Raw genomic sequence first — 288,358 nt, 5'->3', positions numbered from 1 at the left:
TCTCTGGTCAGAGAGAAGTAGAGGGAAAGAAGGACCTAAGAGGTTTTTTGTGTCAGTTCTCTAGCTCAGCTGCTACTCACTGCTTGGAACATGCTAATGCAGACAGATAATCCAGAAGTGGCTGTGGGCGAAAGTGAAATCCAACCACAAGGGCTTGAGCAAGCTCATGCTGTGAGGGATTTGCCAAGCAGAGGAGTCAAAGCCCAGGGAGGCAGGGTCCCCCAGATGCTGCTTTTTAAGGAGCAGAAGAGCAGCAGACTGCCCTGAGGCAAACACATTGCTCTACAGCGTCTGTATTTTCTTCTAGCCAAACCCTGAAATTTGTTCTGTAGAAATTGCATCAAGGGGACGGTGCACGACAAGCCACTCACAGTGCATACCTACAGTACCCTGACAGCACAGGCAGAGCCCCAGAGTACCACTACAGCTGACACATGATGAGCAAAGATCTGCACAAAGTACCAGTAGCTGGACTTTTAAGTCTTTATTAGGTTCACAAAATAAATGTTTGCAGTTTTTCAAAAGAGTTCAGCACTGCGTAGATGGCATTCAGAGTCTCCTTCTTAGTTATGGCAACCATTAAGCAGGATATGCAGCTCCCATACTGGGAAGCCCAGATTAGCGTAACCACATGCAAATTTTCACACAGCACAGAAAAGAACCAATTTCAGAGTATAAAGTTAGGTTTTTAATAGCTTCTTTTCATCCTCATATTAAAACTCAAGTTGACCTCATGAGCAGTAGTGCTAACAAAGCCCAGGTTTTCACTGTTTTGCGTCTCTTGACTGGATTTCCAGGAATTTTAGAAGATGAAACCTCCAGCTGAAGCCTTTGTTGCCCTGGAGGGCATGGATAAGGGTATGCTTCTTTGCATAGGTCTCAGATGGCAGGTTTGCTCACAGGCAACACTGAAGAGATCTTTCTGAACATGTATTTTCGTGAAGCTTGAGGGATGGAATTATAGCTGAAACCTCTCTTTCAAAGTTAGATGCGTTTAGAGAAAATGGCTCTGAAATTCTGGGGTATGAAGGGACTGACAGAGTGATCATAGATTTCTTTTATTTAAGAAAGCAGGCCAAAGATTGATGCAAGTTTATTTACAAGTTAATCTTGGACAAGTAGGAATAGCAATTGTCATGTACCATTTATTATAATACATAACTTCACTTAGTTTCCCTGTTGAAATACCTCTCTTACACAAAGAGACAAATATTTTCTCCTCTACTCCAGCCACCAGCCTATATACACTTTTCTCAGTGACTATATTGGAAGGCTCCTCATGCAACTTCTGTAGTTAAGAGAGATCACAAAGACTGGAATTCTCCATCCAGGAGCACTAAGTTGCATAAAAAAAAATCAAATATTCTCTTTTCTCTATGTGTTTTCCAACAGAATCTGGGGTTACATACACAGTTTGTCAGACTCTGTGACCAGCTCTGACTTTATGCTCCCAGCATCCTGGAACACTTGCAACTGTGCCTTTTGTTGTAATGGTGTGACCCATCATTACTGTGACAATTCTTTCACTGACTGTCCAGCTTGTTTATGCAAATTCTGCTTAGATAATTAAAAACACAGTCCAAAGTTTATGTTAATAGCCTTTCTGAACAGACATGCTTATAAGCTTCCCCTCTTGACAAATAACAAATAGGAGTCCAAAGTAGTATCAAGCTTCTGGCTCCCCCACTGTAGTTTTGAAAAGTCATTTTTAATAACACCAAACATGCTCAAAGGACCTTCAATTGCAATATATAGTACAATAAATACTAGCTTATGTCTACTTATACAAATAAAGAACATAAAGTGAAAACTCCTGAAGTGTTCCATGTTTACTAATTGAAGCAAAAACAACTTCCTGTTCTCTTCTGTCTTCCCTCACCTCCCTCCCGTTGTCAGCTTGCATCTTGTCAGAAACCACAGGTTTCTGTCTCTGGAGCCAGCACTGTCTCTGCCCTGCCCATTCATACAGGACCCAGAATCACGAGGTATTTATCAGGGCCTCCAGCTGCTGTCACAATATAAGTAATTTTATCAACCTAATGTTTTATTTATCTGCACTTAATGTACGTATTTAAAGGGGAGAGAATGTGGGAATATTAATGGAAAGTTGGGGGCAGGGAGCTGAAACGAGTTATTAAAAGTTTCACCACTTGAGCTTTTAAGCTTCTCCATCTGAAGCTGCTCAGTTTGATGTGAATGCATGCATATCTTTCATGCAAATTGTCCCAGAGGCAGCTATTTTGGGCAGAGCATATATTCATTGTGGTGTCACAAAAGGTCGATTAGGTCTGTTGAAATTCCTGGTTGATGCTGATTGACTGTGAGTGACATTTAAGTCTTTCACACTTCCTTATCTAGCCCATTCTCTGCAGGCTGAACATGGACGCGCACCTTATGCAATCTCACAACAGACACCACGAGCTGCAGATTTAGGAGTTTTTTAATTATCTGTGTGTAGGGAGGGAAAGCAACTGTGATGATTTTCTTTTCATACTGAGGGGAGTTCTCTTCATCCGGCTGCAAGAAGTGCCACAAAACCCAGTGAGATGAGTGAATAGGGCTCTTCTTCCGGAGCAGAGAAATTGAACAGATTTTCCTCAAATGTTCTCACAAGTACACCTGTTGGCTAACAATGCAGTGGAATAGCATCTTCACCTCAAAATCCAACTTGTCACGGAAAGGGCTAACCAAGCGAAAAGAGAAGGGTGAAATGGAAACTCTTTTGAATTCTGAAATCTGCTTTTTGACTTCACGTGGACCCTGCAATCTCTACCGATCTTTGCCTGTTACTCCAGAGCCGTGTACCTTCACTTAGCTAATCTACTTTGCAAAACCAATATTCTCACTTCATCTTGCTGAGAAGATGTAATTTAATTTTTACCGATGAAATGTACTTTTGCAAAGAAAAGTGATGGTCTTCTTGAAAATTACACATATTGGAAAATGGGTTCTGAAGAAATATGAAGCCCTGCCGCCCAACACAATAACACATACACACATATATAGAAGTGAAGAGAAAGGAACACTAAGTCTATTCTTCACTTTCTCTGTAAATTTCTCCAGATTAAACTCTCAGGCTTGGCAGGCTTGCTCGGTCTAGCAACTGAATGATTTGGGTTGATATTTGCTCTTGTGGAGATGCTTGAAGATGCAGATAAAAAGGCTTCCAGCCACTGACATACTGAAAGTGAATGGAAGAAGCTCAAATCCTTTCTCCTGAACTTCCCACACACTTTTTGTGTGAAGAATGTGGTCATCTGCGGCTGTGTAATTTCCAATATCTTGAACAATGCCTGGAATGATAAGCACCTATTGATTCTAATGATTGGCAACTTTTGGCAGGCATTTAAGAGATTTTTAAACAACCCTTAATCCCTCGCAGCTGTGACTGAATACAGACCAAAAGAATTGGCATTCCCTCTGCATCCTTTGACTTTAAATATAATCACTTGGTGGCAGTGATCATGTACATTGTCTTTAACAGTGGAGGAAATTAGCTTTAATTTCACAAAGTGATTGCATCTTGGCTTTCAGAGATGCCTATTGCAAGCCTATTCAACACATCCCCCAGCCCCTGGGCATAGAGGAGCACCATAAACAGCAGAACACCACTCCATGAGCTACATCTGTAACTATCCCCTTGAATAGCTAAGAGGTGGCTTTGGCCTAATGCCTCGGGAGACACAGCACTTCTGACTGTGCTTATTCCCACTTTGTCTGGCATTATGTGTGTGTGAAGCCAGATTTTGCTGTGGGACTTGGTTGTAGAGCATGTCCTGGAAATAGGAATACCATGTTTCACCTGAAGTCTGTCATATGCCACCAGTGCTTTTTCCTTATTGTCACTATAGCCCCTTCCCTTTTTCTCCTGTTTGTAAAACTTCCCTGCTTTGGGCTTTTTGAGTGCCTGCTTTGCTGTAAGCATGCATATATTTGCTTTCTTGAGTCAGAGAGGAAGACCATAGGTAAATACAAGTGTAATTTTGAGTCACAGGAACCTTTAGCAGTTACAGTAAGAGGACATTACATATAATCATTACACAGTCAGTCTATTTTCATATTTTATAACACCTCAGGGCAATAACTGTTTTGATGGGTCTATGTTAAAGTCATTACCTTACTATTTTCTGTATCACATCCATTCGATTTCCCACTAAAGATTAAACAACCCACTTGAAGGAAAATATCATTTTATTAGTCACATTCAAGAAAAAGAGGTACGGAGCTTTTGAGGAATTAATTATTTGTATTCATATGAAAGAATTGCAACAGAAAGAAGCATCTGTTCTTTCAGGCACTGAAAATACAGCTATGATTTAGAGAATACCCTCTCTACTGTAAAAGAAACATGCTCTTTCTATCCCACATGAATTCTTCCCCTCACATGCACACTGCACTCTTAGCCAGAGACAAGACCACAAACATGAGTTAGACAAGGAGCTTTTCCCTATTGAATTTTACAATTGAACCTGCAAAAAAACTAAGTGCAAACACTTGTTAACTCGTTAAAAAGAACAAGTTAGCAAGTAAAGCACATTAAATCACTTTATGTATTCACCATACCAAAATAGCTAATACAGGATGTAGTTGATAGCGAAACAACTTTGACTCTGCAAGGAGTTGTCCCAGTAGCATTGTAACCTCATCCCATGCCAGAGAGAGCTATATCCTCACAGCACCCCTGGAGCAGTCTGGTACATAGGGGTGCATAGGGGTGTGGCCTCATGGGGGGCTTTTGCACGGGCATTAGCGGGTTTTGGGGAGAGATAAGGGTACACCTAAACACTCAAGCACTTGCAGGTCCCAAAGGAAAAGGGAAACTTTCATGTCCCTTGTGTGATTTGGTATCCTACATGTGAATGTGTAGTTTGAAAATTTGGACTACTTGTAAAAGGATGTTGCAAAATATGGTTTGTGCAGTAATATTTTTAAGTGTCTGGATCTTATTTATTCATTGTATTGCTTATATTGATCCTGAATATATAGTTGACTGATTGGCAACTAATTACATTCATTAAATAAAACAATAGACTGCTTCAGTACTGATCTAGTTTAAACAACACAAGCTGTACAGTTTTTCCCTTTAATATCCATTATAAAATTGTCCGTTTCTGCAGACACATGAAAGCTACAACCATGTACTGTACCTCACAGAGCAGACCAATTACACATGTACAGTGCTGAGATATAAACACACAAAAGTGTAATCCTCCTGTTTCCTTACCCATTCTCAAGTCTGGAACAACTTATTTTTTTCCCTCTTTTGAGGGGACTTTGTGACACCTGCAGTGCCCTCTGTGAGATAAGGAGGCGAGTGGACAAGGCTGCCTGATGTCCCACCAGGATCAGGTGGATTGGAGGTATGGTGGCAGGTCTTGAAGCAATGACAGGAACCCTGGCATGCATGCCCATGTTGTCTGGTCCCAACCTCATTTTCTGCTGTACCACAGGCACCTCAGCAGCTGCCAGCACCTCCAAATGACTTATGTCCCAAAAGGCTGTGTCTGACTCCTAAAGGGTTTGAGTTTCATCCAATGCTTTTGGTCACAGCAGGAAGGTTTTTCAAGGCCTCTTGATTTCAGCGTGAGTGACACCTCATGACCCTGTATGACATCCCCAGAAGGCAGCCTCTTCATGTCACTTCAGCTGTGAGCAACATTTGTACTGGGAATTTGAGTTGTCCCTTGGCTTGCTGAGTCCCCGAGGTACTTAGGGATTTCAGCGTCTCCAAGTGCTTGCACAAGCTATGTCCATTGCCATCTCTGGATGCTCTGCTGGATGGTGATGTGATGTCAAGTCACATTATGCCTAGAGGGATACAAAAAGACAGGTTTTAATATACAGTGTCACTTCTTCCTTTATCTTAGCCACTCTCAGCTCTGGCAATTAATGCTCCAGTTCAGAGGTTCAAACTTCCCTTTAGGGCCACTGGGAAAACCACACGTTGTGAACTCTGTGAGAGGGACCTTTTCCTTTCTCACCTCTGGAGGCCTTCTTTGTGCCTTCAAGAGCTTAAAGGAAAGACAGGAGCTCCTAGCACTTTCAATGGTCCTGTCGTATCATTGGAGGCTCTTACTCCCCAGAAATGTCTCATCCCAACCAGCATCCTGGCAGATGAAGGGATAGGGCATGGCATGATCCCTGTGGCAGAAATCCCCCCATCAGAGTTCTCCTGCCAAGACTCTTGTGGGGAAATTGCCAGTGACAAAGTCTACCTCCCTTGAGCAGCAGACAGGCAGCGGTAAAATTTCTTGTTCCTTGAAATGAAAGCAGCACACGTTCTACTCGCTGCTATGCTGCCAAATCTAAGGGCATCAGTGAGCTCAAGAAAAGAGGAAAACAGTGTCATAAAACCTGCTCTCACATCTTCAGCTAATCAATTCCTGAGGTAGATACTATGTTCAGGATCTCACAGCAGGCACCCACACCCCTTCAGCTAATTTTCTCTGAATTAATATTCCCTTCTCTCTACAGTCCTGAAGGAGTATGACCTTCTTAACTGCAGTGATTTCCCTGTTGTTCTTATTTTTTTCAAATTCTTTGGCTGTTCCTGGTCCGTTACAAAGGGAAACATCTTCCTCTGGGGCTCAGGTTGGCACCATTTCCCAGAAACGGTCAGTTGTCACATTTCAAATAGCATTTGGTACTTGTGCACAGCAGCTTCTTCACCCACCTGAGGCACTGTGTGGGAAGTGAACAGACTAGCCCTCCTTTACGATCACCCTTATCAAGAACTTCATTACAGGGTTCACAGTTTAGGTAGGTGCTTTCACATGAGATCTCAAGCCCTATTTCAAGCCCTTTTTGTTATTTTATAGACCAGTGAACACCATTTTGTTTTATCTTCTTGCCTTATGGTAGGCATTCTTTTGTCCTTAAAAGTACTTAGGCACAAGCTGTGAAAGGATCTAATAACGACAACTACAGTCCGATGGAAAACTGAAGCCATTTGTCTGGCAAAGAAAAAACCACCACTGCCAAAACTGATGCAAAACCAATTAAAAACACACTCTTCTTGTTCTAGCTTGCTCCTCACAGTTCTAGCTGTGAAGGGACTTGCTAGTATGGCTGAGCAATTATGATTTCTGAATTTAAGACTAGTAGTAGGGGCAATTGGAATTTCTCCTCAGCCTTGTCTGTTGTCACTAATGGGCTTTCCATGCAGAGTATACATTGTCTTGAGAAGTTCTTTTCATCTAGCCTGTGCTAAGAAATTTGTTCTTTTATACTAAACCCTCATCATCCATTTCAATCCAAAAGCTTTGCTACCCTCCTGTCTTATGTTTAGAAGCATCACTGAAGTTGACACACCTGTTTGTGTGCAGGCCTACTCCTTGGTCTTGGTATTTCCAGGGTCCAAGGCAGAACTGTGCTCTTCTGCTCAAAAATTAATAGCCAAGAGAGGCAGAGAATCAGCATGTGCAAATTCTGATCCGTGGTCTTGCTTGGATGCAGAAAAGGGGCAATAAGATATAGAGAGATCCTTGAAAATATTTTAGTGTCACTGGCTTTGCTGGGACCAGAGTGGACATGACACATGGCACAGGAACATTTTAACCAAGGTTGAATCAAATTTCTTAAAATGCTCTCTTACCAGTAAGTTCTTGTTCTTCATAGTTAGTCCTAAAAGTGAATTATTCTGAAGGCAAAAGGGGCTTATCTGCAAAGTAAGAAAATGTCTCCATCTGACAACTAGTTATGCAAACTCAATTGCACAGGAAGCACTTCGATATTGCAGTGAAGGGACATAATTCCTACTAGGTGCTGATCATTTATGGCTTTGAAATTCATTTTGGCATGTTTGTCCTTGGGACGATTCGTTCACTTGATTTTAGCAAAGTGCCCTTAGTACATATCTGGATTGGGGTCAAAATTCTTACCATATTTGGGTGTGAGTTGGTTTATCTTTAAAACTAAATTAAAATGGTGAGTTATGTAACCTTCAGTGTGTCCTAGACGAAAACGACTCAGTGTTACCCCAGTAGATAAATCTCCTTGTAAAGTTCATGCATAAACTGCATTTAAGGAAAATAGCTTCTAATTATGCAAAGATATTAACAACCATCCCATCTGATTGTAATGAGGATAATTTGCATTATTCTCAAACAAAAAGCATCTATAGAAGAGAGTTATGGCTGATATGCATTTTGTTACAGTCCAGCTAATGATCAGTAAAACATTATTCTGCTTTCCTTACAGAAGTTCTACTGCTCAAAAAAGTTGGAATGGCTGAAGATGAATGGTATGTCTGACAAAATATTCCCCATTGCTACATAACCCTTCATCATTCACCATCACAATTTCTTAATTTATTTTTCTAAGTTCCTTCTGCTCTTCATTTGGTTCATTTGGAAGTACACCATTGGACTTATGCTGCAGGTTTTTCTCACACATGCTGTAAAGGACTCTGAATGGACTATGATCACAGGATTATTTTGGTTATGTCAGAGGATGGTAAAATCTTGTACCAGTATTATGTGGTGAAGCACATTCTATCAATCTATTAGGATCTGAGTGATCAGAGTGATCAATCCACTGGAATTATGACATGCATAGATGATATAATCTAGGGAGAGTTCATGTATGGAAGTTTGAATTTAACAACATGGTTTATGAGCCTATATTGGATGTATGTACACACTGCATAATAAATAATTTCTAAGTGCTATGAGCTGAAGTTTCAAAGCAGCCTAAGAGAGTCATGTATCTAACTCCCTTATGTCTTTGAAACCCTAGACAAAATATACTAGAAACAGGAAAGGGACTTGAATAGTAATTACAAGCATATTTTGAAATGTACAGAGGGAAAAAATTGGATTCAGGGCATTGTAAATTGAGGAAGGAGAGAATGATGAACTATGTTTTTTGGAGCTAAAGGACCAATATACTTTTGTGGCCTTGAAAGTTTTATGAATTATCTGGCAATCATACAATGTGCTTGTAGCAGTGTTTTCTTTGCAGAAATCTCTGACTCTGTTCAGGGTTTGATAGTTTATTTCCCTTATGAAAAGTAAAATTGGATAGAGGGCAGAGGGAAAGAAATGCAGCTGGTGGGTTTGTGTGTTTCTTCTTCTTGTTTTGTATGAACTGAATATGATTTAATAGGCTGTACCCATACTAGGAGCTGTGATAAGGGATAATGAAATCCTTCATCAGCACATGGAGAACCAGCAAAAGAAGGTGTTTTCTCTGCTAATGTTAATAGGCGTAATTAATAAAAATCAGCACAGAATCAGTGGTTTTCACTAGCTAAGAATCTCATCCAGGGTGCTTAAATCTCTTCCAGCAACATAAACCAAACTAGTGCAAGGTTTGTGTCTGTTATCATCAGGTAGCACCTGGCTGAAAATTGCAAGCTTTATTGCAAATATGTATAATGTTACTTAGTTGGAATTAACGGGAGTGTATCTGTACAGGTATGAAGAGAAATACCTGACTTTGGTTTTCATATTTCCTTTATATCTAGCCATAGATAAGTCAGCTTAAAACCATGGCTTATTTTACTGCCTACACGTTTTGTATTTTTCAGTAGATATTTGCTATGGTAGTCCTAAACACAGGTATGTGGAACTTAGTTGTGCACTGCCAGTAGTAATCCCATTCAATAGGTAAGTAATTTCTGTGTCTGAGGGAGAATTCCTGGGCTACACACTAGCTGCAGGGCCCTCAACACTGAAAAATATGGCCCTTCTATTAACATAATTTCAAAAACCTGGGGAGACTACTTGAGCTTTCATTGGTCACAACAAAGAATTGAACACCAGAGTCAACAATACGGATTTGTGTATTGTGCTCAGCTGCAGTTTCCAGGGGAATATAAGTCCTGATTGAAGTGTTGCCTGTATTTGGGGAATTGATCGATGGTAGATTCTGCATGGACCTGTACTCTCCAGTAAAAGGTTGGTTCCTCTTGCAGTTTTTCTCACATTTATGGTTCTCAAAGTCTTTTCTTCCTAGACAGATATTTTCATTATAAATTAGGAGCTTAATTACCTTCTATGTCTCTTTTCTTACTATTAAATAAGATTGAAATCAGGTAGCAGGTTCAACAGTCATTGTGGGGGAGAGATACAAAGTCACACAGACAGATTGACTATGTGCATTCTGTGTATGTAAGGAAAAAAAATAAAATAAAAATGTTCCTAATTCAGGCAGCTGAAACTGCAATCATTCTGTGACTCTTCAGCATTATTTCCACACATCTTCCCTCAGCATAATAATTTGCTGTCCCCTGTCCTCTAATTCTTTGTCTCACAGTTGCAACTCTTTCTCCCTGTTCCTACTCCTGCTTTTCTCTTGTGAATGTCTTTCTTATCCTTCCCTCTCTGAAGGTTCATATCTCAGCAGAGTTGCTTCTGCTCTGGGGTTACAATCTAGAAAACAAGGCAACAGGAATTTTACTCTGAAATGTGAAGCTTGCTTAAACACATCCAACGCATTCATCAGGAATGCTTTTCCCTCCCCCCTTCCCTATATACATTTGGTTCTCTTAATTGTTCATCTCTATTCAAAGCAATTTCCTCGGCGCACACATTTTCATTAAATGTAATGAAGGAAGGACAATTTAGCATCCCACCTGTGACAACTCACTGATTCAGATCATGATGACCTATTGTGAATACTTGGGCTTCAGTCAAGATTTTGATTAGTGAGAAGAAGTAACCTCTGGATAATTAAGACTGTAGCCAGAATTTATTTATTATGAGCCAGTTTAATTTAAAAGTAAAAGTCCATTAATTAGGTAATGTATGAAGGCACCTCCATAGCACTCACTGGCAGAATATCTTTGAATTTATAGTTTGTCTTGCTTCATATTCTGAAAAGCTTGTCACATGTCTAGTCTCCACAAGGGTGATAATTTATTTGTGGGTACACTACGAGAAAAGCAGAGAAGCAGCCTGTAAAATAGGGAATTTGAAATTTTTGGCATCAATCATATTTGGAACAATTTGAAATAATTCTTCCTCTACTGTCACCCAATAGCTCATGAATGGTTTGGCCTAGAAACTTCAAATATGATTTATTCAAAAGGTCTTCATCCCTCCTACTCTGCATAAAAAGAGGAGAGGGCTGGTGAACTCGGAAGCTATCCCCTGGAAATGTGGAAACAGCAGAGCCGCCTGATGGGATCTGAAATAGCTTATTGAGTTTGTCACTGATACTATAGGCTTCTGTATTCACAATATATGAGAATAGACAGCAACAGTCTGTATTGCTGTTGGAGAGGGAGCTTTGGTTTCCTTGCAGCCAGCTGTTCTTTTAGTTCACAAGCCAGCATCAAGTCTTAATACATAGGGACTATTAATGCCACTATCACCATTCCACACAAATTGCACCCTTGGATGGAGCTTCTAATTCTGTGGCCCCTTTGGTAGCACCATAAACCACCATGCCCCGAGACACACAATCACTTTCTCATAGATTCTTGCTGGTCTCCCAGTCTTTTCACCATGGGAGCATTCAAGAGACATTTAGGAATGAAGGAAAGGAGGTTTTCATTATGATGTATCTTTTACCATTACCGTCTTGTTGTTGATGCCAGCTAAAAAATCCAGGGTTAAAAGACTCTATGAACAAAGCAAACAGCATACCAGTGATGATAAGCGATTGCAGCTTTAGCAAGGGGTACACAATGAAATCTGAAAAGTAGCTGTCAGATAATTACAGAGCTTTATGCTGCAGGCTGCATATGTGAATGTCATGTGATGTTTACTGAAAACAAATTGATTACAAAAGGAAATTTATTCACTTACTTTTGTGATTGCACACTGAAAATTTGAAGAGCAAAGGCTACACAAAAAAGCTTTTTAAAAATACCTGGGATGGTGTTAAAGCAAAATTTACTCCTTCCTCACTCAAAAAAACCCCAAACCAGAAGAAGAATGTGAATACATAAAGCTAGGTGTCCTCAGAAGTAAACACAAGCTTGTTTCATGTATCCCAGCTCATTAACATTTCAAATTGTCCCTATATCAATATAAATATTAATGGATCATTGTGTACTAGGGGGTGACTCATCTCAATGGCTGAAACTGCTGGTCAGAAATTGTATCGCAAAAAGTCTGGGGTTTTTTAATCAGAAAAATGGGACCTCCAGTTATAAGATACCCACATCTGCTTCTGGGAGAGTGACAGGTATGAAATACCTCTAAACCTGACTTCTCTATCATTTTGCTTTTGTAGTCTACTATGCTGTTTCGTGATGTAGTTGATTTCTTTTCATCATCATCTAATTCATAAAAGAAGTTTGCTCCCGCACTTCCACAACCACAGACAATAGATAAATGGATGCTAAAAAGTGTGGTCCAAATAGCAAACTTGCTATGTAGAAGCTGGAGAGATCAGTCGTAAAAGAACTCTCAGGCAACTTGCCAAAAACAGTGATAGTGAATCATATTGTTTGGTTTTGTGCCAAAGTACTTTGACCTTCAATTTTTTTGCCCCCTAAAGGGAAACACGAGGACTTTTCCCCTTTGAATTTTTACAAGAAACTCTTGACTTGTCCAGAATATAAACAAGCCTCATTAACTTCAGTTAAATGACGAAGAGATGAAAGGCAGAAAGAAGTTTTCCAAAGCCTTTCATTTGATGCGAATTTTGAACAGAAGTCAAAGCATCATCAATCTTCACAGAATCACAGAATCTGTTGAATTTGAAGGGACCACAAGGATCATCAAGTCCAGCTCCTGGCCCTACACAAGACCATCCCCAAGAGTCACACCATATGTCTGAGGGAACTGTTCAAACGCTTCTTGAATTCAGTCAGCCTTGGTACTGTGACCACTTCCCCTGGGACCCTGTTCCAGTGCCCAACCACCCTCTGGGTGAAGAACCTTTTTCTAATATCCAACCTAAACCTCCCCTGACACAACTGCAGGTCATTCCCTCTGGTCCTGTCACTGGCCACCACAGAGAAGAGATCAGTGTCTGCCCCTCCTCTTCCCCTCATGAGGAAACTGTAGACTTCAATGAGGTCTCTCCTCAGTCTCCTCCAGGATGAACAGACCAAGTGTCCTCAGCCACTCCTCATACGGCTTCCCCTCAAGGCCCTTCATCATCTTTGTCGCCTTTGGACACTCTCTAAGAGCTTAATATCTTTCTTATATTGTGGTGACCAAAATTGCCACAATATTCAAGGTGAGGCCACACCAGTGCAGAGCAGAGTGGGACAATCCCCTCCCTCAACCAGCTGGTGATGCTTTGCCTGATGCCCCCCCGGACACGGTTGGCCCTCCCGGCTGCCAGGGCTCTGCTGACTCATGTTCAACTTGCCATGGACCAGGACCCCCAGGTCCCTTTCCATGGCACTGCTTTCCAGCATCTCATTCCCCAGTCTGTGTGAATGTCCAGGGTTGCCCCATCCCAGGTGCAGAATCCAGCACTTCCCCTTGTTGAACTTCATATGGTTGGTGATTGCCCAGCCTCCTAATTTGTCAAGGTCTCTCTGCAGGTCCTCCCAGCCTTCGAGGGACTCAGCAGCTCCTCCCAGTTTTGTGTCATCTGCAAACTTGCTTAGTATCCCTTCCAGTCCTACATCCAAATCATTTATGAAGATGTTGAAGAGCACAGAGCCCAAGATGGAGCCCTGTGGAACCCCACTAGTGACAGGTCACCAGTCTGATGTTACCCCATTCACTATTACCCTTTGCGCCCAACTTTTTGGTCTTACTCAGTTTTATGCTTCCATCTAGCAACCTGTAGCTGTTGAAAACTGCTTGTAATTACACCAAATTGGAAGTATTTTTTCCTACTCTTCAGTGAGAAAAAAGGAGGTAGTTGTGCTTTTCTGTTCCACTTAATGGTTCTGTGAATCTGCTGGTGTGCAGGTATGTTTTGAAAGTTTTGAATTATATACCAATTTCTAAGTGAAAAGATAACCAATACTCTGTGTAGAAATCATCAGTAAGTACTATTCGGAGTAGTTAATAATTTATTTTACATTGATGTTATATATTTTTATCCCATTTAGTTTCAACGGGTACAAAACAGCATACAGAGTACTGAATTAGTGAGAACTAATGTAGTAGTGAATTAGTGCAAGTGCTCTTTACAAGGCAAGTGGTTATTTCTGTTACACATTAAGTTTAAAAAAGTGTTAATACTAGGTAAAATCACGCTACATATGTTTCAGGAAAAACTTGAAATCTCAGGAGCATGTTTTCATTTCTGGAGACTGACATGTCAGATTCTTGTGCCCTAGGCAGTAACTTGCAATTTTCTTGTAACAGATTTCTTCTGGGTTTGCACTGAAACAGTTGCTTACTATGTCTTCTAAATCTACCTTCCATTTCTTGAAATCTTGAAAGCAAGAATTAAATGATTTCTTTTTACTCCACAGAGATGTCAGGGAGGGGGCTTAACATACATTTATTTCTACAAAGTAGTGATGATGAATATTACATGTAAGTATGTATTGGTGCAGTAGCTCTCAATCTGTAGTCTGTGATGTCTGGCCTATTTTTAGGTGTATAAGCAAATCTTACATTCCCTGTAACAGAGGCACTAACTATATTCATTTAGGGATCACAAATCCATAGCTTGGAAACCATAGTGTCCAAGGAAACAGACGTGTAGAAGTTACCATCTGTGGGTCTAAATAGCTTCATATAAACTGCTCAATGACGCAACCAAAAAGCAAGATGAAAGCTTAGGCATCCTCCTTTTTTATCTGCTACCCACTGGTTTGCCTCATTCTCTTCTTCAAGGAGGCCAGTGCAACCAAACAACTTATCTTCTCTTTTCCAAAGGACCATGCTCTCATCATTCTAGTCCCCCTCATAAATGTCATCTTCTGCTATGGGATATATTTGAATAAAGAGTTCAGATTTTCTCTTTTCCCTTGATTTTGTACTATCCACCTCTAGGCAGAAATAATAACTCCACTATGTCTGTAAACAGCCAGCATATGATTAAAGTCATCACAATAAATAAACATGAAATAGCAATGCTCATCACAGCTGGTGAAAAGAGGATTTCTTCATGCTGCTAGTGACCAGCTCGGTCCTTGCCAGTGGCTTGTTTTCATTTTGTTCCTTCTGTTGACTTCAAGTCTTAGGACTGACCTTGGAGTTTGAGGGGCAGCTGATGTCAGTACCAAAATTAGCTTTTTGCTTACTTTGTAATTCCCACAGGCAAAAGATACATAAAATATTCCTCCCAAAAGGCATGAGCACAAGTGTATCCTCCACACCTTGCCGGGTAGTCCTGTCCAACTGACTCTTTTGCTTCCACCTTCCCATGGAGCAGGCAGACAGGCAGATGCTCCCATTTCTCTTCACTGACAGAGACTTTAAGGCCTGTGGTGCCTTCAGAGCAAGAGTCAGAGACCCTGAAACAGGTTTTCATGGGAAAACAGTGATGCCTATGCACTTGGTTCCCCTTGAGGGCCACAGTTGGTCTCTGTAATGAGTGTTTGAAGACACTATATGTGTACCTATGATTTCTGAGGCTTCATGTGTTCTTCATGTTTCTGATCTCAAGTAACTGAGTTGGTTTTGTTGATTCATTAAGACAGATAGCGACATACTGCTCCTTCCTTACATAAACACACATACACAAGAAAAAACAAAGGGAATAGAACTAGATTAACAAATGCACAAAAGTGGTAAACATAAATATTGCAGATGTAGATATGGGAAAAATATATGGCAGGCAGATCTCTAGAGAAACAGATGGATAGCCCACAGCAATAAGCAGTAGCTGTCTATGAAAGGTAGGCAAATGCAGTGGTAAATGGCTTGTGACTCTTCAAAATTTAATTTGCTATGAAAGCCCATCATGAATGATGCAAGGGCAATATCGAGTAGAAAACTATCGAGCACTACTTCTTTTCTTCTTAACCTGTGGGATGGAAAGTTATCTGACGGGTTACAGTAAGCAAACATGAATGCAGATACGCAAAGATATCTCAGCACTTGACAGCTCTCAAAGTTTATTGTCAAACCATATTAGCAGAAGTCTGCCACGTATGAGCAGGCAGAACAGCAGGCAAGATGCTAAAATGTCTGCAGTGAAATCATTGCCTTCAATAGTATTCTTACAACCATCTTCTCTCCCTTGACCTAAATTCACTATTTCATAAGATATTAAGGTGTCAGCAGTCAAAATCAACTTCTAGGGAAGGTTACAACTACCTTATTTACTCTTCAGTTTCTTTCCTACTTAATATGCTTGTACCTGTCAGTTGTGATATGCCTGAGAAAAGGGTAAGGGCCTTTTTATTTCTCTGTAGAACTTAAAGAACACTTTAAGCACTATTTACAGACTAATAAGCGGACTATAGTTGAAGTTGTAGCACAACATGTGGACTAGAGATAAAGTAACCACAGAAGTCTGACTTTCATATGTCCGTGAAGTGCCTGTGTGGAAGAGTGACATAAAGAATTGTGCAGTTACATATATGTGCTGGTCCTCAGAGACCTCCTTGTCCTCAGTTTGGAACCCTTGTTCTGCATTCACCTTATTATATATTAGTTTGGATAGATGGACACCTATTATGTGCAAATTTCCCACCACATGAGTTGAGAAGTGTTTTGTGCACAAGGCAACTGAATCTTTCCTTGAGCTGATGTCTTCTGATTCAGATACCAGCTCCTCCGTTGTGGTTCTTCTGCCTCATGCACACTTTGTAGTGTGTCAGAGCTTTGCTAGATTGTCCTTTTTGAATGTTTTTAACTTAAATATACATTTCCATGTGCAGAGTGTTCAGCCCTTGCTGGTAAAATGCAAAAAACTGTGAGTTCAAGTCACACTTCCCACCAATGGGGAATCCCAAAGCTCTTCAGACATTTTCCCTCTCTGTCTTTATTCCATTGCATGCCATCAGGCCAGCTTACAGAGATCCCCCTCCTCTCAGCATTCAGTCTTGCCTGATGTCCTCAGGGAAGTAAGGAATTAAATGAAATGTATTTTTAAAAGAAAAGCAAGGGAGCCCTCCTGCTGGAGCGGAATAAAGTTGCGACAGCTCTGTCAGCTGCATGTCTTCACTTTGCAGGGAGCTGTCAGTAAGCTCTTTAAAGTTGGGGCAGTTATACAGGCAAAACAATTGTGTGTGTCACTTGTAATCTACATGCACAAATTGCACTTTGTTGAAAGCAAGAAAATTCATTTTTATTTATATAAATAGATCTTGTAGATTTCATTAAGATTAGGTCAGACTGTGGAGTTATCACATAGGCTTATTTGCACTTTTGTTAATCTTCATTTGCAAATGCTGATTAGTGTCACAAAACTCTCTTGCTGTTTATTGTAAAATCCTGCTTCTCTTCTTTTTTTGCTGTCAGGAAGCCTTAGGAGGAGGGAGACGGGACTTCAAAGCCAGTAGCCAGAACTAGAGAGAAGATGAAAGTGGATTTGCTGGAATCAGGAAAGGAAGAGAGGGCAGAACAGAGAAGCTCACGACTCCTTAACATCCTGGGTGGAGCAGGCTCAAGCAGGACCTGATAAGGAAGCAGTGGTGCAGGAGCAGTGCAGATCAGTGGGTCAAACCACTAGGGACATAGAAACTACTGAAAACTGGGTAAGTGGTGCTTCCTCCTTGCTTTCCAGTTCATACAGTTCTTTCATCCCTCTGAACAGTAATATACAAATCCTTCCTGGTGGCCCATCAGATGACGTGTTGTATGCCTGTTACCTGCAGTTTGCTCTCCTCCCATTCTCTCCAGAAGGAAAGGGTGCATACTAAGTATGCTATTTTGTTATTTTGGAATATTTCTGTTGGATTGCTAAATTTTGTGCTTTACATGGACTGACATCTACAGTGCTGTAATCAGCTAGCTTTCAGATTAAAAAAAAAAGTTATTTAATAGATGTCATTCTGTAACAGGTACTTGTTCATAGTGCTAACTCCTAGGGTAAAACTGGGGCTCCAGGATGAAAACATGGAGAGATGGAAGGCTGTGTGAAAAGAAGGAAGCAATAGAATGGGAATGCAAACAAAGAGTGAGGTGTTTTGAGGGAGGAGTATGTGTAGGGCCCTAGGGAAACAATGAGTGATGGTGGGGGAGATTAGTATGTGTGGGCGCATAGCAAATGCTCTCATACCAGGAGAACACAACCCTTGCCCAGACAAGCTTGCCTATATTTTTTCATTGTGTTTTGTTTCAGTCTCTGCTTCCTGCCATATTGTATCAGAATCCCATATGAATCACAAAAGGAGAAACCTGTGTCTTTTTTTTTCCCCTAAACCTTTCCATTCTCATAGATGCACCTTCATATCTTCATTTAAATGCTGCCTGCTCTTCAAACTTCTTCCCAGCAGTATCTGGTAACTAGGTCATTTTTTAGCACCTAATTGTGTTACCAAATACTGAGCAAAAACATCAGGGTACTTAAAGTATATGAGAGGTGTGGATTTGCATAGTCAGCATTCAGCTTCCCCCAAACTTCATTCTAGAGTAATGGCCCTGGATTGCTCTTCAGTGACGAAACCCATTACTGCATGAAGGAAAAATAAAACTGCTTTCCAAAGATCCCAAGGGTGGAGACTGTGGGAAGCATGTGCAACATTTTTTCAAAGAATGTATTCACAGCAATTTTTTTTCTTTTATAAGTAATATGATAGAACAAATTGTAAGTAAAAATACGATATTAAATTTGGTGAATGTACTGAGGGGTAAATCCTTAGAGAAACCTTATCTATCTTGAGTATTCAAACACATCAACTTGCTGGGCATGATGGCAATTACTGCACTACATATATTCAATTTGCTCTTGTATATACAATATTATCTTCCATAAGGAACAGTAAACTGCAGAACATATTTCAGTAAACACTATTCTGAGTAAACAGAAATGGCTTGAGTGTGCATTTCTGTTCATAATAATGTACCAATGAAATATTGCTCTAACAGAGCTACTGAGTGTAGGGGAGGTCACATCCTCTGAGAAGTTCCTCAGTATTAGCACATTCATCTTTAGAGGCTGGGAGAGACAGTCTTTGGTAGTTCTGGTGACTCCTAACCTGGGGTGAGAATGTATTCTGGTAAATTAAAGTTAAAAACAAAGGTAGTTCCATTATTCTTGTAGAGAGTGTGCTACTAATTCAGAGACATCCCAATCCATCCATATGTACCCATACTGATGCTTGTATACATATGCATATGTGTGTATATATATTTATGTGTATTAATAAAATCTTATGTACCCTTATATTTCAGATGAATGTCCAGCCATATTGAAGGTTGTGTAAGCCTCCCCTTTTTATGTGCCTTATTACAGGAGCACACTGTTAGCCATCAGCCAAATACATCCAGTAAGCTGGATATGATCTGCTGCATTGTAGAGGCTGCAGTAAAGAACCAGTATTCAGGCCTAGAGCAGAACAGGAATATTTTGTATAAATTCTTGTCAGAACATGCTGATTCATCGAAATGAAGCTTTGCAGAAAAAGGCTGGCTCCTCTGGCATTTTCCTTTGGCATTACATGTCAGCTTCTTTTCAATTAAAATGTTTTATTTAAGAGGTCAAGATGGCCTTTCTGTTTTGGAACAGAAAGTAAATTCTAGTTTAAAAATGAGAAAAATTAACACATATATTTAAAAATGCAGTATTTTGAAATGTTCAGGAGAGATCCATTCGCTCATACAACTGAACATGTGGAAAACTGAAATATCAGCATCCGTTTCACTTGAGGTGGGATTCTTTTTAACCACTCTTACCAGCTTTCATGGTGTTATTAAAATTCTTTTCTTACTGAACTGCACATCTCTCTAGTTACAGTACTCTTCTGCCTGTGTTTCCTTCCTCTCAGCAGAAGTTCTGCACTATATGCAGTGACATTTCCAAGCATAAGCATTATGCCCCCCTTAATTCAAGAGCATAGGTATTATGCCCCTTCTTAAAAGGCACCCATGTATTGAAGAAAGAAAACATCCACAGAATGTGCAAATACACTTTTGGATGCATGTCTTTTTCTCTTGGCTTCCTCCCCTTTGTGTACCTCATGAATATTATGTCAAAGCTTTCAATATCAAATTCTCTACTGATACAAATTAGTTAAAGCTCATTGTAATCAAGATATCTGCAGTTCTTTATACCAGTAAAGAATTTGCTGTGGTTTATAATTTTCTTTTTAAAGATTCCTCTTCTTACTGCTGCTTTACAGGCTTCCTGAAGTGGAAACATTCCCCTTGCTCTTTTTGATGCTTCTTCACTGTGGAGGCCAGAAAGCTGAGGATTCAGTGGTGGAAGGGCCATTAGTTTTTCTTTTTAATTGCAGTGCAGGGAACCAAGAACACCTGCAGTCATGGGGTGCAATGGGGTGAGAGACTCAATTCCAGCTCAGGCAGAGTGGGGGTGGGTTATGAAATTTCTAGCAGAGAGGACAGTATCCTTCATCTGAAGAGACAATAACTTCTTGACACACTTTAACTCAATCACTTATGATTATGTGACTCTACCCTTGAGTAATAAGGATAAAAGGCTCTATTTAAATTGACTTGAAGTCCATGTAAAAAGGTTGCACCAGTTCAGTTAAATTAATTTTAAACCTGATTATTTAAATCAATGCTACTTTTGTGTGCAGACAAGATCTAAGTGTTATGCTTTGTGGATGTAGTAAGTCCTGCAGAAGGAACTGAAATGGCCAATTTTTTTCACAATCACACTCCTTTAGGGCTGAGAAAGGAGTTTTAAAAGAATGAAATTTGGCTTTCTTGGACACTTTTATATTCAAGATACTCCAAAGAGCTTTGTAGTAATAAGCTGAATGCTGGTGCTACAGAGACAGCACAGACAAATACAGAGGCTGTTAATTCAACAGCAATGGCTCCAAAAGAGCTATGAAGGTTAAAGTCTCTTTTACTAAAACAGAGACTGCTGGCAATCTGCCTTAGAAGTCTCTTTTCTGGGAAACCCCTGTGGATGGCCTTCATCCTGATGAGCCTGAATTTCCATCTGACAGTAAATGCTATTGCAATATTCATGTCAGTCTTTAGGAAACTGTGCAGCAAACTTACACGAAATGGGATGGGTTCTGGGACATGAGGTGAGGATGCTGTGAAGGTGGCCAAGAATAACTCCCTCCTGGGAAGAAGCACATAGGGAGACAGAAGCCAAGAGACCAACTAACGTTGCTGGCAGCAAGTGAATACATGTTTTTTACCAAATTCAATCTGCAGTGAAGGATTTTCAAACCTTTTTTCTAGGGCTGCTTTGGTGCCTGGCAGCTAGACAGAGACTGAAGGCTGCTGCTGGGTATATAAACAGTCAGAACCAGCCTGCAGTTGTCACAGACACACAGAAACACCATTGCATCACCTGGAGGCATCCCAATTAAATGGAATTATCATCCTCACCAAGCCATAGTTATCACTATTAAATGTCATTAGGCTTAAATTAGGTTTGGTCCAAGAGATGTCCTGAATAAACGAATTTCCTGATTAAGTCCAAGTAGCATGTACTTTAATAAACTGTTACCATACTCATGTATTTTTCCTAATTTTACTGTTTCCTTGACTCCAGCTTTCTGGCTGTTATAGCATTAAGCCCTTGGTTAAACCCTTAAGTGCAAAAACAATGCATATATAAAAGCCCTTTTATTTTTGAAATGTCATTTTCACATTTCACATGAAAAAGAGCTTGTTTCAAAAAATCAGGGCCTTGGTCATCTAGGGAAAATGATATATGCAAAGCTAAATCTAACACAGTTGATTTGGGAATCAACCGAAATCTTCTGGAGACTATGAACTCTTGAAGGGGTAAGTGCAGATTGTGTACAAACAATTGCACAAGTATGAAGAATTTGTAATTTTCCTGTCAGACTTCCTGCTCATTCCATCAGGACTGTACTGGGGTGAGCCTGACTTTTCTCTATATGGATGTTCACGGTGTCACCGTATAAGTTCTCTGCTCCACTGATGATTCCCTTTTCCTTCCTCCGCATCTGGTAGCAAATTACCAAATGAGAAACTTGAAATGGCATTCAACCATTAAAACTGAATGGATTTAAAGTGTTTCAGTAGATGATTTGAAAACATTGAGGACAAATATTAGATATCAGATATTTCTAAAAAATTGTTTGTGTCAAGAAGCTGGAAAAGAAAAGTAGAGTAGAAAAGAGAGGGGGAAACCCCATTTCTCTGACAGAGCAAGAGGAGACAGGTCAGGAATATGACCCAGAGCAGCACAGGAGCTTCATGGAAAGCAGCCAGATTCAGAGAGGGCTTGTTACAGGCCAAGGTAACTCATCATAATCTTTTCTCTCACTTTTTTTGTACAAGATACAGTGTCTACTACTGGAGCATCTCATTGACAAAGCCATGAATTCAGTGTCCTGGTCCTGATCAGCTCCAGCTCATTGTAACACCCTTCTGCCTTGAATGCTTGAAACTTCCCAGAGACAGGACACAGCCTGGAAGTGCACAAACATCTGGGGAGGAAGGAAACACTACTTAAGTCCTGGCATTCAAACATAACTGGCAGTCCCCTCACCCTGAATATTCCACCTGATACCAGCTAAGAAAGTGCACAAGTAGACATAAGATAAAAAAGTGTTAACAGTTATGGCAGTTAAGCATCAGAACAGATTTCCCAGAGGGGTTGTGCAATCTCCACTCTGGCCTGCAATCTCTGACAACCTGCTGCTCTGAGCAGTCATAGGAAGGAACTACTCAACTGTATCATCTTGGAGCCTGCTTTTATACTGCATGAGGCCCAGTCCAGTTCCTCTGAGGAATGGGAGGTGAGTACAGAAAACACCTATCTCTCCTCTGTAAGCAGTCCTAGGAAATTCCTAAGGATATGCCAGACAAAGTCTGAATATATCAGTAGTCTTTCATCTATGCAGCTCAACAAAGGCACTGAACAGCTCTGTTGCTGCTCAAGTCTGAGTGACATTTGAAGAAATAAAGAAAACGAGAATGTCATAATGCATTGCAAAACTGAATAATAACAATTGCCTTCATCATAGTTCTCTTCTATCCGAGATTTTATTCACATAGCATTCCCCCTTTTACAAATTGAGAAAGTAAGGCATGGAACAGTTTAGCAGTTGGCCACAACATTACCTAGACCAAAGAACTGAGTCTCAGTTGCCTCAGCCCTAACCTGGAAAATGGTGAAAGTGAAAAAAATTAGAGCTGATCTAAGTAAAGAAACTTATTTTCTTGACTCAAGCTGCCATAGCGTTGTTTAGGCTGGCTTAAAGAGAAAGTACATGCACTGCCTTTGTCATGGATGCTGAAAATATGCTCTGCATCACACCTATGCATGAAGGACACTTGCCTGGACCACGTGTCCGGTCCTCACCAGAGCTGTCAGTCACAAACAGACTGGAAATTACAGCTCCTTCTTTGGACTCATGCTGCCCCCATTAATGTGTTCAAAATAGGATTCTTATTAATTTTAGACTTTGCATCTAAACCCACAAGCTCAGTGCTGCCCTGAATGCCCTTGTACAACATAAAAGCCTTTCTCATCCTTGTGATTTTCCACAGCTGCCTCAGGTGTCTGTACTGCTGCAAACAGCAATTAGAGGACAAGGAACTTGTTTGTCAAGCATAGATCCAAAACACAGCATGTTTATCCCTCCCCTTGTTTGCTTTCTAGCCAGCAGAAAAGACCCCATGGTCAAGGTATGTACTTTGCCTTGGGACTCCTTTCTCACTTATGAATGTAAATATTGTTCATACAGAAAATAATCGCGTCCTCAAGCCACTCATTTGAGTGGACAAATACAGATTGAAGGCTGCATTCCTGTGTCCTAATATGTTCACCCAGGTCCTATGACTAGTGCTTTGACTGCCTTTAGTGTCTTCCTGAGATCCTCCAAATCACTTCTCAGATGCAATAAGCCTTTCTCCACTGAGTGGATCTAGGCATTTCACTCAACAATGTCTTTCATCCAGGAGTGATGAAAAAAAGCTGCAAGACCAACTCCCTTGGTTTGGAAGACTCAGGCCCATTTTGCTCTTGAAGTAGTACTAAATTGCAGCGTTGAGCTTGATTACAATGAGTTCTCTGTCCATCTTACAAAATACTGTGTATCATGACACAAACAATGGGGCATCCAGCTCTGCTTTTCTTTAGATTAACACTGAACAAATTGTCTTTGGCAGGACAGCTTTTGAAGAAGGAAAAAGTTCAAGGTACCCACATTGTCTTTAAAAAAGACAGAGTAAAGTATATTGGGATTTTTTCTTAATTGATACTACTGCAGTAATACAGTAGCATTGTCTTTATATATAGTATATATTGTCTTTATGCCCTGGAATATATAACTGCATCTTGTTTGTTGCACTGCACAAAGCTCATGGCATATTTTTGATGGGCAATATAAGCCCATATTCTATTCCTGAAAAACAACAGCTGAAAGCCACCTTATACTCACAGCTTCTAATATCATCTGCAATTGATACAGAAAGTACCAGAGCTTTTGACTGTATTTTTCACAGCTCAGTTTTACTCTCTCCTTGTTTATGTCTGCCATGAAAACAAAATGTAGACAAGTCTTCTTTACCAGTATTCCTACACATCAAGAAGATAGAACCACTCTCTTCACTGTGGTACCTGGAAGGAGGAGACACAATGGACACAAAACTAAACAAGAGAGATTCATCAGATATAAGGAAAAACTCCTCAAATCGAAAACAGATAGACTGTCCAGAGGGACTGCATCCAATCCCCCAAAGACCTGAATGGGTACAGCCATGAGAAATCTGTTTTGATCTTACTAAGTCAAACAGCTTTCAGCTGAGCTATAACATTCTTTGATGTGGTAACATAATCCCATAATGGCAAAAGGCATCCACAGGAGGTGCCAAAAAAGAGTACAATCCCAGCTGCTCTCCCTTGACTGTGTAGGGTTTAGCAGCTTCGGATAATAAGCAAGCCCAACCTTTCTGCATTCTATTAAACTTCAAGCTATATGCAGATTGCCTGGCATTGAAGTTCATCCCTTGCTATCAGAAGAAGAAATGCTGCTGGTTTTTGGTTTGTTTGTCCCCTGTGCCACCAATCTGCTTCTCCAGACTCTGTTCTAGAACTGCTCTTCTCGTGGAAGGGCTACTGTCTGAGCAGTGGGGTAGGCTGTGATGAATGCTTAGCTACACAAGATATCCTCCTTTTTGCTCTCATCACTCAAGTACCAACAGTGGAAAATTAAATTAGTTATCCCACTCTGGACAAAGTTGCTCCAAAAAATAAGCCAGAGGAACAGGGATATTCAATATAGCCAGTTGACAGTAGCCATCTTTTTGTCATCATCAGATCACCTGTGTATTTAGCACATAAAGGAAACATAAGAGTTACAAGTATTTCCCACCTAGAATACTAAATGAAAGGTCTGGAATATGTTTTTTGGAAAGGGTACCAAGGGGTAACCTTAGTATAGGATATCTTGGCATCATCACTCTGACATAATGAAAATTATGTTTCAGAGATAGAATATGAATTGCATGACTGTTCCAAGAGTGAGAAGTATATAGTGTTTATATGGAAACAACAACAAGTTGTCTACTTCTGTCCAAAACAGTAATGGAACACAACTCCTCCAGGATATTTTTCATACACTCAGTAAACATTGACTTGACAGTAGATAATAAAGAGTCTGCCTGAAGTATCTCCAATCACAGGACTTCCCTGGCTTAGTTGAATCACTCCCAGCTCTAGGAATACAATTTGCATAAAACTACTCAAAAGTATTAAGCAGTTTATCCTTGTGAGTTTAGTTCCCACTGCCTCAACTTCACCCAGAAATGTCAAGATTTAGTCTGTTTCTTGAACATAAAAGCGTTTTATGCATTACAACATTAAATTAAGTTCTGTAGGGGAATGTAAGAGTGTGTACGCGAAGCATGCCTTTAGCTGAACAAGAACAAGGTAGTGAATAACATATGTGATAATATGTACAAATGTATCAACAGGTGTGTGATTTCATGTGGATACATGAGGCAGTTGTATATGTCCATTTAACTCCAATTTGCTTTTTACCCTCCTTAAATAGCATTTTTGTCACTGCTTAAAGAATTAAAGTAGCAGCTGGCGTTGTTGGGAGGATATTTTTTAATGCTGTGTGTCTACTTCAATCTCATATACTGTGTTTATGTTGTCATCTGTGCTGTGTTCACTGTCCATGGTTGAATTGCTCTCTGCTTTTGGAGAGCCAGAGTCTGCCACTGCTTATCCACCATTCCTTTCAGCAATTTCTCTTTCCTTCCAAACTACAGGTGTTTTGTAGCCTTATGAAGGACGTGAAAATATTGTGTGTGCCATGACTGAGCCATTTGAACAATGACCTTGGCAAACACTTTGCCTCTTGCCTCCCCAAATGTCCCTGCTGGCAAAAACAAAAAGATGCTTACCAAAAAGATGATAGCACCAAAGCAGATATGAGTCAAGATTCTCAGTGCTTAACAAGAGAAGTGGACACATATCACTTAATTTTTGTGTAGAGCCATCAATGTGTTTTCTCTTATGGGGATTGCAGAAGGAAGTGTCTAGAAATTTAAAAGAAAAACAGCAAAAAAATGCAACAAAACCCCAAGTTTTATTTTGTTTTCAGGAAAATTCTAGTCAGATGCAGGTTTTCTCATGCAATGACATGCCTGCTTTCCCTAGTTTGCTGATGGGGATCTCCAGGAAGCTGAGGACAAAACTGACTTGACTATAGGCATTTATGAAAGCATTTCAAATAGAAGGGTCTGTATAGTCTAAAGGGTGGGGGCAGAGCCTTTGCCTAGCCTGGCTGCGTTGTACGATATGAGACACATCCATGGATTTAGCACAGCTCTCTTGCACACAGGAAAAGCCCCAACTAGAGTTTCTGGCTCTACTGGCACTGAGCACAAAGCCCTCCTTCTTGTCCTCCTCCACCTCCTCCTCTTTCTCCCTATGCTGCTGTCCCTCCTGCCCTTATCTGGGAGGCTGTGCCCTCTCTTCTTACAGGGAATAATTCAGCGTCCCACTGTTATGATTCAAACCTCTGAACCCAAGCAGCTTCTAGGCTCAGCACGACCACATCAGTAAAAGCCATCCTGATAAATGTTTAACATTATAGAGCTTTTTCCTCCATGAAAATAAACCAAGGCTTAAATGTTCAATTCCTTTATGCTCTGTGCACATTTATATTTTCTCTAAACGAGGCCACATACCCTAACTCTGTTCCCCCTCCTCCCCTGGAAGTTCCTACCCTCTCATTATTTTAAGGCATCAAACCTGATTCAGTAAATCTCTTCTTTCAAAACTGTCATGTTTTAGCCTCAGAACACAAATACAGTATCTGTTCCTAGTGTGCTTCCTTTTTAATGCTTTAAAAGTTGTTACAAATGTCTTGTTTCCTCCCAGCCACAGCTGTATTAGATTACCTGTTCTGGTTTTGGGGGTTTTTTTCTAAAAAAAAAAAAAAAGTGAAACACCTGATGCAAACTCAGCCCTTTGGAACAACAACTGATTTATAACTTTGTACTCCCCAGACCAAAAGTTAACCCCTCTCATCAGTTATTGAAGGTTGCATTGGATGCCAGGAAAGAGCAGCATTTGTCAAGTCAAGATTTCTAGGAGCAAAATTGAGACACGCAATTTTCAGAGTGCAGCTGAAATAGGCAGCCTGTGGGGGAGATAGCAGGTTTGTTAAAATTGCAAAGGGATGAAGAGGGAAGACAAAGGAAAACTGACTGCAAAGGACTAAATGTTTCTTTTCCCACCATTGCTTAGGGATGTGATGGGAGAAGAGAGCTGCCCTGTGGTGCATCTTTCTGGGTGGTAAAAGCAGAGCACCAGCAGAAATAGTTATCAGGGAGAGGAATGTGAAAACAAACCAAAACATTCTTATCAGTTGACCCATGATTTTAAATTGTACTGAAATAACTTAGTATAATATTTTCAAATTCAAACACTGCTGAAGGAACACAAAATGATTGTGATTTGCGTGCTAATGAAGAGCACTTTTAAAGAAAAAAATTACCTTTCTGAACTCTAGGAAAATCAACAGATGGATGACCTTAAATTTCAGTTTTGTCTTCTTAAAAACAACCTAATGGGATCCAAGGAATTTTAGGCAGATGTGCTTTAGTAGATAGCAGCTTAATTATTGAGGCTTAAAATCTAAATATGCTTAGATGAGGACAGTAGGAACAAAGCAATGTGACTGTCACTGTAGATCCATCCTCTTTAACTTACTGTAAGAACTAACAGTATAATGGATAATGGTGGATTGATAAACAGATATAAACCATTCCCCTGCAAAGGATTAAACTGCTCATGGAAGGGTTATTCAAGAAGTTTAATAATCACACCATAAAGAGAAAACTCCTGTCATAGATTTAAAAACTAATTATTAGGATATAAAGTTGGAACACATTGACAGTATATTGTGTTATTGCTGACATTTCTGTAGTGCCAGTTCCTGACAAGATATTTTCTAGACCCAAGTCTGGAAAGCTTCCACCTCCAAGAGGTGGGATTAAAGAACAGTCATACTTTCAGAGCAAGGATAAGAAACACAGCATTACAAGTGCAATTCCAAAGTGAATCCTTCTGCAGCATAGAAGAAATATGCTCTTCTAACATCAGGGAGAGCTCCTCATAAAGAAGTTTTTTCAGAAAAACGTGGTCAGCAGCACCTGCACTCTTAATACAGAGGTGAGGACACCAGCCTGTTCATTATATATGTTCTTGGCTGACAAGATGAGCCAGTCCTACCTGAGCTGTGGTGGGCAAGAGCTGGCTTTTCCCTTCTTTGTGCAGACTTGTTCTGGGAGATGGAGAAGCAGAGCCCGGTTTGTCTCCAATGGAACAGAGATCGACCATGGGAAGGCTGGGCACCACCAGCAGGATGAATGGGAGCTGATTCCTGCATTAACTTGCGTTACTTCCTTACTACCAATGAATGCTTATGTTTGAGGAAATGTGGGCTGCTTTTCCATATTTTTTTCTGCTGTATCACATTCTCAGACATCTCACAGCATTGTAAGCAGGTGTGAGGAAAATCAGTATGTCCTGAAGCAAGCATTTCCCTGCCAGAATTCCAACGTCTAACCCTGAGTATAGGCTGATCCAATAGCATCACATCCAGTGTTTCTCACCGCTGGAGTGCTCTGGAGGTTGCTGCTGCTGCACTCAGTGGGGCCTGGAGCAAATTACAACTTGATAAAAAATGGAGGAGCTTTACCATGCTATAAGGAGGCACAGAAAGAACAGGAGGTGGTCATTATAGAGGAATGAACAAAACTGAAGAGTGGAAATCTGCATCTATCTGTCGCCATAACACTGCAGAGGTATTTGTTAACTGATTTTTGTGGCCCACTGGCTTTTGTTTTGATTCCTGGCTTAGACACAGAACTGACATGCCCTCTGCCTCCTGCTAGTGCAATTTAAAATAAGTCCTGTGTGCTTGATGCTAGCCCTAATGTGCATGCTGGGGTCTCTCTTTTCCTTAGTTTGCAGTTTGCACTTTTATTTAAGTCCTCTGCTTGTTTATGATTTATGAAGCTTTCACTCTGTCGATCGCATTTAACAAGCACTGTGAAGAAAAGAGAAAGCTTTTAGCTCCAAGGCGAAAAGAGAAAAGAAATGGTTTCTCCTATTCCTTTAATGCAATTTAAAGGAGATTGGAAGTTAAAGAAGCCAGAAAGTGAAAGATGGGATGGCAGAGGGAGAACAAAGAAAACCCTAGACACCTTTAATTTTCCCTAGAGGAGAATGTTAGGAAACTCAGAGATGGCTTTTCCCCTCCAGCCCCCAAACAGAAGTATTTTTCAGACACACAGATTGGATTTTCAGCTTTCCCAAATCATCTTGGCAAGGTAAAGTTACCTTGTACTATCCTCATCATCTTTTATTATCTCTACGAAACCAAGTCAAGTGTTATTTAATTAAAAGGGACACGTAAGGATAGGTCAGGCAGCTTAAGCAACAAAATCAGATACCCAAGACAGCTCCTCAATTTGGTTGAGATGCTACAAAGCTTGGGGACCTGGAAAGAGGCTGTGCTATAAATCACCTGTAGTTGAAAAAGCCACTCTTCCTGGGAAGTGAAGGAAATGAATGGGACATCTGGGATAACCTGGTGTGAGGCTGCAGCTCTGGAGGTGAGCAAAGGCTGTTGAAAGAGCTTGAACAGAGACTGCAGTTTTGTTTCACTGACCAAAAAGGCATTTTCTGAACCCTGTTGGAATGAAAACCATGTGCATCCTCACTAGTTTAATGGCATGTTTCATCCTCCAGATGTATTAAGCCATTTTCTAGATATAGTAAAATACAGTCAGAGAGCTAGGTCCTTGTGCTGGACAACATTAGATCTCAAAGAAGATATGAGATGCCAGCCAACCCTTGCTCCTTCCTTTTTCTGGAGACCTGTCTAGAAAATGGAGAACTAATACAAACATAGCTTTGAAGTTTTACTGTAACCTACAAAGACAGACGATTTAACCTCTTTCTATTGACACAGAATTCAGGTTAAGTAGTCTATTCATACATGGGACCTGAGGCTTGCTGAAATCAACCAAAAAACAGGATTAACAGTCTTTAGTTCAAGACCAAAACAATGAAACTTTTGTGGTGATGAAGAGGGGAACCCTTCCAGTCATCCTGCATAAAATTCTCTCTTTGTTCTGTTATAGATTTGTTATTGTTTAAATGCCTCAAATTCTAAGAAAAAATATCTGTATTAAAAAGCCAAAAAACACAGCGTATTTATTAATGAAGACATAGATTCCTCCTCACCTCTTCAGTCTTCTGAGAAGCCTTCCCTAAATACCAGTAGAACTAATGTGATACAGTCCCAGTAATTGTGAAGGTAATAAAGAAAGGAGGAGAAAAATTACCATTTCATATCTCTTTGCATGTCAGAAAAGAGACAGAAAGGCCTCATACATGATTGTTTTCCACACCTAGGTCAGCTTTGATCTCTGCAAACATAAATTTTAAGCCAAAAGGATATTATTTTCTAAAAGTTTTAAGCATCTGCAAACAGAGACTTAAGATTAAAGTACCTTCTCAACTGTAAGTCACTATAATTAGTTCATGAAAGTGACCAAAATATTTAAATTAGGTTTAATTATAAAGATTGAGGAGATGACTTCAGGAAAGTCAATTGCAATCTTCCAAATTAAGACAGAAATAAAAACCAAGTCAGAATAAAAAAAAAATTAAGTACTTTAATTATACTTTGTATTTTTCCTCAAACTAGTTGCAAAGGTATATGGGTAGCAATCATCACACGCACACTGAATTTGAGATGTGACACAGTAGGACTCTGGTACCAGCAACCCATACTATTCAGTCTGGGGACATCAGAGAGCCCAGAAAAGTCAAGAGCACAGCTCCCCTTGATATCCGTGGGCTTTGAGATATGCAGGAGGCAGTGATTAATGAAAGCTTCTCCATTTTATTCATAATTCTTCCACCTGGCCACTTCCTAATTTTACAGTTTTGATAGTACCTAGGCTCTTGCTCCTATATACAGTCAGGATTGATGGATTTCTTCATCTTGAGCCTCCCACTCACTCCAAACCTCTGGTTGTTGTAGTGCATTAAAGGTCAGGCTTCAAGCAATTTTCTTACCTGGATACTTCTTATTCCATCTCAGGTGTTTTGTAATTAGATCACACAGCACTGTGATGTATGTGAAAGGTGCTTTATAAATCAGTTTGTAATAACAACATAATAATACTGCATCAATTTGTTAAAGAAGAGGGAGGGTATTCTGACTATCCAGAACATAATTTCCCCAAGGTGAATCTCAGGCAGGACACCAGCCCTAATGAGCACCATTGCTGCAGGGAAATTGCCATCCCTGTCTGTAAGGCGAGAGTGCTGCAGAGGGCTGAAGCACAGAGACAGGCATTCTCTCACCCCAGTTTTGTGTCTGCAGTTGCCACTTACCTTATGTGTGAATAATAAAGTCACTTGGAAGTCACGAGCCAGACTTTCAAGAGTTTCAAGACATCTAAGGGTAATCAATAGTCACTGGGATTTTCACACCTCTCTCCAACTGCAGTGAATGAGCCATGGTGCTTAAGTGCACTTCAGACCACCTAATGCCTCTGAAGACCTGGATTTTCATTTCCCTTTGCTCTTGCTACTCTGTGAGGCAGAGCTAACGCTGCCTGTCTGGCAAAGGGCTGACAGTTTTCACCCTGTCATGAGCACGTTTAGATCTGTGTCAGAAAGGTGCTGTTTCAAAAGCAGGTGTTACTGTATTTTTGGGAAGTGTTAATGGCTACAACATGCCAACCTTTGATATACAGGCGACTAAAAATGCAGCTACAGCCAAATGGGGAATTAAGCCATTCTTCCTTAGGAAAGCATACCTGGCATGATGCACTTGAAGCAGAGATAGCCAGGCATGCCCTGGAGTAAGTAACCCTGCCACCAGGAGCAACCCAGTGCCACCAGACTCACTTTGGTGCTGTGTCACAGGTGGATGTGACACACGCCAATACATGCCGATCAGACTGGGGAGAAGCTTCCCAGCCCCTTCAGGCAACAGAGGGCTGGGAGGCTTTAGGAACAGCCTCACAGCTTTAAACAGTGACAAACCTGAGTGCTCCTCAGCTGAGGCAGCCAACACATGCAGAGTGCTTATGTGGTCAACTCAATGTATGGGAGAACAAGAGAAGTGATTAAAAAGGATTACATCAGGTCTTGGAAGCCTTGGGAATGAAAGAAAGATGCCCAGTACACATATAAGCATATCTACTCTCACAATAACATTCCCGTGTTCAGTTCTGTGCTGCTCCATGCTTTCATCTTTCTAAAAGCAGCAGTTCCAGTGACAGGGCACTTCATACCCTCAGGCTGGATGCCAGCTGCTATGTGCTGAGTTACCCATGTATGGTCAAGCCAGTTTAACTGCCTAAAACTTCAGTCTTAGCTGTGAGATCATCTGCTGATGATATGTCTGCAAGCTATAAAACCTGCCAGTTATAATATTCACCTTTCTACCATGGTCTTAAAAGGAAGATGAATTAAGATTTTAATGCCCTTAAAATGGCATATTTAAATACTTCTCATTATACATGAGGTATTCTTTTAGAGCTGGGAGAGCGAGGATTTCTTCAGGACTGCAGCTGAGGTCCTGGTGCTGGGGTCCTGGTCCTCACTCTCCCTCCACACGAGGAAGTGGGCTGTCTGCCGTGAGTGTTGTGCAGGAGAGACTGCTTCAATCTCTCCCTGCTGAGGAGAGCTGAAGGAGAAAGTCCCACTTTCCCTCTATTGCTAGCTTGCATTCCTGTTGCAGCAGAGGAAGGAGACACACAAGTGGTTTGTTAGTGCAACTATTGCACAGTGCTTGAGCAAACTAAAAACCAGGCCAGGTGCTGCTGTATGACAGCACAGAGTTTAAAACTTGGAGTAGAAACACATAGGTGGTTGTTTTGTAGGAACTGTATAAACTCCAGCGTGGGCCCATGCTATTAAACACTGCTGAAGCGTGATTGGTACATGCTAGTCTGGGTTCAGTGCTGCTCTATCTCAGTTATCTGGCTCCTAAGCATCTATGCAGACAAACAAAGCAGGTATTTCATAGGCTGTCCTTAAATTATTCCCTTTCCTAGCAACCCTGGGACACAAATCACTTTGCTGGAAGAGGAGGAAACACATTCGCTCCGTCTCGGATCTAACCTGGTCCATCTCTAGAACTTAGAGGTCTTTATAAAAGTGGTCTGTTTCACCATCCTCACCAAGCAAATTAGGGAACTGATGATGGTATATCCACAAGCCATAAAACCTGTCAGTTATAATATTTATCTTTCTACCATGTATTTAAAAGGAATAAACTTAAGATTAATTAAGATTTTAATGCCTTTAAAGTAATATCTTTAAGTACAGGAAACTGATCTGCAAGTCAAGGAGTGCCTCAGACTTCATCAAATGATTAGCAGAAGTAGTGTCAGGATATAAGGATCAACCCTATTGCCTGAGGTGGCATCTGAACAGAGTAAGAAAGTGATTCAAGGCCCGTGGCTCTCATATCCCAGCTGTTTGCCTTGGAGATCCGACCAGCACATACCATAGGTCTTTGTAGCCCATGTGTCTGGGGTTTCTTCTCACAGAAACCAGGATGGTGTGCAGAAGTCCAACACCCATCTGGGACTCCACCACTGTGGAGTCAGCCCATGGCTGAGGTATCTATTAGGAGATTTACTGAGCTCCTGGGTAAGTACAGCATTTCTGACACAGTTTCCATTGTACTGATGCATCACATGTGACACCCCCAATCTAATGTGAGCTTTTGAGATGGATCACCTGAATTACCTTCTGGATCCCATTGCATCCACCGAGCTTCAGTAGCTTCTGACAGCTACCAGGCTGACCAGGAATGGAGGTAAAGGCTCTACAGCTTGCTAGCTCATGCCTGAGTCACATGGTCCCTCTATGGAAACACCACAGGTTAAATAAAATAATGGTATTGATTTTTTTCGTGTTTACTGCTGTCGACATTGCTTCTCTCTGTATTTCTTTTTTCTTTTCCTGTCTATTCAATAAAGTTTCTGAAATCTTCCTGAAGTGCCAGCAAATAACAGTTGTATGTGCACTTCTTGATGGTGTGAAATCTTTGCCAGTGCTTAGACAAACATTGTGGCTTTTCAAGCAGAAATATTTGCCCCTTGGGCTGTGATCTTTGCCACTTTTAAGCCCTATCTCATCTCCAGAACTCTGATATATTAATTCACTAAGAGTTTTTATTACTACTGAGCTCTGTAAAAAGTTTGTGACTGAAGGCCCTGTGTAAAAGCCAGAATTTCTACTTTGTACATGACAAGCACTGTTCAAGCATGAGACCAGAGATGGCTTGGAGGCTGGACAGTGTCAGCTCCATCTTTCACATGGGCAGCTGCCCACTGATTAGGTGTTTTGACACAGATATGTCACCAATGAAGTCACAAGGGGAAGGTAATAACCAAATCTCTGGTGAAAGAGAAATTCCTCTGCCAATTTCAGAGCTGTATTTGGCTACTGGGATAAGTAAAGAGAGGTTAAGAAAGGTTACCATTCATATTTATCCTATATTATCTATTTTGACCCCGGAAGTCACACTTAAGGGCAGAAGACTGGCTAAGCCATTTTGGTACAAGATGCTAAGTACAACATATGTGGAAATTATGTACTTCTTGTTGCTTTCAGCCCATACAGCATTGTTTTCACCTACATATGCTTCTAAAATAATTTAGTTAGAAAAACTAGTAGTCTTGGTTATGCAGGGTGTGAATTCATAGAAAACTGCAAGCTCTCCTCTGCCTTAGGGTTACTAGTTCCTCAATAAAGCTCCTCCCCTGCTGGTTTGCATTAAATGGCTTTGTAGGAAACAACACCCTTCCATGGGGAAATAATCAGCGGAGAAGAATAGATCAGAGGGAAGAAAACTGCATACTGAGCAGTTGTGTCTAAGTCACCCAAGAGTTAGGTGTCTGCTCACAACAAATGATGCCTTGAGGCATGCCTGATATGCCTCAAGGAGGAAGAGCAAGGCAGCCTGCACTTCATGAGCTTCCTGAGCAGTGGGCAGTTCTTGGAAAACATCACCATTGTTGTGTTTTGCCCACAGTAATCAGACACACCCTTTTAAATAGCAGCCCCATTTTAGTAGCTGCCACTTAACAAGAGAGTTCCCCACAGTTGCACCATACTGGCAGCTCAGTTTACCCCACTACCAAGGACTGCAAGGGGAGAGGACAACTCTTTTGAGGCAGGATGAGAGACTAAGCCCCCTGTCTCTTTATCTCATCTTTGTAGTGGGTGGGCGGTCTGCTCTGGACATCAAAAAGCTGGCTCCTCCTGACTGCCACCATCTGTTCCTCACATCCTTTCAGAGATGCCAGGGAGTAAGCAGCACAAAGAAAAGATAGGTTCCTTATTTCCAGGGTCCTACTTGATAATTAAGCTTTCTAAGTGGAAGTTTAGAGCCTCTTCTCATAATATTTGCAGCATATTGGGATGCTTTATTGCACCATGAGATCAGAAGAAAGCTTCTAGGAAGGAAAGAGTACAGAGCTCCCATGGTAGGAACCCAGCAACTAAGTGTGTATGAGAGAATAAAGGAAAAACAGTTTTTGCCCTTCATTCTCTGGTAATTCTCTCAGCTGTCCCTCTCTCATATCACCTTTTTAACAGCTTTCTGCATGCTGAAAGATTTACGCATCTTCCCATCTCTGACTACACCAGCTCTGCCTTGCTTTCAAGGTTTGCTACATATTTCTCATTTCTCATTATTCTCCTCAAAGCAGCTTCCCTGCATGCTCCAGCTCACTCCCTCCCCCAGCCCCTGGTGCAAATGGCCTTCTGGACCTTGTTAGCGCTTCTTTCAGCGCTTCTTTCACACAGCAAACCTATCCCATGATGAAATGCACAAGGCTCTAAACTTACAGCTGGTCTAAGAGCCACTAAAGAGCTCTCATATTTCCTTGTTGTCCTGCTGCCTACCCGATTACTCTCTGTTTTGTTTTGCCATCCGTTAGCATTCCTTTCCTGTGCCTTTACTGATTTTATAGCAGGTCTTAAGTTTGTCAGCACCCTTAGCATAGCATCCCTGTTTTTCAAGGTGTTTCCAACTCTTTCAGTTTGGCGCTAGCCCCAAGACCATTAGGTGTATCCCTTATTGTTGCATTCCAGTGCATCCCAGATATTACTGAACAGAGCCTGACCAATCACTTAGTAGACGCACTCAACAGCTTTAAAACAATTACATAATTTATAAAATAACAATTTATATAACATGTCCAGAGAAAGTAAGCTTAGGAGGGGCCTCTAAAAGTCATCTTGCCCATTTAGGATCCACTCTCAGGATTTAAGCCATTTTTGATGGATGATATCTAATTGGCTTTCAAAATGCCCAATGCTGAGCACCGTGTACCTCAAAAGGCAGTCAGTATCTTTCCACCACTCCCTAGCACTACATTCCTTGCTGGTTTTGCGTGAGAAAATGCTTCCTAACATATCTCCCATGTCACATTTACTTAGATTGTCATGTTCTGTTTCAAACAAAATTTCTAGGTAAAAGAAACCCAGAAATGTTAATGTTCATTAATGTAAAGTATGCCTGTAGCAATGTGTGTAGTCACATATGTGTTCCCTTTAGTTTGACTGGATATAAAACAGAGCCATATCAATGAGGTGTTGCACCCAAGGTTTGAAGATTTCCTAGGAGAAGATGGTATAGTCAGGCCAGAAATGGCTTTCATTTGACTTCTTGCGGTAAATATGCAGCAAGAGTACACATGAACTAATTGCTGGATGTATCTACACCTAAAGATGGCTGAATGTATCTAGACCTAAACATAGCTGTACCTGTTGGAACAAGATTGTTTAGTATATGTGCTTTTTGTGCCAATACCTAGAATTGGTTAGGGAGACCTTAAGAGCCAGGCAGCTATATTTGCACTTTGCCTAGTATCATTCTAGCTACTAACTGTCAAACTCAGGGACTACCCATAGAAATGTCTACCACAGATAGTTGAGTGACACCTGACTGAGGTCTTGTCTGTTCTGGTTTCAGCTGGGATAGAGTTAATTTTCTTCTTAGTTGCTAGTATAGATCTACACTTTGACTTTTGAACAGAAAGGACAACGAACAACCAACCTCCCTTTTGCTAATCTTGAAGCAAGAAGGATTAATAAACTGTGAATTTTCAGGGAACTGTTACTCAGTTGAAGTCATGTCACCTTTCGTTTCCTGCCTGCAAAATCCCTGAGGCATGCAAAGCTATGAAGTCACACTCATGCACACTCCAGCAAATGTTTGGGCAGGTTCTCTAAGTATTTAAAGGGGAGTCATCCTTTTGTATGATTTTGAGACTTCTTATCACTTTGGAATTTTTTTTCACAGGCAGCAGTTTTATTGAAAATGAAGTCAAGCTTTTATAGTTTTAGTTAGCAAAGAAGACTCTGCCTTCAGTGGCATCAACATATTTATGAACACCAGAGCAGAGCTGGACTTCATTGTGGATTTTTGCAGTATTTTTTCTGGCACCCTAATGACTGCAACATCTTCATATATGTTTTGACCAGAGAAAGAATTCAGATTAATTAAAAAGCTGTTTCTCCAGGGTTCCTCCATCTACTCATACTTCTGTTTTGTGAAGTCACCCAGTTCTCTCTGATAGTACATTACAGTGCTCCAGCTTTCTGAAGACAGTCCCTGGCTGCAACAGCTGTGGAGGGCAGAGGGAAGGATATTGCAAGTCGTGGGAGGTGGTGGTCACTCTCTGCTGACTACAGAAGGACTGAGATCTATACAAGATGCCTTGAAGATGGTTAAATGTGAGATGAATCCCTAGGCATGCCAAATGGTCCCTTTGTCTCTTTGTTTCCCTGAATTGCCAAAGTGCATTCCATGGATCTGGAAACACACAGCACCAACCTCCGAGGATGGGGTGTCTGTGCCATGAAGGCTCATTTCCCCCACCACGAAGACTTTATTGCTTGTGGCTTCTCTAGAGCTGGGGAGGGAGGATTATATCAGTTGTGATTCAGACCAGCAAAAGAGACCAGCTGTGCTACAGAAGCTGTGTGAGAGCCAATCTGATCCACCGAGACCAGCAGAGAAAAGTTTTGACAGGTGTAAGAGAGCAGTCATTTTAATTAGGCAAAGACCTCTGGGAGATTTTCACACCGTATCTCCCTCAAGCATTTCCAATGCCAGTGCTTACATAAGGTTGGTATCTGGCACCCCATGTGTTTCCAAGGAAGGTGCAGTACTGATGTACTAGGTGTTCATGGTTCCCACTGGCTTTGTTCCAGCAAATTGCTGATGTGGGGTGTCTGGTCTAAGAACACACCTTACCAAGCAATGTACCTTTTGCTCTTAACCCTTTGCTGCTTTGGATTGTTCTTCGGCCTCATTTGCTCCCTTTTATTACCCAGAAAATGAAAATACCCAGAAGGTGTTGTGGTCAAATTGCAGAAATTCAGTGAAACTTTTCTCTGTCTTTTCACAGAGCACTTTTCTGTACTTTGTTAACCTTACCTGAGGTCTTCTCATGTGGATAGGAATGGAGTTCATAACACTAATTAAACTCTCAGGACATTAATGGAATCTGAATATGGGCTGTCAGCAATATCAAACTGGTGTCTATAATCCCAGTCAAATGCATACATTTGTCTCATTATTTTTATTTTTTTTTACTGAATCTACTTCCTTTGAGTTTCTTCTGAGAGTTCGGCTTTTAGGGTATCTTTTCACACCTGAGAAGGCTGAAGATATTGATCTTTTAACCTCACACCTTACAAGTCACTTAAGGCTCACAGCAATTATACAGCATCTCTCGAAGTATGCTGTGTCACCATTGCTTTGTTCTCCCAAGCCCAACTCATTTCCTAGAGGAAAAGACACATTTCCCTCTGGCTGAAGGGAAAATAGCGAGGCAGGTTTTACTTTTTGAAGTGGTGGGGGGTGTGAGTGGAAGAGCAGACTATAAGAGGACAAAACGATCATGAATGACTCAAAATTTTTTGTGGCTGAGTCATTCATGTCACTTATATTTCGTAAACATTAGTCCAAACAGAATGTATAGCTAGAAATTCAAACAGATGTATTGCTAGAAATGGAAAGTTACTCAGTGGTAGCAAAACACACTTCAGGCTACTCATTTGTAAACTAATGATCTTTTATGAACATAAAAGCTACATTAGGCATCTATTGAAGTATTAAGGAAGGAAGGTAACCAAGTCAGAGATGACATTATGTCTTTATTTCCTGTAAATCAGATACTACATGTGCCTGAGAATGTTGCAGAAGGAACCATGATATTGCCCTATTATAATTTATAATGGAAACGAAATTAGATATAAAGACATTGCTTGACTTAACAGTCAAAGCAACAACACCATGAACTTGAGAGCCTGAAATACTAGAAACAGTTCATCTGAGCCTCTCCTAGTCTCCTATGAAGCTTCAAACAAAGGTGTGGCCCAGGAGGGAAGAGGGCCACAAAGACCAGTTGGTGCTTGTTGTTGTGGCTGTGTTTCCTGCACTCTGCAGCTCTGTCAAGCCACACATGCCAGGTGATGATTTGCACAGCTGGCCTCTGTCTCACAGTGTTTTGACGTCTTTCTCATCCCAGGACTTGCATGTACAGCCTTAATTTGCAGCATCCTGAGGTGGGAAAGAAGCAGTGGCAGGGCAGCAGCTTTAAAGGACCTGGGCTGAAGACCATATGATGGTGTGGACTGCCCTCATATGATGGTGTGGACTGTCCTCAGCCCCATGATGCAGTACAACACTGCTCAGACCACTGTGTGTTAAAAGCTATGAGAGCCCTTGCTCATAAGAGGTCAAGGAACTGAGACAACCCTCCAGTCTGAGACTGTCACTCCTGCAGAGGCTTTCCCACAGCACCTGCACCATAGCACAGGACCCATTTCTGTCTCACTCTCCTTCTTCACCTTCAGGCAAAGGCGCTTTTACAGTGTCTCAGAGAGCCTATTACTGTGAAAAGCTGAATGAGAACAGAAGATGCAAAAGGGAAAAAAAAAAAGAATTGGCTATTGGGAAACCCATGTCCCAACAGCAGGATGCCTTAATTTACAAGACTGATTGCCGTAGGTTTTCCTGAGGAAAAATGCAAAAACTGGCTGCTTAAGAAAAGGAACTAGGAGGAACAGTGTCCTAACCATTAGCAAAAGTGACACAAGCCAATTCAGCATATTCTTTCCACAATTTCTTTCGTTTACTTGCTGGAGTTTGAAATTTCACTTATAGATACACATTAAAAAAAAAAACCTCTAAAAAATATACACAACTTTAATTTCAGTGTGTAAATTCAATCTCAGTAACTTAGCTTGGTCTCAAAGCTGACAAGTATGGTTCTCTGTAAAACCAATCACATCTAAGTCTTGCATAGCCATGATTATCAAAATTGAATGACTGCTGTTGTTTTTCTGACTTCTTCAGGGCTTCCAATATGCAGATAATGTTCTGGTACCCTGTTTAAGGGCTGCACTACGTTTGGATCTGAAGCAAAGTCAGATGAAAAAGGATCCCTTGGTCAAAGCCACTTGAAATTCCCAGGGAAAGGACTCCCTGTATTTCCCTCACTAGGGAAGCAGAGGCTTTGCTCATGGCCAAAGGCTTCTGAATTGTCTTCTGATGGCTGGAGCAAAAAGAGCCCCTGAACTTGCAACACTAAATGAAGAAAGGTTAAGGGGAGCCATAAATTTGAGGGAAGCCTTGCTTGATTTGAAAGACTCACTTTGGTTTGGATATTAAGAGGTTTCCTTTTGACTCCCGGGAGGTACTTCTCTGCAGCAATGGAAAGGCCCTCCAGGGTTTTCTGGGAGCTTTTGTTCTTTTCAAATGACTCTTGTCCCTTCACTTGTTTGTCATTTAGACAGCAGCCTCCAGGGAAATGACATAGACAGCAACAGAGGATTTGTAGAGAGCAGCAAGGGAAAGTTCTCACAGGAAAATGCACATTCATTGTGCTCTCTGATTTTCTAAAGGTTCGACGTGGGGAAATGAGCTATTTGAAAATGTTATTCTGGCACAGATCTTTATGGAGAAGATTTTTCAGGGAGAAGAACAGACTAGTGATCTGAGAGGGCTTTGGTAAAATGCTGCCAGGACAGGACAATGGTGGGGAAGAAGGTGATTTTCCTGCAAATGAAGGGGGAGCAAGCTGCGGAAGAATGAAAAAAAATGAGTGTAACTGTGCCACAAGAATGATCAGATGTTACATGAGCATCATGTGGGGAAAATTATCAGGGCAGAGTAATCCATTAAGTTAAAGCTCCCTAACTACTGTGGGACAGGACTAATGAAATTTTATTATGATTTTCCTTATTAAAATCAGTAGTGCTTCCCAAATCATTTAAACATCAGAGTTTTGAGGTGCCTGCTCTGGAGAGCTCTGCCTGGTCTGACTACTCTCCTTTTGAAATTCCTAGAGATCGCAGATGCTTGAATCTGCAATGTTTCCTGGGTGGGTGGCCAGAAAAAAAGGAAGTTTTGACAGGAAACCTGATTTTTCTCAGACTGTTAGAAAATCCATACAATCTCCTGGCACACTCTTACTTCATTAACTGGTAAAAGGAAAAAAATAACTAGTCTTCTGTTGAAAAACTTCTGGCCAGATTTTGGTGAAGAACATGAGGAAGAAGAGGTAGATAAGGCCTGTGAAAGGCCACTGGGCATGGGACTTGGCTGTTACCCAGCAAATGATAAGATGAAATAAATAGAGAGGAGTTTCTGCTGTAAGGAATTGGGTCTGGTGCTCAGTATATTGTCTCCTGGCTGCAGACAACTGCCCATGAAAGATTACTTCACTGGAGGCAGCCAAAATGTTTCTTTTCTCTCTGGGTTTGCCTCTCCAGAAAGGTTGTGCTAAGGTCGGGTTTTCTGCACCCTTGGGGAAGCTGGAACTTCAGAACAGCCAGAGGAGTATTTAGGACAGTGGTTTGCAGCCTGCGGGCTTTGTTCCCCTGGGGCACACTACTGTTTCCAAGGGACTGGTGAAAGCTGGCTCAGAATAGAAAGGTCAGTACACTTGAAGCAATTTTTCAGAAGTCTGCAGCTCTGCTAGCAAACTGCAGGGAGCCAAAAGTTAGCACTCCAGAAATAGTCATGGAATTAAAGCATGGGCTTGATTCAAGCACTGAAGTTTGTACATGAGTCTGCAACCCCAGAAGGTCTCATGTCTGAACCAGAGCTAGTCACTCCTCTCCACTGCACACTGGTGCCCAATCCCCTAGCAAGAAGACCTCCACATTTCTGACCATGTCTCTGGTCACCTGTCTAGACAGAGGCTGAGCATGTCAGTGCTCATTATTTGTTTATTTGTTTCCTGACAGCTCTCTGCCAGTGCTCAGCAGCCTATGAGACTCCAGTGTTTAATATTACTTCACGCATTTCACCTTGACCGGACTTTTGAAGAGCTCATCTCTGTTTCCTCAGTCAGGTTTTCACCAGACTTCCACTCACTGGCATGGTGCACACCAAAGACCTAACTGCCATCCTTGTGCCTTGAGCATGAGTCAAGAACTGCTATAACTCCAGGTACAACATCCAGAAAATCATCTTTGGATCCATCTGCAGTCAGACTAGGGATGACTAGATCACGAGGTATCAATAACTGGATGAGATCCTCTAAGGACTTCAGCAAAACCATTGTTTTACCACTGATATCAGTAAAAGCAAAATTCAACTCTGCAGGATCATAGAATTATAGAATTATGGAATGGTTTGGGTTGGAAGGGGCCATAAAGATCACCTAGTTCCAATCCCTCTGCAATGGGCAGGGACACCTTCCACTAGACCAAGTTGCTCAGAGCCTCATCCAACCTGACCTTGAATGCTTCCAGGGGTGGGGCATCCACAACTTCTCTTGGAAACCTGTTCCAATGCCTCGCCACCCTCACAGTAAACAATTTCTTCCTAGTATCTAATCTAAACCTACTGTCTCTCAGTTTGAAGCCATTTCTCCTTGTAATTCCATGCCTTTGTAAATAGTCTCTCTCCATCTTTCTTGTAGGCTCCCTTCAGGTATTGGAAGTCTGCAATTAGGTCACCCTGAAGCCTTCTCTTTTCCAGGCTGAAAAAACCCCATTTCTCTCAGCCTTTCTTCATAAAAGAGGTGCTCCATCACTCTAATCATCTTCATGGCCCTCCTTTGGACTTCCTCCAACAGGTCAATGTCCTTCCTGTGCTGGGGATCCCAGAGCTGGATACAGTGCTCCAGGTGGGGGCTCACCAGAGCAGAATAAAGTGGCAGAATCCTCCTTCTCACCCTGTTGCCTGCCATGTTTTTGATGCAGCCCAGGATACAATTGGCTTTCTGGGCTGTGAGCACACATTGCTGGCTCATGTCCAGCCTCTCATCCACCAGCACCCCCAAGTCCTTCTCAGCAGGGATGCTCTCCATCTGTTCATCCCCCAGCCTGTGTTGATACTGGGGGTTGCTCCAACCCAGGTGCAGCATCTTGCACAGGGTCTTGTTAAATGCCAGGAGATTCCCATGGGCCCTCTTCTCAAGGTTGTCCAGGTTCCTCTGGATGGCATCCCATCCTTCTGAATCTGCTCTTGAAGAGCATAACATGTGACTACTCAGTCTGTACAACGCTTAGATCAGTCTTATTGAGACCTCCGATCAGCACTGTTATATAAATATTAAATAATAGCACTAAAAAGAAGGGAAAGAATTATTCAAATTGGACAGTAGCAATAAAACAAGGACTAATACATTAAAACTGAAAAAATTAAATTTACATTATTTAATTCTGTAACTGTGTGATTTAACTCAGCAAATTGCTTAAGGGTCCATTTTGCATGAAAAGTGCTGTAAAAGCTGAGCTTTATTGTCTCACATTTATCTTGAGTGTTAAAAAGAGTTTTCAGAGACAGCAAGTACAACCAAAGAAAGGAAACTTTGCCTAGTGGAGGAGGTGGAATTTAGACAATGATAAGTCCATGCATCCTCTATGCAGTGCAAATGCACTAATGGCTATTTAAGATGATGACCTGGGTATGACTTATGCCTTAGGAAGTCTCAACACATTCACTGATGTATGTGGGCATCACAGCATTCTGTCGCTATTTCTTTTATTTTGTGCATTCCCACTTGGGCACATCAGAAAAAGAAGGTTCAGTCAGGCTCAGAATTGCTCAAAGCCAGTCCAACTCTTCTTTCATTCCTCTGAGGTGTTTCTGTATAGTGTGAAGCATGTGTTGGCTCTCTGAGAAGTTTCTTTCTTACACCTTCTACAGTTACCTTAAAGAACAATTTGTGTCCTTTAGTGTGGGGAGTGACTGAGAGCATATTTGGGAATTAAAAGCATCAGCACTGGTAAAACTGGAAGCTGTAGCTCCGAGTGGGTGGCAGTAGCTGTGGTGCTCATCCTTTCCATCCAGAAATCACAGGTAGATACACATCCCTTCACAAACCTTACACTATTTTGCTCACTCTGTGGGTAATATATGCACAGATACTTTTACCTCACTTCCTTTGGTAAAATTCAGAGCTTCAGATTTCCAAGCACTACTGGCCTTATGTAAGATTAAAAAATTCTGGCTTCAAAGAGGTTAGCTATAGGGTTTTTGGTTATTACCCTGTGTATTTCCCAGAAGGAGCACTGAGAGAGAGAAAATAAAGAAGGCAAGGGGAGGGGGTAAGAAAGACATACCACCTTTTTTGTCTGTCTTTGCCCAGTGCATAGCCAGGAGAAACCCTGATGTCTCAATTTACTGCAGCTTTGAAGTGTAATTATGTTAATAGTAAATAATAATGGGTTCGGCTTGTCTCTGCCTTTCCCCTATATAGTTTCTGGCACTGTGCTAAATTTGCTTAAGATGAGAGTAAAAAATTGTTCTGTCCAGGTGCAAATGATGTTCTGATACACAGAGTGCAGGACTGTTGCCACAAAATTATTCTTTATCCCAGGTAGAAATTGGGCACTCAGAATTGTGCCTAGGGATGTCCACCCATTTCTGAAAGTTATTGACTAGCCTCTCTCTTTTTTAATAGTCCTGACCTTGCTGTTTTCTGATCTAGAATGATTTTGGAATCCTGCAGGATCCTATATGCACTTTCAGTATATTATTCTGTCACTAGAGGACTGTGTGTGTGATCCAGCTCACAAACACCTCTGGTCTATAAGTGAGACAAAGCTGAAGTTCAAATGGTGTCGGATCTTCTAGTGTTTTGTATTCCTACAGATGTTTTTAATAGGTATCTCCTTCTTAATACAGTCTGATATTTCTATATTATTCATGCTTTCATGAAATATAAGAAACTCATTGATTTATTAATATTCCGCAGCTAAAAATATCGTCTCTTTCTGGTTTAGCAGCAATACTTCTTTCTCTACGTTAAGAGATGAAGGACAAAAACACAGGCTTGCAGCGTACATTTTAACTTCCATATACGAGAGTCAATATTTGCTTTCAGTATTTTGTTCCTCTGATGAGAAAATGGTAAATACATAAGTGTCTTTGAACAGACTACTGCTTTAAAGTAGGCTGGAATCAATAGACTCAATACAGAGTTGCAATTAAAAAAAAACAGTTTTGCTAATGGTTAGTAGGATGACACTGCATTTCATATTTGTTTGCATTTCATTTTTATTTTTATTTCTTTAAAGTCAGTAAGCTTTAAACCAAGACCAGTATCAGGATCTGGCTTTTTTAGCTGTTGTGTAGGTTCATGTTCTTCTCAAATGTCCCTCAATTTTTGATAAAAGATCATTATAATCCCTTAAGTTAAGTCTTCCCCCCTTCTTGATAAGGACAACAAAACCAACAATAATTCAGGCATTGAGCCCTCAATCAGAACGTATAGAAGACATTCCTCAAATCATTTTGTAGGCCTTCCTTGTCCTATTCCTCTGTTGATCCTCTAGCTGAAAGATGATTCCAGTTTGCAAAAAGTCAACTCCTTGATATACACAAATGCCTTCATCTCTGCGTGGGAGCTGGGATGGACACAATGCTTGCCCCCCTCTGCCTCTGGCACAGAGGAGCTCTTCCCTGCCACAGTCTTGGCTGCTGCACCTTCTGTTTACCTTTCTCCTCACTTTTCTTACATTTTTCACACTTCCCATTTTTCCTGTCTTTCCTGATCTGTCATGCAGTGTCTTCACCTTCAGAAATCAGACTAAGACAGTCAGGACATTGAGAAAGCATGGAGATGTTGGTCTCATACAACCTCCAAATGAGGGCAATCAACCCCAGCCAGACCCCCCCCCAGCATCACGTCTAACATTGCAGGCAAAGTAAGTAGAGTTTGTTGAGAAATACATTCAGTGAAGGTAGCTCGAGGTGCAACTGCAGGGGAGCTGCAGGTTGGGCTCTGAGTGGTGAGAGCCCCAGGCAAGAGGCCGTGAACTGCTGGCCCTTTGCACAATAAATGGCCTGGGGACATGTGGCCCATCCAGGTGACCTGACACTCAGAGACACAGAGGGAGCCAAGGACCCCACTTAGACTGTGAGGGTATAAAAGCTCAGGGTTTCCTTTGTTCTGGGTCCTCCCCCTGAGGCACCAGCTCTAGATGTTATTTTGTTATTGCACCATGATTAAATCAAGGATGGGGAGCTCTGAGACTGTACTGTGGGAACCTGAGGTTGAGCAGGTAAGGAAATCTGGTCTGACTGTGTGTAGCTGTAAAGGGGCCTTGATCCCGGCTCAAGGGACTGCCAGAGTGGTGCCTGGATGGTCGGATAGGGAAGTTTCCTTGACAGGTTTAAGACTAGAGAGATGTGCTGCTAAGCTGTGCCTCGCCATAACAGTCCCCTTCAGCCTGGAGTGCAATAATCAACTTGCTAATCACAGGATATCATCTTTCATTTTAGCAAATGGCCCACTGCACCTCAGGAAATTTCCTCTGAATGAATCACAAAAAAAAATTTCATTTCTAAATTACAAATTAAACAAATGACAATTAATTGAGCAAATAGCTAGCTCTATTACTGCCTGCCTTCTTGCTGCCTGTGGACCTCTTCCAGCTCAGTCTTTCCTTTATTCCTTGCCTTGGGATCCAGCTTGTTCACCACAACCAGCTGCAGCTTCTGTCATTTCATTTTCATGCTGGTCCAAACATTTTCTATTTTCTTCACTCAGTAGAAGCTTTCTTCTCCTTACTCTCTTCCCTAGCTGAAAGGGAGCATGATGATAAGGAAGGGTGAGGGGTCTGCAGAAGTTTTTCTCCAGACTATTGCTCGCAAAGTTCCCACAAGATGTTTTATAGTCATGTGGCATCCAAGAGGCTACCTAATGCCTCCTGCTAGGTACTATGTGATCAGTTCCCTTAACTTGGGCCCTGCTGTCTATTTTGTCTCTGACACCAAAGTGAAGTGAGTGGTGAGATCCTCCTTTGTGGACAACCTCCCAAAACCTGGATGTTCCTATCTTGCCAGTAATAGTGGGGAGCTTCTCAGAGTGGCCTGATGAAGGCGATGATTAACAGAGAACAATAAGCAGAAACAGAGGTAGTGGGATTTACTGAAAGTTTGAATGAAAGACACCACTTTAATCACGTTTGTTCAGCTGGAACCACAGGCTTCCTTCAGCCCTTGCTCGCTGTTTCAGTATCTTCTGGAGTTTGTGTCATTTTGAAGTTTCTGAGTTTCCAAGAGGTATGTCCCCTCTGAGCTTTTCCTTCTCTCAAAATTGATTCCAAGACCTTTCTACTAAACTTCATCTGAAGTTTCTAGGACAAGCTAGCTTGAGAATAAGATGCAGTTAAAAAACCCACACAGCAATGGAAAAAACCCCGGGATGCCACATTGGTGAAGTTTACATCTATTTGGAGACCCAGCTAGAGGCTGTATCAGATATTAAACCTCCACTCGCATGCACCACCTTTGCTCCCTGGCGAAAATAGTGGTGTTTTGACAATAGCAAATGGTGAACAACAACAAGAAAAAACGCTAGTTTATTTTATTGTTGTCAGAGCAGTTATGGACAGAATTCATTCTGAGGAAGGAGAGAAATCTCATTCAGAGGTTTGTGTTAATTCCAAGTGAGCACATAAATCCAGTTTGGGGTTTGTATTTCACACGGTACTTTTCTCCTGAGATCAGATATTGGTAAATCTTGAACTGGAGCTTTGTATCCAGCTCAGATAGATTTTTGCAGAAATGTAATTGAAGCCAGAACACAGACACCCATGTGGGAAAGGAGAAGAGGTAGAGTTATAAATATAAAAATAGAAAAGGAAGTAATTGTTGAGGAAAACGGGGTATTATGGGATTCTGGAATCACACGAATGCACTAAATGATGGAACATGCCCCCTGCTCTCAGAATTAGCCGCTTCATTAGCAGCAGCTCTGCTCAGTCAGGGAAGTTAATTAAAGTCTGCAGCCGGGCGTGTACAGAGCGAGCAGCCACTGCATGGAGAGGCTGCTGCTGCTCCACACAGGCTGGCAAAAGAGACTGTGTCCTCTTTCACTTCCTTGTCTGGAGCAGACATGTTCCTATACCTCCGTTAAGGAGATGGCAATCAGCTACTACACCAATTTTCTCATCATTGATGGCGTGTGCCGTGCCATGAATTCTGCCACAAAGGGAGTATCACTGATGCACTGGCACATGCAATGCAAGTGTGAAGCCTTGAGTGCAGAGGTAAGCCCATAAAGGCACATGATATGTGTTTCAATTGTTCAGATGGACAACCTTGGCCAGCTGCAATGTTGATGCAATTCCTCCAATTTCAGTGCCATCACAATAAGGAAAAATTTAGTCCCAGTTATCTGCGTTTTAGGCAAATAGGGTCAAATAAGGCTCTATTACTCCCAATGAGAATTGATTATATTCATACCACCAGCTCTGCAAAAGAAAAGAATCCAGAAGGAATAAGTTCTCCAGAGCCAGAGGAAGCAGCAAGGCAGAACTTGGTTTCCTGGGCATAGCAAGTGGCTTGTAAAATAGTGCTCAGAATTAGCAACGCAGGGATTTAACTATATTTGGAGGATATGGACTGGTTTTTTCTGGTAGCTCAGCAATGGGCCAGTGCTTTTCATGAACATACATGAACACATATAGACAGATGGCAAAGTTTGATTAAAAATCTTGGCTCTAGTTTCCTGGTGGATCAATACTGTAGCTCCCCCAGCCTTTCCACTCTGCCTCTCCAAGAGTCAGCAGGAGACCAGCAGCAGGTGGGAGAACTTAGCCTTTCAAGTGAGTGCCATGACCTTTATCCACCATGTTGCCTAGGCTACTCTGAGGCTTAGAACCAAAGGACTCTCCAGCTAAAAGGAGTGGAAAAAACAGAAAAAATATCCAAAATTATAAAACAACCTCAGAACAACTAAACTGACTTATTGCAGGATTTGTAAAAATAAATAAATAATGTGTTCAGGGCTTTCAATCTTTGCCATACTTCACCTGAGTGACAAGGTAGAACTCAACTATGAAGGAATTAAAAAAAAACCTAACAACAAATCCCAAGCCAGCAACCTCTAATTTCTCAAGGGATTGCTCCAAAGTTGTCAGTGCTGCACTACACTTGCCAGTGTGGCCCAAGTCTGATCTGCCGGCGGTCCCATCGTGCTTAGAGGTTTGCTCAGCCACAGCAGGGAGCCTCTCCCTTTCTTCCTTGAAGCCTTCCTGAGCGTGGGGTCTGTGCAGGCAGAGGAGTGCCACCTGCACCCTTGGGGAGCCCAAAGGTAGCTGTGAAGTCCCGGCAGTGGTCTGGGTCCAGCTGTTACTACTCTACAGGGTGCAGGCGCAATAATTATTAGAAAAAAAGGAAAGAGAGTGAATGTCTATGTTGGGTAAACAAAAACAGATTCAGTGTGGAGGGGAGACCTCCCAAAAAGGCAGAGAAGATATCTGGGGGCAGTTTCTGTTTCAGCCATCCAGTGCACGACTTGGGAGTCCTGAATCGCCGAGCCAGGGATGGCTTCACAGTGACTTTCAGTTTTTCTCACTTCCTTTCATTTCCACTAACAGACACTTTCATTCTTCAGACCAGCAATGAGATGAAGGACTAGGCAAAACAACACAGCAGCAGTCCTGGACAAATCCAGCAATTGCTTTTTATTGAATGCAAGTTTGTTTCCCCAACCCTTTTGTCTGTGTTTAAGATCCTTTTGGTGTTTGCTTTCCAGAAATATTGTAGCAAAGCATCATTGCCAGAACGAATGCTCATGAAAAATGAATGTTGAGACTGAATCTGCAAATATTCACTGAGAGTAAATTTCTCATTGTTCAAGCAATTGTAAAATTCATAATTTGCCCTGTATTTTGTTATATAAATTATACAATCAGGGCACAGTAACAATATGAAGTGAATTATGTATCTAACCAACACTGCATGCATTCCAAATATCCTCAGCAAATTACTGTTGAATAATCTACAGGCCAAGAATTATTTGCTAGCAAAATGCATGAATCATTCCAAATAACAAAGACATTAGAGGAAATCCTTGTCTATTCCCAGAAAAATCTGTAAATAGAGTAAAAATGAAAAATAAATTATCCATTGTGCTTAACTCACTCAATCCAACTCTGTAATTGACCATTCATCTGATTAAAAAGCTGTCAAGGACAGGCCCTTGAGGATGGAGTACCTGGTGCAGATATCAGACTGTGACAAAATCAGAGCTTCATTTGGACAATCACATGGAGAGCAACACGCCAAAACTTAATTTTGGTGTGAAGAGCTTCCTGTAGGGAGAAAATCAGAGATCTTAGCAAAGTTCTGCAAGGCTTCTTCAAGTTCTGCCTCCTTCATGGTGAAAGGAAGACACAATCGCATAGAAACCTTTGCAAATACTGCCCTTTGAGATCCCACTTCATCCTGGGTAAACCAGGTTTCATTCTTTGCTGAGCCACAGAGATATTGTTTGAATCTCCCTTTGAGTTGGTGACTCAACACTGGGGTAAGGAGACAGAAGGTCTGAGTGCTGCTTCCCTCTCTACTTCGAAACGTGACAATAATTTCACTGCTTGGTACTGGTTTTCTAGTTTCTCTTGCCCCATTGTTTGCTGAAGAAATTGGAATTCAGATGGGCTAAGGGCTGTTTCCTGCTGTGGTGAAAAAGGCCACACACCAGGGCTGATTCTCACCTGAGCATCCTTAGACCAAAATGCCAACACAAGGTGCTTGTTTAGGTTCCTCCAGTTAATGGATAGAGGCACCCCCAGAAGAAGATTGATCCCACCTTTCTATAACATGTATCACAGAATGGGCTGGTTTGCTGTATGCTGTAGAGAGAACCCTTTCAATAGGCACAGCATAGGTGCTTCAATTTTGGATGGCTAAAATCAGCTGAGTTTAATTCCTTTCCCCAGATTCATACAGCACCTTGCACAATGCAGCCCAGATCTGCCTTGAAACCTAGACATTAGTGCGGATTATAATATATAACCAATGAGAGAAAACTTAATTAAAAATTGCTCATGGGGACTGCCTTCTATTCTAGGTGTTCAAGGCTTCTAATTTAAAGAGCAGAATGATTGAATCTTCCCATCACATCACTAAGGTAGATAATCACCCTTAAAATTTCTTCTAGCATGAAAATTCAGGCAGAGAGAGACAGAAAGTACAACAATAGAAACACAGGTGCTAATGCTGCCTTCACATCCCAACAGGCACATTTAGCAAAGATACAATAAGACTGGATAATAAAATAAGTCAGAGAAATGGCCTGTAAGAGGAAGACGACCTCTTGAAGCAAGATTGAATATGTATTCAGAAGTGTTGTTCCACGGGAAAGGAAAGCAAGCTTGGTTTTATGCTATTATGCTCGCAGGCCAGTGACTCTGGATGTAACTCAGAAAACCCACAATGAGGTGTGGTCACTTGATCCCTATTCCTCTAACTGTATGAGAATCACAGAAATCTTTTCCTGCACAAACGCTGTGGCTTCTCCCTGAAATGAGGTCACTGCAGGTGCTGCCACATCATCCTAAGGGAAGTGTGGAGGTGCTCTGCTTTTCGGGTCCACCTGGCAGAATCTGCCACAAAACAGGGATGCCTCTAAGGCACCTGAGTCAGCACTGGACATTGCTGTCAGTGTCCATGGCCACTTTCCAAACACTCATTGGAAGCTGTGGCTGGCTGCCAGATTTGGAACCATTATGCAAGAGAGCTCACTATTAGTCAGCCACTTTGGGCTGAGCTGATCTTTTCTTCCCTTAAAGGACAGTCCCACATTTCATGTCCACAGTGCAAAATTATATCTGACATGTAATTTAAAACCCAAGCCTTACTTCAGTAAATGGGATCAAACAGCAGGGCATTTCATTTGACAGAATGGATATTTCTAGTTTTAATATTACATTAACTTTTCCTCTCCGTGCCTCTCATGGATTTTTCATTCTCAGACAGCTGTGCCTGACTTCTAACCAGAGTTATCACTCTGACTAGGGGTTCCCCAGGATTTCAACAATTCCCTCAGGGTCAGAGAGGGTTCCTGGAGTGTTGACATCAATTCCCTGGTATTGTCCATACCTTCTTTCACTTGTGCCTGATGAGAAACTTTGATCTTTGAGAGTTTGGAATGACCCCATCAGCCAGAGGTGATATAGGATTAAATTGCTGATAACTACAGCAGCTTAGCAGGCTGCTGCCCTCCAACTAATACATCCTTGAAAGAGGCCTGCAACATCACCTCAGATCTGGGACTACAGTAACACACTCCCAGTTTGTCAATCATCTTGATCTTGTATCTTCCTAGTTCAGCTTACAGGCAAATGTCAGTGTCTGCCTACACAGGAGGCAGTAGTCAACACACAGTACTCTGGACAAAACCTCACTCCCTTGTTTTCCCCTGTGACTCATGAGAATTTTGTTGTCACAAGGAGAGTGTCTAGTAGAAACTTCTTATGGAGTTAAGTGTTAGCGTCAGAGTGCTAGCAAATGTGGGGTTTTATACTCACCAGAAGGTGATTAGCTATAACATGAATAATACAATACCTATCTTAGACACCCTGGATGACAACTCAGAATAATCACTCCAGCATGATGAAGTAAAGTGCTCCAGCTAAATGCCTAAGTGCTAAATAACAACAGTTTTTAATTAAAGTAACCAAATATATCTTTAATGTTGATTAAAAGAACTGTAGATTTGAGAATGCTGTAATACATTTTAGATATCAGATAAAGATTTACCTTTGGTCAGAGACAAAGAATGAAAAAGTACCATGACAAGTGAATTTCCGGAACCTAATCACAGCTGAAATCAAGAGGGTTTTATGGAAACTATATCAGTAAATTTACAAGCCCCACCGGCCAGGAGCACTACAGCTAGAGGGACAGACCCCTCGAATCTGTGTACACCTCCCCTACACTGCCAAGTAACACTGGCTGTGTTACTTGACACTGCCAAGAGAGAGAAGGGGAACTTTCATGTTAATAAAAAACCAGCTCAAACAACACTGTATTGACACGCATCAGATAAGTGCTAGCCAGCACTTTCTCAGATCCCCTAACATGATAGATTGAAATAATTTAATCATGTATCAGTAGTTGTTTTTCTATCAAGCCTTGTCGCTGTATTTCAATGTCTGAAATGATACAGAGTGTTTTCTGTAGGACTTTGTTATTTTTGACAAAGAGTAATGTCAAGAAAAATGCCTTCTAACCGTTTCTGCCAAAAGAGGGAAAGAGAACAAAAGAACCAACACTTTCGTATGCTGTCTGTGGCTTTGTGGATGAAATTCATGCTCCAGCTGGGTGGTACAACATGAAAATACTTCCTCTCTTGTAAGAAATCCGCACGACCTTTCTGTCTTGCCAGCAACTCACCAACTTATCTAAAATGAATGCCACTTGAAATCATCTCAGTAGGTTTCTTCAAATGATGTATCCTTCTGTACAAAGCTCATCCATCACATCCCGCCTGCTCTTACAGGCTCTTGAGGAGCTTCATCTGCAACGACATTTACAGAGAATCAAGTTTACTTGAGCATGGCTCAAATTTCTTTTATGTCTCCTTGCATATTTTCCCTTTGCATCCTTGGACTGCCTGCTTCTTATGGAGGCTGATTTCTCTGCAATTCAAAACTCTGAGCCAGTCCTGTGGAAAACATTAGGCTCAGTTTTGAGTAACCACTTTAGGCATCTGAGCAGTAAAGCATGTGTTTCAGCCGCCAGGCATTACTCCAGGTTCTGGGTATTCCTAGGTCACCTGTGGTGAAGCCTGTGTTAATGCAGTTGGCTTGTTAGCTGTACTCAACAACCTGGTTTGTTTAGTGCTTCTGCATTGTCAGTTCATGTTTTGAATGCTTCTGGCATACCACGAATCCTACAGAAAATACATAATTAATCCAAATTAATAAATTGTACCATGTTTAATATCTTTGAATCATAGAATCCTAGAATGGTTTGGGTTGCAAGGGACATTAAAGATCATCTAGTACCAACCTTCTCACTGGGAAAAAGGACAACTTTCACTAAACCTCAGAGCTCCATCCAACACTTCCAGGGATGGGAACTGTTAACTGGATTTTTAAATGCAAAAAAAAAAAAGGAAATCATTAATTGCAATAATAATCCTTGCTCCTTCAAAATAATAGAGGGGAATTGGTCTCTCTATGGCATAAACACCAGCTGACTTGACATCTAGCATTATTCCAATTTGGTTTTTACCACCATTTATTTGTCCTTTTAGCTATGCATCAGTTATTTTTATCCCTTCAGGGTTTCCAGGGAGGCAAGTCCCCTTGAAAATTCATGTCCCTACTTGCTTTGAAGAAAAAGGGCTGTAATTAAGTAAAGTTGCATTACTTACAAAGTTGTCATTTGCAATACCAAATACATAAAGCAAGGGAAATGCATCATTAAGGACATAAATCTTCTCATCTACCCACCTAATAAATAAACACATTATTCTTATCAGGTACGAAGTACAACACACTTCATCAAACTCCAGAAACGTAAACCCCCACCTGTTCTTTCAACATCAGCATTACAATGAAGTGCAAAGCTTTCCTTAAAAAAAAATCCCAAAATTCTGGATTCAGATTCTTGCAATGGCATAAATCAGTATAGTTCTCTGACTTTAGAGATCGAGTTGTTTTACAATTGTTGAAGATGGGACACATTATATGTGAAGCTTTTTATTCCACTCCATAATTTTCTTTCCCCTTTGGAACTAATATTCTCCTTTGACTCCCATGTGTTGTGGGATGGTAGGATCCTATTTCTAAATCAAAACTGGTATCCTCTGAAAGATGTGTTCTAGCTCAAACCTGAATTACTTCAGGGCAATATTAGGTGGTTAATCAGACTCCATCATCCTGGCTGAAGTTTGATCTCAAAGCCGTGCTGTGCTTGAAAAATACAAACAATATGCTTCAGAAACTTACTTGTAAAGCAGATTATAGAAGATTTTTCTCCCGTGGTCCCAAATTGCTGAAAGACCACAGCTGTGAGAAGAAAGTCCTGAATTTGCCCCACATCTCAGTCTCTGGAGCTTGACCAGAGGTCATGTCTAAGGACAAGCCTGTAAACAGTGTGGGTGATGGGTGACCTTGGGAAGAGCTTTGGGCTCCTGCTGGACTGACAGTGTTGGCATGTCAGTAGGCAAAAGAAGCAAGGCTAATGCAAACAACTTGTCACTGTGGAGCTCAGTGTGATGGACAAATGATGGCTTCAGCTTTTGCCTCTCCTTATGAAGCAAACTGTGTGGAATTTAGGGACTTCATACAGTTGCAGCATCCCTTTCGTTAGTGTAGGTTTCTTTCTTTTCCCCATGGCCTTAGGAAAGCAGAAAATGCCACATTCTGTGCTTTTGATATCAGCTGGAGTTATAAGACTTGCCTTCCACAGCTACAGTACAGAACCAGTTGGACTGACCCAACAATTTGTTCTCGTTTACTGCTGCTTGATTCTTTGCATCCCTCCTTTCTTTTGGCTCTGTGAAAGCATTTCCCCTTGTGCAGTGGACACTCCTCGTCCCAGACGGAGACATCCGTGAGTTCTGTGGTTTCCACACGAGGGGGCAGACAGGTGTGGTTGGTACTTGGAGAATACAGGGCCCAGACCTCTCTGACCAGATGACTGGCTTCAAAGTCCTTTGGTGATTGAGGACGTGACCCTGGACAGCTGAGTGAGAGATTATATGACCACCAAAGAAGCAATACTTCCAAAATGGAGCAGATATTCGTGATAAGTTCCCCAGAGATTTGATGGATGTATACCCCAGCTTTCCTGTGATAAATACAAATTGCTTGGCGAAGAAACCTTTGGACACAAATAGCAAAATATGTTCTCAGTCCTAGGCAGCTCACAGCTAAGGAATTCACATAACAAATCAGAGACATAGTAAAAGAAAAATCAGCAACTATAATTTTTAGTCTCAGTAATAGACAATTACTATATTTCTTAAATCCAACATCATAAAGTTTAGTTACTGAGTAGTCTGAGCGAGAACTCATAATTAAGATAGAATTTTAATATTCAATAATTAATCATAGAATATTAGAGAAAAGACTCTGAGAGGAATAGTCTACGATGTGAACATCTTGCCTTCTTCCATACCAGGACGTGGGTCTGTGAACTAGTCAAGGGAGTCCTGTTAGAAAGATTTTGGGGTGACTCAGGGTAGAAGAAGGCTCTTAATAGATGTCTTTACATATGCAAAGATTATCTGAGAGACTGAGATTCAGCTAATGATTAACTTCCCTGTAGAATGTGTTAGAGAGCTTTGATTAATATATTCTCAGCAAAATTTCACTCTTACAGCAAATAAACCAAAAGTGTAATCTGTGCTCTAGACTTGTAGACACTGACCAGGTTTCAGCTGATGACCCCTAATCAAGTCTGCATGCAGTCTGGAAATGAACCTAGCCCTTCACTCTTTTATTCCTCTTTGTTTTCCCTGCCTCCTGAAAGCTGTTTGCACAATTTAAAACCAGGCTGACTGTGCTATTTTTAAGTCAGTGTCATTTTGAGTTTCAGGTTTCAAGGGAATCAAAAAGCACAAAAATGGTGGACTTGTGTTTAAGAAAAAGATTCTGACAACACCTGGAGATTAAATCCATGGATGTTCAGAGTGGTCTGGATGCTCGTCAAAATGGTGCCTTTTATTTTTATATTCATTATAAAAACAAATGAAAACAAAACAATAGGACAACTGTGTTTGCTGAATGTTGTGGATTATAATGAGATTTTGAGCAAATAAGCTCCACTCCAAAACACATGGTAAAGAACAATAACCACAAAATCCTATAAAAGAGAGAAAACAACCACTGTGACTTCAGGTTTTATTTACACATGGGAAAGACAGACTTGCAAAGTCTCATTTAATTGGAATTTTGATTATTAATACAGTGTGGCACCATCAGAAGTATCAGAGGAGACGGATGCAGGGTTGAGTTGATTAATGGAGTTGACTAGCCCACTGAGAGCTGAAAGTTGCCTAACAATTCAGGCCATTAATTAGCAAGATGCCATGTTTCCTCCCATTGGGCTCTGCTGCACTGAACTCACAAAAGCTTGCAACTCCTGCAAGTTTTTTTAGTATTTCTTCTAGGAAGTTTTCCTTCTTCGTAAGAGCATCCATGTCAAGTCGTATCAAAAGCTATACTGCCACTGAAAAGGCATCAATAGCAGGTCCCAAGGGAGGATTGTAGCAAACACCTAAGTAGACAGTAATGGATGCTTAAAGTTTACACAGCCTGAGAAAGCAATGAGATCCTGGGAACTGGGAGCATATTCTGAGGAAATATCTCTAACTCCTACAAAGAATCCCACTGCTTACTCACCCTTTCAGAGAAGAACCAGCTGCTGCAAACATGTCACTTGTAATTTTCATTTTTTTACCTCACAGAAAGAGAGGATGGGAGGCTGCTGTAATTTGGATGGTCATTTGTGGTTTTAACTTTCCAATCAGAATTTTCCTATCAACTGAATGTCTCAAGAATCAGGAAGCTGCAAAACTGGCATAAAACTCCCTTTGCATTGATTCAGTAGCTACATCAAAGATACAGGCTTTTATTTATGAAAGTCGCTGCAGTCATCCAACAGACTAAATCTATCACAGCAGAGCAACTGTGCATTAGCATCTTCTACAGGGTGATCCCAAGACATACAGGAAAATTACAATTTCCTGTTAGATTGCATAGGAAATTTCTACAACAATATATAAATTATACTTGAAACTGGCAAGCATATTTTCATTGTCCCGGCAGAGAAGACTGTCAAAAATAAACAAGCAACACGAACAGGCTGGAAGAGAGATTAAATTTTCTGGAAGAGGTCTGGAAACTGCTTACTTGATTTTCAAAACCAGCATAACACAAAGACTAGAAAATAATACAGAAAGAATGAAAATTAATTGGGCCCATATACCTTTTTGTACATGCACAGGATAAAGTTGTCTTGAAATCTTGCTCTACACATGTAGAACAATAAGCAATCTTTTCTATTTTGCAAGGCTGATGCATGCTTACACAAGCTGCAAATCAAACCAAAATTCTTCATAAACATGCTCTGAATGGACACTGATTTCAGCTGCATAAAGCACTGGAATTTAGAAAAAACAGCTTTTTCTTTCTAGAAAGTTCCTAAATTCCACAAAGCAATCAGCAAACTGGTAGAGGGAAACGAAAACCAGTGGGAGGGATATGGAGAGGTGTAAAGGACAAGTCTGTCTATGAGAAAGGAAGCTGAAGAAAAGCCACTCAGTTCGAAGTGCATCCTGCATGATGCCTTCAAAAGTGCCAGCGACAACAGAGATTCAGTGAACCTCCATAGGAACATTTCCCACAGAATTGGTTCTTCCTATTCTTCCTCTTCTGTCCCAAGAAAGATGCACAAGTATACAAAGCCCATGCTCCATGTTCAGAGGTGTTCAGTCATGATCACTTTGTCAGGTGTAGCTGGTTTGTCTGCTGCAAACCCAACCTACTGCAAACCTTGTCTGCTGCTCCTAACCCTGGCAGTGATCAGTGAGACAGTCTCAAGCCATTCTGAGCTGTGAGACCCCTGGATGTGCTATGCAGACAGCAGCAGTCATGGTCATAACATAAGGACCTTACAGTAGGAACTCTGGGACTAGCCCCTGCCTCACTCCTGATTCAAGCTAAGACCCCAGAGCTGCAATCTCAGTCCATCTTTGACGATTACTTTCCTCAGTCTGAATATGGCTCCTGTACTATTGATGGTTTATTGGGATTTAGACTCCTGACTCACTTAATGGCTCATTTCTAGGCTGTTTTAGGTGAAGGTAGGCACTTACTAGGTTTTTGTAAAGCACCTAAAGAGACTAATGGTGATTTCCGTGGGGTGTAAGCACTTCGTTTGCACTTTTGAGAGCACCATTAGGCAGTGGTGTGTATTTTATGGTACGTAAATACTGGGGGAATTTTGGTTTGGAATGCAGTTGAGGACATGGTTGATGGGAGATCATGTCAGCTGTAAGAAATTCACTGAATTTTCCTCTGCTTAGATAACCTGATACATGTCAAAACTTACTCATAATCCTCACGCAATTGGAAAAGAAATGCATGCACCTGGCACCCACCACTTCCACAGCCCAATAACCTGTATATGCCTGATTACCCCTTTGTCTCTTTCTTTGTCTTTCTTTCATCTTTTAGAAAATAAGATCCACACAAATGGAAGGAATTTCAGCACCTTTTAATTCCTCACGAGCCTTTAAACACGGGACTCCCAATTTTAAAAATTCCTTCAGTAATACTGAGCTTTTACATGGTAGGTTGCTTCTCTAATGCTTTCAAAACTCTTTGTGAGTTTAATAGCTCATTACTATCATATTACTATATGGGGAAACTGAGGCGTAGAGGTGACAGTAGTGTCTACAATTTCATCAGACCAAAACTGAGAAAAATGCTCTGGATTTCCAGTCCAGTGCCCTAGACTAAAATTTATTTACATTAATTTCACTAAATTCATCAGATAGTCTAACAGATGTAGTACATGACGTGAACATACGTTTTTAAAAAAGATAATTTTAGAAATTATTTGTTGTTCAGGTTTCCAATTTAGTGAGACACTTGTGAGCTTACTAAAGACAAAACCACAGTTAAAAAAATCTACCACGGTGTGGTGTGGCTATTTCAGGAGAAAGGGGAGACGAGCAGCAGCTCCAGCATACAAAGACTGAAGTCTCTGATGAGGCATCCTGCAACTATAGGTGTCTTCATTCCAAGCCAGGTGGAATTTGAAGGCCAAGGAATACCAAGACACACCATAAAAGCAGCTGCTGGCTTTCAAGTGTATTTTATAGGTAGACAGATTATGTACTGTATGAGGGATTGTAGGCTATGGATAGCAGAAAGGAAGTTATCAGAATTTTTTTGTTTGTTAGGGGGTTTTTTGTTTGTTTGTGGTTGGGTTTTTTTAAGTTAAGGTAACTTCTGAAAGTTAATTAGTAGCTGAAAAACAGACTGGTGTAGGGAGCCATAAGGATAAATTTTCTTTATGGCAATGATAATTCTCTGGTAGAGCAGGGGAAACCCTCTTAGATTTTAATTGAAAGTGAATTCTGAAATATATCTCACTTCTCTGCTTCTGTGACTCTTTGAAGAGAAAATATGAACTTCAAGCTGATGGTCTCCTTCTCCTGTGTGAATAGAGAAATGAATGAGAAAACAAATGTGATTTCCATCATTTTTAGTGCACTACAAAGTAATGATTCATAGAGAAGTGAAAGATGAGATGTTTGTAGTCTAGATAACTAGAATCCTGAAATAGCTGAGATGAGAGACCTTTGCAACAATTTTCCTCTGATAAGCTAGAGATGCAAACAAATGGTTTGGGTTCAGGTCCCTGGGTGGGATTCAGTTCCTGAGTTCCATACAGCCTGTGGATAATCAAAAACTGAAGAAGGTATTGTAAACAAATATGCCATACACAGTGTAGATTGATTTGTGGTGTCGTAAAGGAGGGAACAAGCAATAACTGAAGGGTAGGAACTGCAGCCATATGGTTGTTCCCTTCTTTAGGTTGTTTTTAGTCCTGGTTTGCTCTTGGGATAAGATTTGAAGGCTAATATTAGGATATGTCTACAGCTGTGTCCCTACCCAGTAATTCTGGTTACATGTTAACAGGTGTCACCAACTTTGGTAGGTCCAGAGGTCATAAGGAACTAGTTCCATACCAGCTTTTGAAAATACACCTGCTTGCAGCAGACGTTGGAAGCTTCCTTCTGCAGGAAGGCTGGGAGGTCAGGTATAACCTGACCTCAGAAGTGCTGTGGGACACATCTAAATGTCCCAAGAGCAAAATTTCAATTGCAGCTCCTGGTTTTGTCATTGAGTTATAAACACAAAGAGCCTGTCCGAAGAGAAGAGGATTCTTGTATTTCCATACCTCTCTAGCAAAAGTAGAACTCGTCTGTCATTCTGAGACCTCCTGTCTAGAATTCACCAAAGCTGTGAGAGCAAAAAAACCTCTCCTTATCAAAATTAGTAGAAAATACACAGCAAAACAAATTGCTGCTTCTAACTCACTCCTTGGGACTTATGGAAGGCTTCTATGGAAGGCTTCTCCTTATTTCTAGCCCTCTCCCCTTTCTTGTGATACTTGTGATCACAGGGGGTTTTTGCCTTTTTTTTTTTTTATATGGATCTGAATGGGTGCTACAATGAAGAGTGTTTGTGGCTTGTTGAAAGATCTGGATGTCATTGTCAAAGGGTTAGAAACTGTGATAATGGTACCTTTAGAAAATCCTTGGTAAAGGTCACTGATCACTGTGCTTATTTGGATGGTATTAGCCAAACTATGCTTATGGCTATTTCTAGGGGTGACTGAACCTGAGAGTTAGCTGAAAGGCTTTATTCACTGTGGCATTTTCTGTGTTTGAAAAACAGCTTTTTCACTATTCTGTATGAGAGCACACTTTTCAACCCAGTGCTTCCCTGTTTTGGTGAGTGCAGGGGCCTGCTCCACTGAACTGATGCCATTGAGGAAGCAGGGAGGAGGAACTCTGTGTCTAGCTGTTCTCCTTAAAACCCCTTGTGACTTTCTCCATGGAATATTGAGTGATGAAAATGCTTGTCTTCTTGCTCCCTGCTTCCAAAGCTGTTCTTTGAAGGAGTGTTCACGATTTTTTTCTCTCCCTTCCCCTCCTGAGTCATCTTGGGCCTACAGTTTAGTCTTCTATGGAGACACAACGAATATTAAAAAAAAAAAAAAAAGGCAAAGTGTACCTGCTGCATAGCCAAAGGAACCTTGGTCCAGGAACATATATGACTTCATTGAACACCTTCACCAACAGCAATGGGGAAAACTATTCATTGTCTGCTGTTCATTGGCATACAGTGTAGTGGAAACTGTATGAAGCTAAACCTGCCAACTCGCAATCCTTGCTGTTAGACCTATCCTTATGCCCCAGTAACTGGGTCTTCTGTGGAGAAACTAGATTATTCTTATCCTTGCGGGTTGACTTGCCTCTTTTTAGTGGCAAATGCTGCAAGAGTCCAGTAAGTCCCCAAAGAAGACTGTGGTTTCTCTCTAGTCTGTTAGCTCCTTGGGGTGCAGTTCAGTAGACAGCCATCTGCTCATACATAATTCACTCTTTTTAAAGCTGGAAGGGTTCCTGGCTTGTGTTGTTACTGTAACTGGGGAGTGCAGTTACAATATGCCTTGTTAAACTACTTCTGAAAGAGAGGAGAAAACTGTGCTGTATTTTTTTGCAGGTGAGGTGAGAAGAGTTAGATTGCATGACCTCCTGTGGGGGGGAAATCCTTCTGACAACAAACCATGAGGGAAAAAACTGTAACAGATCCTCTAGGAAATGTTGAACCACATAGTTAATTTGAACCCAGCACAAAGACTGTGTTTAGCATTTTTCCAACTTTCCGTTGTGTCAGTGAGGATTTGCCTCTCCCAGGATAAGCAGTATATTAGGGATAGGATGACTGAACCTGCAGGGATGTCCCTCTTCTCAAAAAGCCTTATAGATTTTAATTTGAAACAACATATCTCCTTCAATCCCTGTACTAGAGAAAAAGCACCACATGAGCACCTCTTCTTCCAAGATGATCATTCCCTTCACAGATCTTTCTCCTTTTTTGATTGTACTGTCACAAGGGACATAATATATTTTCACATCATCACATTTTCTGCAACAGTAATACTGAATTTCAGGGATGTATTATTGTCTACCTTCTGTTGATCCTGCCTACTCTTGAGGCACTAATCCTGTGGATGAGCATCTCAGTTATCTTTTCTTTAATCAAGTAATGCTATTTTTAGCATGGACACCTTATATACTAAGGTAATGATAGTAGCTTTTTAAGTTTTTTTAAACTGCACTCGTAGGGGCTTAGAGATTTAAGCTTTACTGCTGATAAAGAATCAAGGGCTGTTGTGGTGAGGAAGAAGCAAGGGGGAAATTCAGGAAAGGGTTTATGAACACAGAGAAAAACAATACAAGAGGACGAATCCTTAGGGGGTGTGGGGTTGAGTGGTTATTTTTCTAGAGGGGATATAGCTATTTAGACCCTGGAAAATTTGTAATCTCCTTTAAGTATAGAACAATGTAAGGGTTATGGGGAAAACTAGAAAGAGGGAAAGCAGATGGCTGTTGGAAAGAAAGTCTGGAAAAGGAGGGAGACACAAAATGAGAAAAGCAATAATGAAAGTAATAAAGGGACAGTACTTTTAATCACTTTCTCTAAAATGCATGAGAATATGCATATTTTATGCCTCTGTGTGTGTGCAAAAGCCTGTGTATGGAACAGCAAAGTGCATGTAAGTTTTCTGACACATCTGGAATACCTGCAATGCTCTGGACCAGTAGGCAAAAGAGATATTATAAGGTTTATTTAAATTAAAGAAAGATGAAGTTTGATGAATTAAATATGAAAATGAATAATACACATTGTGCAGTAGCCCTTGAATTTGCTTTGCTGCTAAATGCAATTTATTTTGCATCCATTTATTTTTTCCTGTTATAGCTGCAGGTTTGTCATTCTTCATAACACAGAACCCATTGCGGGAATTGTCAGGAGATAAACTGGAGGCTTTTAACTGAGAAGAAAATTAGGAAACTGTAATCCTGCTATCTCAGTCTGGGACTGATTGCTACTACTACCTTAATTCCACTTAAATTTTTCAGCAATCGAAGAGACTGAAAGATGGCCACATCAGTGCCACAGTCAAGCTAAATGTTATGAGGGAATTGATGTTTCTGGACTGTGACATTTGTATCACAGTCAGCACTTCAGAATGGAAGAGATGCTGATGGAAGAGATGACACTGCATTTAGCAATGAGTGTATTTCTCCTCCCATAGTCATCAGGTTGGTTTAGTTCTAGTTTAGTACATGTTTTTGGTCTTGGAGCTCTGTTCTGCAATGTGGACAGATTGCAAGGCAAGGGCAAGATATTATAGCTCTTGGCTTCTAAGTAAATGTCTGACCGTAGAATTGCCCACTGGATTTCTGATGTCTGATTTTCTAGTGAAATGCCTTAGTAAACTGAGATTCTTATGAATGTACCTGCTTTTTCCCTTGACTCTGAAAATGGGCATATGAGCAGTGAATACTGAAGTGAAACATTCCTTTACATCTTTAACCTGCTATAATCATTCTCCTTCAAACAAATCCCAAGAAAAAGTTGTCTGTACAGACATTCGTGTCTTGATTTGACATCACCAAAGGGGTGCAGGCAAAGATTTTGGTATTAATTTTTTAATTTTTTATTCCTTTGACCTCAGACACAGGTCAAAGAGCTTCATAATTTTTTACAGTTCAAAATGTGTCAGTTGAAGAAAAAAAAAACACACGCTACAGGTTTTCTTCAAGTAAATCAAAAGCACTAGTAATTGCCTTTCAGATTTTATTTCAGATAAATAGTATATTCATGACTCAGTATGGTGCTGTAGACAAATTAATATTAAGGGAAACACGGAGCAAACTACAAGAACACTGAGAGAAGAAAGCATCTGGGAAGCGCTTTTTCTTTCTGTAATGAAGAGAAAAAGATGGTAATGCCTTTAGATGAGGTTCCTAAACAGATGTGTGCAGAGCTGTATGCAAACTACTTCAAAGTAGGACACAGATGTTATCTGAATAATTTTCCTAGCACTTTTCCATATACGTGCATGGCCAGCTAGGAGTTGCTGTAGTCATCACTGCCAGTGGTGATGCCAGAACAATTCAGTTTGGAAATTTCTGCCTCCAAACTGAGACTGATATCCAGGAATGAAGGGGAACAATACTACTCTCTTTAAGGTAACATTGTGCCTATTACCTTCTGGTATATTATATATTCATAAAAGGCAATCACTTAAACACTTGAAAAGCCAGAAGTTTAGGAGCTATTGAGCTGTATCACCACTCATAATATGAAGGCTTATCAGAGCAAGTAATTCTACTCAAGTTTGGATTAAATTTTTCTGCATCTGCATTTCAACTTTGTATTTTTACAGACATGAATCATCTAGCTGAAAGTTATGTATCTCTGTACAAGCAGTGTGTCTTCCAAAAGAAGAGCTTAGAAGCTTTTACAAGGAATTCAGTTTCCCAGTTGCTCCAAGGGAGTTAATGTACGGAGTCAGAATGTATGTGTACGTAGTGATTACAAAGATGCTTTGAGCAGGATAAACTGCACAGAATGCACAACTTGATGCAAATATCAAGTATGCTTTTTGTCTGCCCTCCCCCAATTTTTCTCTACACACTTCCATCTTGTAACTGCAATATTTGCTATTTATATCTGCAAAAAAGACATGCAAACAAATATTATTCCCTCAGCAAAGACCCACACAGTACACTAAGTCCATGGAAAAATAAGGCAATTTGGGTATGGAGGGGTTAAATATGGTATGGCATTTTTTTCACACACAAACACTTTGTTCCACATTGTGTATCTTTGTTCATAGACACTTTAATTGTCCTGCAGTCACAGTGATTTCTCTCAGAAATCCTCCTCCCTCAATCATTCAGTCCCTAGAGCACTCACTTACAGTCACTTACCTGTGCCACTGCTTCTCTTTGAACTTAATCCCTCCAATGAATCTGACTTGAGTTTTCCTTGCTGGGTTTGAAAGCCTTTTGGCAAAGTTGTTCTTATCCTGCTTTGTCAGGTGGACCCCATGTCTCCTGAGCAGTTCTTCTTCCTCAGAGGAGAGTGCTGTACTCAGAAAAGCTGAAACTTTGCCCACTATGCTAGTTCTACTACCAGCTATCGACTTGCAAAATAATTGCTCCTACATTTATGTCTCTTCAGCAGGGCTGAGGAAAACACCAGCTAGGCTCCCTTATGTCATTCCTTATGTGGCTAGGGTCTCCCTTAGCAGGATCTTGGGTGTCCACATAGATGGGCAGAGACAGATAATACTTTGAAGGACCGATAGCCTTGGCTGTCTTTCTCTAACATGCTGGATCTGAGTTAAGGAATCACAGAAAAACTAGTTGGAAGGGATCTTTGGATATCATCTAGTCCAGTCTTCTGCTCAGCCAGGGGAGTTGTTCAGTGTCATCAGACTGGATTGATGGGCTAAGACCAGCTGCATGGGGTTCAATTAGGAGAAGTTCCAGGTCCTGCACTTGGATCACAACAATCCCTTGCAGTGCTACAGGCTTGGGGCAGAGCGGCTGGAAATCTGCCTGGTGGAAAAAGACATGGAGATGCTGGTTGACAGCAGCTGAACATAACCCAACAGTGTGCCCAGGTGGGCAAGAAGGCCAATGGCAACCTGGCTTGTATCTGAAATACTGTGGCCAGCAGGACCAAGGTAGTGATTGCCCCTCTGTATTGGGCATTGGTGAGGCTGCACCTCAAATCCTGTGTTCAGTTTTCGGCCCCTCAATTCAAGAAAGACAATTGAGGTGCTGGAGTGCATCCAGAGAAGGGCAACGAAGCTGGTGAAGGGACTGGAGCATATATCCTATGAGGAGTGGATGAAGGAGCTGGAGTTGTTTAGCCTGGAGGAAAGGAGGCTCAGGAGGGACCTTATTGCTCTCTGCAACTACCTGAAAGGAACTGTAGAGAGGTCGGGATCCATCTCTTCTCCCAGGTAATCCAAGTTCTTACTTCTTCCACCAATTCTATTTGCTGACCATGATGCCATATGGTATGGAATATCCTTTGGTTTAGTTGCAGTCAGCTGTTACAGTTGTGTCCTCTGCCAAGTTATTGTGCACCCCCAGCCTCCTCGTTGATGGGATGGGGTGAGAGGCAGAATAGGCCTTGACTCTGTAAGCACCACTCAGCAGCAGCTAAAACATCCCTGAATTATCAACATCATTTCCAGCACAAGTTCAAAATACAGCCCCATACCAGCTACTGTGAAGAAAATTAAACCAGCACAAATTGGTATCTGGACATACGACTTTACCGCTTAGTGTCAGAACATTTTCCCATTCCCTCCATAGGTAGTTTCAGGTCATGATATAGCAACTCTTCTAATGACCTCAGTACAATGAACATATTTAAACCTTTTACTAGAAGGCAGCATATCCTCTCATTGAAATAGACTTGCATTTTTTCTCTGAATCTCTTTCAATTTGTCAACAGATAGTCACCAGAGTGTTCTTGAATAGTGGAAGTGACAGGCTGTGATTGCTAACTCTTTATATTGCTAAGCCTGGGACTTACCCTTGGGTTGTGTTGCATGTGCCTGAAGCCTCAGTATGTTTTGGCAGACAAATTGTTTCATCCTTCCTTTTATCATGCTGATGACTGATAAGAAAGAATGCATTTGGTTTACTGGCAGCTGTTTGCTTTTTGGATGAGCAAGGCTACTAAATTTAGCACTTTTTGGCACATTCTGAATTTGTTCTCATCCAGTGTAAGATAAATGAAATAGAACTGGTTATTTCAGTCTTGGATTTCCTTGACCTGAAGGCCTTACACTGTTGCAGTCATCTCTCAAAAGAAGCTAATATCTTTTAGGTAAGAGGGTAGTCTGACCACTTGAAGACAAGTGGTCTAGCCTTAATTTTACCACTTCTTCATTGCATTCCACTTAGAAAATGGTAACACAAAAGAGTAAAAATGAAATTAAATAAAGTTTTTAATCGACTGGTTTAAACTCTTGGACTTTCCATTTTTGAAACAGCAGTTGACTAACTCACTCTACATCCAGCATTCATGAGCATCCACACACACATGGATTGCATTGTCCAATTTGAAGCATCTCTACCATCTTCACCAAGAGATGAGATACTCGACCTTCCTATGAGACTGTTTCCAGCATCTATATCCATTGCAAAGGATCTGGCTAGAGTCAGACCAACCATGCCCAGAAACTAAGAGCACAGACCAGGGCTTTCCAGGGAATAATCTGCTTGATCATTTATTTTCATAGACAACCATGCTCCAGATCTTGAAAATTTCTGGGCATACTTGAACATACCATTATAGATGTAGCCCTAACATAACAGCAAGCAGAATTTCTTGAGCAGAGTCCAGAGTCAGGCAGAAAGAAAAGAAGGGGGAATGCTGACACTTCTTTCACGCTGAACCACGTAATTTCTCTTTTGGGAAGTAGGGTATAAAAGCACTGAGCACCTTCATTCCACCTATGGAAAATTAGGGTACTGGGAGACTAAAAGCTGTGCTGGGGCAAGTTTCATGTGGCCCATGAAAGGCTTCATGTTTTTTAGCACATTTTCTTTCCCCTTTCTTACTCTTTCCATCCAAAAGAAATCAATTTATTTGTTGAATGAAGAAACACAACTAATCACAGCTATTAAAAATGGATTGACACAGGCATGCTCTGTTTACAGTGTTAAAAATGAATGGTGCTCTAAAGTTCTGTAGACAATGAAAATAAAATTTTAAGACTTGAAAGTTTATCTTAGCTCCAGTTATAAGAAGGCAGCAAAAATATTTCAAAGTGCTTTGCAGAACTTCTGGGTAAAAAGTAAACACCTACTACTTTAATCCTGATGCTTTAAAATTATGCCCTTGAAGGAACCAACTCTACCCACAAATCTTCAGAGGGAGATTCCCTTCATCCTTTTGACATCTTTGATCAGTCATGAGATACGGAAGAGCAACACCATCAGAATCCTTCTTGTTGGATGCCTAATTCCAGACTCTTTTGAAATTAATGTAAATTCATTGTTCACATCTACATTGGCTCTCAAGTTCATTGGCAAAGACAGATGAAACTTGTATTGCTTATGTTTATAGTTCATTGTATAAGTTTCACACATCTAAACAAGAGAACTGCATTTGCTAAAGAATGGGATGTGTTCCATTCCAATGGATCCCTCTATAGCGCAAGTCCTAACTTTTATAGAAGGAAAAAAATGCTTTGGTTCACTGAGTATATAAGTCACTGTAAGTTATTCTCACTGCTGTAATAGTTATCTTGTTCCATTTCCATTACATATAAGATCAAGATAACAACCTTTTTATTTTATGCAGAACACTGAGCAATTGTTAAAGAGAAATGGTCTTTTGTTTGCCATCAGACTGACCAAGCTGAGAATCAAAGCTGAGAATCAAAGCTTACAGTGTGAAAACAAAAGGCTTTATGGACACATTGCTATTCAGTCCTCTCCTTATGGTGCCAGGAAGCCTTTTAGCTGGATTTCAAGAGTGACCAAGTGAGTTGAGTATTTTTAATTTTTTTCCTTTCCCTAGGGGAATCATGTATTTGGTAACCTGGTGGTCACATCAGAGGCCCAGTTTCAGATTCAAGATGTATTTCAAACTTTGGGTCAGGAGGTTTCATCTCTTTTGTGCTGCTGTTCCTTCTTCCATCAGATGGGGAGCTAAGGGAGTACTCATCAAAATAAAGAGTATTTACTGAGAATTAAAGCTAGTTAGTTAGTGAACTTTACTTTGGTATTTCACATTTTAAGCTACTGTTATTGTTGTCATCTATCAACAGCATATTGGGTATCCAGTGTGCCTCATAAAACTGTCACATTTCTGGCCATCAAAACTTTCAGAGAAAAATGAAAAGCGATGACTTTGTTTTCACTAGGTAAAAAGAATGAAAACACTGTGACTTGCTGAATGAATAACAATATGGGAGCTGTCTTCATGAATGCAGAGCATTTTGGAAGTGCCTTTTCACCCCTTCCCTCTCCACTCAATAAACAAACTCTAGGACAAAAGTGGAACATATTTTGAACTTATGACAGTAGTTGTTTTCAAGTTTACACTTTAAATGGGGCTATTAGAAGCAATGTGGATGCAAAGACTTATCTACCTCGTCCTGAGTTTTACATTCATTTCTTTGGTGGATTATGTGTTCTGACAGTAACCTCAGTTGAGAAAATGGATTTTTGTCTGGGAAGTGAAATTATTTCAAATTTTACTTTGACCTGATACAGTTACTTTATGCTTGACCATCACTCAGTCAATAACTGGGATTATGCTTGCCATTGAGGGTGAATAAGAGGAGGGGGGAACCATACCAGAGGGAAAGTGGGGCTCTAAGACGAGAGGGTATAATCAGAAGATGATAATTTTCCAATATTTAAAAATATATAAGTGTTATCTGAAAGTTAAAACTAATTTCTCTGCTAGATATTTTTGGACACCATAATCTGGAAGTGATTTTTATCTCTAGAGTGCATTTTGGAGTTACAGAGTCATCATGTTTAACTGACAAGGGGTCAAGAAGTGGGGGAGTTGATTAGAGAGATTACCCAGTGAGAAGGAAGGGAAGGCTGAGGTGACTATTCAGTGAGATGGAGGAGTGTGTTTTGTAGAGGCATTTTGTAACAATGGATGCATATGAGAGATGTAGTAAGTGTGCTGTTGTTTTTCTATACATATGAGACTTATCTCCCTCCTGCTGTCTTTGGAAACAGTTTTGTAGGCAGGAATAAAACAAAAAATACTCTGTACATTACTTCAGGGCATGAAGTTGGTTTTCTCCTTGATGGCATTGAAAGTTCATTACAAATTCAGCTTTCTACTCTCAGAGCATGTATAATTGAAACGACAAATCCACCAGAACCATTGGATATGAATAAGGTCTGGATTACTCTATACAATCCCTCTGGTTGTGCAGTTGGCATAAGAAAACAGTGACTTCACTGCATGTTACAATTAGGAAAAATTTAATTTCTAAATCCAAGGTGGGACAGGTAAGATTTTTACATTTTACTAGCCTTCTTCTTATACCTGTTTCTTCTTTGTAGCCCTTGCATCTTGAAAGGTTTACTTCCCTTTGCATCTTGTAAGTAACTACTGGCAGAAATACACCATTTACCCAAATGGCTTAAGGTGGAAATAAAACTTGCCAATACTTCCTAGTTACTTTGGACATTTTCTTTGGAAGAAAACCATGAAAGCAGAATGTAGCTCTAGAATTGAATTTTGAAGCAAATGTTTGGAATTTATACCTCCTGGTTTTTTGGTCTATTTTTGTTAAGGATCACTTTTTTCATGTGTGGACTATATTATTAGTTTTAATCTCTCAAGTGATGAATTGAATGGTTACAGTCTCAGCCTGTGCCCTCAGTTTTTCAGGTGTTTGTTCCTTGAAATGCTAGAAGACCTGTTGCTAGCAGGCAGAGATAAATGCCTTACAAGGACCCTAGTAAATGAGCACAGTAGCATACATGGATTATCTGTGTAGTTAACACTTGATGCGGGAATAGACTGGGGATGAATAACTTAACAGGAGATTGGAGAACCTACTGCTGAATATAAACTTACATTCCTTTCAACTTCTCCTACAACCCATTAGAAAAGAGGTCAGTGGTTTAGAGTTGTTCTTTCAATTTGTTGCAGAAGCAGATGGGAGAGGCCTGCATCCTGTGAGAGAAATTGTGGTGAAGATTTGAGCCTGTTCCTGTATTAAAAGCTGAACAGTTAGAACCGATGTTTCTATTGTTATTGAGTGAAAGCACTTGTAAAGCAAAGCCCCCTTTCCATATTACAACCTCCTCTGAATTTAACCCTCTTTTGAATTCTCTTTGTTCTGTAGCTATAGTTGCTTTGCTGAACTCTTCAGTCCAACTCCGAAAATTTTGGGAGGTCTCTTGCACACCCTATTGAACTATAAATGAGCTAAAATGTAGGTCAGTCTAATTTGGAACGATGCCTGTATAAAAAGTTGTTGCCTGCTGGATGAAACAACTTAAATGACTGCTTTGGTATAGATTCTGGATAGTTTCTGAATTCCTGGATAGATTCTGAACTGTAACTCCAATACTACACGTTGTTTGAGATTTTATGTTAATTTTAATATAGTTAGCATCCTATCTAATGCTTCCTGGAAAGGGACAGCACTAAAGAACTACAATGTCCTTAAATCCAGCTATAAGATGAGCACTCACATACTGAGAGAAACATCACAGGACCGTAATGAAGCAACTTGTGACGTAATACTCTTTTCTCTCTAAGTTTAGATTTTTCTGTGAAAAAAATATTTGAAAACGCTACCTTCCACCAACTTCCCATAGCCACAACAGAATAAATCATTCAAACAGGCAACAATAGAAGGAACTAAAAAACTATTATTTTATTAAAGTATCTTTTTTTCTAATTTCTCTCAGACAATGGTATTAGGAAGAGATGGTAAGAAGGCTATATGCTAACCTGAGGCTTTATTTATGCTTAGTGATGTGGCATTTGCCACAGAAATGGTGTCCCAAACTTCAAAAAGCTACATCCCCGTTGAGAAAAACAAAATTGACCCCATCGTGTGCATCTATGAACAATTTTTTAAGTAAAAACCTGTTTTTTTTTTCTTGCTCACACTCTCTATTCCTTCCCCAGATCTCCCAAACATACTTTCTGAAATGCTAATTCATATCCCCCACCTAGAATCTACCATTCCTTTCTCACACTGTTTTGAGGTACTTTGAACTAGTCTGGGCAGGACCTTGAGCAACCTGATCAAAGTTGGCCCTGCTTTAAGTGGTGACTGAATCTGATGACCTCCAGAAGCCTCTTCAAATGTAAGTAATTCTGTGATTCTATTAACATTATTAATTAGACTGTGGGTTGATATTTAGAGTAGATTAACTAATAGTCATCTATGAGCATTACAGGTAAACTCTGACCCCTGGTCTGCATGGCACAGCCCAGCTTCTACCTTCCAGAACTGGAACTTAGATGTAAACCTTGCACCTTTTGAAAAATCTGTTCTTGGACTATTTCCATGAATCTAGAAATAAAACCTAACCCTTAAGCCCCAGCCCTTGCTGGCACTGGTACCAGTTCAGAAAGAATATTTCTGCACACATTTTCTTCATGTTCTTTTCTTCATTGTGGATTGCCAGACACACTTGGGTATTTATAAAGGAGATAGGACACTCGTGAAAAATTTCTCCACTTTTTGAACTGCCTGTAAAAAGGCCCACACCAGAAAGGTGTTCCTTTATCATGTGAGATGATTGTTCTAGCTCTGCTCAAAACAGTTTTGAAACCAGACAATCTGTTGTATAGATTTCAAGTCTTCATGAGAAATCAGAGTGGGCTGTTGGCAATGGAATCCAGACCTGCTTACACTGGTAAGCCACAGGCTGCTCGTAAGAAGATGAAAGATGAGTCTGATATGGAAGTATGGCATTGACTGCTACTCCAGGAAGAGAAATCATTGCTTGGCCTCCTGCAGCTTTCCCATGTGCCATGAAAAAGAGCAGCATGCTGGTAAACCACTGTATTTTCTTATACTTTGGAAGAAGAAAACACTTTTAAGTCCGTGCTCTGCTTCACACCTTATTTTCTCTTCTCCTGACTTAGTCACACTCCTTTTCTTCTCTGCTATATCTAAAGCTCTTCCAGCTGTGGCTGGCACCCAGGTAGCTTCTCTGTGTATAGTGAGAGCTACAAGAAGATGTGAAGAATGCAAGAAGATGTGAAGGGTGCAAGAAACCCTCAGGGATGGCGTCATTACACAGGTCTGCCTGAAAGAAAGGCAAATATATTTGTTCATTGATCCACAAATGGAGTCTGAGAATTTTTCTCTGGTAACTGATACTCTTCAGACCAGACAACGGGAGTATAGAGTACTGTGGATAAATGACAGAGAAAGCTTCTTCTCTAAAGCCATGCAGACTGTGCCATAAGGTACACAGTGCCTTACAGCAACAGCTGTGGTCACTGAAATGGTTCTTTCCAGAGGGAACAAACTGAAGTAGTATTGCTTTAGACAGCCTACCTGGAAAAGCCTGCAGCTTGTGCCCTCCCCTGAAATGAGACCTGTTTTTATGTTACAGTGATGGCTGGCACAGGTCAAAACCATGTCAACATGTATTCTGAATTAAAGCACTGGTAATAATGTGCAAGCGCTTGCATTTGTGCCCTAACACAATTAAATAATAGTTAACTAACAGTTGAACATAACACACAACTTGCAATAAATAGAAATAAACATACTACAGGGCCCTCTGGCCATATGAAAAAGAAAAAGAGAAACAAATCTGCTGCAGTTAAAAATATAGTACCATGTTTAAAGACTTCTTTTGGCTAAGGTTTTTACCCTCAGAGGTCTAAAAAAGTTTACATCAGCCAGCTCTAATCTCTCCTGTTGCAGGCAGCTCAACCCTGCTTCGTAGTTTTTTTCTGAATTACTAATCTTAATGAGATAGCTTTCCTAGGCCTGTTGTCCCCAGCATTTTCTGCATGAGTAGTTAATTTGTGCTTGCTGATAAATTTGTTCTATGTTGTGAAGGGGGCCTTGTGAGAAAAGAGAATATCTATAGACACAGACATGAACCATGGTGTTTTCTTGGCTTTAATCCAAATGGATAAGACTACTGAAAGCCTTCTCTGAATAACCAGTTACCAGGTGACTGTCAGTTCCGGCAGTTAGATCACTGCTGAAACAAATCACAAAGGTAAGTCTCCAGTTTGTTACATAGAGAGGTATTGAAGACAGTTCAGGCTGACATCTTCTACCCTCAACAACTCTAAATACGGGGTGCAGGAACTTCACTTTTGCAGTTAAAAAGTGACCCATCTTATGGAGAAGAAAGGATTTCAAGTCCTTGTTTGCAGCTCCAACCTTGATTCTACTGTTTGGATTGTAGGGAGTTAAATGACATTTGATCAGATATGTGAGGGGCTGCTTATCTTGGCAGGGTATGTCTGTGATATCTAGGAAGGGCAGCTGTGTTGATCTGATTTTGCTTTTAAAAACACGGGGGAGAAAAAGATAGACAATGGACCATCAAACATATTCTTTATTTTATTTTGTTTTGTTTCAGGAGGAATTCTTTAGTGCTGAAATGATGATCCCTGCAAGGCAAAAATGGAAAAAACTTGGTTTTGTTTGCCCATGGGTAGGCTGCATTGAACTGGATGAGTTGACAAGTTTTGGGATTTGGTCTGTTTGCTGGTTTTTTTTTTTCCTTTTTTTTTGAGAAATGCCTTCTGTCACCATTGTGGGAACTGAGCTGCTGAGACGCAAGTATTTGAAATAAGGGTAATGGGGCATCAGAGTTTTTGCTGTGCTGGTTGAAGCTCTGAAGAAAGGCTAGAAATGAACACTTTATGGAGCAATTTCACTTGACCTCTTTGCTTGAGTACTTTGTGAATTCAGCTCAATTTGCTTCAGCCTTCACTATATTTTATGGCATGGGTATTTTTCCCTCCCCCGTGGCACAAAATAGGTCTTTTCTCACAAGAAGTTAATTGCCTAGGATGAAATCTGTTGAAAAAAAATTCATGCTGAGAACAGGTAGCTCTTTTTCTCTTCTTTTCATGTAAGTTTGGTGAATTTCAATTTGTGGCAAGTTTTGCTGTTGCACAGCAACACTCCACACACAAAACAGCCATGAACACCACATAAATATAATACTAATAAACAAGCAGTGAAGCTAACTAATAGGTGACAGATGAGGTTTTTCCCTGTCTCCCATTGCTGTCTAGTTCTTTATCTTACTTATGGTTTTTTAATCCTTTTTATTTTAGTATGGAATGTTATTGTGGACATAACATTAATATCCCCTCCTTAAGCAGCACCATCCCAATACTCCAGAAAGCAGACCATCTCAAAATGTGTTTTGAATCTCGATTGACCTCAGATAGTTGGAAATACCAAGGACAGCTTGTGTGCAGCATGGGTAGGTGAGTGCCTCACACAGACATGGGGGCATGTGATCGGTCCGTGCGTGCCTCCGGTTATGTTCCTGGTCACTGCAGAGTACTTGTACACTTGATAAAATTACAAGCAATGTCAGAAGCCATCAGGAAATACTTAAATCCTTTTTCTCCTTCTAAAGGACTTGTGCATTTGGCTGTCTGACAATGACCTGAAGCCAGATAACTGTCACAGTCCATCTGCAGTGCACCAATGGGGGTCAAATAATTTCTTAGCCACTGATCCTTCACCAGTGACCTCATATGTCTTCTGCTCAGTAACAGTAAGCAGTAGTCCCACCCCCTTCCCAAACATGCACTTCTCGGTTCCCTCCTGAGCCTAGGTGTGAGATTAGGCTGCATGCCTGGCATCTGCTGTGCTTCTCCTGATGGTATGGCCCAATGACCAGAACCTTTATTTATCCTTCTCTCTTTTTCTTTCATGACTTTTTTTGTTCTGATGCTGTATTTACGTCTTCCTCAGAGCTATTATGGTCACTGCAGAAGCAGTATCTGTCCCTGTAATAGGACAATGCCTTAACAAATCTGATATAGCACTACCTCCACATGTTTTGGGGAGCTGGTTATATCACTCCAAGGGGATGAATGTCACTTAATGTTCAAAATATTGCCCATGCTTTTCTGCACTTGTTTCAGCTGACTGCATCTGACTAAATTCCTGAATAGTCATGCTGATGTTTCTCACTCTCTTGGAAAAAAAAGTGCCTTATAGAATACCCCTGAAGTATCAGTCACCTTTCTATCTGTGATGATCTTGCCTACACCAAATTACTCCATTACTAGGGGTAAAATTTTGACTCCCCAGGGCAACAGTCATTCTCTAACAGAGCTATGGGTTCACAGAACGGGATCCAATGGCAATGAAAACATAGCGCTAGTTCATAGCTGAGGACCTCAGACTTGCCCCACAACCTCTGAAAGGCTTTCACTGCTGGTTGTACTCTGTCCTAAGAACAATTCTGTTTCATCAGTCAGAGTTTGCCTCATAGATCCAGAACCACAGCCAAAGCAGTCACACTGGTGAGGGCTTCCAGTATTTCTCCATGGCAGGGGAAGAGAGGCAGCATCACTATTCTCAAGTGTTCTCCCAGAGTATCTGCTGTAGAGTCAAGGCCACTGTTGTCATCCCTCATACTCCAACTGTGACACTTTTTTTGAACATTGAATGAACTAGAACCGGGGAGTTCAGATAGAGCATTATGATGTCACTTGGAAATGCACAAATAAAGGCAGATTAAATATTCTTTAAATATGGGAAGTCTTATTAGAGCTGACAGGAACATTAAGATGTCCCCGTCATTTACTTGAAATGCAAAACAATAATGTGGTGCTTCACAAATGGGCTCATAAGCAAGGAAGTAAAGGTTTGTGGGAGAGCTTCTCTTTGTACAAGCTCAACATATATGCATGACAGGGACACCCAAGCCTTCAGACCAGCAGGCTTTTAGTCTGCATGTAGTAGAAAATAGAAGCCTCATCACTAACTGACTCAATGTGATGATCCAGTTTTATTGTACCAGACTCTTTGCTCAAGCACAAGTAGCCATATTTTCTAGAGGAATAACTGTCAGTCTGACCGTAGTTTAGATTAGAACACTATTCTTACAAAAATCCCAAGAGGTTGTGTTTGCTGGTGAGTATAGCAAAGACTTCTGTCACCTCAGGCTTTTCTAGTCACTTCAGGCTCCTGTGACATTTTGACAAGGGACATAATGATGTTTAGATCCAGAAGTTCAGCCTCTTCTCATCCTGAAATCATGTCCACCCAAGAGGAATCTATAGCAAGAAGAGAAATGCGTGTCTGGTCTCTTCCTTTGAACATCTAGTGGATACAGAGAAAGATAAAATCAAGCATGTAGAAAATATTCTCATAAGGAATAGGGTCCTTTGAGTTCCCTTTTAGTATGAAGAACTGATAGATCTTTTCATATCCATTAATTGATCTTTCTTTCATCAAAACCTCTTAGACACTTGAAGGAAGACACAGCCAGTATGCTAGAGGCAATGTTTTGTAGGTTGAGTACTAGGAATAGCACAGCAGAGGCAACCTCATATAAATTTCTGTCCTCCCAGCACCTCTTTATTTCATCAGCATTGCAAATCATGGATGCAGATGACAATTTAATATGGAAGGCAAACTAGGATTGGTTTGCTTGTGGACATGTCAAGTCAAAGTCTTGAGCAGTTCTAAGGATGAAGTTCACACAGTCTCTCAAGGAAATCTATTCCAACATCTGACCACTCTCACTGTGAAGTTTTATTTCTTTCAGTTCAGCTGGATTTTCTCTTGTTGCAACTTGTTTCTTGTCCTTTTCCTGGGCACCTCTGAGAAAAGTCCAGCACAGACTTCTCTACAATCTCGTTTTTGTTAATGGAAGACTTCAAGTTGCCCTTCCTCTTCTCCCAGCTAAACAAACCAGAGTCTCTACAGTCTTACCAAGAAAGTGGTTACCCTTCACTAACATGTGTTACTGACTTGTCTTGTCCTTGCTGTCCATCAGAACCAAGCCCTTTTCTGCAAGGCTGCCACTGAGCCAGTCAGTTCCCAGCCTGTGCTGTTGCATGGAGCTGTCACGTTCCAAATGAAGAATGAAGCATTTGCCTTTACTGAACTGCAGGAAACTTCTGTCTGGCCATTCTTCCAGTTTATCAAAGTCCTTCTGAATGACAATTCTGTTGTCCAGTGTTTCAAGTAATCTACACAATTTGCCATCATCTGCAAACTCAGCAAGAATTCATTCTGACCCATTGTTGAGGTCATTAATGAAAACACTGCACAACATCTACCCCCTTACTGACCATCAAGGATCATAGATGGTAACTGACTGTCAACTAGTTTTTGAACAGCTGACACTTAAACTGAATTCAGCAGTCTAGGTAGTTTCTCACACAGTTTTAAGTTGTTCATTCAAACCATATTTCTCTATAAAGATGTTATTTGAAACTGTAAAAGTCTCACTAAAGTCAAGGTGAGCAACATATAATTCTCTCCACTCATCCATAATCAGTTATATGTCATCAGAAAAAGCAATCAGTTTTGTTGGGATAACTTAGTAAATCCATGCTGGCTGTTCCCGCTGACCTTGTTCTTCCTAGGTCTGAGCATGGCTTCCAGAATGGTTTACTTCATAATCTTTCCATAGACTGTGGACAGACCTGCAGTTTCATGTATCTTTTTTCCCCTTTTCTTATAAAAAACAGGTGTACTTCTTTCTGTAATCTTAAGGAACTTCTTTGATCACTGTGAAATTTCAAAAACTATAGAGAGTAGTCTGCTCAGCAACCTTGGAAGTACCCCATCAGGACCCACAGGCTGTGTAGGTTTACTTTGCTTAAGTGGTCCTTGTGTCAGTCTTCCTCTGCTCTGGATATTACTCCTCTTCCTTCCTCCCCACACTCTGCCCTTGACACTCTTCTCTGGGAAGTCTTATGGAAAAATTTTTCAGTAAAATGGGACTCTCCAGATACACTGACAGTTTCAATTTCAGGCAAGTTTTGGCTTTCCACATCCTCTATACATGCTACTCTTCTGTATTCTTCCGGTTTGTCCCTGTTTTCACCTCGCAAATGTTTCCTTTTCTTGTCTGGGCTCAGTTGGAAATTCCCACTGCAGCCAGGCCACCCTCCTGCCACACTTGTTCATTTTCCTGAGGATTGGAATGGACCATTTTTGGGCTTTAAGAAGCTGGCTTGGAAGATCAGCCAACTGAGAGTCAAGAGCCAGAGCCCTTTGCCTTGGCATGCTGCCTCCCAGGCAATCCTTTCATCAGTTCCCTGGACAAGCTGAAGTATGCTTTCATGCAGTGCAGGTTGGTAACATCGCTGCTTGCCTTCATATCACTTGGGAACTTGCACGTTACCACCTTATAACCACTGCAGCTTTCATCATAAAACTGCTTTCTTTTTCCTGATCAATTGTTCTCTACTCAGCTTTTCTACTGGCTTGTCCATCCATGAGTAAATTATCCCTAGCAACTCCAGAAACTCCTGAGTTGTTTGTGTCCAGCAATGTTCTCCTCCAAGCATGTGCTGAGTTGCTCCCCAGCTAGTAAGTCCCTAGCCTGTGTTGTTCCAAGAGGTTATTCCTTTCTTGATGCAGGACTTTGTTCTTATTGAATTTCATAAGGTCCTCATTGGCTTATTCCTCCAGCCTGCATAGTCCCTTCTGAAAAGCAAATACTTTTGCCTCAGAAGTACATGCATTCCCACTCATATGGTGCAGGAATGCTCTACTAGCCATGGTTACTGCCTTCTTCACACGCACACACATATCCTGCTTTCATCTTCCTTCCAAAACAGTTGAAATGGAGATAATGGTGAGACAATTCCATATGTTCTTATTACATATGACCTCATTAGCACATTTTTTTCCTGCAAAAAAAATATCATCTTCAGACAATGAAATCTTGTTCTGGAAAAAATAAGTTGTTTTATAAAAGAGTGGTGTAGGAAAAGGGGATTTCATCTTAGGATTTTTTTATTGTTCAGTTTTTCTGAGAAAAAAGAAAAGAAAAACAACAAAATGACAAGAAAAAAAAAATAAAACAAAAGAAAAGCAATTGCTGTATTTCAAAGTCAGTGAAAATTAGACTTGCCCAAATGGAAATCATAATTCTTCTATTGCTCTGGTTGCTCAGACATGTGTAATAGGCTTGGCAAAATGTCAAGGAAAACAGGGACCAAGCTGCGGTGTGTTTAGAAGAATCAAAAGGCTGCTTTGAAGAGAGGCAGAATTTCAGCACAGCTCAGAGGAGAGGAGTCTGAAGTTCATCTGCAGTTTACTCCTTACTAAGAGGATATAAGAGGCAAAACACACACAATACAAAGACACTTTTCATCTTTGAAAGGGAAACAGTGCAGTCTTGCTAGATACACTTTGTTTCTTTTGATTTCGCATAGAGTGCTTTAAGCCAAAAGCACGTGGCAAAATTAAAAGCATGAGCAGGTTGACTAGCTTTAAAAGCTGTAAAATGTGGACTCAGGCAGGTCATGGTGAAACACAGAACATGCAATAACACCCAAAATAGAAGTCAGAAAAAACACTGTGAGTCCAGTTCTCTTGCAGAAGGTATTTGTCAGAAATTAAATTGGCAGAAGTTTCCAGGTCTTTCATACTGCTTGCATATTCCAAGCATAGGAGCTGACAGGTCCAGAAAGTTAAAATATTTCACATTCATTTTGAGAGAAACCCCAGGCTGAGAGCTTTGCTATCAAGAGAATCTGAGTCACAGGGCCTCATTACTGATATAACTTCGGCTTCGAGAGTAGAGGGACAGTGTTTTAGTGATCTGTCATAGAGAATCTTTCCACATGTTTCTCATGAAGTGGTGCTGTGAATGCCAAAAGGCACAGAAATGACCTTGTGTCAGGGAAAACCAAACTTACACAATGGGAATCTTAAGGAGGTGAACAGCTGTTTTACCTGATAATGCAAAGATCTAGAAGTAGCTTTCCACTTGGGAAATCCCAGCATACCTTGTTGCACGAAACTGAAGTGATATACTGGGGGAAGGATAATGTTTTATCCAGTTACTCACTCTCCTTCATGTGCCACAGGATGACAGTGAGTCACTATATGTTAGTCAATGATATGTTCTTAGAATCATTGCATAAGGGTGTTCATGCATATAAAGAACTTCTCATGATGGCACTAAATAGTAAGTACCATCTGCAATAGAATAGCTTTGGAGGTTGAAAGTAACCTTGCCGTTTTCTAACAGTGAGGTTGGCTAAACATTAAAGGAGCTTACTGGGCAAAGAAGTTGGATTGTCTTTGCTTGGGCTCTTTCAAGTCAGATTTGGTACGTTTCAGAAAGATGTTCTATTTGTTTGGGTCTTTTTTCTAATCCATCTTGAGGGGAGAAAAAACATTTCTGAGTATTTCTGAGGTCAGAATAATTGGTCAAGGGAGTAGTTCTTCAGTGCTTAGAGGATGGGAACTTAAGGTCCATGACAGCTCATTTATATTTGTTTTTAAAAGCCAGCTTAGAATCACTACTATGGGCATAGTCAGGAACTGGTGCAATACAGTCCACATGGTGAAACAGTGATTTCTAGTTGGCCCAGGACAGAAGATAGAGACTGGGACACCAGGTCCACACAGACTACATCTGTAATGTTCTTTGTTAGGCTCTATAACACCACATTCTGGACCTTTTTCTGTCCTGCTGTTTTCTGATGTCTTCTACCAGTTCAGTTTTATCCTCTTCTTCTGACCTCGTACACCAGAGATACTTCACATAAAACTAATTTGTTTAGTTCAAGTCCTCTATGATATTTTAAGAAGGCAGTTCCTGACCACTGTTCTGTCAGAAAGAGGGAAAGCATTGCCACTAGAGTATGAAGAAAACTGTTGTCTTCATACAAGAAAAATTGCAGGAGTTTGCAAATGAGATGTTGAAAATTTACAAAGAAGAGAAAGGAGCAGGAAAACATAGATACTGTCTTTCCATTCATATCCTCCTGCCCTTCCTCTCCTCCCTCCTCTTCCCCCTTTCTCCCTTTTGGGTTATTTGATGTATAAACAGCTTTTATTATGAATTTTGCTGAGAACGTTAAAGTTGTTCTTGTGTCTTGCTTGACACATAACAACTTTCCAACAGAAAAGACTGCAAAACTCACAGGAAACTGTAGGGGTATTTGGGCTTGCCTTTACATTTGATGTTGTGACCTCTGTTGTTGTAACATGTCACTTGTGAGTACCTTTATTTAATAAGCAGACAATTCATGTTTGGGAGTGACCTCAGAGGTGAAGTCCCATACAGAAGGTGTCATGCTGGTCTGTTCTCAGCGTGTGAGAAGGGTATTAGCAACTGCAGCAAAGGTTACTTGTTCCTTACCGTCAGCGCAAGAAATGAGAAGCGCAAGAAATTCCCATGTTACCTGGGAATCTGACGAGTCTGATAAAATACGAATCAAAGTATAAGAAAAGCCAGATGAACATCCTTGAGCAGTTTTCTGCTGTAGCCCCTTCACAAAATTCCAGCAACTGAAAAGATGCTTAATCGAACCACATCCCTAAAGAAGAAGAGAGTTGCCAGCACTGCAGGGCCTGCTGCGACCCAGCTACTCCTGGCTGTGCTATGGCATCTGGAGGATCTACCACTGAATTCCTGGAAATGTGTTTTAACCATAGGCTGAGTTTTTGTGAATTAGCACATCCTGAAAAGTTGCTGAAATTAACTTTCATTCCATTGTGCCTTCCAGTGTAAGCTCAGTTTGAGGTGAACAGGAAAACCAATCTCTTAGAAGAAAACTAAACAGAGAAATCTAGGACCTGTTGTTCTACAGAAGGCACCTTACCTTTCCTTACCTACCTTACCCATCTCATTTCTTAAATTACATCCAGCCTCCCATTTGCATCCACTGCAAAGTATTCCTGGGGTAAAACCAAGCAGGTCTGTGTTTGATGACACTAAGAGCCAGATCTGGCTGCAGCCATACTGTGGTCCTAGCCTCACTGCAGAGCATCTGCATGCAGCCCATCTGCCTGTGCTGGGATGTGACTGCACCGCAGCATTTCAAAGAAGACTCACACTGCACACTTTGTCACTCCTGTGACAAGGCACTACCCCCTCATACTGAACCTACTTTTGGTCCTTCTGACAATGCTCTATTTGCTCCTTGGACCAGGTAGACTTTCCTGTGTTGCTTCTTGTTTGACCTGGGCAAAAGCAGATGTCACCTGCCCAATACATCATAGTGGGTGTCTGGATAATTTGTCTGCAGACAAGAACAAGACTGCTATCAGAAAAGGGGGACCAGATAACTGAAATTAGGTGACACGCAGCCTCATTCTCCACTTCTACCCATCCAGTTTATTCGGCACAAGTAACCTGCAAGAAAATAGACTTTTACAAATGTTCCTGAATTTCATCTGTCTTTTTAATAAGCTGGACTGCAACTCCATCTCCAGACATTCATCCAGGTTTGTCAGCATGGAATATCCTGGCTCAGAGCAGATAATTCTGTGATTACAGGTGAGGCAGAAAAATGCAAGATGAATCTGAAGGAGGAATCATTTGAGGGGACCAAACTATAATCCCCTTTGTTTATGTATTTCTCAGATCCAAATTCCACATGCACATAATTTGTGTCAGTAGAAGGAGGCAGCCAGAGAAAGGAAGAAATAAATAATATACAGTAATAAACAGCAATGACTGCACATCTTAAATATCCTTCCTCATGCACATAGTCACAGAATGGATTTATTCAAAGCCAATTCAAGGCCTAGCACAAATTCTTATTTATTATTCCGAGGGCTTTCCTCCCTCCCCCAGGCTGTAACAAAAGTCTGCTTGGTGGGGAACTGCTGTTTACATCCTACATGTGCAAGGCATCATCCTCTAAATCCATGCTTACACAAAAGAATCTTGACAGTCTGGAACCCTGAACTTGGTGTTTATCCTAAACATGTGCATGCAACTATTTACACTGGAGAAATCCTTTAGAAGACAATAGCCACAGGTAATGTTGAGCTTTAGAATAGATGGGCAAGGGAAAAGCTATAGAGTCTAAATGCTGTTTTCTCCTGCAGTTTCTGAGTGCTATAAAAATGTTTGGTGTGTACTTATAAGGAAATGTGCAATACTGTTCTGTAGTATACCTTGAGCTAGAAGAGCTAGAGGGCCATTAGAGATGGTAACAGAGTGCTGTCTTGGCTGTAGACTTCTCTCCAGCTGAATTTCCTGGTACTCTTCGATAGAATCACCATTTCAGGTACAATGTACAATTTTCATGTAAAGGTTTTCTTCTGCTGTTTTTTTTTAATTTTGACTTCCTTCCTTCTCTCTCCCTAATTGAAAAAGACACATTTATCTAAAATTAGTATATTGTCTGTGTATTTCCTTCCTTTCTCCCTGCTTAAAATCTGCATTCCCAAATTAGGATTGGCATGATCTAATTAAGACAGACATAAGAGAGAGAGAAACCTCAGAGAAAGTCTAGTTAGGAGTAACAGGAGGAGAATTGTGATTTTTGTGTTTTATTCCTGCTCAGGCATAATCTTAAAGAAATGAAGTAACACACATGCCTACTCAAACAAGTTGTTAGCAAACTAATCGTGCATTACAAGACAGCAGAGCCACACTATGCTCATTATACACTGTTTAAAGATGGGTTTAGTGCAGTCAGAAGGCAAATCAAACATGGCTAGACATAAGTTTGGATGGGGAAGATTGCCTCTTCCTTTTAAGAGGCATAGGAGAAGTCATTTGCTTTAGCATCAGTCTGTCTTTATGAAAGACTGGGATACAGAGCGTGAATTGCCTATCTGCTCAACTCAAAGGGGCCTTTGAATAAGAGATTCCTCTCCTCAGTTCTCAAGAAAGGGAAGAAGGACTTTCTCAAGCAATCCATTCTTCTGCCTAGATAAAGTGGCAGGCAACAAATAGCTAAAGGCATATGGCCATGTTGGTAATGGATATTTGCCACAAAAAAACAACTTCAAGGTGAACAGAAGTAGCAGATAGCTTTAAGAGTATATTCAGGGAGAACTTCCATCATTAAATGCAGACAACATGTATGGGAAGTGGAGAACTGGATTGGCTGTGCATATGGTTACGTCACATATATGAATATTTATGCTAAGAGACTGAAAGATGAGTATTTTATCTCAGAAGATACTTCTATTCTAATACAAATAGCCTACATATAGGGAAGACTCAAATAAATTTGTCCATTAACAGCAGACTTCAAGTCTGGCAGCTATTCTGCTCATTTCAACAAGACAAAATTACTTTTGTAGATTTGCATGACCTTGTACTAAAACTACTTCAGTCATAAGAGGTTTCAGAATGTCTTTGGGGAAAAAAAAAGTTAAATTTATCATAGCTGTTTTGCAAGCGTTTGATAAATGAAATCCAGTCTTCACCATTCTAGGTAGCCTTGTGCTCCTACATGAGGATGTTCATACTCAAAAAGCTCAGCTTTAATCTAATAAACTCAGCCATGAAAGAAGTAGAAATTTTACCATAAAATGTGACTCCCCTAGATATCTTTCTATACATTCTTTCCTGTATGTGTGCTGCTTTTGTAGTATACACAATGATGACTACAAAGATTCCAGTGAATGTTACTGTAAACTGTACGATTTGTGCCTGTAAATGCAGGCATTTAATGCTGGTTTTAGACATTTTAGTGCATGAAAAACTTACTTTTTTGTTTTTTTTTTTTATTTTAAGATCAGGTTGTTCTCTATCTAGCTATTTATAGCCTCACAATATTGGACTATATAGCATGTCTTTTACATAAGCTGCTTTGTGCAAACATCTGTGCTTACAAAGGCATTTGTATTCCCCTTTCCTTATCATTATCATCATCATGGTTAGGCTTCACGAACGAAGATTTAGGAAGGCTCTATCCACATTTGTTACAAGCCCCTTTTCCTTATACACCATGGACAAAGCATGTGCAAGAACTAGACATCTTACACTGTGGTTTTCCTGTCTATATATGCACTGCTAGTCATGCCTAGTCTAGACAGACCTTGTAAGAAACAGTGAGGTGAGAGATGGACTGGTGATAGAATTGCTGGGAAGGATGTGAGCAGGACTCTCTTCATCATGCCTCTATGTTGCTTCACAGCCTTTCCTTGGTACCTCAGCTCATCGTCCATGGGAGGAATTCCTCTCCCCTGGTCTTAACAATGTGATACTGGCCATTTAAAGCTACATCATGCAGGTCACTGTCTGGTTTCTTGTGTCTTCTCCAGAAAAGCTACAACCACCTAAGTATGAAAGCCTGCAAGGCAGACTGCCCTGAACCAATGCATGTGCAGCTTTCCTTTTTACCTAGTGCTCCCTAGAGCTGGGAAGTGCTTATGGCTTGGCAGACTGTTATGCAAATATAAGTAGTCTGTACACAAAGACCGGACTTGCACCCACTGTGTCCTGCTGTGAACAGCATTCCCCAGCCTCTGTCATTGTCACCATGCATTGAATAGAGAGTCATTAAAGTACTTTAAGTACATATATATTTCCTTGGATAACAAAGAGAAACACTGCAGCAGTTTGTGTATTATTTGTTCCCTGAGAGCAGGAGGCAAAATCATTTTGTGGCAGCCTCCAGGGAGAGAGCAGAGTTCTTTATAAGAAACCTTATAAAGGGCATTGCTGCCCCACCTGATTCCCAGTCCTCAGCACAAACAGGAGCATGGACCAAGCACCAGTCCATTACAATGCTGTTCCACTACACAGCCCCTCATGATTGACAGTGGATATCTTACTTGTCAGTACAGATATTTAGAGAGCTCAAATGATTGATGTCCATGGCCTAAAAAGATTCAGTACATTTGTTTTGTCCATTATGTTATTATCTTTCAGAAGTTCCCATCAGATTAACAATTTCAGTCAGAAAACAGAATATGTCCCATTTTTTCCCCTTCCCCCCAAATGAGTTTTTAGCATAACAGTCTAAGTTGCTCCAATTAAAAACAAAACAAAACAAAACAAAACAAAACAAAAAGACCATGGCTGCTGTTCAGTTTCTTCCATGCTGGTAGAGATCTATAAAGCTTTCTTTATAGACAAGTGTTAGTAAATATGGAAGGAGCTTGTTATCATGGTTGTCAACAGTCCTAGAAGTCCCAGCCAGCATCAGAGCTCAACAGTATAGCAACATATGGTAAGACTATTTTCCCTCACAGGACTTGGCCCATCATCACCATTATTCTTGCAACAGAAACCTCACCTGTGTCATTTGCACCAGACTCCTGAAGTCTGTCTTGGGTACATGACTGCTGGTCCGGCTATAGGAGTTCTATGATCTATGGGACTTTCAAGGCCTAAATAAAACTGTACTGGCAGCTCACTCACTCTGAACATGCACATCTCCAGTTCTCTACAGCAGGCTCAAGCCCAGAAGGCAATGCTTCCAGTCTCAGGTATCTTCATTCCTTTCCCAAGGTACAGTAAGTAAAGCCCACTTTCTTTTTCCATCCCTCGTTCTTTTCTCTTTGCAGAGAGTGCTGCCCAAACATCTCCAGCTAAAGTTCTTCACCTTTGTAGAAACAAGTATCCCTGCTCATTTGAGACAGTCATCCTGAATCAGTTCAGGCTGAAACTGTAGCTTGTAATGTGTCCTAGAGATAGTAATAACAATATTCTGAGTATGCTGCATGCAGCATAATTTGAGCCACTTTTTTATCTGCAAGAGACAGAAGAAGGGCTTGAGTTATTTTATCTAACATGATGTATCTGCTCCAGCAATCTGATGGTGAACTACTGTTCAACAGCATGACTTTAAATAGTTTGCAATTAAATACAGCCTTTTCATGTGACTGACTCCTGGATTTTTTTCAATATAGCATGGTGGTGGAAAAATATGTCAAAATAGTAGCCTGTTGAAAAGGCCGAAAATCAGTTGATCTATATTTAAATTTCAGATTACAAAAGTGCACTTGGTACTGTGGGTTGTCATGTGGTAATATATGGTTTCTAAAAATCCCGGCATTATAGTTTTGAGACATCTATCAAACATATCAAACAGTTACAGTCATTAGGTACTGCAGATACTCTTAATGAGAGACAGTTTAAATAGTACCAGAAGCTTAATATAATATGGGATTTTTGCCATAAAATGTTGTGCAAATCCACTAAGGGAAGCATCTTTCCTGAATGGTTGTGAAGGTGGGAAGTACCTCTGTAATCATAAAAGATGGTCACTCCATCCTAGACAGGCACACGTATGTGAAAAAACATGACCCTGCTCTTCCTGAAAAGGGTGAAGACGTGAAGTGTCTGGTTTGGGGCAAAAGGGCATCAGGTAGCTACAGCAAGTGTAGTAGCTCACACAGCCAACACTAGTGGCAGGTATTGTGCAAATGTCTCAGAGGAGATTCCCAGGCTCCAGTGAGCACAAATGGTACCATGAAGATGCACTTTGAGCAACTTGGCCTAGTGGAAGGTGTCCCTGCCCATGGCAGGGGGATTGTAAGTAGGTGAGCTTTAAGGTTTCTTCCAACCCAAACCATTATATAGACTCTAAGATTAGCTCAGTCACACAGCATGGTCTCCTGAATGACCAGTCCCTCCTAGAAAGCTAAAGACAAAAGAAAAAAAAAGCAGATGCCTAACAAACAGAACAAAATGTGTGTTCTGTGCTAGACACCTGAGTGGAGCAGGAGTACACACAGATGGGAGAAAATGTGTTTGCAGAGGACATGGGGAAACTCAGCAACAACTGAAAGAGGAAACAGCCAAAATGCATGTGCATATTACTCTTCCTGCAGCTATTTCAAATGCTTCTTTCTTCACAGAGAAGGAGGAGGCTGTGCAGAAAATGAATTTTTTCCCCCTGAAAGTTGAGGGGAGAATGAGGCTGCCACTGACTTCCCTCCTCCACTATGGAGTGTAATTGTGCCCAGGGCCAGGCAGCTGCTGCCTCCTGCCTCTAAATGGAAAGGAAGCAGTACTCATATTTTTAAGGAGGATTTTGTCTGAAGCAAAATAGACTAGTTGCAAAACATACAAAAAGAGATAAATGAGAAAGTTCTCAATTCTCTTCTTCACGTTGGAAGGAGAAGGAAAATGTCAGAGAGATAGCCAGCCAGCCAGCTGCAGCTCAGTCTTGCCTGTCTCTTTCTTCTGCTCCGAGGTTTGACTGAGTAGTGTCATCAGGATGCCACACTTGCCCTTACTGACCAGGTTAGCAGTCACCATGAACAAGTATCCATCCCTAAAAGTGCCATATGGCTCAGCAGTGTTCTGTTTAAATTACTCTTACAAAATGTGTCAATTTCTGTGCTGTGTCACCTTGTGCTGTGTGTCCATGCTACAGAGGTTTTGAAGCACTCTGGGGATGGGACATCTGTGCCTTATCTAATGTTTTCTTCACTCCATGGCTCATCTGTCATTCCTGGTTCATCCGCCTCTCACCCAGGACAGACTCTGCTCCTTCCTGCTCTCTTCAATTCTTCACCAACACAAACAGTGAAGTGTGACCCTGAGGTCATGGAAAACAGCTTTATAACACTGACCCTAAGCCAGGAGTGTCCTGAGCTACCACAAGCTGTTACAAAATGCCATGAAGATCTTCATGATATGGTGGTGTAAGCAGATAATCAAATTGCAGCTTAAACTTACATCACCTCCCAGTGTGATTGAAGCTGACAAGACCATGACCAAGGAAATGGCCCTTGTTACTGACAGCATGAAAATGGTCAACAAGACTATGTATTCAGAAGGCTTAGGACTTTCCTGTATTCAACATAACCCATTTTTTTGTGGGTAGATTCTGCTCCCACAGAGGGGCAGGGGACATATTGGTCCGATACCTGGTGCCACCTTCTGCTGTGGGCTGCCAGTGGTGGGAAGTCCCAGCAATGTCATGAGAGTGCTGAGGAAGGCATGGGAACACCAGGCTCCAAGTGGTGAGCCTGGGGAGGGTTGGCCAGGTACTGGCATGTCTGCCTTGCACACAGCAGTGGAAATCGTGGAGAGGTTTCATTTAATGCACTGTAACTGTTGGAGTACTTAGGAGCACTGGAGCATTTAGGAGCACTACCTCAGTTTCTCTCTTAGCAGCAGGGAAGGCTGTAAGCAGGTGAAAGACTCTTCCTTTAAGAGACTGTGCAGGGAAATGATATCTGCTATGGCTTGGTAAAAAGTAAACCAATAATCATTTAATGTCTGATGGCATAAAAGTTCAACTGCACAACCTTTTATTATCTTATTTATCAGCACTGTTGAATGAGGAATCAAACTTTTTATTAATGCAATTTAATAAGCTAAACACAATGCAAACTCTTTAGTAAATGGTTTTATATAAAATATTAATACCTTCTAGCAAAGTGGGCTGCCCTGATAATTAGAAAAATTGGTTTACTGGCACATAAACTGTGCATCCACAGATGCCATTTATTTTCAAATCCAAGAAAAACAAGCCATTTCAAAATAGGGCCAAATTTCCCTTTTCAGGAAGCTGGAGACAAGAGAATTTCTCATGTTTCCCTCTTTTACACGTTATTTATACACCTGCCCTAAGCAGAGAAGCTGGAATTCTGACCACCTGCAAACCCTCTAAGAAAGTGGAGACTTTAGCTCCACAGAAAAATCATTTCTTCTCCATGTTCCAAGGTTTGAGCTTCTCCCTGCCAAATCAGTGTGTGTATTGAGTTGAGATTGAACAAAATCAGCTAAAGCTGCTCTAAGGCAGCTTAAGTTAAGGGTGCTAGTCAGGTGTGTGTGAAACAGTCAACCTCATTGAGATCAACCTCAGCTTCTCCATTCTCCCCTGCACCAACCAATTGTTCGTGGCCCATCACCACACAAGGTTTCCCCACCACTCTGTCTTGTTCTCAATATATGACAATAATTTTCAGAGCAGAAAAGATGATTGTTCTTGCAAGGTCTTGCACATTGCACAACAATTCTGTAGACCAGTTTGGTACTGTAAGAAACAGTGAGGCAGATTTGGGATATTTATATTATTAGGAAAATTACTTGTCCTAAAGATTAATATTGCTCCAAGTCCCTCTGTCTGTGAAAAAAAATATATGGAAGTCCTTCTGATAATATTTGAATACAAGATTATTTCTTGCTGGGAATTCTTCACCAAAAACTAAATAAGTATGGACGTCTACATAGCTTCCTTTGAAGTTTGATAGCAGACACTTCCTAAAGCGGGGGGGGGAGGCTATCTGATTTCTGTACTGGCAAAACCAGTATCTCTCCTTCCTTCCCTCTTTCATTTCTGTGGCCTTTTGATTGACCTCTGATTTTCAGGCACAGAAGCTACAAATAGCAAAAGTTTGAAACAAATTTTAAGACACTGCTATGCCCTGCAGCTTCTCTGTAGCTCCTCTCTCTATGGGCTCTTGGAGGGGCTGCTGGATCAATGCCCTCACTGCCAGGGCTGTGGCTTCCTTTTGCGTTCTGAGCCCTGATAGCTCTAAAGGGAATGTGTGGAGACTGCCCCTGCAGAGGCTAGGGCTACACATAAAGTGGCTTCCAAGTTTTAGGTCTCTTCCCAGCACGTGTTTCATCTTGATGGATTTGCGACCTCTCCTGCCAGACCAGCATCCACTTCCCCTTCCATTTCCTGGGTACTACCAACCTGTCAGCCTCACCTCTGGGCCTGGGAAGATCATGGAACAGATCCTCCTAGGAGCTATGATAAAGCATGTGGAGAACAGGGAGGTGATTCAGGATAGCCAGCACAGCTTCCCCAAGGGCAAGTCTTGCCTGACCAATCTAGTGGCCTTCTGTGATGGAGTGACTACATCAGTGGGCAAGAGAAGGGCTACAGATGTCATCTATCTGCACTGCTGTAAGGCATTTAATATGGTCCCCCACGTCCTTCTCTCTAAATTGGAGAGATATGGATGGACCGTTCAGTGACTAAGGAATTGGCTGGATGGTCACATTCAGAGGGAATGGTCAGTGTCTTAATATCCAGATGGAAATCAGCAACAAGTGGTGTCCCTCAGAGGTCTGTACTGGGACCAGTACTATTTAATATCTTCATCAGTGACATAGACAGTGAGATCGAGTGGACCCTCAGTAAGTATGCAGACAACACCAAGCTGAGTGGTGAGGTTGACACACCTGAGGGATGGGATACCACGCAGAGGGACCTGGATAAGCTTGAGAAGTGGGTCTATGGGAAACTCATGAGGTTTAACAAGGACAAGTTCAAGGTCCTTCATCTCGGTTGTGGCAGGTCCCTGTATGCATACAGGTTGGGTGGTGAAAAGTTTGAGAGAGGTCAAGTGGAGAAGGACTTGATGTACTGGTGGATGAAAAAGTGGACATGAGCTATCAATGTGTGCTCACAGCTGAGAAAGCCAGCCATATCCTGGCCTGCATCATAAGAAGCATGAGCAGCAGGTGAAGGGATGTGATTCTGCCCCTCTGCTCTGCGAGATCCCACCTGGAGTGCTGCATCCAGCTCTGGGGTCCTCAGCACAGGAGAGGCACAAACCTCTTAGAGTGAGTCCAGAGGAGGGCCATAAAGATGATTAGAGGGATGTCCTATGATAACAGGTTGAGAGAGCAGGCATTGTTCAGCATGGAAAAGAAAAGGAACCCTGTTGCAGGCTTCCAGTACTTTAAGAGGGCTTGTAAGAAAGACAGGGATGAACTTTTTAGCAGGCCTGTTGTGGCAGGACAAGGGCTAATGTTTTTAAATTAAAAGAGGGTAGGCTTAGACTAGGTATAAGGAAAAAGAATGAAGGTGGCAACACACTGGAACAAGTCGCCCAGAGAGATGGTGGATGCTCCATCCTTGAAAACATTCAAGGTCAGGTTGGATGGGGCTCTGAGCAACCCCATCTAGTTGAAGATGTCCCTTTTCACTGCAGAGAGGTTGGACTAGGTGACTTTTAAGGTCCCTTCCAACCCAAACCTTTCTATGATTTTATATAAACACACTGAGGGTTCCTCTAGTAGTGAAAATATTCCTTCCCTCCAGTATAAACATGAACAACCCTTAAGATGATGTAGCATACAGCAGTGTCTTCAGAACTATCCACAGAAGGTTCAGACTACCCACAGAGCAGTGGGCAAGTTTATATTGCTGCCCTGAAAGAGCATTCACTGGAGTCCTCACTGTCTGTGTCGATGGAATGACCACTGCACATTTGACACAGGAGAGTTCATGGGTCAGAAGTGCAACAGCTGCCACACTGGGAGATCTGTATTTAATTACTTGCCTCACAACCCAAACTAGTCATACTACAACCCTGTCTCATGCACTGTCAGGCAGAAGCACTCTGGTCACCAGAGTTTCCTCCTGCAGTATTCCTCTCTTTTCCATATTAGTGTTAGAGATGTGTACCGTGACTTCTTATTTCTTCCACCCAGAAAAATGGAGACAACTTCAGGTCACTGGGGATAGAAACAGGTGGTCATTTGACTATCATAATCTGCTATATCTCTAGCAGCACCTTGACTCCTTCTCATGACTTATTGGGTAAAAAGAAATTCTTCTTGTCTCCAGCCATGCTGAACACACACCAGTCTTTTTGCAGGTGCATTGGCTTTTCAAATCTCCATAATGACTTTTACAGAGGAAGCTCCCACAGCTCCCCATTCATTTCTTTATTTGCCTTCTATGACCTTTTCCCAGTTCATCTCCTGGAATTCCTCTTCCTTCCTCTTCCCATTTTCCTCTCCAAATGACATTGACCATCTCTCTGTGCCTAATTATGCTCAAACCACGGCTGTTGCAAAAGCTTTTTCCCCTTGTATCTCCCACCATCTGGAACAGTCTCGTTTTCCTGTTGTTCTTTCTGCCTCGCTGCTTCTCCATCTATTTTAAAATCTCATCTGAAAACTTCTCTGCTCCCATGCCTATGTCTCTTAATTTCTCTCTCCCTCTGCTATTATGTATTATTTAACTTTGATAAGTACCTGGGGATACCATTCTATGAATCAAATTCTACTAAATAAAGCTGTACTCCACTATCAGCAGAGCTTACCTAAACTGTTTGCTTTCCCACTTGGTCTTCAGTAAACAGTAAACCTCCCCATGATGATAGCAAACAGCATTATGCTGATGACCACCCACTAACTGGAAAGAGAAGGGATGCAGAGCTGTCTGGCAGATTTGTAACACAGAAGCTGCTCTGAGCCAGAGCCCTTGAGGTGGAGCACACCTCGGCAGGAGGGGTAGGAGCAATCCCTGGGAAACTTGGGGGAAGGCAAGGGAGCAATGCAAAATGTTGTGAGATTGCAGAGCTTATTAATTAAGACTCACTGATTAGCTCAGCTTTTGTATGCGTGTAAATGAGCTCAGATCTCATGTATGCGTGTAAATACCTGAGGCAGACACCTGGCACGAGGTGCAGATCTAAGCATTGCTGCAAATAGGCTCAAAAAAGCAAAGCTATAACCTGCTCAGCTCAAAAGTTTTGAGTCAGGAGAGGTGCACAGAGGGCAGCCTGATGCAGTTATGTGGAGAGTGGGGGTTATTCCTTCCTTTACGTTGATTCTCATCTGCTTTCCTTTAGCTGTGAACTATTAAAAAAAAAAAAAGAAAGATAATAATAATAATTAAAAAAAAAGAAAAAGAAAGAAAAAATAACAACAGTATATGTTTTGAGGTCCTCCGACACTTTGTGAGACAGATGCCATTTATCAGTGGGCAATTTGTAATGGTTTTCCCATACCAGTCCTGGATCCTAAAGCAATCTCTTCTGCATCTTTTATATTCTGCATTCACTGTCTGAAGACAGGGTGGACAGGACAATCATACATGTTCTTCATCACAGTAATAGAAATTCTCAATCCTAAATTTGCCTCAACTTTCAGAGCATTGATCACTTTCCCGGGCCACCCTTTGTAGAAGGTAAAAGTGTTGTGGCAGGACACATGTCAGGGACAGTGGGAGAAAGAGGAGGTGGGTTGCTTTTGGTTAAACCTAAGTCTTCTCTGGAAACTTCTGGTGAAGGGTAACACACATCAGAAGAGGGGAGGTAGTGGTGCTGTGTGGCTTACTGGTTTAGCAAAAAATAGCCTACCCACTGGATCTGCAGAGCAAGAGACATTCTGATAAACTGATTAGAAATTAATTCTGAATAATAACTATTCTTTTGAGAAAATAATAAACTTGTTTCTGAAAAAATAAAGAGTAAAAGAGGCTAAATTTATTGAATAAATAACTTGCTATGAATTATTCACTCAGCTTTAGCGCTTACAGCTATTACATTAAAATATTCCCCTATTTAACATATAATGCAAACTAATAACAATTAAAGTCAGCAGTGGAGGAATGTTCTCAGCAAGCCGCACTGAGGATCGTTATATAACTTAGCCACAGTGGAATGACCATTTATTAATTTGCAAACACGTGCATCCTAATTGGCTGTTTACAGCCATCAGCCAATCAAAGTGCTGGGATTCACACAGAGATAGTGCAGTTACTTCTCACTATTAAGAAAATTCTATTTCTTCTGGCCCTGCATGCTGCCCGTGCCAGCCAGACCACTGCCTGCCTGTAATTCTCCCAGCCGGATATACAGGGTGAACCCTCAATTCCATCAGTCTCACCACACTTTCTTGTCTCCAAGCAGGGCAGATGAGCAGTCAGCTGACCTGAGGGCCACACTCCTTGAGTCCTGTTCTACCAGATGAAAAATATTGTTGTGCAGAGAGAAGGCAAAAACACTGCCTAAATAAAACTGTCTTGTGTAGCATATTTATGTTTTGTGCCAGTTTCTGAAAACAGTGTGAGAGTGAGCAGAGCTGTGCTAGAGCAGCCAGGTGAGCATATCTTTTTGTAAACACACTGCAGTGTTCCCCACTTAGCTTGGTTTCATTGTGTCCAGAGCTAAGAAACGCCAAGGTTGAAAGAATTTATTTCCTATAAAAATTTCAGCCTTCAGGTTCCAAATTTATTTAGCTCAAGATGTGGTAATGACCAGCTCATAAACAGGAACTATACCCTCTGGTACTGATCTACTTAATAGAAGTTTATTGGATAGCATTGACCATAATGATAACTAAAACAGATATATAGCCCCATTACATGAGGTTTAGTCTTCAACAGCCATGACTCTATCTAGCAACTTTAGTGTAAGTTTTATCCCCCCTCTTCAGTGCTTTACAGCCTTTTGTTCTTTCCTTCCTCTTCTTCAGATCCTGGTGCTTTCTGTAGTGATGTTACAACAGCACTTTAGCTATCTGAAAATACAGCACTAATAAAAGTGCCATGAATAAAGGGAACATAAGCTCTCACATCATCACTCTGGTTTCTTGCCTTGATCTCTCTAACCACTTTACATTTCCTTTGCTGGGTACTCTTTCGCTTAGCAACCATCCTTCTCTCCAGAAGCAAAGGAAAAATACTTTTTTTTGTTGATAGACACAAAAAATATGGCTATAATAGTCGATTTGGACCACCTAATCTTAAGAAGAGCAACAAAGCAGTGACAAGGAAACTAGACCTTGGGAACAAAGATCAGTTCCTTACTAGTACAGTTTTGTGTGAAACAGCGTAATTAGGTGCCTAAACACTTCTGAGGATCACAGCTTTAGTTTCTTTCCATTCATTTTTAAAATACAAATTATTTTCCCACTTCTATAAGCGGATTGAGAGGATAAATACATGGAGATCGTGAGATATTTGGATACCACAGTTAAGAGAATAAGCTGATTGCTATGTGTGTTTTCTTATCCTGTTTTGTTTTTTTGGGTTGCTGGTTTTTCTCCCAGTGCCTAACATTATATCTTCAGCCAAGCTCTGTAAGAGGAAAATAGATTTTTTTTTTCTATGAAAGCTTCATCCTGATTCTTTGCTGCTGTTTCATAAACTGAAATTTATTTTTGGATCCCTTATAGTGTTCTCACTGTTGTACTTGGATGTTTACCTAAGTCATGTGGGTAACCACTTCTGTCTTTAACTTCATCCGTTCTCATTAACATCCTGAGGCAATGAGATCTGTCAATCAGTTTCTTTTAGAGGAAAAAGGCTTGGGGGTTAGCAGTCTTAAATCTTTTGCCTTCCATATTTGCAAATTATCCTTTTGTCTTTGTACACAAACCCAGCTCTATATCTTCTTTAATTGGCATGTTGATATTTTGTTTAATTTAGTACAATTTACTTTGAAAAGACAACCTTTCCTTTGTTTAACTTATGTTTGCTTAGCTAATTTTATTTAGAAATATGATGCTACTGCAAATTTTGAGCAAAGCTCTATTTTTATTCTGTTAATTCTGAGAAATTCCAGTCTTCCACTTGCTCATAAATACCGTTAGTTTCTGAGAAAAGAGGTATCTCAGGTCTCAATACATCATTTTAGACAGAGCTTCTAGAACTAAACCTTATCCAGAGGGTTTACACCATTTGTGAAAGGAGCTGTAACAGCTCCAGTAATATTTTCTAGCCTGTACTTCACACCCCCTCATGTCTAGCTCAGCTTCTATAAATCACTGCTTCATGGGGAACAGAATTCTTCACCGGATCATCCACACTGACACTCGACTGCTCTCAGGTGGTTCTGTTTTTTTTATCCAGCAGCCTCTTCTGACCATCTGTGGGTTATCTGACTCTGATGCTCAGTGAACAGATCCTTTCCCTCTCTGCAGCCTCCATTTGCAACAGGGGAGGACGAGTAGGAGATCCTTGCTCAGCACGCACACGTGCCCTTTTCTCCCTCTGCAAGATTATGGTAGGAGGCAGCCACTGCTGCATTTTGTCAGCTGTAGCTCTTTTGGAGCAAGAAAATCAGCTAATTACATTGTTTGTACTAAGACCACCAAAGGAAAAAAAACCAAAACACCCAACAACACAAACCTGAACTCTTGCTCAAAAGGAGTATTAAGAGTCAAAAAATAGAGTTCATTAAAGCAAAGTAATATCCTAAATAAAGCTAATGTACTCTCTCCTGTTCCAATGAGCTTCATGAATAATGGATAAACAAAGCTTCATCTGCTTTAATTAATCTGGTTTCAAAATTAATTTGACCCAACACAAAATTAGCAGTCAATTTAGAGCTTTGGTTGCTCAACAGGTTCAGGCTACACAAAGAGAGTGGGTTAGGAGAAAGAGCTGCAAACAAAAAAGGGCAATATTTTATTCCCTGAAGTAAAATGCTTGGTTAATTAATACACAGCTAAGGTGGGGAATGCATTTCCCTTGTCAAAAGCTAACTTTACTGTGATGTTTTATTTGTAAATTTGGGATCTTTGGCTCAGATCTTCTTGCCTGTTCCAGAAAATTCCTAAATTTTCTTTAATCAATATTTATCCTCTTTGGGAGAGTCTTGCATTGATACAGAACTGATGCTGCTGCCTTTTTTTAACACAGTCCCTTCTTCTGAAGCACAGGGTTGGCTCGGGGAGACAAAACTCTGCCCAACTGCTGTGTGATTCTTGCTTGGTGTGGCTTGGCCCTCCAGGTAGGAAACTTGCTGACACACTAAAGCAACTGCCAGACTATGATTTAAAATGTTTGTGAAACTTTCCTTCTCTTTCATCAGAGAATGTGACTTGCTTCAGCTTTGGAACTCTACTCAGTCTCCATACTACTCAGCAAAATTCTTATGGCTGTCCCTCCCAGCAGCTGAGAGATCCTCTGGTAGAAAGATGGCTCAGCTTTTTCCCCAACCATGTCCCTGGCACAGATGATCTAGGAAGACTGTAAATCCCCTAACTTTTCTTCATGTGTTTAAAGGATTCCCCATTCAAAGATGACTCATAGGTCTGCCTTTAGGTTAGCTTTGCCCCACAACACATGTAAAACTCTTTCTGTGGAATAAAAGACCAGTATAATAATAAAAGATTGGTTCGGGCTTACTGGAATTGAGGAGGTGAACTATCTAATGCTTAAAGACCACTAGTGCTAAAAAGTTTCACACGTTTGTGAAGTTTACATTACAACTGGTTTCTCAGCCAGTCACTGACATCACTGGCCTTGTGATGATATATAAGGTTACTCTGTAAGAGTTAGAAAAATAATTTCTATCTGCCTGTGTTGTACTCCAGTTGTCAGTATGCAGCTTGTAGGAGTTTTGCTTTGTGGTTTTATGCAGTGTAACCTTTGCTATTTGAGCTATTGCTGTATGGTATCACTGAGGAAGAGGGAGTGATTGCATCCTTTAAATGTCTTCATGCAGTCAGTTTCAATCTTTGGTGATAAAGTCTGGAGAACAGCTGAAATTCACATAAATTAATTGCTTTAGATTATTGGTGTCATAGGTAAGCATACATGAATGACTTGCTATTGCAGATCTAAAAGAAATACATGAAGGTGGTGAACCCCTGTTTACCCTGATGCTTCTGAGAAAGGATTTAAATGAGTGAGATAATATTATACTGGGACCAATGGACAACAGAAATAAATCCGTGTTCCTTCGAAATTATTTTGCTGTAAGAGCTTATGATTCCTTTACAAAGAAAAAAAGGTGAGAATTTTCAATTTTTAAGAGTAATTGTCACAAAGAGTTAGGACTCTTCAAGGACTGGAGAAAGAAATATATTTGCATTAAAAAAGCAAGAAAAACAAACTGCTTCTGACTCTTTTCTCCCAAGTAATTTGAGCAAGGAATAGTATGAAACAAGTTTGGAAGAAGGTGAAATGGCTCTGAAGTGGACTGAGTTCAAACATTGTTAAAGATCCCTTCCAAACCAAACAATGAAGAGAAGGGATACTAAGCAAATTTGCAGATACAAAACTGGGAGGAGCTGTTGACTCCCTTGAAAGCAGGGAGGCCCTGCAGAGAGACCTCGACAAATTAGAGGACTGGGCAATCACCAACCATATGAAGTGCAACAAGTGCCAGATTCTGCACTTGGGATGAGGCAACCTTGAATTTACATACAGACTGGGGAATGAGATGCTGGAAAGCAGTGCCGCGGAAAGGGACCTGGAGGTCCTGGTCTATGGTAAGTTGAACACGAGTCAGCAGTGCCCTGGCAGCCAGGAGGGCCAACTGTGTCCTGGGGGCATCAGGCAAAGCATCACCAGCTGGTCAAGGGAGGGGATTGTCCCAGTCTGCTCTGCACTGGGGCGGCCTCACCTTGAATATTGTGTGCAGTTTTGGGCACCACAATATAAGAAAGATATTAAGCTGTTAGAAAGCACCCAAAGGAGGGCAACCAAGATGGTGAAGGGCCTTGAGGGGAAGCTGTATGAGGAGTGGTTGAGAGCACTTGGTCTGCTCAGCCTGGAGAAGGGGAGACTGAGGGGAGACCTCATTGCAGTTACAACTTCCTTGTGAGGGGAAGAGGAGGCATAGACACTAATTCTTCTCTGTGGTGACCAGTGACAGGACCCGAGGGACTGGCCTGAAGTTGTGTCAGGGGAGGTTTAGGTTGGATATTAGAAAACAGTTCTTCACCCAGAGAGCATGACTGGGCACTGGAACAGGGTCCCCAGAGAAGTGGTCACAGCATCAAGCCTGACAGAGTTCAAGAAATGTTTGAACATGCTCTCAGGCACATGCTGTGACTCTTAGGAATGGGTGGAAGGCTAAGAGTTGGACTTACCCACTGATGTAGTCACTCCATCACAGAAGGCCACCAGGTTGGTCAGGCAAGACTCGCTCTTGGGGAAGCTGTGCTGGCTGTCCTGAATCACCTCCCTGTTCTCCACATGCTTTATCATAGCTCCTAGGAGGATCTGTTCCATGATCTTCCCAGGCCCAGAGGTGAGGCTGATAGGTCAGTTCTTTTCAGTGCCCTCCTTTCTACTCTTTTTAAAAATGTGTGTAATGTGTCCCTTTTTCCAGTCCATTCCAGGCTTTACCTGGCTGTCAAGACTTTTTGAGTGTCATGGAGAGTGGTTTGGCAACTACACCAGCCAATTCCCTCAGGACTGTGGGATGCGTCTCATCGGATCCCATAGGCTTACATATGTTCATGTTCCTCAGACGGTCCTGAATCTGATCTTCTCTTATGGCAAGAGGGTTCCCCCAGTCCCTGTCTTATTGTCCTTCCATTTGAGAGGTGTGGGAAGAGAGGTTGCCACTGAAGACTGGGGCAAAAAAATTAGTGAGTACCTCAGCCTTCATCCATTGTTACCAGTTTGCCAGTCTTGTACCCTTGCTTGCCACAGTGTGAGTACACTTCCTTTGACCTTCCTTTTGTGACTGACATACTGTAGAAACCTTTATTATTCATTGCATCCCTTGACAAGTCAAACTCCAGCCACGCATGCTTTCCTGAACTCATCCCAACACAGACACTTCAGATGGGCTGTTGGCTGTGTCACCTCCCTAGAGGAACATCCTTTAGTTCCCTTGAGATATTTCAGGGTGTTTCCCTGTTGGCTCTTATTACCTCAGGAGGTACTGACTCATCTCTCTAAGACTTCAAGTGTGCTTCAGTGTACCCAGGCTGAGGGGTCCTTAGTAGCAACTTGTCCTTCTGACTTTGGCATGTCATCCCACAGCTTGTCGTGGGTGAGTCTATTATCATCCCTTCAAACCTAGTTTATAGCTCTGGCAGCTTTAAATCCTGGCAGCTTTTGGCAGCTTTTAGACCCAAGCAAGGAGGATCTGTGAGAAGACCGACGTGTTTTGCTTTATGCTTTTGGGAAATATGGCTTTGTATTGTTCTTTTGCACATGACCCTTCTTGCCTCAAGGGCAGCAGGGGATGACAGTGCAGAACAGAGCAACAACACTGCAATCTGAAGAGCTGTCTAGCTCCAGTGCTCCTCAAAAGTCCCTCTGTAATGGTCAACTCCATAAGCCTTACTGTCACTTAGCTAAACAGGTTTGAGCCATTGTCTCATAGATGTGGAGGCTGCACTTCTAATTAGATTTTGGTGAAAACAGAATCATGAAGAAAAGTGTATCACCCGCCAGACTCCTTGTGCTTTTTGAAAACTTCCTGAATGTATTTGAAGCAGCATCTGAGCTTTGGTTGGGCTTCCTGGTTGAAGACAATAGCAACAGGATTGGAGGAGAACAATTAAATTGTGCAAAGGGGCAATGCTGAAGGGTTCCATTTCCTTATTAGTTCATTGCTGCCATCAAAAAGATGGGTTTGTTAGGGAAAGGAAAGTTGATGGTTTCTCCTCTATAGATTTATGGAGCAGAAGAGGTAGTCCAATCCTGATGTTTTCTTCACATATATGCGCACGCGCGCGCACACACACACACACTGGTTTGCTTCTAGTAGAAATGATAATCCACACTATGCAATGTTTGCATGCTGATTTTGTGCTTAGAGCTTACAGCTTTTCCACCTGGTGGGGCAGGTTCCCCATCTGCATGACTATGGCTGAAAGGCATGGAGCATACTGGGAAGGGAAGAGGAAAAGATAGAAAGGATTCTTTATTAAATATCAGACAATGTGTGGGGACAGCTAGCTCCTCATAAGTGTAAATTAAAAGGGCTGCTCTGTCATACTGCAGCAGCCATAAGGCTACTACAATAGCCAGTGATCAGCAATGTACAGGGAAGTTGTATTCCACAACTACTTGTATCAAACAGGAAGCAGCTTCCTACTTCTTATCCCACCAAAATATCCCCCTTCCTTGGAGCAGAAATAGCACAGTAAGTGAAATGTGAATAAGTGCTTGGAGAGGCTGTTCTGCAATTATGGCCTTACAGAAAATATCCATTAGCCTTGCTTAGGAAATGTCCAAGATTCTCAGGACACCAGTCAGGTAGGATTTGACCCTATTGACAGAGCATCATCCATGTCTGCTCCTTAGAAGGGAAAGGTAATGGTACCTCTGTAGAATTCAGCTGCTGCTTGCTAATGGTCTTACCAGATCTAGTTTAAAATAACCTTCAAGGACTGCTTGGTCTACCACTGTTTAATGACTCAAGTTCTTTAGCCTGTAAGAAAGCTGTGGGGCCAGCACCCCATCCTATACTGGACTCACCTGGAGCTCACAGAGTTCAGTAAGCAATCACATAGGAAACACTTTCAAAACTTCTGCTTTTTCTTGGAATGTGTGCCAAGGGGACAGGAGGAGATTGCGTTGATCTATTATTTGAGAATTTTTGAGCCACCTGGAAAAATCAACAACCTTTTTCAAAGTCCGAAGTACTTTCAAATCTGGGTACTTATAATTAGTTGCCTGTAAACAGCTCACTTTCAAATAGATAGTTTTGATCCATTTTTGATGATTTATTCAAACCTGCAGCTCACTTGAGACTCTACTACTGTGGCATTCGACTTCCTCACCTCATCATTATCCCTGAAAAAGTAGTTACTAATGACTATTGACACTTGTCAGATTGCCTTTATTTTTAAGTGCCTGAGTGGAAGCTTTCAGCCTCCTGAACAAGGTGATAACATCAGATGATCCCTTGCCATGGTCTGTGTGCAGGGTTAGCTTGCAGCTAATGAAAGAAAAGTTGAGCTTTGCCTCAATATGTGATGGCTGAGAGATCACACATTAATTCACATTTGCCACAGGGCAGGAATATGCATGAACAATTGCCTTGACTCAGCTACTGAGCAGCCCAGACACCTTTAAAAAATTTAAAAGAGGAGAACAGCACATTTAGAAAAGGAGGTTCCTGTCAGCTTCCCCAAATGGATCCCCTTATCTCAGATTCAGGCCTTGATCATGTGTAACTGTCCTAAGTCTTTGTTGTTCACTTATCTATGTCTAACTTGCATCTCTGCATTGGAATCTTCTGCTGGGTTTTATGCTTACTGCCAGTCTGTTAAGGGTACTCCCTCTGAACTTACCTGAATTAATTGGAAGGAGTTTTGCTGTTGTTTTTTCAGCATAATCCTTCTCCCAATGGCAAGTTGTGGCTTCTCCAAGGCTTATAAAAGTTGTCTTCCAAATTTTTATAGTTAAGTACTAAATGGGACTGATATGAACACTGTAGCTAAAATAAAACTCTCAGAGAGGGAGTTTTCTTACATTTTGATGTTGTATGGGGGTTTTCTGGGGACATTTTGGGTACATAAGGAAAAAGTCAGTGCTGGGGTAAAGAGCTAAGTTTAAAGAACTAAGCCAAGATTTTTTTTTTGGTGCATGAAGGACAAGCCAAGGGGGAGAAGCCAGCCATGGGTAGCGAGGATTCTGTTGAGGGATTCACTCAAGCCATTGATAAATTCCACAATGGACTGTAGAAAGAATTTCCCTGATATTCTACCTATCAAAAGTGGTAACTTTTGTTATGCTTTTTATTAGCCTATTTAAACAGAAGAATCTCATGAAAGGAAGGTGGCAACGCAATAAAGATGCAGAAAAGCTACATAAATAAGAAAAAGAAGACTAAAATTTAAAAAAGTTAGTGCATTAGATGAAGTATTATGCAGAATTTTTATTTTTAACCACACTTGAGGACATGTCAAATGTCTGTGCAGTACTGCAGACATCTCCAGCTGAACAGTCTGGCAACTTCTCCTTGTCTAGGACAGACAAAGTTTCAAAAGTTGTATGTTCTTGGACTCATGCCACCTTACTCTAATTCCTCCTGAGAGGATAAAGCAGGTGACTGACAAAGTTGATAAGACTTTGATATTAAATTCTTGCAATTTCCAGACTTTTCCTGCTAATATAACACTGGGTTTGCTCTCCTATTGAGCTGCTAAGTCGATTGCTGTGTCTTAACATCGTTATCAATAATTTGCCAGGCTTTTTGAATTTCTTGATGGTATCACTAAGATATAGAGTTGCAGAATATTGTCTTATCCAGTCCTAACTTGTGAAGATGGAGGAAGAACTGTACAAGCTGATACATCAGCAGATCCAGTATGTCGTATCTCTGGGCAAGAACCTCCAGCAAATGAACAGATCTTATGCTCTACTGAATTATATCCACAATGCTTTCTTGTCCACGATCTGGAAATTCCTTCTAGCATAAAAACAAGGACAAAATTAGAATGCCGATTGCAGTTGTTGTTTAGGCATTCACTTACTGTAGTTAATGCAGTTGTTATTAATGGACTTTTTCAGGATGTCCTACTATACATCTCCAATTCTGTAGCTTGTTATACTTGTTGGATGTGGTGTTACTCTGGTTCCAAGGCTTGAAGTCCATATCCTGCAATTAAGTATCACTCAGTATGTTCCACTGGGCCTGGCACTAATTTTTGGTATAGGACTGAAGATGTTAAGACTTTATTCCTCACTAGCTCCTATTGACAACTGCAATTTCTGTGGTTCTCTCCTTATTTCCCCTGCTCAGTATCATCTTATGAATCTATCTGTACTGAGTCTGGCTGGAATGGAGTAAATTTTCTTCATAGCAGCCTGTACAAGTGCTGTGTTTTGGATTTCTGATTAAAATGGCATTGATAACACACCAGTGTTCAGCTATTGCTGCAGTGCTTGCACAATGCCCAGAATGCATCTGTTTCCCACTATGCCTTCTGTGGTGAGTGGATTGGGTGGTTAATAAACTGGGAGGTGACACAGGTAGGGTGTTAGACTGAGACTGACTAAAGAGATATATCCTGTGCCACATCACGCCATGCTCAGCAATCAAAACTCAAGGAGAGAAGGAGAAAAGGAGAATACTTGTATGGCACTTGTCCTTCAAAGTAACCACTAGCATCCAGAGACCCTGCTTTCCAGATAGCAGCTAAACATATGGCTGCTGCTGAGAGGGAAGTAGTGGATAAATTCCCCCTTTGCTTTGCTTGTGTGCACACCTTTGCTTCACTTACTAAACTGTTTTTATCTTCATCCACAAGTCTTCTCACCTCCTTCCTATTTTCTCTCTGTCACACAGGAGACAGGAGTGAGTGGCTGTATGAGTGCTTGGCTGCTGGCCAGAGTCCAGCCACAACACCATGCAAATGCCAGGTTTCCACAGTGACCAGCAAAGGTTGGTCAAAGGCCACTGCCCATGGCTGTTGACTGCAGCAAACTGTCACAAATGCAAACTGGTGGAGCCATCCCTTGACCTCCCTTTGCATTTTAACACCAAAGAAGATTTTTCTTTCACATTTATACATCCCGCCAGGTGCATGAGTCCATGAATAATGAGCACAGGGAGCAGTTCAAGCTTCTAGAATTATCTAAAAGAAGTTTTTTGCTTCTACTAAACCAATTGTCCACTGATGGGTACAACCTGATTTTGGTGGTGCAAACCATCTACTCTAGATATTTCTCATGTTTAACTGACATCTACCATGTTAAGCGCTTTTAGTCACTGCTGCCCAGGTTTCACAGCTATTTGCTGTGAATCTGTTGATGTAGAACATGTGACAATTCTTTTTGTGGGTCTGTAGACTGAAATGTTTGAAAATTATTCTACTATGCTGATGGTCTTGATTTATGGTCCCAAGAGGGTCAAATAATCAGCAAAATTCAAATGCAATGATTCTTCTCTCTCCAAACTGGCAGCCCTCACCCTCAAGTTTAAGCATGGAAATAAATGAAAAAAAGCCACACTGAAGGCCTAGGAAAGGAGCTTTTGCCTTGCAGTATTAAAGCTGGAATTTAATGAGTTGATTGTATGCTTCTGTATGTTTTCAGTTTTGAGTATGTAGTAAAGCCATTTCCTTGGAGGCGCCAAGAGGTGAGTACATGGGACACTGAATTATTCTGTGTATGGCCATGAATCCCTCTCTTAGGGACATTATCTTTCCTGGCCTTTTTGTTCAGCTGCAGATTCCTCAGGTTTCCTGCACAATTTGCTTTGACTAAACCAAAAAACCATGTTCACAAGTATCTGTGAAAATTTGAGAAAAACTACACCACAGTAGTCCCAAGCATAATTGTCCTTGGTCTCCTGATGTCCCTCAATTTTTCTGGGGTCATTCTGGTTGCTTTTTATCTGTGGGGGTGGATCATCAGTCTTCAATGCTGTGTAAAAACACACCTTCCCTGTAGTCAGAATCCAAGAGAAGATCTTGTCATTCTAGAGGCATTTCAATCTCCTAAGCATGAAAGGAGTGCATGAAGCCTTCCTAGGCTATAGGCCTCAAAGTTCTATTCCCAGGATAGGCCATGAATGTTTTCAGAACTGTTATCTTGGTGCACACAGATCTAAACACTTTGCTTTCTTATTTTCAAAAACCTTAGTTGTATTTCTTTTTTTTTTTTTTTAATCTGAGGAGAGCTTGTTATTCTCCTGCTCACCTGAGAACAACCTGTCAAGATTAAGACTACCTCCTCTTGTGGTATCTAGCACATGGTATCATCATATGAATGTGCATACCTCCATGAATTTGCCTCTGGCTGCCTGCCTGCCTTTGATGTGTTTAGCACTGCAAACTGTTGCGTGGGAAAGACTAGTGTTTGTTTCAAACTGCCTGGCACCAACTTCGTAGGGCCAGACTCCAGCTGGCTCTTGCAGTTACCTCCACTCTGCGTTTTGGAATGTAAGAGCATCTGACACACACTAATTACATCTAAGACAGATAGCCAGAGGCAGTGCTTTCTTACATGGTCCTTGCAGAGCAGACATAATAGGTTATCAAGTGACAGTCTCTCTAGGAATTTTCCAAGAGGGCTTTACTTATTACTGTGATGACATTCATGCCACTTGAGCACGGGGCTCTTAATTCACTTCAAATCTCCATCTATAATGCTGTTTGGTGATAGATAGGTGAAACTACAAGATGATAAAAGGGAAGACTTTCTCCTACAACTCTCTTTCTAAACTGTGCCAATCCAAATAAGTAATACAGAAACATTGATACTTTGGGCCTTACTCCAGTACTGTAAATGTTTTGGGTAAGATTTGTCTTCAGTGACTCCTAGCTGGATCATTTCCTATTTTGCGTATTTTCCAGACCACATGGAGGCATTTCAAACAATATGGCACAGAGTGTCGTGGGGTTTCTCATCGGAGAACCAGGGAGACATTTAGGAAAAACTTTGGACAATATATCTCAAATGCAGAATTGTGACAAAGTTAATAGTTAGACAGGTAAAATTATGCCCAGAACTTCTCTTTGTAATAATCCATTCTGTAGGAGACCAAAAATCTTTTAAATTCAAAGAAGCCAGATTTTGTTAAACTATTAATTAAAACAGTTATATTGTTAACTCAGTGACTAGGAAAAACAGCCTGGAAACAATGTTTATATACAACTGTCTCCCTGATCACTGTTGTTTTGCATGCAGGCAGTTGCTTTAATGCTTTGTTTCAATCTGCACAGTAAATTTTGGTTTTACAGCTGATTCTGCAGTATTTTCTGGTCCCTGCAAAGTGTCTCCTTCCATCACATCTAAGGCCTGGCTGTGGGTCTTTCCCATGTTCCTCTCAGCTGTTTCACTGTCTCTCCATGAACTCTTTCCTATGACCCTTATTTTCTCTGTAAGCCACATGCTCCAGACTAGAACATCTCCTCCTCGAGAGCTGATGCCTCTCCTCTCAGGAGGCTCCACCTAACTTATATTCCCATTCTTTAGAGGACCTAAAATGGAAGCACTAGATGAACAGTACAGAATACTGTCACTATTCTTGGATGGGTGTCTTCTTCAGTAGTATTTTTGTTTGTATTTTTTAGGGTTTGGTTTTTCTAATTATTATTATTTTATTTAACTCTATCCTAGTGCTCTTATTTTGCCAATTAACTGACAATAATTAAGAAAATCACAAATATTGATTAAAGGCCGTATTCCAAAGTCATATTCAAGGACCCATTTATCACTTCAGGTTGAACATATTAACCACATCTTCTAAGTATTGTGACTGTGCATGATACTTAGACATGACAGATCTGAGCACCAGAGTTTTTCCTGCCAAGTAACAAAAATCTTCAGTGGAACGTGCATTCACAGCCTGGAAAGCCAGCCATATCCTGTGCTGCATCAAAAGAAGTGTGGGCAGCAGGTTGAGGGAGATGCTTCTGGTCCTCTTCTCTGATCTGATGAAATCCCACCTGGAATGCTGCATCCTGCTCTGGGATCCTCAGACATGGTCCTATTGGAATGGATCCAGAGGAGGGCCAAGAAGATAATTCGAGGAATGGAGAACTTCTCCTATGAGGAAAGGCTGTGAGTTGGGGTTGTTCAGCCTGGAAAAGTGAATGCTCTAGGGAGACTGTGTTGCAACCTCCCAGTACTTGAAGGGAGCCTATAAGAAAGATGTGGATGAACTTTTTAGGAAGTCTGCTGTGATAGAACAACGGGTAATGGTTTTAAAATAAAGGAGAGTTGGTTTAGATTACATGTAAGAAAGACTTTTTTTTAAAATGCGGGCGGCAAAACACTGGAATGGGTTACCTACAGAGACGGTGGATGCACCATCCCTGGAAACATTCAAAGTCAGGTTAGGCAGGGCTCTGAGCAACCTCATACAGTTGAAGATACTCTGACTCATTGTAGGGGGGTTGGACCAGACAGCCTTTAAAAGGTTTCTTCCAACTCAAACCATTCTGTGATTCCCTGAATCCCTGTATCTTTTGGGGTTTTTTTTAATTCTTAAGAATATTTGAAGTTTGTTTCTTGAGAGATATCCACAATGTTTTGACCATTACATAAAACATCTCCTTAGGACAAGAGGAGAAGACTGCTGTAAGACTCTTACAGACGCCCATTTCTGTCTTTAAACTTGTCCTTCAGCAAAGGCATTTTTTTTAGATTACTATTATTTTAATTCCAACCCTTGTTGTAGGATCCTTCCCCAAATTAATCTTTGTAGTCCAAGGCTTGTGCTCCTACTCCGCTCTCTTGAGAGTGTGTTTCCTAGTAACCAACATCCCTGTACTGAGAGTTCTTGCACATTTTTCACTGTAACTTGAGAAGGGGAAAAAAAACCAGTTTTATTCAATAAATAGATTATGACAGTAAAAGTGACCTAGGCATCAAATAAGTGAGCTAGGAAAAAGTGTGCATACTAGTTCTATAAAACCAAAACAAGGAGGGTGACACAGGGGTAGTTTGTTGAGAAAAACCAAAAGAAATGTCAATTATTTGGAGGGAAATATTATAACGCAGTAGTTTTCAAAAAGGACAAGATATGGGGACCCTGGCTTACAACTGGAAGTGTGTCACAGTATTAGTAGAAACATATTGTTAAAGGCAGTTTTGAAGGGGTTAGAGAAATGTACGTCAGAGTCAGAAGAAAACATTTTCCCAAGGTCTGAGAGTTGTTAAGATGGACATTTGAACTGCTTTCTTTTTTTCTCCTCTCCGCTCCCTCAATATTTCTGTAAGATGAAAAAAGGAACATTTCAAAAGCAATTGTATATTTAAGACAAGACATTGCCTTTGCTTTTTCATCTCCTGTGGATTGTCCCTGTCTTGAAAAAGTAGCTAGATGTTCCACTAAGAATAATAGATCTAATATAATAATAATTATAATAATAATAATAATAATAATAATAATAATAATAATAATAATAGAATAAGAATGATAGATGCTAATAATAATAAGAATAATAGACCCTATTCCTCCAGGTTGAAACAGAAGGCATCTGGGTCTAGGTTTTCATGCTGGGAGAAGACCTAGGACATTCATGCAAGAATATTAAAGAGAATCAGAGAATCACAGAATATACCGAGCTGGAAGCAAGGATCATCAAGTACAGCTCCTCTCCCTGCACAGGACCATCCCCAAGAGTCACACCATGTGCCTGAGAGCATCGCTCAAACACCTCTTGAACTCTCTCAGCCTTGGTGCTGTGACCACTTCCTTGGGGCCCCTGTTCCAGTGCCCAACCACCCTCTGGGTGAAGAACCTTTTTCTAATATCCAACCTAAACCTCCCCTGACACAACTTCAGGCCAGTCCCTCAGGTCCTGTCACTGGTCACTACAGAGAAGAGATCAGTGCCTGCCCCTCATGAGAAAGTTGTAGACTGCAATGAGGTCTCCCCTCAGTCTCCTCTTCTCCAGGATGAACAGACCAAGTGCTCTCAACCACTCCTCATATGGCTTCCCCTCAAGGTCCTTCACCATGTTCATTACCCTCCTCTGGATGCTCTTAAGGAGCTTAATGTCTTTCTTATATTGCAGTGCCCAAAACTGCACACAATATTCGAGATGAGGCCACACCAGTACAGAGTAGAGTGGGACAATCCCCTCCCTTGACCGGCTGGTGATGCTTTGCCTGATGCCCCCAGGACACGGTTGGCCCTCCTGGCTGCCAGGGCTCTGCTGACTCATGTCCAACTTGCCATGGACCAGGACCTGTAGGTCCTTTTCCCTGGCACTGCTTTCCAGCATCTCATTCCCCAGTCTGTGCATACATCCAAGGTTGTCTCATCCCAGTTGCAGAATCCAGCACTTTCCCTTGCTGGTGATTGCCCAGTCCTCTAATTTTTCAACGTCTCTCTGCAGGGCCTCCCTGTATTCAAAGAAGTCAACAGCTCCTCCAAGTTTTGTGTTTTCTGCAAGCTTGCTTAGTATCCTTTCCAGTCCTGCATCCTAAGTCATTTATGAAGTTGTTGAAGAGCACAGGGTCCAAGATAGAGCCCTGTGGAACCCCATCAGTAACAGGTCACCAGTCTGATGTCACCCCATTCACCGTTACCCTCTGTGCTTGACCCGTGAGCCAACTGCTCATCCACCACATGATGTATTTATCCAGCTGTGTTCTGGACACTTTGTCCAGAAGATCCTGTGAAAATCAGTATCAAAAGCTTTATAGAAATACAAAAACATTACATCAACTGGCTTCCCTTGATCAACACGGTGGATTATCTTGTCATAGAAGGAAGTCAGGTTTGATAAACAGGACTTTCCTCTCATGAAGCCATATTTGCTGCAACCAGTGACTGCATTGCCTTTCAGAGGTTTTTTCAATACTTGTAGTTTCCAGGGTCCTCCCTCTTACCCTTCTTGAAAATCAGGACAACATTCACCAGCTTCCAGTCAGTTGGGATCTCTCCAGATTCCCAAGACTGCTCAAAAATTGAAAGAGGTTTTGACCACTAAATTTACTCCAGTTTGAGAGACCGACCGGATGATTTTTAGGTACCCCAAATCACTAACTATGCAATCCACCAGAGTGTCCTGGTTTCACCTCAGATAGAGTTAATTTCTTCCTAGTAGCTGGCACAGTTCTGTGATTTGGATTTAGGATGAGAATAATGCTAACACACTGATATTTTAGTTGTTGCTAAGCAGTGTTTACACTAAGTCAAGGACTTTTCAGCTTCTCACTCCACTCCACCAGTGAGTAGGCTGGGGGGCACAAGAAGCTAGGAGGAGATACAGCTGGGACAGCTGACCCAAACTGACCAAAAAGATATTCCATACCATATGATATCATGCTTAGTATATAATTGGCCAGGGACTGCTGCTCAGGAACAGGCTCAGCATAGGTTAGCAGGTGGGAAGCAACTGCGTTGTACATCACTCTTGTACATTGCAATAATTCTTTTAACTAGCATCTTCTTCATCATCATCATCACTTCCTTTTCTCACCTATTATTCTGCCTTTATTTCGATCCACAAATTTTACTTTTTCTGTGTCCCACATCCCACAGGTGGAGTGGAGAGTTAGCAAGTGGCTGTGTGGTGTTTAGCCGCCTGATGGGTTAAAACACAACACAGAAAAAGCCACTGAAGTGCAGGTTTTGAAAAGAGAACATCTCCATTGTTTTTACCATATCTGCTGGAATGGGATTGTAGGCACAATTTGAGTTCTTACATCTATTGCTACTTACAAACTCTGATAATAGCAATGATATTGTTGTTTATAATTCCTTTGACAGTCTATTTAAATGTGGACCAATATGTTTTGTTATAAAAGTTATTTTTGAAAACATATTTTCCCTCTAAAATGGAAGTGTGTCTTTCTGCAACAAATGTACTTTTCAGTTCTTCAAATCAATTGTTCTTTATTATTGCTTGCACAAATGTTAAAACCATGGTCTAAATGCAAGCAGTAAATCTTATACTCAATTCTCTTAACTTTGGGATTGTTTTCTAGTTATAAAGAATGGTCACTTGGGAGGAGGAGAAGTTTAACTTAATCTACCTTTGCATAATACTCTACTGCCGCATGTAATAGAGATGGATCACAAAAAAAACCTCTGAGTTCTTTATACAGACAAAAAAATAGTTTGCATGGGATTCTCAGTCTGTTTTGTATTATGTCCCCATTTTGCAGATGAATTATTGCTTTTGTTGCAGTGGGTAACAGTAATTTTCTCCAGAGGGTGTCTCTGTCATAGTAGGTGCTATATTAAACAGATGTCTTTTTTATTTTTTTGTTTAAATGAACTCTCTGAAGGCTTAGACTTAATTCCAACTTGAAGAAAAGCCTCTTCAGTCTTCTTACTCTCTTCAGCAAGGTTTCAGTAAGGTAGGACCAGACCTGCCTTGTAATCTAACACACTCATCTTCAACCAAACCAGCATGCCCTAGGCTTTCCATTCCAGTTGGCAATATGCAAAATGCAGGGCTATTGCAAGTTCCACGTGCTCCCTCCAGGGTTTCCAAATGGTATTCAGTAAGCATTCACCTAGATTGACTTGCCAGTTTCTTTGTCACAATGAGTTTAGGTCCATGAGATGAACCACAGCAACTATCCTTGCTTGCTTTTTGTAAAGTTTGTTACGATGCTTCCAGAAAGCTCATGCACAAAACTGATTCTGATAGGTTTGGAAAAGAGCAATGCTGGAGCTGAAAGCAAAGGTTAATGGCAAATGACAACATATTGATTTAAATAGTATGGCTGTGTAGGGCTCTCACGTGACTTTGACTTCCAGCAGGTATGAGAAGGGGAGATACTATCTCAGTTTAGGATGGTATACTCAGGAAATATGCACCAATCTTTTTAACACAAACTCATACCTCATCTGTTAATGTCAGAAAATACCTGTGCAAACACTGGGCAACTCAAATGGAAAGGCTGTGTCACAGGACAGAACTAGCAGTCCCCCGTGAGGTGCTGCTGAGAGTATAATGAGTATACTGACTCCTGTTCTGGACATCTTATGAGGTGGATTCGAAATCTGTTTCCATGGGGATGCTCTGGGACTTTCTTATTACGTGAGTTAATCAAAATTATGTAATGATATGAATTATAAAGCAGATTAATTTTATCTGTCTTCAAACTCTCCTCCACTTAAAAAATAACATGCCAAAGGCCTGAGAGATATGACAACCATCTACTAGCTTATTGTGAATACTGTTTTTACAACTCTCTGCATAATGGAGCTCTAACCCATAGCTGGTGCTGCTACCTCAAATAAACAAGCAAAAAAAAATTGCTTAGTCCATATTCACAACTATTAAGTACTAGCATAAGAGGAATTATCTACCACATTCAATAAGGGTATGATTAGATGAAATGGGGCTGGATGATTCCCAAAATGTCCCAATATAATGATAAAGAACAGTTCCCTTATCAGCGAGCTCAATTACTCGCCCCCCTCCCTGAGAAATGTGGAAGCAAATCTTGGAGATGATTCCTGAGAATTTCCAGGAGGTTTTGGAAGTAGGATAAATGGACAAGTAGAAGACCATAGAGTACATAAACAGGCTTTGGCAGCTCTCAGATCTTTAGGGTCCTTCAAAGGATAATGCTTCCTCTAGAGTCACAGATATGACTACTCCTCCTGACAGTGTATCCCTGCGCTGAATAGTTCTAAAGAGGCCATTTTTCCTGCTCACATGTGCCAGACCCTATGGATTCACCCAACTCAAAGGGCCTATATGCAGTCCTAGAAAGCAGAAGCCAGGGAAACTCTTCTGCTTCCCAGGCACCTTCGGTAGGATGCTCGGGTGTATTAGCAGGTAACAAAATGCTTTCTACTCGAGGCTCAGAGCGGATGGAAAGCTGTGTCTAGGTGGCCTGAACAATCTGCTTTGTTCTGCAGCCAGTTCTGCATGCAAAGAGCTGTCATGCTTGGGCACAGCCACTGCCATCTGCTGCTGGGTGTGTATGTCCCATTTGCTGGTCTGGTGATCACTGATCACTGATCAGAAAACTTGGCCAGAGCATCTACTTGGGGCAGAAGGCCAAAAATGTTACACAGGCAGCCTACACATACCTGTGCTTGAGGACAGCACTGTGAGACTGGCTAAGAAGTCAAAGCATGAGACTAGGCAGGGCTCCAGGTTATCATTTTATTTCTTTTTTTCTGTATTTTTAAAGGTTGGTGGTTAATGATTGTCACAACATGATATGTTACGGATATGTGGAATGCTGTTGGGTAAAAGGCAAGGGGGAGAAGCAGAAGACTGTCTTGGATTTTGGCATCAGAAGCAATATTTTAACACTTTGCAATTCACTCTTAATTATACTCTCTAACCTTTTGATCCACCCACTGATCACAGAGACTCTTTTCAAGGGGCTGAAAAATACACCAGCAGATCAACTCAGTCATCTGGAATCATAGTTGCCAACGCATAGAGCAATGTGCTAAGCTCTGTGTATCACTGCAGGAGAAGAATAAAAGAGAAAAGGATGATGTGAGGATGTCAGTCTCCTGCTGTCATATATTCTTCCACTGCACAGGTGGAGCACAGGAGCTCAGACAGCTTAGTGTGAGATGCCTAATCCCCCTTTGTGCATCAAACGATTAACATCCCGAAGAGATGGCACACATCATTCCAGTCCACTTCTAAAAATATCAGCCCCGTAACTTCACTGTGCCTCAGTTTGTCCAGCTGAGAAGGGGCCAGTAATATGTCCATGATGAAGTTTGATATATTCATTTTTTAAGTGCTTAGAGAGCTGCAGAAGAAAGTTCTTTTATTCTGCGAAGGCTCTGAATGATAGAATTACAGAGAATGTTATTTGATCTCCTAATCTCCTTCTTAACTATAACATTTCTCCTTGCAATTCCTACAGCAATTCCATAGCTACTTGATTATCTGGAGGGTAGTTCTTAGAAAGGCTTTTAAGTGTGATTTAAAGTCTGCAGACCATCAGAGACTTCACTGTATTTCTTTTATAAAAAGTTTAGGGTTAAGCAGTTAATTAGTTAAGTGGAAAGTGGTTAAGGGTTAATTACCTTCATTTCATAATTCCTTAAAAATGTCTTCTTTCCAGTCTGATTTTTATTTCACCTCAGAAGTAAATTATCGTGTATTAATTCTCAAAGGTTTTTCTAAAAATTGTGTGGATATCAAAAGAGGCTATTTCTAAGTGACTAGAAATAGCTCACTTAAACAGGAAATACAGGATTTTAATGTGCTAAAGCTCAAACATGTATTATTGTACATGATAGAAATACCCCTGTTGCTTATGCTAGCTACTATGCAGTATAGTAAAATACTAACTAGTAAGTTGCCCATACACCCACATAAGCCTGCAACACCTTATAATCAATACATCTCAAGCTACCAAACAGATCAATCATTTTAGTCCTCACCATAAGCAAATTCTTCTGCTTCACCAGCTTAGCACACTATGAGAAAACCTATCAAAGTTTGATACAGTTTGATGTACCCTGGGACATGTTTCTTTCAAAATGTGTTCTACACTCTTAATAAACAACACATAAAATCAACACTAGAAATTCAGCAGTGCATTTCCATTACAGCACAAAAAAAGAAACAAGGGAAAGGCTGTGTGGGAGGTGTAAATAGTGAGTGATGTAGAATTATACAGTACTGGAAAACTGATCTGAACCTGTTAACTCTTTCTTTCAGGTTTCTTCATATTTTGTTTTCTGTTTTTGTTTTTTTTTTTTTCCTTCTTGGAGAAGCAGCACTTTTGCAAAGACTATGTAACAATAGTCCCTGATTCTTTTTTATTTGATTACCAGGATTTTTGTTCGTTTGTTTGTTTTACACCAGTACTTTCATTTTTTACTTCTTTGGCTTTTACATTTTAACATCTCTTTAGTTTTAGTGGTGTTTGGCACACACATCTAAATGAACAACTGGAAAGTATTTGCAAGTGGAATATCCTCCTCCATTGAATGAAGCTATGAATCACTGGCTCCCTCAGGAGTAGTTGCTGAGCTGAGTTTCATCAATGGTGTAAATATGTTATTTGCCTGTGTGACTGCTTGCCAGGGATAGCAACAGGTTCTGGGTAAGCCTGCTGTAAAGATCAATGAATCAGGGGCACAGTCAATGGAGAATTTATCTTGAGTCCTGGCAGACCAGTAAAAAATAATTCAAAAGGGTCTAAAAAAGAGCAGAGGGCCCTTTTTTGTTGTTGTTTAGTCAATGTTTTTCCTCCTAGAAGCTGGAAACAGACAATCAATAGATTTGGTTTTGAGAGAAAAAACTACCTGCATAGCGACTTCTCGCCAGGTTTCATGCAGAAATACCCCTGGCTGGGAAGCAGCAAGTGGATACAATCATGTTGAAAATAAGATGGTAGTTTGGAAGATGGAGTATTGTCATTAGCTTGGAGTAGTGAACAAGGCCGATGGTAATTTCTTCACTTCAGTCAATTTTCAAGTAAAACTCAAATATTTTTCCTCAGTTCAAGGCAGAATTGCTCAAAGTAGTTCCACATCTCTAATCTGATGTCAGACTTGGTGACTCCTAATGGTTTTATATGGATGTGTGATTTATGAACCTGTTCTCTATCAGTATTGTCCTGATACTGCTGTTCACTGTATAAAAACCACCATGTTTTTATCATCTTTCAGACCAAACACAAATTAGTCACCAAGATTAAAGCAATAATCAGAGTATGGAATTAAATATATATCATCATACATGACTTTAGTAACATTCTCAGACCCATTCAAACAAATCACCTTTGGCTTCACAATTAAGTGTGCTCTTTCCAAAGGAGAAGTGTTCTTGGGTGACCTTTCCAACACATGAAGATAAAAAGGAGCCTTTTGCTGGGATCCCTACTGCAAGCCATGGCCAATGGGACTGGAATGAAGGTCTAAGAAGAGAAGCACCAGTAACAAAGTGTACCTTGACCAGGGTTCGATGGCCATCATCTCCTCAGTTTGGTACACACTGTCCTGTTAAAGCCATGTGGGAAAGCCTTGTCTGCTTTCTGCTTGGAAGTAGTCATTGGTATTTGTCTTTCATATTTTTAGACACCACATTATCTGTAATTTCAGTAGATGTACTGCGGAAAAATCATCTATTTAGAGATTTAGAAATCTTGCACAGGAGAAAATGGATCTGATGTGTAGGACTAGGGTAATAAGAAAGCCGGAAAAGGAGGAGCAACAGTAGAAGAAAAACGTTTAGTGCCTAGGAGTTTAAGTTAATAAAAGCACCAACTTGTCTGGGTTTTGGTGCCATTTAATGTCTATATTAAAATTTCCAATGAAATGCTAATATTTCCCTTCCATCTCTTCTAAGCATATCCCCCTCAGTAAATCAAGTTTTGTTAAGTAGCAAATATGATTTGAACAAAAGGTCTGAGAGATAGAATTTATATAGAGTAAAGTTGACTCAATTTCTCAGTAATGGAGATGAAAAAGCACTCCATTGTCTTTTTGAAACATGCTAATGATGCTTACTTTTCTTTCTCCCTGTATAAAAGCATTTAAAGCTATAAATCCTGGGAATCTGTAATGGAATCTTGAACGATTTCCTTATGGCACACAGAAGATCACAGGAACTTCCTTCTTTGGGGGCCTGGGTTTAAATCCACAGTTCCTATTTGCAAAAGGTGCTTATCACTTACTCAACATTTGCTTGTTCACTTCACAGCAATGAATACCCCAAATGGTACAACCTACTGCTTTTTCTGAGAAATTCAGTTCTGGTGTAAGGAAAGAGTTGTGAACATCTCAATGGACAAGTTGAACACAACACCCGTTGTGTTTCCTTGTGGAAAAGGCCAACCAGTAACTGGGCTGCATTAGTGTCAAGGAAAGAGATTTTTCCACTCTGTTCAGCACTTGTGACAGAATAAAGAAAATTCCAGTTACACACTGGGAAAGATAAATTCCTGGTGGAATGACAGTGGTCAAATGTGGGGAGAGTGGCCTAAAAGACAGCGGGGGGTCTGAACAATTGTGGAACAGCAGAGCCTGTGTTTAATGACACCCTGATAGAAGTTCCCCACTTGCTGCCTTGCACCTTGTACGCTTTCACAGGGTGTAGCTTGGTGCATTGTTATCTCCAAGGCTGAAAAGGCATGGTAAATTAGTGATGTCATCACAGGGCTTTATGCATTCAATTCAAAACTGAGGGACAAGTGGAACTTGCCTGACACTTGCCTGACACTTGCTCTCTAGAGGTCTTTTCTTCAGGAGCAACTATTTTGATTTATTGCCTTTTGCCTTTCCTTCCTATTTCCTTCCAAAAATCAATGCAAAGTTTGACGATTTTTTTTTAACACGCATAAGAGGTGCCATCAGATCAGTAGTATAAAGGAAGCAAGTAAGAATATGAGGATTCTTTATACAACTGAAATTATCTGCCCTCACCTGTTCTGAAGTTTTGGTTTTCCTTTTGGTTCCTTTTCTCCCTTGCATTTCAAACTTCTGCCTTTCAGTGTAAAAGTGGTCGGGAGATCTGACAGAGGCTGTAACACCCACAGCCAGCAAAGTGGTAGCTGTGGAAGGGAGGCTGCCCCTGCAGCAGTACAAATCCAGAGGACAACATGGAATGCTTTGGAACCATGGGGAAGTCTGGCAACCCAATTGGGCTGCACAGCATCATAGGCACACCTTCATGACATGTCCTGAAGAGAACACACAGCACTTAAAGTGAGCTACAGACTCCCAGTCTCCTACTGTCACCACTAGAAACTGATCATCTCAGTCTCTCCTTCTAAAATGTGCACATTTTACTGTGTTCCAGCCATGGGGAGGGAGGGAAAATTCACAGCCAAAATCATGGTTATGTCTGCTCCCTTTGAGGAAATTCATAGAATCATAGAATCAGCTGGTTTGGAAGGGACCTCTGAGATCATCAGGTCCAATTCACAAAAACTGCGCTTCTGAGCTCCATCCAAGCCTGTTCCAATAAACTCCTAGTCCTCCACCTTGATGAGCTAAAACCCAGTGAGAGAGGCTGCTGAGCCCTCTTTCCTCTTTCCGCCTCTTTGCAGGGAAAAGTCATAATTGGTGCTCACACTCTGTTTGCTTAGAGATCAGCTTTCTTGCCTGGCCTCCTTGCTAATTTGCATGCCATTTCTGCTCTGTGCTACCACAGTGATATGGATCTTGGCTTTCCTAGGGCCTGCATCCATCTTTATTCTGAGGATCTGCTAACAGCTGTCCCAGAGATGAAATAACCATTAGGATGCCATCGACTCCGTTTTATGAATTCACTAAATGCTGTGAATAAAGATATAGATTTTATTGTCATACTGCACAAACAGGGCCCTTCCTGAGATATTGGAATTGATGCTGGCTGAATCTGAAGTGGCTGGAGAAATAAGGGAACGTGGAAAGCATCTGGTGTTTGTTTCAAAGATGTGAAAGGAGACCTTGGTGATAAATCATGTGTTGAAATAGATGAGAGTTAGCAAAAGCCAACAAATTGGCTCTGATTTGCCTTCCATGGATGATATAGATCCTCTGTGATTCCTAAGGGACCCAGAGGGTCTTTCTCTTGATTTCTTATCTCCACCCTAATAGCTCGCCATTGCTACTTGTCCTTATTTTGTGTAGGACAGACACATATAAAAGGAAAGGTAGAGAAATTTGTGTGCAATAAACTAAAAGAATAAAGAGGAGAGCATGGATAAAAGATAATCTGTTAAAGCTGAAATCACCAAGAAGAATAATATAAGACATTAAGTCACACACTGGTTCAAATGAGGAAAGTCTTGTGAATGACTGACAAATACAAGCTGTCTGTGGCCCACCAGTGTGAGCAGAATAAACAACTGTCATCTCAAGACACATTGAGTCAAGGTTAATACCAAGGACTATAGCCTGGCAAAGTGTCTAGTTTTGGCTAGGCGTGATGAGGATGGATTAATTTAAATTAGAATAGCCATAGAAACAGATTGCTAAAATACAAGGGGAACATTGAAGCCTTTTCCTGAATAAGACAGGAATCAAGCTTGGCTTATTTAGCTCTTATTTAGGGCTGATAGAGAATGTGATTGCTGCCCAGTAATATATCATGTGGATAAACCTTGTAGGAAGGGAGAATACTGTCTGCTAAATCTAAAGGATATCAATACAAGACCAAACAGATTTAGAGAATGGTCTCTAGTCAACCGTGTGATGGAGGAAAGGAAAAAACCCTCATCCCTTAAAAAGTTGGTGCTTTGTCATTCAGTCTATAAAAACGAATGATGGGCTGGTTGCAAGTGATGGATGCAGCATAGATTAAATAACGCAGGTGGCTCCTCTCTGTCCAGCTTCCTCTCTGCTAAGAAAATCCAAAAGAAAGAGATGAGACTCCCTCTGCTCCTCATGCAACATCAGCTAGTTCCTTCAGCTCCCCTTCTGACAGTGCAAATTACATGGCCCCAGTGGCTTACTTCGAGACCCCCGAACTTTGATTTCTTACAAAAGTTTCATGTTGACTTTCTGATGCAAACCCTTTTGGCCTGGAGAGCTGGGGAAAAGACAAAGATCAAATGAGGTCCTATGGGTCTAACAAAATTCACTGGGATCAGTACTCTTTGTTTCAAGGACCGTGTATCAGACCTGAATACACACCAACTTTAAAATAATGAAAATGAGTAAGAGTACAATGTAAATAAATGAACCATGATTTGTAGAGCCACTTCATGCATACATTTGTGAGTACTCCATTATCTCAAAAAACTGAAGATACTGGTGAAGGTCAAGAATGTCTGTAAATTCAGTGTAAGTATTTCATAGACAAGAAGAAAACACCTTAAAGAAATGTGACCATCCTGATTTAATACACTTCTAAATGATTTAACCATCAATTCCACGACCATGCAAATTGAACTACCAGGCCAACAATTGCAAGCCTACAGACTGATTTAAACTATTTAAGAGGACATGTCTTATCCTTTGTCCTTTCCAATAAAATAAGCAATAGATACTTGATCAATTCTATAGCCAAAATGGGGATATCTTTTTAATAACTATTAGACTGCTTTCTCCTCTTCTTTATCTCTCATCCATGCAAATGTAAGTCTGCTGCTGTTTTTAAGGTATCTCCTGATTTGGACAAGAGAACAACATACAAAGTTTCTAACAGAGTAGCCTATCTACCTTCAATATTTATAGGTTTTTGTGCCTCTGGATGGGATGATCTGATGTTTTGATGAATGGATGAAAAGGAAACTTAGTTCAACTAGTTCATTAATATTTGCCTCTGGTAAAACTCTGTGAACTAACACCGTATCACAGTACCTGGAAAATCACAACCAAATTTCTGTCTTCAGTGAGAGTCAAGCTGGAGAAAAATAATTTCTCTAGCTGGGATAGAAATGGTTTTTTAATGGACTGATCTCCATTAGAACGTTAGTTTCCATTCCTATGCTTGCAGATTGCATAACCAGCAGCACTTGACATACAAGAATAGCAGGGCGATTATGTTGTATAAACATGCCAGAAGAGCATGGTCCTCTGCCTCAAAGAATATGCTGTCAACAGGATTTTCACTTTTGAGACACAGTTAACATTCTCTTTTCCATGCTCATGTGACAAAGTATACACCATCTGAATTCCAGAAGGAGATCTTTGCATGCACGCTAATCATGAAAGGACAAAAGCTGTGTTTCCCGAAAATGACCCATGGGCTTTAGAAGCACTATCAAATCTGTATCGCCAAAAGAGCTGCAAAATCCTGAGAGTCCCAAGAGCTGTAAGTATCCGGTCCTCTCTTACTACAGTTCAGTTGATGTGGATACTCTGGTGAAGAGAAAGTGTAACTGTGAATCATTACCCTCAAAGGAACAAGGAACTAAGTGGGTCTCCTAGTGAAATCTCCCTTGTTACTCTCTCTAGATAAACATGGAGCTCTCTGGACTGTGCTTCTTGAGTTCTAACTGCTCTTTCCTGCCTTAGAGACTGAAATTAGGCTTCATGGTTGGATACTTCTAAAAAGCTAAGCGTTTTAAGTGCACATGCCGTTGCAAGAACTCTGAGAAGGAAACCATCTTTTACAGGGATTATTTAGGGTTGATAAGAGGAGGGTGAAGTGCTGTGATTGGGAAGACCAGCTTCTGCAATGTCAATTCAGATAGATTATTACAGCACTTCTGCCATAGTGAGGGGATGTGCTTTGCGCAGTGTACAGTCAAAGTGTTACCTAAATGGTTTTCAGCAGAGTTAAAAAACCTGAATTTTACAGTGGCTGGGGACTTGTGATCTACATTCTTCATCATGGGGAGGGAAGACAGGAAGGGGCATTGCTAAGGAAGAGAGAGCTCTCAAGATGCCTGATTCCTGCCATCACCAGCACCAGTGACTGTTGCTCTGTTTGCTGGAGCAGGTGGCCTGCCTCTGCCCATCATTATTGACCCTTCCAGAAATGGAACACATTGCCCTTGAGGAATCTCTGGGCCAGATCGGTAGGGCTAGAAGAGCTTTGTCTGATATCAGTAAGGTGTGAAAGCAGTAGGAATCTTCAGACATGTTATCTTGCATTACCGTTTGTGAGAATGAGCAACTGGGCAAAGGAAAGAGCAATGGCTACCAGAGAGCTGCTAATAATAGCATCATCCATTGCTGGAGTCCAACCTACCTGCAAAAGGAAGACACGTGAGAAGTGTGAAATCTGCTGTAATCTGCTATTGAGTCTGATATAGGATACAGCAGAGAATCCAAGTAAAATTTCCACAGACTTGTAAGAAATTTGGCATCTTTCCTTCTGATTCTGATAGAAATAGTTGGTTTTGTCTTTACCAAGGCAGATATTCTATCAGAGTCAGGAGCTGGTCTTTTCAGAAGTATCATTCACTCTTGTAGTATTTGCATTAAAATAGAAAGCACAGATTTCAATTATTCTATATGTTCTTTAACTATACAATGTCAGGCAAGCAAAACCAACAAGGCACACAGTCCATTTCTTGGCATAAACACCAAATGAGGTGGCCAATCTCCAAAAAAAATTTAAAAAAAAAAAAGGAAAGAAAAAGAAGGAGAAAATACGAAAAGTGTGACTGCCCTGCATATCCACGCACTTGTGCAAGTGAATATTTTATTCTTCTTTCCATTAGCACCTTCCTTTTCTTCAAATACAACCCCTGGATACCTTCATTACTCAGAAGGCTTCAATTTATTATGTTTGGTTTTTACTTAAAAAAATTGCAAGAAGCAAATTCATAAGAAGCAGCAATCAGATTATCTGTAAAGCCCCGGAAATGCCCAAAACTTTAGCACCCTCCAGCAAATATATGATCACTGACTCTCAGCTGTCTCATATTTAAGTTGCAGGTCTTCACGCCAGTGCAGGCTCTTCTCACCTCCAGTATAGTGTGCAAAGGCAAACATGCACACAAGCAAGCTGTGCAAACCTTGTCAGCATTTGCATCAGTGCTTTCAACCATCACAGGTACCAGGTGCCCTTTGTATCCTTTCCAAAACCTCATCATTTATCCTATAAGTCTGTCAATGGTGCTTGCTCCGGAACATGGCCCCATTTGTATCCTCTTCTCTGTTAAACATACATTTTTGAACGTGTTCACCTTATTCTAGAATGAAAATTGGTTGAACAAAAAATTAAAATTTACTTGCAGATATTATCCAGATTTAAGAATAGCACCCAGGGCCCTACTCATCTCCAGCAAGGAGGTTTTGTGGCCTAATGTTATTGACCTGAAGTCATTGGTGAGTCATGGAACAGTTATGAAATTTTTGGCAGTAGGGAAATGTTTACCAGTTTTAACCTAAGGGATTTCTAATGAAAAATTTATGCCTAAGTGCATTCCTTTTGATTTTCTATCTTTTAGAAGGCACATTTAGTGCTTGTCATTGGAATCCCTTATAATATCTATCCATTGGATCATCATTATCCTTGCCTGTTCACTACTTTTTCCCATTGAGTTCATGCTCTTGTAGCATGCATGACTGCATTTTTCCCTGTATTTATACGTTAGTGTAGCAGTCATCTTCAGGCTATTGGATTTCAACATTTGAATAATATTATTAATTTGTAAGTTTTAATTAAAAATTACTGCTTTGTGTGATGTTCTGAATGTTTGCTTGCAATCTGGATGCTTGCTTAACATCCTAGATGTTTTAAATATGAAATATATAAACCCAGTGGTAAGTTTGAATTTCCTTAAATTTTCAAATGTACAGTCTGGGGGCTGGTCATGCTGATTTTAGCTTAGGGAACATAGATCAGCCCAGCCTGATCTCCCTTTAATAGGAAAATGGGAAGACTTTAAAAGGATTTAGACACAATATTGAAATGTTTAGGATATTTCAAGAACAGTGCATTGACTAAAGATGCCATGGAGAGGTTGGGAATCCAGGTGTCAATGACTGTTTGAATGCAGCACAGAGGTGGGTAGGACTGGTGTGTAATGAATATTTCCATCAGAAAAAAAATAAGGAGAGAGGTGGGAGTTTTCTTAAGAATGACAGACATCTGCTGTCCTTTGGGGAGCAGGAGCAGGGATTGGAAATTGACAGTGCAAAATTTGCCTGTTCTGTGGGAAGCACTTAGGGAGGGACAGAACTGTTTACAATGTTAAATTGAAATGTTCTCCAAAACCTTGCTCTGTCAGAATTCTGTGTGGCACTCAAGGATTTCCTCTTCTCCTATAAGACACAGAGTGGTTTTTTTGTCATCTGAGGGCTCTCTGAAACAGATGGTAAGTCCCACTGTGCCATGTAAAATTAGAGAGGAAAACTGTCTCTAGAAAAGAATGTGCAGAGAAGGGAAGACAGTCTTTATTAGTGCTGTTGTCCTTCTTTTTACTGTAAACCTGTGTAGGCTTCTGGGGGAGGAGATGGAGTTCCGCAGCTCTGCATTTCTGATGAGATGGACGGCGAAGGAGCAGTTTGACTCTGTGATCCATTAATGCTAAAAATTATGTACCTTTCTGGAATAGTGTTGGCTTGGTGAACCAGAGCAGCTCTCCTCACACGAAAAGCACAACATTTCCTGGAGACTGCTGCTAGAGTTGGGTATTTTTGAGGCTTGGCTAACATACAGAGTTACTGAGTGCACAGGTTGGGAATATCGCCTGGGGAGCACAGCCAGAGCTCCAGGAAAGGCCAGTATAGACACAATAGACACGATATATCTTCATGCAAGGACAAAATCCTCAATTTTGTACTTCCCTCTTAAACTCTGCATGTAACTAGGCTTTACTTCCTCAAAACCAACAGAGCTCTATACTCTGTGCCACACAGGCCTTTGCTGTCCTCCACAGCCTACTAGTGATGCTTTGACTGGCTAAAGTAACCTTTGCTGGCCAAAGAACTGGTTTGCTCCTTGGATCGGTTGATGTTTGTGCTTAGGCCTTTTGACATGTTCTAGCCAGGATGAAATGACCGTCTGCAGACATATGAATTTTTTTTCTCCAGTATGGGCTATCCTTTTAGAGCAGACGGAAAGGCACATAAAGCATAATATGTGCAGTGTTTTAAAGAAGCTGCAAGAGAGGGAAATTAGCATCAAGGCTGGTTCTAAACAACATATGGAGAATAAATCTCCATTAAGCAAGGTTGAGGAGGAGGGGGAGGTAAGGGGGCAGCTAAGTCCAATAGCAGGAAAGATCTAGCTCTAAATGCTCTCCTGGACAAGCTCATATAGACTAATGAGCTATCTCATGACCTGGCTAAAATACAAGAGCCAGCAATTCTCTGTTAAGCTTAATCATAGAAATATATTTTCCTGCCTCTTCTCATGGCTTAATGATGCAAGTCTGGTTTTACCTCAGGCTATATTCTCCTACTCTCAGCCTTAAACCTAGCTGAGGGTAAGGGTGCCTAAAAAATCTCTGTGTAGTGGGCACAGTTCTCCACTGAAAATGAAATGTTTAGTTTGGAAACTAGCCAGGGACATGGGATCACCAGGATATTGGTGGGCGAGACAGTAAAGGTAACAAATCATGCCAGATATATGTTGTAGCTTCTGTTATCTTGAGCTTTTTTGGCAAGTGTCAAGATGTTGTGAGAAGGAATTCAGGTAGTCACCATAAACTCACTACAGAGGATAAAACAGACCTGCTAGCATGGAGGAACGCTTTCAGTCCTTCATATCCCCGCTGCATAGAGAAAAGCAATTAACACAGGGAATTTGTCTTAATGCAGTTTTACATTTTAGTGTCCAATTTTGCCCAGGGAGGAAGTGCCTGGGGATTTCCAATACATCTGTTCTAACAGGGAGGGCAGAGGGAAATGACTTTAATTAAAGTAACAGGAGTACACTTTGAACCTTTACAGTCTGATCAAACAGGAACAGAAGGAGGAAAGTGGGGGGAGCCACAATGGAAGGTATTTATAAAATATAAATCATAAAGCAGAGAGGAGAGAACCTAACAAATGGCAGGCCAGGTGCATATTTCCTAAGTGGTGCTGAATTTAGCCCAAATCCCTCATGCTTTTTTTCCCCTTGGCCATCTGAACAGATGTCTGTAGCCTTCAGACAAATTATAAAATATGAAGGGAGGAATTCTGCTCAGTGCTGTTGCCTTGCAAAAAAGTCCCAGCTGTTGATTTTTACTGTATTTGCTTCTACTGCTCAGGAACTAGAGGGGAAGAATACAGTGAGCAGCTGGGATTTGTAGGGGACAATGTGCTCTTCCATCAACACATTTACTCTTCTTTACCTTCCTGTTAACCTCCCAGTGAGCTATCAGCTTTACTTCCTCTCATGCTTTTTTTAATATAGGTAGCAAGGAAAAAAGTAAATTCTCTTTTTCTTATGAGTGTCTTCATTTTCCTACTCCCCATGTTTACGGTCCTAGGATGAAAGTTAGACCACAGCTCACTAAACACTTGTAGACAGGTCGAATTGCATGTAATACCTTTGGCTGATGCCTTCTCTAGCCTACCTCTAGATGATTTCCTGCTCAGCACTTTCATTTTAGCTCCTTAAACTTCTCTTCAGTGAGCCCTGCCTTTTCCAAAGACTGGGCTTGGAGATTTGTTTGGAAGTTGTGATTCCAATGGCCATAACTGCATAGCCTATCAATACCATTAAGCATCTAAATCCCTTTGTAAAGCTGAACTTCAGTGAGTCTCTTCATTTCCTTTCTGTCCCTACTTTCTCATGCCATTTCCAACTTCAAAATTTATGGTCGAAGGGATAAAACCTTCAGGCCAAAGGGGAGTATATGATGATACAGCATCACCAAGACAGGGATGACAGGGTTCACTGTCTGCAGAATGAACGAGTGACTCCTGAACTGGGGCTTTGCAAAGCACTCAAAGCACCTTTTACTGACTGGGGAAGGGGAGGAGGAAGAAAGACCATCACATTCCACAAGTGCGGAATGCAATGTATGCAATTAAGTTCAGACATACAGGTGCTTTGGGCCCATGTGTCAAAGCCTACAGCCTTATTGATATACACAGGTTCCTAACCCAGTTAATAGTTCTGCTTAAAAGCAAAATTTTCCTGCACTCCATCCCCGTTCACAAGCACAGGGAAACCCCTGTAACTGCCTTGCAAGCTATGCAATGACATGCTGGTGTCTTGCAGCCTTTGAATGGGAAAGACAATATCCACATCTTAGGTCTGCTACACACTTAGCATGAGTTTTCATTTCAGTATTTCAGAGCTAGATATGGCAATGCATGCTGGAGCCCTTCCTGCTTATATTTCTGGAAGCCCTTATTTCAGTCCCTGGTAACAACAAGGACTTACACACCCATACTCAACAGACTACATATTTTTGAGTTCTGATTTACAAGAAGATACAATTCTTTCTCTCGGCCTGGTATCTATGTCTGGCAGGCCATCTGGCAAACAGGTTGCAAGAAGAAAGAATCTTTTCTATATTACTGCTTCCCCATGTCATCTTGATGAAAAACTAATCTTGAGCTCTTCATGATGTTCATCTCAAATGAGCTCTAGTCTATCCATTTCCTCAGTGAAGGATTTATTAAACCGAGAATGTAAAGGGGAGAACATAATAATGGAGGTTTAATTGTCAAACTCTTTACCTTGTTGCTCTCCTGAACCCCAGTGAAAACCAACACAGGCAGCTTCTATTAGAATTACTAATTATTTTATAGATGATTAGATGCAATTATTTCTAAAAGCACCTGATCTCAGTTAATAATGATAAAAGAAGGCAGTGGGAGGGTGTGGAGAAAAGAAAGAAGACTTTTTAAAATGCTGAGATATACAAAAACAATAACTATAAGAAAATAAACTCACAAATTAGAGGATTTGCTAATGGTAGTAGTAGTATAGAAAGTAGTAAGGTTGCAGAAAAGGCAGCATTCTACAAAAGTGATGCATACAGGTGAAATTTCAGCAGTTTGTGTAGCAAACTAAAAGAGGCTGCATTTTGTCTGATTTCCTATTAGAAGTTTATGTCATTGTGCTTTGTGTGATTATCCTCTCCTCTTCCATTCTCCAACAAATTCTGAATAAAATGCTGAATTTTAACCCACTCGGTCTGACAAGTTTCACTGAAATAGGTTGTTCCATACACAAGAGCATCTCCCATAGAGTCTGAGGCAGAGACACTTTTTTGTCTAAAATCCCAAGCAATTCACACAGAATTGAGTCTTCATGGGACACCTGACAAAAAGTTTTCAGGCAGGCTTTTTACCTCCTTAAACACCCAACTAAGTGACCAAGGCAAGATATCCTTACAGACATGATGCTGTACTTGCAACAGAGCCCCTAGAACACCCCATTTTCTTCTCTCACAGTAGCAACCAGTGAGGAAAGAAGCACCAGCCCTCCTCCCTCTGCTCTGTGACATGCAGAGTGACCAGGAGGTGTCAGCAGGTAATCAAAGGCCGTGCTCCCCCACATGGGTGCTGTACTACTGCGTTGCTGCTGCCAGAGCCAGGGGCATGGGAGAAGGCTCGTGTGGCAGCAGGCTGGAGGCACATACTCTGTGTGGCTCTTCAGATACGCCTCAGGTCCGTGACTCTATTTTTACTGCAGCAACTCCCCTTCCACGTCTTCTCCCTTCCATACTTGGATGTAGCTTTATAAGGACAGCTCTACAGATTTCCTCTTGAGTTACCCACCCTTCAAAGGAAGACAAAAGAAACTAGAAATTTTTAGAGAAGCTGGTAACAGGCCATCTCCCAGGGGGTATTGAATTATCAATGCTATCTCTTACAGTGAGATCAACAAGCTACTCTGTATCTATTTTAGACAGTACTTTATGGCCTTTTAAATCAAAGTGCTCTCAGATCTCTCTCAGCATCACCTACGGCACAAATTCTTTCTCTCCGATTTTCTGTAAGCTGCCATAATTAGATAGATTAGGGGAGTAAACAATCCATCATTTACCTTCTTAAATGTAGTAGATGAAACTCTGCTATACAGCATCACATCCCATTAAAAGCCTGCCTCACTGAACAGAAGCTATTTCACAGTGATGGAAGTCTTAATAACCATGCCTAAAGGGAAGTTATTATTGGAAAGAAATATCAGGCATATAAGCCATGGCAAATGCATGGATGATGTTAGGGCTGGAAACTCACATCATCGGGTTATGATCCAGGCCAGCAGGCAGCAGAGCAAATATGCTACTGGACTGCTGTGCATAATCTCAGAGTTCAGCATGTGTACCCCATGTACACCCCTGACTTATATCCTGCAGACATGCAGAAAAGAACTGAATTTCATTTCTGCCTGTAGTGCTTTTGCCATGTGCCTTTTCTTATTTATTAATTTTAACCCACATCATGCCTCACTACCAGTCTCTGTGCAGTACACAGCATTGCCTTGCAGTCCTCTTTGTTCTGTGTGCAGACGCTTTTGAGAAGCCTGCCTCCCAGTTCCTTTTCTTTCTGCTGGTTTGTTTTTTTTTTTGGCTTTCTAACATCAATGTGAGGCTCAGTTCAATAGCACAGCCACGCAAAAGTACCTAACCACTTCTCTGATGTGGTTGTCAGAGAAGGCATTCTTTAGAGAGATGATTTGAGCTGATTGAGTTATACTAAGAGAGGTTGTAAAGATAACCCAAAACAAATATGCAAATTCTCTCTGCAGTTTTTCATAGGATCCTCCTGTTCAATTGCTCGTTATTTTTACTACCTTATTCACTGAATTACCAAATGTTTTCTGAATGTTAGTGTAGATGATTACTTTTTCACTCCAACAGTAACCCAACAAAATATTTTGTTGATTCTTCCTTGCAAATACAGGTTTGTGGAACTTAAACTTTCAGGAAATGTATTGCTTTTGACAAAACTTTCTTTTGGAAAGAATTAAATCTAGGATTAAAGCTATATTCATCAGGTGGATGAGACTATCCAAATGTAGATCAGCTCAATAATTCCATTAGTTGTTCATTCATCTGGGATGTAATACAGTTTCAAAATTCTGGTGAACCAAGCTGGACAGGGACCTGAACTCCTCTACAAGAAGTGGAGACTTTGTGCAACCCAGGATGTGAATCTCTCTTTCTTCATTTAACCCCATGTTTCATGCTTATATGAAAAAAAAGTGTTTAAACGGAGGGTAAAAATTCTCTATCACTCTCTAGAGATTACTTGCCTTAAAATTCAGAGGATGAAATGCTTTCTCTTCTCTTTCAGGTAATTTAAAAGACTGTTTCCAACTCACTGAGCAGGTGCAGGGGGAGTCAGAAGACCACTCAGCTTTATACAGTCTTTTCCCCTATTGCGAACAGTAGGTGTAGAGCCTTGAGTTCCCTATCTTTGTGCTGAACAGTGAGAGACTCTATCAAAGAGTTCAACATATTTTGTGAATACTCTGAATCAGCTGTCACAGCCACAGGGTAGCAAACACCACAAAATTTGAGACCTGCCCTTACATGTATAATGGAACTGGATGTTGCTCCAAATGGTTTGACAGGGAAACTGAAACATGAAGCTGCCCTTGGCATGTTTCTTGCTCAATACACCTTACCATGGTCAGCCAACATTGCACACACTCCTTTGTGATCATAGAATCATAGAATGGTTTGGTTTGGAAGAGACCTTAAAGATTATCTAGTTCCAAATCCCCTACCATGGGCAGGGTCACCTTCCACTAGCCCAGGTTTCTCACACCCCTATCCAATCTGGGCTCAAACACTTCCAGGGATGGGACATTCGCAACTTCTCCGGGAAACTTCCTTCAGTGCCTCACTACCATTTGAGTAAAAGTGATGAACAATTTAGACACAAATATATTGGTGCTGTTCATCTACTATTAATGAATAACAAGTACAGCTCCAGAATAAGGACTGTTATTTGCAAAAAGGCTGAAGTTCATCACTTCATGTATCAGGTGAACCATTTATCCATGTGAGCTTCAAAAGAATGTATCTGTAGAGTAGATCTAGGCATCCTAAAAGTGCAGTAGGACTGAGAAACACCTTCAGATGTCTCAGTACTAGCATAGAGCAATGGAGTGACTGAAATATATTGTCTCCTAGTAGGTGTATCTCTAGAAAAATCAGACTTCCCAAAAGCACCCACAATTCTGGGCAGCATGAGGTTGTGGCCTTCCTACTAATGGCATCTCTGCCTGTCAGTGTGGACTGTGGATCTGCTTTTCCTCTGATTCAAGACTGCCTTGAGTTATCTAAGTCTTATCAGATGAAGAAGCCAAACCACAGTGAAATTCACAAATGCTCTGGCCCGAGATGAGGTAGGGAAAGGTGACATTTAGACATGATGTGCACAAACATGCATGTCTGGGAAATGGAGTGGAACATGTCATGTGGCATATTCTTTGTATCCTGCACAGCATGGGGGTATAAGCATAGAAAGCACTTCATCTGAAAGGGAAGAAATGGAGGGAAACATGGAGCTGAAAAGGAAGGTTGAGAGCACTTTTCTCCGTGCTACTATTTTCAGCATTGCTGCAGTTAATTTGTGTTTAGATATGAGCAGCTGTTGTCTCTGTGCCTTTTACATCTCCATAGAAGTCAATCATGAGCTGGCATATCCTCCTGCTCTCCCCAGGTCTGGCTGCTCCTGGAAAACCTTGTTTCAGCCTAAGCATTTCAGTTCATAGTATTCATGATTTTAATGTGAACGCTCAGCAGTAATCTCATATCCTTTCTGTTGGACAGTTTTGTTTTGGCTCATCTAGTTTTGAATGTTGTTGTTTTATAGAGATGCTTTTAGTCAGTCTTTCAAATGAATATAATGATTTCTTTAAAACCCAAGTGTACTTGAGGTTTATCAGGCCAAAATTATCATACAATTACTTGCGAATTTCTGACATAATGGACAAAGAAGCAATTTTAAATCACATAGATCCCATACCAGAGTGAGCCCATATCCTAGATGAAGTAAAGATAACACCAGCAGAAGGAAAAAAAGTGACTGAGCAGCACACCAGATATGATGAAATCTCAGTGGGAGAAGAATTTGTAGAACTTCCATAATAATTAGTTTGAGACTGGAGGGGATAAAGTCTCCAACTCTTTTCAAGCTAGTTTTTACAGAGAGCTACTTGCAGCAGGCATGATGGCTGTGAGTGGAGTCCAGCACTCCAAAGCAGCAATGAGGTGCCAGGTTCTAGAAAGATGCTGCAGCAGAAGGATCTAATAAGAGTTGGAGCACCGGCCCTGTGGATCAAGCAGATCTTGTAATGGTCAGGATGGTGAAAAAGGGAAGCTGGAGAACTCATCAAACATCATGCTTCTCCTCACTGCATCTCTTTCTCTAGATCACCCTTTAATTTTAGTTGCCATAACTCATCTTCCATTACTCAACTGCCACTTCTCATCACCAAAGGTCCAGGCATTCAGGCATTGACTCCAGATAGAGATCCTTTTCACCAGATATATTGGCAATGCTTTCAATTCACAGAAGAGTTCCTTGTACTTTTCAGCACGGAGTCTGGCAGCATTACCTTAAAATACACAGCATCCATCTTTTGTGGGAGGGCTGGTATTCAAAAAGATAATTTACCCTTCTGTAGTCTTTCTAATTTACCTGATTTTTTTTTTTTCCAAAGGACTTTTAAGATACAGAATAGTCACAAGGTACTAGCCAACTCAGTTGCCTTAAGCAATATCTCTCCTAGAGCTTTTAGCATTTGTTTCATGAAAGGGAGAGGTACAAGGCAGAACATTTATCCTGGTGTTTTTGGAAGCTAACAAAGTGTATGAGGCTTCAGAGAGGTCTGCTATAAGGAAAAGTGATCTCAAGTTGGAGGGTTGTGAAGGACATGTCCCAGAGCACTGCCTCCAGCCTGCTCATACAGTACCAATGCAAAGAAAAAATGCAAGGCAAGACCTTGTGTCTCAGGTGGCAATTCTGTGCCATTTGAGATTAACCCTGATAATCACAAGGGCTTTTTATTGGTGTCATGCCACTGGATCAAGGCTTTTTTGTTTTGTTTTAAAAGCTAGGTCCTAAAGGAAGCCTGCAGGGACTCTGTATCCTGTGCAGAATGCTTACTTCCGAAGAGTTTGTTATAATCCAGGTAAAATTCCTTCTCCATCCCTGTTCCTAAATAAAGGAAAGAGCAAACGGATGGGAAGTATTAAAGAGCACTTGTAATATTTCCTTCTAAGCTGTGCACTTGTCTTATGCTGCTTAATGAATTTCTCTCAGGGTTTCAGTGTTTCTTTTTCCTTTTTATATTCTGGCTGTAAATTATATTAAAAAGTAAATCTTAAAGATGCACTCAGTGTGAAACAGAGCCATGAATCACTGTTCCCTCTACAGGCTGGCTCTCCATCTGCAGTCATGCCAATTCCTGTCGTTTCATACAGGCACAGCCCCTCTGTCCTACTTCACACCATCTGCACACAAAACCAGCTTGTTTGCAAAAGCAAGGGTAATTATTGGTCTAGATGCAGATTGAACATCTATTGCTTGTATAGCAGAACCTACGTTGTTTTTGCTAGAGAAGTGTCTCTTGGAAAATCAGGTGTCTAAAATAAAAGCAGACAGGTTGGCCAGGATGTCCAATGCAACCCCAGAAGTAGCAGCATTGTTGGCTCAGGGAGCACCCCTTCTGGTCTCTGGCACAAGAAACAGTGCCTGGAGATTCCCTTACAGTACTGAACGCTTCAAAGGAAGGGTTTCCAGAGAGCAGGTGTCTTGGCTTTGTCTCTCTGGAGTCACCTCACACAAAGGAGCTTCTTCAGGGTATTAATCCACCAATTTTAGAGCAACATTATATCTATTATTATGTATGAAGTGTCTGTAACATCACCTGAATCAAGGCCAGTGTGTTTACCCAAATCCTGGAGTCTGATGTGGGAGTTGAACCTAGGTTCACGCTCCAGCACGACCACAGCATTCAACAAGTGAGAGGAATATTTGTAACTGTCTAGTCCTGTTCCATGGCAGGAAACTTCTTCCCTGACAGAAAGCTGGAAATAGAGGTGCAGCAGTTTCAGGGAACTGTTAAGATGAGAGGAGCATATCTCTTGTCCAGCTACAGAGAGACTTCAGGTTTGGGTGCATGGCAGTTTTTTGTGCTACTGATTGAAGGCCCCATTCGGCTGAAGAAGCACAGAAGAATCCACTGGAAGCCCACTACTCTTTTCTGCACTAGCTCTGCGTAACATAGCTGTTTTAAAAAGCCTCCAATGTGCTTTAATCCCTTCTAGTATAATAAATTTTAAAAGGTAGCGGAGCCTTTTCTTTTCCCAGAAGTCCTCAGGGTCCTATCCTCCCAAATCCTATTTTCCTTTCTACCTCATTGTAGAGATTGACAACCAAGGTATTCCAACAACTGTCCCAAAAAATACTGGGACTTGTCGTAATGGAAGTGCTTGCAGGCCTCTGTGCTATCATTTGTAAATGTGTTGTGTGTGTATGCATGGGTGTGACAGGAGGGGAGTAGGGCAGGGGTGTCTGTTCTCGGTGAGCTTGTAGTTCACAGCTTTGCAGACAGTTCGGGACAAGCTCCGATATTTGCCCTGCTTCTCCTCTTGGAGACCAAGGTGATGGCTGGAAGTGTTCCTGTAAAATAAGGGGCAGGAATACAATGCAGGAGGAAGGGAAATGTTGTCATTCCTTTGGGGTTTGTGTGCACAGGTGTGTGTGTGTGGGGGGGTGGCTGTGTGTGTGTGTTTGGCTCCCCTTCCCCACCCCTCCCCTTCTATCTCATTTCTTAAAAAACCCGGCAGGAATTTGAGAGAGATAAAAGAATGTGGCTTGTCTTTCTACCCCTCCCCTTTCTGCACTGTAAATTCTTAAATAGGCCCAAGAGAGCAAATTGCTTTTTCAAGTTTTATCAACAAGAAGGCAGCCCAGAAGAGTTACAGTTCAGTGCTCAAAGATTGTGTTCATGTTTAGCATGAAGTTTTCAGACTAGAAAATAAATAAATATATATATATAGGGAGGGGTGACTCCTGATGGTATAGAATTTGCATTTTGTGGAGGCAATTCATCTCCCTGAAGCCTTTCTAAGTTTCCAGTCTCATCTGAAGTAAATTGCCTTCTGTAGTCAGAGTTATAATAAGACCTACCCCAATTGGGACACAGGAGAGATGTGCTGGATCATGGAGAGAGCTCCTCTTAGTGCAAACTATTTCACAAGGCACTTTCCAAAAATTACAATTTGGGCTTTTCAGATATGCACCATGTCATTGAAAAATAGTTTTTTAAGCCTGATTTGTGCCATAGTTTCTCACTTTAAAAACATCAGATGCTACTTCACAGTCCTAACCTTCAATTAATAGCAAAAGTGAAAAACGAAGAACACTGAAAAGAGGACAGTATGTCCACATACATGTACATGTGTTAATTAGTGATAGAAAATCAGAGAAAATGAATGCTGACAGACAACGTGAGAAAACAACAAGGAAAAGAACCATTTCCTTGAAAAATAAAAATGTGTATTCGCAACTTAGTTTTTGTATCTTCCATTCAAATTCATTAGGATATGAACTACATTGTTCTTTCGGAAGAACTGACCTTCTTTTCATAAAGTTCAAGAAAACAAGGATGTATCTTACCAGGTGTTGGTTTGAAAGATGAGCCTTGGGAAGAATTTTAGCCTCCTTGTGATAAAGCCCCATTTAGGGTATACAGCATGGCAATTTCTGGTTCCTTTTTCTCTATCAAACTGGTTTGCCTCCCCACTAAAGTAGTAGAAAAGAACTTAAGAATTCCAAAGCAAAGCATAGCTTTCCATCTCTTTGAAAGAAGAGCTGTTTTTCAATAAAAGAAACCTTGATATTTTTTTGACAAGTGTGCTGTATGACCACCCACTCTTCCCCCAGCCTTTTGTGGGGTCATGTGCTCAATGCCCTGGTGAGATGGCAGTGCTAGGGGCAGGCATGGTGGGGGTCAGCTTACTGCTCTGTGATGTCTCTGGCTATACAGTTTGTGGCTGAATACTCTTACTTCCTGCAGCACATCCCCTGAAAGCAATAGAAGCTGATTTGCAGTAGTGTCCCCAGGCAGTTAAGTTTAATAAACTTCTCACCACATGCTCCTGAAGCCATAGGTTTGGAATTACACTCCAAGAGCTACACTGAGAGTCCTCCAAGCTGCCAATTTAGGCTGCTGGCGTACTCAGGTTGACATTACTGTGCCAGTTTTAATTTCAATAGAACCACAGAATTATAGAATCTTTTAGGGTGAAGAAGACCTCTAAGATCATTGAGTCCAGCCATTCACCCAGAACTGCCAATTCTGCCACTAAACCACATCCCTAAGTGACATGTCTACACCTCTTTTAAATACCTCCAGGGATGGTGACTCCATCACTCCCTGGGTAGCCTGTTCCAATGCTTGACAAGCCTTTTGATAAAGAAATTCTTCCTGGTATCCAAACTAAGTCTTCACTGGCGCAGCTTGAGACCATTTCCTTCTATCCTATCACTTGTTATCTATGAGAAGAGGCCAACTCCCACCTGGCTACATCTTTGCGGTAGTTGTAGAGAGCAACGAGGTCTCCCCTGAGTCTCCTTTTCTCCAGGATAAACAACCCCATTACCCTCAGCCACTCCTCAAAGGACTTTTGCCCTAGATCCCTCACCAGCTTCATTGTCCTTCTCTGGACACGCTCCAGCACCTCAATGTCCTTCTTGTAGCGAAGGCCCCAAAACTGAACACAGGATTTGAGGTGTAGCCTCACGAGTGCTGAGTACAGGGGAATGATCACTTTCCTGGTCGTGCTGGCCACAGTGTTTCAAATACAAGCCAGGGTGCCATTGGACTTCTTGGACACCTGGTCACGCAGCTGGCTCATGTTCAGCTGCTGTCAACCAGTACCCCAGGTCCTTTTCTGTCAGGCAGCTTTCAAGCTACTCTTCCTGTGGTGCTTAGCCTGTGGTGCTGCAGGGGGTTGTTCTGAGCCAAGTGTGAGACCTGGCACTTTGCACTGTTGATTGTCGACAAGGTGTTTATCCCAGTCGTATGGGGACAAATCCTCTGAAGTTCTTTCCTTCCTGGAACTAGGAGCATAGGCACAAATCTGTCATCTCTAACGGAAAGATCATTAAATTAATAGCAATCACCCCTTTGGTGAAGCCCATTTTTACCATGCCTTAGTCCAGCCTTAGTCCATGCCTTAATCCGTCAGAAGACCTGTCATTTTTGTCACTGGCTACTTACGCCAGTGCACTAATATTGCTGTTTAAGTGTTTAAAATAATAATTAGAACTCAATGAATAATGAATACACTGAATAATTTATTCAAATACATTGCAAAACTTGAAAAACTTAGTTGATGAATATATTTAATAACTCACTCTGTCCCCTATATTTGTGAATAATATTTTTAAATGAATAATTTGTTTTTAAAAAATCATAGCATTTGTTAAATAAATTATCCATTTAACATTATTCAATCAACTCTAATAATAGTGCATTACCAGCAAGTGCATTCTTGAAAGGCCACCGGAGGCCCAAATAATCATGTCTGAGCATTCTGGGAAGACTTTTTGCTTATGAAATACTTATTGTGATTAAATATGATCTTTCTAACTTGAGAATAAATTTTTATTTTTTACTGGAGTAAAAGAAGACAAAAGAATTAGCAGAAGGGAAAAAGGATGTCCATCCTTTTCCTGAAGCCATAGCAACACCCCGATCTTCAGAGGGGATGAAAGCTACAGGACAGAAGTTTAATTATGTCCACATTCCTGCTTCACCATCTCCAGTGTAAAACCGGGGAGAGAAACTTCAGAGAGAAAGCACTGAGCTCTGCGCTCAGCTTTGTGACCCTCCCTGTAGAACTGATCCTGAAAGAGGGTATTGTACCGTGGGCTAGCAGGTTTGCAGTGTGTAATGGCAGGGTTACCATCAATTCAAGTCAAGGGAGCTGCCCTAAGCTGGGATATGAAGAGTGAGAACCCCAAGACAGTAGTGTCATATAAGCAATGTTTCCATCCAAGGGTACATCCACAGTGAGAGCAAATGAACCTACATTAAGATCAAGAAAACAGTAACTGTTCCTGCTGCCTGATAATCACCGAAGTCATGGATGAGAGATTTTCTTCTCTGTTGATCCAGAATACTTTCCCCCAACCCTGGATGCCTTTGTTCAGCTCTGATAGATTCTCAGACCCAGGACTGAGCTTCCCCAAGGAGCCATGCAGTGTACTTGGTAGCAATCCAGCTTTTGATACTGAAGATAATATTTATTGCTCAGGGAGAAAGAGCTCATATTTTTTTCAGCTCCTACCTGGACTGACCTAGTTGGTTTTAGCCTTAAAGAAGAAGAATGTAGCAAAGTGCCCTTAAAGATTAAAATTGATTTTACTTTTTACAGCTTTGCTGTAAAGCCTTGGGCCGAAGTACAATTTGCAGTTATAATTATAGTATTTTAAACACACAGTTCTTACTTGTAGCCTTCACAATTCTGGCTCAGATACCTTTGGACATGTGACCTTAGGGTTTTATTCAAGTATTCTCTCCATAATAATCTCATTAAAAATTGTATCATGTAAAGATGAAGCTCACGGTTCTACTTCTCCCAATTACCTGTAAAGCCTTTTGTACATATAAACTCAAGGGGCCAAGTACACAGCCTCTCCTAGGACTGTTGGGCACTACCATGTGAAATGACAGTATTCACAGGTTGTTCTTGTTCTTCTGAGCCTGTTCTTCAGGGTCTTCCAAGACAGGCTTTATTTACTTTGGTTGCCCACTTGTGACCACTAGTATAAGTCTTTGACATTTGAGCGTCTATCTGAAGGAGATTACAGGGTGGCTTTTATAAGGTTTGAGACCTGTGTGAAGCTAAATTCTCAAGGCACTCAGGTCAGAACTGTGTATGAAGTTGTGAGGCTGGAGGGCTGGAGCACTTTGAAGCTTTTCCTTAATTTTCTTTACTACAGAGCAAGTTACCACATTACAGCTGTAAGTAAATATTGTCAGCTGAGGAGTCTGGGTTCCGATGTGAGCCCACACGTTGAGTTAGATGGGGCCTTAAGAGTCAGTAGGTTAGTTTAATTAACACACTCTGTGTAAGGACTGGAATCCTCTCCATATCTCCCCACAAATACAAGGATCATCTCTACAGCAGTTGGGGTTGCACAAGCATTCAGCCTAGCTGGTCATGATTAACTGAGGACTTGGAGAAGGAATCATTTCTATATCAGGCTCGGCTGAATATTTCAAACAAAGCAGGTAGATGGAAGAGCATATGATATATTAATGGCAATGCCACTTCTGGATTTACAGATATTTCCAGAGGGCTGAACAAGAGACTACAGATGGGGGAATGTGAAACAGCCATGACTTATATTTTGGGGAAGGTTGACAAGCCTGTAGTCAAGTCCTTCCAGCACAGGCAGAATGTCCACACACAGAACTCGAACCACGGACCCTGGAGTCCTTGTCTCTGCTACAGAATACCAAGTGAATCTCGTTGACTTCAGTTGCTGCAGTTGTAACCAGCAGCAGGAGAATGGCTTTCCCTGACATGCATTTTTCTATCTCTAAAATGATGAGTTTAAAACATGGATTCCAATAAGAGTTACTCTGTGAGAGTCACTGCTTTAGGACATGCAGACCCTGACTTCCTCATCTCTCATTTTTGTAAGCTCACCATTCCAGTTCCCTTGCCTTAAGCCATTGCAAATGCTCTTGCAGATATCATTCATATTTCCAAGTACTTTAAAAGGTTTATTTCAGCTGGAACTACATTTCTCATTTGTGTGTATGCCCAGTATAACCTACCTGCTATTTGAGCACAAAAGGCATAGAACAAATTCACCCCAGGGATCAGAAAATCTCCCAGATTTTCTCTGTTTGTGTGCACGTGTGTGTCTGCACTTTTATGTGTGTGTACATGCAGGGGTACATTTCTCCGTGGAAACTTTAACTGGATTCTCAATCCCCTAAAAACAAGTATAGTCAATGGATTTGTTTATGAAACTCAGGCACTGAATATTTTGTATTAGAAGAGTCAATTTCCAGCTGTGCCCTTGCAAAACCAGGCAATGAACCATATAGGCATCTGCTATCTTGCCTCGATTTATACTGCAATGGGAAGCTGTGCAATGCAAAGTGATACCAAACTAACTAGTGTAATGTGGGCCTTAACCTTTAATTGGCAACCTGGAATGCTTACAGCTCAGCTTGGCTGGACTTCCAGCAATTCAGCCCATGAAATAAACCACTGCAACATATCGGCTCCTTCTACAACGTTGCTTGAATGTTTTTTAACCGTATAATTTCTCACAAGCCAAATCCCAGGTAAGCAATCCAATTTGCTGCATAGATAGACAGGTGTGGGAACTTACTAAGTTATTTATGTTGTGTGCTCTTATGATATAAAATCATATCATATCATCTAAATTCATGTCAGCAATTATACAATGTTTTCATCTCAAGCAGTTCTGAAATAGTAAATGTTAATTCTACTGTAATGGTTGTACTAGTGGACATAATTTCAATAACACCTGGTAGGCACCAAGGTTGGAAAGATTGCATCATAAGGTGTAGTACTTGTTTGCTTTCTACAGTATATTATCACATTGTCAATAAGTGACCAAGACTTCCCCATGCTTCCTGCATTTAACAAATACACATTATGTTTTCTCGTTTAACAAATCTACATTACGCTTTTTCACCATTGTCTTCTCTCTAGGTCGAAGAGGGTGAGTATATTTTGTGTAGCTCATAGGAAAAGCTACTTGATGACTTCGACTATTTTGCAGATTTTGTAGCCCCTTCCCTATTTCTGTGATGTTCTTTCTGAGATCAAGAGACCAGGCTGCGCTGAGTCTCCAAAGTACAGGTGCACAACTGATTTTCTAGTGGCATAAAGGTATTTCTGGTTCTGACCGCTATCCCATCCTCAAAGTTTCTAAGATCGTGATTGCTTTTGGCAACCGCTGTACCCTGAACTGACATTTTGTAGTGTTATCTATTATTGCCTGAAGATCTCATTCCTAATGGTAATAGGCAGCTCAGAACCCATCATTATATATGTAAAACTAGGATTTTTTTCCCCAGAATGCATTACTGCGAATGCTGTTACTTTAGGCACAGTTGCTTGCTGTACTGAGTAGCTTTTACAGTGTTTCACAGTCATGTCTTTTGTTACTTAGGATAATTTAGCATTGGCAAACATCTCACAATTAATTCTCTTTTTATAGGTCATTTATGCACACATGAACAGCATGGGTCTGAATACAGATCTGTGTGAAGCTCACCGACAACAACCTTCTCTACAAAAAATTATAGCTCTTTTTACTGTCTTATGACTAGTTACATGTCCACATGAAGACATTTGCTCTTATTCCATGACAATTTAGGATTTCTGTTGCTGAGGACCTTGTAGAATGCCTTTCAGAAGTGTACATGGACTACAGTCACCAGATATCAACTACGTACATGTCAACATGGAAAGCTGAACCCCTACCAGAAAAGGTCTCTTGTGGAAGCTTCCCCAAGCTCTTAATTTTTAGTGCAGTTGGAAAAATTTGTCTTTTCTGCTATAATTTTGTTGTCTTTGAAGCCTTCTGCTCCTTGATCTTTTCTTGGCCTTGCATAATAATTAGTGTGTTTGCTTTTTCACTGTTCACTTTTTGGTGCCTCTTACTGAACTTCAGCATTCTCAGACTATTGTTCCTTTAGGGTTTATTATGGCTTGGTTGTGGGGGTTTTTGTTTGTTTGTTTTTCAGTTTTAGTAGGACACAGCTTTGTGGTTTTTGAATGATGTTTTCTTATTCCTAATAAAGCTCCCTGTTATCTTTTGGCTTTTCTCTAAAATTTATTGATAGGTAGTATGTGTTTGCTATGATCATCCATGATATCTATAAACAGTTTTACTGCTATCCCCCAATAAAAGATTTTTATATTTTAACCACTTATTTTAGCTTCTTTATAACAAGACTCCTTTTTTTTTGTGTAGTTAGTATTTTGTTTTTGTTTTTTTTTAATTCATCTCTACAATAGTAGACCTCTCCTCTCTTGCAGGAGAAATGATGATGTTGGACATATAGTACTGTCACTGTTCCCAACAGCTCTGTAACAGTCACCTGCACATTGGTGAGGACTTCTCCTCTTCTCTTTTCCCTGTATCATGCTTCCATAAAAAAAAGAAATTTTCAGTGTCTGAAAGTTCAGCCCACACATCAATCCCCACAGTTAAGTTTACCCAGTAAATTAGGGTAATTATAATCTTCTTTTATTGTTCATTCCTGCCTTCCTAGATCTCCTTCAGTGTGTCAATCTCTATTATCATCTTCATCAGGCAGTCTGTAATGCAGCCTTAGTGCTGTATTTTGCCTATGTGGGACTGGAGTTTGATTTGTAGGATTTCTATTGTTTGTTGACAAGGTTTGCTTGATTGTTAATTTGGTTTGACTTAAAGTTTCTTTCAGGCCATAGTATCATCCCTTCATCTACAGAGCGCATTTTGTCTTTCCAGTATAATTTTTCAAATTGGTATTACATTGTCCATCTGCTTCTCCTTCCAGTAGATTTCCAATATATCTTTTATGTATTTAAGTTCATTTAAATCTAAATAATCATATCTCCCTAAACTGCTAGTATTAAGGTAGATGTATGCATAAAATTACTTTTTACTTTCTTCTATCTGTGCCCTTGTGCATTTGTTAGTAACTTGGCAATTTCTAGGTTTTGTACTTTGCTTCACTTGAGGATGAAGAGTTCTCATAATGTCAGGATGTGTCCTCCAAACCCTTATGCTCCTCAGCACCCTCCTGTGAGCACCCTCCTGTACATCAGCAGCAGTTAGAACTCCCTTAGGCACATTCCATCGCTTCCAGATATTTCTCTAGTCTTGATGGTTTTGAACTCTCTTATGTATATAATTTTCCAAATGAATTACCTCTTCACATCTGCCTGGCCCAGAGTGGATTGCTAGGATTATTTTGGGGAGAGTGCCGAGGACATCCTGATTTTTCATCTCCAAAACCTCTCCACATACATCACTCACAGGGATGGTGGCCACCAGCTCCTTCCCAGCATTTCCCAGAACATTAGTAAAAAGTATTGTGAGACCTGACACTTCTCAGGAAGATAGAAGCACATTGCATTGCACAAAATTCTTTTCCAGTTGTCTTTCCAGAGCTGTCCAAAACAGGCAAGCAGAGATTTTAAACTGGTGCTATTCTGTCTCTCCTCACACCCTTGGAGGAAGGTTTATGGTGGGGCTATAAAGACAACCTCACAAAGCAGCTGGCTTACTGTGACCTGGTGAACTGTTCCAACTGAAACAACTTTGAGACTTTGTAAATCATGGTAGAGACCAATTTTCCATTCCTTTCCTTCTCTGCCTCCTCTCCTGAGGCATTGATCATAAGTGCCTTCCCTTTTCAGTTATTTTCTCTGAGAGGGGAAAAATGTCACGTTTGGGAATAAAAAATCTGGAAAGAATGTGAAAAAAAAAGAGACAGGAAGTAGAGAATTATCCTGTTTTGGCCAAAAACATGCTTTAGGGGATAAAATGGTTATATTGAAAAGGATTCTGAACTGCTCTGAATTGGGAAATTTTTCATTGGTTTTACAGTTAGGTCCTTGTTGGCAGAAAGACCTCAACTGTGGCAGTAAAAATCCTACATTTGTGAGTTTTCAGGAACTAGCGGGAGTCTCTCTTTCATCTCAACAGGAGTGTCTCTTCTTTGATTTTACTGTCTGCATTACTGTGTAGTTCCCCCTTCTTTGTCATCTGTTTCTGTCTGTAATAGGGAGACGGGGATACAGCACATCATTAAGAACAAGTAAACACCATTAAAACAATTCCACCTCATTGTCACTGCATTGTTTTGAATTGGATTATTGACTCTTGAATAATACCAGGGTTAGAGAGAAGCAGGCACAAACCAGCTTTGAACCCCTCTGGGTAAATATCCTGCTTACAGCATCAAAAGAAATGGGTTTACTCTAACTGCGTGCCCTGGGTGGGGAATAAGTTAAGAGGTTTTCTTAACTGTAGCTCACATTCAGATGCCTCTATTTTGATTTCCTCTACAGAAAATAAACCTGAACTTAATCACAGAATCATGGACAGGTTTGGGTTGAAAGGTACCTTTCAAGGTCATTCAATCCAACCTCCCTGACATGGACAAGGACATCTTTCACTAGATCAGGTTGCTCAATACCCTCTCAGACCTGGTCTTGAACACTTTCAGGGATGAGACATCCACAATTTTGCTGAGATGGGGTGAGATGATACTCAGTTTTAGATGCAGAAACCCAAGTCTACTTACTGGGCATAGAGCTTAAAATAAGACCTGACCTCCTTTGGGCAGTAGCCTGCACATAATTGTCAGCATAGGGGAAAACAAAAACAGCTGTTGATTATTATAAGGTTTATTTGAAAGAGAGTTAGACCCTGAGATTAGTTCAGTTGGTTAGAGCATAGTGCTAATAATGCAAAAGTCATGGGTTTGATCCCTGTATGGGCCATTCACTTAAGAGTTGGACTTGATCCTTGTGGGTCCCTTCCAACTCAGAATATTCTGTGAAACCTGCCAATGAAATATTTCTGTTTTTATTGGAGGAGTAATAAGAAGCAGTAATAGACCATTTCAGGAGTCAGGATGGCCTAGGACTGAGATCTGATTCCCACTCCAGCAGTGGCTTAGAGCTCTAAATTGGGCAAGATGCGGGTGACTAGCTAATTTTCCTCAAGCACTGTGAAGGAGCATGACATCACAGCACTAGGTACCTTGCTTAAGGAACTGGCTCTGCAGCATCTCTAGGAACACAGTGCAAATGGAAAACTTTGTCCTTGTTTTGTGACAGATAAAGGATCTAACAAAAATTCAAAGTGCAGCTCATCTGTGCCTTTATGAGACCATAGAATGGCTTCCTTATGAAGGAAAACTGAGATGGGACACTTTCAGCAGTGCTAGGAAGTTGTGTGATTGGGAGGGAAAAATCAGTTTATTCAGATAGATCCTGTGATTTTAGGAGGCAGGGGAAAATATTTCCTCCAAGCTCTGATTTTTGACCAAGGAAAAGATTCTTCAGTGTTTCCTTGAAATATTCTCCAGCACAGGGTGCACTCTTTCCTGGATGAGAGGAGAGATGAAGTCTCTGTCAGACAGTGCTAGCAGGTTGTCCCAGGAAAGGGAACCAGGGAAGAGTGTGAAGAATCTAATAACCTTTATTTGAAAGAAAAGAAAAAGTTACTAAATTGTAAATTTACTGGCAAAGTTGTTCCTTGTGAGTCTTTCACAGACTAAAGTTGCATATGAGGTCTGTTAATACAGCTCATCTGCCCTTGGGCTCAGGACATAATAGGACTTGTTGAAACAGCCATTCCTCTCCACCTTTTGAATCAGTCTGTTTTCAGTTTGGCATCTAGAGGCTTTCTTTTTTGTATCAAGAAGCACCATGACATCTTTTAAAAATCTGTCTTTGACATTTTCTAGCATAGACAAGATGGGGTCTCAGTTTCTTGAGAGATGATGTGCTCCTGCTGTTTATTCCCTACTTAATCCTCCAAGTGTGACATCAGTCATCTCCATGCAACTCACTGAGACTGTTCAGGCACAGGATTATCAGAGATACCGACTCCAGTGGGGAATACACAGCAGGAGCAGATACGTGGTGGAGGCAAAGAGAGAGAAGCCTGCTTTCATGCAAACATGACTCATAATAAGGTGTTTTTTGAAAGAGAAAAAGTGGAAGTAGCAAATATGCAAAATATAGAAAATGTACCTGATTTCCTGAAAAAAGGAATTGTCAGTGATCCTGGCAATTACAGTTCCATTAATTTAAATTCTATCCTTGGGGTGAAAATGAAACAAATAAGAGAGACAGGAGGAGGAAAGAGAATCACTAAACAGCTGGAGATAAAATTTTAGTAATGTAATTTTAGTAACATGACAATGGGTCCTCAGCCCAGTTGGATCCTCCAGGCGCCACTGAAGTACAAATAATAAGGGAATAAATCTTCACAAACAGATATAAAAGGTTTTAAAAGAATTAAAGTAGTAGTGCCTACTGGAAATTCAGTTGGTATACTGCATTTTGGCTTTCCATAAAGTATTTCATATTGCATCTCCTATGAATGTACTTGAATAATTAATTGAGATTGGCTTCAGTAGGAGTACTGCCACGGGGTCTACAAATTGGCGGAAAGAACATTAGCAAATGGTAATGATAAATGGCAGTGTTTTAATTTGGGGGAGGTAGCTACTGGGATGCCACAGGGAGTGGTGTTGTGTCCTATCTCATTTATCACCCTCATTAATTGGTCTGGAAGAAAAATAAACAGCTCATTAATGAAATTCACATTTAATGCTGAACTAGGGGAGAGCTTCAAATCCTAACAGGGATGAATAAAAAGGAAAACCCAAAACATGCAGGAAAAAAGTGAGGTGCAAGGACAGAGAATAAATCTTTTTTTCTTTTTTTCTTAAAGAAATAGCACAGCTTCTAGATTTTGCTTGGAATATTTTGGGGGAAAATATTGAGAAAGAATAGCTGTTATACATCTTAAGGGCATCAGATGCCATACTGTCCCTTTAATTTAATTCCCTTCACAACACAGGTCCCCCAAAAACTGATTCCTATAAGAAGCCAGGTATTCTAAGTTGTGCGAGAGCTTGTCTCCTGAAAATATATCCAGTCTTAATTACAGATCTCAGGTGATGAATTCTAACTGTGTGTTAAAGGTTTAAAAGCAAACCTGAAAAAACAAAAAGCAAATTGAGGATTGGTTTATTGACTAGAACTACAGCACTGTGTAATCAGTCATTAGGCAAAGTATTTTACTATATTACCATATTGCGACAACTGTCTTCTTTTGGTGTTTTCTTCTGTCTCCTCTTTATGAGTGTTTAAACCTTAATAAACCTGAAGGTTCTTTTTATATTTTTCCTCTGTTATTTTCTCATCTTTTTCTTTTGCCTATGTCTTCTGTTTGTGATTCTCTTTTTCTGATATCATCAGCAATTAGTGACCAAGAATTAACGTCTTGGACAGACCAATTAATTGATAGATTGCAGTGCTGGCAGAAGCCAAAAACATTTTCTGCTCTTTCAGCCCTAATAGAAAACTTCTTGTGAAATAGTGGTAGAAACATAATAAGGCATATTTGTACTTTCCCTTTGATAGTTCTTCCTATAATATCAAACACATTTTGATGCTAAACTTAGCACATGCTTGAGTTTTCAGGACTGGGCCTTGGTAATTGAACGTTTTCACTTAAGCATGATTCACAGATCTATTTCTCATTAGATTAAGTAATAAATAAGTAAATCAGAAAAGATTTCATAGTGTGGTGTACAGCTTAAAAAAAAATCAAATTAGTTTTCATTTTCTGCATAGACACTTTGCATCATTGACTTTTCAGGACTACCACCAAAAATTTGACTAAAGCAGAGAAGAAACAGTACCTTCCCAGAAACAGGCAGCATGTGCTCCTTGAGGGAGCAAGTTTTTAGGGGGAATCATGGTATGACATATCCAGAGGAACTTTTTACCTGTTTGACAGCTCTCCAGCATTGAAACTTCCTTTCCCTTGGCTCTCGGAAGGGTCACAATGGAAGGAAGTAGAATCACAGAATCATAAAGGTTAGAAGAGACCTTCGTCTAGTTCCACAAACCCAGCACCACCATAATCTCCTCTAAACAAGATCCCCAAGTGCCACATACAGATACCTCCTGAACACTTCTCAGACTTGGTTATCCACCATCTCCCTGGGCAGCTTATTGTAATGCCTTACCACTCTTTCAGTGAAATATTTTTGTTCTAATAGCCAATCTAAAACTCCTTTAGTGCAACTTGAGGCTGTTTCCTCTTGTCCTATCACTTGTTATCTGTAAGAAGACGACCTCCATCTGGCTACAACATCCTTTCAGGTAGTTGTAGAGAGCAGTAAAGTCCTTCCTGAACTTCTCATTCTCCAGACTAAACAACCCTTGCTCCTTCAGCCACTGCTCATAAGGCTTATGCTACAGACCCTTCTCCAGCTTCATTGCCCTTCTCTGGACATGCTCCAGCACCTCAGTGTACTTCGCTGTTGTGAGGGGTCCAAAACCAATTCAAGATGCGGCCTCACCAGTGCTGAGTACAGGGGCCTAGTCCTGCTGGCCACACTGTTTCTGATACAGGCCAGGATGCCATCGACTTCTTGGCCACCTGGGCACACTGCTGGCTCATGTTCAGCCAGCTGTCACACAGCACCCAAGAGTCCTTTTCTGCTGAGCAGCTCTCAAGCTACTCCTCCCCAGGCCTGTAGCAATGCATGGGGCCATGGTGGGTAAGCTAGCTAAAGATGCTCTGCATCAGAGCAAATGAACAAAGAAGCTGCTCCACACAGATGCAAATGCAGATGGCATCTCCTGAGCTGTTCTGAGCACCGTATCATTGGAAAGATATTGAAAAGCTGGGGGGAGTTCAGAGAGAAGGCACAATTATTTTTAGGTACTGGAAAGGCTTGATTGATATGGAAAGAGTAAAAGAGCAAACTATGTACACCTTGGCAAAGCAACTACTAAGAGGAGATATGATAATCGCTTCCAAATAAACTCAAGGAAAATCCCAAGAGGAAGAGACTTGTGCAGGCTTAGTACAATGGGGCAATGCATAATAGGATGAACTTCAGAGAAGGAAAACTTGTGAAGTTTGAATGTTAAGAAAAACTTCTTCCTTTCTAGTAAGATGTGAAAGAAGCTCTCTGGAGAAACCTTGCTCCAGGACTGCTTAAACTAGACTGATTCTACTACAAGAAAACTGTTGAGGAGCCATTCCACATTGATCAAAAGAGGGAACAGTGTCCTGAGGTCAGATAGCCTCTGTGTAAGGCCAGAGACCCTAAAATCTTACTAGTTTTTGTGAGAGAGGCATCACCTTGCCTTTAAAGCTGTCGTGGTGTGTGTCATTCAGTGCTGCATGCACCAGCCCACTCATGGGGGCTGTTTCAGTGGGGGGCTATAAGAGAAATGCCATCTGTGAAATGTGTTCAGTGGGTCTCCTTTATTAAAGAGTTGAGATACATGGACATGTATCAAAGGAACATGAGGAAACGAAGATGGTATTACCTAGTATGTTACGGTAAAACTACTGAATTTCTTGCCAAAGGAGGACCTTGATTGGAATATTACAGTAGGGATGTTTGAAAAGTATCTGCCGGTGTCACAGCCATTATCAGTGCACTGCAGCCTACCAAAGATGTTGACTTGCCAGTAGAGGCCAAGAGGGACGGGGATTTTTTTCATTTACACAGAACACTTCAGATCTGGCTGCATACAGGAGTGTAAAGCTTCAACCATTCTGTCAGGTGCTGATCTCTGCAGAAGGAGAAGAACTTGAAGAGCAGAAAATAGCTTTTCAACAAAAGAATCTAGGATACACTAAATAAGACATTACTCACTGGGTCGTATGTTCCTTTCCTTAATGCAATATCAGTAACACAGAACTCTCTAAACTGCTCTGCAGTAACTCTCCTAGTTATGCTTTTACCCCATGGCAGATGTGAGGTAATTTACTTAGGGGTGGCCTTACAGGGGAATGGAGACATTGGTAGTCAACTCTGCTAGATCCTGGCACAGCTGAACTTGGCAGCCTGAGCATCCCAGTTCCCCACTGTGGCTGAGCTCTCTCAGATTACCTCACATTTATTCAGGGATTAGTGTGGAAGTAACCAGTTATCTCTCTGTCATTTATTCAAGTGTCCATAACCCAACTAAAAAACATATGTTCCCAGAGGAGACAGACATTTCCATTATCCTTCTGTTCCTTTATTCACGTGAATATTGACTCCCTGTTTCTATTTCTTCCCCTTCCCTATGCCTGTAGAATAGCTGTGGTGTTAGCAATTATTTATGGGAGAGCTGCTGATGCATGTGACAAGAAATAGTGCTAATGGTGATGTCTGTTAGCCTGTAAAATAGCTCCCCCAAGTAAACTGGTAGAAGTCTCATCACTTCGATGTTTTAAAACCAGACTGGACAAAGCACTGTAAAATATACTGCAGGGAACAATCTTGGAGTGGTAGAAAGATTAATAATGGATTGGTCTCTCATTCAGCCTAGAAAAAAAAGTGAGAGTATTCAGGATACTCCAGGGATGTGCTGGTTTGGCCTGACCTTTCAGGGCTCTCTGCTGGCAGTGGTTCTATGCAAACATTAGGCTAGATATGTCTTTGGGAGACAGAGAGGTAGAGAGAAAGGGGGAAAAGCAAGTATGAGAGCATGATATGTTGCATATATGGCCTTGGCCATTCTTTTTTTAGGACATTCCCCTTCCCTGCTCCTGTGCCCCTGTTATCACTCTCACATTTTTCCGCTTATTAAAACCTTTCTTGGCTCTTATCAGCTTCACATCCACCTAACAGTCCTGAAAATCCTGTGCTTTTCATCTTTTAGTGCCACTTCCCCACATGTTGTTGGAGTCACTGGTTAAGCAATGGTTGGCTACTGAGAAAAGGGTGATGTGTTCAACCGTAATAAACCACCGTGGTGGTTTACTCACTGCAGTGGGTTTCTGTGGCTGGCAGTGGGGGCTACAGGGATGGCTTCTGTTAGAAGCTGCTAGAAGATTCCACTGTCTGGTGGAGCGAATGCCAGCTGGCTCCAGGATGGGCTCCCTGCTGCTGGCCAAGGCCAAGCCAATCAGGAGTAATAGTAACGCCTCTGTGATAACATATTTAAGAACAGAAAGGTATTGGGACGAAAGAATTCTAGCCAGGGAAGAGCAGAGTGAGAACATCGGAACAACAAGGTAGACACTAAGGTAAGTGCAGAAGGAGGGGCAGGAGGTGCTCCAGGCCCCTGCAGCCCATGATGCAGATCATGGTGGAGCAGCTGTGCCCCTGCAGCCCATGGAGGACCATCAGGGTGCAGAGACCCACCTGCAGCCCTTGGAGGAGCCCATGCTGGAGCAGGTGGATGCATGAAGGAGGCTGTGACACTGTAGGAAGCCCAAGATGGAGCAGGGTCCTGCCAGGGACATGCAGCCAGCGGAGAAAGGAGCCCACGCTGGAGCAGGTTTTTCCCAGGTAGGACTTGTGGCCCTTGTGGGGGCCCCGGGCCGGTACAGCTCATTGGTGAAGGACTGCACCCCATGGAGGAATGACCCACGGGACAGCAGTTTGTGAAGAACTGTTGCCTGTGGGACGTACTCACAACAGAGAGGTCCATCAAGGACTGTCTCCCATGGGAGGGACCCCACGGGAGCAGAGCTAGGACTCCTCTCCCTGAGCAGCGGCAGAAACAACAACTGATCATAACTCCCATTCTCTGTCCCCCTGCACCACTGGGGGGAGGAGGGAGAACATGGAAGGAAGGAGGGGTGGGGAAAAGGTGTTTTTAAGATTATTTTACTTCTCACTCTTTTGCTCTGGTCCTGTTAGTAATAAATTTAAGTACTATCCCCACTTTGAATCTGTTTTGCCCGTGAAGGTAATCGGTAACTGACCTCTCCCAGCTGTTAACTCCTCTGTCCAGTTGCAGAGGGGAGTGAGAGAGTTTCTTTAGTGGGTACCTGGCATCCAGCCAGGGTCGACCCATTACAATTACACACCTGTAAATCAGGTTAAGGTTAACCAGACAGGAGCAGTCATCATAAACTACATTTGTTTAGGCAGTGTCCTGCACTAAAATAGTGTTCTGAGCCAAAATGGGGGGTTCATTTAATGTCTACATCTACTTCTGAATAGCTGGCACTTAAGCTTGGAGTATTTTTCCCTTCCAATTTTTCCTGATGATCTCTTTTGAAAATGTACAGAGCAATGCAGCATCTGCTGCTGCCTTTGCAACTCTGTTCTTTATATTACGTTAGATTTGATATAAGGACTTCTTTCCTGGACACTTTCTTACAAGTCAGACCTGTTTTCTTTTTCCTGACACCTTCTCACTCATCCAGCCCTTCTTAAGGAACATTCCAGCCGACTTCTGTACATTAAACAGCCCTGCCCAAATAAATCCAGGAAAGGGGTTATTCTCCTCTACAACTGTCTTGAGACTGCACCTGAGTGCTATGTCCAGTTTTGGGGCAGAAAGATACAGACAAACTGGAGAAAATTCAGTGGAGGACCACCTAAATGGTCAGGGGTTGCATAAGGAGAGGCTGAAGGAGCTGGACTTTTCAGCCAGGATGAGGTAAGGCTGAGAGGATCTAATTCATCTCCATGACCACTACTACTACTGCAGGTTTGCTCTTCTTTGGCTAAAACACTTGCTGGATGTTCAAGCCCAAAGAGTGGATGCGGATGGACTGAATCCAGTTGACAACCGGTCACTACTGATGTTCCCCAGGGCTCAGTATTGGAGTCAGTTTGGACTAATATCTTTATCAGTAATTTGAATTGGATATTAGGGAAAATTTCTTCATCCAAAGGATTGTCAAGGCTTCCCAGGGAAGTGGTGGAGCCACCATCCCTGGAGGTATTTAAAAGACATGTAGATGTGGCACTTAGGGACATGGTTTAGTGGTGGACTTGGCAGCACTGGTTTAACAGTTGGACTTGATGATCTTAAAAGTTTTTTCCAATCTAAATGATTCTATGGTTCTATGATACTAAAGAGGGCATGTAGCAAAAGGTGAAGAGGCAAAAGTCACAATTTACAACAACAGAAATTTCAATTTAATATAAGGAAAACTTGTTACCACAGGTGTGGTGAAATCACAGTAAGAGTGATCCAGAGGAGCTGTGCAATCTGGGAGATTTTCAGTGCTCAGGTAGATAAGATCCTCAGCAACCTCATCGAATTTTGTAGTTGGTCTCCCAGAAGTGTCCCTTCTGATGTAAATTGATCTATTATTTTCTGATTCTGCATTTTAAGATGTGGCTGGCTATTTTGGTATTCAGATAAAAGCTCCAAAACATCTTTGAAAATGTGGGTCAGGCACAGCAGCCAGTGTAACTTGGGAAATCCTGGCTTGCAGTCTCTTCTGTGTCCCAGTTCTTCACTTACTTCACTGTACACAAAGCTCAGTGCTGTTACACTCCCTGAGTACTTGGAAGAGAGGAATTAGATTCAAATGCTTTCCATAGAAGTAAAATTCTAGGTAGGAATCACCCCCACACATATTTATTAGAAAATTTTAAACAGAATTTATTATTCTATTGTTTGGCTTGCTGGCTTTTTGCCTGTCAAAATGGTTCTTGTTGATTCCACTGCATCCCTGAAGACAGAAAACAAAGTTGACAAACGCCTGCCAGGCAGGCACCTCTAGCACTGTCATTTGCATTTTCTCAGTGGGAAGCTGGAATTTGTTGTCAAACTTGAAATTTCTCATGACAAAATTTCGGTTATGCAAAAATTGTTTTTAGGCAAGACAGTCCTTAGCTAGCTCATAATAAGAATATATCCTTTTTCCTTTTTTCTTTTTCATCCACTTAGCCCTTAAATAATTACAGCTCTTGTCATAAACTTACCAGACAATGTAACATAATAGATCTCCTGTCAAGGCCAGGGCACCTAGGTTTTCCCTTAATAGTATTATTTAATAATAATGGCTCAAGTGTTCAGTTAAAGCCAAGTGGAAGCTGCTGCTTATTTCAGCTGCGGCCACAGTTTGCTCTGTGACTTAAGGAAAGCTTTTTAAAGTTGTCATTTGTAAAGTGAGAATACCCTTTTCTATCCAGAAGGAGAAGTGACTTCTTAGCATGGAAGGTCTGAGTCAGGTGCAGTTTGCACCCCTGGCTGCTTCTGCCCTCTTCCTTCTCCTGCTCTCATTTAATGGGAAGGCATCTGTCAGAAAGGAAAGATAATGTAGATAGGAAGGTAAGGTCAGATGATGAGAATTTATTTTGCTGATATTGGTGCTGCAACCCAACAGCTTGTTACCTGAGGGTCTTGCCCTTTGCTCTGTGGACTCATTTGAATCCTGCTGAAAAAATTCTTCTCTCTTAGAGCCCATGAAAACCAACTGTTGTTTCCCTACATCCTGGTCTCTGTTGCTTCGTGCCTGATGTTGGTACAGCTGACAGTCACTTTCTTGCCTGTTGGAAAATGACTAAGACAACAGTCTCCCTCTTGTCACCAGGCTTGGGCAGTTGCAGTATTAATGACAATTTTCCCCCTGCTATAAGATAGCTCATACCAGCCAGATCTGACTCAGTTTCCAAGAATCCATCTCAGCAATGATCTCCTTTAGACCCCAAGCAAGCTGGTGATGCTCAACCACAGTCATTGTAAACTCAACCTTGCTTCCCATCTTACTAGAGTAAAGCATGGAAACGTTCCTTGTGTTTAGAGGGAGGTGGTTGGGGAGGTAGGGGTGGGTGTACTCCCCTTCCAAAGCCATTCTGCAGAAACCTTGTAGTGTTTGTATTTCCTTCACGGAATCTGCTACCTATGGTAGCACTGGATTAGCCACAGAAAGGGAAGGGGTCCTGGTACAGCCCTCCTAGACTCACAGAATAAAAAGCTTCACCTGGAAGATCAGTGTAGCTGGATGAATGACAGAGTTGTCTGATATTTCAGAGACAAACCGGAGACTCCAGTTGAAATGCATTTGATGGCTGGAGTTCAGCCCCTGTTAGGCAAGAATCCACATTGTGAAGTGAACCAGCTTTGCACATGTTTTGTCCCAGCTAGCATCTCCTGCCTGAGAAAGGCCCACTACTATGGTAAAGGTATTAGAGTAATAATACATCCTATTCAAAGAAGGCCTTAATCAAAGAGCTTTTTCATTTCCTTTCATTACCTTATTTTCTTTTCTTTCTCTTTCTTTCTCTGTCCCCTCTATTGTCTGATTATTCTAGACAACTGGCGGAGTTAATTGTGGTCCTAAAAGTGCTCATGAGGCTGGAGCATATACAAGTCTCACATACATATGATATATATACATACGTAAGTCTCACAATAAAGAGAGCATCTAAGCTGATTAAGCACAGAATAGCTTTGTCTGTATGTCCTCAGTCCCTTTCCAATTGCTGACTTTGTTGTGTCTTCTGGGGTCACTTCAAGATATTCACCTGCTCCTAACAGTCCTCTCTCCCCACTCCCCTCTCACCCCGCTCCCACCCCTCCAGCATCCCCTGTGTGGAACTTGGATGATTCTCATTCAATGCCCTGCTTGACCATAAATTTTTTGTATACCATCATGGGGGTTTTTGGGCCACTGCCACCTGTGTGTCAGCTTGCCATCTGTACAGTGGGGGAGTAATTCTGCTTGCTCTGTGTTTCTGTATGCAACTCCTAGGACAAGGTCCTAGCTCCAACTCTGAGCTGAGCTCACCAGGCTTGGCCTAGAAAGAGATCACACCCCACACCTCACAGCAGGCTCCCATTTCCCTGTGCCCCCCTCTGTGGAGACACACCCTGAGTGACTGGTTATCATGTTGACACAACCAACCACAGCCCCAATGAGCTTTATGGCAGATATTGCATAGCTAATGCACAGCACAGCTTTTCTTTTTCCTTAGTGCGGAGGTGTCTCCCCTGCCCTGTCTCCAAACTGTTCATCTTGCCCTCTTTCAGAAGGCTGCTCTGTGATCAAGGGAGCTTTGTGTCACATTTCACTGATGCCCAGTTGAGGCACCCAGACTGGGATCACTGAAGAGAAAAACCTCCATTTGTTCTAAAGGCATCCCTCCAAATCTTGTCACAAGCAATCAGACAAGCTTGGCAGAAAGACCCCTTCGTTTTGTGTTATAAACAGAAAGAAATAATATATGATCTAAGCTCCTAACCATGCTTAAATTGGTTTATTCTGATATTTCCCTCAGCACATACCATCAAAAAATATATTAGTCAGAATATTTTTTTTCTCTCTGTCTTCCTGTCTGTCTATTTTTAATTATATCAGAATTAGGTGATTGCTGCTGTAGATTAGGTTTACCTGAAGAACATTGACTGTGATGACTACATTTTCATACCTTAGCATAAGCCTTTTGGCTTGGTAAAACATTAAAGTTTTGAAATTCAGTACTCCAAAGGCAAGATATCCCAAAAAATAATGATGTGTCTGCAACAGTGACTCATCTGCACCTGGACACCCTCTAAATCTGAAGGTAATGTATTAACAAAAGCCTTAAGATTACATGTATAAAAAATGGAATAGAAAACAGTTACTGTGTTCAAACTACTGTGGTTAATATTGTTAACTTATTTTTTGTCTGATGCTTGAGCAATTCCGTATCACAACCTGAAGACTGATTATTGACACAAACTAAAAGAACGAGCTCTGGGTTGTCAGTGAAGCTGGAGCAGGTTGACCCTGGCTGGACACCAGGTGTCCACCAAGGCTGCTCTATCACTCACCGCCTCACCTGGGCAGGGGAGAGAAAATGTAGTGAAAGGCTTGTGGTTTGAGATAAAGACAGGGAGAGATCACTCACCAGTTATCATCACAGGCAAAGCAGACTGCACTTGGGAAAATTAATTTAATTTGTTACCCGTCAAAATCAGAGTAGCGTAATGAGAAACAAAACCAAGTCTTTAAACACCTTCTCCCCACCCCCACTCCTTCCTGCGTTCAACTTCACTCCTCATTTTTTCTACCTCCTCCTCCTCAGCAGCACAGAGAGTTGAGGGATGGAGTCTATTGTCAGTTCACCACAATTAGTCTCTGTCACTCCTTCCTCCTCAAGGGGAGGACTCATCACACTCTTCCCCTGCTCCAGCGTGCAGTCCCTCACCCAGGAGACAGTCCTCCATGAATTTCTTCAGCACAGGTCCTTCCCATGGGCTGCAGCTCTTCATGAACTGCTCCAAAATGGGTCCCTTCCACAGGATACAGTCCTTCAGGAGTAGGCTGCTCCAGCATGGGTCCCACACAGGGTCACAAGTCCTGCCAGCAAACCTGCTCCAGTGTGGGTTTCTCTCTGCATGGGGCCTGCCAGGGCCCAGTGTGGGCTTCCCATACCCTCCTTCTGAATCCTCCTGCTCTGGGGTGGGGTCCTCCAGGGGCTGCAGGTGGATCTCTGTTCCACCATGGACCTCCATGGGCTGCAGAGGAACAGCTGCTTTACCATGGTCTGCACCAGGGGCTGCAGAGGAATCTCTGCTCCAGCACCTGGACTACCTCCTACCCCTCTCTCTCCACTTACCTTGATGTCTGCAGACTTATTCCTCTCCATATTCTCACTCCTTCTGCTGCAAATTCTATTGCACAGGGTTTTTTTCCCCCTTCTTAACTCTGTTCTCCCAGAGGCATTACTACCATTGCTGATGGGCTCAACTTTGGCCAGCGGTGTGCCCATCTTGTAGCCATCTGGCATTGGCTCTGCTGGACATGGAGGAAGCTTCTAGCAACTTCTCCGATAAGCCATACCTATAAGCCCTCTCTCCTCTACCAGAACTTGGCCACACAAAAGCCAATACAGAAGTTTATAAAAGTCTGTGTCAGACATAGAACAAACCCTGAAAAGTAGTAACATTCAAACAAAACATGATAGCATACTGCTTACTATAAAAATACTAAAATTAAAAGTTCTGGCATGGTTGATGACCCACTATGAGCAGTGCTGACAGAAGAACGTATTCTACCTCCCTTTTGTTACAAAGGTAACACAAAACTGGTCAGGATGGAAAGAAGAGATGCAAAATGTAATTCAAAGACTGGGGGTGGAGAAAGAATGAAAGAGCCTGCTGCCATTCAGGGAAAGACTTAAGGAGCTCAATCTGTTTCAGTTAATCAAAAATAAGATTGAGAAGCGGTGTGGCTACAGGGTATAATTACCCACATGGGGAGAAAATACTGGCTACAAAAGGGATCTTTAATCTAGCAGAGAGAGACATAAAAAGAACTAATTACCAGAAGGTGAAGCCCAGCAAATCTAACGTAGTAATGGGGCACAACTTCTTAGGAGCACAGATGATTAATCACTGGAACAAAATACCCAGAGAAACGGTGGGTTCTCCAACTCAGTAGTCAAGTTGAACGTCTCTCTGTAACACCTGTTTTCAGCATGAGGTGTCAGACTTCACAAGGACACTCCTAGTGGAAACCTATGGCCTGTGCTGCACCAGACTATCGCTTCTTTCATCTCATATCCACTTTCCCTCAGGATCTCTTCTGCTCAAAGACTTTCAACCTCGTACAAATAATGGTACTTTCTCACCTTAATTTTGCCACTTTTTCTGCTGCTTAATCTATGGCCAGTTTTGGGAGTAATGCTTGGATGACAAGCCTTTGTTGATCCTGATCTTCATGCTTTCCTTGGCCTGGACATCTGCCTTATTTTCCCCACAGCATACTGTGACATTTCTCCACTTTCTTTCTTATAGCCTGCTCTCTTTCTTTGCGTACATCCCTGCAAAAGCTTCCTGTGTTACGAAAGAGCTGAAGGAATCAGGGCAAGAAGCTCCAGGACAAAATCTTTCACCCTCTGCTCTCACATTCAGGAGAATGTCCTGCCTACAGTGGCATCTACACTGTGAGGGACACGCAGACTCAGAAAAGACTTCCCAGACAGGGTTCTCCATGTGCTACCACACACTTAACAATCTTTGGCCTTTGGCAAGTGTCTGCTCTGCCTCACCCTTCCCACCCCAGCAGCTGGACTCAAGGCACAAGAGTCAGTCTTGCCACCAACCCACACACACTCTGCTTCTCTGGTAATATATTTCCTGCCACAGCTGGAGTATTTGTAACCTGCACAGTCTGTGCCAGTCTGCAGAGAAAAGTTTTCACAGACCTGACGCAGTTTTGTTTTAAAGGGACCCACCTGCTGGCATTTCAGGGCCAAACAATCTTTGAGAGAGGTTCCATTGGTGAAGCTCATTGGCCAAGGGTGGTGCAAAGCTCCAGAGTCCCACCAGAATCCTCACTAAACCTGGGCAACCAAGTCACATGAAATTCTAAAATTTCTCTTTTTTTCTTCTTCATTTGCAAGGCAACTTTATCTCTTCTTTCCAGGAGTGGACATGGCTGATCCAATCTATGCATTTATCAGTATTGGCATAGATTATTAGAAGAAACTATATCTGGGCCCCAGTTTAAGGTTGTCACTCAATTCCAGACAGGACAAAAGGCTGCCTTCTGTATGGCTGGAGCCTCAATAGACATGCAGAGCTTCTGCTATAGTCCCTTCTCTACCGCTTCCATAGCCTCTGACATCAATTCAAAGTCTCATTTTTCAAAGGAGCTGAAAGATTGAATCCCTGCTCCATGAAGGACCAAATTTCAATTTGTGTCCTCCAGTGACAGCTGGGCTCCTCTGAGCCAATGCCTCTGGGAATTGACAACAAAACAGCTCAGATGAAAGGGAAGTCTCTGTGGAAATTGTTCAAGTGGGGAACAAGTGCACTCCCAAGCCTGGGGGTCTCTAAGGGATGTCATTATGCTTTCCTTGGAGGCAACTTTATTGCCATCATTGACACTAACAGCACAAAAACCTTTATTGTCCCCTCATGCCCTCATTCCCTCAAAAGATGACAGCCATTTATGTGCAGTGCTGACCCCAAAAAGGAAACTGCAAGAGGACCCCTGAAGTCTGTGTGGAAATTAGTTACTTTTTTCACATGAAAATTGCTTGGAGGCTGCAGTAATGGATGCAATATAAAATTCTACATATAAGCAGGATAACTTGACCCTGAGTTTCTAGGTCAGCTGTCAAAGAAATAAACCTAATTTCTTGCACACTGGAAATGAGTGCTGAATAAGGGAATTGCACAGATGACTACTGCAGCCTGTAGATTCAAATGAAATCTAACCCACCTGACTCCAAACTAATTCTAACTTCAAATGCTGTTCCAGAGCTCCCTTCGAAAGCACTGTCACTAGACCTGCATCACTACCATTGCCCCAAGAAGAACTATGTAAGATGTTGCAAATGAAGAGTTTAGATGGAAGGCTGGGATTCTCCTGTGGCTTTCCTGTCAACAAGATGCCTGACCTTACACCATTTTTTTTCCCTCCAGTGTGAGAAGGAGTAAAGGAAGCCATGAAAGAGCAGTAATTCAGAACAATACATACACATGAGTGCATATATATATTTATAAAGACAGTTAAAAACAGAGAGCTAAGAAACTGCAAATCCATGAGCCAATTACAATCGATTTCTTTGCCCTTCCATTTTTTTTCCATTTATAGTGTAAAATAAGTCTTTAGCTCCAATTCCAAAAGAGTCATTGCAGTTATTCCCTCTAGAAGAGAATCACTATTTACTGCTTGCATTCTCACTTCAAATTAAAAATGTAAAATTGCAAACATAGAAGAACTGGGGTTAAAAAAGATATCTCTCTTTTATTCAGAACGGTATACCTGGAAGAGTTTATTGTCATGTAAAAACTGAATTGTGTATTTCCTACTGATTTTTCAGTGGTAAAAAACCTATTATTTCTGAAGCCTTTGTAGATGATATTTATGTCTCCACAGTTATATGGCATGAAGTAAGGCCACAGACCCAAACACTCTATCACACAATCACTGTATGCTGATGTATAGCAAGGGGAGGCTATACTGGTGATGATGAAAAACTGAGAGATAGCGAAAAACAACCATCTTTGTAACAGCTACAACATCACTGGTGATGTCAGCAGCCAAATATTGCTGATAATCTACTAGAAGTTACTAGAAATCAAGTATCAGAAGGTATAAAATTACATTAGGATCATGCTTGCAGATACATTCAGTGTAACACACTGATATATTTGCCATGCTAACAACACTAGTCAATTAACAAACCTACCAGGCCAGACTAGCAACTGAAAAAAGAGATGCTAATCCAGTTTCTGAAGTGCAGCAGTGCACAAAGCGTGGGCTCATTCCATATGTTCTCTCCCTCCTTGAAGAGTAAACCTAAGTGTTGCTTTTGCATGTTTAATGACAGTTTTCTACAACTCACTGAGCCTAGGAAATATTGGAGGAGCTATGAGTGATTAAATTCAACTGGACCAAGGCCAACTCACCTCACCATTCTTCAAAGTTGGTGGAAAATGTGCACTGGTAAAAGGTGCAGGTAGTAAGTTCCCTAGAGCCAAACAAGGCTGACACCTTGCTTAAAGTCTGCCCCAAGGAGCAGACCACAAGTGGTCATGCCTCAACCACTGCCAGTTCACCCTCTCATCCCTTGAACTCTTGTTTGTGGCCTCTGCACTAGACCCAGCCTCACCCTGATCTCTCTACAAAGAGATTAAGTCTTTTACAAAGTAAATAACTAACTCTAGGCTATGAATCATGAGGCTATTATTCCTTGCAGAATTCCTTGTTCTGTTCTAATCCAGAGCAGAAACCTTCTAATGATGCCATCAGCTGCAGGAAAGGAACCTTGAGTCATCATAGCCCCTGGATAAAATGATATGTGTGCAGTACACAATTGCCTCTTTGTTCAGATAAGCAGGTGTTGTTACCAGTGAGCCCTCTGACTGTCTGTGATAAGGCAAAATCGGTTTAATACTTGCCCCCACTGCCAGCTGAGAGCCAATGTGCTGTAATGCACCCACTCTTTTCCTTCCAGTTAAGCACTGAGAGACGGATCGCAAATGGCCCTTTACAAATCATGAAAAATGTGCCTTATTCGTACAAGCCCAACACAGTCCTATCATGACTTATTCCACCTCCACAGGCCCGCCCCCATCTCCCACTCTTCCTTCCTAGAAGTTGCTATGAGAGTCAGGAATGTGACAGCTCACACATGGCTCTCCATGCTCAGCTCTGCCTATGGCTCTATAGGCCAGAACGCAGAGAGGTCATAGCAGCTGCAGCACTGAACTTCTGGGCTGGTATCCCCAGACGAGCATCCAAAACCCGTGCTAAGGGCCCATGAGCACTATGGCTCCTGGGAAGAGAGGGTGGGTATGTCAGAGAAGCCTGAATAAGACACTGAGCAATGTAGTGAGTGTGTGGCTATGCTGGTTTAACACTTGGGGTGTCCTGTCATTTGTGAGAATAAGAGAGCTCTCCCCAGCATTAAAGGAAGGTATTCCCATTCTTGCTTTACAGGGATGGAGAACAGAAGGTTTGCCCATATCCAGTGATGGGTTTGGGGCATTCTCTTCCCAGTGGAAAACCGAGTTTGCTTCCCTGCTTAGTAAGGACAGGCTCGTGTCTACCTTTTTCAACATTCATTTGAGTTGCTTAACCTATCTTTTAGGTTTTCTTGAATCTTATTCAGCATGGGCCACGAGGCAGATGGCAATGGTCAATCATCAGGTCAGACAGCAAAAAAGTATGAGTACTGTTGCTCTCTACTCCACTGATTAGAGCATTTTCCTGAGTGGGCAGGATGTTTTAAACAGTTGTTGAAATGTAAGGTAACAGTTTCCCAAAGCAGAGCTTATTAGCTTGGTCACATTAATGTGGTTTGAATACTTTCAAATACTTTCAAACCAGAGCTTGCATTGCAATGTGCTGTTGCACTGTGGAGATATCCAGATGGCAACTGACTGGCTTCGACACCTCTAGACAAGTCCATCATTGTTACAGGACGTGCCATAGAATGGCAGAGGGAACGCATGTATGGAAACCATACATAGTTTTCCTTTGCTCAGATTCCCTGACTGAGGGGCAGTGCTCTGACAGACCTTCTGATATGTGCTTCTAGAGCTCTTACGAAAAATATGCATGGATGTTCTTTGTAGGCTCTTCAACAGTGGTCTGTTAAGCACATCCTTGTTTACTACCTATTTTTCAATGTCTGTTGCTAATGTCTTGTCTCTACATCCTTTTGCAGATGCCTGGAAGAGTTGCTCAAAGACTGGAAGGCAATGCCCACTAGAAAGAGTGTCCCAGACTTTTTCCTGCAGCGGGCAGCTTCCTTATCACTTTTAATAGCTGTGGGATTGGACCCCTTATTGTTACTCTTTTAACCAGGCTTGCCTAAAAGCTCACTGTTCCAGTTTCAGCATAGGAATTGAAAATGTTTATCTCTTGATCAGCTGCCAAATACTTCTTCAAGAACAAGGAGAGGGATGGCTGTTTATTGAAGCCAGCCTGCATCCTGAACTAGAGCTTTCCAGCTCCCACAGTTTAGATTGCACCCTGTTCAGAGTGCAGCAAACAGTGGCCATAAATTACAGTAATCTATGAAATTCAATCACCAAAAAAAGATCAGAATAAAATGCAGGAGTATTTTTCTTCCCTGTTCAGTATATGGTTCCTATAGATCACAGCAGTAGGAGAGAAGTGTGTACACCCTGAGAAGAGTGCTTCTTTTGCTGTGAGTCTGGGTCCTTCAAACAAGTTTTAAGTTGTCAAAGCATTTGAAATGTAGCCAGGTCATTACGCACTGAGATTAGTTACAGGGTATGTCAGTCATAAAAAAAGAGGCATGTAACCCTATTTTATAAAGACCTGCTCCCCGCACAGGCTGTATACATTGTGGTCATTCTGTTAGAACTGCTCAGAGAATGCAAAGCTAAGTATTTCTGTAGGTCTTTCCAAGATCAGCATTGTAAGACAAAATTAGGAAATAAAAAGAAAAAAGAAAAGGAAAAGCCTTTACAGTGCATGGTTGGTATGTGATTTTCAAACATCTATATCTCAGCTAAAGAAAAATCAATTTCCTTCACAATAAGGCTGGGCACTGTGACTTAGGCACAGCTATTTCCATGGCAAATCAATTTTCAACTGTCAGCCATTTTGCCCATAAGAGTTGTTGAAAAGGGTCACAAGGTGCAATGGGAGAAATACATTCTGCTTTTCATTCTCACTTGAAAATACTTTTGTGAACATTTTGTATGTAAACTTTTTGAAACTATTCACCGAGTATGGCAAATTTAACCTAGAAGGTGGGTATGTCAAGCTACCACTACTGGAAAATACATTTTTTAAATAAAAAACATTTTACCATCTTAAATATATAGATTTCACTTAGCTTAATACCTGGTACCGTAGTTTTCTAAATATAGAAATAACACATCATTTTGCATATAGTACCTTGATTCTGGGATTTTAACATTTCTAGAATGAAAAAAGTGGCCAAATAAAAGTCACAAAATATGAAGGAACTTGACAAAACTTCATTGTTTTTTTGTCATTCGCTTTTGAAGCACGAGAAGCATATAGGCAATAGTGTTTGCAGGTGTTGGAAGAACCAGTAAGCATTGGCTTACCTGGTTTTACGGTGAGATCATTCTGCTATAATCTTGCAAGTACTTTAAAGTGATAAATGCAAAGGATTTTTCTCATGGCTTTTGCTGCACGAAACAAGAGACTCCATCATCACAAACCATGTTCTTCAACTCAAGCACACGTCACTGCTGTGTTGCAAGAGCTTCTTTGGAAGATAAAGCCTAACAAAAAAGCAAAAATCCAGTGCCCTTAACTCCAAGAGGAAAGCTACCATTCCGCCTCTCAGGAAGACTGCCACCACCACCACAGAAAACAAATATTCATCCTCACACTGAACTACATTTAGTTAGTGCTCAAATTGAATTAAATATTTTTTGTTTTGTTTTATGCTGCATTTTTCTAGCTAGAATATTTTCTTTAGTCACAAGACTTAATTTACACCTGCTGAAGTCAGTGGAAAACCTCCAGGCAACAGAATGGGAAGTGGTCGATCTTATGGAGAACACTTGGGGTAAGAAGGTAAACAGTGCAAAATGACAGCAATATGTGGACAGGTATGTGGTTACACATGCCACAGCCACAGTTAACCACAGTAAGATTTGGCTCACTGTGGTATCCTGAGGTTATATCCGTGAGTCTGTATACATATAGCTGAACATGCCTCTTAGCCCTCTGATTTCATGATAGCTCCCCTATTTCAAGCTGATATTGTGCCTGCTGCTTGCTATGAACCCACACAGCATTTGGTAGGAACTATTTCTTAACTTTTTATGGAAGATAATGTGATTCCTTGTGGCAGCAGATCTGTTCCATAAGAAGGCTTGGTCACTGAAACACAGGATGGCCACTTTCAAAAACCACACACAGACTCTGATTTCTCAACCAGGACCAAAGCGGGTATGAAAAAGCAACTGAAATGTCAGCAAGCTTAACAGACATTCTAATGACCAGTGAGCACATAATACTAGAGGATATAATTCTAAATCTGATCCTGAGAAAAACAACTTGCCTTCATTTGTTTTTTATGTCAGGAGAGAAATGCTGCCTTCTTTGCTGAAATGTGTAACTCCACCTGAACTGCCAAATATTTTCTCTGTTCTTTTTTGATTCCCTGATGTCTCCAAATAAATGTGTTCTGTAATGTCAAAAAAGGATGTAATTCTTGGCCATTTGCACAGCACATGCACTGGCCTGAATTTCAAAGTTATGCAGATACACGTGAAATATGGGAGCTGACACAGTAGAGCTTCAGTCTGCCTAGTCCACTGTCTCTGACAGCTGTGAATGCACAGTTGTAGCTAAAGGGACAGTCCCAGTCCCGCCCTCACCTCAGGACCATTGCACCTTTCTTCCAACACTGCCCCAAAGCTTTCACGGGCACCAGGGATCTCAGACCCTGCGTGTACGGGAGCCACATCCCTCATTTTTGTTATGAAAACCATGGTCTCCCAGAATCACTGCTAGGTGACAGGATGGGAGGGAAAATACCTTTTGAGAATAGAAGTTCCCAACCAAATGAAAAGGTGTCACATTGCACCACCTCAGGCAGATACCATGGTAGTAGTTGCAGTAATACAGCTGCTGGTAGCATTTTCTTCCTTCCCTCTACTCTTTGTACTGCTTTGGAGTGGCTAAGTTGATACTAAGTGCCCCTGTTGTCATTTGGCAATATGAGGACTTTAGGATGTGGCAGACTTTGTAAGGATGCAAAATGATGTTCAAGTCAGATCTAGCCCTAGGGCAGAGAAGCAGAAAGTCAATTCAGGCAAATATTATTGAGTGATTTTCATGTATTTGTTGTTCTTAGTCTATTTTTTTATTTTATTTTAATTTTTACTTTCTTGCTGGTATAATTGATCCTTTGGAAATTGAAAAAGAAAGATTCAGAAAATTCATTGTGGGTAATAATGAATAAGAGCTTTTGGGAGAATTGCACAAAAAGTGCCTGAATTAGGACAAAATATAAATTTGTAGATGCACACAGAGAAAAAGATAAGGAGGAATGGAAATTATAAAGTAGCATTTATGATTTATGAAAAGTTCTTCATTTTACTGCTAATCATAATGGACTCCTGCTGCTTATAACCTTGTTGTAATCAAAGGGTTATATTCATTTCTTGCACAGTTATGTGCACATAACTCCTATTGCAGCTAGTAAGTGTTATGTGCTTGCTGTGAGGGGCAAAGAGGTGCCACACAATTAAATAATTTACTATAGCTACATGAGAAATGATAAAAATGGCCTAGAATCTTATAAATATAGGTAACATTGCCCATTCTTAATTTTAAAAAGGATGTAGAGCATTGGCCCCTTTGGACTTTTGCTTGAGGGAAGACAGAAATGGTCGCAGGCAGTGAAGGCAGTGGGAGGACAGGTTTCCACTTATGGTCAAGCTCTCGACAGGTCTCCAGCCAGTCTTGCTATGTGCTGTAAGGAGACTGCTTAACTACTGTCCAATAAAGCTTCCCATGGGTGCACACAGGGCTGGGTAAAGGCTACCCACTTCATCATGCCTGAAGTTGTGGAAGAACTGGACCAGACACGATGATGAGAATATCATAGATAGCAACTTTGAAGAAATGGCAGAGATGTGTGCACTGACTGGCAGGAAATTTATATCATCTTTTCAAGGTACTAAGGAACCTGCAAGCAGTTGTCTTCCATGTTTTTGTTCGGTATATTTAAGATGTGATTCATTAGTCAGGCTCTGACATCAGAGTTCAAACCAGTGGAAGAATGTCCAACCTGTGAAGTTATTTTATATGCCCCCTTCTGGGAAAAGTATGTCCAGATCCATCTTGGACGGTGTAACCACAACTACAGGTAAACTGGAAAAGGATCATATTTATATTAAATAGTGCCATTTTGACCATATAATTTCAATTTTTTATGGCAGGCCAAGATGAGCTTTCAATATTAAAAGCCAAAACGGTGTAGCTTAGCTATTAGTCTAGAGCTAAAAGTTCTTTTGACAGTGCTTAACCAAAACATTTCCATCATGTTGATGGAAATAATTTCAGACCAGATGATGTAGATGAAATTGATGCAGCTTAAAAAACCCTTTGATTTTGTTAAATTATTATTTTCTAAAAGACAACCAAAGTAATGTTCTTCAGACCTAGGGAATATTTCTCAAACATTTGCATTTTCCTAAAGGAAATAATATAAAAATAAAGTAATGAATAGTTCACAAACCTCAGTGAAGGACTATGAACTTAGGTATCATAGATAACAACAAAATAACTCATCACAGTACAATTCATTGTGTGTAGAAGTGTTTCAGGGACCACTATCTTAGGCTGCTGCATTTCACACAGTCCTAGGATGGACTGAAATGAGTATTCTCAAATACAGCATTCACAGGGCACCTTAGGAAAGTAAGGATAATTCAGAAACTGGGGGGGGGGAGGAAAGCAAGCTGGTTTCAGAGCTGAATTCTTCAAAAAATTTGTGTCATTTTCAGTTTAGACAATATGATTTGGAAGAAAAGGAATCTCTGTATAGATGGAAGTCACAGCAGAACTACCCCTCCCCCTACTTCACCTTAGAAATCATCATTATTGTCTTCTCAAGTGAGATGCAGCATTTGGTGAAGGAGCTGCTACCAGTAATCAAAGCATCCAGATCTTCAACGATTACACAGCATACAGAAGTTCATGAATGTTACAGTATGGAAATAAAGGCAGATATCCAAATCCCTATTTAGGTAACAAAATCAGTAGCATTTATTCTCAGATGTGCCAGACTCCCCAAGGCTCCAGTCTAATTGCTTTCAGAGGCTGTGGACAAGCAAGCTCCTTCAGATCCACTTGTGCTGCTGCATGTTACCACTGCAGCTGTTCATCTGTGGTGTCCTCTGTCCTCTTCTTCCCACACCTTCCCACCTCTAAGCATCCTTTTGAACCAGCCCACACAGAGGTTGTGTCAGCATGGTTAGTTTGTGCCCAGCAAATACATTTGGATTAATCTAAGTGGTTTAAATAGGAGGTGGCATTAGTGATTGTCACCCTGAGGCACCAGTCTTTGGGCAGCAAGGCAAGGATGAATGGTGATCCAGCAGCTACCTGGGAGCTGATGAAAAGAACTAAGAAGCTCAGGTGCAGAGCAAAGGTCAAGTACCAGTTCAGGCCTAATAAATCATTTTGTCATGATGGGAAAAAACAACCCCAGCTGGATTATCTACACTGGGTAACTCCCATAGGCTGAACCTACTGATCTGAGGTGTCTCACCTGCAATGAATGGAAGTGTTCAAGAATGGCTGCCATCCATTCATAGTACCTGAAGCACATTCTTCTTTCCTCTGCCTGGGAGTGCTGTACAAGTAACCTTTGAAATCCTTGTTTATTTGGTGGTTTTTAGGGATTCAGACAAGAATTTCTAGTCAAGTATCACTGCTTAGCATAATCAGCCCAGAAAAACATTATTTTGCTGCTTCCAAGATACACCTTTAGCAGCTGTGATGCAACTAGGGAGTGTCTAGCTCCCCATGTTGGTGTGTTCCCAACCAGGAAATCCCAGCCAGATATGTGACAGAAATACCAGGATGACACACATAACTCAAAAACCTTGACTGGTCCCATAAGCACTGCTTCTACTATGTTTGGAGAAGCAGCATTTGGACTTGCAACATATGTTCTCTTTGGGTCAGTGGCTCTAAAGAGCAAACTTTGTAGCTAGCCCTTCTCATTTGGGAGGTTATTCAGGATGAATTTATCCTCTCTGCCCCTTGCTTAACTCCAGCTGTTTGAAAATGCTGTCATGCAGTGTTTGCTAAGAATACTACTGTCTTAAAATGGTGACATGACAAAATAGTAGCACTTGGGCAAGACACACCCCAGTTTCCTAATCCCCGCCCCTGGGAAGCTGTGTCCAGTGTAGCATGAGGCATCCCAGCAACTTTCTCATCAAGTGAAGCTCAACTGCAGAGAAAATGGGAATCCCCAACTGAATCTGTGGACCAGGCTGGAGAGCTGAGGTGTGGGAGGAAGTGCAGACAGTGAGAAACCAAATCAAGAAAGTATTAACTAAAGTCACCTTGCTCTCAGCGAGGACAGGTCATAATCCTCCATGAATCCCTGTGGGAACATAAGAGTTTAAATAATGAATCTCAAAGTCTCCTTTGTGAGGCACAGTGATGCGACACCTCTACCTCCCCTCAACTTGTCCTCTGCAGCTGTTTGATTCCCAAGGAATGGCAGTGAACTTTCGAATTCTTACATGGTACATAGAGGGGGAAAGAGCATCCACCAAGGAGTTATTCTTACATTTTCAGTCATCCCACCTCAGTCAATAATGCAGTTGTAATAGAGACTGTTAGAAAGTGCCAGTATTCTGCCCCAGAGCTTGCTGCATTCAGAGAGACAAGCAAAATCTGGGCTTCTCTCAGTTTCAGTGTTCTCTAGATTAGGAATTAAAGGGGTGATATTTGTGTTAACTTATCTCATAACCTGAGGAAGGATTTAAACAATTTGAAAACTCAGACAGCTTCAGAGAGAGATTCTGCAATTGTGCTACTGGGCACAGTTACGCCTCATAACCCTGAATACGACAGTGCAAAAGTTTATAGTAATAAGTAGCACTTTTATGCATAGAAATGCTGACTTTAATTTCCCCTACTCTTACAGCGGACCTTAAGGTGAAAGCAAATACTATTTTTGCACAACTTTCTTTGCTGTTACATCAGGGACAGACTAATAGGGAGAAAAGTTGACGGGGCTATAGTTCTGCTTACAGCTTGTACTGGATGCCATGTATTCTCTTAGCCACAGGCTAGGGAATGGCTGCTCCTCTTTCCCCACTTTCTCAGATTGTGGCAGCATCCACCTCAAATCCACACTACTAAAATTTGTAAAAAGACTTTTCTGCAAATGAGAACAAAAGCCTGTATACAATTTCTTAGATCAGTCCCTCATTTGTTTTGCTTTGGAACCAGCAGTGAACAAAATTATTTCTATGGTTACAGTTATGTTGCAGAGTTCATCTTGGAAACTTTCTGGAGAAGGATTAGAAAGTAGAAACAATCTTCTTGTGGTCAATAGAACCTGAATGTTCCAGGGTGCTTCAAAGGCTTTTGTCCCTATTATATGAAATAGTAAGTGGTTCTTTAAGAAACTCCAATAAATTATGTCCTCAGAAGAAGGTGTTCTGCTGTCTGTGCACAACATTACTAATTTCCTTTTTCCCAGAAGAAAAGGCATTAAGCAGCGGTATGAAGGATACCTACAGTATCCCTCCTTTATGACTCATGTCCGCCCATCTTCACAGCCTTTTATTCTGGACTCACCGTTTGAAGTCTATTTTGCTCTTCCTTTTCCAGAAAATATTAACACTCTGAATGGCTTCATTTTCTAGGATAAATTTATCTAATTCACTGTAATTAGGAACATGGTAAACTTCTACTCTTGTACAAAAGATGAAAGGTAGGAAGTGATCATTTCTATCGGTAGGTTTCTGTGCAACATTTCAGACAAAACATTCCTTCTCTTAATAGGTTGAATGTCTCAAAAGAAATCCATGGTAACTTGATCAACAGTGTCTGAATCTTTTTACAGGCTGGATGGTTTTCAAGAAATAATGATATTTGAATCATCTCTCTTAATGAAGAAGAGAACATTGGTACAAAGCGCCAGTTCTGTTGCTTAGTCACTCAAAGCTGGCACTGGCTTCACGTTAGGGTTGTTCACTTGGTGACTGCAGGAAGCTAAGGCCCTAGTCCAAGAAAGTAGTGAAGCACGTGAGCCTAAACACAAGCCTGAAGGTAATTCTTCAGACTATCTTATGTTCAATGACACAGTCCTGCTCCAAATACCTTGCAGAAACAGTATGGGAAAACCAGAAGGGAAGAGAGATGGGTTTTGCAAACAGTTTTAGTAAACAAATCCCAGTGTGGAACAGCTGACATTATACAGCACCTGCAGTTGTCTCCTGAGCAAATCCAGGGTATGCAAACCATTTACATCAGGCTCCTTAGATGTCTGGAGGATCAGGAGGTACAAAGCCATTGAACTGTGCTACCTTGAACTGCTGTAACTGGCACCTCTGAGCATGATAAGTCCACTGAAGCAGGGATCCTGTTACTAGTTCTGCTTTTCTTCCTACAATATCTATGACAATCAGTCTAAAATCACACAGTTAAAATTATCTCTGCATCCACTGAGAGGTGTGAGTTGGCAACTACAGATAGATGTGAAGTACAGGAATTATCTAAACCCAAATTCACCAGGGTGTGGTAAAGTTGTTCAGGCAACCACAGAGCATCCTCACCTATGATGGCATCTGTAGCAAATCTGTGGGCAGAGAGGGGACTCATTTCTCTGCAGTTTCTCAAAACAATGCCCTGTCTGTGACTCTTCTGGTGTGAGAAAATAAGAAACTTTAACCTAAAGAAATGGGGTCTGGCCACAGAAACCACAGACCACAAGGGTCCGAGATTGAGGAAGATCTATGAAAATTGTCAGGAGCTTATGGCTCTGTAGAGACTCAGTAAAGCAGAAGTATGCCTGTGCACAAGAAGTAGGATCCAAAGGTTTGGATGCAGTAAGCTAAGCACACCTCAGTTTGTGGGAACAGTCTTGAAGAAGAAATTGTTTCATTTTATTTCAAGTTAATCGTGTGCATATTTCTCATCTGTATCCCGTGGTCAGACTAGAATATTGGAAACCTTTTTTTTCTCTCCTTCAGCTGCATTCCTATTCTTTGCAGAGGCAAAATCACTCATGAATCTTAAACAGTTTTTGCATGGAATCAGCTCAACTAATGAAAAAACAGAGAAGATTGCCATAATCTCTTGAATCAAAGAAGTAATATAGAGCACTGATTCCATCAGGATGAGGAAGAAAGAAAGACATGAGAAAGATGGCCATGTGCATTATCAATTTTTTTTCAATATATTTCTTTAAAAAACGTGGGGGAGGGAGAGGTGACAGTATTTTAACAATACCATTATTTTACATCATCCTTCTCCTCATTACTTATGGACAGGCTGATGCTGAGATTTAGCACAGGAAACAGTTTTAAGAATCCATATGTTCTTGGCTACAGTTCATGCCCTCAGACTGTGCCAGAACACCAGCTGAATATTAAGTATCTAACCTACCTATGCATTTTTAATGCACGCTTTACCATCATATTGAAATAACACTGAGCACTAATGGCAACCCTTTTTCTTTTTTTAAAAACTTAAAAGGTAGTACCCAGAAACTGTACTGAAACAGTAGGTGTTGCCAAAATCAACATACACTGCAGAAACACATGCTTCCTTTCCCGAGACAGTGCACCATTCACAGTAAATAGATGAAATCAGATGTGACCACACTCGTGAATAAGGTTTGCTGGACTGGGAGCTCTTCATTCAGAAGATTTAGGCAGGTCTGTAATTTATTCTAGTGCTGCCCCTCTGTATGCCCTCAGCCATGCCACTTTAGTTGTCTTTGTGACTGAAGGCAAGATGAGTGATGGCTCTTCTCTCAGTGCTCCACAGACTTGCTATGGAGATGAAAGCCACACCAGCCTGGCAGCTCTCCCACACCAATCTGGGTCAGAGGAGGGACTCTGGTAGAGCCCAGCACCACATCTGTGAGGCTTTTTTCTGATCTGGGGCTTGTTCTAGGGTCTCTACACAGTACTGCCCTGGAACATTTTGAGACACTAGCTTGGTCAGGTATCTCTGACCAAGCACTGCTTTGGGTAAATGTTCCTTTAGAAACTGTGAGGCTAGTCAAGTGAAATTAAACAGAGGAGACATCTCCTCTTTCTTGCCATGGCTTCTCTCGTCTAGTTAAGCACTGATGGCTTCAAGGCTAGGATTCTTCCTCATTTTATGCAGATACAGCACAAGGGACCTTCAATTTTATTGGCAGCTGCTAAGCACCACTTCAATGTATGATAATTAATATGAGTTAATTGTACATACCAAAGAAACTAGCTGACTGCCAGATGATTATCTCTTTATTTTTCTCTCTGCTTACAAACACATACATATGTGTATATACATATTTGTTCTCTATGAAAAAATTTCAGTGATTGACCATTTTAAAAATAAGGTATATAAGGCTTGAGATCTGGAGAGAATTAGAGGGATGTTCCTAAACCACGAAATCTTCAGGATTTTGAAATGGTGTCTTCCATTTTTAAAGTATTTCTGGAACAAACATACTAGGTTTTCATTACTGCTTAAGTCTCTGATTCATTAACCTTTTTTCTTGAAAACAGAAAAAAACTCAGTGCTAGGGGAAGAACTGGAGATCAGCAACTACATAAGTAAATTTAAAATGAAAGAAAAGAAAGAGATAATCTATATTCCTGAAAAAGATTACACAAAGCCTAGTCCCCTCCTTCCTGCCTTCCTAAAACATACAGCTTAAAGGATTCTTTCTTCTGTATTGCCTTCTGCAATATTCTGCTCTGGTTTTACCTGCTATTAATCTATGACATGCTTACTCCAGTAGGCAGGACCCAGTTCTGAGAAGTGATGCTTCCTCACTGGCAGAAGGTCTTTCTCCAAAAGAAAGGGATAAAACTCTGGTTAGGCAAAGCAGTTACAGCTCTGCAGCAGTTCACTAATGACCTAAAGCGGGATCCCTATTTAGTAATCCAGCAATAAATAATGCTTCTAATGCAAATACTGTTTCTGGGTTTTGCTTACTCATTCTGTCACTGAGACACCTGAAAAGCATGTTACATTCCAAAGGCAAACAGTATCACATTTATTTTCCTCAGGGAAATTAAGTTCTCCCCTGATGTCTTTACCTCAAGGTGTCCAAACACCATCTTAATTTCCTATTTCAGGTGCTGAAGAGCAGGCAAGATGAACTTATGCTCCTGATGTTTCAGTCAGTTTTTTTTCTGGGAACATGATATGTATTTGTCTTTGTTTCCTCTGTCAAAACTGGTACTGTGGACACACTGTGACAGGAAGAAGTACCTCACTTGCCTAAAGAACAAGCACACTTGCCTAAAGAACATCGGCTAAAGTCAGTTGAAGTGAATCCCACTCACAGTCACTGCTGCTTTCTGGGTAGCTCAAAGATACCTGTTATAAACTGCTCATGCTGTGCCAGCAGTCTTGCTTCAGTCTTGCTTCAATCAGTGCAACACCTCGCACAGTAAGACATGACCCAGCTAAAGGCAGAAGTGATTTTCCTGTTCTTGAAATCAATGAATTCTGTCATTGATTTTCCTTAGGACCAAAATATTTCTCTGTCTTCAGGACAATGATATAAGTATGGCCTTGATGGTTAAAAGCAAAGGTCTATGCAACCCAACAGATAAAAAAAAAAACAAAACAAGCAGAAGCAAGGCTGGGATAGAGTGATTATCCCCATGCCTTTCCAGCAGCTAGAAAGTATGTTATTACCTGAGCTTGTAGTTGTGTCTACATCACTTGAAAAATACAACCTTTTTTTGACCTAATGCCAACAGCTTTTGTTTTAATTTAATTTCATGTGGACTTTCAAAATTTCCTGTGACAATGACTTCCGCAGTGGTGTTGTCTCTTGAAAACTTATGGTGCTTCTTTTAAACCTACTGTCTAATAAATTGTTCCCTCCCTCCACTGGACCTGGTAATTTTCTTTGTGAAGTTTCTAGGTCTACATTTTCCACATCTACCTCTTACTTTTTTTTATTATGTCCGAAGACCAGAATTGCAGATAGTATATAAGATGTGAGCACAGCATTGATTTGCATGGTAACGAAAAGTATGTTTTCATTATGTTATCTATTTCTTTCCTAATAATTTCTAATATTCCATTTGTCTTTTTGACCACTGCTAGCTTTGAGCTGATCGTTTTTGAGGAATTATGTGTAATGATTCCCAAATCTGTTTTCTGAGTGGTAATAGCTCATTTAGAGTCCATCACTGTGAATGTATAGTTAAGGTTGTTTTCCTCCATGTGTATTACTTTGCATTTATTGACACTGAATTTCATCTACCATTTTATTACCCAATCACTCAGTTTCTTGAGCTCCTTCTTCAAGCCTTCACAAACAGTTTTAGCTGTGACTATTGTAAATAATGTGATGTCAGCAGCTGGGTGTGCCAATTCACTATCAACCTCTTTTCCAAGGAGAGTATTTAGAGGCATGCTGTGCCTGTGGGACCATACCAACAACCATCCTCTTCTGTGAAACTGCCCCTACCTTCTAAGATCCCCAGATCAAGTCTCCAAACTGCCCAGTATCTCAGGGGTACTTAGGCTGTGTGACTTTCCCCTGCTCCTCGTGGAGACATGCCCATCCATAACTTCTTTCTAAACTAAAACTCCCCTTCCCAAACCCAGGCCTCCTAGTCCCAGGCCAGAGGGGGGAGGCGAGACGAATAGTTTTAGTTTGCTTCCTGCGCTGGGTCGGCAGAAGCAGCTCGTCTCGCCCCGCCGGGGGTTCAGCCCTTGGCGCCCGCCGAGCTCTCGGTGCCCTGGGCGGGCGCGGCTGGCGCATCCCAGCCCATCGGGAAGGCTCCGGGCCGGCCGTGCCCCCGGCTCCCTCTGGCGGCGGCCGCCCTGCACGGTCCCAAATCCCTGCTCGCTCCATCAATCATTCCCTGCTGCACTCGCTGCCATAGACCTTCCCAAGCCATGGCACTGTCACGGCCCTCTAGGATTTATGTGCGTCCCAGCAACAGGGGGAGATGAATGCTTTTACGGGCCGGGGGGGGGGGGGGGGGGGGGGGGGGAAGAAGAAACAATGAAAATTCCTGTTTACTGTTTTGTTCACATCTCTGAAGGGAGGTGAAAGAAGAAAAATTAACTGAAGGACTTGAAGAGGTATAGCTAGTGAATGGGGAGCCCAGGACCCTGCCAGTGTAGAGCATTTCAGCTGGGAACCTACCATAACTCAGATCTCAGTGCTTTTGTTAGCATGCTGCTCACTGGTGGCAGACCAGCAGTGTGTGCTGTAGAGTGCAGACTCAGAAAAGCTGAAAATGAAGTAGCTTTCTATATAATTCTTCACTTTCTCAGAAAGAGGGCATGAGAATGGAGGGGGGTTTATCTCCCTCACCTGTGGCAGCACTGTGTGTTGATGCAAAAGCCAGTGCTGTAAAAAAACCCTACTTCCTCAGGCTCACACCACAGAACAAGATTAAGTAGCCTGTTTGGGAGTCTGTGTTAACTGAAATAGTTACACAGGACTTAGAAGCAACATCATAGTACAGCAAAGTTCAGCACAACTCTACATGAAGGAGGCAGCATGTTTGAAACCAGCCTGTACATCTCTGAACTGCATAGTTCTAACATGCCCTGATGTGCCTAAAAGGAAGTTCAGATACAACTGCTTAAAGTACAGCCACAGTTTAGCTCATCTCAATACAGCCCAATTCCACCAAGAACAGCATGAAGACATAAAAGATTTTTCTAACTTTTTTTTTAAGATCAGTCCATTAATTGGATAGTTCTCATCTTACCCAGACAAGTGTCTCCTTCTTCTATACTTTTACAGTACCCAGCACAAGGAAGTTCTTTGGTGTTAAAGAGAGGTGAGCTGCAAACTCTGTCTAGTGCCTTGAGAAGTCCAGATGGAAGCTACATTTTGGAGAATTAAACAAGCATAGAATGCAAAGTCAGTGAATAATATGACTGGCATCAACAATAGTAGAAAATTCCATCAGATTGGAGCATGTTTCCAAACTTAGAGCTTCCAGCCTTTATTCATGACTGCAGACTATTGGTTCAAAAGACATATGCTTGGACTGCAAGGAAAGGACCCACTGCAAGGCTGAATGCAGCCATGATGTGCAAGAGGGTCTGTGAAGACACAGAACCATTCCCTTTTCCTCTGACCTAGCATGTGTACTATTTGGCCTGGGTGAAACTTCAGGTGCCAAAAGATGCATTAAATCAGCCTTGATCAGAACGCTTTGTAACAGTTGCAATTGTAAGCCAAAAAGCAAAAACTTTACCAGGCTGATAATCCAGGCCAACTAACACATGAATCAGGTCCATAGCACGATTTGTAGATGGCTTTACTCCTTTTGTCTGTGCTCCTCCAAATGCACCCACTGCACTGTATTACTGTGATCCAAAACCTAGTGCTTTTCTCAGACATGAACTAAGTCTATTCGAGGAGTGCAGGAAGGGCATTAACCTTAATTTCTCCACATGCAAAGGTCTCTAGGGCACTTGAAGTCCAGTACTTGAGCTGTGGTCAGAGGATACTCAGCCAGCACCCCAGGCAGGAAATCTGACTACATGGATCATAAAATTACATAGATCATTTTTTAGTTGTTTTTTGTCATGAAGAGCGTGGCTAAGCATATCATAGAATTATCGAATGGTTTGGGTTGGACGGAACCTTAAAGATCATCTGGTTCCAACCCACCTGCCATGGGCAGGGACACCTTCATCTAGACCAAGTTCCTCAATTCCCCATCCAGCCTGGCTTGTTACATAAAAAAAAAAAAACACCTTGATATCATCCTCTTTCTCTCTCAGGAAGCAAATTAAAACACTCTCAAGCTGCACTTTCCACAGCTTCCTCACAGACACAAGCTTATGCAAACTATATCTCTTTGTGTCTTTAAACCACTCTCTGTGTATTTGGTCTTCTAAAATGTCACCAGGAAGATTTATCAACAATTCACTGTGGAAACAATAGTGAAAGGAGAAGCTGACCATTAGCACTAAAAAGCAACTGCAAATTGGGCAGGCATGAACCAGGTTAAGCAACCAGCTTGTACATGAGATTTAAGATGTTGTTTTTTCATCTTTCTCCCTGCTGCAGCTGCAAATAGAAGAAATATGCAACTTGGATTAGTATCTATTTAAAAAGTGGAGTCTGGCAGGGTCCACACACTAAAGATATTTGTACTCTCTTTGAATTGAAGTATTCTGAATTTTATTAGCTCAGTTACAAATGGTGAAACGTTCTTAGTCAAAAGATTTTTGTGGAAGGCAGATATTGCCCTTTTTGAAGGTGAAGCAGGTGATAAAAAAGATTATGGTGCAGCTCTTCTTGATGCTCTGTATGTCCATTATCTAGGCTGGATATTAACTGCACAGAATAACCTGTGGATGCTCCACATGAACCAGTATGCTATTTTCACATCCAAAGAGGACACCAACATGGTGCTGCAGCATCCCAAGTGGAACATTGTCGCTGTTGGATGTTGTCAGGAACAGGTCTGCACTGACATAGTCCCTCACTGCATCCTTTTTTCTGCTGCATCCTCCTTCACACTGGTTCAAATGCATTCAGTGCCAGCTGTGTTAATCCTTTCTGTGAATTGTGTTATGCCATCTGTGCCACTACTACCTTGCATTATCAAGAGAAAAAAAGTCCTTGGCTATATATGACTCTGTGTTTATGTCTGTTTGTGCAATTTTATTACTGCTGTGTAGCTGGGATGTATTAAGGTGGAGCAAACTGAATATTTAGACATTTAGCTTGTTATGCCTGAGGTGGATTTTTATTGGAATGTGGTATTTCTATTATATTCTTAAGCCCCAAGTCCAATATGTGCATCTTCAGAACTTTTAAATTCAAAATACAGTCTCAGAAAATTAATATTTTAGATACATTTGGTAGTTCTAACACTTTTGTATTAACAAAAAATACAGACATGCCGCAAGCTTGTTTCAACCACCATTTCAGCCAAAGAAACATTTTATTTGACTTTTATGGGAGTCAAGTTGGGCTCATAAATTTTTTTATTGGTTTAAGTGAAACCATATGTCTTCAGGTATAAGCAGGAGGATGCTTGAATGCTGCATTCAAATTATTTGGCACTAGAGTTTGGTTTTATGTAGTACAATTTCTAAATAACCAATGCCAGAGTATGAAGTGGGGTCTAGACATACTTCCCATGTCACTATTGTTAGTCAAGTAACATGACATGTATTGATAACTGAGCACTGATTTAAATGTGGCAGATGTGGAGATGTAAAAATAATGTGAGTTTGCACTCCATTTTCTTAATAGTTTATCAAAAGAGTAATAGAAACTTACTCTTTAAAATAAAAAGTGATGGGTAATAATAAGTTGATTCTTAATCTCATTTTCACCTCTACTGTTAGTGTACTACCACGTAAACAAAATCTACAAAGTATTTACCAAAAAATCCTTCCAAATCTGGCAGTGACTGTCTTGCATATTCACCTAGACATGTCACCAGGACAGGGATGGCAATTAGTATGTAGTCTGCAAGAAAGTTCCCATGGATAAAGCACAAGGCTGTACCTGCCTTTGCAGATCCAGAGGAACAAATCTACATGATGCTCAGGACAGATTAATGCACAGGCATGTGCCCGGGGCTCCAGCTCTGCTTTGATGTCAACAACATTTGTGCTTTCCTTATTAAGAAATGCCTTTAGCCCTCCTGGCCATGAAGGAAAGCTGGAAATGAAAACCTACATGTCACGGATAGAGCAACATCTGCTTGAATCCGCTGTCAGCGTCCAGCAGAGGGAAGGGCTGTACCTAAAGCTAAAAGGAAATTACAGGGACTTTTTTTTCCCTAAATAAATAAAGAAGACAGAAAAGATTTTCATTTTTAAAAATTCAGCTTTCATGGATTCCATAATAAGAGCACTGACAATCTGAAAACGTTTTCATTTTTCAAAACTTACTCCTATAATAAGACAACTAAATGGAATATTTCTGATAGTTGGTTTTATTTTTGGCAAGTAAACTGCAAATAAGCTTCAGTATTCAGTCAGAAAGGAAACTAACTGTCCTGTTACATTATCACTAGTGTAGACAGAGGTGGGGGGAGAGAGACAGACCCTTCACCAGCTGCTCCTAACAACTCTCACAGATCCATGGCCAGATTTCTCTTTGACTGCGCAGGGGATTCCTCAGTGCCTTGTTTTGGTCATACACAGCTCAACTGCTCTGCAATATGTTGATGTGTAGTGGGGGTAAATTTTCATTTTCTCCTCAGAGTAGGCTGTGAAATTACTTACTGGATCAGAAAATAACATTACTTTTGTAGCCCTTTTCAGTGTCTCACCAGTGACTGACAGCTCATCACCAAAGGAGGTTTAATGAGCCAGGAGTAAACCACAGGAAGGGGTCATCTACCTGAGGGCTCTTGTCTCCTCCTTTCTGGCCTGAAAAAATGCCCTTTCTTCCCCCTCAGAAGTTGTGTGAACTAGACAATCCTCATCTGCTGCCTCCTCCTTCTCTTTCTCCATCTGTATCAGAGTGCCATGGTTTGTGTCAGAGCCACAGTAGGTTTTAGTACCTACTGGGACTTGCAGAGGATACAGACAGTGGGCCAAAATGAGCACAGGGAAAGGAGTGCGAGGCCACAGCTGAAGAAGAAGGAGTTCATGCAAATGAGTCACTTTTCAGGTAATTCATCAGTCCTGCCTGTGAGAAAGATCATCCCACCTTCTGCAGGAGTCTGCCCGTCTGTAAAATCTTTTAGTATGTCCTACTGCATCTGCCTCTTAATGTATGAGCAGAAGAAATCTCAAGTCTGGCATTGCCTTAGCTTTCCAGTCCTTGACTCTGCAGCCTCAGATAATAAGGTTCTTTAGATGGACTTTCTGGTATGTAATTTTATGGAAAAAAATCAAACAGTGCACTTGAAAAGATACCAGGTGGGCACATCACTACAGAAATCTTGCTTTCCTATGACAAACTGCAAGGGAGAAAATAAAAAAGCCCAACTATATATAGCCCAAACAATTTTCATAGCCTGTGTCAGTGGCACATCAGAAAATACAGAAATGTATTTAAAATGTCTGTGGTTATAAAAACATGAGATGGCTTCGTGCAGGAAATTTATTTGAAACCTGTTAAAGTGGCTATGTTAGACGTCACTCAGAGGAACCAAACCAGGGCTTTTCTGCCCCAAAGGCATAGGTAGCTTTAGCAGTTGGAGCTGAATTTTGGCTCAAGTTTGTGTAGTTCATGGGCTACATCACAGAAGGATCTGCAGTCAGTTGCAGGTCAGATGTGTTCATTTCCCTGAAGTCTGAGTTCTTGTACCACTACGTGAATGGAAATACCATGACTCAAAGAGCAACTTCAGAAGAAAAAACACCCAAATCATGCTTTTGCCCTGTAATAGGACAATTTATTCTGGTGTGCAACTCAATTCCCCAGCAGAACCCCATGGGCCTATGTAGTTTTGGAGATGTCCTGCCTCTTTCCAAACCCTAATGGTGACTTGCTGCTGCCTTCCAAAGATCCTGTAATCCCCTGAGTCACAAGAGCCTCTTTCCACCCCTGCCTCTACCACTTCAGCACTTGGTCTTTCTCTAGAGGGATGCAGCAAGGAAGCTCTTAATGGGTCCCCATGGGACATCACAGAGAAGTCCAGGAGTGAGGAAAAAATCAGGCACATAATTCATGACCTGCCTCAGGCAAAAGGGGGCAAACAACAACAGCAGCAACAAAATCAAAAAACTCTTCTCTCTGGAGTGGATTAATAGGAGTTCCCACTGGAGCCCATTAAACAAAACAAAATGCTGAAAGCCTAGGAATATTGTGGACTTCATCATTTTCTCAGTATCCCCAGGGATAGGACAGGGAAAGTTGCAATGTTACCGAAGTGGAGGGAAGGAGCCTGGGAGATACAAGAGCTCTGCCAGGTAGGAGGGTCTCATACCTCCTCATTAAGTGGATGAATGTCTCCTTTGTGTGCCTGCAGGTGATATTTTTCCTTCTCTAGTCTGTACATGGATATCTTGTGCTCTCTCAAGATTTTCCAGGGTCTCAGCAGACTGTTTGCTTGCTTTGCCATTCTGCCATCTGGCCAGCTTGTCACGACTGTCCCTGGCAGAGGGTGAAATTTTGATGTATTGTCTAAATTTGGAAGTGACATTTTCCCCAGGTTTTGTAAGCAGAACTAATGAATTGCTACAATGCAATCTCTTTTACTCTCTCTTCACGGAGTTTGACCTGAATTTTAGCAGTGACAAAGATGATGTGTCGACAGCACAGGTTACAAGGATATTATCTCAAGTCTGCTCTGTTGATGTTTCTTGCTCCTGCCCAAAATCTCCTCCTGCTACCGAGACTTTTTTTATCTACTGCTTCCACTTCTCTGTCAAAAAGAGTTTATTCTCCTCTGGGGACTCCCTTTGTATGGCTCTGAGGACATGATTGTAACTTTCCCCATTATTAATTTCTTTAAAACTGCATGTCTGGGTGCTGGGAAGACTGAAGTTTAAAGAACACAGGAAAACTCTCAGCTTCTCTTATGCTTTCTAGAATAAGTCACCTAGAAAATGAGCTTTAGTGACCAGTCCTTAACTGATTTTAATTTACTGGCTTACCTTATAGATACTGTAAGTTCTCTACAGTTTCCTGAGGAGGGGAACTGGAGAGAAAGGTGCTAATCTCTTCTCCCTGGTGTCCAGTACTAGGGAGCGTGGGAATAATTCAAAGCTGAGCCAGGAGAGGTTTGACTGGACATTAGGAAGCATTTATTCACCAAGAGGGTGGCTAAAGACTGGGACAGGCTTCCTAGAGAAGTGGTCAATGCTGCAGTGTTTAAGAGGCACTTGGACAATGCCCTTAATAACATGCTTTAACTTGCTCAGCCCTGAGTTGGTCAGACATTTGGACTAGATGCTCATTGTAGGTCCCTTCTAATAAAAATATTCTATTCTATTCTATGTGACTCTACTCTACTTCCGTAATTCTTTCCCACTCTGCAAGGTTACAGAAACCCATCTATGGGAAAAATCAAGCTTGTTCTTGGCTTTACTGTGTCAAGTAACTGAAGGAGAATCTTTGCATGCAAATCAGGTGAATAAGAATACCATTTTTTATTCTGTGACATCTTTTTATCATGGAGATGATTTGACTTAAAGATGAGGATGTAAGACAATTCCCGCTTCCCCACCTGGGCTGCAGCAGCCCCAGAGTGCTATCCCACAGGACATGCTGCCCTCTCCTGCTTGGCTTTGAGAGGCAGAAATGGTTCAAGCAGTTATGCTCTAATGCTGGCTCTGTCAGCCTGAACATTGAATTAATTAGTGGCAACTAAAGCAGTGTTTCACGATGCTGTTTACTAAGCCTGTCATGTGGAAGATGTTGCCTGGTTAAAATCTGTGCAGGTGTCAGAGCCAGTTGGGAACTTTATAACACAGTAGTGCTTTTTTCTTGTGGAAATCAAAGCAATTTTAGAGAAAGGCAAACTTGTGCACACCATGACCATCCCAGACAGCTAAAAACCCTCTTGCACATGCAGTATAGAGTTTCTTTATTCCCACATAAATTATCTATGTAGTAACTGCTTTCCAGGATACCTCACAGACTGGACTGCTGAATTTGAGAAAAGTAGCTACATGAATAAAGGAAAAGGCTTTGGATAAAGTGAGTTTGACAATATAATATAACTATGCCTCCTGTCAATCAGGACAGACAGAAGGCTCAGGACAAACATACATTATACAACTTTTCCTAATTTTTTTTTTTTTTTGCAAACAGCTGATTTTCCAGTTTCATCTTTGAAACCAGGAAACTGGGTCAGCGGCAAAGGTGCATTTGCTCTGCACACACAGAGCACTACATCAGCAGCCTGGTGTTGTTTGGATTCGCTGCTATTTAAAAAAAAAAATTAAAAAACTTCTTCATATTCTTGAAACATGTTGTTCCAATAGTCTATAAAAGATAATTTTTCTTGTCTGAGATTACTACTTTATTTAAAAATTAATTAATTATGGTGGAAAAATAATTTGAAAATTCAACAGCAAGACAAAACATTTGATTATGATCAAAATGGAATGTTCTTATTGAACTGAGACTAATGTACTAAAAAAACCCCAAATTTCTTTTTTGAGTCCTTGAGAGTTTGACTTTTTGTTCTGGTTTGGTGTGGGAGCATCTCTTGAAATCTCAAAATCTGTCCAACATGAAAAGGCTACTTCCCATGAAACTGTACCCAGGCAATACTGAGAATTCAGTCTTCCCAGGAATGAGACAACAACTGACAGCTCCACCTCATTAGTATAACAGGAGAGTTTTCCGTACAGCCAACTCACTGATGGTCAGCTAAACCTCACTGACTTCTGCCTGAGTGCTATGCTCACTTGGTCCATCTGTGCCTTTTCTTCATATAAACACATGGAAAAAAGCAGTCCAGTGCACATGTGGTTGAAAACAGAGGACAAAAAAAAAAAAAAAGTCAGTCTCACAGTCTCAATCTGTGCATTGCATAGTCAGTTTGGGAGTGGGAGATGTGTGTACTGTACTCCATTCATCTAACTTTTAGATAATTAATCTAAACTTCTTGAGGGATGCTAGGAACATTTCTCTCCGGCATTTACCTGAGAATAGCTTGCATTGCCCGTTTGGAAGTGCCAGTCTCTTCCTCACTGGGAAATGAGACAGCTTGCCATGGCACTGTTTCAAAGATTATCTTCTGCTGGGCAACTCCATAATGGAATATGCAGTGAAGACCTAATTCTTTAATAGCAGGTGCCACTACAAAACAACAGCAGTTCAGCATAACCCTAGTGATTCCAAGGAGGATTCAGTGCCTTCTCCACATCTGGGTGATGATGAACCATTCTGGGTCATGGGAAGTTCATTTTCATGCATCACTATGGACATTTATTCGCTACCAAACTACAACCAATTTGAAATAATGAGCCACAGGTCATGGACTTTCTGGTTTACTCTGTTATTGATTCCTGGGGCTTTCCCCCCCCTTTTTTTTACTGGAGAATTTGGTTTATTTCAGTATATAAGGACTCTGTAGCCTTCTTCAGTAGGTGGGGAAAGAATTGTTGTTCTCCCCATGTTTGCAAGTATGGACCTCATTAAGCACATCCTTCTTTATTTTTAACTTTCCATCAGCCAAACAGTATGAGAATAAAGCTAGTTTATAGCCATGCTGGACAATTCTCCATGGCAATTGCTGCTCAGAGAGGTCTGAATTGTTATGAAAAGGGCAACCTTTGATGTCTCCAGCCCTTCCCACATATAACAGCTCCTGCTCTGTTCGAAGCAAAATGCTCCCCATCATGGATTAACTAAAGATTTTTTATAGAAAAACTTCTACAAAGGGCATGAGGGACCCAGCAGGGGAGAAGAAGCATTACGAAATATAAGAATGGATTAATCAGAGGATGAAGTTGCTAAAAAACTCCTCCAAAGTATGAAATCAATGACCTGGGCTCAAACTGTTTGTGTCCTTCCTTTCCTGCACTCCTGCTGCTGTTGCTATTATTTTTGGCTTGGGAGAAATATTTTTCTGAGTCCATTTCACTTTGATGGATTAAATGTCAATTGTGTCATAACTGTGCCATAAAAAAATCATAATAAATGTTATCAGTTTAAACCTAAAGTATCCCTTTTATTAATATTTCTAATTTATGAGCTTGTTGAGAAATCTGCAGAGACAACAGGGCTAATAAATCTGAGGTGAAAGGGACTCCAGGAGCAGGCTGCATGGGCTTTATGCTAGATCACTCACAGTTGTTGAACTTTGAGACGACCAGAGCAGTTCAGATGTCACTGGGGAGATTGTTGGAGTCCAGTAAGGCATAAAGGATGGAAGACAACCTATAGGGACATGAAGATCCAGAGGTGCTGTGGGCAATTTGCAGCTGCACCATCACAGGCAACTGCCGGTGTCTCTGACTGCCCGAGCTCATTGACTTGCTTTGAACAGCTGACTGAGCACAAGCCCTCAGAGATGAGGTGGTGTGAGCTGCAGCATCCATGCTGTGCATAAACACTGGACAGCTCTGACTCTGAGTCACATTTGAGAATGGGAGATTAAAGGAGAGGCACCAGGGGGAATATCATCCTGTTATTGTCTTTATCTAGTGAAAGAGACCAGTGGGGCAGGAACAGTCCTGCTCCATGACTGACAGCGTAAAAACAGTTCTTCTTCCAATTTGAGATAGGTGCTATTGGACAAAAACCTCCAAAGTATTGATATCAAGTTGATTTCAAGTCTATACATCCAGGGTTTTTCACTTTCTGAAAGTACTCGATATTTTAAAAATCTCAGAGGTTTTGTGGACCTCTAGGTTTGCTTGGCACAGAGAGGATGAGCTGAGAAAATCCACATGGCATGATTTTGTTCTAGACAGCTCCCTTCTGCTGTACAGAGTTGCCTACAGAGCTCAGCAATCCCAGAGGAAGATATGTTTCCTGCCTCATGGAATTTATAGACTAAATTAGACGGGTAGCAAATAATTGTAACAAATGAGAGTCATCTGCATTTCCAGGTCAAGCAGAAATATAAAAACATCCCCAAACTACCATGCAAAAGTCATCATATTAGAACTTGGCAGAAAAATAACTTCTTCATTTTCTGGTAATTTAAAAGTAAATAATTTCTTGTTTTGAACATAAATAGTTTGTTACATTTCAGCAACTCAATCATTTGAAAAAAGGGGTCAGGTGAACTATTTTAATTTGAAAAATGTTAATTTGCATTTCAAGCGTCTATTTTTTGCCACTCATCTTTATTTTAACATAATACAAAGCAAAGAAATTCCAAACTAGCAGTCATTCTAAAGACAGTATTTAATTTTTTTTTAGCTAATGAAATAGTATTTATCACTGTTTTTTTATTTTTGTATTAAAAATACTAAAACATTCAAGTCTTTTGGTACTACTTAAACATTTTGATATCAAAACTACATTTTTTTCTGGAGAAACTTCTGTACACAAAACATGGGATTTCTGCAACCTTACACTGCTGCTTTCAAATCCCCTTTCAAGAGTTTATCCTGTTTGTTTATCCTGTTTCCTACTTTAGTGCTTGTTTTGTTTTCCCATATAGAAGAAGAAAAATATATTTCTCAGTTGGCATTGCCTTCAGTTTTAATAAAAAAGAACAATATAATAAGACAGAACAAAAATAAAGCCTTCACAAAGATGCTTTCAAGTTGTAAATTTGCATGTGAGCATCTAATTTAAACATACAGAGAAAATCAACTTGTCACTGTGAGCAGCAGGGAGGTTTAAAGTTGCAGACTGAGACAGAATAGTTATACAAACATGCACAATTTGATTTTGTGACATGGGACTACAGGATTGTCTCAGCAGGTGCCTGCCCAGAGCAAGTTGCTGGCAGTGGAGACAGGCAGCACACACACTCTGAATATGGGGATATGCTGGCTATGTGTTTCCAGTGTGATCATTTCATCACTGAGATGAAAACTTGGGATCTGTCTGTCTCAACTCTCTTTACTTCAGAAATTTTTCAACAAGAAAGCACATGTCTTTCTGCCAGAAGGCTAAGTTTCTTCCTTTGAAAACAGTGTCTGTTTAACGCAGCAAAAGTGGAGCTGGGGCAAGGACAAGAGATAGGAGGTGTATTTTTTGCCCTGGGACTCTCTTTGCTAATTTACCCAGCTAATTTACCCAAAGATATGAGTCGCCTCATTAGGAGTATTGGGACCTATCAGACTTTCCTGTCAAATCCTCCTCCTCCTCCCCCTGCAGCAGGAAATTAGCCCCTTGAACACATAAGTTTTAATAACAAACCAAAGCCAAAGCTTTCCACTGCAAGGAAAATGTGGCCTTGCTTCATTTAACAACTGAAGCAGACAAATCCATGAGTTTCACTCTTGCACCTTTGGAAAAGTGGACAGCAGGGAGACTTATGAAACAGAGGTCCCTAGAGCTAGTTTTCCTGTGCCTGAAACTTCCAGGTAATAGGTAGCACAGTAAACATCAGGGAGTTCAGGCATCGTCATATATACTAAATTAATACACTGAAAGCTGGGTCAAGGACTCTCGAGACATCTGAGAAGTGAGTAAGATTTGAAGCCCTTGCTCTGTAGGAGGCTAGTAAAACCAAGAAGAGTGGCTCCCTTTTTAGAGCCTCAGGCAAACACAGTAGGGAAAGTAAGGCATTTGCAAAAGAATACACCGGGTTTCTCCTTGTGCTTTTTAATGGGCTTTGAATCAGGAATCACAAGGAAAAAAGGGGAAACCTATTATTAAATAGGCAGTTTTAATCCAGGGTGTAGATTCAGAGTACCTTTCTTTCCCTTCCCTCTGTATACAGATAGCACACTTACCTAATTCTCATCCCATAAGTTACCCACTCTCTCATTCTGCCTAAGCAAAGAAGGGGAAGACATCCTTTTTCGTGTGCCCAGCCAGGATTACAGACACCAGCAGCAAAGTTGGAGAGGACAAAGCTTGGCCAAAGAGGCATTGGTTGAAACAAGAAGGTGTTCCCTGCTTTTGGAGAGGGCCACAAGACCTTTTGCACTCACACAAACAGCTGCCACCTCATCACACAACCATGAAGGCACAAGATCCTCCTTTATAAAAGCGGCAGAGGGATGCAAAAGGAACAAAGAAAAACACTTCCCACTCCACCCCATGAACGTCATCATTCTGAAAGATGCTTGCTTTTCTACTCTGTTGCGTGGGGAGAAGCTTGATTAATAAGATCAGATAATTAAATATTCTTCATCACAACTGGCTGCACCATTTTTAACCTCTTCTATTGTTCTTTTCCCCACCACCCCCACTGTTTTTCCAGTATCTAGAACCTGGAAAAAGCCGAAAGCCTTTCATCTTATCAGGTGTGGTTTATTGCCCCCTGGTTACACAGTAATTTTGGTTTCCACTCCATGAAAAGGTCATATGATGGGATATCAGCTCAAGAATTGTCAGTTCACTGGACAAATAAGGCAGGGCCTGCCAATACAATTATAAGAGCCCGATAAGGAAGGTGCAGAGGAGAACCAACAGGAGAGAGATAGGCAACTTTAGCAATTTAAAAGGTGAGGGGCAATCCCCAAAGAAGGCAAAAAAGCCACTGGGGGGAGGGAGTGGGAAAGAACAGGAGTGTTTCTAACCACACATTCTTCTCAAAATAAAAATTAACAAGAAGATAGAAGTGGCTCAAGAGAGGAATCACTGGTATTCACCAGCATTAACCCGGAAATCTTCTCTCCCTGCAGTGGATGCCTAATTGGGAGGCATAAGCAACTGGTGGGATGATTATCAAGCTGGCTTGCCTCACAGCTCAGGAAGAAATGAAATAATGTTTTATCTGCATAGGTGGGAGGTAGAGGGCACTAATTCTGATTCCTACACATGTTGCAAGGGCCGTCTCTTTTTTTTCTTTTTGACTGATAAGATTGGATGACGTTGAAAAGCACTGCTTGGAAAGTTCAAAGGTTTCCAACGTAGAAGAAAAGAGAATCTGAACCAAAGCTGATGGTTGGGAGGGATGGCTGAAGAATAACCTGGCAACTGCTGTGAGGGAGATTTTCATATGTGACACCTAGTTGTATGCAAGAGAAGTTTACAGGTTGTCTCTCTTGCTAGTAAGTGACACAAAGGATAAATATTTGTCATGCCAATTATTTCTTAACTTTATCATGGTACAAATCCAGTGGGCTTTTTGCAGGTTTCAGCCTGAAAGCATAAAAGGAAGATAACTGCCCCACAGATAGGATATACCAGCAAGAAGCAACCCTTCCCAGGGCATTTTTCACCTGGGTCTGCAAGGAGCACACCTCCTCCTGGAATGGCCATGTGATTGTTCAGAGCTCTGTAAATCTGAGTGGCAGGGGAAATGCTTGGCAGTGGGTGGGATTGGTAAGACTTTTAACCCCCACTTCTAATGCTGTCTTCCCCAGACACAGGAGTGCAGGTCTTGGTTCTGGCCTGATTAGCAGAGGGGAGCAGGTGTGTGTGCTTACTTGTGGGTTACCTTCGTCTCTCCTCCCAGTGCTCTGGCAGGTCACCCGGGCATGGGTGGGGAGAGACACGCACCATCCCAGCTGCATGTTCCTCAGGGTGCTCCGAGAGCCAGGAGAGCAGGAGAGGACTCTCTGCCCCACAGCCACTTTGGCAGGAATATGATGGACCCCCGGGGGTGTGCTGGACAGGGGAAGCCCAGCCTGTCCTTTTCCATTGAGGAAATCTTAAAGAAACCTTCTGCCAGCACTGTCCTAAGCAGTGAAACCAGGAAGAGAAGGAATTACATTGAGAGATCACCATCCGTAAAAGCAGGGTCACCACTAGCTGTTGGTAAGTACCAGTTATAACATTTAATGAAAATTCTCCTTTCTTACTAACCTCTAGAGCTGTCACGTTTGATTATGTAGAAATTTTATTCCTTAGCTTTTGTAGGAATCTGGTATTTCCTTAATCAGGTACAAATCATTCATTACATATACAGAAATAATCTTTAAAAAATAATTTGCTTTCGACCTCACAGTAGACTGGGCTCTGTGGTTTTGTGCATTGTAAAGCCCCACTGTCATTCAAGAGGTGAATATGCAACCTGAACAGCTATTGCAGGTAGCTGTCTTCAATAACAGTGAGAAGTGCCTGTTGTAAACAAATACAACAGCCTCGTGTCTTTCCCTTTAAAAAACAGTACTCATTTTATTAAAAAAAGATAGACAAATAAATGCCTGTCATAAGTAAGGACAGGTATTCAAATTCAAGAAACTAGCCTAAAACTGCTAAAACTTAATGGAATTTTTGGAGTTTCACTTATATCAAGAGTCAACTGTTTCCTGGAATTACAGCCAAATCTCATACCAACACCCTTTTCTGATAAATCTGACCACTCATCCCAAGCAGGAGAAATGGTCTGTAAGGGTGATGGTAGCTAAGCAGTTTCAGAACTCAGTTGCTGGAACAAGAAAAGAGAAAGTATAATCATTTTTGCTTATCATCATGGACACTAGGTTCTTTCATGAACTAAATAAAAGCAGCTAGTAGAAAACTTTCATGACTTTGATCTGAGCAAAGCAGCAACTGCATTAGCCTTTTTGACTTCCGTTTTCTCAGTTTAGCTGAGTTTGGCCTAGAGTGAACATTTACCCACACTGAAAGAGTCAACAAGAGAAATAGTCTCTTTTTTTCCTTAAAAAAAGACCGATGCCCAACATTTTCTGGATTTAATATTTCTTCTTCTTTTTTAATCTACATCTTCCATGAAAAGGATATGTTTTATGTATACAAACACATCCACTCAAATGAAAAATGACCTGTAGTTTTGACAGAAAATTTTCACTCGCCTCTCACTCAACTGCTTTCAACAAAGCTAAATGCTACACTTTATTTTCTGTAATATGGGCTCAGCACCCCATTTCCCAGGACACTGAATGAACCACCCATTAGTAAGGGAGAGAGTCTTTTTCCAAAAACCTGGCAGTCCAACTAACCATTGTCTATTTGCATAGTTTCATCTCCTTTTATGTCTAAACTGGATACTGACCTGGACTGGAAAGCAAACGAGACCTAAATGGGGAAGGAAAGTACTCACTAGTGTAACATTAGTCACCGGTTGGACTAGAGCTCCCTAACACTACTATGCTTTGCACAAGATTTTTTGTTTATCTCTGACACAGGATAACTTCACTTACTCTGTACAGACTTGTCTCTTGACCATGGGACAGTCAGCTCACCACACATCTCACAGCTCGGGAAGCCCCAGGCATTGGGGCTCAGTATCTGACTGCTGCCTTTGTGCCAGTAGCTGCAGCTTTCCATGGAAACCTATGTATGGGGAAAAGGGATAGCATGCTGCTGATTTTTCACAGAACCATAGGGTAATTGAGGTTGGATGGAACCTCTCAAGGTCATCTGAGGTATGGCCTCCTGCTCAAAGAAAGGGCTGTTTCAAAGATAGACAAGATTGTTGAAGGCCAGGGCAAGTGTTGCTTGGCGGTTTCACCGCTGGTACTGTTGGAGAACTGGAGTGCTCAGAGGTTTCCTAAAGCTGCCTTTACAGACTGGAACTGGACAACTGGTTCTGATACAAGCAAGAGCTTGGTAGTTTGTAGGGGTGGACAAGGACAAGCTGATGCTGGTGCAAATGCAGTGGGGCTTGTGTGCCAAAGGAACACAGGTGCCACATCGTGAAGGGGGAGAAATGTTGGTGTGAGCTGTAGGAGTGAGTTTTTGTGAGCTGAAAGTCCTTTCTTGAGGGCCCACAGCAGTCACTTTGTGCCACTGGATCCAAAGTGAGACAGATAACATCACTGAAAACTCAGTCAGTGCTTGTTCATAACACAGACCATAGAGTTGCATTTTAACTACATGAGACTCTTCTCTGGGAACAGAGAAGCACGGCAGAGACAGGACCTTTTTATATGAAGTCTGTTTCAGGATCAACATGTTGAAGCCCAGTTTCACTCCGTGTCTTGGCTAAGCACGCTGCTCCAAGCACGAGGTCTGACAAATCTGTATGCAGGACACGGTAGGTTCCTAGGATTGTATTACTGCCTTGCAGTGCAGCCTCAACCCAAATTGCTCCACCTGAGCATACAGTCAGTTTTTCACCTTGAAAGCAATGTAAGCAGAACCACCAGGTCTTGCCTTTAACTTTACTTTGTCAACTAGACAGAGAGAGACTTAGCTGTACCAAGGGAATATAATGACTCTTCTCACCCCTGCTAGAAAGCAAGGTTGGATTAAATACTTAAAGACAATGTTAAATGTTAACTAATGAGAACAGTATACACACTTGAAGATTCACTTGACTGTTACTGGAGGTGAGAAAACAGGAAAGATGTAGAAATCTTCAAAAATGTTGTACTTTGCTTTTGCAATTGATCCAGGATGTTTAAAAAAGAGAATGAATAAGAAACTTTTTCACTGTTTGTTTCTTACTAACATCAAAGAGATACCTAAGCTTATTACCCTTTGCTTTCTGAACAGAAATGTGATTTATTCAGGTAAGTTTTGTTTATTTCAGAAGTGCAACACCCTGTGCTGTACATCTAGGGATAATTGCCGTATTTCATCAAAGTTGTTTAACTTCATGCCATATAACAATGGTATTAAACAACTTGTGTAAATAGTCAGCCATATCTAGTATGGCTCAGTGCTGGCCAAGGTCAGGGAACTGAAATGAGCTAGGGAATTTGTTGGAAATCCAGATGGGACACAAGTTCAGCTGCTTTCTCATAAGAGTTCGGTTGCAGCAAAGAAGGAAGTACTAAAGGTCAGGGCTGAGTTATATCTTACTATGGATTTTAAGAACATTTCCCACATCCCCTGTGGTATGTATCTGTCCAAAGCCATGATCTATATGAGAGGAAGGAAGATCCATATGGCATATGAGAACTGTATGGCACTACATACATACTCGTGGCTACTGTAAGTTAAATACTGAGGCCGAAGAATCATCATCTGATGTAGACAGACTACGTACCAAGATCACACCTGAAGTCTAAATCTAGCCATTATGAGCCAAGGAGATGAGTAGGACCAGAGAAACAGAAGATGCAGAATGTCAGAAATGGTTGGACTCAGTGGTCTAATGTTCAGACTCAATGATCTTAGAGGCCTTTTCCAACTTATGATTCTAAATGAGGGGCATAGACAAAGCTTCCCAAGGAAACTCATGAGTGCTGGACCAGATGATTTCTAGAAGTTGCATCTAACTTAAATTATTCTATGAGTCTCTGACAAAAAGTATGATGTGATGTACAGTGCCAGCCTCTCGTAGGAAGCTGGGGCAGGACTTGATTATATATGAGGAGATCTCTGGGCCTGACTTCTAAGTTCACATTTTTTGTGAGTGTAATTCCAGTGGGACTTGGAGTAAGGAGTGTGCAGTCTTCTCTGAAGCATTTGGTTTCCCAGTTGCAGTATTAGACAGTGAGGAGTTCGCTATACAAGCACAACTATTGGACAATCTGGAGATCCAGTTGTTGAAACCTACTGAAATATTTGAAAGACTCTTACCAAGTTAAAAAAAACCAAATAATGAACAAGGAGACATTTTAGTATGCAGTCTATGCTTTTCCTCTCATACTTTTGTCAGAATAACTAGAAGGGGTAACCATGGCCTTTGCAAGGGACCCAAATAAACACCTAGCAAGGGCTGATCTCCCCCCTAGTGCCAACTCTTTCATCTAAAACAGAGAAGAATATCAGGTTTATTTCAGAAAAAAATCATTCTTCTGAAATTCCTAGGAACGTGATTTCAATGTACTTGAAAGTACATCTGAAATGATGTTTCTACCAGTGAGGTTTCGCCTGCAGGAGGTCCTTTATCAAGTCAGGGAGAGCTTGGGATGAGGAATTAACAGTAAAAGCAGTAACAGATACAGTAATTTTGTTGTTCTGCCTGTGTTATGCTCCATTATGTTAAAGATGTGGAAATTAGTAGGAATACGACCATTGCTCCACACACAAATGTCAATATTGTGATTGTTCACTTTTAGCAGTACTCCACCCAGCTTTATCACAAAAGGGGAAACAAGCTGAAGGAATCTAACTGAACAGATACCACCTGACCAATACCACTAAATTACCCCACCTATTCTAAGGAAAAACAATACATCAGATACACCTGGGTAAAAAAAAAGTGAGGCTTAAATGGAACTTATGTCATCTGAAATAACCTACTGCTTCCAAAGTGAAACTCTACGATCTTCCCTGAAATTTTCCATTCTTTTCTATACAACTGAAAGTCAAGGCAAAGAGACCATTTTGAGCCACAAGTCAAAGTCATTTCTATGTGTGACAGCAACAAATATCTCACGTTGTGCTAAGCTGAAATGTTATTGCCATCCCTGAAAAAAAACAAAACAAAACAAAACTGCATTCCCTGAGGGAAGTTTTACCCCATGCCAGTTCATGGGTATTTTTCAGAGCTCCCTGCCTAAAGAGTCACGACTTCCAACAATCTTCTTAGTTGGTCAGGACAACAAGCACCAGAGAAGGTTACAATGAAAACTTGACTAGACCTTAGGGATCCTAACTCTGAGCTATGTGCTTTAAACTTGGTAATATCTACCTTCAGTCTTGTCCTCCAGAAAACCTCCTTGATTTATTCAGCCTGTCCTTAAGGTTCATGCCATTCTAATTTGCTTCTTCAGTTTCAACAGATTTTCCACCTCCTTTTCACCAACTCACAAAGACATTGGCATCTTCCCATCTATCTATAACTGTTTTCCATTCTCTCCCTCTGCTCCCTACTTCGGTCTGTAATTACTCTATCCATGCTCATACATAAGTTATGCTCTTACCCCTCTCACTGGGGTATGTGAACATCTCAGAGAAAAATTTTGGGGAGGCAAGTTGTATATGAAGGATGAAGACACGTGAAAAGTCTTCTATAATTAAGAAAATGATAATGTCACTCTTAGAAAGCTTTAATAACTCCCCATAAGAGCACCTTGCTTGTGTATCCTTACATTTTGCATTACTGTAGGATATAAGCATCATCAATTCTGTAACATATTAATTTTCACAGCATCACATTTAGCAAAGGAATGCAAATAGTCCTTAATTTAGGGATGGGCTACCAAGATAGAAATCCTGGGCACTAAGAACCTATGCCAACACTGATATCCTCTGAGTTCTTGAGCAAATCATTTAACCAAAGCCCCATGCTTGTGACCACTCCCAGGTCTATCCTTCTTCTTTATCCCAGAAATATTGCTCAAAACCTCACCTGTTTTCTCACCAGAAAACTCAAAGTTAGTTGATACTAAAGGAATTAAATTAATCCCATTTTGCACAATATGCCTCAAACACAGAGGGGGACCTCATACCAGGTTTTTTAAGGTCTGCATGGCTGGACATATGTAATTGTCTTTAGAAGGTTACTCAAAGATTGGTGATGACTTGAATAGATAACATTTGAACAACCATCCTGTATTTACATGAGGCTTTGGCTAATTTTCAGAGCTCTTATAACTTCATGTCAGTGTCAATCCTCTATAAAATTCCTATTGTGTGGGCTTTTACTGAGGGCAGAATTGGAATTGGGTGCTTTGTTTCCAGATGTTATATTTATCATTGCTTCTAAGCTGGTTACAAATAGAACTTGTTATTTGCTCAGAAAATTAACTTCCGACAAGTCTAAAAAGTTAGATGCTTTGCCAACGCCAGATATGACAACTTAAATATATAAAATATATCTGTAAAATGTATATTAAAAAGTGAAGTTTCTTCCAGTACTACCTGTAATGGTTCACATCTGCTGCCATTTAGATATGAGAGGGGAGAGGGGACCAGCCACAAGTGCCACAAACCCCAGAATGTAGGGGTGTGTGACTGCTCAGGAGTGCAGTCCTTTATAGCATCAAGATTTTAATGTTCTTTGGCAGTAATAGAAGACAAACCTGTACTGTCACAGTTGCTTCAGGGTCTCACAAACCATGGAACTAAAATTCCCCAATGGATATGTTATGTTTGTGTGTTGCCTCTTAGTCTACCTTTCCAAGCAAAGAAATCCAGGCATGGAGGAAAACTAGAGCAAATTCTAGATTTGCCATTAAAGCAGCATAGACACAGTTGTCTTGTCTCTGAAGAGTCAAGCCTAAGCTTTGATTGCAACTACCGAAGGCAGCACATAAAGCATTCAGCATTGGGGTTTATGGCAAGGCTTTAATATAGAAACAAAGGAGGGTGGAGAGTGGGAGTATTTGATATACCTCTCTTGGGATGCCAGCAGCCACAGACAGCCACTACTTTGAACCACAAAGCTTCCCAGCATGTTTTATTTCAGTGCATGGCTTTGCAAGGTCCATTTACAAGGAAGAGTAAGAACTCATACCATATTCATGAGGGCAGAAAACTAATCTGGAAGATCTTTGAGGTGCCCCTGCTACACACTGAGATAATGCTGTTAGCAGTAAGGCAACACTGTGGCTGAAGAAAGATTGTGGCTTCTGTGACCAGTTTCCTAACCACTCAGGGTCAGGTGTCCTAGCACATGTCATCACTGGTTACTGCTGAGGTTGCCTTAGAGATTGTTTATAACATCCATGCTCAAATCTAAGTTAACATTACAGCTGCACTTCATGAAAATGGGCCAACAGGTACTTCTCTTGTTTGTCCTGTCAACAAGAGTGTGCAGGGTGCTTTCATGAAGATGAGTGGCTGTCAGTATCTTCCCAAATATCACCAGTGTCACCCGTCACAAAAGCAGATGGAAATGTGAGAGCCTGGGCAAAGGCTGCCTTTAGAATTGTCCAATGCCTAAATCAGAGCAGCAGGCAGCTGGATGAAGACCAAACAGATGGACCTGATTCGGGGAAGACACTGACCTTTATCCTATTCATTGGGCCATTTTTCTATAGGGTAGATGCACTTACAGGGAGATTTAAGGAAGGACCATATTTTTAAAAGCATTTGGCATCCAGCAAATTCCACAGCAATCTTGCCATCAGATTTTCAGAGCAGCTTCATATCTACTGTATTTCTGAGTTCTTCAGAACAGGCAACCACTAATTTGGATACTGACAGAGAAGCTGAAGTTTCTTGATCGTTTGGTCACGTCTCCTTATTTCTACAGTCCTTTTTTAAAAATCTCCCACGAGGATCATTGAAAGTTTCAAGGTGGAAGGAAGCAGAGAACAGGCTAGATTTAGTGGTCAAATTCACCAGGATCCTGTCCCTGCAACATGGGGTAATCTTGGCATTGATGCGCAGAAGGATTAAGGCCATTTTAAATATGATCTGGTTAGAATGGTACAGTATCTAGGCCACTTTCTTCACACAAACTAGAAGCTGCGCTGAATGGTGGTTGCTTTACTGAAAGCTGTCTTGTGCTGTGTCCTTCACAGATTCCAGCAGCAGGAGTCGGTTAGAATGTGACTTACCTTCAGCCAAAATGCTTCTCTCCACCACATGTGCTACACCCATTGCCAGAGCAAAGAGGGTGCAGGCAACTCACTGCAGAAGACCTAGAGACAGCCCACTGTCCCTCCTGGGTGAGGACGTAGGACGTGAACACCTGGAAGGCAAAAGAAAACATGAAGAAGAGGAAGAGCAGCTGTGTGATTTCCCAGTGGACCACCCACTTCATGGTGAGTGCCTCTATATCCAAACTTTCTCTTAGAGTACCCAAAGACCACACCTGTTATTTTACAATTATGTACATGGCAATACCTAGCAACAGACATCACAGAATGTTTCCACCGGCTGAGTCACAGTAGATGGTCGTAGCTCCTGGATGAGTCACAGGATGGTAAACTCTTTACTCTTGCCATCAAAAACTTGGAGAGCCACCTTTTGAGCTAAAGATCTACCTCAGGCCTGCCAGCCCTACCAACGTTAGTGATAGGGACTGCTTTGGGTGTTTATTGCCCTCCTGCTTGGGGTGGCAATCTACTGAGTTACCATGTTGGGCAGCCTTACTCCCAGGGTTGTGCAACACCCGTTTGCTGGTAAATGTGCATTGCACAACGTGGGGAGAGTGGCTGCTGAATGTGCCTAATCAGCTCAATGTGTTCTGTACACCTTGGACCCACTGTACGGGTGATGGAGAGGTCATCAGCACGCGCACAGGCAAACTGTTTATGTGCATAGATCTGGCAGGATGTGTCAACAAACAGCAGTCTATCTTTCAGCCAAAGCACTAGACAGTACAAATAGCCTTTTCCAATATGTTGCACAGAGACTTTAGGCTAAGCAGGATACATGGTACCTGAACAATTTATTAGTAACATGTGACAAAATTGCTTTAAGTTCTTTGAATTTGAGGAAAGGTAAACACAGATGTTTATACTACACTCCAGAAAACAGGTTTTCAGTAGCAGCAGAAAGGTGTTTCCTGCACAATTGTTATTATTTACTCCAGAAAAAAAAAAAAGGAGTTTCATTTAAGTCCATTGAAAACTACTAATGGGCTCATGTTACCACAGATGCAGGGTTACTCATCTGGCTTCCCGGAGATCCACACATCATCCTTGCTCCATACTCTACAAGCTGGCAGTGTATTTCTTTCTGTGAAATACATTTGAAAGAAAAGCTTTGTTTCTGCTGCTGCTGCTAAGGTATACATCAGTCTTGTGACAAGCTGCTGTCATCTCCTCCTCCTGCACAAGGCAGCCATCAATCTTGATGCAGAGAGAAGCCTTGTAAGATAACTGGGTATTTCAGCCTCCCTCTGCCCTGTAAGCTGCAGGTAGCTGATGGTAGCAGGGCAAAATCCTGTTGCCTTCTCACAGAAGAGCCAGGGCTGTATCTATCTGACACTCAGAGTTGCCTCGGAGTATAAAAATACTGTATTTCATGTGTGAGGGAGTCCCCAGCTACAAGTATCACACCAGAGCTGGGAGGTGGCTGTCCCAACTTGGCACTTAGCCTCATTGACCAGCACCATGGTCTGTATCAGCCTCATCAGTAAAGCAGGGGAGGAAGCATGTAATTATCTGCACAAAACTGAGCCAAGATGAGCAGACCCTTTCAATGACAACTTATATTTCAAAGGCATTTTAAACAAAATCCATCTGTTCCCTGGAGGCAGTGGGGTTTTGAAACCAAGCAGAGGTTTAATGATCTGCCATTTTCTAGGCTACTGGTTCCCGCAGTTATAGAGCCTTTGATAGAAACTGGCTGATGAAGGAGGGATGATCCTAAAGAACTGGATTGGCATTTTCCCTGCAGTGCAGAAACAATGATGTTTCGGATCCTGTTCATGCACTGTGTCATTCTTAGCAGAGAGCTGGAGGCCTGATTTTAATGCTGGTCTTTACAGCATCTTAAGCTTCAACCTTCTTCTTCCACTTAACATTAGGGGAAAATGCTGGTGGATCTTTTTCTCTTGCCCCTGGCCGTGGCTGGTGTCACCTTTCCTTGATGAAATCATCAGCAGTACCTGCAGGACGGGTAGACTGCATCATCCCTGGAAGCAGTCTATAATCCTCACAGCTCAAGCTGATAGCAAATTAACTTCTCTTTACATGTCTATCAACTCTGGGGTGCTTCAGACGCACTTTTGGCATGGTAGCTAGAGATTGGTTACAGGTCCTCTGACAAGACACCTGCGCAGTGCCAAATGCCTATAGCATATGCCATGGAAGGGTCCCTAGGATCTCCCTCACAACCACACCGAGGATGCCCACAACCACCCAGGGGAACGGCACCAACCTCAGCAGCAGGAGACCTTCCTGATGTGAAAGACATCAGAAACCCTTGGCAGGGTGCTCCCTCACCTCCCTCTCTCAACCTACCTCTATCTATATAAAACACCTACAGCATTTGTGAGGAAGGGCACTGGGCTTCATCTAGGCATACACATCTGTTTAATCATCAGGGAACAGAAGAAATCAGGAACACTATACGATCACCTTGGAGGAAGGAGGGCTGGACTTTGGTGATTTTTTTGATAGGGTGAGAAAAGTGAGGAGGAGACTATGACAGTAGCCCCCTTCATGGGCAGGTGGTCTGAGATAACAAGAGCACCCTGACTGTGACCCAGAGCATGAATTTGGAGCATATTTCCAGGAAACCCTGTAACAATGAAGTGTCCCTAAAAATTTGGTTTTCCCACAAAAATGGCTTCTGCCACTAAGCGGTTTAGAAATGCAGTGTCATTTAAGCTAAATAGATTTATGCCCTTATCACAAACCATTTGCAGGGAGCAATGCCTCTTGTACTTTGAACTTAGAGACTGCATTGTAAGCAAAAAAAAAAAAAGAGAAGAGCTCTCATATACTAGAGACATGCTGACAGTGGCATTTGGTTTTGCTAAGCCCTCATTTGAATTTGGGAGCCTTCGTCCTCAATGTGGAGTGTTTTCACCTGTGTGGCTTTCTTCATGAAGAGCTCAGTAGAACCTTTTCAAAAAACCTGGATTCTTGGGAAACAGCATTGATAAAACCTGTTTTAGAAGGAGATCATTCAAAAGGAGGTCTTTGAGTTGTCAGTACAGACTCTACTTGGGCCAGCTCTCTGTGAGATGAGTAATTGCAGCCACTTTGGTATTTGCAACCACCATTGCTGCTAAAGCAGGGCAAACTCTTGTAGCGGTCGCTCAGCATCTCGACAATATGTAAACACCCAAATCCTGAGCTCCCACTTTCCTTTTAATTAGTTCTCTTTTCTCACTCTGATGTCCTTGGGACTTGACCAGTTCACAACAGTCAAGCACTGGAGCCTAACAACATATCCCCATGCCTGCCTGACCTGTGGCAGCTCCTGATGGAGAATGCCATGTACAAGATCCCAGACTAGTTCAAATCCTTATGGACAATTATTTTGCAATGTCGTTTACACATACTGTGTCTGATTGTATACATTTGTGTGTGTGTGTGTGTGTGTGTGTGCACTGTAAATATTTACATCCAAAGGCAGTGGGTCAATGTGCCCAACGTTGCACATGGGTAATGATTCCAGCCTTCTGCTCAAGCAAGGGAACAATCAGTGCCTTGGAGAAGCCAGACAGCAGCATCACTTTAAGACACTGGTGGTTATCTGGCCTTACGGGATACCTTCTCTGAGCAATAATTCAAGGACAGGATAGATCACGCTTCAATAAACAGAACTAGCTCCTAATTCCAACAGAAACTGAGAGGTTCTGGCTGTGAAGCCTAGGTGGTTCAGGGACTCGTGTTATTTCCTGCAGCTCATGTCTTCATTATTCGCTGTAAAGGAGGCTGCCATAGTGAGTCAACATCACCTAAATATTTCCATAGTGAAAATCCTCTGCACAATGCTGACTGGGAGCTCAGGGATCTTTTTATTAGTCTAATTGTTTTATTATTATGGTAGCATCTGTGATCCCAAAGCACATTGACAAATTCTGATGGCAATTATCATAAAGACAATGGAAAGTATAGAGATAATCTCAGTTCTGGAGAAATTCCAGTGTAAATCATGTTCCCTCTGTACCGATGCCAGTTGCAGACATCTATAGCTTAGTGTTCACGTTTTCTCTGAAGTCATAAATTCACTTGTACTGTTCACTTGCGGACAATATGGTCAAATCCATGTACCCCTGTGAAACAGCATGGTTTATCTCTCACAAAACAGTCTTTTCCCCAATATGCTGACTTATCTTAACGCATTTTTGAAACACCCAAGAGATAATGAAGCACTGTATAATCACAGTCCCAGATAAATATCAGCTGCCCAGAATATGCCAATGGGACTGCGAGAAAGGGCACAAGCATCCCACTGTCCTGCAGAACAAAAAGAAGGATTCTAAATGAAAAGGAAAAGCAGAAGGAAAAAAAATGAATGCCTATATATATAGTTTGGCTGCCATTAGCTCTCTTACCAGTCTTTTGTTTATCTGTGTGAATAGTCCCTGCAGCCCTGTGTCTCTGAAGTGCAGTGTTCTTCTATATACATTTAGAAATGCCCCAGACCATTGACCTTGTTTTGGTGGGTTTACCTGAGATATTGTTAAAGGCTGGTCCTCTTTTTTTCTCCCTCTTTGAAGACTGACTGTTTATAAGGACACCCTGGATATTAAATGAAAGGCACAAAACCTTAATCCTTTACTCCTGCCCTTCAAAAATAAAAGTCTCACTGATACAAGTAAGCACTGAATAAAGCAAAGCTGTCAGCAGCTGGGGGACTATCATAAATTTCATTTGTGTTGTTTCTTCATGGTTTTGGGGGTTGACTTTTATTTAGTTAAAGCAAATATTAGCATTCAATGCTTTCCTCAAGCAGTCTCTTCTTTTCTGGGAATTTTGAATCCAAAGGGTACCTTATACAGGACTCAGAGGTTAATTTGTTCCTGCTGGTCAAATCTGTGTAACGTGACCACTTGTAAAGCTGATGGCACATCTTGATAAGTTTATTTCAAAGGTCTTAATGAATACTTGGCTTCACTTAAATTGTCCTAGAACTTTTCATTACGTCCCCGGGATATGGTACTTTTAATTATTGTTCTTTGAAATTGAGGGTAGGTGTTTTACTTACTGTATTAGCAAGGCCTTTATGCTTAAAGGGGAAACAGTAGAAACTACATACCAAAATAATGATGGAGGTACGCTTTCTTGGAGGACAGACTCTGAGGCAGGGATGTAAATAAGCATGCCTGATTGATGTCTAGATGTTTGCAGGTACAAAGAACCCCAAAGAGCAGGAATAAAGTAGAAAACAGGCTGTCTGTGAAACCTGCAATAAGCTCAGCTTTCTCCCTGGTCAAATGGCTGTTTTTTCACAAAGATGTTGGACCAGATAGTGTGGAAAGAGTGGTGGGGAACCTGTTTTCCTTATTGAGAACCATTATTGGTTTAGGCTGGCCACGTCTTTTAAGATGAAGTTTGACTATGGCTAAACATTCACTGAAAGTACATTTCAAGTTTGAGATTTAGCAGAATGGGGAACGTACACATGTACCCCAAATCTACTTTGACCTGAAGGAGTTCAAGAAGGTGCAGGCTCTTCAGCCTAGGTACAGACCTGATGGTTGGACTCAATGATCTTAGAGGTCTTTTCCAACCTTAACGATTCTATGATTCTCTGATATTCAGGTGATGGAAACTGACACACACCCCTGTCATCTGAGGCCCCTCGAACCAAGGCCTGCATGCTTCATCCTTCAGATGTTCTGCTGACCACTGGCTGTGCCAGAGTTATGCACAACACCGTTTCAGGCAGCAGCACTTGTAAACACTGTCATCACTTTTCTGGCAGACGAGAAAGGTTAAATTCACCAGGGGCTCAGGCTGATGGTGAGCACAATCCTCCACAACAAACTGTTCGCATGAATGGTTTCATACATACTGTCTACTCCTTGCCAACTCCTTTGACAAGTAGACTAAGAAACTCCCTTGGCCACCACTGTTCAGCTTGCCTAAACAGGTTTCTGGCCTGATATTTTTAGCATTGCTGCTCCCACTACCTGAAGTCTGTACCTCTCTGCATTTCAGTCTTGCTGTCAAGTGATTAAGGCACTGCTCTCAACACCAAGGTGGAAGCAACTTTCTGTCAAGGAGTTGTGGACTGAAGGGAGGAAGTCAAGACTTTAAAAGTTCAAGTTGTGCTTCTCTCTCTTAACTTTGGCAATGCCTGAACACTCAGCAGCTGGGTGCTAAATGCTGTATTTCACTAGCAGGAGGCTTTATCTGGAGCACATTGTACCTATCCAATTAGGATCAGTCTCGCTGGCTATGCTAGTGCTTCTCAACAGAGGCTGAAAAACCACTTTAATAAAGATTAGCCACACTGCAGTAGTCCCAGCTAAATATTGCAGCACAAGCTCTTTTGAAAGCCATAAACCACCTCTTTAACTAGGAGAGGGAATACCATGGGCAGATCTCCGTACACAATATTTTGTCCTGATACCGTCAGTACTGTCTAATAACCCTTTGATAGAGTTGCAACTGTGATTTTTTTCTATGGGGCTGTCTGTCATGGGCAGAATGTCACCACAAGGTAACCACGTTCAGAAAAGCCACAGGAAGGAACTAGCTTGGAGACCAATATATCTAATTGAAGAGAAGAGAGAGGAATATCTTTTTAAAAGGCAAGAAGGAGAAAACAAAACTTAACCAGATATGATGAGGCTCTTTTTCAACACACCTGAATTTGCTTCTGAGAAACAAGTGATGCAGTCAACTTTGTTGCACAGACAAAAACGTATTTCTGAGGATGTGTAGCTAAACCCACTTGCTTGCTTGTGTAACTGCTTTCTCCTTGTCAATGAAGAAACAAAATCTTTGGATCTGGCTATCCCGTACCATGAGAGAGTGCCTGTCCAGAAATAACAAATAGGATTGCACCAGTTTTCACCTGTCTGGTTTGCCTCCTACAAAGCAAATATGTGCCAGCACTGACTTCCAGCCTTTCTCCTGGGTTTTTAATTCCTTATCCCTCGAGTGTATGCATGCATGTAATGGACCAAGTAGGCTTGAAACAGTCTTAGCCTGCTAAAGGGGTAAGTGCAAATGGGGAATGCAATTGCAGAGATCTCCCTGAGATAGCATTTTTCTAGCTGGTTCAGATATGCAGGGCATCTGAGAAACAGCAGTGCAAGGTGTACCATAGGCTATCTGCCTACTACAGGTTATAGCCCAGAAGAAATTTGCCCCAAGTATGGCATTGTTGCAGCTGCACAACTTCTACTTAGCAAACTGTGAATGTTAGCAGACATGCACAAGCATTCAGTATTCAGTATTCAGTATTGATTTACTCCTACTTCTAATATCTTGAAACTGTGTTATACAGGACAGTGAAAATAAGCCCTTATATGTTAAGCTAAAACTGTGTATATAAGCAATTGCAAATCAGACTCTTTGAGCTGTGCATAGTATTAAAGACTTAAACTCCCTTACTTTTTTAGGGAAGAAATGATGGGGTGGCTTTACCCTATGTGGGTATTGGCAGGTCAGAGATCACATAAAAAAGTAAGTTGGGTGAGACCTCTGGAGGCCACCTTGTCCAACCCCAAATCTATACAGAGGCAGCTTAAATCAGATCTGCAGAGGACAAATGAGCCTGCTACTGAATTTAAAGGAGCTATACTGCTTTATCAGCTTGGAGAATCTGGCCCTTCCAATGTCAACAGCAAGGCAATGTATAGACAGCTGTATCTCTAAGCATCTGAAAAGGCTGACATATTTAGCTGCCTGGTATTTTCAGGCTTGGTTTCAGCAGTCAGCTAACCTGCAAATGACTTTCAGAGAGCATAAAAGCACACTTGAATATCCCCAGCTTTTACATAAAAAATAGCTCAGGAAACTCAGACAGTGTCTTATTTCCCCAGAGACTCTGTAGCCACATTTGAAAAGCCAATGTTACACTTCCAACACTTTCTAGTCTTATATCTTCCACCCACATTCTTTATTAGACTGTAATTCTGAATGCTGTTGTTTGCTATGGGATCTCTAAGCTAAGGTCCCAAGGCAAAGGGAAGTATCACAGCTACAGTCAGAGAAAGTTTCATCTTGCAAGAGCAGATGTTAACACAGTCCCAGATTTTTTTTTATTTCTTAATAGTTTAAAAAAATAAAAACAGGATGACTGATTACTAATAGAAAAAATACACTTTTCTAGATCTCCTACTGGCAAAAGCTTTGATTAATTAATTGATTTTGTTATCAATTTAATTCCATTTCTAGTTGAAATCAAAGTTTGTCCTTCAGTCTCTAATGGCCCATAACTGACCTCATGTTACTATATTTCGTTCAATCTGATGAATTTTGGCTTTGAAAAGTCTGGTTTCAGTTGGATTGACACTTCTGAGCACTGTGTAGACCCTTCCCTTATGTAAGAGTTTTGTTTGTAAAACAGTTCACCTTTCAAGAAGGAAAAATGTGAAGGATATCAGAGTGAACTGAAAAGGAGTTTCTTTTGCCCATCACCAAGTTATCCGGGTCATTTTCACACCAAAGAAACTGATCTGAGACACAAGAAACTCATGAACCAGTTCTCTCTCAAGCCATGCTCTCTAGTCCTGGATGCTCCTTAGGTGGTAGTGGCACAGAATACAGTAAGCCATTATCTGACAGACACCTTGCCCATCCCATTTCCAGCAGCTTAAAATACTGTGTGGTTCAAGGCAATGGATCTGTCTCTCAAGTACCATAAGGTGTCCCAGCTCAGCTAAAAGTTGCTTCCCAAATTTACACCAACTGTGCACAGCCTTTGCCTTCTCATTCTCATGTACTCTTTGCAGCAAAGATTTTGCAGCTCCTTCTAAACTCGTGATCTTCACTACTGAGTTTATTCCACACCTGAGCCCTGCAGACGTGGTATAGCATTGTTTGTGACAACTGATTTCTTGAATTTGTCTAGGTCGATTAATCCAATAAACTGTGTACCAAGTATCCTGCCTAAGACAAGAACTAATGGTTGCTGTTTGCATGGTGCCTGTCACAATGAGGTCTGATCCAGCTAGTCTTCAGCATTTACTTCAATCCCATCATGGTTCAGTTCAGTCACCCCAATTCTTTTAACCAAGTCTGGTTAATGTATGAGACAGAAGGGACTAAATCATTATTTTTTGTATTCTGATAGAATACTAAAATACGCCTTTTTATTATTATTTGATGTGACATCTTAGGGTTTAAAATGTAGACAGTTTCTTTCTTGCTTTGCAGAGTCATGAAATTATAATCCAGTTCATTAATCTAGTGAGGGGGGTAATTTTTTTTTAATTCAGAAACTTCCAGGATGTAGGCAGGTTTGTTCTCTTTCTTCCAAAGGCTTTCCGGTTGCTAGAAGGTACACAGGCTGCCTGGGCATAGAAAACCTGGCAGGACAAGAACCCTGCCAGCATCCCAGACATTTTTGTATGCTTGGGACCACAGGGACAAGGAGCTTGGTCACAGTTTGAGCTTGGATTTCTTGCTTCATTCTGGAAATGCTGGAGATAGACTGCAGCTTCTCCCAGGTTTGTAGAGCCAGTCTTCTACCCTGGATAGAGGCAGGAACTCAGCTCAGTGTTCAGAGAGACATACAGGACATCTCAGGGAGGCATCAAATTTCTGAGACTGTGACAAGGTCAGGGTAAACTTCACTTGTGGGGATCTACTACATGAATTGCCCTGTAGTAGAGCAGTGTAGGTACCATAAATCGTATTGATACAAATACGGCAGAGAGATTCACTACTGTATGATAGAACATAATATGCTTGACAAAATACCATCTTGGTACTCAATCTTACCTCTCTGGAGTATCTCCCTGGAGGATATGGAGGCCAGTCCCCACATAGATGTGTGAGGTGAAAATCTTCTAGACAAGAAACACTATTATGAGCCATGAACCCTATCATATCTACAGGGGATGTAGTGTCCTGAGATTCATACTGTCAGCACTGATATTTCCCTTATTGGAATGCAGCAATAAACCCCCTTACAGATATCTTTTGGAAGGTTGAAGTAGATGTAATCAGGGCTTCTTAGGAGACAGTGCCCATTCATACCTTCAGTATAAACACACAAAAATATTTCTCATTTCAAATCTCTGCTCCAATAGTGCCAGCAAGATTCAATGTAAATAACATTTTCTCTGGGGCTGAAGCAAGTGCTGCAGTTTAATGAGTAGAATTTTGATAGTCTGGTGGAAAGCCTAATGACATGGATTTACTGTGTTGGACATCAGCTTTATTAGGCTGTTTCTGAGACAAGGTAGTACTGACAGTGTTTATGATAAATGACACTCCTCAGTTATTCTTGCATGACTGGTTTCCTTTCAAAGTACCCAAAGGTTTAGAAATGATGAAATATTTGTACTGGTATAGTGTCCCAGACTCTTTCCCACCAAGTCAATGGACAGAATTTTTATTCCTTATTTTCTGTGTTAACAGAGTCACAATGAGGTTTTGATTAGAGATGAAAATGCCATTTCTGGTTGGCACAGAGCCCGATTTATATTGGCCAAGGCATTTAGTTACCTTTTCACAGTTTTAGCCCTCAAAAGGAAAAGCACATGCTAATAGATGAACAAAAGGGAGGAAAAAAAGCACAAAGTTTCTTGAGAGACTGCTGTTTACTCTTCCCATTAGGAAGGGTATGCATCTAGTTACGTAGTATGAATTGGTAGTTGTCATCAGACCATGGAAGACCAAAAGCAGTTATTCAAAGCAGGTCATTTTTTGAGCAACAAGGTTCATTGACAATTGCTTCAGGTCACTGAAATAGCAAACTCATCATAGCCACTATGATATGGAATTTTTATGTTCCTATCAGGCTGCAGTTTTCCAAGCTCAGTAGAAGAAACCCTGTGACTCACTGCACTTGGGGCATGGCTTTTTGTGCTGGTCATTCAATGTCAGTTGGAAGATATTCCACTTGTGCATCAGAGAGGATTCCAGCCTTGGGACAAGACTGCACTCCACATTCAGCAGATCAGCTGCCTTAGAGCTCGCTCTGCTGCTCTTTTCCCCTCCTCCTTGAAAAACATCAGCCCTTCAGCATCATTTCAGAGCAACCTAGACCTTATTTTAACTTACACCAAGTGTCACACAGAGTTCATGATCTAAATAAAATACCTGGTGTAGGAGGGCATTTTCAAAACAGTATAGGAGTGCTGAGGGATGTCTTTAGCGTGGTCACACCACAGCAGGTGAAGGAATGGAGTAGTCTATGAGTCCCCTGAGGAATTTACAACACCCAAACTTCCCCATGGGTTTTAAGGCCTTGTTTTAAGGTTAAGTAATGAAGGTTAAGCTTGTTTAGAAAGTCCACACACCACAATGGTATAGTCAGAAAAATACCTTTTCTTTATAACTGCAAAGTTAAACTGCTGGCTATCCCTACTGCTGAAGGAATGGTATGGGAAGAGAACAGTGGTGAGTCAGTCTGTAATGGTTGACTTCCCTCCACAACATTTACACATTTTGGAAACTCTTGATCTTGTTGGGAGGAGAAAATTCATCCAAATATGTAGAGTGACAATGCAATAAAATAATACATCAGAACTGGAGAAAAGCTTGGTAAGATCAGTATGACAGGAAAAGATAGGGATGGGTAATTGAGCACTGCAATCAGTTGCCCAGAGAGGCTGTGGAATCTCCCTCACAGGAGATATTCAAGAACCATCAGTGTAATCCTGTGCAATGTGCTCTTTGAATCTTCTTGTAGTCCTGTAGGTTGTTCCTGTAAAAAGCAATACACCTTTCTTTGTTTTCACAGTTGAGAGGAAAGGGAAAAGGAGAATCCGGACAACGTTCACAGCTGAGCAGCTCCAGGAACTGGAGAGGATTTTCCAAGTGACTCACTACCCAGATGTCCATATTCGCAATCAACTGGCAGCAAAGATAAACCTCCCAGAAGCCAGAGTTCAGGTATATTGTGTCTCCTAAAGGCTATGTTCACTGCAGCAATTCATTATTCAGAGTACATTCTTAATAGCTTATGCCTGGGTGACAATGCTAATGAATTACGTGACCTCTCTCTTACCTTACAGACAAGGCCAATATCACTGTTCTCCTTTTACAAATAGGGAAGAAGTATTTGTCACCCAACTGTGACTAACCAAATGGGCTTAATCAAAGGGTTAGCAGGAGCTCTAAGTATACTAAATGCATAGCAAATAGGAGTTGCAGATGGTTATGAGCAACCTGTCGGACTCTGTAGCGACAGTGGCCATTTATGAAAATATTTATTAGTCATTTATCAACTGTTTACGGGCTAATATTCATCCAGTACAAACTGTCATCCACATCTATCTTCCACAGGGTCTCAAAAAATGTGGAAATAGCTGCCCAAATGAAAATGCTTTCTTTAGTGTTCTGTATTTTGGTATCACAGGCTATAAATGTCCCGGTTGTAATTTCAGTGCACAGAAAGTAATCCAGTTTCCCTCAGTTGTAATATAATCTTGCTGACTGAGCTAAAAATTGACCCCAAATGTTTACTGCATATGATATCTGCTACATTAAAATGTACATACCCCTGTGTATTGACATTTGGTGTTGTTTATCAGGCACTGTTGAGATGATTTTTGCACGAGGTAGTTTCTTGCCATAATTGTAGAATCATTGATGCACTTCTATGCATATATCCCGCTCTAACAATCAAAGTTCAACATGAAGCAGTTTATTGAGTATGACATGCCCGAGGCTGTTGACTAACCATGATGATATTGCTTCATAGTTAGGTGACAGTATGCCTACAATATGCCTACTAGAGATATCAATGCACCAACAATGCATTTCCAATGGCATAAGGCACGAGCCGGGCTACCAGCCAGTGTTCCCAACAGAACAACGAATCACAGGAAAGAACAGGGCACTTTTCTGTTTTAAAAAATTATTTATAATCTGTATGGGGAAAAACAAAAATGAGTTATTATGGGAAACATCAACCTGAAATGTAAAGGAAGGAAGTAAAAAGTCCCCGACGTATGAATTGCAGATGACAAACAACCAATTCAGATAGGGTTACACACGACACAGGAAATTCTGTGTTTAACTTCATCTTAGCTGCTAAAGGGAAAATCAGCCACAGAACCGAAAATTAGCAGTAACTTAGGTGCAAGTTACAAGTTGTTATAATTTTGATTGATTGCATTTATCACATATAAACCAAATAGCATGCTGAGAATTCACATGTGCTCTTGGTACTTGGAAATAATAGTTCTCACAAAGCTAAAGCAATATAAGTCAAATCATCTCAGAAAGATAATTTAACTGGGGAAAAAATGCAAACAACAATCGGGTAACCAAATAAAACATTTTATAACTGTGAAAAAGCTTGTGTCCTCCAACCAATAAAAAAGATATGACTGCTGTGAAACAGCTTAAGTGAATAGATGAAATTACATCACTGCATGTGTGCATGCCTACATACAAGAGAAAATGAAGAATGCTGGATGAGTAAACATGAGAAACAAGAAATTTAGAAAAATGAATAAGCAAAGCAGGAGGATACAGGCCAAAGTTTTGGTCAGAAAAACTCTAGATCAAAAACTCAATAAAAGTCAATTAAGAACAAAAAAACAAACCCAAAAGTAATCAATTATATTGATCTGTTATTTTACTGAAGCAGTAGGACTGTCAAGGATATGGCATAAATAGGAAAGATGTTCAGTTATAATTTCTGCTCTATCTTTGGACAAGTAAGGTGGTAACACTTTCTGTAAGGACAATGTTGAACAGCAGCTGCTGCAGTTGTAAATATAGACATCTAAGTGACTTACCTCCAGTATTTCTTAAGAAGCTGCTTGAGAAGCACTTTGGATCATCAGTGTTAACATTAAATCAGTCCTGGAGCACAAGGGACATTCCAAGGGCCTTGAAGAAATGTAATGTTGTGTCAGTACTTAAAGGGTAAACAGGACAACCCGTCAGCCAAACACTGATTTTTTGCAAAACTGTGAAAAAGATGATATGAGTCTCTGTTAATGAAGAGTACACTGGCTTATGGAAAAAAAGATGCTGCCAAAGTCATCTTTTATGATGAGATTATTAGTGACAATTTTAAACTGAAAGAAGGTTGATTTAGGAAGATAAGGAAGACATTCTTTATGGTGAGATTGGCAAGACACTGGAATAGGTTGCCCGGAGAAGTTGTGGGTGTCCCATCACTGGAAGTGTTCAAAGTCAGGTTGGATGGGGCTTTGAGCAAATTGATCTAGTGAAAGATGTCCCTGCCCACAGCAGAGGGGTTGGAACTAGATCATCTTTCGAAGGTCCCTTCCAATTCAAATCAGTCTACTGTTCTATGATTCTGTGTATTTGGTTTATTAAGGTAATTGATGACATGGCACTGTGAAGATCTTGCCTTGGTCCTACAACCTGCTTGGATTAAGAAAACAGAGCAGATCAAATGGCATGTGCTAGTAGACAAAAAGCTAGGTCTGCAACAGGTGTCCCATGGCAACATTTCAAAGGTGGTATGTCATAGGAACCATTAACTGACACAAAGATGAATTTGAACTACATAATTAGTAAAACAAATGGAGGCCATTCCTACAACATGGGGCATGCCACCCTCCCTCTGCACTCTATTTTAGTTCTTGTAAATGAGTCTTGTGAAATCTCTGTCATTTGCCCTTGGTGTGACTTTTGTGAACACACATGGGAATATTGTGCTCTGTCTCAGTGCCATAGATCAGGAACACTGGAAAAGTGGGCATTGAGAAACCATGTTAGGGGTAAGCGTGTTGCAGAGCTGGTTGGGCAGAAAAGACCAGTTTGGTCTGAGAATGACTGAAAGCTTTGCCTTTATTAAAAAAATGTAAGTGAGAACTTTATCCTGTGTGCAGACTTTAGAAGGAGCACTTCAGAGGCTGAATGTTGTCTTCAGCCCCCCATTTCCCTCAATCACTTTGTCACTGTTAAGTGGTGCTATTCCACCACATAACTCCTGCATGGTAGAAAGGGAATGGAGCAGTTCATACAGACTAAGCAGTTCTCAAACACATGCAAACCCGGATAAATAAAACCGTCATTTCAATGACCTCAGGTATTGCTAACTATCAGTAATACAGCAGAGGGGTCCTGACATTCCCATTACTTCCTGGGCAAGAGATGCAGAAATAATTGAGCTGCTCATTATTTGGTTTAAAATACATACATATTTATGTCCAGTTGCATCTGATTTTGATCACTAACACTTTGTGTTCATGTGAACCAATTGCTTACATTCAAACAGACAGTCCCTCGGCCAGATAGAAACTACAGTGGAAGTGGAATTCAACTTTTCACAACAATGCAGCAAGGTGCATTACTGCTGCTTCAAAATAAATACATATGTGTCTCTTCCAGAAGTCAGACTGGTCAAATCAGCTAATAGATGAAAGGAACTCCCCTGAGAAAATTATTTGTCTGTTTTTCAGGCAAAAGAGATGGCAGACAACATAGATTGCTGAGTGATCCCCGTGGGTCTTTTGCTTAGTTCCCTTATGTGAATTTCAAAATGCTATCAGTTAAATATAGGAAGAACCCTGTTACTGCATCTCCACTGGTGGCACATTTTTATTGCAGCCCAGCAAAGCATCTAGGTAGATCTTTTCTCAGTCTATTCATGTGGAAACAGCACAAAATAGCCCTGTCATGCAACATATCACACCTCCTGGGGAAAACAGGGAAAACAGAATGTCATGGGCCTTGACTACTGCACAGCTTTGACCACAGAAGGATCTGCTTTCCCAGGAGAGGCCTGTAAGAGCTGCAACAGTGTCTTTCCTTGATCAGAGTGATTCTAGATCTTCTGTGAGCTGTGGTAGAAAAGAGTCTGTCATGATAGTCCAGACATCCCACGTGCTATGCAGAGTGTGAAAGGTGCTGCATCAAACCCACTATATTCCATTAGATTCAACCCCTGGTTCTGCTGAGCTGGATGTCAATGTTTTATGACGATCATTTAGAGAGTAGGGAAAGTAGTTGACTGTGAGCAGTTTCTCCTTCATATTCTGTTAATTTCTGTTAATTTTCTTTCTTACCTCTATCCAGATCTGGTTCCAGAATCAGCGAGCAAAGTGGAGGAAACATGAAAAATTCAGCAACTTTGGTGGCCTTCAGCATCTTACAGAAGTTGATTTCATTCCTGCTCCCAAGTCAGATTTCACAGTAAGTATTGAACATTACGTATAAAGCCACTGAGGGAGAGACAGCTATCCTTCATCAGGTAATCACTTCACATGGGACTATCCCAGAGAAGAAGGACTAGAAAAAACAAAAATGGCAATATGATGACAAGAAATCCCAGCAAATCCAGTCAAATAACACATTTCTTAATAATATTAAACCCGTTTTGTAAACATGCTATGAGGTGTCTTGCAGGGTAGTCCTTCCCCATTTTGCTTGTAAAATACTTCTCCATAAATCAGACTTTAATTCAAACTGTCTTTATCATCAGAAATTTTTTGAAGAGGAGAAAATAAGATATTTGCAGCCACAAAGCCATGTTTCTTAACAGGCAGTACCTCTTTAAAACATCACTGACCACCACTTTTTGCCCTTGACCCTTGCCATGTCCAGGACTATTAATATTATGTGGCTGGCACACAGGCTCTTTTCCTGACAGGAGCTTTTTCATGGCTAGAAAAAAGGGTATTTTGCCTTACTCCCTGGGTGACAGCACACAACCAGGTTTTAGGAAGTCTATTCTTCTAAACTTTTCCTCTTAATTACTGAGCACCAGGGAAACAAATAAGGTTGACTGTAAATTGTATCTAAATAAAAGTCCATATTGATTCACCTGAAACTACGTTTTTATTCTGGAAAGGCTCCAAGCTTGATGCCAAGAAAGCTCTCTGCTTCCTTTCCTGCTATGGGATACTACTCACCGCTGCAAGGACAGCTGACAACTGCCTGGCTGCCCAGCACGTTCTCCTTCTCTCCCCACCACATGGAGCTGCTGCCCTTCCCAAAACCGTACTTGGTCTTCAATGTCCTCCCCCCTTACGGATCGTCACTACCCCACAAGTTGGAAAGGAGCAGGATCTGCGCCAGCTCCACATAGAGGAGGATGCGGGGGAGTGGGGGACTTTGGAGGCGTGCCTTCCTCCCCCACGCCCATCTTGGAGGTGTGCAATTCCTCTCCCCAAACAAACCTGCTGGGATGATGGGTGGCTGTGGTGCAAGGTCAGCATGCTGCAGGACTGCTACCAAAAGTTGCTGCAACCTAGAGAATGTGGGCAAGAGCCACCAAAGACCAGGAAGGAGCTCCTCATCTGCCTGAGGAGCAGCACACTCCCTAGAAACCCAACCATTCAACTGAGCGCCTCTCCCCAGGGTGGACAGTGCACCAAGCAGCCCTGCAAAAGGACTGGGGTTTTACTCAGCCATGAGACAACGTTGGATGACCCTATCACACTGATGATGGCTTGGGGAAGGAAAGATGCCTGTGATAAAGTGTGCACAGCCCCAAGGTCCAGCCAAAAGGGCTTTACTCTGCAGATTTGGGTCGCTTTTCTCATATATTCTGGTCCTCATGGACTGGAGATTGCAAAGAACATGTTTAGGTCAAAAATCAAACTTTCAAGATACTTTTTTTTTTCCAAGTAGTCAATGAGGGAGGAGGGTGGGTTTGATTTGCTGTCTGTGTTTTTGACTTGAATAAAAGGGCACAAGCACAATTTGAGCTGAAATATGACAGTCTGAGCTCTGGATTTGGTACTGTGAGTCTCTAGGGGCAAGAGAATTCTTCAGCTGGTTAATTAAAATGCTTATGAAGAAGCTTCTCATTTTTTGACCTGAATTAAGAAGGCTCCAAAACCCCATCAGAAACAATAACAAAAAGAGACAGCCTGAGTTTAATCTGCTAGCTGTAATAGGATGATATGACCCCACAGTTTAGTTTAATTGTAGATAAATAATGAGATCGGCCTGCCCACTTACAAAATGTCTCTATGCCTTATTATTTACATAATATTCATCTCCTTCTAGCATATGGTGCTTTTTTCTCCCCTGCTTGTTCAGGGTCCAATCCTGCTTCCGCTAATACCTCCACTGACTTTCACAGAAGGCACTGTTGGAAAGTACTGGTTGCACCATCTTCTGTCTTGTGTCCACAGTACAAACTGCACACTGACAGGGGAAGCTACTGAACAAAGTCATTAAAATGTGGTCTTCTTCCCAGAAATATCACTTGTAAGGGTGGCCATTCATGACAGGTCCAAGAGAAAAGAAAATTGTGACCCAGTGGTCTGCTGGGCAGGCTGTCCTATGCACATGGGAGTGCAGGTGGGTTAATGCCTCTGAATAGATTGCTTACTTGAGAAATCCCTCCAGCCAGACTGCAGCTGTCAGGTCTAATGCCTTCCTATAGCCACTAATTGTTAGTTACATAGTGGGTCACAGCTTTCTTCTCATCTGGATGGTACCAGCCTTCCAAGCACTTTAGGTTTGGAAGACCTGTAAGCCAGGAAGTAGCTGATCATTACAGGGGAAAAGATAACTCCTATCCTGTATGAGTTTCACTTCTTCAGGCCACAGCTGCTCAGCAGAACTCAGATATATTGTGTTCTTCCTTTTACAGGTCTTACGCAAGACCTTTTTCCCATACCTGCTTAGATCTGAACTATGCATCATCTTCATCCCTGTCATTTTATCTGTCATCTGAAGGACAGTCAAGTCAGATACAGGGCTAAACTTCAGCTCCAACGAAGAGCTTACGCATCTAACTGATTAAAATCAACACAAATCAGTTGTAGTGTTCACCTCATGCAACTTTAGATGACTGCATTGTAGCTACTCACACCCAAGTCAAGGACCTTGGGCTCACTTTTAAGAAGAAAAACTAATCATACTAAGGTTTCTAAGTTAGGTGCAGTTCACACATTAGTGCAGTATCTGGGATGTGAAAAGGCCGTATGCAGTGATTCTCTGGAAACAGACATGGGCATCGTAATCATCTAAAGCTAAGGGGCATGACTCTTTGCACAACAGACCAGGGATGCAAGCCAGCACCTGCATTGCGACAGCTTATCCTGTGGGAATATTTGGGTAGCCTGGAGGAGGATTCTGAGATCATCACCTGAACATTTTCCTTGGTCAGGATATGGAACGTTTTAATTCCATCAGACTTTTAATAGAAACCAAGCGGCTTTCCAGAGTTATTGCCTACTTTCTGTCCACTCCCATGTCTGTCTGACAATGCCACAGCCAGGGTTCCTACACATCATGACACCTGCCCAGAATATGAACTTTCATGCTTCCAAAGTCCTCTAGAAGCCCTGTTTTGGATGAGAGAGGTGAGAAGCAGAGGTTAAGTAACTTCATATTGAAAACTCAAAGTCTTAAAATTCCTTTTTTGCTAGCAAATTCAATATTTGGAGGGTTTGTTTTGATGCAGAACAATTTTGCTTGGGCTTTCTTGTTTGTTTATGAAATTTCAAAATTTCCCACTGGAAAGCAAATCTAGGTTTCAGGATATGTGTAGCACTTTCTTCCACATGCAGCTGGTCAAATCCTAGAGAAACTTAGTACTATTGCCATGTTTTTCACCAATTTCATGCTTTTATTCTGAGGTGCAGCCAGAACAAATTAACATGAAGTGAGGCAGTTTCTGGCATTGGCACCCTTTTATACCCCAACATCTCCTAGTCTTTAGATTTTCATCATATCTCATTCTAATAGTGGCATCTTTCCCTTACTCTGCATCCCCTACTTATCTTCCAAGAAAGAAGTAAGGAAGTTCCACTTCTTTCATGGCTGTGTTGGTCGTTAGGATGTTACTTTCACATTATTTTATCCTCTGATGTTTCCAGAAAATGTCAGGTTGGGCACACCAGTCTTTGGGACATCCTAAACTCCACAGCCCTTCAGATATATACGATTGTTTTGAGAAAATGTATCTTAAACCTGACAAAGGGTTGCTTGAGGGGCAGGTCATCTAAGGAAGCTGACTACACACTAGCAAGACTTGAGTATGGAAACGTAGTCATAGTTTCATCCTAACTTCAGAGTAATAGTCTATGTTTTCCCTGAGCAAGTGGCTAGAAAAAAAAGATATCAGATTTCTCTCTGCTGGCATATGACTCCAGTTGTACTGCCGTGGAGTGAACTGGTCCATGTGACCTCCCACCATGTGCTACACTTGTCCCAGCCCAGAAACACCCTGACCACCTCTTAGCAGACTCATCCTACATCTGAAACCAAAATGTGGGGTCATCATCTCTATCCAAAGGGCTTGGCAGAGAATTCAGTTCAGGCTCAAATCCAGTCACGATAACACTTTGTTCCCTTGGCGTATCTGAATCACTTCTCAAAAGAAGTGGCAGTGAGAGGTGACAGCGTGGAGCTACGTGGTCCCCGTCAATGGACATCCTGGAAGGCTGTTGCTGCAATCTGCTGGACCAGGTCATATTAGCTTAAGAGCTTCTTGGAAAAGAGTGACAGGAGAGCCCCGTCTTGTCCCAGTACCTGACAAAAATGAGAGACCGTTATTTGTGGTAGATGCTCAGAGGTTTTTCCTCATCTGATTTCAAATGACAGGATTTACAGCCCCCTTGGGGGACACCCCTCTGCAGTCTCACAGCTTCCCATGATATTCCACTTACATTTTCCATATGACAGTTTCAACTTTTAATCTTCCCTAAAACCCCTTGTGACCTGAACAATTTCTCCCCCTGGCTTAGAGTCCTGATTTCCATTTTCACACTGACTTTTCACTAAAAGACAGTTAGAGAGCCCAGGGGCATCTAGAAAGCTTTTCTGTTATGGTTGCTGCTGTTGTTCCGTTGAGGATGGCTAGAAAAAAGAGCTGGAGTTTGGAGGGGGTTGTTTACTTTTAGAGGTTTCTTTTTTTTTCTTTCTTTTTTTTAACCCCTGTGATTACCACGTGTTCTGATCACAGTCAGAAAGAGAGCGTGCAGAGAGGGTGCTGCCTGCTCTGCAATTCCAAACAGGTATACCCTAGACCTTGGGTCAAAGAAGCTCTGATTTAAAGCAGCCAAACATCTGGTTCTTCATGCTTTTTGACCAAACTCTCGGTGCTCTTCCCACTCTGTGCCCTGACCTGACTCTACTAGGTGACTGCAAAATGTCCTTCCTCTGTTACCTCATATCGCCCCTTAGCCTGGATTATAGGTCTCACCTAAGGGCCTACTTCTATTTTCTTGCTCTGCTCCTTTTTTGCCCCTGGGTAGTTTGGTTTATTTTTGTTATGAGAAAATGCTATCGATTCTAGCTCAGGGACCAAATGAGCCCATGTCTGTGCATCTCAGGGAGATTAAAGCAAAACACTGGGTGTAAATAAGAGTTTAATTCAAAATATAATTGTCCGTGAATTAATTCAGGTGGGCTTTTATCCAACCAGGATAGTTTGGCTCTCCCAAGAAGGGCTCTTGTGACACTTCCTCCCTTCTTGTGCCCTCATGCAAACCTGTTCTGTTCCTGGGACAGCTTTACCCCTCTTCCAGGACATGTTCTTGCTTTTGCTGAAATCCATTATTTACAGTGTCTGTCCAAAGATACTTGCATATAACAATTTTTTTTCAAGTGGCTAACAATAAAAACTCACCCCCTGATCTCCTGAAGCTCAGCGAATGGAGAGGGTGGGAAGGGAAAATGCCTTTAATTTCAGTTCTTCAGAGCTGGAGATTCTGAAAGGACTTCAGTTTGATCAAAAATGAACTTGGTGTCATAGTCACAAGGTGGGTTTAGATTAAATGCTTCAAAAGGAAACTCAAACAGATTTTCTTTTTAATCAGCTTCATAAAAAAAATCTGTCTCAAAGCAGTAGATAATTCACTACTCCAATAGCCATTATATATATATATATATAATAATGTCATGGGCATTTCAAGGAGATAATGTCCCCTCATGGGGTAGCTTGCATTAGCACTGCAATTCTTTCTGGAACCAGCATATCAAGCAGTACATGTCAGCCACCTGAACAATCTGCAGCTTGTTTAAGAATTAAAAAGTACGAGCCAGCAACCACGTGCCAAGAATTTGTAGTAGTTACCCCTTTTTTCTGCATTTTGAAACTCTCGTAGTCATGTTCTTTGCCATTGCATTCTTTGTCTTTGTCACACAGCTGATGCTGAGCTTACAGGACAAAAATTCACTGAAGCCTTCATCATCTTTGATTAAATATAGATGCTGCTATTTACAGCCTTACAGACCCCAGGCCTTGTCAGCTTTTAATGGTTTTGAATGCTTCCATAGCAGAAAAGAACCATTTTTGTCTGTTCTCAACAATAGGAAAAGCCAATTTAACACTTTTTCTGCTTCTCTGCAGGAAGCACAGTCCTGACTCTAGGATGGTAGCCTTTACTTTGTTTGTGACTACTGGGGCTAGGAAAACTTTTAGGACTCTCAGCAATATCAACCTTCTCTGTCACTAATTTCCACTCTCTGAAGCCTTGCTATTCCCTACCTCTTTTCTTTTGTCTCCCACATGCATTAACAGGACTAATGCCACCACTACTTTTGCTTTATTCCCTCGCCTAATCTCTTTTTACTGCTCTGAACTTAGGGCTGTCCCATACAATGCTGTCAGGATTTCCCAAGCAGGAATAGGTGCACCCTCTTTCTAGGGGCACCTGGCAGGGCAAAACACCTCCTCACTGCCATGAAATGCTTGCTGATGTAGAGACCTACCCAGGAGGGGCTTTCTCCTTCATTTGCCCGCAGCAGGAGCAGATAAGTGTCTGATGTTCAGAGTCTATCATATGACAAGATTATCTTTCTTATAGTTAAGGAAAAGCAGGTCCCCACCAAGGGGTCTTAAATTTGAACCTGCATTGCCAGTGTTTGAAAAATCTTTTATTGATGGCATTTTACAGCACTCTACAATGCAATCCCCCTGCTCTCAGACATTTTGAATTTTAAAAAATTTTAACTTTCAAAATTTGATATTTCTCTGTGTTATCTGTCTGCCTTAAGCCAATGCCTTAAATCTAAGCAATTCAGTCCCTGAGGCTGGCGAAATGGAACTTTTTATTCACAGTGACAAAATTTCGGTACCCTTTTGAGAACAGCACTTGGAGCAGGAGCTTGAAATCTAGCATAGAGGTGGCCTTTTCTGTTAATGTTGCTCTTTTCCATAATTGTCACCAACTACTGTCATCTGGCCAAAGTATAAGTCTTTGAAAAGTGTTGGTTTGCACAGGTTTATTCTGTGTCCTTCAGATTATAGTAATTACATTTCTTGTGGAGTCGATGCTCCCTAGGGGTGCTTATTCTGATGGTTCAGCATGAATTCCTCCCACAAGTTCAGTTCTTGTCTTGCTGTGAACAACATGTGGCCCATACTCTCATGAAAGCCACCAAAGCCCTTTTTTCCTGATTTTTGAGTGCCCCACCACCTCAATCACAGGATCAGGTCAGTGGAGCAAGCCTAGTACTGGAGGAACATTCCATAGGGAAGGTGGGATGGCAGGGAAGGGTTGTGGCTGGAGCGGGAAATAGGACAAAGACTGGTACAGGCCAAAGAGGCTGGCTGGGTGACAAGACTCAGCTGGGGAGCCAGAGAGGTGTGATTGGAGTAGATGCCAGTGGGTTCATGGAGCTGGGATGGCTGGATAGCACTGAATTGCACAGGAACAAAGAGCTGATCTGAGGCAAGGTGAGGGGCAGATTTGGCTCTACCTATTCCTGTGGGAAGCTCAGCTAGTGGCTTAAACTGCAGATTTCACTTATGCAAAGTGCCTTTTCCACATGTCTGGCTTGGCTGGATCACACTATAGCACTAGTTGGCAGTGCCTGCCTGCAAAAATAAGATCCCCAAAATCTGATGGTGATGTGCCAAGCTCAGGAGTGCTCCCAGCTCTTGCCAGCCTGTGCCTCAGTTCTTGCCTGCAAAATAGGGAATGCTTACCTTGCAGGATGTGAGTCTATGGGGCTCAGACATCCCCATAGAGAGCCCGGTAGGCTGGGAATAATTTTACCACCAGAACAGGCAGCAGCTAAGGGGACCTGAAAGCACATAATTAATAAAAAAGAGAATAAACAAGTTCTATCGAAGGCTGTTTTTCAGTGAGTCCTGCCATCTTGTGTATCCAATGAAATCTGATCCTGCAGGTTAAAAAGCATGATGCAATCATTAAATTAAGGACACTGACACAATGCAAGCCTGAAAGGGGGCAGAGCTGAGAATTCACTCCACCCTTTTGAGGTTTCTTACCCTTTTCAGTGCCCAATTTAGCTACCTTAGTGGCTTTTTATTTACTCAGCTTTTTCCTGTGGTGTTGTGTGGAGCATCACTGGAGAGGGGAGCAAGAATCCTCTGTGCCATGCAGAACAGAAAGCTGTAAACTTACATTAACTGATGGAAAAAAACTAACCAGACTAGGAGGCATTTTATTACCTAAGCATATGTTACTAAGAAGCAGCAATAGAATAATATATAGATAGCCATATCTAATGAGTGTATGTGTGTTTGTAAATGTGGGTGTATACGTGTCTGTGTGAATTTCTTGAATTAAACTGTTTAGAGTCTACTGGACCAAAAGATAAATTCCACTGATAAAACTGCTTATTTAATAGAAAGCAGGAACAAAAGAACACAAAACCAGCCACACTGGATCAAACTCCAAATGAACATCCAGCCCAGTATCAGTGAGTACTCAGATGATCAGCACTGGATGTTCTGAGCATATGTTGATGTTGTGTTGTGTTTATCAGGTTATTCCTGTGCATTCATCCAGTTCAAGAAAATAACCCAACATCCTGCCATTTCTCAATAGCAGTCTCTCTGTCCTTGGCATCATCTTGTGATGTGAAGTTGTGAGAGCTGTATCAAGTGAGAGTTGTGGTGCCTCCCCAGCTACCAGAAACCCTTCAGGATCAAGATTTTCCTTTTCCTCCTCTGTGCAAAAAATTTAATCCAAATCTCCTTGCTGTGCCTATTTCAGAACAAAAAAATCATAATATCACCTCATCCTGTACAAGCACCCGCCTTCCTGAGTACTCACAAGTCTACTTAATTTCACCCAGACTCTGTGAGAACTGACTGACTGAGGTGGATACAAGGTGTCTTATGCAAAAAGCAGATCCACCTTCAACCCCCAAATATCCAAAACGGTCCCCAGGCATCACGAGTCTTTGCTGATTCTTGAAACCCACAAACTACACATGAAATAAGCAATTTCCTATGAACAGTCATTAAATATGTGGAGCACTATGTGGCGAACACTGCCTTCTGATCCGTATCTTGTAGAAATCCACTGCTCAGCTCTCTGTTACTGGGGACTAGGAATGGCTCCAGGAAGGATGGTGAGTCTGGCTGTGGGAGTCTGGTGCAGTCTCTGTTGTTATCAACAGGAAAATATCAATCATCTTTGGCAGAACCAGAGATCGATGTGTGCTGGAAAAAAAACCACCTCTAATGTACCTACTCACTGAAGAAAACTGCAGCCAGAGGCCTGTTGATGTTGCACAGGGAGTTGCTCAAGTGCAGACCAGCATTAACACAGCATTCCAGGACTTATTATCATTTTGGGCGATTTATTGCTTTCCAATATTAAAGCTGCTGTCCTTACGAAAACAACAGCATGTGGTAGAGTCTCATATTTTCTGCGTCTAGCTGAGCTACCTTAGAAAAGCTGCTTTAATAAAGTTAAATTTGTACTCACGTTACAATGAACAATAGTGCTGAAGGAGCTATGAAAATTCGTACCTCCTCTTCTGGGAAGCCAAATCTTCTCAGCTCTTGTAGGATCTGTTGCAGCACGCAGCACTAGCCCAGGAAACGTCTTATTGCACTGTGACACAATAACTGCTTCTTACTCAGTATAAGTATTTACTAGAACCAAAATTCACCTTGTGTCTTCATTTTCCATGGAGAGGATATGATCAGGGAGGATAAACCCAGTCCTGCTTCTCCCAGGAGACCACTAGATCCTGCTTGGGCTCTTTGATTTTTGCCCTCCTTCCATCTCCACAGCCTATGCATTCCTACCCACACCATGACCCAGTCTGAAAAGGGATTACCTCTTACCCCATACCAGCCCTGTGCATCCCGTCTTCCTCAAGGTAGAGAAAACTCAGGGTGCACATCCTGGTGAACAGAAGCTGTGATCAACAGATGTCAGGTCCAGCTGTGTCTTTTCACCTGGGAATTGCAGCAGTGGCAAAGATCACACCATCAGAGCTGGTGGTGTCAAATACTCTCATCATTGCTGACTGCTTGCATCTCTGAGAAGAATTATAAGTAGCAGGGCTTTTGGACTTCAAGTATACCTCAGCAGTGTACCCTGGCAGCCAGAAGGACCAGCTGTGTCCTGGGGGGCATCAGGCACATCATCACCAGCCGGTCAAGGGAGGGGATCGTCCCACTCTGCTCTGCACTGGGGCGGCCTCACCTTGAATATTGTGGCAACTTTGGGCACCACAATACAGGAAAGATATTAAGCTCTTAGAGAATGTCCAAAGGAGGGCAACAAAGTTGGTGAAGGTGATGGTGAAGGGCCTTGAGGTAAAGCCGTATGAGGAGTGGTTGAGGTCACTTGGTCTCTTCAGCCTGGAGGAGACTGAGGAGAGACCTCAGCACAGGCTACAACTTCCTCGTGAGGGGAAGAGGAGGGGCAGGAACTGACCTCTTCTCTGTGAGACTCGAGGGAATGGCCTGAAGTTGTGTCAGGGGAGGTTTAGGTTGGATATTAGAAAAAGGTTCTTCACCCAGAGGGTGGTTGGGCACTGGAACAGGCTCCTCAGGGAAGTGGCCACAGCACCAAACGTGACAGAGTTCAAGAAGCATTTGGACAATGCTCTCAGGCAGGTGGTGTAATTATTGGGGATAGTCCTGTGCAGGACTATGGGTTGGATACAATGATCTTTGTGGGTGCCTTCCAGCTCATCATGTTCTGTGATTCCACAAATCTCTCCAGAGAGTCTATAGGGAGATTGACTAATTCAGGCAGCCAAGATGTGGCCACAAAACTATGGCTTCACAATGCCTACCTATATCAGGCATGGTCTGGATACTGTCCTCAGTATCTTAACAGTATTTATCTTAGAAGGCTGTCTTCATCCAGCATGGTAAATAAGGGATATAGCACTATGTATTTTATTCAGAGTCACAGAACACCTGGTCCTGAATCACATGTAAAAAAAGAGGGGGGGAAAATATTTTTAAAAAGATTAAAAATCAGATGAGGATAGCTTAATTAAAAGATAAACACAAATGAAATCACAACAATCAATGTTAGTTCAACTCTAATTGAATTTTATTGTCAGCAAAGCTGCTGTTGTTTTTCCCTTCCTCCCAGAATGAGAAGCCCTGGAAAAGAAATTTCCCTCATCAAATTTCCCATTCAGTTGAATTAGTCTGGGAATCTTTTTAATAAAATAAAATAAGAATAAAAGAAAAGCAACCTTGACAGAAAATTTTAATTCCAGCCAAGACTCTTAAACCAACCACCCTGTGCCAGACAGTTCAGTGACAGAACTGGAGAGTGTCAGCACTAATCATCTGCCCCTATTTTCTGAGGGTAAATTTGGCATCTGTCTCCAAGCTGGAGAGAAGAGGCCCTGGAGTCCTCCAAGGAATTGGATTGTAATTCTGGTGTGACGGCATCAGCTAATTAGCAGCTCTAACAAACCTTACCTCCAGCCCCTCTCTGGATTTTTCTCCAATTATGGCTAAGAGTGAAGCCTGCAAGAAGGGGAGGTGAGGTGGGGGGAGTTGTCCATAGTTACTGAAGGTTACACAGCTGCAAAGAATAAAAATGACTGCAGTATTTAATGACATTCCTGTTTAATTCTGACAAACAGGAGCATTAACATCCTGCAAATAGGGACAAATTAACATGGAGGATACTGAGCAGAGACAAGCCCCACAGCTCCTTCTCTGGCCCTTTGCACAGACCTAAATTTTACCATTATCAGCATTAGGGACTTGGCAGCCTTTGAACATGATTACTCCTTTACATATGGGTGTGACTATAAATATGTAATTTCCTTGAGGTTCTCCTTTACTAAAATTCTTAACTACAGAGGTTTTCTTTCTGCACTCTTTTCTCATACATGTCATACAAAGTAGCAAATACCATTTACCACAAGAAGAATAATCACTTAAATGCTAAAGGTAGAAAACACTTTAATTGCTGCTGTCCTCAAAAAGTTTTCTGTTATGCTTAGAAAGTTTGGGGGTGCTTTTTTATCCCTCAGTGGCATTGGAAAATTCTCCCATTGAAACCAGTGTAGTCCACTTTTCATTGAAATCACAGCACTTCCCAACTGCCATAAAATGACGTTATTTTAGAAACGCCATAAAATCGCACAGAATTTTACAAACACCATAAATGCGGCCTTGCAAAAAGTGAAAAATGTTCAAAGTGTGGTTCCATCTCTCCCAAATAACTGTGACACCCCTGCCACAGTACAAAGCTTTGGAACAGTTATATTGCCACACATAGCAATGTAAGCACAGATGATGACACAAAAAATTGCTCAGTGCTGACACTTAAAAGAGCAGCTGTAAAAAATAGCAGTCCATGATAAAAAGCACAGCATCAGCCAGTGACTTTATGCAAAATATTATTTACTGTACAAACATACTGGGCTGCAAAATATAGCTAATAAAATAAGTGATTTCCCTGCCTGCTGCTTCCAGAATCACTCACAGTCTCCAGTAGGCACAGTTCCCTAGGGGTGATGGAAAGTATTTTCTAGCAGGTGACAAGAAACTCTTGATTAATTTTTTTTTTGTTTTGCTGGCAGTGAAGAGCCACCCTTGATAATCTGATTTTAACTCACTAAACTCATTACAAGGTTCCAGTATAAAAAAAAAAAAAATTAAAAGCAGGAGCTCACTCGCTAAATAAATCAAACAGATTACATCTCCCAGGGACAGAACCTTTTCTTCCAGCTCCAAAATAGCCAAATGGTATGCCAACATTTTTATGTGGCACGAAGCACTGGCACTAGTCATGCTAAACATCACCTCACAGCAAGCTGGCGTGACAGTCAAGGTATGCTTAGCTTTGGCCAATATAGAGCAATAACCTGGTGAGACTCCATCAGGTTCAGCCTGCAAGCTACTTGGGCACACTAGCCCAGGAGCTGCACCTCACCAAAAGCACCCTACCCTTGGTGGGGAGGAGTGGGGGGAGAATTCCCAGATAGCCCACAGAGGGCTGCCCGGACACTGTCTGTGCATGCCTGTGTCACACATGCATCCTTTCTTACTCCCCTCCCACCTGTTCTTGGACTGAATAAAATCTCTCCCTTCATGGGCCATCAATTTTGAGACACATGTGCCAATAAAGTTTGACTCAAAAAAACTGTGGGAAGGTTAGGCAGGCCTCAGAGTTTCTCTATTGACAATGATGAGTTTTTCTACTTAAATAGAAGAAGAAAACTTTCTGGTGGTGTCCAGATCATGGTAACTTCTGAACAGAAATCAAGTCCTTTTCCCTGGCTGATCCCCAAGGGATCTTGCTTCTTCTTAACAGGTTTTTATTCACTTTAATTGGACATCATCACCCTGTTCAAGGAATCCTTTCACCAGAGAGTCAAGCTCCAAACTGGGAGAGGGAGTGGTGGGCAAGTTAGAAAGAGTTTCTCCTCACCAGATCTTTGCTACAGAAAGGCAGTGTGCATCCACCAAGAAAGTCAGCTGGTTACACAAACTTGGAATCATTTTACACAATTTGGATTCTGAGTTGCTTTCACAGTGATCTCACTCTGGTACCACTATGTGGGCAAGAATCCCTGAAAATGGAGGACAGCATTTGTCAAGTGCTTGGGCTCCCCAGAGAGGCACAGGAGGTCGGGACATGGACTACCACCCACTGCTCTGTGCCTTCTTACACAGCACTGCTTCAGCTTAGCTTTTCTCCACAGAGAGCTGCCGCACCTAAGAAAAGAATCATAGAATGGCTTGGGTTGGAAGAGACCTTAAAGATCATCTAGTCCAAAACCCTCTGCCATGGGCAGGGACACCTTCCACTAGACCAGGTTGCTAAGAGCCCCATTCAGCCTACCCTTGAACACTTCCAGGGATGGGGCATCCACTATTTCACTGGGTAATAGTCAAAGTATCTGAAACAGGTTGAGGTGCTTTCAGGGTCTCCTACAAAGGTTACAGAATTTCCCTGCTGCAAATTAGCATTTCAGGCCAAGTCTCCTGGGAGTACTGAGAAGTTAGCATAGAACAAGGGGACATTAAAGCAAGTTTATGGCTTGAGAAATACAAGCAAAAGCAAAGAAATATCCTTTCTGGATAGTCTTTCTTAAACAAACTCCATTTTGCCCATTTGGGGGTTTCTTTGTTGGCTGTTTTCTTTATTTTTCCCTCTCCTCATTTTAAAATGCTGACACATTGACGGATGCTTCCCATATATTTCCACCCTATGGTATATTAAATCTTGCCACCGAAACAGGTACATGTCCTTTCAAGGGATTGTTTTTTTCACTGTTACACCTGGGTCATCTAGAAATCTAAGGGGGAAAAGAAACGTTCTCCACTGGCTCTGTGATTAAAATGATTTATCTTGCCACATCTCACAGCATCACAATGAGCAGAATGCCACCACCCTGTGTGCATGCAAACTCCCACACAAATCTCTGCTAATGGCTTCTTTTTCCCAAGGAGGAATGGCTTCAAAGTCCCAGAGTTCTCTTCTGAGGCTGAAAAAATACCCGATGCTCAAAGCCAAACTCAGATGGAAGCAACACATTAGGTGGAGACTATATTAAAAGCTCAAAGCAACATTGTTCTCTCTTATTAGTTGGGCAGTGTAAAGGCAGCGCCTGGGCTGATGACAGCAGGAATGTGTTCATTAACCGAAGGCATCACGGCTGCCTTCCTATTGCTGAGCTCTGCAACTTCCACATGGAATCAATGCTGCTTCAGTAACAGAGTTTAATCTAAGCGTTGCCCCATTTATCCTAATATAGACTAAAGATTTATCTTACTTATTACATCACTTTTTTCCTTTGTGGCAAAATTGAACTAAAAAACATAATAACTTTAACACTTGCTCTAAGCAATGGTTGCACTGCCCACTGCAGTGGCAATGCTCACATGTCAGTCAAAAATGCCACAGAGAAATAAAACAAAACCACAGTCTCATGAGTGATGGAATTTTCCTTTGCAAAAGAAATATTTTACCCTGTGTTGCCCCACATCTTGAGTTTCCTGCCACGTGAAGGGCTGTTCAGTCTGGTATTTGCCCCTCAGTGTAAGCAGAAATTTTATGCAACACATCTGTGTCTCATCACACACCAAGAAACACATGCCAAACACAGAGTCCTCCTAGCTCTTGACATATGGTGTTCCAAAATACCTCATATGGTGAGGCAAAATGCTTGGAGGGGACTGACAGTCATCAGAGAAGTCTGGTGCAAGGTCGCACGCTCTGAGCACTACCAGGAATAGCATTATGTGTGACACACATCCCACCAGTCCTTGCTTTTACATTCCCTGAGCAGCACCACTTACAAGATGTGACCTTTCCTTAGAGCCTTGCTCTGCTCCTGCCACTTCTTGCCACTTCCCTATAGTGAAAGAGGTGACACACAAGCCAGTGCATGGAACTGGACAGCTAGTTGCCTCTCTGCTTCCTCAGGAGATGTCTGCTCCTGTAGCTGACAGCACAACCCTGCTCTGCCCATCAGGTGAGCAAATGGGGAACAGGAAGCTCATTTCATCAATTTCTCATGGCACAGGCTTTACTAGCTCAGGAGAATTGCAGCTTCCCCATCAGCCCAGCTGGCAGAGCAGGTGCTAAGGAGCAAGTGCAATTTAGCAACGACCTGCACGTACCACACACTCCACACAAAGCTGCACTTAAAGCTCCTCAGCAGTGCCAGGGTATTGGGAAATAAAGGTTGCAAAATACAAACAATGTAGATTTCCATAGAGGCTGGGGATCATGGCCGAGCTGAAGGCAGTGCCTGGTGTCCATGTCCGTTTCCCTTTTCCTGTGGGAAAGCGCCTCCCAAACCCTCTGAGAAGCACCAGCCTATTAAAAGCTGAAGGCGGCCGGTTAGCCACATATACTGGAAACAGGTATCTGATTGTCTAGGCAGGCCAGCAGCCTTTGCATTTACTTTTTTTAATCAGCCACCTCTACATGACCCCAGTTCTGCACTGTACACGTGGGATGGGAGCAGAGAGACCTTCCTGCTGTCTGTATGAAACAATCAAGTCATTTAGCAGCAATTAGCCTCTCAACCAGCTTATCTTATGCACAATTACCAACTACAGTCCCTAAGAGCTGCAGAGTTCCAAGACGTTATTTGAGGGAGGTCATAACCTGGTCTGGGTGTCAGTGGTGCTGAAATGGAGCATGGAGTTAAATAAGGGAAAATAAGGTGGCCCATAAAAAGGTTTAACCCTCAAGTGCCACAATGGAATCTACTGCTATGCCATTTCAGGGACAAGTGTGAAACATTACCACTCTTTAGACAAAGTAACAACTTGGTTAGTTCAACTTAGCGCAAACAACTAACCAGCTTTTCCAACTTCTGCTTCTGTGTCTACACAATAAGAAAAGTTTTGTTGCCTTCCTTAATAAAGAAAGGGGTATTTTTTTCAATTACCTTAGAAACAGCACTATATTCTTAGCATTTGCTATAAATGTGATGTTATTTACATTGATCTACCTGGTATTTTTAACTTATCAGTATACCAGGACCCCTGAAGGTGCTGTGGCTGGCACTTAATTTCAATTATTAGATACAACTTCAGGCTCTTTCAGCAGGTCAGGCAAAAACATGGGCTTCATATTTTAGTTGTTCTAAACCACCCCATGCAGAGTCTTTCCTGATTACTAATTTTTCTAGGTTAAACTGACCCATTGCAAATTGCTTCCTTGGGAATCCGCCACAAAGAGCCTTGGAGATGAGGGGATTAGGTATCTGCTCTCCCACCCATAATGCTTTCTTGTTTTCTCCTTGCCAATCTGTTGTCCCCCTTCTTTGACATCTGTCAAAGGAATTAAAGCACCATCAAGTCCTAACACCAATGTCAGTAGCCCCAGTGTGTATCACTGATCTCCAGGTTCTGACGCCCACAGTTGATAAGAGCTACTGCTGGGCTGGTAAAGTCTGATCTCTTGTGCTGTCAACAGCTTGCTCACTGACTCATGATGTCCTAGGGGACAATGAGGATGTGGAATAAAATTCTGCAACCAATTGTTAATCTGCTTCAGTCAATGCTAAATTTGTTCTGTAAACATGTGCCCTGGCTGCATGAGCCATTGTGCGTGCGGTGCTTCTTCTTGGCTGTATATAAAGCTGGAGGAACTGTTTTGTCCGAGTTGTCTCATGCAGTGCTGTTATAAAGTGGAACTCTTCACCTGGGGAAAAGAGGCTACCTGAAAATCCCAGGGGGATGAAAATTTTAGTTGGTTTTGCTTGTCTTCTTCTCCCAGGGTCCAGTCTCAGGGCATCTGACTGCACTGACAAATCTTGTAGTCAGCTGCAAAACTTTACTGAAGGAAGGTAAAGGCATGTAGGAGAAGAAGAGGGGAAAACCACAAGTGGATACTTAATGTCAGGAAGCAAGTAGCTATGGGGTTAACCACATCCCTGACAAATGCAGAGCCAGGTACTCTGTTGCTTTGCAAGGACACAGTTCTGTCAGTACCAGCATGGTTCAGTCCACTTGAACCCTGAAAAATGGGCTTGGGAACTTTGCCCAGTAAACTGGCTAGGTTTACCCTGCTGCACCAGAAGCCCAACCCATCAGTCTCACATCCCAGACAGGCAGTGATTCTTGATCTATGAGTCTCTCAGCTGGTGATCCTCTTCAAACAATGTTCAAAGGTGTTGCAGCCAGGTGCACCGGTATGTAATGAAGGACAGCAGATGGAGGGAGGGATCAAGGCCTTCCAGGCAGACAAAATGCTGACTTTCCCTGCCTTCCAAAGAACTGGCCTTTCAAGCTTGCTCTGTGTCTAGCACCATTTCTCTGCAGAAAAGACTGCATAAACTCTCAGAAGAGGTCTCTGTTGGGTGCAGCACAGGGGCAATCCACAGAGATGCCCTTTTTTCCCAGCCAGTGACCCCATGCTTACTTTCTGTAACATGTCCTTGAGGAAATAGCTGGGCAGAGAAAAAGTAAATCACACCAGGAGTTAGGACTAAAGGAAGAAAGAAACAGCACAGAGTATAAGAAAGACAGATAAAAGACAGAGGGAGTGAAACAGGCAAAAGAAAGTAAAACTGTTAATGTGTTTACTACCACAAGAACTAAAGCTTTCTCTGATGTTTTTTTCAAACAAAACCCTGAAAGAACAGCCTGGCCACATGGGAAAGCAAGAAAAACACAGATACCATCCTCATTTTGGCCAGTGAAAGGTTTCAGCACTTTTCTAAGCCTCTGTCTAACCATGGTATTCCCTAAATCCCCTTGGTACACCATCAGAACGCTTCTCCGAGCTCCCTGTTGCCGTCTTAGTGCAGAGGACAACATGGGAAACAATGATACATTTGTATGCACTGAAGGACTAATGAGCTGTTTGCTGGGGGATTAGCTGTTTGGCTGCCTGCTTCGGCACCCCAGGCATCCCAGGGTGTAGAAATATCACAACAGAATGGCAGCCTGTTTCAATAAGAGCACGGGACATTTAGATATGTTTTATGCACACTATTATGACAGGAAACCTCTTAAATTCTCAGGAAAAACATGAGTGTTTGATTGGTCTGGAGGAAGTGACAATATTTCTTCATGTATGCCAGTAATAGGGGCTTGTTTGGGACCATGACCTTGATTCTCTGGAAGTAGTTTAGATTGCCAAGGTTAATGACGTTAAAAAGTGCCAAAGACCATGAAATGCTAAATACATGAACTTGCTAAAGTTCATGTATCATAGCTATCTTCTTTCTGCTAGCTTGCTGAAGAAATCGAGTCCTTTTTTATTGAGAGAAGGTACAATCTGTTTAGTACATCTCACACCTTCTAATAATTTGTTTTCAAAAAAATAATTACGAAATGAAGCATAGGGCAAAGTTATCTTCTTATCCGGTGAGCAACCTTATAGCTTATTATCTGCCTCCATCATTAGGGCAAAGTTCAGGTGGGATGTTAAGTATTGCAGCAGCAGAAGCAGAGCTAACAACAGCTATGGGGTTCTTACCTCATTCCCGTCTCAGTGCTTTGGGCTGGCACAACACAGTGAGAGGGACCTGAAGTTTAGAGTCAGCCACCTGACACGCTTCATGTGATTCCTGGGGTGTAGATTTTAGTTGCTTTCATTCTTACACCAATAAACAACAGACTCGATCTCTTAAGGACAGAGCACGTGTTTTATGCTTTGGCATGGTGAAGACATTTAGCAAAGTTGTTGCTCAGCCTACAATAGCTACATGTAGTAAGCAGTCACTAGAAACTGCTGCTTGCTAGAAATGGCAGAAACTGCAATATAAGCATTTTAATGACAATAGCATCTAAGTCTTCTTGGAGGGGCCAATAAAAATAGTGCCCAGGCCTGCTTGTACCAGGAATTTTTCTCCAGGTAGTTCCAGTGGTTTCCACCTGTGATTTATCATGTGTATTATGTTTCAAGTGCAAAGTTTATTCCCTCTTCGTGGGGCTGGAGAGGCACTGTACAGAAATTGGATTCTTGTTGACTATGCAGTGACCTTTTCAGCCTGTCCTCACTTCTACCCACTGAATAACTTGACCTGTAGAAAGTATGCTCAAAAAGTAATAAAGCTGAACAAGCCATCTACTCAAAAAATACAAGTGGAGGGCTGAGAGTAATTCTGGGCTTTTGTTACTGGTAGCACGTCAATAGGGGATTTGCTGTTTGTCATAGGAAACTACCAGGATGCATATTTAGATGCTGAACTTCTGAACTTCTCCTTTCACCTGTATTTGAACCCTGCTAAATGATTTTACAACTATTATTGCTTTATAACCCATGACTGTAAATTCTTCCATTAGATTTTATTACTTAAGGATAAAAATGTGTGCCTGGGGTTTGTATTTATATTTAATAATATGTGTATGAGCTCACACACGAAGTGACTGATAGATAAGATAGAAGGGAGAAAACGGCGGTTTGCATCTAAGAACTGCAGCATTCCTCACTGAGAGCCTGTGAAAGGGCTGCAGCGGGGAGATGTGAGACACGTATCCCCCAGTCATCTCCTCAAAAGGACCGCCGAGACCTGGAATCCTTAATCCTGGTAAAGGAAGGAAATACTAGTTTTGCCAATCTCAAGCAGTAATAAAATTATTATTATGGCCCTATAAAATCTCTGGAATGTTTAAAAGTATCATTTATAACATGAGTCTCTTGGGTTTTTTCCCTTTTCTGAGGCTGTAGGGCTAACAATTTTTAGCTTTTCTCCGTCATCTGAAGCGCTAGGCTCTCTCTTCATTTTTAACAAACCCTAAGATTATGCTACAGCAGCAGGACTCAAAAAGTTTTATGAGGAAAAGAAAGAAATAACCACTATAAACAACTGTGACAAAAATTATGGGGACTGATACCAAGTCCTCAATGCCTGTATCTTCTACATGCACTCACTATCTCTGATATGATGAACACTGGACGGACAAATCTATTTCCTTCCTTTGCTTTCTTTATTCCAGCTCACTTTTTGTGGGTTGTTTCCAATCAGAAATATCAACAAAAGGTGGAGTTTTCTAGCAGGTCCTGGCTAGGGAGCCCTCAGAGTGCTGAAGTCCAAGCAGGAATTTTCTTTCTCCTGCTCCATCACTCGGCAGAAAGTCAAAACCTTGCAGGGTACAGATGGGAACCCCAGGCTGGAGAAGCAAAGGTGGCTGCCTGGAGCACACTGCATGTTGGAACCACAGACAAACAAGCAGGGTTTGCAGGGAGAGCAGAAGTGACAGCCAGTCTAAGAGGCAGACAGCCAGACACACGACAGGCTGAGCCTTCGCTCATCTGACAGTGATTTTGCCGCTGCTGGGACAGGGCTAGTTTTGTATCAGGACAGCTTGACATCTTTCAAAAGTCTCCACTTTGCCTCCTTAAAAAGATGTCTGCAGGGGCTCCAGCCAAAAATATCCACTTCCACTGACTGAAGACCAACTGTCCTCCAAAGGTCTCAAAGGGTTCACTTGGAAGGGAGGTCTAAAGCACAGAGAAGCTCAGCTTCAACCTGAGAAATAGGTAACTGTGAAAGGGGAGGGAGGAGGGTTTCTGCTCTTCCCAGAATAGTTCTCTTATTTCTGCCAACACTTCTTGAAGATAAAATCAGGTCGAACAAAAGAAAAGGGTTTTCATACAAGGCTTAAAAGAGAAGCACGACTCCAAGAGAGTAGGGAAGCTTCACTCCCTGCTGGACAAAACACTTAAGAAAGGACAGGAGTCTGGATGGACACTGAAAGTTTGGAGAGTGATTCAGGGTGTTTCAAATTCATCAGCATGGCTCCTGTTTCAGATGATAGAGAACTTGTATTTCACAGCTGTGCTCCCTGTTTCTCCACCTCATCTGTCTCCATTACTCAGTTGTTCCAAGTAAAACTCTTAAGATTTGGCTCTGCAAAATGAAGAATTGGTTTGCAAGGTCCCAAAAGACAAGAAATGTGCATTGATAGCATTTTTTAAATGGTATTATCATTCTGTTTTAACAAAGTTTAAGGCAATTAACTCCCTAAGAGCCTCAGGTGGCTGATTTCCCCGATTACTCAGCCAGAGGGAATGTCATTGCAACTGCAGCAATTAATTAATTAACTCACACCAATTGATTGGAAGAGTCACTCCATTATTAAGCCCTTGCTTCAGTCTCTTGTCACTTTTCTGACACTGCTGGGAGATTTTCTAAGGATTTCTTAGGGTTTTGCTTCAATCCAAAGGCAGACTCCTTTTAACAGTTACAGTCAAAGCAGTATGTCAAATATTTCCTTTTCAAAGCATGAAAAAGCCTGGACACACATATTAGGTGGCCACTAGGTATGCTCAGATAATGTGACTAAGTACTTGGAAATTGGGAAAAGATGACTGTTGGGCTGCTTGTCCAGTTGGGATTGATGGAACCCACACGTGATTTCTCACCCCAGCAGCACAGGGAACAAAGCAATGGCATTGTGGTCAGATTCAGCCCTGCTACTGGAGGTATTGCCTCCTGCAGACAGGGATTTCATCTGAGACAGCAGGGTGGAGAGACAGAGCTCTCCATCCACTGCCAAGGCCATTTGGAAAGCATGGAGAGACAAGCTGGTCAGATGTGCCAGTTTGGGTTGCAAGGACATCAGTTTTCCCTCAGAGGTCAGCAGAAGGATGGGGCCTTTACCTCCAAGCTCCTCGCTCTTCTCCCCTGAGCTCTGGTTGCACTTACTTTCTCTGGGAAGTTATCTCAGATGTACAGGCACTCATCTACTGCCAAGAAATAGTGGTGTCGGGACTGAGTGCCATAATTTCTCTCTTTCTTCCTTTCCTACACTGATGGTAGGTTTCAATTTTTTTTTGGGCTCTTTTCCAGTTACTGTCAGATTTCTTTGGTGTGTAAAGAGATTTCTTTTTTTTTTCCCCCACAGAAAAGGACAGCACAGTGAGCACATGTGGGAGGGGTCTCCAATACTGATGCAAGCACTGTCCCAGGGGCATCCCTACAATGCCAAGCAGAGGTGTACCCAGGCTGGGCAAGGAATACTGGGGACAAAAATACAGTGCACTTTCACTGGGTTTGGGGATTTTTTTTCAAGCATGCAAACAAAACTGTTTCCCTCCAAATTTTCTGCGGATAGGCATACTTTGTACGTGGATGGCATGACTGGAGAACCTATGCAGTCTTGTAGTACCTGCTCTTCCTCATCTGGCAGCTGGAGCCTGCCTCAGGATCAGGCAGCACTGCAGGAAACCTGAGCAATCACTGCTCACCATCTCCCCTTCTTCCCTACACAGCCTCACACCTCACTTCCACCCCCACACCCTCCTGCTGACAGTGAAAGGCATGGATAGGGTTCATCATGCTCTCATGGAGGCCATGTTCTCCTGCAGTCACCAGGCTGTCCACAGTGACCCTGGCAACGAGAAGATCCTGTGGGCTGACCCAGTGTTGTGCCTTGGGATGCAGCTGTGATGCTGACAGTGATTGTGATGTTGAGGACTTCCCAACCCTCCTTCACAATCTGTGCATCCCACAACAGTCTGCCCTAATGTACTGGTTACCTCTGTCTGAGCCTGCTCTTTGTTTTCTTTTCTCCAGCCAAGAAGTGCTGATGGTACATAGCCTATTACCACAAGGCTGTCTACCAGAAAAACTCTGAGGATTGTCCTACCAGTCTCACGATGGCTCACAGTCCAGGGGTGATCACATTCAGACTGCACGAGGCTTAACCAGTACTCCATGAGGTCCTCTCTGGTTAGTGTTTCTCTCACAGACCCAACTGTTCATCTCATCCTTTGGCAGGGAAGGTAGAGGGCCCATCCTCCAATGTGGTGAACCTTCCTTAAACCCCCTGGAAAGCCAGACTGAGAAGGGTCCCTACAACTCATGGAAATTATGACCCTGCTCAATCAAGAAAATGACAGAAACTATCCTCCCCAAAGGCAAGGGAGAGTGACAAAGTGGCCTAGACATGAGAGCAGCAATTCTCTGTGAGTTTGCTCTTGGCACAGCCAGGAGCTAGGAATCACTTCTGTGTCCCAAAGCACAGACATAGCCTCAATCTACCTCTGCTGTAGTTCTCTGCCCATAAACCAGGAACCTTGCTTACTCCCTCTGTGCCAGTCTAAGAAGTCATGCATGAGTAGAAAGTACTGAGCCAGTTCCATAAGCGGGATGTCTGAGGAAGATGCCTAATGATGTCAGCCCCAGACTTCACACGGAGTATTTGTGATCAGTCTGATGCTAAAGCTGTGGCAGTAATGATTCACAGCAGGGTTTAATCCAAGCTGCTTCATTGCCATTCCATGAAACTGTGTTGTTACTTGCAGCTTAAGTCTTTCCTTGTAGACAGCACCAGGGAGTAATTAGTCCTTCTGAATGTAATATGTCAGTAAGTGCTGAGCTCCTTCCTTATGACTGACTCAGTCCTGATTGATGCATGAAAGTCTCTTCCATAGCAACAGCATCAGGCACTAGGCAAAGTTGCACTGACTGTTGCTGGTGACAGTCTCCACTCCAAAAGCCGGTTCAAACTTCCTTGATTCCCTCCTTCCTCAGTTGTCTGCATGGTCACTAATTCTCCAGATTGGCCAGTCTTCTTTTTTTCGTCTGTTCCTAGTAATACCAAGCCTGTGTGAATAAAGCTGACTTGCAGCACAGGAACAGCACATAAATCATAGTCACATGGAAGCAGTGACATAAATGACTTAAAATAACGTCAGCCTAGGAATCCCCATCTCTAGAGGTTGTTATGTGTCCTTGAACGTACATATCTCTACTTCTCTTGACATGGTTTGTCTCAAGTTCATGCTATGTCTCTTTTATCCTCAAGCTCTTTAGGGTGAGGACTGCCTCCAGCTTTGGACTTGTAAAGCTCCTATTGCAACTTGATCTTGTCCAAATTCTTGAAGTACTCTAAGTAATAATAATCTATTCATGGATCTGTATAAACATTAATCATTTTTCTCTGTCCTTTACAGAAGAGTGGCTGCCAGAGGAGGGTTACACTACCCACTTTGAGGTAGGGTTGTATTTCAGGATGCTATCATTATACTTAATTGATCATTTCTTCAGCACCAAAAAAGGATCCCTTGCTCTTTTAATATAAGTCTTCATACTTGCAAACCCTGTTTACTGCACTGTCAGAAGCTATATTTAATTTTTATCTTTCTATATCATAATAGAACTTATGAAGATCCATTACAGAGCATGACTCCTGTGCTGCTGCATGAGCACAGGGGAAAAAAAAGCAGTCTTTGCCCCAGAACGAGATATAAATGGTTATAAAAGCAGTGATAATTCATTCTTCTAACACTTTTGTGAAGTAAGCAAATATGATTATCAGCCTCATTTTACAGATGGGGAAGTAGGTCACAGAAAGGTTAAGTGATTTATCTAATACCATGAAGCATGCCAGTGACAAGAAAAGACTAGAACTTTTGATCTCAGACCCAGACACAGTTTTCTAGTCTATAAAGCAGGTCTTTAGCTACAAAACCAGAAATGGGGAGCAGAGTTTCTGAAACAACTTTTAAAAAAACACCCATCTATTTCTGAGAGATAAAACCATGAAAGAAGAATTTCCCAACATTATTTTAATCTTTTGTCAATAATTTAAGTACCTGATCTGAGAAATCTTGCATTTCCAAAAACTTCTCTAACGAACCCACATTCCCCCAGTGTGCTGCTTCTCTTTCATTACTCTGTTTTCCTCCTTTCAAAACATCACTTCAGAAGTATTTACCCAAAGTAGCTAGTGTTAAACCAGATTTATGTCTCTCATTTTTTCCTGGACAGACCCAAGCAGCCACATGTGCTCTGAGGAGCATTTCTGAGATTTGGCCCCTGATGGGGCTACCCAGAGTCAATACCCAGGGCAAGCCTGGTCCCTTCCTTGAGTCCAATGTGATGTCCTGCATGCAGGTGGGAAACCCTTTCCCGCTGCTACCACAGGTAGCCTGGGAAAGGGACAAACTGGTGCTGAGCTCTGCAGTACAATTGTTTTGGTGTAACAGCTTGAGGATCCTGTTTGAGATTTAGGGCCTGTGGGCTCCAGAGCAGCATACTCTGTTCAGGCAGCCATGTCCTTTCCAGCTTGGTGCTGAGCTGTGCAGTGGCTCCTGTTCCTGCTAACAGGCTGTGCATCCTCAGCCTTAGGTGTACCACCACCACCTAGGAGGGTTATTTGTGCCTCCCCTTTTCTTTGAAGCTGGCTGTCATTCTACATTCAGCTGGCAGTGAAGCTGCAGATGGTCTCCTCCAGCTTCAGGCCACAAAGAAACGTTTGCCTGTTTTCTGAAACATTATTAATATTTAACTTGCCCAAAGTAAGATTCCACTCCAGCTGGCAGATGTGAAACCTCAGGTGTGGCCATGGCAAGGCACTCTATCCAGCTGCCCAGCAGAATGATGGCAGGCACTAGCCCTGAGGTGCCAGCATGCCCTTCCTGCAAGCTCACAGCTCCCAGTCCAGCTGGAGAAATTTCTCTCGGAAATAGAGTCCAGAAAAGTCTCCTCTGCCACGTCCACCAAAGGGCTTCATAGTTTATTCCCTCTTTACCTTTTCACCTCTGCTTGCCCTGTTTGTAATGTGGAGTTTATGATGTAATTATATCTCACACAGCTGAAATTGTCCCCTTATCACCAGACTGATTACACTTAACAAGGCATAAACTCCCTCTCTCGTTCTCTGCCAGGAGTCCAATTTTAAGCTCTAATTGTTTTATAGGCCTTTTGCACTCAAGAGAAAAAAAAAAAAAAAAGGAGAAAAAAAAAGAAAAATTGGTTACCATTTACACATGTTGTGTAAGGCACATTTCTCACTCTCCCATCCACACAAAAGCCTCTTGGGGACTGCCCAAATGACCAACAACCCAACAGCTTATATGCCTCAGTGCTTTCCTAATGATTGCTAGAAGCCTCAGCTTTTCTCCATCTCAAGGGCAAACTATTTCTTAGAGGTGAGCAGCAAAGGCCCCTTTCCAGGGCAAGAGTTTCTACTTAGGGTCACCAGCAGCTGCCTGATGGCACATGGGGCTGGCAGCAAGCTGGAGGGCACTGAGATCTGCTCAGACCTCTGCCTGCAAGGGCTCAGCAAGGGCACTTTGTCTTGAGCTAAGGGAAGGTATGCAGTGAGTTATTGTGGCCCAGTTGGGACAACCTGAGTGATTTATGGATCACTAGGAGAGTGGCCATGGGATTTCACAAATAGCAGCTAGGTTATGCACCGGGCAGCCCTGACATCTTCTCAGATCATTCTCCCTTTGGTGGGTTTTCCTGCTTCCCATTTTTCTCCTTGGAAAGGAGAGGCCCACAGAGGCAACTTTTGCAGCGTTTAAGGACCAGGATCACAGCCTATCAAGCTGCCCATGCTCTTTTTTGATAGTAGTATTCTGCTCCCAGACTGCATCTACTGGTGGCAAGTGGTGTGCAGATTTCTAGGATAAGTTTTTGGTCTTTTTGTGCATTTACAGCACCTTGTACAGTAAGAGTCTTACTACATGAGGAAAGATACTGTTGAAATACAAGAGAATGGGAGGTGACCCAATACTAAGAAAAAGAACTTGTATGAGAATTAGGTGGACCATCAAAATAAGGAGTTGAGAGACATCTGCAGGGAGTACATTAATGGCATTTTCAGAGTACAGAAGTCCATGCTGATGGCTTTCTCTGTCTCATCTGGCTCTCCTCCAGGTCTTTTGGCTGCTAGAGCTGACTTATTCTACAATCTCTCTTTTTTTTTTTAACCTCCCACATTCCCCAAGCTCACTTGGCCCTGGGGATCTTTAGTGCCCTATTTGCAGTCCACGCAAATGATCTTCCATAAAATCCCAGCCAGATGTCCAGCTGATGAACAAATCACATAGCTCAATTGATTTCTGTGGAGCTATAACAATTTATAGCAGCTGAGGCTCTGGTCCTATAAACTGCAATGAGCTTGGAAGGGAGCTGCAAAGGGTTGCATACACCACAGGTTAAGGATGGATATTGGTCTGTGGGGAACTGGGAAAAGTTTTGGAGATAAATGGTCTGAAGCAAAGCTAAGGAGCACAAACAAAGCGAGTGGACTGCCAAACAAGGAATACAGGAGCACTGTGGTCTAGGAGTGATGGGAAATGATTGAGCACATCATGCTGGCTTGCTTTCCTGACACACTTGCTAAAATTATTATGATGGAGAAAGGAAATGCACCAGATGCAATTCTTCCCACCTTGGTAAGGTGAGAATTTTGTAGAGCAACTTATGAATTCTTACAGTGGTAAAACAAATTCACAAGGGCATAGATGTGGACATGACAAAGCATGAGTACTGGCTGCAAGCCATGCCTGGTGGTATGTGCCCAGTAAGGGGAGCATCAGGAGGGGTGTTGCAGCAAGATTGTTATTGTTCCATTGTTTATTCTGGTTTTAATAATATCTTCATTAAAGATCTGGAACAGTTTGGAGGAAAGAGCAGAGAGGATGTGAGAGTTTGCTTTCAAAGGCAGCCAAGGAGGAGAAATAACAAACTGGGAACTGGAGAACTTGAAACAACAGGAAGAAATTACCCAAATGAAACATTAAGCTTGGCAAAAAAAAAATAAAAAAATAAAATTATCTGAGGAGATCAGGGAAGGAGGAGGAAAATAACCCAAACCACAGGTGCTTAATGGGAACAAGAGGACTGCAACACTGGAACATTAAGGGCTATAATAGAGGGCAAATTGCATATGACTTTGGCAAGACAATGCAACCCCCTCATTTGTGCACAGAAGCACTGTATACATTATGCAGCAGCAAACCATGTTCTTCTTTCTCTATGGACGTCACACCTAAACTATTGTTTTCTGTTCTGGACACTTCAATACTCAAAAGCTATTGACACAGTAATATATAATTGATTACCTGAATAGAGACATCTAATTACAAGAAAAGGTGGAAAGAGCAAAGTTTATATCAGTTCACTAAGCAATGGCTAAAAATAAGTAGGACAACTGCTGACAAGCAGACAAAAAGAGGGACAGCAAAATTACTGGAAGAGAAACATAAAAAGGGATAAAGAAAGAAATTAATTTATAAAGTCTTAGAAAACTTTTCCAGGCAATGATAGTGTGCTGCTTGATGTGACAAGTTTCCCCAAGGGAAGGCAGTGCATTTTTATGATCTGGGATACTGTAAGGTGCCATAAATCACTAGAAGGGTTTTGTAGGCAGCAGAGCACAGGCAAATTGACAGTTGCTTTTGCTAAGTTTTCCTGATGTTTTGTAGACATTTATCTAGGCTTGTGAGGTTTTTTGCTTGGTGCAGACCATCCAAACTTTCTTCAGATTATTCTCAGGAGATGGCATGAGCTTATTCTTACTAGACATTCTTCAACTGGCATCTTCCAAATCCCAAATCCAGGCTCACCAGGCCTGCCTTTTCCCCATCAGCCTTGAACCTGCTGAACTGCTATTTCCTTCAGGATCATTACAGTTTCCTAACCCATCGATTAGAGGAAAAGGGGCAGGACATCCCACTTTGCTTTCAATTGCACAAGACAGCAGAGGGTTAAAGTGAAAGTGGAATGAATGAGAGAAGAAGCTGGCTTTATTCTTCCCTTCCTACTCCCTGCTCTCCTCTTCATTTTGCTATTACAAGAGGCCAGAAGGACAGAAAAGCCTATATATTTCTTTCACTTCAGTTGATATGATCTGTCCCCAAGGGATTCCTCACCTTTGTATTACCACAATTCCCAGGCCCTTCTTCCTCTGAGCTTTCCTTTTCCATTATTCCTCAATTATTGTGTCTGATAAAAAAATCAATTATTCCATTCAGTCTTCCCCAGACAGCTCCAATTCTGAAAGGAAAGGACATGCCTAACCTGTTACCAATGTGTGCTAGGCACTGATGCTAAAGAGAAATCTCTTAAACCAACCCAGGAATGTGGAGCCACACACATACATACCCCATTTCACAGGGGATTGCATGCTTTTGTAGCAGGTAGATTTATTTTTTCAAATGCAGTGATCTGAACTTCATGCAGGAAATATGAGCTACATTTCCTTTTCTCTTCATCTTTTCTCCCCCTACTCATCACATTTTTTTCATCTTTCTCTGGAAATTCAGTAGCAACTAGGTGCTTTGTCACAGACGGAGTGGGGAACTCAGCATTAGCTTAGCATTAACTCTGGCAGCTCTGACTTGCTGCCAAGAGAAACAAATTAAGCCCCATTCTGCTAATAGGACTGTGGGTACAGCACACGATCTAATATGCAATAGCACTGTCATCAGAAAAATGGGAGAATCCTCAGGGCCATTTTAAGGATGTGCTGGTGCTTCAGTGGCCAGGTTCCATCTTTGGTGTTGTCTTTGAAGAATACCTGGGACAACAGCAAAGGTATCCACAGCAGCATTGCAAATAAATAGCAAATAATTAGTGTATAGCCACAAAACACAAAATATAGCTCTATCTTGACTCTTTATAAAGCACAAATAAGTGCTTTGATAAAATCTTAAAATCTCATTTTGCATTTTTAAAAATGTACAGAATACTAAGAGCACCAGAAGCTGTAATATGTGTTGTCCTGTACAGGCTCTGCGACTCAAAACAGTCTTCCCACAAAGCCTGCCCTGCTTACTGTCACTTACTGAGGCAAATGGCTTAATATGACCCAAATCCTTGAGATCACAGAAGAGTATCAAGTCACGCAAGCATTGCAGACACCTCTTTGCTGTGTCATGGAAATAGTGGAGCAGAGACCTCTACTTTCCATCGACAATCTGATCAGTCGTGCAATGCCTCACATATGAGCATACGTGGCTCATAGTTTTGCAGGTGTGTAATTTTGCATGCGTGCATTGCCTGTTGCACACATGTCCATTTACCTTGCCAGTGAGGGCCCATCAAGGTACTAAGAGTCCTGCAGGAGGACACCAGTTCAAAGATAAACTACCTCACCTTACTTCAACACTAGTCTGGTCTGTGGAGCTCAGTCCTGTGTACGACACCTGACAGCTGCTGTGACTGCCAATAAGCAATTCCTCCTACTTTTCCCACTAAACCACTTTTTTGGGCACTGTTCATCTCTTATTTCATCAGCCTGTTGACCATGACACTGACTTGGAGACATCCTGATCTCAGAGGCAGCCGTACTGTTCCCTCTCCAAAGGACAGTGTCCTGGTTTCAGCTGGGATAGAGTTAATTTTCTTCCTAGTAAGTGGTACACTGCTGTATTTTGGATTTAGTATGAGAGTAATGTTGATAACACACTGATGTTCTAGTTGTTACTAAGTAGTGCTTACTGTAAGCCAAAGATTTTTCAGTTTCCCAAGATCTGACAGTGAGGAGCTGCACAAGCAGCTCAGGGGGAGCACGACCAGCACAGCTGATCTGAACTGGCCAAAGAAGTATTCCATACCACAGAACATCATGCTCAGTATATATAGTGGGGCGAGTTCGCCAAGAGGGGCTGATGGCTGCTCAGGGAAGGTCTGTGCTTCGATCAGCAGGTAGTGAGCAATTGGGTTGTGCATCACTTGTTTCTCTTGGAGTTTATTCCTCTCTCCTTTTCATTACAATTATTACTGGTAATATAAGTATTTATTAGTAGTATTATTATTTTTCCCCCAATTATTAAATTGTTCTTATTTCAACCCACAAGGTTTATCTTTTCTTTCTGAATCTCCACCCCACCTGGGGAGGAGTAAGCAAGGGGCTGTGTGGTGCCTAGTTGCCAGCTGGTGCTAAATCACTACACCAACTGTGTCTCAGGTGTGGTGTCACCTGCCAGGCAGCACAACTTAAACCCTCTGAAGGCAGCAGACGTGATATTTTTTATGTTGGCTGGGAGACCTTGTGCCAAGGAGGCACTGGTGGGAGTTTGCTGGCGTTAGCTGGAATGCAGCTGTAATGTAGCAGAAGGCTCAGGGACAAACATTTGGACTACAAAATGAATTGTTTCAAATTTCCATGGAGAAAGACTTGAAAGAGCCCCACCTACGCACCACTTTTTATCAGGAGCGTGAGTTTCACAAATCAGCAATCATTTGCAACCATAACCTGCAGGGAATATTTCCTTCAGATACAGCCATCCATAAAGATTTTGCATTAAGAGACAAGGATATTTGCAAGTGCCATCTTATTTTTAAAGCTGTCAAAACATCACCAGCAGATGCATTTAGTCAGAAAACTAAGCTTTCAAACAGCTGCCCAGCATCTCCAACCCCCTGCACTGGATTTCTCTAAAGTTATGGTTCAAACTGTGCAACTGACTTGGTAGACTTTCTGTGTCCTCTCACAACAACGGCCTTTAACTAGAAAAATTTATTTTTATGAAGAAAAGCATTTCACAGAGCTTAAGCAGACAAGCTACAGTGGAGCAGCCCCACAGAAAGAGACATCATTACAATCCCATCATCAAGAGACCGTGATGGTACCTCAGGAGCCAAGGCTGTGCCCCGTGCTAATGCTGCCCAGTGTACAAAGCCAGCCTTTTAGCTTCATTACTTTGGCCATGTCTTACTGCTCTCTTGGGGATTCTCCCTTACTTGTATTTCTGCTCTTTAGGTCCTGAAGTGACAGCTGTTGCAAGTAGCAGAAAAGTAGGAGACGGAAGGAAGACCTACACACACTGAGAAACTGTGTTCTGAAATGAGAAAGAAACTAGTTCCCCCCTTGGATGCAAAATGCGAGGGAATGTGGAATGGGTGAAAAAATAAATGATTCACAACAGATATGTAAAGGGAGGAAGGAAAATTCAGAAAACAGTGAAACTGAAGGAGGCTTGGCAGTGACACATAATAAATTCGTATGCAAGCTGGCCATGAATTATGACAATGACAAAAAGCTGAAGGAACTTGCCTCCACAGCCAGGCAAAGGCAAGGAGTCACTGCTATGAAATGCAGGCTTGTTCTCTCCTGCAGCCTCCCTTGCCAGTGCTGGCAAGTGGGACAGGGCTGAGCACCAGTGCTGTGACAGGCTCTGGTGAAAACCTTGTGCAGCAGCAGTGGGCAAAGCAGTTTTGCTCAGTCTGTAGTGATCTGCCTCAGGTGGAGAAAGGAGACCTCTTAGGCTGAGAGCACCGGCTAGCCCAGGAGGATGCAGGTAGCTGCCTGACTAGCAACAGCTGGAGCTGATGACAGCATTTTACAGGTCCTTCATCAGCAGGGCACCTTCTTCATGTCCCTGAGGTGTTGCAGGAGGTAATAGCCCTTTCCAGGCAGGCAACACCCAGAGCTGAGTGGTTATATTCTGCTTTTAGCATCTTACAGGCAGAAATATGTGCCTAAAGCGAACAGAGTTCAGAGGAGAGCAGTAAAACGATGAAAGGGGCAGAAGAGTTGATTTACAAGCGAAAAAATTATTATCTTGGCTCAACAGTGACTGTGAGGGGATTAGCAGATAACTGAAAAAGATTGAATGGATGCAGTCAACAAAGAGGGATATGAGGGGTGGAGAGGGAGGAGAAGAGGCACCACTGCTTGACTAAGAGGCTTTCACTGGTAGTAGCAGACAGAGAATAACCCAGACTGAGAATCTCCACTAGAGATGACTACAAACCCAGAGAAGGCAACCACCGGCCCTGCCTGACATAGATGAGCTGCTGTCATCCCCATCTGGTGTGGGAGGTTGCCACATCGCTACCACTTCTAAACAAGGGTGTCCCCTCCCAACAGAGGAAGAGAGTCATTCCTCCTCTGAATTGACACTATGGGCAATTCCTATAAAGCCACCGACTTCACCAGAACTTCTTCAGGGATTCACCCTGTGAGGCGAAGGTAGTTACATAATGTTGCAGCAGTAAAATGCACCCCTCTTCTGACTGTGCCAATACTAGCAACCTTACAGTTGTCATCCCACTGCAGAAATGGCTTGTTGAGACTCCTGGACTCCAGGGAAAGTTCCCCAGAACATGTTTCTGGAGGAGCATCATGTGGCATTCTGGGTTAATTGGCCCCAGTGCAAGGTGCTACAACTGATGCCATGTGTCTACAAGCCTGCTCTTACCATATGATAGAGCAGTTTGCCCAGATATAACAGTACAAAAGCTGTTTCATGGATTTGCTTAGCCTGCTTCATATTCAACTATTGTGTACACCAGAGGACATGGAGATATATTCCACTTTTTCCCAGACCCCTCTATTGCTGGACCTGCTAACTGGCAACGAGAAGCAATTCCAAATGCAGATACCGCTCGTTTCAATTTGCTGCTTGTTGGCAAGAACAAGCAAGCAAGCAGGCAAAAGCATACTAGATACCACTTTCCACAGGTGCTTCTCCACAAGTTGATGCCCAATGAAGCGTGAAAGTAGCTTCTGTGACACTTCCACCCTCCTTTGCTTGATGATGTTCCCAGATTTCAGTCCAGCTGAACAGCAAACAAAAATATAACAGCAGGAGAGGACTGTTATACTCACTTTGTACACACTTTCCAGTCACATCACAGCTCTCACAGAACAGCAGAAGTATTTGTGATTCTGCCCATTGTGTTATATATACTCTCTCCTTTTGAAAAAGCATGTGGTTGTTTGAGAACACTGAGCTGGAAAAAGGGGATTTATGGATAGTGGGGTGAATATATAACAGGTATAGTCTAGGTTATCCCTCGCCCATAGGAGGCACCCAGCACCCTGCTCTGGTCTCTGCCATTACAGACATCCACTTCTGGATTAAGGGAGGACCTTTTGGCAGATCTCTTCTGTTGTACACAAAGATATCTCCAGGCAGCTATAGCTGGCAACGTCCTTTCCCAGCCCAAGTACTGTGGCACCGTTCAGCATTGAGGGAAGTGGAGAAGTTAACCAGAGCAGTGACTTCGGAAGCCATCCAGGAGGTCATAAGAGACAAGAGCTCATGTTTCACTGAAATTGTAGTATCTATCTGCCCATCGAAAGGGCTTTAAGAAGCAAAAACATCTTCACAGGAAATGCAACATATGTACAGTGCAAAACACATAATATATGAGAAACTCTGAGGAATACTGACAGCTAGTCCTATACTCAGGAAAAGTATTAGTACTTGTTCACTGAACAGGAGACACAGAGGGAGAGATAAAGAATGGACATTGAAAGATCAGACAAGGTTTTTTTCCACGTAATATGTCCTGAAACACTGTGCATCAAAGCACTAAGCAAAGTGTCTCTTCTCTGGATATATGACTCATTCGTTCCTCCAGAGCAAAACACAAAATCCAGAGAACATACACTTCCATAAAAGACAAGAGCATCACTTCACAAAACCCATAGTATCCATCCAGCTCAAGCATAGTCCAAGCATGCCACTTCATATCCCTTATATGAGTGGCCTTGGCATAGAAGATATGTGGGGCTGGTCAGAAGTCCTTCAAATGCCCTGAGTCCAAGTGCTCCTCAGTTTCTGGGAAATACTTCATTCTGCATCTACAGCATTCCTTGAGCAAACCTGATGTTCAATCCATCTCTGAATGCGTTCCCTCTCTCAGTGTTGATAACAGCAGGCAAAGTTACAAATTTTGCTGAACTTCCTACTCTTTCTCTCACCTGTGGAAGCTTAGCATGAAAACTCATTCCTGCACCTCTCTTTGAAGGGGCGGATGAGACAGGCAAAGGCATCTCCTCCTCCCAGTCTCAGCTCCAGCCAGAGCCCTTGGTAGCAGTGGTGGGCATCAGTGGCTGTCTGGTCCTGCAGAGCTCAACACGAGTAAATCCCTGCAACATGAGGGAGTAAGGCAGATGCTCAGAAAAGCGTGCAAACAGCAATGCTTTGCCTAATGTCCAAAGGGCAAACAGAGTACAGCATTAGAGAACAAGATTTTAAAATAAGATGGCCATTGCCTGCCTGGCCAATCAATAAGCCTGAGCAGGTCCCTCTTACCTGTCATTTTTCTCTCAATCCTAAGCAAAAATGTGCTATGAAAACCAAGCTCCCTTAGCCCCTGTACTTTGACTTGCTGCCTAAAATCCCTGAATGTGCTCTGTGGGGGGTTGGAGCCAGATGCTGAAATACTGCCATGCCGGGAATGTGCCTGCCTCTGTTTCACCTCGTCTCTCCAGGCAGTGCTGGTCCAAATGGGCTTGGTGTGATCGCGCTGTAAAACAGCCCCATAACCAGGTCAAATCACAGCAGCCACCAAAGTCCACTTACAGCTCCAAACCCAGCCTGCACAGCTCCCGATCCCCCGGCAGCACTGAGCAAAGAGCATTGTGTTTTAATTTGATTTGGGGCTTAGAAAGAGCTCTGCAGGGAGGGGGAGCCCTCAGCCAGCGCCTCCCTGGGGCAGGTGATTTGAGCAGTCTGGGCTGCACTGCTGGGAGTAGTTCTGTCCAGAGCAGTGAGGAGGGAGACAGGTGGGCCACAGAACACTGTGGGCAGCATTGCCTTCCCTGTTGCCTAATAGGGATTTCACAGCATCCAAAGCAAAGCCAGCAAGGGGACCCACAGCCTTCACCCTTCAGTCTCTGCACCAAATTACCGATCACCAGGTATGAGAAATCTCAGCAGCATCTGGGTCCCAGAGGAACCAAGAGGTGAGCCTTTGGTCCCCTCCTCCACCAGCTTGGCATCCCCCCAAGGAAGAGCTGAGGCACATTGCCAGAGAGCTCCTATTTCCTTTCCTGTATTGCGCCTACACACTGGAAACAAAAAAAAGGTCAAAACAGGGAAAAGAGGGATCCCACAGCACCAGACAGACAGAGGGGGAGAGATGCTCCCTAAAGCCAGGCAGAAGCTCAGGAATTGGCTCTTTCATTTCTAGCAGAAGAGGAACAGCTGTCTTCCCACCTGTTCCTCTTAAGCATCACTCCTGGATTTCAGTTTCTGAAGCTGTCAGCCTGCTATTAGTTAAAATGCATTCCTGCTGCAACTGCACAAAATACCAGCATTTAAAGTCAGCACTGGTTTAAGACAGTCATTTTAACCACATTAATTTATACCTGGAAGGAAAGCAGTCAGCTTCTAAAATATAAATTTCTCTGGAAGTAAGGCTTTGATAACAAGGGAAATGAAACTGATGCAAACTCTCAGAGATTGCTGCACTAAGAGGGGTCAGATCAGTTCTCACCACCTGTGAATTCAGCACATCAGATTCTTTTTTCATAATTTGTATTTGTCAATTACTGGTAAAACAGCATCATGTGTTCAAACAAACTCACATCTTCCCAGCCTGTCTTTGCATCTTATTAGATCCAGCAGTGAAGTCATCATGCTAAATTTGTGCCTTCCTGTTTATTTCCACCGCACCAGATTGCAAGGAGCTGTAGACTGTGTGTTCCTTATAAATAATGATAGCACTTTGCATTTATATAACCTTCCATCTGTGGATCAAAGAACTCCACAAAGCGAGGTTTGATGTTCACATTTTATTATCATCTTCACTTCTCGCAGGGGGAGAGAGGAAGCACAGAGTGAAAGGCTCCCATTCACAAGACTGCTTCATTGACTAGGGAACAGCAGCTCCCTTTGAGTCTCTGATTTTATAAGCCCGGGATGATTTTAAAGCCCCTAAGGCCACACCTGAAATGAAGGGGTAGCTCTAGGTACCAAGGACCCTCTTGAGTCCAGGCTTACCAAAAGCCCAATATGTTGCTGCCTATATGGGTTATCCTACCTGGAGAAGACAGGGGGGTGTCTACATTGCTTCTGTGGGCTGACACCAGGTCATCTCCAGCAAAGGAGGAGCAAGACAACTATGCTAGTCAGGATGCTGGCCGCAGTGTGTAGGGCTGTGTCCCAGAGAGGCTTGGTGAGGTGGATAACTGCTTGGGTTTAGCCCACTCAGGGTATGAACCCTCAGAGAAAGGAGCAAAGAAGACAGGACAGAGGCTCATTAAACTGCTTTACTCTAGGAACACTTTCAGTCAGAGTAAGCAGTGGAGGAGTCTCTACAGAATTAGGTGCTAAAAGTCAAATACCAAGAACAAGAACAGACAGACACAGCAAAAAACCTGCTCCTCAAGAGCAGGCCTGGTGTGACCACTCAGTCAAGTTTGTGTAGCATTTCTGGCTGTCACCTCTGTCCCTGCATGCACAAAATCATTTCTGAGTCAGCAATCACCCTCTATTCCAATGGCTTTTCGTCACTGCCGAGTTGTTTCCTCCCTCCACTATGCACAGTTTAAAGTCACTATGTCAGGATACAGCCCCTGAAGTGCCTGGAAACTGCTCAAGGTGCTGGGGTTTTTTTTGTGTGTCAGTTTAATTCTTATATGTCCTGATGCACAAGGGAGGGCCAGGGTGGGCAAGAAGGGGAGTGGAGATGTTCTGCAAAATGTCAGCAGTGATTTTTAAGTCTCTAAATGGAATTGCAAGGAGAAAAGAGCAAACCAGTTGGCAGAGGAAACTGCTTTTAGTTTAAGTACTTGCTTTCATGTTGGTTGCTTTAAGTTCCCTTTAAAGAAATCTTGTCTTACTCTCTCCTTGCACTTTTAGACATTGCTTTTCCCTTTGAAAATCTACAATACAGAGACTCTGAGCAGCTCTGCCTTTATCTACTGGTTGGAGACACATGCCAAACAAATACTCTGTATCCCCCAATGTGTTCTTATCCACCAGAGATCAAGCTTGGCTTTAGGCAGCATGAATTTGATTCTGAATTTAGTATTGTTTCTTCTTTCTCGCCTTCTTACCACCTGGCCCTGAGCAGCCCCACTTTCATACACATGCACATTGAGGCACATACCTTCTCTTCATGGCATGGAGTTACCTCATAAGAGTCAGAGTTTAGATGTGGCTCAGGGAAATGCAGAGATGAAGAGCTTTCAGGCAGCTAATGTCTGCATGGCACCTCCATGCAATAGCCTTAAATAAAAAGAATGGCACTTCTGGGCAAGGCTGTATTAAGTCAAGAATATACTTTAAACTAACTTTCTCAGAATGTGTAAAACCACCAGATATGTTACATATGTGTCAGCATACTGATCCACATTTTCTTCATATGACCCAGTATCCTAAACTCCATAGATGGGATGACAAATCCCATATGCTCCTAGACAGACAACCCTGATGAGGAGTTTTAAGGGATATGCCCAGCTATTAATTTTTCAGAAATTTCTGCTCCAGAATTTTGAATGTTCTATGTATTTTTTTAAATCAATTATTCTTGCTGTTCAATCAAAACCAGTCATTAACATTCTTTTACCCAATTAAGCCAAAATGCATTTGTGACTGTGTTCTTGTATTCTCCACTTGATAAGCAGTCACCTTTTTGTGATCTTTTATGAAGGTATTGAATTATTATGCTTTTGAAACAGAGGAAATTTTACTTTCTGTGGCTTATCTGGGCATTGCTAAGGTCCAGCATCAGACACACATGCTGGGGCCTTCATGTCTCTCTGCAGTGCTATATTGCTTTCACCTTTCTGACACCTCTCACACCAACCCTCTCTAAAAGTACCCTGATGCTGAGCACATTGGCCTCAGCAGTCCAGGAAAGGGCCGAGGACACCATGTCAGCACAGAGCAAGCTTATTCTCTCTCCTCCCCTCCAAGCATTTCCCCAGAATGCTTCGATTCCACCTGGGAGAGATGCTAAAGAAACAGTGAGAGAGCACACACTACTAGTCCACATGACAGCGTTCTTCGGCATCACAAATCCTTTTTGTTAACCATTTGTAATTGATTTTGTTCTTATGAATGAAAACCTTGGCTGGGGAAATGCAGGTGTTAGGTACCATAAAAAATAAAAAAGTACCATAATAAATAAATAATAAAGTCTGTAGCTAGACCACTCTTCCAGAGCAGTCCTGGGACTGGCCAGAAGCCACCTATGCAGGTGTGGCTCATAAGCAACACTGATGTCTGTGGAGGCTCTTCTTTCCCCTTCCGTGCACTACTTTCAGTCCCAGGACATACTTTCTCTCTCTCCTTGTAAAATCCCCCTGTCCTATCTCAAGGCAGCAACTGAGACAAGTTGTCATGCCAATGGTGATGAAGGCTGGGCACTTCCACATTGCTCTCAGTCAGCAGAGCAAGGCAGCAAGCACATCACGCCCCTGGCAGCTCAGCCTCTGGTCAGATACACTCAACAAAGGCAACAAAACAATTACAAAGAACAACAAAGAAAGGAAGAGGGAGGGAGGAAGGAGAGCTGGCAGGCAGCTCCCCAAGGACAGTGTGATTCTGTAAGTCTCAACAACACCAATCAAGAACCGTAGATTTTAATTTTCACTGTAATTAACTTTATCCAAACGAGCAGCGAGCTGACTGGCTTTCTTTGGGAGTCTTCTGGCAATTTAATGTGTCTTTAAAATGACTTGGCACTCCTAGAAGAAGAGGAGAGGGAGCAGAAGATTGATGCAGTGTCAAACCTTTACTCCCACTAATGAAAAGGGATTGCCAAGGCTGTTTGATCATACATTGTACCCTATTCACTAGATGCTGCTCAAACGGGAGCACTACTGTAACTACAGCCTTCTCAAAACTGTCAGCAAAATAACCTACTTTCCAACACGTGTGTAGCATGTAGTGCAGAGCAAATGGTACAGGTATTTAGAATTACATCTGCAGCACGTAGAAAGGTAATGTAGCATGAAATCAGTCTTGCTCAGACAAGTAATGAAATGACAGTCTCTGCATTTCTGGACAGGCTTTGGCTCTGAGATTTGCATGATGTCCTCACAAACAGTGCATATTGGAACACAGGGGCCAGTGCAACAAAGGCCTCTCTGTTCATTCAGCCCTTTTTCTTGAGAAGAAGATGTGTTGCACTCCTTGCTAAATGACTTGCTGTGACTGCCTTGGTCATCTCAGAGGTCCTCCCAGAGCCTGGAGTGGAGCTGAGAGCTCAGGACAAAGTGTGAACTGCTGTCTGATATAACTGTGGCAACCATAGGCATATGAGTTAAAAGGCATGTATTTCTTGGCAGTTCTTAATTTCTTAGAGGTTTTCATAGATACTTAACCATTCCCTGTGAGTAGCACTGGAACTTTGACCACCTGTATGTGATAAATTTTTTTAAGTTATTTTAAAAAACTGCTTTTTTCTGCACGTTTTTTACTGCCCTAGAAGACTTCATGGAAAAAAAGACGTGATGAATATCTTAGACAAGCATGTTTATTTATGCTGGGAGCTCTGCATGGAACCAGCAGGCCAGGGTTAGGGTTCTACTTCTATCAGCTTTGTAGGTGCTACCAGCAAGGTGTCATGAGGTTGCACATCTCAACAAGTGGCATAGGTAGAGCAGGACTGGCAATTTGGGAGGAGCAGGCATGGGGTGGCCAAGAAACACCAGTGCCTTGGTGTGCAATAACACCCTTTCAACACAGTTAAGATTTGTTTCTTAACACTCTTGCAATAGCCTTGGAGCTCACGGATCATGGAGTCCATTACTGTCTGATGCATTTCTCCCCTGCAGATACCCCAGTGTTGTCTGCTCTTTAAAGGGGATTACATCATGGAAGGTGTTGCCTTTTGAATGAGATTTAGTGTACGTGAGGTCAAGATCTCGAAGAAGATCCTGCAGTACCTCCTTCTGGTACCAAAACATCATCCCCAGCAGAATGACCATGCACCAGCTGCCTGAGCTCTTGATGTTTCTGTTGAACCTGATATTAATTCTTCTCTGATGATGGTGTTCAGGTCAACTCTCATGGCGTTTCAGCTCAAGCAAGACCAATGTCAGTGCATGACCTGACTACAGCAAGCCAAGCCCTCAGGGGTAAGGTTTGTGTTGGAAATATAAGCTACTCTTTTTTCCAGGGCTGGAATGAGTGTGCTTTCCAGCAATGTGATGCTGGAAATGTGATGCTTTCCTGTAACAGTCCAAACGAAAGGGAGATGGAGTGACCAGGAGAGTGAAAGGGTCACTGGATACAGCTATACTGGCAAATCAGGGTTTGGGAATATCATATAATCATAGAACCATTAGGGTTGGAAAAAACCTCTAAGATTATCAAGTCCAATTGTCAACCTGGTATCACCACCATGTTCACCCCTAAATCATGTCCTCAAGTGACATATCCACAAGTTTTTTGAACACTTATAGGGATGGTGACTTCATCACTTCCCTGGGGAGCCTGTTCCAGTGCTTAATAACCGTTTCTGTGAAGAAATTTTGCCTAATGTCTAATCCAAACCTTCCCTGAGGACATTTCCTCTTGTCCTACCACTTGTTAGCTGGGAGAAAAGACTGATCCCCACCTCAGTACAACTTCCTTTAAGGTAATTGTAGAGAGTGACAACGTCCCCCTAAGCCTCCTTTTCCCCAGGCTAAACAACCTCAGCTCCCTCAGCTACTCCTAAGACTTGTGCTCCAGACCTTTCATCAGGTTCATTGCCCTTCTTTGGACACACTCCCTATGCCAAGTGCCACGGAGCAGCCTGCAGCTGCCTAATGCTCTGCCCACATTCAGAGAAGGGCAGCTGTATGTGAACTGCCTCAGGGGAATTGTCTGTGAAACGATCCAGCTCCCAAACCATGCCCAGTAATCCCATAGACAAACATGGAGCTGGCACAGGCCAGCAGTGTGCTTGAGAAGTCTCCAACAGGATAGCCAATAATAGCCAATATCCATGAGTGTTTCTGTGCACTGTTTGGTTTACTATTGCAAATGTAGGCACTATGTCCCACCCTGCTGAAACCATATTTCACCATAAATATCTTTACTGATTATTCCACCTTCTCCCAAAGCATTAGGAATAAACAGGCCAATTCACCATCTGTTATGAGGACTGCTAGACCTACAATGATTAACATTTAAAAAATGTAATGGAGTATGGCTAAGATGAAGTAATGCATGATCAAATACACCAGAAAAGCCAGAAGTGAGGTGGAGAGAGAAGCTACCAGGGCATTAAACTCACCATGTACTAGGCTGCATCAACCATGATACAGCTGGAGGGGGGAGAGCTGTATTCCCATGTTTCAATGCAACTTGCCCAAGAGCACAATTGATGCCCAGCACCAGGGGGGAGGAGAAATCTCAACCCGGCTGAAGTCAGTGGCAAGCGTCTCGGTACATTGTGTCAGGTGTCTGTGCATGCCCTGTTTGGCTCCTTCCTTCCAGCCAGCTGCCTATAACATGGCTCTCAGCACCTGCACTGGGCTGCTTCAGCTACTTAGAGAGTTTCTAGGATGCTCAAATTGCTTACACCTGGAAAAATTATCTTTGAAGCTGGTGAGATCCTGAGGGCTTCAGGTTTAAAAAGGGAGTATTCCTTTGTATGGACCCACATACCACTCACTCTCCCTAAATCCACATTTCTCATTCCCTAATATGAGTGGCCAAGGGACACATATGCTCATCTGTACTGAGAGCTTCACGGTGGGAAGTCAGGCCTCGTTATTGCTCAATAACATCTTATTTAGCAGCAAGCTCTGCTGAGTTCAGGGGCTTCATCCCAGGGTAAATCACTAATTAAAACCAACACGAATATAGGGAAATCTAGCCCCGTTGCTCCATACTATTTTACAGTTTATTAACTTAGCTTTGTTTTGTAGTCAAATCTAAGGATTAACTCTTTTTGTTTGTCTGCTTTTGGATAGGTTTTTTGCTTAAAAATAGAGCATTTATTGAGAAGTTATTGACTGAACATAGCTTTGTGCTCCTGTGAGAATCTGATAACAAGATGAATACCTCGACTGCTTTGAAATGGACAAATCAATATTACAATATGAAAGTGAGAAAATTATTTAGGATTAGAGGTGGCATGCCTGGTTCTGTTCTCACATAGGACGTAAATCAGGCATTATACCACTAGAGTCAATGCCAGTGCCCTCGGGTAAATCTATTAACACAATCCTGAATCAAACCAAATAATTTTCCAGGTTCTGAAAAGTGAGGAATGATGGTTAAGTGGGACAAAATATCAAATGAAATAATATATGGGTCTATTACAGGCTATTGAAAGAAAAAGTCCAACTTTCACTTTTTGAAATAGAGATGCTCTGGATTTCTTCTGTGAGAAGGGGAGAGGGTGATGGAATGGATTTGTGCATTTATTCCTCGAATGAGCTGAAGTGCAGCAGCACTGTAAATGCATGTAAAACAATCAAAGTTCCATGGGGAAAAAAATGTAATTTCTGTTTCATTAGAAACTCTCCAATGCACCCCAGTGGTAGAAAGAGCAGGTATCAAAGTCTAGATAACCTAAAGGAATAATTTGGATTAATCCTGTCTTTGGCCTGAGGAGCTGGTAGATTGTCTTAGGCAGTAGCTTCTGTTGTTTCTAAATAACTCTCTCCACAACAGCCTTAATTGTTACTTCCAGAAGGAAAAGGTTGATGACACCTCAACATTACCCAAGCCTGCAACTGTGCCATCCGGTGTGGTACCAGTAACACACTCCCTGATTTCCAAAGCACTTGTTCAGTCCATCCTACTTACAATATAACCTTTTTTTAAGCTTCCTGGCACCAGATTTTTACGTAGCATTATTGCCCTCCCTCGGTTATTATGTTTTTACCCTTCAGCATGCAACATGGGCTCCAGTGCCACAGCATCTGGAAGCCTGTCTGTAAAAACAATCCCCTTTCCTTCTGCAGACAAGCAAGAGCCATGCCAGGATGAAACTGTTCATTTAAGAGCGATCAAGTTTACATGTGTTGTGCTTTCTTTTATTTTACTAAAGGAAACACATGAGTGAGTGATTAAAGCAGACACTTGGGTTGCTGCAATTCATTGAGATTGCTGCTGTTTGCTTTGATGAGATTCCAGTCTGCAGCAAATTTCCTCCCCATGATTAGCCTGGTGTGGAATACACAATGCTTGCTCCACCGGAATAGGACCTGGGGAGAGTGAAGGCAGCATGTTTATGCACTGATGTGCTTGATTATTTATTGCAGTATCATCTCTGTGGGATAGCACAGGTTAACAGAGGGGTTGCAGCTAATCCATGCCAGAGCTACTACCATGTCCTTCATCAGGCATTACAGAATGATCCCTAGTGGGGAGACAATGTTGGTCTTAAGCAAACTGATCCCCCCTCTGCACCCCACACACAGCCTGTGGCAATTTTTAACACTATTTAATAGCCACAAATTCTCACTGGGGAAAAACTACAAGGGATTAACTGTGATAATATGTGGCTGCCCACTATGCTTCTCTCCCTCAGTCGACATTTTTTTGTCTGCTGTCACAGTTTCATAATCATGCAGAGCTTTTGTTGAGGAGAGAAGGGGGACCCAGGGAGAAAGCTCACATCCCAGGTGAGAGAGAGGATATAGCCTCCCTCTTTTTGTCCCTGTACCTGAAGGCTTGGGTGGCAACCTGAGCTCAGACACCTTCCCTGCCACGCAACAGTGTTGATAAGAAGCCACACAAAGAGGCTAGCAGAGTTACTGGAGGCACATGTGAGGGGGCTTACAAGCTATGGAAAAGGTGCTCAAAGTGTCATTAAGCATGCCCAGTGCACCCCTCCTGCAGAAAATGTCCTGCCATGGAGTTGGCACTGCCACCTGGGCTGTCTACAGGTCCATGGGAAGCAGGAGCAGAAATGTCCTGGTGGCATCTCCTCAGCCCACTGTGTGCCAGGGACAATGTCTGATATGCCTGACAGGGTAGGGGTGGAAGTACAGCCCAGGAGTAATGTGGCAATCCCAGCCAGTCGTGGAAGCTGCAGAACAACCACCAGAGCAGCACTGGCAGCCTGGTCCAGAAGAGAGGGATGCTTTTCCAGTTACACCACTGTGGTCCAGTAGGGTTTAAAAACTGCCAGGAAGAGACCTCAGAGTCAGTTGACCCCTGCACAAAAGGGGTGCAAACCTCTTTTGCACAAAAGGTTACCTCCTTGCCTAAGGGTTATCTGCTGGCCTTTGCCTGAGAGAAGCATGCAGAACAAGGTCATGGTGACAGTGGCTACTGGACAGTCCTCTTACACCATTAGCAGGACCCCAGCGCGGATCCAGACTAACAGGAGAAAAATAGGGGGCAGAGGCACCCCCTTTACAAAGGGGATAGGGTGACCATGCAGCTAGCAGCTGTTGTGGCACCATGGGATCTATTTAGACACCCTCAGAGACTACCAACGAAACCAAAGTTGCTTGGAGCTCCCTTTGCCAACTGGAAGCCAGTCCTTTAGAAACTGAAGCTTGAGAAATGAGAGAAGATAAGCAGCCCTCATAAGCTGGTCCAGCAGATTACTAGCCAGCACCAGCCCCCCAAAGAAGAACAGCACTTTGCTCTTCATCCTTTTCTCCCACTCTCCCCTCAGAAGGGGTGTGGGTGACTCTGAGTGTGACCCAGTCTTTTAGATGCCAGATCCATTCAGGGTTGCCGAATTCCCCAGAGATGCCCACATTTTGCCAGATGGAGCAGCTCACTGGTCACTTTCCCAGAGCAAGATATTTTATTATTTATGCATATAATCTGTTTCAAAAAGCCAGAGTAAGAATACACCTCAACTCACAAGGCACCAACTGCAGCTGCTCCCCCTGGCAGCCTCAGCTGGTTTCCTCTCTGCTATCACCTTCACTGTGGAGTGGTCATTTAGTGAGGGACACCCAGTGTCCCTCGTGGCTACACCACCTCCTATAAAGCAATGGAAGCAATTCCGGTGCTCCAAGAGGTGCAAGAGGTTTGCACTTGGCTATCAGGTCACACAAAAGCCAACTCAGATATTAATGATTATAACTCAGATATTTAGGTTTTAAAAAAAAAAATTAAAACAAACAAACAAAAAAACCCAACCAACCAACCAACCAACCAACAACCTGCCAGGGATAACAGGATAACAAAAGCTTTGCCAGCACTAATCCACTGCAGAACAGACACGCTAAAATGCTGAGCATTTCATGGACTCTGTTCCTAGATAGAGAGAGAGAAATCTTGATTTGGCATCTTGGATATCACTGCAAGCACCTACATCCCTTTCTACATCTCCCAGGAACATTGCCACTGTGTCTTCATCAGCACAGCAGGAAACCTAACCAAACCTAAGGCACATGGGGATATTCAAGCCCTGAATGGGGTTTGATCTGACCCTAGCATCAGGGCAGCCCCACTAACACAGGCTCCTTTTCAAGTTACTCCCATGCTTTTTCTCTGAAGGTGACTTTGAGATGCAGCTGGACCTCTTCTGCTTTTGGAATAGATCCAGTGGGCACTGTCTCCTGCTGCCTGCACCAGCCATGCCTGGAGTGCCCCAGGGATGAAGGCTCACCACTCACCACAGCTGTCAGCACATCCTGCAGAGGAAGAAGCCATCCAGGGCTTGTCTGCCTGCTTCCCCTGTTTGCTACTTGTCACCTGCCTCTCAGCAAGATCTTAGACTGGGTTTTGTAAAAGCAAATGTTTGGGTCACTTCCTCACCATTAGTTGCTCCTACTCCTGTTTGATCACACTCAGCATCCTCTTTATCTTCCATCCTGTAGTTTTTCCTCTTAACATTATTTCTGTTATAGATTGAATTAGTATTGTTGCCCTCCTGCAACCACCTGTGTCCTTCTTTCACTTTTGTGGCTAACATTGCCTACCACATGCCCAGTCTGCTGATGGACCCTTTTGCCCACCATAAAACAGCTGCTAGCACAGAGTCACGAGTCTCTAGAAGCTCTGGTAAGTGGAAGTCACACCAGCTCTCAGCATCCCAGAAACCTCTGGCTCTCCGGGGAGCACTGGATATTTGAAACATAGCAGAGCAGTTTTCTGGCTATCCAGATGGTTGTCTGGAGCCAGGTACTCTCTTTCTTGTGTTCTGTGCTAAGCAGAGCCTGGTCCAACTGGCCTTTTGGGGCTGCTTTATCTTCAAGGAACTCCCAGTTTTGCTGCCCTGTTGAAATGAGTTTGCAGCCCATCCCCATATTTCACATGCAAGGCACCTCAGAGCAAATACTCTGCCTTGGCAGCATCAATTTGGCCCCTCCTGCTCTGTGCTAACAGAGCAATCCTTGCGTCCAGAAGAGAGCTTCAGAAGATCTTTATTCCTGGCAAACAATGTAGGAGAGATAAGGAAGAAATTCCCTTTGGAAAGCAGTTTCATAACCCCTGAGTCAGATGTTGACTTTATGACAGGACATAACATGGAGCAGGCTGTAAGAGGGTGATCCCCAAAGTCTATCCTTTCCTCTCATGCACCATCTTCACTCCCCCTCTCACACCTTGCTCCCTTGCCCCAGCCTGGGGAGCAGCAGGCAGGGGTCTCTGCAAACACAAGCTGCTTTGGTCACTTCTCATGGGTGGGTGCTGCAGGGGGCTGCCACCAGGCCACCCCACCCAGCAGCAGCTCGGGTGTCTGAGTGCCCTGATCCACACTTCCCTGCATCAAAACCCTGGCATCCACTTTTTCAGGGCTGCTATGAGGCCAAGGAGCATGGCAGCTGCAGGGCCAGGTACTGTAGAGGTGCGTACCCCACGGTGGGTCCTGGAGGGAGGGTAGTGGGCTGTCCTTAGTAAGCAAACCCTCCTTGGGGATCAGGATCAGAGGAAGGAGTACTCTTTGCTGCCTGCATTTAGTTTTGGTTCCTTCAGAGAGAAATGGGAGAGTTAGGCTGAACTAGGTTCAGACTGGTGTTGATCTCTCAGGAACTTGGAAAAACAACAGCATTAAAAAGACCCTCTCAAGAAAAAAAAAAAAATCAACCATCACAGGATTTGGGATCTGCTCATCTTCTGAACTAATTTCCTCACAAGCCCTGGCCTTCAGAAAACTGCGCTGGATTCTCCAGTCATCTTGGATACAAGGAAAGAGGAAAAAAGGAACCATAAAACTGTCATCGTTCTCACTCTTAGATCTGTTAGGCTTTTTTCCCCCATCTTTGTAATTACAGTATTGTATAAAGTGTAAGATAACATTTAATCACTGTAAAATAAGATTTAATTATGTCATGATGAGATTCATTAGTTAATATTTGTATAGCACATTGAACATGTAAAATGGTTATCAAGCACTAAGTATTAATCTTGCTGTTTCAGAAAACAAGGGAATTTGCTTTTGGGGAGCAGAAAAAGCACACTAAACTCAGGCATTTGGGGTGGATCTTCAGCTGGAAAAAGTCAGTGGCTGGGCCACAAGTGCACCTTTAGCAGGAGCCTTTCCCTCCTTTTGGGCCAAAGTTATATCCACAAGGCCTCAGTGGTGAGGCTCTGACAAAGCCACTACAGGAGCAGAACCTTTTTTCCTGGATCATTACATAATGGTCTGTCATGTTATTTAGTGTGTCCAGTGTTGGGATGCCTTAGCCTTTGTTTCAACTTCCGGGATTTCCACAGTTTCAAAGGTATGATGTAAATATATGCTCTCAGCCAATAATCTGAGGCTTGCAGTAGCTGGGATTTAATTTTTTCTGTAGAGGTCTGGGGCATGGAAAGTCTCATTTAGGTGGACAAATTCAGGGATACATGCTCTCAGCTTTGCAAATCTTTCACTAGCTCTGCTCACACTGTGGCATATTTGTCAAGACAGGGCACTTCTCAACAGAGCAAAGGAAGGAAGGCAGGCTGAGGGTTGATGTCTTTCATTGTGCCCTGAAGCTGTTCTCTGCTTACAGCAGTTGCTGCTCTGCTAGCAGCAGCTATCACTTTTTCAGTGACTACAGCACCACATAAAATAAAACCAACGCTAGGGAGGTATTGCAGGCCGCCAATTGTGGAGCACCAGCAACCTTCTTTCTTGGGGGTTCCGAGGCATACAGAGTGGGAAAAACAAGAGGTACTTTGCTCTGCCACCAGGAACCAGACCATGATGGTCCCAGGAGCAACATCTTACAACATGCAAGATAAGCAGTAAGTCTGGTACCTGACACTTCTGTGCTTCAACAGATGGTCTATGGAGAAGCACAGAAGATGGTATGGAGAGACAGGCATTTCTTTTGTGCTCCCTCCAGCCATTGGCTGCTATGTGTGGCCCCTAAGAAGTAATGAATGTGTTATAAGATCCACTGAGGGCTATACTACAAAAATACAAAGAGCATGAAGAAAATAAATTTTTGGGAAGGGGTATATTAGTATGTTCTAAGGAGTGTCTCCTAACATTAGGGGGGGCTGAAGAACTGAAGGGGCTAATCTAAAGTTTACTTTGACTTACAGAAGCATGTAGGGGGAAAAAAAGGCACTGATCCAAAATACTACCTAGCTGTATCACGATTAGCTGGCTAGCTGCATTCCAACCCATCACCTCTCTGTTGTATGAAATAGCACAGTTCATCTGCTCTGAGAAGCAGCCTGGAGGCTCCAATCTCGAAAAGCTGGATGCCCTGACCTCCTGGCTTAGCTTCAGTGCCTGGAAGGCTGGGACATTGCAGTGGCAAGGACAGCCCAGTTCCCTGAAAGACTCTCTTTTGAAAGAGCTACCCAAAACCAAAACCCTTAAGGCAAAAAAAGCAGTGAGGTTTTCCCTGTCTGCCACATAGGAACCTGATAATTCCTACTTGAATGAGTCCTCCTAAGGTTCATATGATTGAGACTCCATAGTTTGTCTTCTTAACTTACAGTTCTTCCTCAGAGCTCCAAGAAGAGTGCTATTAAGGGCATCCATTTATTTTCATCATCCCCATCTTCTTTCAAGCGTGCAATGATGCGCTCTTGCCGGAAAGCCATTGTTTAACTCTCAGCATCCTGTCCTCCACTTTAGTGGGTTGCACGGGAGGATTTACAGAGCTGTCACACTGCAGTATGCATACCCATGTACACTGAGATGTACTACATTCTCCAAATTAATCCCCCATCCTTTGGAGATTCACTTATGCCCCCTTTAGGCACAAGCTCATCATGCTCAGGCACACTAAAAAGGCAATGAAGAGAAACCGTGGGTATGGCGAGTGCCAGGCAGCCACCGCAGAGCACAGAAATGCAGCAGCCCTGTGAACCCCGCTGTGCAAGGCAGCTCATGGCGAGACCGCACACCGTAAGTATTTATTGTTGCTGGAGCGCTTTAATTAAGTGGGAACTGTGGGGAGAGTAAACACAGAGGTAAAGCAGCAGCTTCCCATGCAGGAACACCTCCCTCCACTGGTAAATCTGCCCTCTCTGTTAAGAAACTCCCGCTGCCCCTCTCCTTCGCGCTTTAAGAGAAGGAAAAAGACTCAGTCGTCCTCAGAGATATCCCAGAGGAAGAAATCACCGTGGTACCTAGGTTTAGCAGCACTTTCTGGCATCTGAGGAGGGAGCAGTCAAGCTGCCACATTGCCGACAAGTCCCCATCTGTGCCTGGACAAGCCCCCACAACTCACACTGGACGGCCCCCTCCCTATTGTGACCTCCTTGCACTGCCAAAGGCAGTGTTAACCCCCAGGTCACCTCCTTTACCTCAAGAAGGCTGGGGGGTCAGGGAGGCATCCTCTGCAGCTCTTCTGATCAATCAGTGTGCCAGCCCTTCTCCAGCCAAACCTGTCTGATCATTGGAGAAAAGATCGTTTTCCCCAGAATTTTGAACTTGCAGCAAAATAGGGCGTAAGGAGGTACCAGGAGAACATGGCAGGCCAGGATTGCCACAGGCTGGTCTCTAAACCCGAGGGGTTATGTTGGTTCCTTTTATATTTTTAAGGCACTCAAAGGAACAGCTGTATTTTTTCACAACTGCTGAACTCAACAGGAACTCTGCAAAATTGGCTTCCCTATTATGGAGCTGCCTCAGTCAGGTGTTTAGCCATCTCAATTTAAGTTGTAACTTCTGTATCATTTCTTTTTTTATTCAACAGCAATGCACTATCAAAATGACAGAGTACCTTCACCAATGGTGCTTTTCACCAAGTGTGAGGCTGGGCTGCTAGTACAGATGTTCCTAAACGGAAAGCAAGCCAGGAACCCAGGACTTTCTTCTGTCTTTTTTAGCTTGTCATCTTAGCTCGCTCAGCCAACACTTCCACCTAGTGGCCTGCTTCACACATGCTGGGAGGATGGATGTCCTTGGATGTAACAGAAGGATCAGAACTTTCTGCAAAGGAAAAACAATAATCTTACAGAATAATCAGATTATTTCTCGCTGGCAAGAGGGTCTGGATTGTGTCGAGCTAGTTAGCTTTCCCCTCAGAAGGGTAGGGCTGATTATCATGTAATGCTGTGCAGCTGCATATGACTAGCATGCACATTAGAGAAGTAATCAGTAGTAAATTACTTCTGAGACAATACTCGGTTGCATGTAAATGATTACTTTGGGTAGTCATTTGGAATAGATGAGTTTTGCCAGGTTTAAACAATCCTAGCAGGGAATTCTGCTCCCCTTAAGGGGACAAACTGCATTGCTAAACAGCCAGTGCAGAGGAGTGCACACACACAGGACCATCCAAGTGCTGCTCCCACTCTGCTCCTGGCCCATGAGCTTTCTGGGATAAATTGCTTAAGCTATTTGCCTTGCTTTCCCTACCTGAACCATGCAGACAGTATTCTATGGGGAGAATTCTAGTCTGAGAGCTATCTACCATGTTACTGGGCTAGTACAAATAATAATACCAGCACAGAATTCCCTTAAGGATAATTTTTGTGCTGGCTCTTTGATGGTTCACATGGATCTTAGCATTAAAGGACTTGTAGGGGATAATAAAGGAGAGGGCTGCAGCCAGGTGTCCTCTTTCGCAGAGCATACCTGAACTGGTCTGAGACCACAGCCAAGAGACTGGGGTTTTTTGTTGGTTTTTTTTTTTCACCTTTAGAGCTTAGTTTTATTTTTATGACAGCATTGGAACATTGTCTTAGAGACTGGTAACAGCCATCATCACCTGAAAAATGTCTAGAAACAACCCACCTCTCCCCAAATGCAGTTACATCTGTTTTCCAGACCCTCTCTCTATCATCATCAATGCTCCTTTACATTACTACATATATTTCAACAGAAGTTAAATTCCCCAATCCCCTGGACTACTGTCTCCTCTGCAGTCAGAAACAAGAAAATTAAAGCCTCAAAAGAAAGCACACACCAGGGAAATACATCTTGTTCTGCACTACAGTTAGGCAGCAAGGGAGTAGAGGTGACAGTGGACACCCATGGCACTGTCAAGAAGAGCAATGAGGCTCCTGAAGTCTCTGTCCAATGTCTTATTTGTTAGGTTATTCTTTCTCCTTCATCTTTCTTTGGGATAAAGCCTTCAGGCAGCTACAAGATAAAATTTTATATTTTTCTTTCTTTCGTGGCAGAACATCTCTGCTTAATACATTTTTAAATACTATTTTCATCTAGGAAGACTATTAATAATTAAGAAGAAAACAATATTATTATGAAAATTAAGGCACCTCAGGGTCTGCGAGAACATGGTATTTCCTGGTGACTTACTGACATCCCTTCCAGCTCCCAGACAAACAGCACGGAGAGCAAGAGACATTTGTACCCCAGAGGGACCACTCTGTTTAGTCCAGGTCAATGCACAGGGCTGATGCTCTGTAATTAAAGACAAGCTGTCAAATGATTTTTCACAAATTTTCAGTCTTTCTTTGCTGTTTGCTTTAGGGTAGTGAGAATCTTTCCTCCCTCCTTGCCCTGTCATTACCAGGTCACTGTGATGGACCAGCAGGAATCACTCCTGCACTTCCACTGTGGGGCAGCAAGAACTCCAGGGCTCTGCAAACCTCAACATGCAGAACTACATTGTCAGCCATAGTTGTAGAAGTGAATATCTTGCTGGACTTCATGTTTTGAACACATGCTACAAGTGTTAAAGGGCCTGTGCTGGACCTGAGAAATGAAGGACTGGCCCTTGCCTGCACATTTTACAAGAACCACTCGCTCTATTAGGGTTATACACAAGTCATGCATGCAGATACTGCAGCATATGTGGATATTACTCCAACAGGAGTTAATCCCGACCTAAAGGAGTCCCTGACATAAAATTGCCATGGGCAAGATGGGCCTTATCCTTCTGGAGATGTCTGTGCTGCAGAGACCACTGGCTAGCAGGCAGACACTGGCTGTTTTGGACATCAGTAGCTGTGTAGCCTTGGCAGCATGTGAGTTTCCTGGGGCCTGCCTAGAGAGTGCTTATTGCTGATTTCCCTTTCATTGCAGGCCAAAGTAGTCCCTGGACATGCTGGGATGTGCTAGTGACAGAAAAAGGCCACTGCTGCTTTGATGCCCGTAAGTGGAGGTTAAATATAGGGAATGGAGCAATACCATAGAAGGACACGTCTTATTTCTCTGAAATTCTTAAAATCAGATAATTTCCTTTGGACTGAGCAGTGCTCATCTAATCTGAAAAGGCAAAAGCCTGCTCCTTCTCCAGTGAAGAACCACTGATAAGCCAGTACCCCACTGCCTGCAGGGAGCGCAGGTGCGAACAAAATCTCCTTCTTCCTTTCTTTCATTCTTGTGTCCTGATTCCCACTCCTTTAAAGCAGTGCTGGGATGAGCAGTATATCTGCAGTACATCTGTGGTAGAGCAGCCACCAGAAATGAAATTATTACTCATCAGCTGAGCTGTCATAACAGACTGGACTCAGGTGTTCCTTGCTCAGTCCAGAAAGGAAATAAAATTTCTTGTCCCGATTGACCTCCACAAAGTCCCTGAGCTACACGAACTCACTTGCCTGTGCTCCTGGATTTTGCACGGATAAAGTATTTCGGCCTTGTCATCTATCTCTGCACCTACAGAAATTTTTCTGGAGTCTGCTCTACATGGGGAGCTACAAATAAGTTCAACAAATTTTAGGTTGAGCTTTAAGTGTGGTTACTTCCTCTCCAAGCAATGCTAATAAGGACAGGTGTGTCAGGTGTGTCAGGTGTGCCAAGTCTTAAGACTTTGCTACCTTCCGATGTCTTCATTAAATACCAATGCCCTCAGTTCAGACTGGGAGTGAAGTTACCAAGAGACTCCAGTTTCAGCTCAGGCTTATTTTCCTGCAAGCAAGTAAGAGTTAATCCTACAATACCACCTTCTCTGGGGTGTACTGTGTCATTATCCTAATGCACGCACCACCGTGTGCCAGGGTGGGTGCTTCACGGTCAATGAGTGGCTTCAACACTACTCTCAGTGCTGCTTCATTTATTTGCTATCAGAAAGACAGAGAAACAAATTGTGTGTCAGTGCCTACCTATTCTTTAGGATACATCCTGGAGAGGGAAATCAATGACTCAGTCTCTTCTTGAAGCATCTACATTAAAACATGGGAAGTGAAGTCTGACATTTTGTGTGTGTGTGAGTGGTTCAGCATTGCCATTCATCTTCACCCTCCAAATCAACAATTATCTGGAGTCCCCCAGGAGGGAAATGTGCTCCTCTCATAAGCTTGGAGTAATGACTGGGAAGCAGTGGTGTGTAACAGGATCCCCAGTGCTAGGCTTTGCCTGATAACCACATACACTAATAAAATAACCCTGAGCTGGTTCCAGTCCTTAACGTTTCCTTATTACTATTCTATGGGGCCTGTGTTGGGAAGAGAAACATCACTTCCCTGCAAACTAATATCCAAATGCAAGTCGTGCTTAGCATCTTACATGGGTCCTCATAAATTTGAGTGAGTTCTCTGTGTCTCTTCCATCTCAGTGGCCTGACAGGATGATCGCTCACTGCTACTGTACTGGCCGTGTCCCTTGTCAATAGCCCATGAGGAAAAATTCTATGGTGACATATTTCCTTCCTAATTTCTTGGTCTACAACTTTTTTTTACCCTTTCTCCCTGCCTCCAATCACTTTTGGAAGCAATAACCATTAATGCTTGAGATTTTTTCTATGAATTCTAGATCTGTTTTTTCTCAGAAGGTCAGAGAAAAAGCTGAAGGATGTTAGCATAAGGAATCTGTGAGAACCTTGCTATAAAAATGTCTTTGGGATGGGATGGTACACTGTCGAAACATATACCTAAAAAAGAATCAGCTATTAAACTCTGTGTTACATCTAGCCTAGCTTGACATGGATGCTCCTTTTCAGTACCTTCTTGCTCTATGTGTATATGCTGACTGATCTATGCGCTCACATAAATAGAGAGAGCAGGAGTTTGTGTATTTGCCCTATGATGTTATTGATATTATTGATTATGAACTCTTCCCTGCACGTCTGCTTACCTCCTTACAGAAGTTATAGCTATTCATGCCAATTTTTAGTTACATATTAAAAGATATCTGTCTCTCACCCAGGGGACCTTGACATCAGTTAAAATTGCGGCCTACATGCACAAGAACAGCTCCAGAGCATGAAAGACACAGCACTCATCATGTAGTCCAATAGGCTGTGGATTCTCGTGCTTACGTGCATATGCATTTGTTTTATACAGACCCTGCCTGGATATGATAACAGCAGCAGAAACCTAGACAAAGGCGAGGGTTAAGAAGCAGGCAGAAGCAGAAAAGAGATTGTGGAGAAGGTGGAGGAAAAGAAAGGAGAACAAAAAGAAAAAAGAAGACAAAGAATGTATTCATGTTTACCTCCTCTCATGTACAGACCACAAAGCTCCCTGCCAAGGAAGAACCAACCCCGTTTTGCCTGCCAGGAGACTCAGCGTAGAAAGAGGAACCATTTGTTCTCCCCAGGCAGGAGGCAGAGCTGGCAGACAGACACACCATCACCTCTTGGGTCCCAGCAGCCCAGTGGCCCAGCAGCCCAGCCACCACAATTGGGATGTCCTTAGTTTTTGCCACCCACAGCTGGGATGTGCTCCCCAGGGGTATGGCTCTGCCAGAGGCCCCAGCTCTGCTCCTGAAAGTCCATGCTGTGAAAACCAGGGCCATGGTATGGAGCAGAAGAAAGGCATCATGTAGTGGTGCTGGGCAGAAAGTGGGTCCTGTGCTCATGAGAACGGGGCAAGTGGTCAAAGTCCGACTTTCTTGACTACGTGTAATGACAGCAGCAAGGCTGGGGGACACCTTTTAAGTATGGCAGGTGATGGGGAGTGCAAGAAGACAGCCTTGTCCTGTGCTGCTTTGGCTACAGTTCTCTACTATGAAGGGTAATTTTCCATAACTCATAGAGCAGCAGAGAATTTCCACGAGACTGACAGAAATCTTTTGTTGAGCTAATATTTTAAAAGGGTAAAGGAGACGACCCAGGTAATTATAGGCCTGTCAAGCTGACTTCGATCCCAGGTAAAATAATGGAGCAGCTAATAGGGGGAATATAATTCATGCCCATCAGCAGGGGTTTATGGAAAACAGACCTGTCAAATGAACTTAATATCTTTCTTTGCCTTGATTGCAAGTTTACTTGATGAAGTCAAAGGTGTTGATGAAAAAAAAATTAATATTTTCCAAAGCATTCAACTTGGTACCACACACTAGCTGGATTTAAATCCTGGAACAATACAAAGCCAGCAGAGTATGTAGTAAATGGATTAAAGTGACTGATGACTCTGAAAATATGATTGAAACCAGAAAGCTGTCATCATGCAATTGTCTTATGGGTTGGGTCCCACAGCGTGAGGTGGTTGGCATGATGGTATTTTACATTCATACCTGTGATCTACTCAAATCTGTAACTAAAATCTATCATATTAAGATTGATAAGTACAAAATTGTGAGGAGATGTCACTGATACAAAAAATTTTGAAATTTCTTGGTAATTTTGGAGCAACAAATATTCTAGAACTATATATGTTTCAGTTCAGTCATATGTGACATAAACATATCTAAGAACAGAAAATGTAGATGACACCTACAGTTCAGGTAACAGACAGAAATGTCTTCAAAAATGAGTTACAAACCCCAGTTAGTCAAGCACAAATATCTAGTGTGATGCTATCACCAAAAGGTCTGATAAAATACCTGATCAGGGCCCCTCTGAGAGCAATAAGGAGATAATTTCATCTTTTCTTTGAAGCTGGTGCAGCCACACCAGAAACCCAGACTGCTCAGCTCAAGAAACAGTTTGATGGAGTGGAGATGCTCCAGAGAAGATCCAGGATAACGTTCCTGGGATTTGCAAACCTGCCTTTCAAGGCATGACTGCAAGAGCCAAACTGCTCGGTTTACCATCATCTTTTGGCATCCAACAGAGAGGAAAGCATCAATAGCAAAAGTACCATTGATTTCAGTGGGGTAGCTACTTGCTGAGTGATATCTGCTCTGAAACTGGTCATTTATGCATAACTCTACTCCCAGTATTCACCTCCTGTACCTGTAAGTAAGGAACATTACTTGTCTGCTTGCCAGGACATTGCAGCAACAACTAAGATAACAGCTGAAATGCACTGCCTCAGTGCCAGCTCACTCTATAGCTGTACATTCTATTACTGTGTCTGCTCAGCACTGAGCAGACTGCAAAGTTTCTTTTTTGCCCCAAATGGCTTACTTTGCTTCAGAGGCACCAGGAAAGACTCAAACTTGCTGGAGATGCTCTCTTGAAATCTTCCTGCTGGGAATACTAATGCATATCTTGCACTGCCCAAGCGCACACCCTTTACTGTGGTCTAAGCCACGATACCAAGTTGAGCTAGTACAGATGGCTGTGTATTATTAATTGATTGCTAACAGTAATAAATGGCTCCATACAAGTGGACATGTAATCTTATAAATAAAGTCCCTGGCATTTGTATTGATGGTAGGCAGCATGTGGAAATGTTCTGGAGAGAGATGAACTCCCAGCCCCTGTGGAATGCAAGCTGCCACCCCGCATCTTGGCCAAGCAACTATTCACTTTGTATTTCAATTAGAAAAAAGCTCATCAGATACTTTGGGAAAAAAAAATTTTAAAATAAGGCCGAATTCTAAGCCCACTCTGGGGGCTGAATTTTCTTATTTGCTTAACATTTCCCAGGTCCAGAAATAGAAAGGGTGGCTGACTAATAGACTTAAGATCTCTGAGGTGAAATGATGCTACTGACTGAAGAATATGCATTAGCTGGCATCAGCACAGCCAGCAAAAAAAGGAGAAATCCACTTAGAGCTGCTTCTCCTGTAAGATAAGCCCCAGGTTCACAGAGTGAGATGCTTCCTCCCTGCTGCAGCAGTGAATTAAGTTTGTCATTTGTTATTGTGTCTTGCCAGCGCGCAAAATAGCAGCCCTGGGCTGTAATCTCCACTCATCTGAGCCTGCACAGTAATTGCTGGCAGCCATGGAAACCAAACTTCCCACAGTCATTTATAAACTTGACCCTCCTTGCTTCCTTATTGCTGTATTCAGCCAAGCCCTTGATGGGGGTAAGTGAAGAGAGAGGAAATCGAAAACTGCAAAAAACCCCTAACGTTTGGCAGAGGAGCAAAGAGAACTGGCCAAGAGCCCATCATGCAAGTAGGAGCCTTTCCAATGTCACTGCTGGCTTTGCAGCAGGCTCCTGGTGAAGAAGATGGAGCAGTGCCATCTGCTCCGATAAGCTCCAGTTAATGACTAACGAGCCTTTATCTGCATCGTATGAGATGTAAGGATGGCTTCCTTCCCTTGAAATCCCACCACCAGCTTCCCAGGGATCCTTGGCCATACCACCTGACTTGCCTTCTGCCTGAGATGTCCTAGTTATAAATTGGGGATAGCCTATTTCACAGCATCATGATGAAGGCCTCCAAGTAGCCTTAAGATTTGTACCATAGAAGGCCAAAGAACTCATGCTGCTATTTTCCTCAAGGGTACAACAAAAATTCTAAAAATGTTTCCAGCCCAGCTGAGGCTGGAGGACCTCGTCTAGGTGGCATCCCTTGGAAAACTCAATCCCTCTGCTGAGTTCTAAAAAGAGAAAAAGGAAAGCACTCTCTGAGGGAACCCTCCCATCTTGCCTGCTCCTGACCACTAAGCATCTCCTGGGACTGTTTCTAGTGGTGAGACTGGATCTTTCTGTCCCCATCTGGTCACAATCCACTATAAGTGCAGGAACAACGCAGTGCTTTGCAGGTAGTGAAAGCAGCACAGGTAACTACCAAGCTTTCTCATAGCCAACTTAGGAAGATCTGCAGCCAAAACCTTGACACCCCAAATTCAGTGCTCCTCCAAGGGTTCATTGCTCTACTGTGGACGCTTGGCCACCACTGTACCTTGGACTGAGACTGCCAACCTCATGTATATCAACCACCAAATACTCACCACAGGCACAATCTTTGGATGGCTGAAACCAGATGAGACCTCTGGTATGACTGTTAATTCCACAACTTTGTGGCCATCCAAACACCTGATCATTCTACGATCGCTATGAAATGCCTATTACAGCAACACAAAGCAAAGAAATAGTTGTGTGGAGTTTTGAAAGTGGCTAGATTTTATCTAGTTTAATTATTTAAGCATCCTCACCTCTCACACTTCAGGAACACTAACGACTGAATACTGACAGGAGTTTCACCACTACTGAAAAACACATCATTGACCACTGGGACCATCAGATTACACCATCTGACAAATAGCTGATCTAATACATCTCATTCCTACAATCCACTTGCAGGGTTGTTTTTTTTTTCCCAGTTTTTTTTTATATCAATATTATTTGATCTAAAGCCCCATCCAAAAGGATGACTATTTCTTCTTAATATGCCACAGCAGGTTATGATAGCCTGTCAAAATGTGTTAAGCCAGGCTGAGTTATGTTAAAAAGTGACGCATCTATAACAGATCAGGCATTCAAAGATGGTCTTTTCTGGCATGTTGAATTAAGAAGTATACCATCTCATTTAATTTTTTTTTCCTTTGAGAAGATGGAAGCTAATTAAGATATGCTAAGCTTGGTCAATTTTTCCTCTAAGACAGACCTCCATAATTATTTGGACCTTGTTTAAAACAAAAAGAATATGCTTTGGTATCATTATTCAGCCAAGAGTTGTGTGCTAGCCATAAACTTTGGCTATAGTGGTTAACTTCACTTATGTTCAGATTTGTTTTGAGGCAATGTTTTCATATTGAGCATAATGCAAAGTGTTACACCTCTGAGAAGGATTTACTCTCTTTCTACCTCTTTAAGTACTGCCTGATGCAACATGCTACTCCTGGTCATAGGAAAGAACAGCAACTGCATGACACTCCTTTTTCTTTCCCCAAATCCTTGTAGCCATTTCATCTACCTTTCCCCACAATGTCCTTATTTAAGTTTCCTATCCCTCTCCATTGTTAAAAAGCCTCCATGCGGCTTGTAAGAGCCTTTTTAGCTCTGTACTGCACATCACAGATTGGAAATATTGCAGGAGCAAAGTTCCAGCAGCAGAATTTGCTGTGCCCAGTTGCACCTGCTCAGATTTGGCCTATTAAAACCACTTGAATATCAACTTTTCCCATCTATGTTTTCCTTTGTAGCTTGCTAGCAGCTGGTTACTAAACTTAGTCATGAGAAATAATGCACGAGGGCATCTGGAAAAAAATAGCATGTGATCACATAATCAATGAGTGCACCATCATGGACTGGTGTGAAGGGTTGTGATTAAGCTTGGAGAGAAATCTTAAATTCTTGTATTTTAAACATTCAGATTGTTTGGCTTAACATGCTGAACGTGTCTTCGGCATGATTTGCTTTAAAGATTGACAAAGTAATTAGGCAAGTTCACTATCCCTGAAGCTCTTGATAGTTTAGAGTCCATGCATGAGTTAACCTGCTTAAAAGCTGCACACACGCAAGTGAAGCACAAGCACCAAAAGCCCTTTCATAGCTAGTTGTCTTGGAGGAGGGTAAAGGGGCAGCATATGAGCAAGAGCATCAGGTCAAGAAACATACAAATACCCTTCTCACAGGTTCCAGACGCACTCAAATACTCTCGGCTCAGCTGCGAGGTCCTGTCTGTCCCTGGAATCAGCTCCACTCCAGATCACCAACTCCTCATCTGCGCCACTGCCCTCAGCTTGGGTTGGAATGACCACCTGTGATTTGCCCTAAAACTTTTCCTGGGCTTCAGGAGCAACACCGAATGAAACAGAATAAACCTACAGCTTCCTCAGCACCCACTTAATTCAGTTGCTGTGATTTCTGTGTATTGACTTGACCTAAACCATTTAACAAGTGATGTTTGTTAGAAGGAGAGCACATACATTTGCCCTGTACTTATTCTTCTCCAGGTATCTGCTTATGGACACGGTTTGGGGAGGGAAAAGGGGAGGAAAGAAAGCTGCTGGGTTTTGTTTGTTTCTTTGTTTGCTTTTTCCAGGCTGGCTACAAAAGATATTTTATGGGTGAGGAGAAAAAGACCCACCAAAATGTCCCATTTAATGCAGGGTGCGGGACCTAGGCAGAGAGGATTGACCCCACTCTTCTCCCCTTCCCAGCCAGGCTCATGAAGGTGCTATCCTGCTGCTGGCTAAGCCAGTCCACAGGACAGTGACATCACGTTGTAGGAGCTACAGCTGCACTGGTGGTCTGTGTTACAGAGGCTGGATGCAAGTGGGAGTGGGCTGCTGGGACAGAAAGGGAGCAATATCCCCTCCAGACAACAGGAGGGGACCTGGGGGTCAGCACCAGTGTCATAGGGTCTCAGACCTGATGATCTGGAAGAACACTGTCAGCCTCACAGCATCAGGCACAGACCCTCACGACCACAGGCAGCAAGTAAGAGATATGAAGTCTTGACATTTTCTCTCAAATCTCTTCTAGTGACACTTCCATACATCCCAAGTTACCAGTCCCTTCCCCCAGAATTTAGCTGTGGCAGGATCCTTGTACGCTGGGCTTAGCATAACATTTGTTAGCTTTACTCTCTTTGGAGGATTAGATATTTTACAGCCAGTCTTTATGCTGTCAGCTGCTCTATCCAAAAGCAGTGCCTGAGATTTGACTTTTAAAAGCTGTTTCTGGGTGTGCTCAGTGCTCTAGTAGCAATGCCTCCATGAGATTTTGCACTTGTGCTGCTTCTGAAGTCCATCTGTTACCCTCAGAGTAGCAAGGTCGAGCTGGGCTCCATTTTTGTTCACTCCGAAGGATCAAGAGAAGTGAAGGAAGATGTGATGACTCATCTGGACCCATTCTTCAGCAGGAGGTAGAAAAGATGCAAGTGGGAAACTGCTAAGTCTGCTTCCTCTAAAATCTAACTGCACATGGCAAAATGGGCAGACAGAGCACTGATTGTTATATCCTGTAGAGCAAACAGCTCTAGTGCTAGTCAAACACAGAATTTGAAAACAGGGATGGAAGGGCTCGAACAACATTTTGTTCACCCCATTTCCAAAAGGCACTGTCTGCTGTGCCTGGTATGCTCTTAAAAGCCTCCCACGATGATGTCCCTGCCTCTCCAGGCAACCTACTGCACTGCTTTTTCTGCCATTGCTGTCAGGAAGTTTTGTCATCCTGCCGAACCTAAATCTCTCTTTCTACAATGTAAGGCCATTATTTCTTTCCCTCACTAAAGCAGGCAGGAAAAAAAATATGTATTCCTGTTCTCTGTACTATGGCTCTTGGTGCATTTAGAAACCATTGTCATCTCTGCCTTCAATCATCTCTTCTCTCATTTAAGCCTAGTTCTTTCACTATTTCCTCCCTCATTATGTTTTCCACTATATGTCACCAGCTGGCTCAGAATTCGAATCTTCAAGTGTGGTGACAGTGCGTCCAGAAGAGGATCCAGCAATCTTCCGACTGGTGGTTTTCCTCCTTGAACCATATACTATTTTTCAGAGTCCCATTAGCCATTTCAAATCCTGCCTTCCAGACGTGTGTAGAGCTCTTTCCAGCTCAGCCTCATCTGATAGATTTAAAAATTCCCTAGGCCATCCACCAAGCTGTTTTAATGAAAACATGATATTACAGGAGACACAGAGTACCCACTCAATAAATCTTTACAGTCTGACAGCAAATCATTGAAAACTTATCTCTAGATCTGTTTATCCTTTTTCCATTAGACTATTCTCTAGTTTGTGTAGCTCAATGGCTATAGTAGACTGACATCCTTCTGTTGCCACACTTTGTACAGTTAAAGCACTAGCAGTGTAGTAGCATGAGTAACTCTTTCCAAGAGGGTTACTCTAGGTGCACCCTCCAAAGAGGTGGATTTTTCCCTTGCAGGAGCTCCCAGCACAGCAATATGGCTATAGACAGTTGAGCTCCACGTCTAGTAACGGCAGTAAATGAAAGACTGGACTCCACAGTGCATTTAGGAAGGGAAAGCTTTCTGGAGCCATTAAGTTACTAATGTCCATGTACGCAAACCTGAAAGAAAGGTGCTGAATTGATAGATGTACTTGTCATATTTATGGTTGGTAGCAGAGTGATGAATGTGCTTTGTGGTTTATAATGCAATGCTCATTTAACTCTCCTTTTTAAGATCACGGTGATTTATAGAAGCCAGTGTTATTATTGTGTTTCAGTGGGGTGACAGGGATAATATTATAGTGCAGAGGTTTGTCAATTAGTCTTGTATGACAAAGCCAGGCTCCAAATGGCTGCCTCTGATTGGTAATATTTAACCCTGGCAAAAATGGATTCCTTTTAAAGACATCTCTGGTGCTGGAGTGACCCACTGATTTGTGTCCTTGCCCAGCATTTTGTGGAACTCCTAATTTATGGGGCTAAAGCTCCAGCTGTCTCAGTGAGTCAGTTCACAGAGATGTGTTGCAGCACACAGCGCATCTCTGGCTGCAGCTGACCAGTGCAACAGATGTCAGGTACCACAACCCAGCTGTAACAGCGCACCCCCAGCACAGTCCCTGCACTACTTTTCCAATGAGGGCTAACGGTTTGGAGTACATCTGGTTTTATTACCCAGGGCAAAGCACTCGATTTTCTGAAGTCAGGGCTTCAGCGTGCACCAGAAAGGGTGGATGCAAAATCTCTAATCATGTGAATCAGTGCAGGCATATAGTACTAATGAGAGCTTTGATTTACCAGACTTAAAACACACCAGCTTCCATGTTTCCAACCTCTGCTTTGCCATGGACCCTCTGCTGACTTTTTTAGCAAGTCTCTTCCTCCTTCATCCTCATGTTTCTCCTATTTTTAAAGCTAATGGAAGTACTTAGCTCACACACATAATTAGCGCTGGGGCTGCACTCTAAAACCACCAAGCACATATGTGTTTTAAGCTTTTTCACCTCAGGAAGGAAAATGGCAGAAAAATAAGCCTGTGTGTAACACAAGATAACATCATACTATTTCTGGTAGGATCTTCCATATTCATTTAACTCAAAATGCTTTGCAAGGTTACTGGAAATGCAGCTAGTTATCAAGCTAAATATAGCAAAACATCTGAGGTGGAGGCAAGAAATTTAGAAAAGTGAAATGTGTGCAGACAGAGAAGACAAGATGGCCCATTTAAATATGCCAACATATCTAGTTATTTTTCATTTGCTTTCTCAGACCCTCTGGACTATGTTTACTGCTGCAGATTTTTTATGACAGCTGCCCCTTGGGAGTCCATTACACACTCAGTTTAGTCACTGGGACATTTTAAGCAGCCTGATGGTGTGAGAAACAAAAAGCTGGGTGCACAGCTGCCTGGTGCTGGACAGGCACCCAGAGGTCAGGATGAGAAGTGGGGACAGCCTCATTTTTGGAGGGGAGGAGCAGACCTGGCCAGAGGTGCTGTTGGGGATGGGGGTGGAGAGGCGCCTGCTAACAGAAGGGCCCCAGGGGCAGAGCTGGTACAGGGCTGGTGGCATGAAGATGTAGTTGGGGTTGGAGAGGAACCTCACCAGGCTGTTTGAGGAGGCTCAAACAAAACCAAGCCCTCATGATATAGGATGTTTTTGGAGGCTGCTGAGAGCACCTCAGCTCCAGCACCTCCTGAGACAGCCCCAGAAAAATGCCTCCCTATCAGTGGAAAATGCTCACAATAAACTATCTGTTAGCCGTGATGTGGCAGTCAGGCTCTGTCACCAGAAAGGCCCCAGACAAACTAGGTATTGCTCTGCCATGGGTCTCCTGCTGCTTAGTTCTCACTGCTAATTTTAGGCTGAGGCACTTCATGCCTCCAACTTTCCCCTTTTTTTTTCACCATCAAATGTTCACAAACTCTCTCACAGTTGACAGAAATTTGTATCCTTCAGCAGTAATAGATCCATCAAGACTAGGCTGAGGTAACTGAATGCAGAAATGCATATTTTAGATGCTGTTCATTTTAATAAACTACACTGCATGAATGGAATAGATATTGAATTTAACACATACTGGCATGAAATAATTCTTACTAAGTGGTGCCTGGAGTCAGTTTTCAATCTAATTTCCCCTTTGTAGATTTTTTTCATAAATACATTTTATAAAGATGAGCAAATTAATTTTTTTGGCACGTAGTAGGTTTTCCCTATGATGAAGAGGACAAGTACAGTTAAGCATCCACCTGTACACTTAAAGGACTGAGATTGTTTGTTGGCCCTGACAAGCTGAAATTCATCTGAATACATCTCATCAGAACAAAAATTGAATTTTTCAGAGGTCCAGCAGACTTTTGGAAAGCTAAGGCTTGTGTCAAGGTTAATTAGGAGATAACTTTGGAATGGCGCCAAGGTAGCTGGCCCAACAAGGAAGACAGAGCCATCGGCTGGCCCTCACCCAGCCCTGTGAGGCTCTGTGAGACTGGATGCAGCCGTGCAGCTTGGGAGCTCCTTACAATGCCCTGGGGTGAGCTGGTGGGAGGGATGGCTTTGCTGAGGTGAAAGGCACCTCTCCACAGCAACCCCTCTCAAAGCTTCTGCCCTTTCTCCCTGCTGCACCCTTCAAAATGGGGCTCCAGCTGGAGGGTAGGAGTCCCATAAGACGTGGTTTCTTTCTCCAGACAATATTATTATTATTCAAGCCATGAATTGTACAGGTACAAAGCCAAGAGGAACATCATGATTATCCAGCCTGTCTGCAATGGGCAGTGGGAAGAGAGGTGGTGTTTATCCTCATCACCAGCCTTCAGAGAGGACAGCCTGTGCACAGATGGACAGGTTTGGTGGATGTTTCCTATTCAAACAAATAGGGGGAGGACAATATAATATATCGCAGTCATTAAAAAAAGAAAGATGTTGATTTCCCTGAAGGCTTTACTACAGGACTTCAGCTCAAAGTAGCTTGCTCCTTGTGCCACATGGCCATCATCTGTCATCTGTCATTCCACCCCCTCGGTGGAGCCAACCTGTCTGAGTAAACCCCTCTTTCTGGCTGCTGTTTTCACAGTGAAATCTGAGCCAGCCCTTTCCTCCATGACAACACGCTGAATCCAGCCCAGTCTCTTAGCAGCTAGAGCTGTTGCCATCTGATGTGTGGTTGGTTTCGGTTCATTTCCTTGCTGGGGGAAAAGCAAGCCTCACCAGAGGGCTCTCCAGCTTTTGGCAGAGCACCCAAGATGGTACAGCATGTGGAGCACCCTGCCATTCCCTGAAAGTGTACCTCTAGGTCCAGGCCACTGCAGGGATGCATTGCCCCACTCACCTCCCTGGAGAGAGCCAAGCACACTCCAGCTCTGCCCACCAGCAGATACCTCCAGCTGACTATTCCTATGAAGAATATGCACACACTAGGCTTAATCCACAGGTCGTGGGACTTGAACCACACCTAACCTTTCAGTCAAGGCACAGCCTTGACAGGTTTGGGCAGAATCCAGTGGAAGAAGGACTCTCTGCTGCCCCAGTTTCTTGCAGCTCCAAACCAATCAGACATCTGTGGTAAGTAGCAGAGACCAAGCTGCAGGCATGTCAGCAAATAACTGCTGTACAGACTGTTTATTGTCCACTTGACATCAGTCCTTGTCAGCATCAATATCCCAATTTCTCTTGCTACAAACAAAGGTTAAGTGAGTCCAATTACCCTGGTAAGGTAATATCAATAATGTTACTAATTACAGCAATTGCATTATGGATCATTAGTTAGTGATTATGACTTTGTCAAGTGCTTGGCAATTTTATGCAAGAATCACTCACAGTGTGTCATGGAAAAGAAATATCTTCTTGGCATTGCCGGTTTCAAGTCTGTATAAATGATCTTAAAAGTTTGTGTAAAGTCTGTCAAAAGCTTCTCAGGAAAAGAAATGTCTGCCTAGTATTTGCAATTCCACAACACAAAATAGGAAGAGGGCGATGGTAAGAGAGGGGTGGAGGAGTCCTACCATACACAAATGAAAATTCATTATTTTGAATCTTGAAGAGTTTAAGAAAACAGGATCCCATACAAATTAAATGGACCTAGTTTGTGTGAGGTTTTCACATGTTTTTCTAATAAGAGTCATTATTATTATTCTTACAGCCTCCCTGGAGAGCCTTGGAATGTCTTATTTTATTTGAATAAATAATTAATTTAGTTTAATTAAGATCATCCAACAGCCTTGAGGCAGGTTTTACTAATTCAAGATTCTTGGGGGGGGGGGGGGTGGCTAAGTACGTAGATGGTATCCACAGAGTGATTTTTTTCTTTAAATTGAATTGGAGGTGGTTAAAACTCTCTCTGTCCTGTAAATTTTCCTCTGTAAATTTTCTGTAGCTCTGCTGTCAGAGCAGGGGAGATCAGAGACAGTATGTTCCACAAGACAACTTGTGGGAACCCTCTCTGTGACCTCTTCTTTAGTCACAAACAAGTGAGCTCCAAGTGCCTGGATCACACGGAGAAACTTTTTGCTGATTAAACAGCTTTTCCAGGGTTTTTACCAAGACCCTCTCCACCTGATCATATCCCACATTTTCAACCCCTTGCTTAAGTGAGTACTAAAATCACCCCAACCCAAGTTTAATGAAAAATAAATGGGAAATTGAATTTAAAGTCAGAGAAGAGACCATTAAGATCCGCTAATCTCACTCATGCACATGACAGACCATAAATTTCACCCTCCACTTCTTGCACCAATATGCAGTAGAATTAAAATGCCTCTTCTAGAAAAGGTCCTTGTCAGGAAGATGATGAGCTTCCTCGACTCATCATCCCATCAACAGCTTCAAGGACTCTTTTGCATTTTGAAGGGCGAAGCCCAGCCATGATGTGGAAGGTCTGGAAACCTTATGAAGCTAAAGCAAACAACTGGAAGCAAGATTTATTCACAGACAACCTCAGAGTGCTGGAATATCCCTAGAACATGTAGGCATCTTGTCTACACAAGGCTTGACCTCTACATTATGCTCTTCACCGTCCTTCTGGACTTGTAGGAATCAAACTGGCAAAACAACCAAGGTGAAAGTCCAACACACAAGAATGCTATAATCTACTATTACTCATTATATTTTCAGAAATAGAGAAAAATCTTTCTTGACACTTCCAGCCTTAAGAGTGAAATTCATGGCTAAATATATGTCAAGTTACACGGCTGGACAAGTAGTTCAAAACTTCAAGGACCTCAAAGAGCATAAGATGGTAAATATGAGATGAACATGACTGCAGAAGACTGGCACCCAGAAAATACAGCATCCCAGACCAATTTCTACCATGTTCTGGCAAAACTAATCTGAATAGGCACCAGCCCTCCGTTGGCCATAAAGATGTAATACAAGCAATCATGTATTTACACTGCTTCTGTCAGGGTTAGAGCAAAGCAATGCAGCAGGACTGTGATATATTCAACTCACACATGTTGAATATACCACAATGAAAACCGAGAAGACAAGGACTTGACCTCATTTGCCACTGCATAACCCCTCAGACTCCGGAAGATGGCTTAGGCAAGGCTAAAAGCAATATTCAGTCCATAATCATGTGAAATATTTAACAGAGAAAGCAGATGCTTAATATGATTTTAAATGATTCATTGGAGGAAACCTTAAGCAAGAGACAATATACACAAGCACATTAAACAGGACAGTAGCATGGTTTTTTCTATTCCCTTTCCAATGTACAAGCAGGCAACCGAAGAGAAAAAAAATTCTTAAACTATTGTAATAATGCATCTCCTGTCCACATCATAGGGATACCAGCTGGAAAAAGACAGATAATTCACCTCCATTTTCATTTGGCAAGATCAGAAGATCAGATGAATTGTGATGGTGTGCAGCTTTGGGTCGCAAGAGTAAAATCTGCACTGTTTGTTCTCCGCGGTCGGCATTGATTTACCCTCACTTGAACTGAGAGGTTATTTAAGCAGTAATTTCAGCTTCCTGCAACACAGAAGCAATAAACGGATTCTCTCATGCATTTGAGACATTTTTACTAAGCACATTCATGGGGAGAAAACTGTTGACTGTACTCCAAAGGCATCTGAAATAATAATTACGATAACAAAATGTCACAAGACAAGCATGGCTTCAAGCACACCTGCTACTTGTTTCTCCCTGATGTGCTCATAAATATCCACCTTCCTCCTCTTCTTTCTTAGGGCTTCAGGGAGAGAGGTGGCAGGGTGGAAAGAAGAGAATGAGATGCAAGCAGCAAGGCTGTTTATGGCATCCCTGGTGACTGAGGTAACTGGCCCTTGTCATTCATTAGTATGTGTTGAGCAACTTCATGGCAATTGCAAGTGCTGCTGTACAAAAGCATTGGCACTTTGTTTCTTTTTTGCCATGGGACCATTTGGCCTGTCCTGAAGACCCTGCATCCAGTATATTGCTTGGTTGTGCTTCAAGTGATCCAAGAAACACAGCCCAGATTTGATGTCTCTGTTTTCCCCTGCCTACCAGGGCACAGAAGGGACCATAGCCTAGTTCTGTGTGTCAGTGTGCCCAAATCCATGACAGGTGGCTGAAACCACTGTTATCCTACCTGCTGCTTTGTGGTTTGTGCAACCTGATTTCTACCAGTCCCATTAGCAAAGGGAATTAGCAAGGGGAAGGCTTATCTACCCAGTCCATCAGAGTGCACCAAAGAGACATCAGCACCAACAATTCCCATCCAAATAATAAGGACATGGTTTAGTGGTGGAGTTGGTAGTGCTAGGTTAACAGTTGAACTCAATGATCCTAAGGGTCTTTTCCAATCTCAATGATTCTATGATTCTGTAATACAGCCTGAGGCACAAGGAGCAGCCTTTATGAAAGCAGGTACAGACCCTTCCTAGCTGGGCTGCAACATTTCCATGACCTCACCCCCTGGAAATGTGCTATATAGGATAGCCAGGAGAACATAAGGAACTCAATTAAATGCTGCCTCTGAAATAAGAAAAAAGATTCTCTTCACTCCACAGCACACTGGATGCACACTCCATTACCACAGTCAGGCACAAGACTACAGTGCCTGAGCAGTGCACGAGTGTAGAATCCCCTTCCACCTACTCCCTCCAGTCCGAAATTTTGCCTTTCACTAGGAAAGTCATGTAGTTGGAAGAGGGCTGTGAAAATTCACAAAGCTGCCACTCCAACCCCAACATTGGGAACATGCACCACACCGCTAAAAAAGGAATGCAGCTGACTGATTCCTGCTTCCCCAGTGCATCCATTCCTAAGCAAAGCATCCCTTGCTCATACTATGCTAGGACTAGTTTCCTGGCTGAACAAAACCCTGCAGGCTGCAGAACTGTAATTTTACCACTGTTCATCAGCACTAAATTCAGTTTTGAAAAGCAGAAAACAAAAAGGAAAAACGTATCTGTTGGTTGTTGGCACTAATTAGTGAAAATCACTTCAGTGGTACCAACTGAACGTAAAGGTAATTGAAATGCAATGGCCAGCAGGCTGACCACCTCTAACAGTATATTCTGTGTGCCAATTTAAGAATTATTTGGATTTTTCTCAAGGGATTTTCATATACATAATTACATTTGCATATAGGACCCCTGTAATACGCCAAGTCAACAGCCCTAAAGATTGCCATCCTCTCTTTTTAAATAAAATAGATTAAATCCAGGGAACAGATGCTGCCCTCTCAGGGAGTCTCATCCTGTCCATCAGAGATGCAGCTACTCTAGATTGTTGTATAGTTACTGACCAGCACTGGTACAGGTGCTAGAGTAATCAAAGACATCTAACAAAGACATTTAACAAAGACATTTAACCCCATGTCTCTGCTTCTGGCCTTTAATTGGAAGCAACCACCCTGTGGTTCTTGAGCCAAGACTTGAGAACATTTCAAGTGCAACTCAATTGTAGGATATGTCCACAAAAGAGGCATAGCAGTGCAGGAGCTGCAGGTAATCCAAATCCCCAGATGTGATGGGAAAGGGATTAAAACACTGGAGCCCCATTCTCATGTTTGAGTCAGACACTGTGGCAGAGTAGTGGAGAGAGGGCTCTCAGCCAGGCACAAGAAGTAGGACACAGTGATAATGTGGATGATGATGATTAGATTTATTGCTAATACAGTATCTAAACGTTGCCAATGCAATATCTAAATAAGAGCTTTATCATCTGTTACAGTGGATTACAGTATAATCAGGTCATGGTCCCTCCTGTTGAATCACAAGCTTCAGTGAGCCCCCCTTGCTGTCTAAACTTCTCAGAAAAGTCTAACTGCAGACAGGTCCACTCAGGATCTGATTTAGTCAACAGTTTAAAGAGTTATACCATAAGCAGGTTTGGCTGAAACACAGAGGTTTGGCCCTGCAGAATCCACAATTACAAAACAACAAAGCCCCTATGTAGCAACTTTAGGATTTTATCTCTGTATTTGACTGAATCTTAGTGCTTTTTACACATCTGTCCAAAAGTGAGTTTTCTCTACCTTTGGACTAGATGTACTTTACAGGCTGCAACTTTGGGAGACTAGCTTACCCAGCTTTCCCAGTCTCCAGCAGCAATTTATGCCCAGTCTGGCCCAAGCTCTTGGCCACAGTGTCCAATCTGCTCATACATGAGATGCTAGTGTTTCTTTCTGTGACTAAAGAGTCAACAAAGCACAGATCTCAAAAACAGAGGCTTATGGATTGCAGAGGATTTTATATGGCTGTTTCCATGTATCTCAGCCTGTGACAAGCACAGGTCACTGGTTCCTCTCTTTGCACACATCTGAATGTGGCCTTTGGAGACATGAACCAGCACAGCTCAGTGGTTCACACAAAACCAGCCTGGGCCAAGTCACCTCTTCTCAGAACAGAGCTGGGTGTAGTATGAATGCTGCGTGTAAAATCAGGTAAAAAACCCCAACATCACTACCAGCGCAATGGCCTAAAAAGTTGGTCACCCCCAACCTCCTCTGTATCTGAGCCAGTTTCATTCCTAATTTCCCAGACCCAAACTATCTTTCAGTGAGTCTGCTTTTGTGATTTCTTGCTGTTCAGAATGAGAAAACTGGCTTCTTAAAACACCCAGGTGGGAAGGGTTAACTGCATTGAGCATCTTCTCTATCTATAATTCAGGCACAGAACAGAGGGTGCAAATACAGGGCACAGCAGAGCATGTTGATTATTCTGTCAGGAACAACTTAAGATGGCAAATTGCAGGCTCTTACTTCTGATCATGAAATGCCTGCAAACACATCAAGACTTTTGCACGTGCAAAAATCAGAATTATTTGATAAGCGTTATGTGCAAACATGTTTAACTGCACGCAGATCATCCACAAATCATTTGGTGTGACCTTCATTGAAGAGTTCAACATTCACAGATTGCCAAGGGACCTGTCAACCACACCATTCTTTTCAGCGCTGATTTCTTCAGGCTGAAAAAAGGGAGCCATTCCCAAAAAGAAGACAAGCAGGACATTACTCTTTTCTGTGAGATAAAATATGCCTTTTGGATGGTGAAGGCAGGGCTCAAATTTAGAAATATTTTCATCCTTTCCTGTCTAAAGGATCAAGAAAAGCAGAAGCCCGATCAACAGACTGTTTGAAAAACTTCACCTCACATTTTCTCTTCATGGTCTCAAAAAGTTATTGCATTTGCTTACATGAGGGTGATCCTCTTTGCAGTGGAATCTCTCCTGTTCCCTGCCTTTCACATCTGCTAATTGCTTTAGCACTGTGGATCTGACTAGAGCTATTAAGCGGCCTGTAGTGTCATGCACTCCTCTTTCTAACACTGGTCTCACAGATGCACCCACTCTCCTCCTTCTCTATTTGCCTGTTTTAATTTTGTTCTCTTTCTCCTGGAACTAGAAAAGTAGGAAAGAGGAAAGAACCACCTGTGACATACACCAGTGATATTGCTTGATAAAAGGAGCTCTTACACCACAGTGATGGGTGAGAGGAACCTAGGAAAAATCAAATTTGACTGACAGCATCAGTGCTGAATCTCTCGCCTGAGGTATTGGCATTATAGTGCTAAAGGTCCCCTCTCTAACACAATAATATTTCATATACCTGCCAAGCATGCTGATTTGAA

At 42.0% G+C, this 288,358-nt stretch overlaps 1 protein-coding gene and 2 long non-coding RNA genes across 5 annotated transcripts; 1 reads left to right on the top strand and 2 right to left on the bottom strand.

Moving 5' to 3' along the window:
- Positions 1 to 77,818: 77,818 nt before the first annotated feature.
- Positions 77,819 to 199,722, bottom strand: LOC116787640. The gene is made up of 3 exons (XR_004357355.1): positions 199,488 to 199,722; positions 199,199 to 199,332; positions 77,819 to 78,093 (listed from the first exon to the last, which is right to left on the bottom strand). It is a non-coding gene; the product is annotated as an uncharacterized LOC116787640 (long non-coding RNA).
- ISX (intestine specific homeobox) lies at positions 191,477 to 217,046 on the top strand. Its single transcript, XM_032689422.1, has 5 exons — positions 191,477 to 191,648; positions 199,163 to 199,405; positions 210,918 to 211,069; positions 215,183 to 215,299; positions 215,958 to 217,046. The coding sequence occupies exons 1-5, from the start codon at positions 191,477 to 191,479 to the stop codon at positions 216,192 to 216,194; spliced, it is 921 nt and encodes a 306-aa protein (XP_032545313.1). The 3' UTR covers positions 216,195 to 217,046.
- Positions 208,319 to 218,227, bottom strand: LOC116787641. Of its 3 annotated transcripts, none has more exons than XR_004357357.1 (4): positions 218,217 to 218,227; positions 215,173 to 215,395; positions 212,926 to 213,019; positions 208,319 to 208,697 (listed from the first exon to the last, which is right to left on the bottom strand). It is a non-coding gene; the product is annotated as an uncharacterized LOC116787641 (long non-coding RNA). The 3 variants fall into 3 exon arrangements; XR_004357358.1 differs by lacking the exon at positions 218,217 to 218,227 and adding an exon at positions 217,740 to 217,793 and having other exon boundaries at positions 212,926 to 213,099; XR_004357356.1 differs by lacking the exon at positions 218,217 to 218,227 and adding an exon at positions 217,740 to 217,793.
- Positions 218,228 to 288,358: the final 70,131 nt, after the last annotated feature.

Source organism: Chiroxiphia lanceolata, chromosome 5 (assembly GCF_009829145.1).
Source record: "Chiroxiphia lanceolata isolate bChiLan1 chromosome 5, bChiLan1.pri, whole genome shotgun sequence".
NCBI lineage: Eukaryota > Metazoa > Chordata > Aves > Passeriformes > Pipridae > Chiroxiphia > Chiroxiphia lanceolata.
This window is presented reverse-complemented; position numbering and strand designations above follow the sequence as displayed.

Bases quoted from the DNA above. Each gene is read 5' to 3' on its own strand.
- ISX (XM_032689422.1), top strand. From the start codon at position 191,477: ATGATGGACCCCCGGGGGTGTGCTGGACAGGGGAAGCCCAGCCTGTCC. The intron at 191,649-199,162 runs GTAAGTACCAGT...TGTCCTTCACAG, and splicing joins AGGGTCACCACTAGCTGTTG to ATTCCAGCAGCAGGAGTCGG. The intron at 215,300-215,957 runs GTAAGTATTGAA...TATTCTGGAAAG, and splicing joins CTCCCAAGTCAGATTTCACA to GCTCCAAGCTTGATGCCAAG.